General features: G+C 44.5%; 2 protein-coding genes and 2 long non-coding RNA genes across 4 annotated transcripts; all 4 read right to left on the minus strand.

Moving 5' to 3' along the window:
• Window positions 1-2,859: 2,859 nt before the first annotated feature.
• Window positions 2,860-3,919, minus strand: LOC310861196. The gene is made up of 2 exons (XR_014569475.1): window positions 3,887-3,919; window positions 2,860-3,611 (listed from the first exon to the last, which is right to left on the minus strand). It is a non-coding gene; the product is annotated as an uncharacterized lncRNA (long non-coding RNA).
• A 4,336-nt stretch (window positions 3,920-8,255) lies between these two features.
• LOC310861009 lies at window positions 8,256-11,494 on the minus strand. The gene is made up of 3 exons (XR_014569449.1): window positions 9,732-11,494; window positions 8,434-8,626; window positions 8,256-8,303 (listed from the first exon to the last, which is right to left on the minus strand). It is a non-coding gene; the product is annotated as an uncharacterized lncRNA (long non-coding RNA).
• Window positions 11,495-44,137: 32,643 nt separating this feature from the next.
• On the minus strand, window positions 44,138-108,223 carry tm9sf4 (transmembrane 9 superfamily protein member 4; the record flags this gene model as incomplete). Its single annotated transcript, XM_083770238.1, has 18 exons — window positions 44,138-44,418; window positions 44,976-45,065; window positions 50,343-50,462; window positions 50,991-51,054; window positions 53,130-53,305; window positions 54,798-54,881; window positions 59,033-59,108; window positions 61,257-61,338; window positions 61,959-62,091; window positions 63,987-64,057; window positions 68,841-68,952; window positions 73,282-73,403; window positions 76,524-76,647; window positions 76,943-77,081; window positions 90,273-90,429; window positions 100,241-100,340; window positions 103,016-103,126; window positions 108,188-108,223. 18 exons carry the CDS (start codon window positions 108,221-108,223, stop codon window positions 44,269-44,271), a joined length of 1,947 nt encoding a protein of 648 aa, XP_083626364.1. The 3' UTR covers window positions 44,138-44,268.
• Window positions 108,224-118,872: 10,649 nt separating this feature from the next.
• hck (HCK proto-oncogene, Src family tyrosine kinase) lies at window positions 118,873-159,741 on the minus strand (the record flags this gene model as incomplete). Its single annotated transcript, XM_083769906.1, has 14 exons — window positions 118,873-118,970; window positions 119,201-119,402; window positions 121,337-121,468; window positions 122,360-122,513; window positions 127,442-127,518; window positions 128,998-129,180; window positions 132,673-132,825; window positions 139,638-139,790; window positions 143,096-143,199; window positions 143,739-143,834; window positions 148,521-148,620; window positions 150,597-150,639; window positions 157,785-157,939; window positions 159,729-159,741. Coding segments are annotated over 14 exons (1,566 nt in total). The 3' UTR covers window positions 118,873-118,969.
• Between the last annotated feature and the right edge of the window lie 62,759 nt (window positions 159,742-222,500).

Raw genomic sequence — 222,500 nt, forward strand, 5'->3', positions numbered from 1 at the left:
TGCAACAAGTTTAAAAGTTTCCACAGACACGATAACAGCTCTATGTGCAGTTATTTCAGATTTAGACACATGTCCCACACGATAGCTCGCTGGCGTAGAACTTTTTTTGTTAGCGCAGTATCTTCCAAGCACCTCCCACTTAGTGCCAGCACTGTGATGACGCAGCTTTTTGTTATACGCTGATTGGCTAGACGAGTCTGTCTGTCAAGGCAACTACTTACGCCACTTTTCATTTCTATTGGACGAAATCCAGACTGATATATATACCGGGGGAGGAGCCAAGAGAGTGAATACACGTTAATCAGTATATCGCCAAAGCCAGGCTACCCTCCACCTGGGTGGGTACCCCACAGCATGGGGCCAAAGCCAGGCTATTACCCTCCACCTGGGTGGGTACCCCACAGCATGGGCCAAAGCCAGGCTACCCTCCACCTGGGTGGGTGGATACCCCCACAGCATGGGCCAAAGCAGGCTACCCTCCACCTGGGTGGGTACCCCCACAGCATGGGGCCAAAGCCAGGCTACCCTCCACCTGGGTGGGTACCCCCACAGCATGGGGCCAAAGCCAGGCTATACCCTCCACCTGGGTGGGTATACCACACAGCATGGGGCCAAAGCCAGGCTACCCTCCACCTGGGTGGGTACCCCCACAGCATGGGGCCAAAGCCAGGCTACCCTCCACCTGGGTGGATACCCCCACAGCATGGGGCCAAAGCAGGCTACCCTCCACCTGGGTGGGTATACCCCACAGCATGGGGCCAAAGCCAGGCTACCCTCCACCTGGGTGGTACCCCCACAGCATGGGGTCAAAGCCAGGCTACCCTCCACCTGGGTGGGTTACCCCCACAGCATGGGGCCAAAGCCAGGCTACCCTCCACCTGGGTGGGTACCCCCACAGCATGGGGCCAAAGCCAGGCTACCCTCCACCTGGGTGGGTTACCCCCACAGCATGGGGCCAAAGCCAGGCTACCCTCCACCTGGGTGGGTATACCCCACAGCATGGGGCCAAAGCCAGGCTACCCTCCACCTGGGTGGATACCCCCACAGCATGGGGCCAAAGCCAGGCTACCCTCCACCTGGGTGGGTACCCCACAGCAAGGGGCCAAAGCCAGGCTACCCTCCACCTGGGTGGGTTACCCCCACAGCATGGGGCCAAAGCCAGGCTACCCTCCACCTGGGTGGGTATACCCCACAGCATGGGGCCAAAGCCAGGCTACCCTCCACCTGGGTGGATACCCCCACAGCATGGGGCCAAAGCCAGGCTACCCTCCACCTGGGTGGGTACCCCACAGCAAGGGGCCAAAGCCAGGCTACCCTCCACCTGGGTGGGTACCCCACAGCATGGGGCCAAAGCCAGGCTACCCTCCACCTGGGTGGGTATACCCCACAGCATGGGGCCAAAGCCAGGCTACCCTCCACCTGGGTGGTACCCCCACAGCATGGGGCCAAAGCCAGGCTACCCTCCACCTGGGTGGGTACCCCCACAGCATGGGGCCAAAGCCAGGCTACCCTCCACCTGGGTGGGTACCCCCACAGCATGGGGCCAAAGCCAGGCTACCCTCCACCTGGGTGGGTATACCCCACAGCATGGGGCCAAAGCCAGGCTACCCTCCACCTGGGTGGGTATACCCCACAGCATGGGGCCAAAGCCAGGCTACCCTCCACCTGGGTGGGTACCCCCACAGCATGGGGCCAAAGCCAGGCTACCCTCCACCTGGGTGGGTATACCCCACAGCATGGGGCCAAAGCCAGGCTATACCCTCCACCTGGGTGGGTATACCCCACAGCATGGGGCCAAAGCCAGGCTACCCTCCACCTGGGTGGATACCCCCACAGCATGGGGCCAAAGCCAGGCTACCCTCCACCTGGGTGGGTACCCCCACAGCATGGGGCCAAAGCCAGGCTACCCTCCACCTGGGTGGGTATACCCCACAGCATGGGGCCAAAGCCAGGCTACCCTCCACCTGGGTGGGTACCCCACAGCATGGGGCCAAAGCCAGGCTATACCCTCCACCTGGGTGGGTACCCCACAGCATGGGGCCAAAGCCATTGCTACCCTCCACCTGGGTGGGTACCCCACAGCATGGGGCCAAAGCCAGGCTACCCTCCACCTGGGTGGGTACCCCCACAGCATGGGGCCAAAGCCAGGCTACCCTCCACCTGGGTGGTACCCCCACAGCATGGGGCCAAAGCCATGCTACCCTCCACCTGGGTGGGTACCCCACAGCATGGGGCCAAAGCCATGCTACCCTCCACCTGGGTGGGGGGTACCCCACAGCATGGGGTCAATTGGTCTGGCGTCTCAGCGCGGCACTGGGACGGTCGGTCGCTGTGGCGGGTTCTCTGCACCGGGCGGACCCGTGGAGAAAGGGGCGTATAGGAGCCAATGAGAATTCCCCCGTGGAGAAGGGGCGGAGGAGGAGCCAATGAGAATAAAGGGTGCAGAGCAGCCAATGAGAACACATGAAAGGACAGTGGAACACGTAGAAGCCTTAAATGAAAAGCGCACAAAATGCTTTGGATTGAGCCTCAGAAGATGCTAATTTTACCGAGAGAAAAGGAAACAATTTTTTTTTTTAAGAGTGAGAAGTTGAAGCAGCTTTTTATTTGGGCTTTTCTTTCTAGTTATAAGTTACGATGTATTAACCCTGTTATTCTTTTGTTCCATTTACCCCCCCTAGTAGACTAGAGAGGGCAGATCAGTAGGCCTAAAGGCGTGGTACTGCACACATTATAAAGTTAAAATAGTACAATTGTAAAAAAAAAAAAAAAAAAAAAAAAAAATCTAAGATAATTTTTTTAGGGAAATATTATCTGTATTGTTGTGACCCCGGGAAAAAAAATAGTTTGAAGTGGATATTTTGTTTTACCTTTTTTCATTTTTTTTTTTTGCTTTTCCAAATGTGAGAACATCCTAGAAAGTGTCAAGTCTCAAATCCTGGACCACATTATCTAGCATCCTAACGGAAACTGTCGTAACGGCTGCGGAGAGGAGAGGGAGAGAGAGAGAGAGAGAGAGAGAGAGAGAGAGAGAGAGAGAGAGAGAGAGAGAGAGAGAGAGAGAGAGAGAGAGCTCAGTGACCGAGTAAAAAAGAGACATTTGTGTCAAAGCCACAAAAGCTACCCCAGCCTGGGAAAAAAGTGCTCTTCAAAAAAAAAATGTATAAAACGTTTTATATTCTTATGATTCTATTTTACCTTAACTACAACTTATAAATCATGGCTCCTAGAGGCAGATAAGTTGTAACAAAAAAAAAAATTCACTAAATGAAAGGAGAAGAAGTAGGAGAAGAAAAAAGAAACGAAAAACTGAGACATTTCCGTAAGTGGAATAAAAGTGTCTGTCCATTTTGCTGCCAAACCACAAAGAGCTCGCCACACATTTTAAAAAACACAACGAAAAACTTAAAGAGAAACAAATGTGAAAGTGTGTGAGTTGTGGCTGGGAGAAAAAGAAAAAGTCATACAAAAAGGATTGCTATGCTGGTTTTTAACTGCAGGTCCTCAAGAGAAGCACTTTGTTTGTTTTTTAGAAGAAGGCACTTCAACCTTTTGGAATCTCTGGCAAAACCTTTGTTAACGACACCCCGTCACCTTCCTAATAACAGAACCTTGTCACCTTCCTAATAACAGAACCTTGTCACCTTCCTAATAACAGAACCTTGTCCCCTTCCTAATAACAGAACCTTGTCCCCTTCCTAATAACAGAACCTTGTCCCCTTCCTAATAACAGAACCTTGTCCCCTTCCTAATAACAGAACCTTGTCCCCTTCCTAATAACAGAACCTTGTCCCCTTCCTAATAACAGAACCTTGTCCCCTTCCTAATAACAGAACCTTGTCCCCTTCCTAATAACAGAACCTTGTCCCCTTCCTAATAACAGAACCTTGTCCCCTTCCTAATAGGTTTGAGAGGTTGTTTCCCCCCTTGTAGGCCACGAGTATACAGGCTTCTCTGCCTTTACCCATTCAGGGCATGGAACCCCTTTTGGTGTTTCAAACATTATGTTATAATTTACCTATTGAAAAATAGTCAGATCTACAAGCTCATAGCGCGCCATGAACTTGGTAGGTCTGCTATTTATTTATTTTTTATCGTTCAAATGTGCCTCAAATCTTTCCTAAAAATTGTCGTGATTTAGAAAACATTTATTTTAAATTTCGACGTCAGGCCTTAAATGCAGGGTAACTTTGCATCTCCATGCTGGTGGCCCTCTGACACCCAGTTCCTACTGACTGACTGGTTGATTTATAAGGACCTTTCCTTCCTTTAACTGTCTCCCTCCTTAATACCCCCCCCCCCCCCCCCCCACACACACACACACACACACACACACACGCTCGGTGTGTTGCATCCGTTTCCAGGCAGCCTATGAAATCTATTTTTAGAAGACGCAGCTATACAGTCTTTGAGACAGTTGCATCATTCATGGTCATGTTAAACCCTGACAGTTGTTGCATCATTCATGGTAATGATAAACCCTGACATATGTGAATGGCAAAAAAAAAAAAAAAAAAGATAGATACGATAGATAGATAGAAAAAAACGAAACATAACAATGACAGTTGAGGAAAATGTGTAAAAGAATGTTATTGCAGTGTACGAAATATCTCAAAAAATGAATTATTATAATTGCTTTTTATCTCAGTAAGGTGTATTTTTTTAGGTAGATGTATTGAAAACTAAATGATGTTTTTTTTTTTTTTTATGTCCGGCAGGTTTACATTTGTGTGTATCTTGCTGTTATTGATCAAATGACGGATGAAGTATTAGCTTTTTCCCTTTAGCTTTCTCTGTTATATCCAATCCTTTACCTTTACACGTACGTGAGTTTGTAGAGAACGCAATCTGGAACTGTGCGTCCATGATTCTGGTAGAAAGGCTCTTAGCGGGCACAGTACTCGATTAGCGTACGAGCTAGATGTACTTTTATCGTTTCGTATATAGGGAAGCCAGCATTGACTGTCCTTTCAACTTTATTCCACTTGAGTATCAATTACTTAAACCTCATGTTCTTATGGGTGAAATCAGCGGATTCTTATAGATTCTCTATTATTACAATAAAAAAAAACTACATAAACCCAGAGTTAACATAATTAAGCCCCAAAGCTGACATATGTGTCATTATCTGTGTCAATATAGCATTAACATAGGCATTTAGTTTATCCTTTGTTTTATCAGGCCTGTTGGTGCATATACAAAGACCAACAGTCAGAAGTATAAATCCCAATAATGGCTACCTAGGAGTCTAAATTATCACATATTATTATTATCTGTCATAATGTTAATAATTAATTTGGTGTGCAACCGACACTCTAACCCTCGGAAAACGACGTCCTTATGTGTCCGTGCAAAGTTGTCACGCCACACCGCGGGGCACCATTAATTAGCATATCATAGGTTTAAAAAGAAAAATCCATTTTATGAAAACGTAGTTTAAAAAAAGAAAAAAAAGTTTCCACATAACAAAGTTAAATGGAAGATATGGAAGAAAAAAAATAAAATCCACATTGCTGCTTTTTTTTTTTTTTTTTCTTTTAGCTACGGTTGTTGATGGATGGCGACTGTAGACCACTAGAATATTTCAACCTTTTATTTTCCTTTGCAAAGACACGACGCAGTCGAAGCCTCAAAACCTGCACCACATGGAAACCCACAAACTGCTCTTCGGCCCCTTCGTCTTCGTCTTCCATATAGCCTCTTCTCAGCTGCTTCTTTATAGTCAAAGGAAAAGGGTCTAAAAAAAAGAAAGGAGAAAAGAACCGAGGCGATATTCAGAACGTTGCCGTCGGGTCGGACCGCCCGGGTTTTGACATTCAAAGTGCGGGAGACGTCGAGACGACGTCGAGACGACTCTGAGACGACTAGGAGAGTATTGTTGCATATTATCGTCATATTTTTTTTGTTTTGATTTTGTTTTCTTTGTTGTCATATTATATATTATTTTCTGTTTGTATTAAAAACAGGACCTCGTAAACAACACAACACATCACCTCATTTTTATTTTTTTTATTTTATTTTAATTGTTTTTTTTATTTTTTTATTTCTTACCAAAACCTGGGGAGAAGAAACTACCATTTGCACGATCGCTTTGTGAGAGAATAACAGTTTTATTTTTTATTCAGATTTGTTTGGATACTGTAGATTTTTATAGCCCATATCGATCAATATCCCCCTCCCCCTTTATAGCCCATATCGATCAATATCCCCCTCCCCCTTTATAGCCCATATCGATCAATATCCCCCTCCCCTTTAAGAGCGGCTGATTATCTGATAATAGCATTTCTGTGACGTCGTCACCAAGTATAACAATATGTTTATAAACTCGCTGACATATCGTCTGTGAATTATTGACCTCTTATTGACCTCTTTATACTTAGTATTCTTACCCCCCCCCCCCCATCATTTATTTGATGAAAAATTATCTTAAAAGAAAAGTACTATTACAAGATCAAAATAATAATAATTGATCCTAAAAAAATTAAAAATAAAGAAAGCTCTTGGCACCTTTCAAAGTATTTTTTAAAATAGGCACGATTGGAAATTGATATTTTGGTTGCAAAAAAAGGAAAGAAATTCTTTTTTATGAAAAAAGAATTGGCTTAAGCCAGGAATTTGTAGCAATCAAATTTAGCATTTATATTTCTTTTTGTATTAAACAAATGATTATATTGACTTATCCTAAAAGAAAAGAAGCTGTTGGCATGTATAGAGTTTGTCCTCCCTGGGTTTCTGTGAGCTAATCTGAATCCTAGCACTTTCAAACCTTAAAAAAAAAGTATTGTTTTCTTTAAAAAAAAAAATCAGCTTATAATGTTCATATGTTTTTAATTTTTGTATTGATCCTGTATATGTATGTGCCATTAGTTTGATGTGTAGATTTTATCAGCCGTTATGTATTTTTCTCCTCCAAAAGAATAACAGTATTTTTGATAGATTTTTCACTAATAACCTTTTGCATATGAACCCCCCCAACCCCCCTTTCCCTCCACGCCTGTCCCCCCTTTCAGAGTCCTGTGCGTGCGTGCGTGCGTACGGGGTGGGTAATCAGCTCTGCCTCCCTTCTCTATCGCAAATCTAATCCAATCAAACCCCGCTATAATAGCCAAGCGCTTTTAAAGAGAAACTTGAACGACATTTCTGTCATTCTGCCTCGGTGAGAAACCAAACGAGAGCGTTGTCAGGGCAGTGTCGAAGCCACAAGACGACCACAGCCTGCATGGCACAGAAGGGCAGTTGCAACAGAGAGCCATCTGTGGTCCATTTTTAGACCATATAACTAACTGAACAATGGCAGGCAGTGCAGATTAAGTCAGGGCCAACCAAACCCCCCCGAGGTAGAGCACTTATTGCTTCTTGTGCCATTGGTAGACCTCTGATAGACCCATCGGTGCATGGACAGAACCTCAGAGGTCTCCTGTCTGAGCAGAACCACCTCTGATAGACCCATCGGTGCATGGACAGAACCTCAGAGGTCTGAGCAGAACCACCTCTGATAGACCCATCGGTGCATGGACAGAACCTCAGAGGTCTCCTGTCTGAGCAGAACCACCTCTGATAGACCCATCGGTGCATGGACAGAACCTCAGAGGTCTCCTGTCTGAGCAGAACCACCTCTGACAGACCCATCGGTGCATGGACAGAACCTCAGAGGTCTCCTGTCTGAGCAGAACCACCTCTGACAGACCCATCGGTGCACGGACAGAACCTCAGAGGTCTCCTGTCTGAGCAGAACCACCTCTGACAGACCCATCGGTGCATGGACAGAACCTCAGAGGTCTCCTGTCTGAGCAGAACCACCTCTGACAGACCCATCGGTGCATGGACAGAACCTCAGAGGTCTCCTGTCTGAGCAGAACCACCTCTGACAGACCCATCGGTGCACAGACAGAACCTCAGAGGTCTCCTGTCTGAGCAGAACCACCTCTGACAGACTCATCGGTGCATGGACAGAGGTATCCTCCCTTCTGGGCAGAACCACCACATGTTGATCTGTCTGTCGTGCCTTATATATGCAACCGATTTAAATCTAATTTGGTGGGTTTTCTTTTTTTTTTACTGTGCCAGAGCCTTGTTTTTATATCTTTAGAGACCCAGTTATACTAGTGGGCTATATATCGACGTACGATGCGTGATTTAAAATCATGCATCAGACGCAGTCTAGACCTAGTCTACGCAGTCTAGACGCAGTCTAGACCCAGTCTACGCAGTCTAGACGCAGTCTAGACCCAGTCTACGCAGTCTAGACTCAGTCTAGACCCAGTCTACTCATCTCCCATTTTCTTTTGTCAGACATAATTACGCTGGTCTCTGGTCTGATATGTCCCAGGTGTAGACAGATTCCTGTCTGATATGTCCCAGGTGTAGACAGACATGTCTGATATGTCCCAGGTGTAGACAGACATGTCTGATATGTCCCAGGTGTAGACAGACATGTCTGATATGTCCCAGGTGTAGACAGATTCCTGATTAGAGAGACAGAAAACCAGCATTGCTGGACTGCAGTGAAGAACTCCGTCTACATGGAGTCATAATGACACCCCATGGGGACTTACAAACTGCTCTGACACACACACACACACACACACACTGATACAACCTCCTTTTAATGTCTGTCAGTCTCACCCTGACTTCTGACAGTATTGTAAATGGTAAATGGTGCATTTATATAGCGCCTTTATCCAAGGCGCTTTACAGAGACTGTGCATTACATTCACCCATTCACACACCTTTACATAGATTGTGCATTACATTCACCCATTCACACACACATTCATACACCGATGGCAGCGGAAACCATGCAAGGCACCAACTAGCACATCGGGAGCAATTAGGGGTTCAGTGTCTTGCTCAAGGACACTTCGACAGTAACTCTGGGGGAGCCCGGGTTCGAACTGGCAACCTTACGGTTACCATCCAGGCACTCTACCCCTGAGCCACCGCCGCCCGTATTTTGGTTCTGTTCCTCTGCCCTGACTTCTGACAGTACTGTGGTTCTGTTCACCCTGACTCCTGACAGTACTGTGGTTCTGTTCACCCTGACTCCTGACAGTCCTGTGGTTCTGTTCACCCTGACTCCTGACAGTCCTGTGGTTCTGTTCACCCTGACTTCTGACAGTACTGTGGTTCTGTTCACCCTGACTCCTGACAGTCCTGTGGTTCTGTTCACCCTGACTCCTGACAGTACTGTGGTTCTGTTCATCCTGACTCCTGACAGTCCTGTGGTTCTGTTCACCCTGACTCCTGACAGTCCTGTGGTTCTGTTCACCCTGACTCCTGACAGTACTGTGGTTCTGTTCACCCTGACTCCTGACAGTACTGTGGTTCTGTTCACCCTGACTCCTGACAGTACTGTGGTTCTGTTCACCCTGACTCCTGACAGTCCTGTGGTTCTGTTCACCCTGACTCCTGACAGTCCTGTGGTTCTGTTCACCCTGACTCCTGACAGTACTGTGGTTCTGTTCACCCTGACTTCTGACAGTCCTGTGGTTCTGTTCACCCTGACTCCTGACAGTCGTGTGGTTCTGTTCACCCTGACTCCTGACAGTACTGTGGTTCTGTTCACCCTGACTCCTGACAGTCCTGTGGTTCTGTTCACCCTGACTCCTGACAGTACTGTGGTTCTGTTCACCCTGACTCCTGACAGTCCTGTGGTTCTGTTCACCCTGACTCCTGACAGTACTGTGGTTCTGTTCACCCTGACTCCTGACAGTACTGTGGTTCTGTTCAACCTGACTTCTGACAGTCCTGTGGTTCTGTTCACCCTGACTCCTGACAGTCCTGTGGTTCTGTTCACCCTGACTTCTGACAGTCCTGTGGTTCTGTTCACCCTGACTCCTGACAGTACTGTGGTTCTGTTCACCCTGACTCCTGACAGTACTGTGGTTCTGTTCACCCTGACTCCTGACAGTCCTGTGGTTCTGTTCAACCTGACTCCTGACAGTCCTGTGGTTCTGTTCACCCTGACTTCTGACAGTACTGTGGTTCTGGTTTCTCTGCCCTGGCTGTAGCGTCATTACCTCGTCTGTACCTGCTAGGGATGCACTTATCCTCACCTCTTACTAGCGGGTGCAGAAAACACATTTTTAAGGGAATTCTATTCATCAGTTTTAAAGCCTGAGAAGAAAGAAAATCGATTGGATTTTTAATACAGCTATCTTCTTCTTCTTTTTTTTTTTTTGCTTAATTTTTATTTTATTTGTTTTGCTTTTTAGTGAGGAAGCTGGGTACTGTCTGATGCAGACGACATCCAATATGTAGTTATTTTTAGTGAGGAAGCTGGGTACTGTCTGGTGCAGACGACATCCAATATGTAGTTCATTATATTGAACTACAGCTGGGTACTGTCTGGTGCAGACGACATCCAATATGTAGTTCATTATATTGAACTACAGCTGGGTACTGTCTGGTGCAGACGACATCCAATATGTAGTTCATTATATTGAACTACAGCTGGGTACTGTCTGGTGCAGACGACATCCAATATGTAGTTCATTATATTGAACTACAGCTGGGTACTGTCTGGTGCAGACGACATCCAATATGTAGTTCATTATATTGGACTACAGCTGGGTACTGTCTGGTGCAGACGACATCCAATATGTAGTTCATTATATTGGACTACAGCTGGGTACTGTCTGGTGCAGACGTCATCCAATATGTAGTTCATTATATTGGACTACAGCTGGGTACTGTCTGGTGCAGACGACATCCAATATGCAGTTCATTATATTGGACTACAGCTGGGTACTGTCTGGTGCAGACGACATCCAATATGTAGTTCATTATATTTCTAGCTTAAAATGTAAGTCTTGCATTCCACGCTCTTTGTGTGTATCTCTTGTTTAGCAACATTAGCCCATTTTCATTTTTACTACTTGCTATTACAGCCACCTCTGGAGAAAAATAAAAAGGGTGAATTATATTATATAAAACAAAAGGAAAATGGAATATTTGCATTTCACTTACACTATTTTATATAGAATGGAGTTTTATCAACTACACAGGGAGAAATATGTAAATGATATGCTTCGAAGAAAGAAAGAAAGACAGAAAGAAAGAAAGAAAGAAAGAAAGAAAGAAAGAAAGAAAGAAAGATAAACTTGCTTTTTTTGTTACATATCTCACATGCAATCATTTTGCTGCAATGTAAAAGTGACAGATTTGTATATTGGTTGAATCCAAAGAGACGGTGAACACAACAGCAGACCTATTGACTTATTGTACAGTACAATGTATCGTATTGTACAGTACAATGACTTATTGTACAGTACAATGTATGTTATTGTACAGTACAATGACTTATTGTACAGTACAATGTATGTTATTGTACAGTACAATGACTTATTGTACAGTACAATGTATCTTTGACTTGTCATGTGTTATGTTGAAATGATTAAAAGACAAACCAGCGGTTTCATACCTCCACCGAGTTGTTCTTTTCAAACCCTGTACCAGTGTTAATTTCGTCGACTAAAACTATGACCTCACCTATGGTCATGAAGTGTTCCTACTCTATATATGGTCATGAAGTGTTCCTACTCTCACCTATGGTCATGAAGTGTTCCTACTCTCACCTATGGTCATGAAGTGTTCCTACTCTCACCTATGGTCATGAAGTGTTCCTACTCTATATATGGTCATGAAGTGTTCCTACTCTCACCTATGGTCATGAAGTGTTCCTACTCTCACCTATGGTCATGAAGTGTTCCTACTCTCACCTATGGTCATGAAGTGTTCCTACTCTCACCTATGGTCATGAAGTGTTCCTACTCTCACCTATGGTCATGCAGTGTTCCTACTCTCACCTATATGGTCATGAAGTGTTCCTACTCTCACCTATGGTCATGAAGTGTGGGTCATGACCCAAATAATAAGGTTGCGAATACAAGCGGCCGAAATGAGTTTTCTTCGACGGGTGGCTGGCATCTCCCTTAGAGATATAGGGTGAGAAGTTCATCTCCCTTAGAGATATAGGGTGAGAAGTTCATCTCCCTTAGAGATATAGGGTGAGAAGTTCATCTCCCTTAGAGATAGGGTGAGAAGTTCATCTCCCTTAGAGATAGGGTGAGAAGTTCATCTCCCTTAGAGATAGGGTGAGAAGTTCATCTCCCTTAGAGATAGGGTGAGAAGTTCATCTCCCTTAGAGATAGGGTGAGAAGTTCATCTCCCTTAGAGATATAGGGTGAGAAGTTCAGTCACACGAGAGAGACTCGGAGTAGAACCGCTGCTCCTTCGCCTGGAAAGGAGCCAGCTTAGGTTGTTCGGGCATCTGGTTAGGATGCCTCTCGGGCGTCTCCCTAGGGAGGTCCTCGAGGCACGTCCCACTGGGAGGAGACCCCCGGGGCAGACCAAGGACCACGTCCCACTGGGAGGAGACCCCGGGGCAGACCAAGGACCACGTCCCACTGGTAGGAGACCCCGGGCAGACCAAGGACCACGTCCCACTGGGAGGAGACCCCAGGCAGACCAAGGACCACGTCCCACTGGGAGGAGACCCCCGGGGCAGACCAAGGACCACGTCCCACTGGGAGGAGACCCCGGGGCAGACCAAGGACCACGTCCCACTGGGAGGAAACCCCGGGGCAGACCAAGGACCACGTCCCACTGGGAGGAGACCCCGGGGCAGACCAAGGCGCAGTTGGAGGAAACACATCGACTCACTGGCCTTGGAACGTCTCGGGATCCCCCGGGAGGAAGTCACTAATGTTGCTCTGGAGAGGGAAGTCTGGAACTCTCTGGTGGAGCTGTTGCCCCCGCGACCCGACTACGGATAAGCGGTTGAAGATGGAACGGATGGATGAAAACTATGACGAGAAATGTTGGTCGACTACCTTTTTCCACTGACGAAACTAAATGTAAACTAAATGAAAACTAAGCTATGATGACTAAAACTAAGACTAAATATACTGACAATTTCGTCAACAAATAAAAACTAGACTAAAATGTTAGGAAGGGACTATAGTGGACAAGAGATCCAGTATAAGTCATTTTACAATGGGTTGAATGCTGAAAATAGCCGATCTACAAGCTCGCGTTGTGAGCTTGTAGATCGGCTATTATCAGCAAGTGTAAAATCGGTCATTACGACGGCATAAAGGCCCGACAAAATACATTTTAGTCGACTAAATCAACTGTAGATTTAGTCGACTAAAATCTTAGGATAATTAATTTGAATATGGTATAAATGCAGTGTCGTATAGAGCACCGAAGTCTGACGTCACTGTCAGTAGAGGGCGCCAGTCCACAGGTTCATGTATTTTTTATTTGCATTGAAATGGGATTTTAGGTCACTTCATATAAGAACTGTTTGAAGTTGACGTAAGCTCAGCTGGCGGTGACTCGACTCGTAGTGACCACGAAACATTAAATATAAAAAATAAAATAAAAACTTGTTTATTTTATTTTTATATATATTTCTTATCCTACGATTTTGTAACCCATTTTCCACCCCTGTGTCAATCATCTAATGTGATCCTGGGCTCTACACACCCTCCACCAACCTAGTCCCCATATATGGGGGACAAGGGGAGACCAACCTAGTCCCCATATATGGGGGACAAGGGGAGACCAACCTAGTCCCCATATATGGGGGACAAGGGGAGACCAACCTAGTCCCCATATATGGGGACAAAGGGAGAGCAACGGACTTGAACTCATGCTTCCTTCATGCCTGAGTGTCCAAGTTGCTCCTTTACACCTTTACAGGGGGGAGTTTCCCTGGTTGGACGTAGCGCGTGGAAGGAACACGTTATTCCAACCAGTTCCTTTCCCCTCCATCAGGCGCCCCGGCTGGCCAGGGGAGGCAGTTTAGAGACCAGGATTACTGCATGTTTTTTGTGGGGGTACCTACTACCCTAGGGGACACGGGGAGAACATGTGAGGGTACCTACCCAAGGGGACACGGGGAGAACATGTGAGGGTACCTACCCTAGGGGACACGGGGAGAACATGTGAGGGTACCTACCCTAGGGGACACGGGGAGAACATGTGAGGGTACCTACCCTAGGGGACACGGGGAGAACATGTGAGGGTACCTACCCTAGGGGACACGGGGAGAACATGTGAGGGTACCTACCCTAGGGGACACGGGGAGAACATGTGAGGGTACCTACCCTAGGGGACACGGGGAGAACATGTGAGGGTACCTACCCTAGGGGACACGGGGAGAACATGTGAGGGTACCTACCCTAGGGGACACGGGGAGAACATGTGAGGGTACCTACCCTAGGGGACACGGGGAGAACATGTGAGGGTACCTACCCTAGGGGACACGGGGAGAACATGTGAGGGTATCTACCCTAGGGGACACGGGGAGAACATGTGAGGGTATACCTACCCTAGGGGACACGGGGAGAACATGTGAGGGTACCTACCCTAGGGGACACGGGGAGAACATGTGAGGGTATACCTACCCTATAACATGCAAACTCCACACAGAAAGGCCCTTTCGCCAACCCCGCCTTCGGGTATGGGCACTGATGACGCGGAGGAGGAAACACGCCGCCAGCGCCCACAGCGCCCCGAGCGGGAATCGAACCCAGGACTCGTTTCTAACGCTTATTGTGTTACTCTTTGGGTATATTTGTACATTTCCACCTTCAGTCGATGCTTCATATCCATACGAGTGAAAAGGCTGGCGGGATGATCGGTTTATTTTTCAAACACAGTTCTCATATGAAGAGATCTAAAATCCCCCTATGGAGATTTCAATGCAAACAAAAAAAATACATGAACCTGTGGACTGGCGCCCTCTACTGACAGTGACGTCAGTGACTTGGGTGCTCTATAGTGAGTTGTATAGATTATGTTGAGGCCTCCATGATGATGTCATTTCAGAATCCTATACCCAGGAAAGGGATGCTCCGAGGTGCTCGTATCTCTGCCAGGCCAACGATTGGCTTCTGTCTGTTTTCCTTCTGGGCCAGACGGGTGTCCGTCTGAAACAGACCCAGACGGGTGTCCGTCTGAAACAGACCCAGAGCTAAACGGACTAACCAGAGTCCATCTGAAACAGGGCTGGGCAACTTTGACGATGGAGAGGGCCACTATATTTCCACACTCACTCTCTAGGGACATATATTACTGTCGTAATTCAAATTGGAATCCTGAAAGTTTACATTTTTATGTAATTTCAAATGCCTTTAATTGTCTCCACCAGGCCGAAGGCATGTGGGGAGAGTATGTTTTGCACTCCGTCCGTCCGTGTGTCCGTCCGTCCGTCCGTGTGTGTGTGTGTGTGTGTGTGTCCGTCCGTTAGTAGCTAATCTCGGCCACCGTTAACCCGGTCGATGCCAAATTTTGCACACACACTCCCTGGATGCCAACGATGAACCTCTGCCCCAAACTTTCCAGAACGGCCTGTTATAGCGCCACCAGGAGGCCGCTTTGTGCAAAACAACTTTTTGCACAGTACACCTACAGATTTTGTCCAAACATCACGCAAATTGGTACACAGTCTCTCTACAGCCATTCAACGAAACCGGTCTTTCAGATTTCTCAGACTCCATCCTGATTGGTTAAGATTGGCTTCCAAAGTTCACAGGAGTGCTCAGTTTCAAACAAAATGCTGCAAATCATGAACACATCGCGTGATTTCCTTGAAATTGTGCACGCACATTCCCACTAGGCCGAGGACGAAATGCCACATGAACAATTTCAACTCAGCCTCAAGGTGGCGCTATAACTGGCCGAAAAGTGTTTTTACCTCTAACTGCACGAATCTGTGGATCACTTTGTATGCCAACTCCCTAGAGGCCAAGGAAAAACCTTTGTCTGGAATTTTTCACATCTGCTCTTTATAGCGCCACCAGGAGGCCCACATATGTAAAACACATTTTCTATTATTACTCCTTCAGATTTTATCCAAATTTCACGCAAATCGGTACACATGATCTCCATAGTCATGTGATCAACACAGGTTTGTTTGATTTCTCATATTCCATCCTGATTGGCCACGATTGGCTCCTACAGTTTTCAGGAGTAGCCCGCTTTGTACAAATCGCCACAACTCCTCAACGCAGCGTCCGATTGCGATGAAACTGTGCACGCATATCCCCACTAGGCTGAGGAAGAAATCCTGGTGGAGACCTGTGCCCAGAAGGGCACTTTTTCTAGTTATACATGTGTTGAGCATTGAGCTACTAATTTAGACTGAAGTAATTAAAGCTGGTCATGTTTGCATGTTGTGGAATTGTAAACAGCTGAAACCAACATTATATCAGCATTCTGACGTTAACCTGAGGGCCACATTAAGTGAAGGTGGGGGGCCGCATGTGGCCCCTGGGCCGCCAGTTGCCCACCAACCCAGAGCTAAACGGACTAACCAGAGTCTAACTCTGAAACAGACCCAGAGCTAAATGGACTAACCAGAGTCTAACTCTGAAACAGACCCAGAGCTAAATGGACTAACCAGAGTCTAACTCTAAAACAGACCCAGAGCTAAATGGACTAACCAGAGTCTAACTCTGAAACAGACCCAGAGCTAAATGGACTAACCAGAGTCTAACTCTGAAACAGACCCAGAGCTAAATGGACTAACCAGAGTCTAACTCTGAAACAGACCCAGAGCTAAATGGACTAACCAGAGTCTAACTCTGAAACAGACCCAGAGCTAAACGGACTAACCAGAGTCTAACTCTGAAACAGACCCAGAGCTAAATGGACTAACCAGAGTCTAACTCTGAAACAGACCCAGAGCTAAATGGACTAACCAGAGTCTAACTCTGAAACAGACCCAGAGCTAAATGGACTAACCAGAGTCTAACTCTCATTGTCCCTTTATCTCATTTAGACCTGCAGGTCATTTCTACAAATGTCAGTTTTCTGAAAAAGAAACTCTGTTTCTATGTCAGTGGCACTCAACCTATTTCATGTCAATGACCCCCAGAATTATCTTTATTTAGGCCGCGGACCCCCCATCTGAAAATATGTTGTTCCAGGGACCCCCCATCTGAAAATATGTTGTTCCAGGGACCCCCCATCTGAAAATATGTTGTTCCAGGGACCCCCCATCTGAAAATATGTTGTTCCAGGGACCCCCCATCTGAAAATATGTTGTTCCAGGGACCCCCCCATCTGAAAATATGTTGTTCCAGGGACCCCCCATCTGAAAATATGTTGTTCCAGGGACCCCCCATCTGAAAATATGTTGTTCCAGGGACCCCCCATCTGAAAATATGTTGTTCCAGGGACCCCCCATCTGAAAATATGTTGTTCCAGGGACCCCCCATCTGAAAATATGTTGCTCCAGGGACCCCCCATCTGAAAATATGTTGTTCCAGGGACCCCGACAGAAGCAAAGATTCGAGTTAAAAAAAGTTCGCTCTGAAAGAATATACAGTATATTCAAAGATTCGCGCCACATTTTCAAGATTTTTCAAAAATAGCAGATACAGTACAGGCTCGTAGCGCTATGAGCTTGTGGGTCTGCTATTTTTCAATAGCTAAAGTATAACATAATTCTTAAAACACCAACAGAGGTTCCCGTGCAGAACGGTTTATAGACCCTCACCACAAGGTACGCTACACACATGATTAAAAACACGCTACACACATGATTAAAAACACGCTACACACATGATTAAAAACACGCTACACACATGATTAAAAACACGCTACACACATGATTAAAAACACGCTACACACATGATTAAAAACACGCTACACACATGATTAAAAACACGCTACACACATGATTAAAAACACGCTACACACATGATTAAAAACACGCTACACACATGATTAAAAACACGCTACACACATGATTAAAAACACGCTACACACATGATTAAAAACACGCTACACACATGATTAAAAACACGCTACACACATGATTAAAAACACGCTACACACATGATTAAAAACACGCTACACACATGATTAAAAACACGCTACACACATGATTAAAAACACGCTACACACATGATTAAAAACACGCTACACACATGATTAAAAACACGCTACACACATGATTAAAAACACGCTACACACATGATTAAAAACACGCTACACACATGATTAAAAACACGCTACACACATGATTAAAAACACGCTACACACATGATTAAAAACACGCTACACACATGATTAAAAACACGCTACACACATGATTAAAAACACGCTACACACATGATTAAAAACACGCTACACACATGATTAAAAACAGTCATTATGAGACTGAATGATCCTGCGTGTTGCACCGAGCAGTGTTGCATGTTGTTCATGGGAAACGTGCCATATACAGTTACAGTATATCAATAAGCAAAGTAATACGTGTGATTTAACACATTCTGACCTGAGATCAGATTCTAAAAATGTCTTCTATGTCAGTCGCTCTTCGATTTTTCAAAAATAGCAGACCTACAAGCTCGTAGCGCGCCACTCGGTGGCGCGCTATGAGCTTGTAGATCTGCTATTTTTAAATAGCTAAAGCATAACGTGATGCTGACACCAAAAGGGGTTCCCGCCCCAAAATGGGTTAAAGTGTAAACTTATAGTTGCACACACGGTGCATGCATTGATTGCATGCGCTGAAAACAGGGCCAATCGATAAGCTCATAACTCATATTACGCTGTGACGCGTTGTTGGTGTGTGAGCTTGTAGATCAGCTGTTTTCAGGGTGTCTGATGGCAGGCCACAATGTGAACATCAAGCATGCCAGTATAAGAGATGGAGCACGCACGCACGCACGCACGCACGCACGCACGCTTCATTCATTCATTCATTCATGTTTTACACGAAATTACACTGAGTAATCAAACTCCTTTTCAGTGTCATGGAGTAATATAATCACATTATAAAAACTATAAATACATCAGAAGATCAGGAAAAGAAAACCGAAAGGTATGAATGTGAATTAGGCTACATAAGGTTTACAAATAAAATCTTAAACTAGCTAAAAACAAAATGATCTAAAAACAGTTACATATTGTGGGGGTCTGTGTGCTCACCAGGGTTTTAAAACGATGCACGCACACGCACGCACGCACGCACGCACGCACACACACACACACACACACACACACACACACACACACACACACACACACACACACACACACACACACACACACACACACACACACACACACACACACACACACACACACACACACACACACACACACACACACACACACACACACACACACACACACACACAAATATAAAGGCATGGTGAAAAAGGATAATGTGACAGCTGGCTCGGGGCCTGCTGGGTTCTCTAAAGTCTGGGTTACGTCTCACAGAACTAGAACACCAGTAAACTTACAAGCATAGCTGAGCCTCAAACGGGCCTAATTATAGCCCCGTAGAGCCCAGCCTATACTTATGCAGCAGAGCAGCCTGTAGCCACTCTGCCGCAGTAAACTTAGGCCATTTTGTTCGGGAACACCTTTTGGTGTTAGCATTATGTTATGCTTTATAGCTATTGAAAAACAGCAGATCTACAAGCTCATAGTGGCGCGCTACGAGCTTGTAGGTCTGCTATTTTTTGAAAAATCGAAGAACGACTGACATAGAAACACAGCTTTTTCAGAAAACTGTCATTTTCAAACAGCAAAGCAAAGCAAAGGTACCATGTTTACCCAGGGTAACTGGACTAAGCTCAGTAACTTGTTTACAGCCAGGCCCTGCTCATATAGAACATTTCATGGTAGGGGTTCAATGCCTTGCTCAAGGGCACTTCAGCGGTGGTAATTATAATATGACGGGGGTACGAACTATAGCGACCTTCCAGTATCAAGACCGCTCCGCAAACCGTTCGGCCACCACTGCCCCTCATCTTTAGACTCTGATCTCAGGTCAGAATGTGTTAGACTACAATGCCCACTGGGCCATAATATAACTCACAAAATAGCAACCCCGGTTGGTTTCCTAGAATCTTTTTGTAGGTGAATGTAGAGCCTAAAGCTGTCCTCAACATGGCTGCTTTGTCCCCTGAATGTAGAGCCTAAAGCTGTCCTCAACATGGCTGCTTTGTCCCCTTTGTAGGTGAATGTAGAGCCTAAAGCTGTCCTCAACATGGCTGCTTTGTCCCCTTTGTAGGTGAATGTAGAGCCTAAAGCTGTCCTCAACATGGCTGCTTTGTCCCCTTTGTAGGTGAATGTAGAGCGTAAAGCTGTCCTCAACATGGCTGCTTTGTCCCCTTTGTAGGTGAATGTAGAGCCTAAAGCTGTCCTCAACATGGCTGCTTTGTCCCCTTTGTAGGTGAATGTAGAGTAAAGCTGTCCTCAACATGGCTGCTTTGTCCCCTTTGTAGGTGAATGTAGAGCCTAAAGCTGTCCTCAACATGGCTGCTTTGTCCCCTTTGTAGGTGAATGTAGAGCCTAAAGCTGTCCTCAACATGGCTGCTTTGTCCCCTTTGTAGGTGAATGTAGAGCCTAAAGCTGTCCTCAACATGGCTGCTTTGTCCCCTTTGTAGGTGAATGTAGAGCCTAAAGCTGTCCTCAACATGGCTGCTTTGTCCCCTTTGTAGGTGAATGTAGAGCCTAAAGCTGTCCTCAACATGGCTGCTTTGTCCCCTTTGTAGGTGAATGTAGAGCCTAAAGCTGTCCTCAACATGGCTGCTTTGTCCCCTTTGTAGGTGAATGTAGAGCCTAAAGCTGTCCTCAACATGGCTGCTTTGTCCCCTTTGTAGGTGAATGTAGAGCCTAAAGCTGTCCCCAACATGGCTGCTTTGTCCCCTTTGTAGGTGAATGTAGAGTAAAGCTGTCCTCAACATGGCTGCTTTGTCCCCTTTGTAGGTGAATGTAGAGCGTAAAGCTGTCCCCAACATGGCTGCTTTGTCCCCTTTGTAGGTGAATGTAGAGCCTAAAGCTGTCCTCAACATGGCTGCTTTGTCCCCTTTGTAGGTGAATGTAGAGTAAAGCTGTCCTCAACATGGCTGCTTTGTCCCCTTTGTAGGTGAATGTAGAGCCTAAAGCTGTCCTCAACATGGCTGCTTTGTCCCCTTTGTAGGTGAATGTAGAGTAAAGCTGTCCTCAACATGGCTGCTTTGTCCCCTTTGTAGGTGAATGTAGAGCCTAAAGCTGTCCTCAACATGGCTGCTTTGTCCCCTTTGTAGGTGAATGTAGAGTAAAGCTGTCCTCAACATGGCTGCTTTGTCCCCTTTGTAGGTGAATGTAGAGTAAAGCTGTCCTCAACATGGCTGCTTTGTCCCCTTTGTAGGTGAATGTAGAGTAAAGCTGTCCTCAACATGGCTGCTTTGTCCCCTTTGTAGGTGAATGTAGAGTAAAGCTGTCCTCAACATGGCTGCTTTGTCCCCTTTGTAGGTGAATGTAGAGCCTAAAGCTGTCCCCAACATGGCTGCTTTGTCCCCTTTGTAGGTGAATGTAGAGCCTAAAGCTGTCCCCAACATGGCTGCTTTGTCCCCTTTGTAGGTGAATGTAGAGCCTAAAGCTATCCTCAACATGGCTGCTTTGTTCCCTTTGTAGGTGAATGTAGAGCCTAAAGCTGTCCTCAACATGGCTGCTTTGTCCCCTTTGTAGGTGAATGTAGAGCCTAAAGCTGTCCTCAACATGGCTGCTTTGTCCCCTTTGTAGGTGAATGTAGAGCCTAAAGCTGTCCCCAACATGGCTGCTTTGTCCCCTTTGTAGGTGAATGTAGAGTAAAGCTGTCCTCAACATGGCTGCTTTGTCCCCTTTGTAGGTGAATGTAGAGTAAAGCTGTCCTCAACATGGCTGCTTTGTCCCCTTTGTAGGTGAATGTAGAGCCTAAAGCTGTCCTCAACATGGCTGCTTTGTCCCCTTTGTAGGTGAATGTAGAGCCTAAAGCTGTCCTCAACATGGCTGCTTTGTCCCCTTTGTAGGTGAATGTAGAGCCTAAAGCTGTCCTCAACATGGCTGCTTTGTCCCCTTTGTAGGTGAATGTAGAGCCTAAAGCTGTCCTCAACATGGCTGCTTTGTCCCCTTTGTAGGTGAATGTAGAGCCTAAAGCTGTCCTCAACATGGCTGCTTTGTCCCCTTTGTAGGTGAATGTAGAGCCTAAAGCTGTCCTCAACATGGCTGCTTTGTCCCCTTTGTAGGTGAATGTAGAGCCTAAAGCTGTCCTCAACATGGCTGCTTTGTCCCCTTTGTAGGTGAATGTAGAGCCTAAAGCTGTCCTCAACATGGCTGCTTTGTCCCCTTTGTAGGTGAATGTAGAGCCTAAAGCTGTCCTCAACATGGCTGCTTTGTCCCCTTTGTAGGTGAATGTAGAGTAAAGCTGTCCTCAACATGGCTGCTTTGTCCCCTTTGTAGGTGAATGTAGAGCCTAAAGCTGTCCTCAACATGGCTGCTTTGTCCCCTTTGTAGGTGAATGTAGAGCCTAAAGCTGTCCTCAACATGGCTGCTTTGTCCCCTTTGTAGGTGAATGTAGAGCCTAAAGCTGTCCTCAACATGGCTGCTTTGTCCCCTTTGTAGGTGAATGTAGAGTAAAGCTGTCCTCAACATGGCTGCTTTGTCCCCTTTGTAGGTGAATGTAGAGTAAAGCTGTCCTCAACATGGCTGCTTTGTCCCCTTTGTAGGTGAATGTAGAGCCTAAAGCTGTCCTCAACATGGCTGCTTTGTCCCCTTTGTAGGTGAATGTAGAGCCTAAAGCTGTCCTCAACATGGCTGCTTTGTCCCCTTTGTAGGTGAATGTAGAGCCTAAAGCTGTCCTCAACATGGCTGCTTTGTCCCCTTTGTAGGTGAATGTAGAGTAAAGCTGTCCTCAACATGGCTGCTTTGTCCCCTTTGTAGGTGAATGTAGAGCCTAAAGCTGTCCTCAACATGGCTGCTTTGTCCCCTTTGTAGGTGAATGTAGAGCCTAAAGCTGTCCTCAACATGGCTGCTTTGTCCCCTTTGTAGGTGAATGTAGAGCCTAAAGCTGTCCTCAACATGGCTGCTTTGTCCCCTTTGTAGGTGAATGTAGAGCCTAAAGCTGTCCTCAACATGGCTGCTTTGTCCCCTTTGTAGGTGAATGTAGAGTAAAGCTGTCCTCAACATGGCTGCTTTGTCCCCTTTGTAGGTGAATGTAGAGCCTAAAGCTGTCCTCAACATGGCTGCTTTGTCCCCTTTGTAGGTGAATGTAGAGCCTAAAGCTGTCCTCAACATGGCTGCTTTGTCCCCTTTGTAGGTGAATGTAGAGCCTAAAGCTGTCCTCAACATGGCTGCTTTGTCCCCTTTGTAGGTGAATGTAGAGCCTAAAGCTGTCCTCAACATGGCTGCTTTGTCCCCTTTGTAGGTGAATGTAGAGCCTAAAGCTGTCCTCAACATGGCTGCTTTGTCCCCTTTGTAGGTGAATGTAGAGCCTAAAGCTGTCCTCAACATGGCTGCTTTGTCCCCTTTGTAGGTGAATGTAGAGCCTAAAGCTGTCCTCAACATGGCTGCTTTGTCCCCTTTGTAGGTGAATGTAGAGCCTAAAGCTGTCCCCAACTTGGCTGCTTTGTCCCCTTTGTAGGTGAATGTAGAGTAAAGCTGTCCTCAACATGGCTGCTTTGTCCCCTTTGTAGGTGAATGTAGAGCGTAAAGCTGTCCCCAACATGGCTGCTTTGTCCCCTTTGTAGGTGAATGTAGAGCGTAAAGCTGTCCCCAACATGGCTGCTTTGTCCCCTTTGTAGGTGAATGTAGAGCCTAAAGCTGTCCCCAACATGGCTGCTTTGTCCCCTTTGTAGGTGAATGTAGAGCCTAAAGCTGTCCCCAACATGGCTGCTTTGTCCCCTTTGTAGGTGAATGTAGAGCCTAAAGCTGTCCTCAACATGGCTGCTTTGTCCCCTTTGTAGGTGAATGTAGAGCCTAAAGCTGTCCTCAACATGGCTGCTTTGTCCCCTTTGTAGGTGAATGTAGAGCCTAAAGCTGTCCTCAACATGGCTGCTTTGTCCCCTTTGTAGGTGAATGTAGAGCCTAAAGCTGTCCTCAACATGGCTGCTTTGTCCCCTTTGTAGGTGAATGTAGAGCTAAAGCTGTCCTCAACATGGCTGCTTTGTCCCCTTTGTAGGTGAATGTAGAGCCTAAAGCTGTCCTCAACATGGCTGCTTTGTCCCCTTTGTAGGTGAATGTAGAGCCTAAAGCTGTCCTCAACATGGCTGCTTTGTCCCCTTTGTAGGTGAATGTAGAGCCTAAAGCTGTCCTCAACATGGCTGCTTTGTCCCCTTTGTAGGTGAATGTAGAGCCTAAAGCTGTCCTCAACATGGCTGCTTTGTCCCCTTTGTAGGTGAATGTAGAGTAAAGCTGTCCTCAACATGGCTGCTTTGTCCCCTTTGTAGGTGAATGTAGAGTAAAGCTGTCCTCAACATGGCTGCTTTGTCCCCTTTGTAGGTGAATGTAGAGCCTAAAGCTGTCCTCAACATGGCTGCTTTGTCCCCTTTGTAGGTGAATGTAGAGCCTAAAGCTGTCCTCAACATGGCTGCTTTGTCCCCTTTGTAGGTGAATGTAGAGCCTAAAGCTGTCCTCAACATGGCTGCTTTGTCCCCTTTGTAGGTGAATGTAGAGTAAAGCTGTCCTCAACATGGCTGCTTTGTCCCCTTTGTAGGTGAATGTAGAGCCTAAAGCTGTCCTCAACATGGCTGCTTTGTCCCCTTTGTAGGTGAATGTAGAGCCTAAAGCTGTCCTCAACATGGCTGCTTTGTCCCCTTTGTAGGTGAATGTAGAGCCTAAAGCTGTCCTCAACATGGCTGCTTTGTCCCCTTTGTAGGTGAATGTAGAGCCTAAAGCTGTCCTCAACATGGCTGCTTTGTCCCCTTTGTAGGTGAATGTAGAGCCTAAAGCTGTCCTCAACATGGCTGCTTTGTCCCCTTTGTAGGTGAATGTAGAGCCTAAAGCTGTCCTCAACATGGCTGCTTTGTCCCCTTTGTAGGTGAATGTAGAGCCTAAAGCTGTCCTCAACATGGCTGCTTTGTCCCCTTTGTAGGTGAATGTAGAGCCTAAAGCTGTCCTCAACATGGCTGCTTTGTCCCCTTTGTAGGTGAATGTAGAGCCTAAAGCTGTCCTCAACATGGCTGCTTTGTCCCCTTTGTAGGTGAATGTAGAGCTAAAGCTGTCCTCAACATGGCTGCTTTGTCCCCTTTGTAGGTGAATGTAGAGCCTAAAGCTGTCCTCAACATGGCTGCTTTGTCCCCTTTGTAGGTGAATGTAGAGCCTAAAGCTGTCCTCAACATGGCTGCTTTGTCCCCTTTGTAGGTGAATGTAGAGCCTAAAGCTGTCCTCAACATGGCTGCTTTGTCCCCTTTGTAGGTGAATGTAGAGCCTAAAGCTGTCCTCAACATGGCTGCTTTGTCCCCTTTGTAGGTGAATGTAGAGTAAAGCTGTCCTCAACATGGCTGCTTTGTCCCCTTTGTAGGTGAATGTAGAGCCTAAAGCTGTCCTCAACATGGCTGCTTTGTCCCCTTTGTAGGTGAATGTAGAGCCTAAAGCTGTCCTCAACATGGCTGCTTTGTCCCCTTTGTAGGTGAATGTAGAGCCTAAAGCTGTCCTCAACATGGCTGCTTTGTCCCCTTTGTAGGTGAATGTAGAGTAAAGCTGTCCTCAACATGGCTGCTTTGTCCCCTTTGTAGGTGAATGTAGAGCCTAAAGCTGTCCTCAACATGGCTGCTTTGTCCCCTTTGTAGGTGAATGTAGAGTAAAGCTGTCCTCAACATGGCTGCTTTGTCCCCTTTGTAGGTGAATGTAGAGCCTAAAGCTGTCCTCAACATGGCTGCTTTGTCCCCTTTGTAGGTGAATGTAGAGTAAAGCTGTCCTCAACATGGCTGCTTTGTCCCCTTTGTAGGTGAATGTAGAGTAAAGCTGTCCTCAACATGGCTGCTTTGTCCCCTTTGTAGGTGAATGTAGAGCCTAAAGCTGTCCTCAACATGGCTGCTTTGTCCCCTTTGTAGGTGAATGTAGAGCCTAAAGCTGTCCTCAACATGGCTGCTTTGTCCCCTTTGTAGGTGAATGTAGAGCCTAAAGCTGTCCTCAACATGGCTGCTTTGTCCCCTTTGTAGGTGAATGTAGAGTAAAGCTGTCCTCAACATGGCTGCTTTGTCCCCTTTGTAGGTGAATGTAGAGTAAAGCTGTCCTCAACATGGCTGCTTTGTCCCCTTTGTAGGTGAATGTAGAGCGTAAAGCTGTCCTCAACATGGCTGCTTTGTCCCCTTTGTAGGTGAATGTAGAGCCTAAAGCTGTCCTCAACATGGCTGCTTTGTCCCCTTTGTAGGTGAATGTAGAGCCTAAAGCTGTCCTCAACATGGCTGCTTTGTCCCCTTTGTAGGTGAATGTAGAGTAAAGCTGTCCTCAACATGGCTGCTTTGTCCCCTTTGTAGGTGAATGTATAGCCTAAAGCTGTCCTCAACATGGCTGCTTTGTCCCCTTTGTAGGTGAATGTAGAGCCTAAAGCTGTCCTCAACATGGCTGCTTTGTCCCCTTTGTAGGTGAATGTAGAAAGCTGTCCTCAACATGGCTGCTTTGTCCCCTTTGTAGGTGAACTCGTAGAGTAAAGCTGTCCTCAACATGGCTGCTTTGTCCCCTTTGTAGGTGAATGTAGAGTAAAGCTGTCCTCAACGATGGCTGCTTTGTCCCCTTTGTAGGTGAATCGTAGAGTAAAGCTGTCCTCAACATGGCTGCTTTGTCCCCTTTGTAGGTGAATGTAGAGCTAAAGCTGTCCTCAACATGGCTGCTTTGTCCCCTTTGTAGGTGAATGTAGAGCTAAAGCTGTCCTCAACATGGCTGCTTTGTCCCCTTTGTAGGTGAATGTAGAGCTAAAGCTGTCCTCAACATGGCTGCTTTGTCCCCTTTGTAGGTGAATGTAGAGCCTAAAGCTGTCCTCAACATGGCTGCTTTGTCCCCTTTGTAGGTGAATGTAGAGCCTAAAGCTGTCCTCAACATGGCTGCTTTGTCCCCTTTGTAGGTGAATGTAGAGTAAAGCTGTCCTCAACATGGCTGCTTTGTCCCCTTTGTAGGTGAATGTAGAGCCTAAAGCTGTCCTCAACATGGCTGCTTTGTCCCCTTTGTAGGTGAATGTAGAGCCTAAAGCTGTCCTCAACATGGCTGCTTTGTCCCCTTTGTAGGTGAATGTAGAGTAAAGCTGTCCTCAACATGGCTGCTTTGTCCCCTTTGTAGGTGAATGTAGAGTAAAGCTGTCCTCAACATGGCTGCTTTGTCCCCTTTGTAGGTGAATGTAGAGTAAAGCTGTCCTCAAGATGGCTGCTTTGTCCCCTTTGTAGGTGAATGTAGAGTAAAGCTGTCCTCAACATGGCTGCTTTGTCCCCTTTGTAGGTGAATGTAGAGCCTAAAGCTGTCCTCAACATGGCTGCTTTGTCCCCTTTGTAGGTGAATGTAGAGTAAAGCTGTCCTCAACATGGCTGCTTTGTCCCCTTTGTAGGTGAATGTAGAGTAAAGCTGTCCTCAACATGGCTGCTTTGTCCCCTTTGTAGGTGAATGTAGAGCCTAAAGCTGTCCTCAACATGGCTGCTTTGTCCCTTTGTAGGTGAATGTAGAGCCTAAAGCTGTCCTCAACATGGCTGCTTTGTCCCCAACAAAAGGATTGTGGTTATTATATTATTGCATTGCTGTGTCAGGTAGGCTACAGTGAGAGAGCCGTTTTGATTTTGTCGACTTAAAAACGATGACAAAAAAATGTTCATCGACTAAGTTTTTTTTTCACTGACGAAAACTAAATGGAAACTGAATGAAAACTATAACCTATGATGAATAAAACTAAGACTAAATATGTTGACAATTTCGTCAACGAATAATGTTAGGACGGGACTATAGTGGACAAGATATCCACTATATACAGTAGGTAAAAGACAAGTTATTTTACACTTATAGCTGATCTACAAGCTCACGACGTGTCGCAGCGCGACGCGTTCCGAGATTGTAGATCTGCATCTGTAGATCGACTATTAGTGTTTCTAGTAATAAGACTAAAATCCTAATAGAGCGTCTCAGTCCCTCCCCCTTTCAGAACGACGAGTGGTCCAGGAAATGAAACCCAATGCATTTCTCCCATAGGATTTTCCTAGAGTATTTATTTAAAGACGGTTACGCCGCGGACAAAGCCAACTCGGATCGTGACAAATCATGACACCTAAACCTATAACCTTTTTTTTTTTTTTACTAAATTTTTATCCCACGATTTTGTAACCCAGTTTTCTTTTTCACCCAGTGCCAATTATCTAATGTAATCCTGGGCGCTACACTTCCTCTGCCAACCTGGGGGGGGGGGGGGGGGCAGCGGACTGACCTCATGCCTCCTTCTATGCATGAGGAGTCCAAGCTTCTTCTTTTCACCTGACAGAGGGGAATTTCCCCGGCCGGACGTAGCGCGTGGAAGGGACACGTTATTCCGACCAGTTCCTTTCCCCTCCATCAGGCGCCCCGGCTGGCCAGGGGGACTAAACCTATAACCTTAACCCATGTCTAACCAATGACTAGTCCAAACCTAACCTCCCACGGGGCAGCACACCTAAACCTAACCTTAACCTAACCAATGACTAGTCTAAACCTAACCTCCCACGGGGCAGCACACCTAAACCTGACCTTAACCCATGTCTAACCAATGACTAGTCTAAACCTAACCTTAACCCATGTCTAACCAATGACTAGTCTAAACCTAACCTCCCACGGGGCAGCACACCTAAACCTAACCTTAACCCATGTCTAACCAATGACTAGTCTAAACCTAACCTCCCACGGGGCAGCACACCTAAACCTAACCTTAACCCATGTCTAACCAATGACTAGTCTAAACCTAACCTCCCACGGGGCAGCACACCTAAACCTAACCTTAACCCATGTCTAACCAATGACTAGTCTAAACCTAACCTCCCACGGGGCAGCACACCTAAACCTAACCTTAACCCATGTCTAACCAATGACTAGTCTAAACCTAACCTTAACCCATGTCTAACCAATGACTAGTCTACTCTAAACCTAACCACCCACGGGGCAGCACACCTAAACCTGACCTTAACCCATGTCTAACCAATGACTAGTCTAAACCTAACCTTAACCCATGTCTAACCAATGACTAGTCTAAACCTAACCTCCCACGGGGCAGCACACCTAAACCTGACCTTAACCCATGTCTAACCAATGACTAGTCTAAACCTAACCTTAACCCATGTCTAACCAATGACTAGTCTAAACCTAACCTCCCACGGGGCAGCACACCTAAACCTAACCTTAACCCATGTCTAACCAATGACTAGTCTAAACCTAACCTTAACCCATGTCTAACCAATGACTAGTCTAAACCTAACCTCCCACGGGGCAGCACACCTAAACCTGACCTTAACCCATGTCTAACCAATGACTAGTCTAAACCTAACCTTAACCCATGTCTAACCAATGACTAGTCTAAACCTAACCTCCCACGGGGCAGCACACCTAAACCTGACCTTAACCCATGTCTAACCAATGACTAGTCTAAACTAAGCATGCACCCCCATTTTAGTTGACTAAATCAACTGTAGAAATCTTATAGGTTAGGCGGCGGTGGCTCAGGGGTAGAGTGCCTGGATGGTAACCGTCAGGTTGCCAGTTCAAACCCGGGCTCCCCCAGAGTTACTGTCGAAGTGTCCTTGAGCAAGACACTGAACGCCTAATTGCTCCCGATGTGCTAGTTGGTGCCTTGCATGGTTTCCGCTGCCATCGGTGTATGAATGGGTGAATGTAATGCACAATCTATGTAAAGGTGTGTGAATGTGTGTGTGAATGGGTGAATGTAATGCACAATCTCTGTAAAGCGCCTTGGATAAAGGCGCTATATAAATGCACCATTTACCATTTATTTACCATTTATATTTAGTCGACTAAAACTAGAAAAACACTAAAACATTCCAGGTGACTATAAAATTTGACTAAAACTAAATGAAACTATTCAAAAGACTGACTAATCTAAATACTGCCCTGCATGTATAGAGTCAGACAATCTCTAATTTAGTCTGTATTTAGTCTGTATTTAGTCTGCCTTGCATGTATAGAGTCAGACAATCTCTATTTAGTCTGTATTTAGTCTGCCCTGCATGTATAGAGTCAGACAATCTCTATTTAGTCTGTATTTAGTCTGTATTTAGTCTGCCCTGCATGTATAGAGTCAGACAATCTCTAATTTAGTCTGTTATCAAAAGGTGTAGCTTGAACTATGCATGTACGTTTTTGGAACAGTATTCATGAATTCCATTAGAAGAAGAAACATAAAGTTTGTTAATTCTGTCCACCTACAGTACAGCCCTCGTCAAAACAAACTATTTTACAATAATAATAAAAGGTTCCATTGTAGCACAACACTGAATAAAGACATCTATACACATCATTGAACACACTGGGTTGTTTCCATTCACACCTGTAACTGTAACTGTAACTGCTCATATTTCCTTTTTTTAAGTTGTCATGAGAGAAAGTTTCTTTCATGAGAGATTACTTTGTAACTCTGTGTTGATTTCGTCGACTAAAACTATGACGAAAAATGTTCGTAGACTACCTTTTTTCACTGACTAAATGGAAACTAAATGAAAACTATGCCATGATGACTAAAACTAAGACTAAATATATTGACAATTTCGTCAACAAATAAAAACTAGAGTAAAATGTCAGGAAGGGACTAGTGGACAAGAGATCCAGTATAAGTCATTCTAGAATTGGCTGCATGCAGAAAATAGCAGATCTACAAGCTCACAACGCGTCGCAGCGCAACGGGCTATTTTCAGCAAGTGTAAAATCAGCCATTACGACGGAATCGAGGCCCGCCAAAAGACATTTTAGTCGACTAAATCAACTAGATTTAGTCTACTAAAATCTCATATTTAGTCGACTAAAAGTCCAAATCTAGACTAAACACTAAAACATTCCAGGTGAATAAAATGTAATTAAAACTAAATGAAAACTATTCAATGAGACTATTATGACTAAAACTAAACTCTAAACACTGTAACTCAGTTCCTGAAATGCTCAGGCACTCTCTGATAGATTCTGAGACATATAAGAATATAACATAACATAATATGTCTAAGGATGAAATTACTGAGTAATGACTAGATCACATTAATGCTCCTGTTGGCTTTGATAAAACATTTTGATACATGTCTAACCCTCTAAGACCCAGCGTTGCTTTATAGCAACAATTATATTTTAATTAATTACTTTTTTCACCTAAACGTCATCAGTGATGTTCATTGCAAATGCCATTGGTCATGATATTTGCATATAAATACCCCCCCACAGAGGCTGAAATTCACACAAATTAAAAATGTCTGGACTCTGTGCAATTTTGAATTTTTTTTAACCTATGACTTTTGACCCTAATAAAAGTAGGTACAATAATTGTAATATATGTTTTTTTGTGATCATTAGAATGTCTAGAACATGCTTTATTCATTATTGTGAAAGATATCCCCCAAATGTAAATTATTAATTTATTATATAATTATTTTTTTAACCTAATTCCCAGTAGTACAAAGTAGTAGTATTAGTAAGGTTGAAATCTCTTTTTTGCAAGTAGAAATTAATCCGGGTTTTACAGGGATAAGGATGAAATGAGTAATGACTAGAGATCACAGTAATGCTCCTGTTGGCTTTGAGAAAACATTTTCCCTTGAAATACAGTAAATGTCACACTGGAACTTATCGGCAAATCTCAACTAAAGTGTCAGTAGTAGTAACTCACATGAGACTTGCTGTGCTATTTAAATAGTCTACATAACAATGTATTTATGGTACAGTAACACATTAATAACCCATTTAAAATGTATTTATGGTACAGTATAACACATTAATAACACATTTAAAATGTATGTATGGTACAGTAACACATTAATAACACATTTAGACCTGAGTGGTGGTTACAACGAACGGAGCAGTTTAACGTCATGCTCAGGACACACACACACACACACACACACACACACACACACACACACACACACACACACACACACACACACACACACACACACACACACACACACACACACACACACACACACACACACACACACACACACACACACTAAGGCTGTCCCCGAATATTCGGGGCTCGAACCCTCACTCGTTAGGGTTGGCGCTCAAATCTTAATTAATGGGCTTGAACCATTTTTTTGTTTTTTTAACTCCAAAATATGTTTCGGCGAGAATGCGATATGCATAATAAGAGTACTATGTTCATGTTATATATATAATTCACCTTCAGGGAGTTTAACCAGATCGGCTTCGCCTCGGTCGGTGAATTATCACCCGACAAGACCACCTAGCCAGACATTATCCCTTACATAACACATCAAAATATCCATTCTATTCAACGACCACCTAGCCAGACATTATCCCTTACATAACACATTTAAATATCCATTCTATTCAACGACCACCTAGCCAGACATTATCCCTTACATAACACATTTAAATATCAATTCTATTCAACGACCACCTAGCCAGACATTATCCCTTACATAACACATTTAAATATCCATTCTATTCAACGACCACCTAGCCAGACATTATCCCTTACATAACACATTTAAATATCCATTCTATTCAACGACCACCTAGCCAGACATTATCCCTTACATAACACATTTAAATATCCATTCTATTCAACGACCACCTAGCCAGACATTATCCCTTACATAACACATTTAAATATCCATTCTATTCAACGACCACCTAGCCAGACATTATCCCTATAACACATTTAAATATCAATTCTATTCAACGACCACCTAGCCAGACATTATCCCTTACATAACACATTTAAATATCCATTCTATTCAACGACCACCTAGCCAGACATTATCCCTTACATAACACATTTAAATATCCATTCTATTCAACGACCACCTAGCCAGACATTATCCCTTACATAACACATTTAAATATCCATTCTATTCAACGACCACCTAGCCAGACATTATCCCTTACATAACACATTTAAATATCCATTCTATTCAACGACCACCTAGCCAGACATTATCCCTTACATAACACATTTAAATATCAATTCTATTCAACGACCACCTAGCCAGACATTATCCCTTACATCAGGGTTCCCCAATTAATTTTCCTCAAGGGCCATATCTTGACTAGCGTACCAGGCTGGGGGCCGAGTCTGCACGCGCGAGGTCGAGGTCTTGCCCTGAAAATTCATTTTCAGGGCAAGACCCCATTTGAAAAGGATGCCCAGTTTGACATGCATAGGCTACTGACCCCCATTTAATGCCATTTATATCTGGGACCCTTAAAAAAAAAAAAAAAAAAACCCTTTTTTCTTTTTTTTTTTTTTGAAATTCTTTCATGGGCCACAAGGGGGCGCTCTGTGGGCCGCAAATGGCCCGCGGGCCGCCTATTGGGGAACCCTGCCTTACATAACACATTTAAATATCCATTCTATTCAACGACCACCTAGCCAGACATTATCCCTTACATAACACATTTAAATATCCATTCTATTCAACGACCACCTAGCCAGACATTATCCCTTACATAACACATTTAAATATCCATTCTATTCAACGACCACCTAGCCAGACATTATCCCTTACAGAACACATTTAAATATCAATTTTTGAGAAAACATTTTCCCTTGAAATACAGTAAATGTCACACTGGAACTTATCGGCAAATCTCAACTAAAGTGTCAGTAGTAGTAACTCACATGTGACTTGCTGTGCTATTTAAATAGTCTACATAACAATGTATTTATGGTACAGTAACACATTAATAACCCATTTAAAATGTATTTATGGTACAGTATAACACATTAATAACACATTTAGACCTGAGTGGTGGTTACAACGAACGGAGCAGTTTAACGTCATGCTCAGGACGGACACACACACACACACACACACACACACACACACACACACACACACACACACACACACACACACACACACACTAAGGCTGTCCCCGAATATTCGGGGCTCGAACCCTCACTCGTTAGGGTTGGCGCTCAAATCTTAATTAATGGGCTTGAACCATTTTTTTGTTTTTTTAACTCCAAAATATGTTTCGGCGAGAATGCGATATGCATAATAAGAGTACTATGTTCATGTTATATATATAATTCACCTTCAGGGAGTTTAACCAGATCGGCTTCGCCTCGGTCGGTGAATTATCACCCGACAAGACCACCTAGCCAGACATTATCCATTACATAACACATTTAAATATCCATTCTATTCAACGACCACCTAGCCACACATTATCCCTTACAGAACACATTTAAATATCCATTCTATTCAACGACCACCTAGCCAGACATTATCCCTTACATAACACATTTAAATATCCATTCTATTCAACGACCACCTAGCCAGACATTATCCATTACATAACACATTTAAATATCAATTCTATTCAACGACCACCTAGCCAGACATTATCCCTTACATAACACATTTAAATATCCATTCTATTCAACGACCACCTAGCCAGACATTATCCCTTACATAACACATTTAAATATCAATTCTATTCAACGACCACCTAGCCAGACATTATCCCTTACATAACACATTTAAATATCCATTCTATTCAACGACCACCTAGCCAGACATTATCCCTTACATAACACATTTAAATATCCATTCTATTCAACGACCACCTAGCCAGACATTATCCCTTACAGAACACATTTAAATATCCATTCTCATGTCAGTACTATAGCAGGGGCTACTGCTGTTGGAATGCAAACAAAATGTTTATCTGAAATAAAGCACATGTCAAAAGTAATCACATTACTGCTAGTTAATCTAGACTATTGCAGTCAAAGATGTTTGTTTATTTAAATTCAATTTAGTGAACTATATTCATTGTCTCCACCAGGCCGAAGGCATGGGGAGAGAGTATGTTTTATTGTCTCCACCAGGCCGAAGGCACGGGGAGAGAGTATGTTTTATTGTCTCCACCAGGCCGAAGGCATGGGGAGAGAGTATGTTTTATTGTCTCCACCAGGCCGAAGGCATGGGGAGAGAGTATGTTTTATTGTCTCCACCAGGCCGAAGGCATGGGGAGAGTGTGTGTTTTATTGTCTCCACCAGGCCGAAGGCATGGGGAGAGATTATGTTTTATTGTCTCCACCAGGCCGAAGGCATGTGGAGAGTGTATGTTTTATTGTCTCCACCAGGCCGAAGGCACGGGGAGAGTATGTTTTATTTTCTCCACCAGGCCGAAGGCACGGGGAGAGAGTATGTTTTATTGTCTCCACCAGGCCGAAGGCACGGGGAGAGAGTATGTTTTATTGTCTCCACCATGCCGAAGGCATGGGGAGAGAGTATGTTTTGCACTCCGTCTGTGAGTGTGTGTGTCCGTCTGTTAGCAGCTAATCTCCGGCACCGTTAACCCGGTCGATGCCAAATTCTACACACACACTCCCTGGATGCCGACGATGCACCTCTGCCACACATTTTCCCGAACGGCCTGTTATAGCGCCACCAGGAGGCCGACTTTTGAAAAACACGTTTTTTTTATATTACTCCTCCAGATTCCGTCCCAAAATCCTGCAAATCGTTACACACTATCTCTATAGTCATGTGTTCAAGACGGATCTGTCCCATATTTCATATTCCATCATAATTGGCTAACATTGGCTTTCAAAGTTTGCAGGATTGGCCCGTTTTGAACAAAAAGCCTCAAATTATGAACGCAGCGTGCAATTTACACAAATTCTTTCACATACTTTCCTACTAGGCTGAGGAATAAATCCCACCCTTTTCACATTGGCCTGTTATAGCGCCACCAACAGGTGGACTTTTGCAAAACACATTTTTGGAACAAAATGCCTCAAATCATCCAATTGCCAGGCTGAAGAAGAAATGGCACCCTTTTAACATTGGCCTACAATAGCGCCACCAGGAGGCCACAACCTGCCCTGCCCTGGTGGAGACCTGAGCCCCAAGGGGCACTTTATCTAGTTTTCTATCATACTGTACATGTAGCCTACTGTATGCCATCACAGACAATGTGCTTACATTGTAATACAATGTTACAAACAATTTCCCGATCTGGCTGCCAGGAATAAATCCCTTATGCTGCTAGAAACACATCAAATGCATTTTAAGATTATACACAATTTAACTTTTACACCGTAAGAGAAATATGTTCCCCTGTGTTATGGTTTCTTAATGATATGGATATTCAAATTCAACTCATCAGCACTTTATTGGTTTCATCATCATACAATTTATAATCGGACATTCTGTAAAACAAACAATTAAAAAATAAAATAAAAAAATGGAAAAAAAAAGAAATAACCGGATGCCTTAAAAAAAAAATCATGCTTTTGGCTAAAACGATGACAGAATGTGTACTTACAGTGAGTGCCACGCACAGCGACAAACACAACGATACAAAGCTTTCTCTTTTCAATACAGTATATTTACATTGTAGACCCCTGGCTCACATTATGTAAATACACACAGGCATGACCAGGGCCACGCAAAGTCTCTGTTAAAACAAAACAAAACAAAAACTCTCCCGACACGTGGAGAGAGGGTCATTCTGTCTTCTACACGCGACAGCGTCGGAGCTCAGCAACGTGACAGAGAACAAGGACAGGGGAAAGGACAGGACAGGGCAGGACAGGACAGGACAGGACAGGACAGGACAGGAAAGGACAGGACAGGACAGGACAGGACAGGACAGGACAGGACAGGACAGGGCAGGACAGGACAGGACAGGACAGGGGAAAGAAATGAATTGGATAAATAATAATGACAGAGAACAAGAGGAGAGAACAAGGACAGGGGAAAGACAGGAGAAGGACAGGGGAAAGAAATGACAGGGGAAAGAAATTAATTGGATAAATAATAATGCTCTGAATCTTATAAGAACAGCCTCCTAAAACCATAAAGAATTCAAAGGTCAATAATGACCCTAAGCCAGGGGTTGAACCGGGGACCACCAGTGGTCCTTGAGGGGGTTGAACCAGGGACCACCAGTGGTCCTTGAGGGGGTTCCAGGTGGTCACTCCCCATGCAGCTAAATGATGGAGGTGGTGGTAACCAAATGGACCCTAATAGAACTTTTAACTCGTAACCAAGAAGCGTAGAATGCAGAAGAATTGTTATTTTGCCTGTTATCTCTCCAGCATTAACCAACATCAATGTGGAACTGTGGAGACGTTTGGGTCTGATGGGGCTAAAGGTGGTTCTGAGGGGCTAAAGATGGGTCTGATGGGGCTAAAGATGATTCTGATAAGCTAAAGATGGTTCTGAGAAGCTAAAGGTGGGTCTGATGGGGCTAAAGATGGTTCTGAGAAGCTAAAGATGGTTCTGAGAAGCTAAAGGTGGGTCTGATGGGGCTAAAGGTGGTTCTGAGGGGCTAAAGATGGGTCTGATGGGGCTAAAGATGGTTCTGAGAAGCTAAAGGTGGGTCTGATGGGGCTAAAGATGGTTTCGCACGCTGGACGCGTTCTTCGGGAAAAAAAACGATGGAGAAACGCTGCTAAAAATCCGAAAAAACGCGCTGTGCGTGCAGAAGGGACATTAACTGTGATCAAATGGTGGTCCGTGAGTCAAATGCAGAATAAATAACTGGGCCTTAAGGGTTAATAAAGGGTTGAAAACCATCTTTCATTCACTCATTAAGTGGTTCATTGGAACAGCTTCATCCCTGGCCAATCAGGGTTGACCTGGACCATCCCTGGCCAATCAGGGTTGACCTGTATGGTGCCCTATGGCAGTGGTTCGGGGGGGGGGGGGGGGGTCTCCAGATGACAGTGAATTGACCCTTTAATTAAAGGACTTTTAAGACGTTACTGCATCGTAATCAACACAAAAACTGGTCAAACGTTGGCCATTAAAGTTGTCAAATAATAACAAAGATCCAACATATCTTTTAAATATCCGATCTACAAGCTCACCACGTGTGTGAGCTTGTACTATACTGTAGATCGGCTATTTTGAGTATTTCTTCACAATATTTCCGTGGAACCGAGTTAAGCCATTTATACAGAACATATTCTACACAATGTCTTCTAAATCAGTTTTATTAAAACCCTATGGTTCTATAAATCAGTGGTTCTCCCAGGGTTAAACCCTATGGTTCTATAAATCAGTGGTTCTCACAGGGTTAAAACCCTATGGTTCTATAAATCTGTGGTTCTCCACGTATTTCATGTCAACGACCCCAAAAACTGTTGTTCCAGGGACCCCCCCCCCCCCCAGAAGCAAAGATTTGAGTTTAAATCTTTCGCTGTGAAAGCATACATTCAAAGATCTGCGACTCATTTTACAGTTCCCCCCCCCCCCCCCCCCCCCCAAAAAAAAACAAAAAACAAACAAAAAACAGATCTACAAGCTCGTATAGATCTGCTATTTTCCAAAAGCTAGAGTTTAAAACAGCCTAATGGTTAAACGCTGTGTTCTCGTCCCAAATGGGTTAAACTATATTAACCTATTTTGGTGTTAGCATCATGTCGTGCTTTAGCTATTGAAAAATAGCAGATCTACAAGCTCATAGCGAGGTCTGCTATTCGAAGAACGACTGACATAGAAACATAGCTTTTTCAGAAAACTGTCAGGATGTAGAAGAACCTTTTTAGAATCTGATCTCAGGTCAGAATGAAAACTGTCAGGATGTAGAAGACATTTTTAGAATCTGATCTCGGGTCAGAATGAAAACTGTCAGGATGTAGAAGACATTTTTAGAATCTGATCTCGGGTCAGAATGAAAACTGTCAGGATGTAGAAGACATTTTTAGAATCTGATCTCGGGTCAGAATGGTAAACTGTCAGGATGTAGAAGACATTTTTAGAATCTGATCTCAGGTCAGAATGAAAACTGTCAGGATGTAGAAGACATTTTTAGAATCTGATCTCGGGTCAGAATGAAAACTGTCAGGATGTAGAAGACATTTTTAGAATCTGATCTCAGGTCAGAATGAAAACTGTCAGGATGTAGAAGACATTTTTTGAATCTGATCTCGGGTCAGAATGAAAACTGTCAGGATGTAGAAGACATTTTTAGAATCTGATCTCGGGTCAGAATGGAAAACTGTCTGGATGTAGAAGACATTTTTAGAATCTGATCTCAGGTCAGAATGAAAACTGTCAGGATGTAGAAGACATTTTTAGAATCTGATCTCGGGTCAGAATGAAAACTGTCAGGATGTAGAAGACATTTTTTAGAATCTGATCTCGGGTCAGAATGAAAACTGTCAGGATGTAGACATTTTTTAGAATCTGATCTCAGGTCAGAATGAAAACTGTCAGGATGTAGAAGAACATTTTTAGAATCTGATCTCGGGTCAGAATGAAAACTGTCAGGATGTAGAAGACATTTTTAGAATCTGATCTCAGGTCAGAATGAAAACTGTAAGGATGTAGAAGACATTTTTAGAATGGGTTCGATGCCTCGACTCTTTCAAAGTGCTTGTGCCACTTCTCAATTACTTGATCAAATCACGTTTTATTTTTAAGTCCAGGGGTTCAGTCTATGGGGGGGGGGGGGGGGGGGGGGGAACAAGACCCCCCAAAATAAGCCTCTGCACGGAGAGCTTAAAATGTGGTCATTTGGGTCAAGGAATTATTCTCATTGAAAAGCTTTAGAACAAGTGGATGTTTAAATGACATGATAATTAACCAACACCATTAATCAATACATGTACCTACAAATACAAAGAGAGGACAAACCATGGCTATAGTTTGATCAGTTTCACCGGAAACATGGCGATAATAATATGATAATATGCATCCTGAAAAATAATCTCTATAGTAGGTTTTTACAAAGAAGGAATAGAATACATTGCGGTGTTACATTAGAACTATAGATAGCGACCTGGCATCCCCGTTATCGTAGAGTTTACAGGGATGTCAAACTCAAACACACAGTGGGCCAAAATAAAGACATCGGTACAAGTCGAGGGCCGGACTGTGTTTCAACACACGGGGCCATTTTTGGGGAGAGGGGTGTAGCTGAAAGTTGACCACAAAGTGATATACTTTCACTGCTGATCAATAGTGAAGAGAAGACGCATGCTCGCGCTTGCGGGCCCTTGATATACGTGACGATGCACTCGCAGTGCATTGTGGGACTTGTAGTATTATGGTGGTCCGTGCAGTTATACCTGAGGGCCAGTTCTAATACTAATTAACCCATTCTGAACGGGAACCCCTTTTGGTGTTAGCATCATGTTATGCTTTAGCTATTGAAAAATAGCAGATCTACAAGCTCGTAGCGCGCCACCGAGTGGCGCGCTACGAGCTTGTAGGTCTGCTATTTTTGAAAAATCGAAGAACGACTGACATTTTAAGAATCTGATCTCAGGTCAGAATGGGTTAATCAGACCAGTGTGTGTCCAGTGGAAACCTCGTATGAATCTGATCTCAGGTCAGAATGGGTTAAATATCATGGATAATTCATTCACGGGCCTGATTTGGCCCCCCGGGGCCTTGAGTTTGACATATACGTCGTAGACGAAAAGCTTCAAATATCTTCAGAAATAAGCAAAAGTATCACAACGGGAACAGAGCACTTTTCCCCCAACCAAGGTTGATGTTTTAGGTTATTAGAGAAAGTCAAAGATGAGTGTTCATTTTTTTCCCTCATTTGCAGGTTTCTTTTGTTTTAGCGATTTTAAAATAGGGTATTTTTTTACAGGTATTTCGAACATGGTCCTAAATGTGTTTTTTATTTATTTTACCAAAAAATATGGCGATTTATTTTTTTGAAGGGCGCTAGCCCCTCCTATATACAGGTTTAATGCTTGTCTTTCCTTAAACAAACATTAAAAATCACACTTTGTTGTACGTCATAAAAGATGTATATATACATTAGTACATACATTAACATATATATATATATATATATATATATATTGACAGACTTCTATAGAGTAACAGACAAGGTTAATACAAACACCTGCAGAAACTCCCACAGCTTTGTGGCCAGATGTAATTTCCTGGGGTCTAGTAGGATTACAGTAAATCACCGTAAAGTTTTGTAAAAAAAAAAAGGGGCATATTTAGCCCCATGTTCGAATGCCCCGCCCCTTCCTGTCAAAAGTAGCTACAATCACTAACGATGCAATGTTCTACATCTTCTAGGACAAGTTCAACATAGACTGTACATCTGGTTTAGAGCGCCGCAGTCTGACGTCACTATCACTAGAGGGCGCCAAGTCCACAGGTTCATGTACTTTTTATTTACATTGTAATCCTCATGGGGGGGGGGGGGGGGGGGGGATTTTAGATCGCCTCATATGAACTGTATTTGAGAAATAAACAAATCATCCCGGCCGCTTCACTCATATGGATATGAAGAATCAACTGACTGAGAGAAAACGCTATTGTTATCATATATGAGTGACTGACTGTTGCAAACGATACAGAGACACCTCCCTGACAATAACGCAGAGACAGCTTGTTTATTTTTGGACCACAACGCTTATAGTAGACGATTTTAAGATCACCCCATGTTATTCTCCATAGAGAAATTACTTCCGTGAACCAGGGGAATGGAGGGGATGAGTGAGTGACGTCAGGACTTTAGAACCAGGGGGAATGGAGGGGATGAGCGAGTGACGTCAGGACTTTAGAACCAGGGGAATGGAGGGGATGAGCGAGTGACGTCAGGACTTTAGAACCAGGGGAATGGAGGGGATGAGCGAGTGACGTCAGGACTTTAGAACCAGGGGAATGGAGGGGATGAGCGAGTGACGTCAGGACTTTAGAACCAGGGGGAATGGAGGGGATGAGCGAGTGACGTCAGGACTTTAGAACCAGGGGAATGGAGGGGATGAGCGAGTGACGTCAGGACTTTAGAACCAGGGGAATGGAGGGGATGAGCGAGTGACGTCAGGACTTTAGAACCAGGGGAATGGAGGGGATGAGCGAGTGACGTCATGAGGACTTTAGAACCAGGGGAATGGAGGGGATGAGCGAGTGACGTCAGGACTTTAGAACCAGGGGAATGGAGGGGATGAGCGAGTGATGTCAGGACTTCGACGCTCTATGTACATCATTGGAATACATAAAACCGCATACGTTTAGGTAGCAAGCTTGCTGAGGGAAGGGATTCTTTTGTAACTTATTTCCTGACCATACAAGGATGAAATGACAAAATAAATGGTATTCCTGAAGTCCTGTTAATTTCCACGTAACATATTTTCCTGCTATTCTTCTAAACCCTTGTATGCATAGTTCAGCAGAGCGTGTGAAAGCCTACGGTGATACTGTCAGACACTATTCCTGACAGCAAATGTAAAAACTCAAAGTGGACAAAAGACTGGATCCACATTATCCTAAAAACAAAACAAGGCTTCAGAATCCACAGAATCTCTGATTCAAAAGGTTTTATATAGCCCGTTGATTCAGGGCGCACGCATGCACGCACACACATGTCAATGGTGCCGAGTATCAGTTAGGGTAACTGTTGCAGTATTTCAATATTAGGGAGACCGTTGAATTTTGGAAAGAGAAACGGATATTTCGATTGTTAGCTGTGGTCAAAATGGTCGCGCCAGGCCATGGAAACTGCATTTAACCCATTCTGAACGGGCACCCATTTTGGTGTTAGCATCATGTTATGCTTTAGCTATTGAAAAATAGCAGATCTACAAGCTCATATCGCGCCACCGAGTGGCTCGATATGAGCTTGTAGGTCTGCTTTTTTTGAAAAATCGAAGAGCGACTGACATTTTTAGAATCTGATCTCAGGTCAGAATGGGTTCATCAGACCAGTGTGTGTCCGGCGGAAACCTCGTATGAATCTGATCTCAGGTCAGAATGGGTTAAATAAAAATGTAAAAACCAAAAAAACTAAACCAAAAAAAAAAAAAACAAGACATTTGAATAAGCTCTGTTATTTTTACAATGAAGAATATCAAAGGATAATTGTATGTGTCATTTCATCTCAACAGATAACGTAACGAAGCCCCCTGTCCTGCCTCTGGCCGCACGTCTGCAACAAAACAAAAAAACATAGAAAACGTAAAGATAGAGTTTGTGTGCAAAAAAAGTTAAAGACTAAAAAATATCTTCTGAAGGAAAACGCTGAAAAACATGAGATTAAAACAGGAAAGAAACGTCGTCTGAAACCAAATATCGTGAGGACGACAAAAATGGGAAAATAAAGTGGATAGTCGTCGTCGTCGTCGTCGTCGAGGCTCACCCGGGTGAAAAAAGATCACAAGCAGGACGAAGCAGAAATACAGAGAGCAAAAGATGCGATCAATGTGAGAAAGACCATGTTGTTGCACGCGATGCGGTCAATGTGAGAAAGACCATGTTGTTGCACGCGATGCCATGTGAACAGTGTGAGAAAGACCATGTTGTTGCACGCGATGCCATGTGAACAGTGTGTGAGAAAGACCATGTTGTTGTACGCGATGCGATCAATGTGAGAAAGACCATGTTGTTGCACGCGATGCCATGTGAACAGTGTGAGAAAGACCATGTTGTTGCACGCGATGCCATGTGAACAGTGTGTGAAAGACCATGTTGTTGCACGCGATGCGGTCAATGTGTGAAAGACCATGTTGTTGCACGCGATGCGATCAATGTGAGAAAGACCATGTTGTTGCACGCGATGCGATCAATGTGAGAAAGACCATGTTGTTGCACGCGATGCGATCAATGTGAGAAAGACCATGTTGTTGCACGCGATGCCATGTGAACAGTGTGTGAGAAAGACCATGTTGTTGCACGCGATGCCATGTGAACAGTGTGTGAGAAAGACCATGTTGTTGCACGCGATGCGATCAATGTGAGAAAGACCATGTTGTTGCACGCGATGCCATGTGAACAGTGTGTGAGAAAGAGCATGTTGTTGCACGTGATGCCATGTGAACAGTGTGTGAGAAAGACCATGTTGTTGCACGCGATGCCATGTGAACAGTGTGTGAGAACAGTCTGTGTGTCTGTCTTAGAGAGAGGAGGAGGAGGAATGGACAGACGGACAGCAAGAGAGAGAGAGAGAGAGAGAGAGAGAGAGAGAGAGAGAGAGGGGGGGGGGGGGGGGTGGGAGACATCCTGATGGCTCGCCGGTCTATCCCTCTCAGGCCATTGGGTGGCGCTGTCGCACCATCGGAGAAAAAAAAACAAAAAATACACTCACGTTTCCACTCATGCACGTGCGCACACACGCACACACGCACACACACACACACACACACACACACACAGTCAGTGCTGGCTGGACAATAATAATAATCGTAAAAAACAAACAAAAAAAATTAATAAAAAAGGATGTGGCAAAAAAAAAAAAAAAGGAAAAACCCAAGAGGACAGTACAGTACAGTACAGTACAGTACAGTACAGTACAGTACAGTACAGTACAGTACAGTACAGTACAGTACAGTACAGTACAGTACAGTACAGTACAGCAGCACGCGGCGATTCAGTCAATTTTGACGGCGGCGTAGATCTTCCTGATGAACATGTAGGCGGCGTAGAACCCGATGGTGCCGGTCAGCAGCCAGAAGGACAGAACCATCAGGGCCGTGTAGCCGAAGTACAGTAGAGACGGGATGAACTCCACGATGTCCAACTGTACAGAGAGAGAGAGACACCCGTTAGCACAGAGACGGGATGAACTCCACTATGTCCAACTGTACAGAGAGAGAGAGAGAGAGAGAGACACCCGTTAGCACAGAGAGGAGATGAACTCCACGATGTCCAACTGTACAGAGAGAGAGAGAGAGAGAGAGAGAGAGAGAGAGAGAGAGAGAGAGAGAGAGAGAGAGAGACACCCGTTAGCACAGAGACGGGATGAACTTCACTATGTCCAACTGTACAGAGAGAGAGAGAGAGAGAGAGAGAGAGAGAGAGAGAGAGAGAGAGACCTTTACAATGTGTGGATGGGACATTCCTGGACTGAGTAACACTGCTAACATGTGGGTTTTGCACCCCCAAAGTTTTTTTACCAAAACTGTCAAATAGCTGGTACTCAACTCCTTTGGTTGAATACCACATCTGACCTCACGGACACCAGACTCATAGTTTAACTCCTGCTTCTTAACGGTGCCGCATTAAGAAGCTCTGTTGTTTCAGCCCTCAGGGCTCCGTACCTTACTGGTTTAAACCGGTTTAACCACAGCTCCGTACCTTGTTGACGAAGTAGAAGACGGCGTAAACCAGAACGTAGAAGGCCGAACCTCCCGACACCAGGAACGTCCTCCACCACCAGCGGTAGTCCTAAAAGGAACACGACAAAAAGATACAGTATTATATCCTAGAATGTAGACGGCACCCGGTGAGCAGTGTGGGTTATAGCGCCCCCATGAGGAGGTGAGCAGTGTGGGTTAGCGCCCCCATGAGGAGGGGAGCAGTATGGGTTAGCGCCCCCATGAGGAGGTGAGCAGTGTGGGTTAGCGCCCCAGCCTGTGTCCTCCATGAGGAGGTGAGCAGTGTGGGTTAGCGCCCCAGCCTGTGTCCTCCATGAGGAGGTGAGCAGTGTGGGTTAGCGCCCCAGCCTGTGTCCTCCATGAGGAGGTGAGCAGTGTGGGTTAGCGCCCCAGCCTGTGTCCTCCATGAGGAGGTGAGCAGTGTGGGTTAGCGCCCCAGCCTGTGTCCTCCATGAGGAGGTGAGCAGTGTGGGTTAGCGCCCCCAGCCTGTGTCCTCCATGAGGAGGTGAGCAGTGTGGGTTAGCGCCCCAGCCTGTGTCCTCCATGAGGAGGTGAGCAGTGTGGGTTAGCGCCCCAGCCTGTGTCCTCCATGAGGAGGTGAGCAGTGTGGGTTAGCGCCCCAGCCTGTGTCCTCCGTGAGGAGGTGAGCAGTGTGGGTTAGCGCCCCCGCCTGTGTCCTCCATGAGGAGGTGAGCAGTGTGGGTTAGCGCCCCAGCCTGTGTCCTCCATGAGGAGGTGAGCAGTGTGGGTTAGCGCCCCAGCCTGTGTCCTCCATGAGGAGGTGAGCAGTGTGGGTTAGCGCCCCAGCCTGTGTCCTCCATGAGGAGGTGAGCAGTGTGGGTTAGCGCCCCAGCCTGTGTCCTCCATGAGGAGGTGAGCAGTGTGGGTTAGCGCCCCAGCCTGTGTCCTCCATGAGGAGGTGAGCAGTGTGGGTTAGCGCCCCAGCCTGTGTCCTCCATGAGGAGGTGAGCAGTGTGGGTTAGCGCCCCAGCCTGTGTCCTACGTGAGGAGGTGAGCAGTGTGGGTTAGCGCCCCAGCCTGTGTCCTCCGTGAGGAGGAAGCCCAACAACCTTCGGCGAGGCCTTTGGGAGGGCCATGCAAGCAGCAAGCGGAACCACAGTACCATGACCCTGCGGAACCATTGCCCACCACTCCTGAATGAACTGTCTGGTGCTGCGACTCTGGTGCAACGCACAGGTCCTCGCTCTGGTGAGAGCAGGAGTGGACCTGGTGAGACGTAGGAGGAGCCCGGACAGGAGACAACCTGTGTAAATGTACCTCCCAGCCCTGGCAGAGTAGTTCTGGAGTAGTTCCAACGGATTGTGTGCCTCTGGTTTTTCCCTAATGGGACTGATTGAGGGTAGCTACTGGGACGTAAGTCGGGACTTGATCACTCCCGGCTGGGTCGCCTGAGTGAGGGGTATGATGTTGCGAGACCCGAAACCCCGTTGACCTCAGGATACATCACTGAGGATACGTCCCAGGTGATGACCTTGGGATACATCACTGAGGATACGTCCCAGGTGATGACCTCAGGATACATCACTGAGGATACGTCCCAGGTGATGACCTTGGGATACATCACTGAGGATACGTCCCAGGTGATGACCTCAGGATACATCACTGAGGATACGTCCCAGGTGATGACCTCAGGATACATCACTGAGGATACGTCCCAGTTGATGACCTCAGGATACATCACTGAGGATACGTCCCAGGTGATGACCTTAGGATACATCACTGAGGATACGTCCCAAGTGATGACCTCAGGATACATCACTGAGGATACGTCCCAGTTGATGACCTCAGGATACATCACTGAGGATACGTCCCAGGTGATGACCTCAGGATACCTCACTGAGGATACGTCCCAAGTGATGACCTCAGGATACATCACTGAGGATACGTCCCAGGTGATGACCTTAGGATACATCACTGAGGATACGTCCCAGGTGATGACCTCAGGATACATCACTGAGGATACGTCCCAGGTGATGACCTTAGGATACATCACTGAGGATACGTCCCAGGTGATGACCTTAGGATACATCACTGAGGATACGTCCCAGGTGATGACCTCAGGATACATCACTGAGGATACGTCCCAGGTGATGACCTTAGGATACATCACTGAGGATACGTCCCAGGTGATGAACTTAGGATACATCACTGAGGATACGTCCCAGGTGATGACCTTGGGATACATCACTAAGTATATACGTCCCAGGTGATGACCTTGGGATACATCACTGAGGATACGTCCCAGGTGATGAACTTAGGATACATCACTGAGGATACGTCCCAGGTGATGACCTTGGGATACATCACTAAGTATATACGTCCCAGGTGATGACCTTGGGATACATCACTGAGGATACGTCCCAGGTGATGACCTTAGGATACATCACTGAGGATACGTCCCAGGTGATGACCTTGGGATACATCACTGAGGATACGTCCCAGGTGATGACCTTGGGATACATCACTGAGGATACGTCCCAGGTGATGACCTTAGGATACATCACTGAGGATACGTCCCAGGTGATGACCTTGGGATACATCACTGAGGATACGTCCCAGGTGATGACCTCAGGATACCTCACTGAGGATACGTCCCAGGTGATGACCTCAGGATACATCACTGAGGATACGTCCCAGGTGATGACCTCAGGATACATCACTGAGGATACGTCCCAGGTGATGACCTCAGGATACCTCACTGAGGATACGTCCCAGGTGATGACCTCAGGATACATCACTGAGGATACGTCCCAGGTGATGACCTTGGGATACATCACTAAGGATACGTCCTAGGTGATGACCTCAGGATACATCACTAAGGATATACGTCCAAGGTGATGACCTCATGATACATCACTGAGGATACATCACAGGTGATGACCTTGGGATACATCACTAAGGATATACGTCCCAGGTGATGACCTTAGGATACATCACTAAGGATATACGTCCCAGGTGATGACCTCAGGATACATCACTGAGGATACGTCCCAGGTGATGACCTCAGGATACATCACTGAGGATACGTCCCAGGTGATGACCTCGGGATACATCACTGATGATACGTCCCAGGTGATGACCTTGGGATACATCACTGAGGATACGTCCCGGGTGATGACCTTGGGATACATCACTGAGGATACGTCCCAGGTGATGACCTTGGGATACATCACTGAGGATACGTCCCAGGTGATGACCTTAGGATACATCACTGAGGATACGTCCCAGGTGATGACCTTGGGATACATCACTGAGGATACGTCCCAGGTGATGACCTTGGGATACATCACTGAGGATACGTCCCAGGTGATGACCTTGGGATACATCACTGAGGATACGTCCCAGGTGATGACCTCAGGATACATCACTGAGGATACGTCCCAGGTGATGACCTCAGGATACATCACTGAGGATACGTCCCAGGTGATGACCTTAGGATACATCACTGAGGATACGTCCCAGGTGATGACCTTGGGATACATCACTGAGGATACGTCCCAGGTGATGACCTTAGGATACATCACTGAGGATACGTCCCAGGTGATGACCTTGGGATACATCACTGAGGATACGTCCCAGGTGATGACCTCAGGATACATCACTGAGGATACGTCCCAGGTGATGACCTCAGGATACATCACTGAGGATACGTCCCAGGTGATGACCTCAGGATACATCACTGAGGATACGTCCCAGGTGATGACCTCAGGATACATCACTGAGGATACGTCCCAGGTGATGACCTCAGGATACATCACTGAGGATACGTCCCAGGTGATGACCTCAGGATACATCACTGAGGATACGTCCCAGGTGATGACCTCAGGATACATCACTGAGGATACGTCCCAGGTGATGACCTTGGGATACATCACTAAGGATACGTCCTAGGTGATGACCTCAGGATACATCACTAAGGATATACGTCCAAGGTGATGACCTCAGGATACATCACTGAGGATACATCACAGGTGATGACCTTGGGATACATCACTAAGGATATACGTCCCAGGTGATGACCTTAGGATACATCACTAAGGATATACGTCCCAGGTGATGACCTTGGGATACATCACTGAGGATACGTCCCAGGTGATGACCTCAGGATACATCACTGAGGATACGTCCCAGGTGATGACCTCAGGAAACATCACTGAGGATACGTCCCAGTTGATGACCTCAGGATACATCACTGAGGATACGTCCCAGGTGATGACCTCAGGATACATCACTGAGGATACGTCCCAGGCGATGACCTCAGGAAACATCACTGAGGATACGTCCCAGGTGATGACCTCAGGATACATCACTGAGGATACGTCCCAGGTGATGACCTCAGGATACATCACTGAGGATACGTCCCAGGTGATGACCTCAGGATACATCACTGAGGATACGTCCCAGGTGATGACCTCAGGATACATCACTGAGGATACGTCCCAGGTGATGACCTCAGGATACATCACTGAGGATACGTCCCAGGTGATGACCTTAGGATACATCACTGAGGATACGTCCCAGGTGATGACCTCAGGATACATCACTGAGGATACGTCCCAGGTGATGACCTCAGGATACATCACTGAGGATACGTCCCAGGTGATGACCTCAGGATACATCACTGAGGATACGTCCCAGGTGATGACCTCAGGATACATCACTGAGGATACGTCCCAGGTGATGACCTCAGGATACATCACTGAGGATACGTCCCAGGTGATGACCTCAGGATACATCACTGAGGATACGTCCCAGGTGATGACCTCAGGATACATCACTGATGATACGTCCCAGGTGATGACCTTGGGATACATCACTAAGGATACGTCCTAGGTGATGACCTCAGGATACATCACTAAGGATATACGTCCAAGGTGATGACCTCAGGATACATCACTGAGGATACATCACAGGTGATGACCTTGGGATACATCACTAAGGATATACGTCCCAGGTGATGACCTTAGGATACATCACTAAGGATATACGTCCCAGGTGATGACCTTGGGATACATCACTGAGGATACGTCCCAGGTGATGACCTCAGGATACATCACTGAGGATACGTCCCAGGTGATGACCTCAGGATACCTCACTGAGGATACGTCCCAGGTGCATCCATGCGATGTTTTTTGTTATATACTGTACCTCTGCACACAGCTGGAAGTAGACCATGGTACTGTATATACTGTATATATACTGTACCTCTGCACACAGCTGGAAGTAGACCATGACGATGCTGATCTGGGAGCAGTATATATACTGTACCTCTGCACACAGCTGGAAGTAGACCATGGTACTGTATATACTGTATATATACTGTACCTCTGCACACAGCTGGAAGTAGACCATGACGATGCTGATCTGGGAGCAGGAGACCACCAGGATGATGAACACCAGGAAGAGGAAACCAAACAGGTAGTAGAACTGGTTCTCCCAGATGGCCTGTTAGAGACAGGCACGCAGCACACACACAGTCACACACAGTTACACACACAGTCACACACACACACACACAGTCACACACAGTCACACACAGTCACACACACACAGTCACACACAGTCACACACACAGTCACACACAGTCACACACACACACAGTCACACACAGTCACACACAGTCACACACAGTCACACACACAGGCACACACAGTCACACACACAGTCACACACAGTCACACACACAGTCACATAGTCACACAGTCACACACACAGTCACATAGTCACACAGTCACACACAGTGACACACAGTCACACACACAGTCACACACACAGTCACAGTCACACACACAGTCACAGTCACACACACAGTCACACACACGCACCAAGCATATTTAGTAAACATCAATGGACAACAGAATCCATCCAACAGCATATCCAGCATATCTGTCTGTATTGATGTGATCATGGTTAACATGCATAACATTGTGATGCAGATCAACTCAACGTATCAGAGCAGGTTGTTGTACTCACACTGAAGATGAAGAACAGCTCAATAAACATGGCACCAAACGGTAAGATCCCCGCCATCAGGATTCTGTGGGAGAGAGACAGTATGTTTGGGTCAGAAAATATCAGTCAAAAAATATCTTTGAAAAAAAAAGTAGCAGCGTCTATCCGGGGACAGAGAAATATGCCTCCGAGACGCAGGACGTACGTAGCGAGTACGTACTGCGTTAGTACTGCATCTCTGTTTGGTTTTCTGCTTATACAACATGACGCCCAGTTTAACCCCTATAGGTTTAACGGGCCGTCATGTCGTAGATCCAGGCGTTGTTGCCTGGTCCAGGAAACAAGGACAGCGCTGGAAGGGGGGTGCGGAGGGTGCTCCAGCACCCCCTGCTGGTGGAGAGGAGAATTGTTGGACATGTCTATCAGAGCGTGCTGAATGCAGAATGCACAGACATGTCTATCAGAGCGTGCTGAATGCAGAATGCACAGACATGTCTGTCAGAGCGTGCTGAATGCAGAATGCACAGACATGTCTGTCAGAGCGTGCTGAATGCAGAATGCACAGACATGTCTATCAGAGCGTGCTGAATGCACAGACATGTCTGTCAGAGCGTGCTGAATGCAGAATGCACAGACATGTCTGTCAGAGCGTGCTGAATGCAGAATGCACAGACATGTCTGTCAGAGCGTGCTGAATGCAGAATGCACAGACATGTCTGTCAGAGCGTGCTGAATGCAGAATGCACAGACATGTCTGTCAGAGCGTGCTGAATGCAGAATGCACAGACATGTCTGTCAGAGCGTGCTGAATGCAGAATGCACAGACATGTCTGTCAGAGCGTGCTGAATGCAGAATGCACAGACATGTCTGTCAGAGCGTGCTGAACGCAGAATGCACAGACATGTCTGTCAGAGCGTGCTGAATGCAGAATGCACAGACATGTCTGTCAGAGCGTGCTGAATGCAGAATGCACAGACATGTCTGTCAGAGCGTGCTGAATGCAGAATGCACAGACATGTCTGTCAGAGCGTGCTGAATGCAGAATGCACAGACATGTCTGTCAGAGCGTGCTGAATGCAGAATGCACAGACATGTCTGTCAGAGCGTGCTGAATGCAGAATGCACAGACATGTCTGTCAGAGCGTGCTGAATGCAGAATGCACAGACATGTCTGTCAGAGCGTGCTGAACGCAGAATGCACAGCGAGTGAGTTGACAGATAGACACAACATGACGAGACAGCAAAAACCTATTGTATAGTTTTACTTTCACCTGCACCAGGTTTAAAGAAACCTAACCCAAACAACAACACAATAAGACTCACATACTGTTATTATGATTAACTCGGTTAACTAGGTCCTAAATAAGTCATTATTAGGCCAATTATACCCGAATAAGACCCAAAAATCTTGTGCGCGGCCTCGCGCATTTCCCTCCCACCCTTCAGCCCCCCCCTGGTATAAATACCTCCCAGCGCCCCTAACGACATGTCTCCTCCAGGTGTAATCAAGAGAGGCGCAACAACGCAAGCGTAACATAACTGCTCCCCAGGGCTCCTTATTGAAAATGAAACCATAGGCGCGTTATATATCGCTGGACGTTTGAAAGGCCCCGATAGCTGCTGAAGAACGGTGTTGTTTTTGGCAGCACATTTCTATTTTAGTTTTAGTCATAGTCTTTGGAATGAAACTTCATTTTAGTCACATTTTAGTCACCTGGAATGTTTTAGTGTCAGTCTAGTTTTATTCGACTAAATTTCATAAGGTTTTAGTCGACTAAATCTGCAGTTACTTTAGTCGACTAAAATGTAATGTAATGACTATTTCTACACTTGCTGAAAATAGCTGATCTACAAGCTCACAACGCGTCGCAGTGCGACACGTTGTGAGCTTGTAGATCGGCTATTTTGAGCATGAAACCAAGTGTAAAATGACTTGTCTTTTACTTATACTGGATCTCTTGTCCACTAGTCCCTTCCTAACATTTTAGTCTAGTTTGTATCTGTTGACGAAATCGTCCGTATATTTAGTCTTAGTTTTAGTCATAATAGCTTAGTTTTCATTTAGTTTCCATTTAGTCAGTGAAAAAAGGTAGTCGACGGGCATTTTTCGCCTTAGTTTTAGTCGACGAAAACAACAGTGGTGAAGAAGAAGAACTCACCCCACAAACTTGTTCATGTACCAGCGCTGCTCGGGGACCTGCCGAGGGATCTGGTTGGTGCGGACGGGGTTGTCGTACGGCTGCTTGCGGAAGCCAAAGTAGTAGCCCAGGTAGACCAGAGGCATGGAGATGCCGAACCACATGCAGAGCAGGGCCAGCATGGTGGTGAAGGGAACCTGGAGGGTAGAACCACCACAGTTAGAACCACCACAGTTAGAACCACCACAGCATGGTGGTGAAGGGAACCTGGGGGGTAGAACCACCACAGTTAGAACCACCACAGCATGGTGGTGAAGGGAACCTGGGGGGTAGAACCACCACAGTTAGAACCACCACAGCATGGTGGTGAAGGGAACCTGGGGGGTAGAACCACCACAGTTAGAACCACCACAGCATGGTGGTGAAGGGAACCTGGGGGGTAGAACCACCACAGTTAGAACCACATGCAGAGCAGGGCCAGCATGGTGGTAAAGGGGACCTGGAGGGGAGAACCACCACAGTTAGAACCACCACATCATGGTGGTGAAGGGAACCTGGAGGGTAGAACCACCACAGTTAGAACCACCACAGCATGGTGGTGAAGGGAACCTGGAGGGTAGAACCACCACAGCATGGTGGTGAAGGGAACCTGGAGGGGAGAACCACCACAGTTAGAACCACCACAGCATGGTGGTGAAGGGAACCTGGAGGGGAGAACCACCACAGTTAGAACCACCACAGCATGGTGGTGAAGGGAACCTGGAGGGTAGAACCACCACAGTTAGAACCACCACAGCATGGTGGTGAAGGGAACCTGGAGGGTAGAACCACCACAGTTAGAACCACATGCAGAGCAGGGCCAGGATGGTGGTGAAGGGAACCTGGAGGGTAGAACCACCACAGCATGGTGATGAAGGGAACCTGGAGGGGAGAACCACCACAGTTAGAACCACCACAGCATGGTGGTGAAGGGGACCTGAAGGGGAGAACCACCACAGTTAGAACCACCACAGCATGGTGGTGAAGGGAACCTGGAGGGTAGAACCACCACAGTTAGAACCACCACAGTTAGAACCACCACAGTTAGAACCACCACAGTTAGAACCACCACAGCATGGTGGTGAAGGGGACCTGGAGGGTAGAACCACCACAGTTAGAACCACCACAGTTAGAACCACCACAGTTAGAACCACCACAGCATGGTGGTGAAGGGGACCTGGAGGGTAGAACCACCACAGTTAGAACCACCACAGCATGGTGGTGAAGGGGACCTGGAGGGTAGAACCACCACAGTTAGAACCACCACAGCATGGTGGTGAAGGGGACCTGGAGGGTAGAACCACCACAGTTAGAACCACCACAGCATGGTGGTGAAGGGACCACCACAGAGTTACAGTCAAAGTGCTCTCCCCAGATGAAACAGTTAAAGTACTGTATCATATCATATCATAATTATGATAAACTCACCGCCCCAGAAGAGTGCTCTCCCCAGATGAAACAGTTAAAGTACTGTATCATATCATATCATAATTATGATAAATTCACCGCCCCAGAAGAGTGCTCTCCCCAGATGAAACAGTTAAAGTATCATCATAATTATGATAAACTCACCGCCCCAGAAGAGTGCTCTCCCCAGATGAAACAGTTAAAGTACTGTATCATATCATATCATAATTATGATAAACTCACCGCCCCAGAAGAGTGCTCTCCCCAGATGAAACAGTTGAGGATGAAGCAGATCCCAAACACCACAGCAGGATATAACGTTGCTGTCTGCAGGAGGAAACGGAGACAACACGTTATACAGGGGTTTGACCCAGGGACCACCACTATTGACCCAGGGACCACCACTATTGACCCAGGGACCACCACTATTGACCCAGGGACCACCACTATTGACCCAGGGACCACCACTATTGACCCAGGGACCACCATCCTGACTAAGAGCAACCTGGGGACCACCACTATTGACCCAGGGACCACCATCCTGACTAAGAGCAGCCTGGGGACCACCACTATTGACCCAGGGACCCCCACTATTGACCCAGGGACCCCCATCCTGACTAAGAGCAGCCTGGGGACCACCACTATTGACCCAGGGACCCCCATCCTCACTAAGAGCAACCTGGGGACCACCACTATTGACCCAGGGACCACCACTATTGACCCAGGGACCCCCATCCTGACTAAGAGCAACCTGGGGACCACCACTATTGACCCAGGGACCACCACTATTGACCCAGGGACCACCATCCTGACTAAGAGCAACCTGGGGACCACCACTATTGACCCAGGGACCACCATCCTGACTAAGAGCAACCTGGGGACCACCACTATTGACCTGGGGACCACCATCCTGACTAAGAGCAACCTGGGGACCACCACTATTGACCCAGGGACCACCATCCTGACTAAGAGCAACCTGGGGACCACCACTATTGACCCAGGGACCACCATCCTGACTAAGAGCAGCCTGGGGACCACCACTATTGACCCAGGGACCACCATCCTGACTAAGAGCAGCCTGGGGACCACCACTATTGACCTGGGGACCACCATCCTGACTAAGAGCAGCCTGGGGACCACCACTATTGACCCAGGGACCACCACTATTGACCCAGGGACCCCCATCCTGACTAAGAGCAACCTGGGGACCACCACTATTGACCCAGGGACCACCATCCTGACTAAGAGCAACCTGGGGACCACCACTATTGACCCAGGGACCACCACCCTGACTAAGAGCAGCCTGGGGACCACCACTATTGACCCAGGGACCACCACTATTGACCCAGGGACCACCATCCTGACTAAGAGCAGCCTGGGGACCACCACTATTGACCCAGGGACCACCACTATTGACCCAGGGACCACCATCCTGACTAAGAGCAACCTGGGGACCACCACTATTGACCCAGGGACCACCATCCTGACTAAGAGCAGCCTGGGGACCACCACTATTGACCCAGGGACCCCCACTATTGACCCAGGGACCCCCATCCTGACTAAGAGCAGCCTGGGGACCACCACTATTGACCCAGGGACCCCCATCCTCACTAAGAGCAACCTGGGGACCACCACTATTGACCCAGGGACCACCACTATTGACCCAGGGACCCCCATCCTGACTAAGAGCAACCTGGGGACCACCACTATTGACCCAGGGACCACCACTATTGACCCAGGGACCACCATCCTGACTAAGAGCAACCTGGGGACCACCACTATTGACCCAGGGACCACCATCCTGACTAAGAGCAGCCTGGGGACCACCACTATTGACCCAGGGACCACCATCCTGACTAAGAGCAGCCTGGGGACCACCACTATTGACCCAGGGACCCCCATCCTGACTAAGAGCAACCTGGGGACCACCACTATTGACCCAGGGACCACCATCCTGACTAAGAGCAACCTGGGGACCACCACTATTGACCCAGGGACCACCATCCTGACTAAGAGCAGCCTGGGGACCACCACTATTGACCCAGGGACCACCATCCTGACTAAGAGCAGCCTGGGGACCACCACTATTGACCCAGGGACCACCATCCTGACTAAGAGCAGCCTGGGGACCACCACTATTGACCTGGGGACCCCCATCCTGACTAAGAGCAGCCTGGGGACCACCACTATTGACCCAGGGACCCCCATCCTGACTAAGAGCAGCCTGGGGACCACCACTATTGACCTGGGGACCACCATCCTGACTAAGAGCAGCCTGGGGACCACCACTATTGACCCAGGGACCCCCATCCTGACTAAGAGCAACCTGGGGACCACCACTATTGACCCAGGGACCACCATCCTGACTAAGAGCAGCCTGGGGACCACCACTATTGACCCAGGGACCACCACTATTGACCTGGGGACCACCATCCTGACTAAGAGCAGCCTGGGGACCACCACTATTGACCCAGGGACCCCCATCCTGACTAAGAGCAACCTGGGGACCACCACTATTGACCCAGGGACCACCATCCTGACTAAGAGCAACCTGGGGACCACCACTATTGACCCAGGGACCACCACCCTGACTAAGAGCAGCCTGGGGACCACCACTATTGACCCAGGGACCACCACTATTGACCCAGGGACCACCATCCTGACTAAGAGCAGCCTGGGGACCACCACTATTGACCCAGGGACCACCATCCTGACTAAGAGCAGCCTGGGGACCACCACTATTGACCCAGGGGACCCCCATCCTGACTAAGAGCAACCTGGGGACCACCACTATTGACCTGGGGACCACCATCCTGACTAAGAGCAACCTGGGGACCACCACTATTGACCTGGGGACCACCATCCTGACTAAGAGCAACCTGGGGACCACCACTATTGACCCAGGGACCCCCATCCTGACTAAGAGCAACCTGGGGACCACCACTATTGACCCAGGGACCCCCATCCTGACTAAGAGCAACCTGGGGACCACCACTATTGACCCAGGGACCACCATCCTGACTAAGAGCAACCTGGGGACCACCACTATTGACCCAGGGACCCCCATCCTGACTAAGAGCAACCTGGGGACCACCACTATTGACCCAGGGACCACCATCCTGACTAAGAGCAACCTGGGGACCACCACTATTGACCCAGGGACCACCATCCTGACTAAGAGCAGCCTGGGGACCACCACTATTGACCCAGGGACCACCACTATTGACCCAGGGACCACCACTATTGACCCAGGGACCACCACTATTGACCCAGGGACCACCATCCTGACTAAGAGCAACCTGGGGACCACCACTATTGACCCAGGGACCACCATCCTGACTAAGAGCAGCCTGGGGACCACCACTATTGACCCAGGGACCCCCACTATTGACCCAGGGACCCCCATCCTGACTAAGAGCAGCCTGGGGACCACCACTATTGACCCAGGGACCCCCATCCTCACTAAGAGCAACCTGGGGACCACCACTATTGACCCAGGGACCACCACTATTGACCCAGGGACCCCCATCCTGACTAAGAGCAACCTGGGGACCACCACTATTGACCCAGGGACCACCATCCTGACTAAGAGCAACCTGGGGACCACCACTATTGACCCAGGGACCACAGATTACAGATTTTTACAGATTATTAAAGTACAGAATGTAAGCTTTCATATGATGTCTCATTCAATGGAATTGGACAATAATTGAAGGAGATATGACCATCTAAAACTTGTTGAAACAGATACCCCAAAGCAGAGAATAAGCCATGCAAAGAATCCTGGCAAAAAAAACAAGCACATCTTTGACTGATAAATGTATACATTTAATTTGCCCAAATGAATAATCTGTTGGAACGAAAACCTTCTTCAACATTCAAACTGTGTTAATATGAAAAGAACGAAAATCACATGAATAAAAATAAAAGGTTTTATTTCGACCATTTCATTCTGGCGAGTTGAGGCACATTCTGCTGGCCTGGGTCACATTTCATATCACACACACACACAATATAGTAAGAACTCCTGTAAGTTATTAAAAGTAGGAAAAAAAAGTGTGCGACGCATCACTGTTATTCCTATTCATCCCTAAGCATCCTAAAAAGATTATAGTTACTACAACAACGACCTCTGCATCCACAGGATGCATTACTCTACTGTTTTTTATTCTACTTTATTTTGCTAGCTTTAGATATAATGATCATTTCTTCTTCTGTTTTCTAAATGAATATATAACCACATTATAACCATATGAAATGAAATGGGAGTTAAATGCTGCAATTTGTAAAAAATGGCAAAATATGACTTCTAACGTTGTTGAAGTGGGACTCATAAAATGTGCCTGGGACTCATTTCTAAAAGACCATCCCTGCATCCCGGGACTCATTACATATTCACATCACTGCCTATTGACGGGTTACGCACCAGGAGTCAGAGAGCGGTGGTCACAAAGAAAAGTGATTTATTACCAACTCACACAAAACGCCCCTTTCTTCCATCGATGGCCTTTCAGTGTGCGGTAAAGTCTGCCGGCAAAGTAGCCTCCGAACACCCTGTGGGAGAAACACAGCACACAGCGACTAGTTTAAAACACTGTGGGAGAAACACAGCACACAGCGACTAGTTTAAAACACTGTGGGAGAAACAACAACACACAGCGACTAGTTTAAAACACTGTGGGAGAAACTCAACACACAGCGACTAGTTTAAAACACTGTGGGAGAAACACAGCACACAGCGACTAGTTTAAAACACTGTGGGAGAAACACAGCACACAGCGACTAGTTTAAAACACTGTGGGAGAAACTCAACACACAGCGACTAGTTTAAAACACTGTGGGAGAAACACAGCACACAGCGACTAGTTTAAAACACTGTGGGAGAAACAACAACACACAGCGACTAGTTTAAAACACTGTGGGAGAAACACAGCACACAGCGACTAGTTTAAAACACTGTGGGAGAAACAACAACACACAGCGACTAGTTTAAAACACTGTGGGAGAAACACAGCACACAGCGACTAGTTTAAAACACTGTGGGAGAAACACAGCACACAGCGACTTGTTTAAAACACTGTGGGAGAAACACAGCACACAGCGACTAGTTTAAAACACTGTGGGAGAAACTCAACACACAGCGACTAGTTTAAAACACTGTGGGAGAAACAACACACAGCGACTAGTTTAAAACACTGTGGGAGAAACTCAACACACAGCGACTAGTTTAAAACACTGTGGGAGAAACAACACACAGTGACTGAAGTACATAGTTTACGTCCTGTGGAAGGGTTACGGTTATCCAAAGATGTGCTTAACCCTTGGAATGCCAGGACCAATTTTTTTGTTTGGGTAACAAATTGGCATATTTTTAATTCATCGTTTTAACATACAAGAAAGATCTGGTGGATTGAAGAGATGTTTTTCTTTGTTCATTCATTGCAAATGTATTCTCTCGATTCGCCACCAGATGGCGGGAAAGCATCATTATGCTGATTTTGGCTAAAATAGACGGATCTTCCTAAGTCACTTCCGGTTGAACGATCAACAACATCCTGTAGTAGTTTGACCCTAGTCAATAGTTTGGCTGGTCCGGATTGCTAAGCTAATGCTATATTTTTCATAACTAAGTCAAATTAACCTCAAATCAACCCCAAAAGATCGCAAAATATCACATTTTTTACACCGACGCACATAGAGACGGCGCGCGTGCACGATAGCGCACGATCACGCGGATTTCGGCCGTTTTTTGGTAAATTACATCCAACATTAGTGATATTAGCGAAAAAATATTATTTTTTGCTCTTTTGACCCCGCGATAACTGATATTGATTGTCATTCCGTTTTTTCCGTTAACGGGAGGTTTAGATTTTTCGATTAATTCCGTTTTTTCCGTGAATTGTAGGCCAAGGGTTAAGCACTTCTTTAAGCCCTAGTTTGGAATATGTGCGCTACTCAAAAACAGCAGCTCTACAAGCTCTTGTGTGAGTTGTCAGCTTGCTTTGTACATCTGCTATTTTGGAAATGTATAATTGTATAATGTACAATTGTATTATTTCGGTGGAAAAAAGTAACAAGTTTGTAAAACCAAATACAGATTCCAGGGTGAAAATAAGCCCATTCTGGGCGGGAACCCCTTTTGGTGTTTTAGGCATTATGTTATACTTTAGCTATTGAAAAATAGCAGATCTACGAGCTTGTAGATCTGCTATTTATTTTAAATCGTGAAAATGTGTTCTTTCAGAGCGAACATTTTTAACTAAAATCTTTGCTTCTGGGAGGGGGGGGGGGGGGTCCCTGGAACTACATATTTTCAGATGGGGGTCAGCAGCCAAATACAGATGATATTGGGGGTCATTGACATGAAACAGTTTGAGCACCGCTGACATAGAAACATGGGGTTTTTCAAGAAAAAAACAGTCATGTTTCAGAAGACATTTGTAGAACGTAAGGGCCGATTCATACTCCTATTTTACCGCTGTTTCGGCGCTGTAGTGCCGAAATGATTTCGGCTCGTCAGAAATTTTCAGTAGCACCGAAGAGCCGACTTTAGGACGGTACCCGCCCCCCCCCGAACCTCAAATGACGTCAAATTGTAGGCTCTTCAGCGCCGAACCGACTTTGATTCGGCTCTAAAATAGGAGTATGAATGGGCCCTAACTCAGGTCTAAATGTGTTAAAGACATGAACGGTGCTCCTCACCCCATGAACATGAAGAGGAAGCACGAGGTGGTCATCAGAGCTCCTCTGCTGGACGGAGACAGCATCCCCAACATGGCCACGACTGCAGAGACACAGAACGCCACACGTAGTGGTCAAAACCCCACTGGAAGTGGACATCCTGATGGGGTCGGATCCCGTTTAGGGCTTTCATTTCTAGTGATTTTTACTAGTTGACTAGTTTACTAGTCGAGTAGTTGTTTAACTACCCATTACTATTATAAAGAAGAAAATAAATATATATTTTTTTCATTTTAATATTATTTGTATATCTCTCTCTCATTAGCAGGCAACAGTGCAGCACTGTCTCTCTCTCTGTTTCTGGCACAACAGCGCCCCTACTGGTACTCATACTGGTGCTCATTAACGTCACATAGGTGAACACAGACACGGACATTGCTGTTCCTTTGAGTGGTTGCACCACTCAAAGGAACAACTATAATAACTATAATCTATCATTCTAGCTGATCTTGAGGCCTACAGAATTGGGAGAAAAAAACCCCACACTTGTTTTTCTCCTTTTTTTTCTTATCAACTAGTCAACTAGTACCAACAAGGTTGACAGTGGATTCACTAGTCGACTAGTTGCTTAAAGCCCAAATGCGGTTGCATCATGTCAGTACAAATGGTACAAGTGGGAGAGATAAATGCAGCTGAATGGTTGCTCCTACTCCAGTGACTCACAGATGACGATGAGGATCATGCAGAGCAGCTGGATGCCGCTGCCCAGCAGGGAGGAGAGGATCATGGGATACTGAGGAGGCCTGAAGACGTCTCCATGGACGTTCTTCCACCCCGACTCCTCCATGGTGTCCTCCTGGGGGATGGGAGGAGGACAATTTTACCATTTACAATTTAGGCATTTAGCAGACGCTCTTAATCCAGAGCGACTTACATTAAGCAAGGACAAAAAAGCATGGGAATACATCACATGGGATGCTGTGTTGTTGAACACACACACACAGCTTAACGTCATGGCTGTGTTGTTGAACACACACACAGCTTAACGTCATGGCTGTGTTGTTGAACACACACACAGCTTAATGTCATGGCTGTGTTGTTGAACACACACACAGCTTAACGTCATGGCTGTGTTGTTGAACACACACACAGCTTAACGTCATGGCTGTGTTGTTGAACACACACACAGCTTAACGTCATGGCTGTGTTGTTGAACACATACACAGCTTAATGTCATGGCTGTGTTGTTGAACACACATACATCTTAATGTCATGGCTGTGTTGTGAAAACACACACACACACAGCTTAACGTCATGGCTGTGTTGTTGAACACACACAAAGCTTAACGTCATGGCTGTGTTGTGAAAACACACACACACAGCTTAATGTCATGGCTGTGTTGTTGAACACACATACATCTTAATGTCATGGCTGTGTTGTGAAAACACACACACACAGCTTAACGTCATGGCTGTGTTGTTGAACACACACACAGCTTAACGTCATGGCTGTGTTGTGAAAACACACACACACACACAGCTTAACGTCATGGCTGTGTTGTTGAACACACACACAGCTTAACGTCATGGCTGTGTTGTTGAACACACACACAGCTTAACGTCATGGCTGTGTTGTTGAACACACACACAGCTTAACGTCATGGCTGTGTTGTTGAACACACACACAGCTTAACATCATGGCTGTGTTGTTGAACACATACACAGCTTAACGTCATGGCTGTGTTGTTGAACACACACACAGCTTAACGTCATGGCTGTGTTGTGAAAACACACACACACACAGCTTAACGTCATGGCTGTGTTGTTGAACACACACACAGCTTAACGTCATGGCTGTGTTGTTGAACACACACACAGCTTAACATCATGGCTGTGTTGTTGAACACATACACAGCTTAACGTCATGGCTGTGTTGTTGAACACACACACAGCTTAACATCATGGCTGTGTTGTTGAACACATACACAGCTTAACGTCATGGCTGTGTTGTTGAACACACACACAGCTTAACATGGGGATAGTTACATGACTGACCCAACCAGGTGACGCAATAGAACTGATCACCGTAGTCTTATACCGTGCATTACATGAAAACTTAAGTTGATTGAGTTGGTTACTTTCTCTTAACGTTCCCTCGTATTTCTAGTTTATTGAAATTATGTCATGCACATTTTGTCCAGTGCATAGCCTACTGCAGGCCTGGTTGACTAGATTCATTTTGTCCAGTGCATAGCCTACTGCAGGCCTGGTTGACTAGATTCATTTTGTCCAGTGCATAGCCTACTGCAGGCCTGGTTGACTAGATTCAGAAGTGTATCATGTATTGCAGGGTTCCCCAATTCATTTTCCTCAAGGGCCATATTTTGACTAGCGTACCAGGCTGGGGGCCGAGTCTGCACGCGCGAGGTCGAGGTCTTGCCCTGAAAATTCATTTTCAGGGCAAGACCCCATTTGAAAAGGATGCCCAGTTTGACATGCATAGGCTACTGACCCCCCATTTAATGCCATTTATATCTGGGACCCTTAAAAAAATAAAAAATAATAAAAACCTTTTTTTTTTTTGAATTTTTTTCATGGGCCACAAGGGGGTGCTCTGTGGGCCGCAAATGGCCCGCGGGCCGCCTATTGGGGAACCCTGATGTATTGCATTACAGCCTTCGCTACACAACATGCAAAAGAAAAGAAAAACAATTGCGTTCTACATTTGAAGGACAAACTGCGTTTTCTTACAATGTCGTCTTCTCTGTTATAGTTGGCGATGTCCTTCCTCAAGGTCCTGATGATGATCATGCTCAGAATACCTGACGGAGACAAAGACATTGAACGTCATATCTAATCCAACAGACGTGTACTCGTCATAGCGCTTTTTTTTAATCGATAAACAAAAAAATATATTTTTTTTTGGTTGGCCTCTCCTTCTGCACCATACCCCTTGCTGATTTGCGCATGCACACTGCCGTTCACTTCCTTGTTTACGGCAAGGACTGTCTAAAGAGGACGAGAAGCGAAGACCGTACGGTGGACTCCATGTTGCTCCATGGAAGCAACATGGAGTCCACCGTACGGTCTTCGCTTCTCGTCCTCTTTAGATTCAGGGTTTCCTGCACAATGTTGTTGGCATGGCGCTGCCTTTTTTTTTAGGGGGCTAGTGAATCATGGTGTGTGTGTGATATGAAATGTCCAGTACCTCCCCAGTGCCACCCCAGTGTCTGCCCAGTGGCTCCCCAGTACCTCCCCTGCAGTGTCCCCCGAGTACCTCCCCAGCGTCCCCCTGAATGCCTCCCCAGTGTCCCCCGAGTACCTCCCCAGCGTCCCCCTGAGTGCCTCCCCAGTGTCCCCCTGAGTGCCTCCCCAATGTCTCCCCAGTGGCTGCAGTTTCTCCCCAGTGTCTCCCCCCCCCCCCCCCCCCCCCCGAGATTATTGCCTCGACAGGGATGCGGTCGGGAACGAGACAGTCATCATAGTCAGACATAGCATCACTGAAGTGGCAATAATCACGTTAAACCACACCCTCGAGTGTAATATTGCAATTCTAGAACAGTTACCCTTAAAACTAATGAAATGGCTGAAAAAACATATTTCTTTTAATGACAGATGTAGTCACTACGACCACAAATGTCCCAAGAAACTAGCTAGCCTAGCCACCCAGTTTGCTGGGAGAACAGAGCAGCTGCATTCTTTGTTTTGATTAGGTGTGGAGTGGTTTTGAGGCGCTTCCTATTCATGCCAGTCCACTTCCTCACAAACAGTCCGGTTCCGGATGTTGCCTGTCAATTCATCTCCATGCCCAAATATGGAGGAATGACGTCATAGTATTGACAGCAATATTGTCTTTAGCCAATAGCTATCCTGCAATATGACGTAATCATGGAATGACATCACAACCATATCATTGTTCTTTATAAATAACAGTGCTATGCACTAAACATCAGTTAGTGATTTGCAACAAGGGAACCAGGGCTGCCTTCATCCTAACAAGTTACTCTGTAAGTTGGTTGTCAACACTCATTGAAGGTGGAGCTGCTGTGTGAAATGTTTTACTGGACGATACATCTGGAAGGAGAACCTAGGAAGGACCAGGCTGCTGCTGTGGTGGTCGGACACGAGATCTACTGCTTTGGAGGAGACGGAAACCAGAGGGGAAGAGATCACATTGAAGTACACGTCTTCAACACAGTGTCTTTATGCTGGAGGAAGTTGACCACAGGGACCCCTGGAACAGGAGAACCTCACCTTGAGGTTCCCTCCAGGCGTGAGGACCACACAGCTGTGCTCATAGAATGTACGGTCTACCTCTGGGGAGGATATGCCTTCAAAAACGATACACATGAGTACTACAACCATCTTCATGCATTTGATGTCGACGCCCACAGATGGTTCAAACCACAGGTTTCTGGGACCGTTCCAGAGGGGAGGTACAACCACTCAGCCTGTGTCTTGGGGAAGGTCATATTTATCCTTGGAGGATGGACCCAGCTGACTCGACCCACTAATGACATCTACAAGCTGGACACCAGCACAATGGTCTGGTATTTAATCAACACCAGAGGATCTCCACCTCCTTATGCATCTGTGAGTCACTCTGCCACCATCATCGGGAAAAAGATGTTTGTACTTGGGGGCTCGAGGTGGGTTCAGTACCACAACACCATCGGAGTGTTTGACACAGAGACCAACCTCTGGCTGGACACACTTTTTGCACAGCTTCTTCCAGAAGGACGTTGGGGTCATTCAGCCTTTACCTACAATGGAGAGCTGTACATATTTTGTGGCTGTAATGTTAACAATGTCCATTACTTCAATGATCTGTGGACAATCAACCCAGAGACCTTCTCCTGGAAGAAGGTTGAGCCCAAGGGGAAACGCCCACATGGGATGAAGAATATGTGCTGTTGCATGGTGGGAGATCGTGTCATCATCTTTGGAGCAGACAACAGACCAGGTGACCTGTATGTCTTAGACTTCAGTCCGAGCCTCAAGACATTATGTAAGCTAGCAGTTATTCAGTACGGTCTGGAGCAGTCTGAACTCACACACAACATCAGGTGGGAACTGGAAGCCATGCCTATCAACAGCAGCTGAGAAAATAAACATACCGTATATATATGTATTTTTTTTGTTTTAGGGGGCTAGTGAATCATGGTGTGTGATGTGAAAATAATGTCCAGTACCACCCCAGTGTCTCCCCGAGTGCCTCCCCAGTGTCCCCCTGAGTGCCTCCCCAATGTCTCTCCAGTTTCTCCACAGTGCCTCCCCAGTGTCTCCCCAGTGGCTGCAGTTTCTCCTCAGTGCCTCCCCAGTGTCTCCCCAGTGTCCCCCTGAGTGCCTCTCCAGTGTCTCCCCAGTGTCTCCCCAGAGCCCCCCCAGAGCCTCCCCAGTGTCTCCCCAGAGCCTCCCCAGTTTCTCCTCAGTGTCTCCCCAGTGCTTACCCAGACCCCCCCCAGTGCCTCCCCAGAGCCCCCCCAGTGTCTCCCCAGTGCCTCCCCAGTGTCCCCCTAGTGCCCCCCCCACAGTGCCGCCCCTGTGTGCCCCTGAGTGTCTCCCCAGTGCCTCCCCAGTGTCTCCCCAGTGTCCCCCAGTGTCTCCCCAGTGTCATCCCAGTGTCTCCCCAGTGTCACCCCAGTGTCTCCAATAGCAATACAAGAGCAATAATACAAATTAATCTTAATTTATTAATATAATGAATTAATTAATGAATTAATCAAATTAATTAATGAATTAATCTTTTTTTTTTTACAGAAGGCCCCGCTCCCAGCACCATGCCAAAGCTTTTTCATGCAGGAAACACTGGATAGTCCTTGGTTTGCGGCTCCATGGGTTTGACCAGATGGGCATATGATACTGTACTTCTGTCTTCATTTCTGTCTACAACAAGCCTCTCGTTTAGGATAATAACGCTTCTAGAGAGACCATTTGTGACATGGTGAGGTGATATTAATGCTTCTAGAGACCATTTGTGACATGGTGAGGTAATATTAATGCTTCTAGAGACCATTTGTGACATGGTGAGGTGATATTAATGCTTCTAGAGACCATTTGTGACATGGTGAGGTGATATTAATGCTTCTAGAGACCATTTGTGACATGGTGGGGTAATATGAATGCTTCTAGAGACCATTTGTGACATGGTGAGGTAATATTAATGCTTCTAGAGACCATTTGTGACGTGGTGAGGTAATATTAATGCTTCTAGAGACCATTTGTGACATGGTGAGGTAATATTAATGCTTCTAGAGACCATTTGTGACATCGCCCCCCTAAGGTCTTCCACTGCTGGCCTGCTCGCTTTGCCTAAAAAAAATGGCAACTAAAAAATACGGGGAAGCAGCTTTTTGCTTCTACGGGCCGTCGGCATGGAACAAGCTCCCACTGTACCTTCGTCAGGCAGCCTCTGTAGACATTTTTAAAGCTCAGCTCAAGACCCACTTCTACAACATTGCTTTTAATTGATCTTTTATTATTTTGTTATTCATGTCCTCACTGTATTGCATTACTGCTTGTTTTTTAATGTCGTTGCCTTGCTTTTCTTTTATTCTCCATTGTTCTGTAAAGCACTTTGAGCTGCATTTCATGTCATGAAAGGTGCTATACAAATAAAGTTTTATTATTATTATTATTATTATTATTATTATTATCGTGAGGTAAAGACGGAACTTTATGCCTCCAGTTTTTTTGTGCGGAACGGAAGGGGTGGGGGGCTTTCAGAGTAAAAGCTGCCATGTCTGCCCGGCAGACCCCAAACTCCTATTTTGAAAGAAGTCCCGGCGCTCAGTGTAAAGTAAGTAGTAGTCACTGGGGAGGCACTGGGGAGACACTGGGGAGGCACTGAGGGGACACTGGGGAGGCACTGAGGGGACACTGGGGAGGCACTGGGAAGGCACTGAAGGGACACTGGGGAGGCACTGAGGGGACACTGGGGAGGCACTGGGGAGGCACTGGGAAGGCACTGGGGAGGCACTGGGAAGGCACTGGGGAGGCACTGGGGAGACACTGGGGAGGCACTGGGGCGACACTCGGGAGACACTGGGGAGGCACTGGGGAGGCACTCAGGGCGACACTGGGGAGACACTGGGGAGGCACTGGGGAGGCACTCAGGGGGACACTGGGGAGGCACTCGGCTGGGCACTGGGGAGGCACTCAGGGGGACACTGGGGAGGCACTGAGGGGACACTGGGGAGGCACTGGGAAGGCACTGAGGGGACACTGGGACAGTGGGGAGGCACTGGGAAGGCACTGAGGGGACACTGGGGAGGCACTCAGGGGGACACTGGGGAGGCACTGGGGAGAAACTGCAGCCACTGGGGTGGCACTTGGGGAGGCACTGTGGAGGTACTGGACATTTCATATCACACACACACCATGATTCACTAGCCCCCTCAAAAAAAAAGTAAAAAAAAGTAAAAAGAAAACTTTTATTTTTTATTTTTGAGGGGGCTTGGGTACCCCCTGGCTATGCGTCGCGTACCCCTAGGGGTCCGCGGACCCCACTTTGGGAACCGCTGCAGTAGAGGGTACAGTACTACTGTACCAGGGTGATTTTCTTTACCACATACGCGTGAAGGGGGTGATAAAAGCTGTACGTACCGGACAGGAAGAAGACCACCACCACAGAGTTGACGATGGAGAACCAGTGGATCTGGACGTCGCTCATGGTCAGGTAGGTGTCCCAGCGGGACGCCCACTTCACCTGGCTCTCCTGCACAGGGGGGGGGGGGGGGAGGGGGGGGGGGGCACAGGGATTAGGGCAATTAATGCCTCTGCATTAAACCCCACAATAAAACCTAGCTCTGATCCATAGCTCTAATGCCATCGCGTTTAATAATAATAATAATAATAAAACTTTATTTGTATAGCACCTTTCATGACATGAAAGGTGCTTTACAGAACAATGGAGAATAGAAAAGAAAAGCAAGGCAACGACATTAAAAACAAGCAGTAATGCAATACAGTGAGGACATGAATAACTAATAATAATACAAAATAAAAAATAAAAGATCAATTAAAAGCAATGTTGTAGAAGTGGGTCTTGAGCTGAGCTTTAAAAATGTCTACAGAGGCTGCCTGATGAAGGTACAGTGGGAGCTTGTTCCATGCCGACGGCCCGTAGAAGCAAAAAGCTGCTTCCCCGTATTTTTTAGTTGCAATTTTTTTTAGCCAAAGCGAGCAGGCCAGCAGTGGAAGACCTTAGGGGGCGGTTTGGGACATATTTAGGCAGGCAGTCATGTAGGTAGGAAGGTGCGAGACCATTGAGAGCTTTATAGACAAGTAAAATAATTTTAAAATCAGAGCCATGTTACTGTCGACTTCCGGGGCTCGCATGAAATGCAGACCAGCCTAAAAGGAAAGGAAAATCTTCTCTATGAGGGTTTTCTCTGGGCAATATCGGTAGAGGGCGCAGTGGAGTAACTAAATTATTTTTTCGGTGAAAACAAAATCCCTTTCTGGCCAAAAAGTGCATTCATACGTGTGGAGGGGGGGAGGGGGGGCGCTCAGAGTGCGTCCACTAAAGAAAGTAGGCTTTCTAATGACACAACCCGTCTTTGTATTGGCGAGTAGGTAAAACATTATTTTTATCTCCGCTACAGAGGAGAGGCTGGTCTGCATTTCATGCGAGGCAGGAATCCAATCAGTTCCATAGCCTTAATGCAACAGCAGCTAGAGCATTAAGGCTATGGACCAGAGCTACAATAAACGCAAAATGACACACAGAAAAACCCTGGTTGAAAAGACTGAGAAGATGAAACTATTGTCATTTTATTTTGATTGGATAGTTGTTGTTTTCTTATCCCCTGGGGTGTATTTTCATCCATTGGGCTCCGATCCCAAAAGCATTGATTGATCGATTGATTGATTGAAATATGTATTAACAGTTTGCAGAATTACAGTACATTTACAGCACAACTCAATACAAAGACTGTTAACTGTGAGTGGACGACCCAATTAAGCATTACACTTGTTTACAAGAGGGTCCACCATGTTCAATTCATCCAAACATTTAGAGACGTACAAATTGACACTTCCATATAGTCAAAGAACAGAACAGGAATTCATCATAAAGGAAGCAAAAGCTAACCTGACGCTGCCAGATCCAAGAAGCTTGCTACACAAGTTTGTTTCACAGCTTATTGGGATCTGGGATCGCGGAAGCAAATTCGATGACGGGGCTGTTCCTGTTTTTAAGATACTTGGTAGATGATTGGATGGACCGTCTGTCTATCACCGTGTGGGCGTGCAAACACAACCAATCATATTGACGTGTCTATATAGCGTCACATCCGGTTTCGCACATATCCCGCCCTTATAGCTCACGCTGATTGGTTCGGTACGGAATGGATTTTTGTCAGCTCAACTCCCTGAGAGATCCCAGATGAGTGCTGTGTTGGGGAACATGGTTACCCAATACCGCCCTCATCTGGCAGCGTCAGGTTAAGCAAAAGCATCAGTGTGGCCTAATTGCGGGTCTGCGTTCGCCGTTAGACAGAAGCAATAAGAAACAATGTCCTTACAGCCAGACAAAATGTGGGTGATGCATATGGGATAGGGGTGGGCGATATGGACAAAAGTTTTATCACGATATTTTTTCAAGCTTATCACGATACACGATATTATCACGATATTTTCGCGAGCGGTTTTTTATGGTTATTTTTCAAGTTACTTAACAGTACAAGGTAACAAAAATGTAAGAAATACCATTTAGACTGTATTTAGACATTTAAATACCATGAGAAACTCCTCATCGGTATGTGCACGAGCACACACACCCCACACTATTATAATGTAGCTGTCAGCAGAAACCGCTTGTTGTCATTTTTTTATATTTTATGTCTTGCAAATGTATGCTCTACCATACTATAGCATCACACAAAAGCAACAGAAATAGCAGATCCGCAAGCTCTGCTTATCGTCTGTCGGTGGAAATCCCATATAGGATTCAAATTCAAAAAGGGCTAAAGTAGCAGATCTACAAGCTCAAATCATGTCACTTCACTCACACATCTCGTGCTTGTGGATCTTCTACTTTTGGTGCTTTTGTGTGACGCTGTATCAGTGATGTAAATAGGTTTTCAATGTAATGGGTCCCGGGATGCACAGGTGGTCATTCAAATGATTCCCAAAAAGTTGTTATGAGTCCCATTTGGCCTTTAGTGTGGTCAACTTTTTGAGGGCACAAGGCCAAGTGCCAGGGCATGAAGGCCATCAATTAAAACAATGATTTTAAGTCCCCGGTCATCATTATTTTAGCTTAAAAGGTTAAGGATGATTACATTTTTATTTATTTAAAGGCGAACATTGGTTCAGAACAGTGCTTCTTAAATAAATAATCACAGCTTTAAATAACAAAATATAAGTAGCTACTGTTGTAAAATATTGTAAACATGTCTGTAACATGGGGTCCCAGTGCAGAGATGAAAATCACAATGAAAAGGCCTATAGGACCCTGTCACCCTGGGCTAATTCATATACATTTAATTTGTGGGGTCCTTGAAATTCCTGGATAAGTCCTTGAAATGCCTGAAGAAGGTCAGTAGACCGAAAGCTTGCCAAAAATAAATTGATTGTGCACAGATCTGAGTTTTTCTCTTATTCCCTTTGTGGCTCCAGCACCTCTCTAAAGTTTTTTTCAGCGGATGAGCGGTGGTTCCTTTTCTATTGGGGTCCTTGAAATTAAAATGGCTGAGGATCACTGGATTAAACTGAGTTAATTCACAGAAAATACAATGACAGACAGCCTACATTCATTTGTATAGCCCTATGTTTCTGTTCTGCCTCGTCTGTTTTTGTTCTGATATTGTCACAACTGTGATTGATATGTTCCTTGTTTTTACCTTCTAACTTTGTTTCTTAAGGTGCTTTATAAATAACATTTCATTTTACTTACTTACATAACTTTTGAATGAGGGCTTGGTTTAGAAAAGATTATTTTGTGCTAAAGTAATACATTGAATAACATGTAGATGTTAAGGCTAAACTGGCATATGGCATTGTGGGTCTGCAGGACTGAGGACTCTGGAGATAAATCAAGTGTAAAAAGCATTTTGTACACTTGTGTGCTTATGAACATTTACCACGTTATGTCAGCATTGATACAGAAATGATTATTAAGCGAGCGACGCGTGTACAGTGAGCGGCGCGCGCTCTGGTGCTTGGCTACTTGGCTACTAGCCGTGGCCAGCCTAACGCCAGGGCTCCACCGGGCGCGGTGCGTCTCCGTCGCGTGCGTCAACAAACAAACAAACCGGTTCAATTTTAATGGTGACCCCTTCATTGATTAAAAGGGGAACATTCTGTGATGGTGACGGAGACGCGATGCTGACGCGCCCGGTGGAGCCCCGGTGTTACGGACAATTTACTTTGTGAACTAACGTAGCAGACGATAGCGTGGTAAATGGTGGAGGAGTCCTGCAGTCTATGCTGTTGCGTGGTGTTGTTTTGTAAGTTTATATCCATGAAGACGAGTCACGTTGGTCTTAACACACGGGCTCTGTCTGTGTGACAGACGTGGAGTTCTTTTTGGGAACTATAAACACGTCGCCCTTCCTCGACATGTTGAGCTGTTTACTACATGAGGCTACAGCTCAGCGCAATGCTGTTTCCCTCTGCCTAGAAGAAAGGGGGCGGGGACTTTGGGAGTACTGAGAACTCAACAGAGTTATTAGCAAACCACGCTGTCCATTGGGCTGCCGTAGCAACGTGTGGTTAGCTTGTAGATCTTTTATTTTTTGTGAACGAAACCGTCGTACTGCAGAAGTAAAAATTACGGCATAGAACTGCATATATAGAGTGTGCATTCACTGTCTGATGCAGCACATTTATCGTGATGAAAACGATAACTCTAAAAAGCCATATCGTGGAGACGTTGTATCGTCCCGACGATAATTATCGCCATATCGTCCACCCCTAATATGGGACTCTTTTTTGATGCAGAGACAGTCACGGCGGTCAGGAGAGGAGATTATTATTAAAAAATGACAGCCAACCGGAGACCAATCATTTATTTTGCCTTGCCTCATGAGCGCTCACTCACCTCCCATCGGACAGAGTAGGTGAAGAGGAGCTGGTTCTCCTTGGAGGGGTCGATCTCCTGGGGGACAGAACCGCTGACCTCGGGCAGAGTGCACGTCTTGTCCTGTTCATTGGGTTTCAGGTCTGTGGAGAACACCAACAGAACTTAGAAAACCTCTGAGGAGAACACCAACAGAACTTAGAGAACCTCTGAGGAGAACACCAACAGAACTTAGAGAACCTCTGAGGAGAACACCAACACAACTTAGAGAACCTCTGAGGAGAACACCAACACAACTTAGAGAACCTCTGAGGAGAACACCAACAGAACTTAGAGAACCTCTGAGGAGAACACCAACACAACTTAGAGAACCTCTGAGGAGAACACCAACACAACTTAGAGAACCTCTGAGGAGAACACCAACACAACTTAGAGAACCTCTGAGGAGAACACCAACACAACTTAGAGAACCTCTGAGGAGAACACCAACATAACTTAGAGAACCTCTGAGGAGAACACCAACACAACTTAGAGAACCTCTGAGGAGAACACCAACAGAACTTAGAGAACCTCTGAGGAGAACACCAACAGAACATAGAGAACCTCTGAGGAGAACACCAACATAACTTAGAGAACCTCTGAGGAGAACACCAACACAACTTAGAGAACCTCTGAGGAGAACACCAACAGAACTTAGAAAACCTCTGAGGAGAACACCAACAGAACTTAGAGAACCTCTGAGGAGAACACCAACACAACTTAGAGAACCTCTGAGGAGAACACCAACACAACTTAGAGAACCTCTGAGGAGAACACCAACAGAACTTAGAGAACCTCTGAGGAGAACACCAACAGAACTTAGAGAACCTCTGTGGAGAACACCAACACAACTTAGAGAACCTCTGAGGAGAACACCAACACAACTTAGAGAACCTCTGAGGAGAACACCAACACAACTTAGAGAACCTCTGAGGAGAACACCAACACAACTTAGAGAACCTCTGAGGAGAACACCAACACAACTTAGAGAACCTCTGTGGAGAACACCAACACAACTTAGAGAACCTCTGAGGAGAACACCAACACAACTTAGAGAACCTCTGAGGAGAACACCAACACAACTTAGAAAACCTCTGAGGAGAACACCAACACAACTTAGAGAACCTCTGAGGAGAACACCAACAGAACTTAGAAAACCTCTGAGGAGAACACCAACACAACTTAGAAAACCTCTGAGGAGAACACCAACACAACTTAGAGAACCTCTGAGGAGAACACCAACAGAACTTAGAGAACCTCTGAGGAGAACACCAACAGAACTTAGAAAACCTCTGAGGAGAACACCAACAGAACTTAGAAAACCTCTGAGGAGAACACCAACAGAACTTAGAGAACCTCTGAGGAGAACACCAACACAACTTAGAGAACCTCTGAGGAGAACACCAACAGAACTTAGAAAACCTCTGAGGAGAACACCAACAGAACTTAGAGAACCTCTGAGGAGAACACCAACAGAACTTAGAGAACCTCTGAGGAGAACACCAACACAACTTAGAGAACCTCTGAGGAGAACACCAACACAACTTAGAGAACCTCTGAGGAGAACACCAACACAACTTAGAGAACCTCTGAGGAGAACACCAACACAACTTAGAAAACCTCTGAGGAGAACACCAACAGAACTTAGAAAACCTCTGAGGAGAACACCAACACAACTTAGAAAACCTCTGAGGAGAACACCAACAGAACTTAGAAAACCTCTGAGGAGAACACCAACAGAACTTAGAGAACCTCTGAGGAGAACACCAACAGAACTTAGAGAACCTCTGAGGAGAACACCAACAGAACTTAGAGAACCTCTGAGGAGAACACCAACAGAACTTAGAGAACCTCTGAGGAGAACACCAACAGAACTTAGAGAACCTCTGAGGAGAACACCAACAGAACTTAGAGAACCTCTGAGGAGAACACCAACAGAACTTAGAAAACCTCTGAGGAGAACACCAACAGAACTTAGAGAACCTCTGAGGAGAACACCAACAGAACTTAGAGAACCTCTGAGGAGAACACCAACACAACTTAGAGAACCTCTGAGGAGAACACCAACAGAACTTAGAAAACCTCTGAGGAGAACACCAACAGAACTTAGAGAACCTCTGAGGAGAACACCAACACAACTTAGAGAACCTCTGAGGAGAACACCAACAGAACTTAGAAAACCTCTGAGGAGAACACCAACAGAACTTAGAGAACCTCTGAGGAGAACACCAACAGAACTTAGAGAACCTCTGAGGAGAACACCAACAGAACTTAGAGAACCTCTGAGGAGAACACCAACACAACTTAGAGAACCTCTGAGGAGAACACCAACACAACTTAGAGAACCTCTGAGGAGAACACCAACACAACTTAGAGAACCTCTGAGGAGAACACCAACACAACTTAGAGAACCTCTGAGGAGAACACCAACACAACTTAGAGAACCTCTGAGGAGAACACCAACACAACTTAGAAAACCTCTGAGGAGAACACCAACAGAACTTAGAAAACCTCTGAGGAGAACACCAACACAACTTAGAAAACCTCTGAGGAGAACACCAACAGAACTTAGAAAACCTCTGAGGAGAACACCAACAGAACTTAGAGAACCTCTGAGGAGAACACCAACAGAACTTAGAGAACCTCTGAGGAGAACACCAACACAACTTAGATAACCTCTGAGGAGAACACCAACACAACTTAGAGAACCTCTGAGGAGAACACCAACACAACTTAGAGAACCTCTGAGGAGAACACCAACACAACTTAGAGAACCTCTGAGGAGAACACCAACACAACTTAGAGAACCTCTGAGGAGAACACCAACACAACTTAGAGAACCTCTGAGGAGAACACCAACACAACTTAGAGAACCTCTGAGGAGAACACCAACACAACTTAGAGAACCTCTGAGGAGAACACCAACACAACTTAGAAAACCTCTGAGGAGAACACCAACACAACTTAGAAAACCTCTGAGGAGAACACCAACACAACTTAGAAAACCTCTGAGGAGAACACCAACACAACTTAGAGAACCTCTGAGGAGAACACCAACACAACTTAGAGACGCCTAATAAGACAGGCGTCAAGCCGTCGACCAATGGTGGAAAAAGTACTCAATTGTTTTACTTAAGTATATACTGTGGACCTACCCTCTACCTAGACCCTCTGAGGCACCACCCTGTGAACCTACCCTCTGGGACACCACCCTGTGAACCTACCCTCCATCTTGACGCTCTGGGGAACCACCTCGAAGCGCACCACCCTGTAGTTGTGGTCGTCTCCCTCCTCCAGCTTCTCCTTGTGGTAGTAGAGGATGAAGGACAGGTGGTTGTGCAGGTAGAACTGAGAGAGGGGAAGGAGAGAGGAGACATCGTTACAGGATGAAGGACAGGTGGTTGTAGAGAGGGGAAGGATAGAGGAGACATCGTTACAGGATGAAGGACAGGTGGTTGTGCAGGTAGAACTGAGAGAGAGAGACACAAACACCATATGAGAAAACGTAATTTGGACAAAGCTGCTGCTGCTTTTTTCTTTCTCCATAAATGTGTACGGAGATGTAGAGCAGTGGTGTCTCTAGTGTCATTCCTCCTCCACGTGCAGCCGCCTCCCTCAAACTACCACCACCCAGGTATCCTACCTTGTTGTTGTCTGTGAAGCCCAGCCTGTATCCGTGTTCAAACTGGACGTCCCGCGCCGAGTCTTTCTTCGTCTCCTCCTCGGCCTCTCTGTTGGGGTAGAACTCCAGCCGCGTGGCCACCGGCAGGTTGTCTGCGATGCTGAGAGACATGACGACAGGGGAATAAAACACTGAGCAACATGGACGACAGAGGAATAAAATGCTGAGCAACATGAGGACAGGGGAATAAAACACTGAGCAACATGGACGACAGGGGAATAAAACACTGAGCAACATGGACGACAGAGGAATAAAACACTGAGCAACATGGACGACAGGGGAATAAAACACTGAGCAACATGACGACAGAGGAATAAAACACTGAGCAACATGACGACAGGGGAATAAAACACTGAGCAACATGGACGACAGAGGAATAAAACACTGAGCAACATGACGACAGGGGAATAAAACACTGAGCAACATGACGACAGGGGAATAAAACACTGAGCAACATGACGACAGGGGAATAAAACACTGAGCAACATGACGACAGAGGAATAAAACACTGAGCAACATGACGACAGAGGAATAAAACACTGAGCAACATGGACGACAGAGGAATAAAATGCTGAGCAACATGGACGACAGAGGAATAAAACACTGAGCAACATGGACGACAGAGGAATAAAACACTGAGCAACATGACGACAGGGGAATAAAACACTGAGCAACATGACGACAGAGGAATAAAACACTGAGCAACATGGACGACAGAGGAATAAAACACTGAGCAACATGACGACAGAGGAATAAAACACTGAGCAACATGGACGACAGGGGAATAAAACACTGAGCAACATGACGACAGAGGAATAAAACACTGAGCAACATGACGACAGGGGAATAAAACACTGAGCAACATGGACGACAGGGGAATAAAACACTGAGCAACATGGACGACAGAGGAATAAAACACTGAGCAACATGACGACAGGGGAATAAAACACTGAGCAACATGGACGACAGAGGAATAAAACACTGAGCAACATGGACGACAGAGGAATAAAACACTGAGCAACATGACGACAGAGGAATAAAACACTGAGCAACATGACGACAGGGGAATAAAACACTGAGCAACATGGACGACAGGGGAATAAAACACTGAGCAACATGGACGACAGAGGAATAAAACACTGAGCAACATGACGACAGGGGAATAAAACACTGAGCAACATGGACGACAGAGGAATAAAACACTGAGCAACATGGACGACAGAGGAATAAAACACTGAGCAACATGACGACAGAGGAATAAAACACTGAGCAACATGACGACAGGGGAATAAAACACTGAGCAACATGGACGACAGAGGAATAAAACACTGAGCAACATGGATGACAGGGGAATAAAACACTGAGCAACATGGACGACAGAGGAATAAAACACTGAGCAACATGACGACAGGGGAATAAAACACTGAGCAACATGGACGACAGAGGAATAAAACACTGAGCAACATGGACGACAGAGGAATAAAACACTGAGCAACATGACGACAGAGGAATAAAACACTGAGCAACATGACGACAGGGGAATAAAACACTGAGCAACATGGACGACAGAGGAATAAAACACTGAGCAACATGGATGACAGGGGAATAAAACACTGAGCAACATGGACGACAGAGGAATAAAACACTGAGCAACATGGACGACAGAGGAATAAAACACTGAGCAACATGACGACAGGGGAATAAAACACTGAGCAACATGACGACAGAGGAATAAAACACTGAGCAACATGACGACAGGGGAATAAAACACTGAGCAACATGACGACAGGGGAATAAAACACTGAGCAACATGACGACAGGGGAATAAAACACTGAGCAACATGGACGACAGGGGAATAAAACACTGAGCAACATGGACGACAGGGGAATAAAACACTGAGCAACATGGACGACAGAGGAATAAAACACTGAGCAACATGACGACAGGGGAATAAAACACTGAGCAACATGGACGACAGGGGAATAAAACACTGAGCAACATGGACGACAGAGGAATAAAACACTGAGCAACATGACGACAGGGGAATAAAACACTGAGCAACATGACGACAGAGGAATAAAACACTGAGCAACATGACGACAGGGGAATAAAACACTGAGCAACATGGACGACAGAGGAATAAAACACTGAGCAACATGACGACAGAGGAATAAAACACTGAGCAACATGGACGACAGAGGAATAAAACACTGAGCAACATGACGACAGAGGAATAAAACACTGAGCAACATGGACGACAGGGGAATAAAACACTGAGCAACATGGACGACAGGGGAATAAAACACTGAGCAACATGGACGACAGGGGAATAAAACACTGAGCAACATGGACGACAGGGGAATAAAACACTGAGCAACATGGACGACAGAGGAATAAAACACTGAGCAACATGACGACAGGGGAATAAAACACTGAGCAACATGACGACAGGGGAATAAAACACTGAGCAACATGACGACAGGGGAATAAAACACTGAGCAACATGACGACAGAGGAATAAAACACTGAGCAACATGGACGACAGGGGAATAAAACACTGAGCAACATGACGACAGGGGAATAAAACACTGAGCAACATGACGACAGAGGAATAAAACACTGAGCAACATGGACGACAGAGGAATAAAACGCTGAGCAACATGACGACAGGGGAATAAAACACTGAGCAACATGACGACAGAGGAATAAAACACTGAGCAACATGGACGACAGGGGAATAAAACACTGAGCAACATGACGACAGAGGAATAAAACACTGAGCAACATGGACGACAGGGGAATAAAACACTGAGCAACATGGACGACAGAGGAATAAAACACTGAGCAACATGACGACAGGGGAATAAAACACTGAGCAACATGGCGACAGAGGAATAAAACACTGAGCAACATGACGACAGGGGAATAAAACACTGAGCAACATGACGACAGAGGAATAAAACACTGAGCAACATGGACGACAGAGGAATAAAACACTGAGCAACATGGACGACAGGGGAATAAAACACTGAGCAACATGGACGACAGGGGAATAAAACACTGAGCAACATGACGACAGGGGAATAAAACACTGAGCAACATGACGACAGGGGAATAAAACACTGAGCAACATGACGACAGAGGAATAAAATGCTGAGCAACATGGACGACAGAGGAATAAAACACTGAGCAACATGGACGACAGGGGAATAAAACACTGAGCAACATGGACGACAGGGGAATAAAACACTGAGCAACATGGACGACAGAGGAATAAAACACTGAGCAACATGACGACAGAGGAATAAAACACTGAGCAACATGGACGACAGGGGAATAAAACACTGAGCAACATGGACGACAGGGGAATAAAACACTGAGCAACATGACGACAGAGGAATAAAACACTGAGCAACATGACGACAGGGGAATAAAACACTGAGCAACATGGACGACAGGGGAATAAAACACTGAGCAACATGGACGACAGGGGAATAAAACACTGAGCAACATGGACGACAGGGGAATAAAACACTGAGCAACATGACGACAGAGGAATAAAACACTGAGCAACATGACGACAGGGGAATAAAACACTGAGCAACATGGACGACAGGGGAATAAAACACTGAGCAACATGACGACAGGGGAATAAAACACTGAGCAACATGACGACAGAGGAATAAAACGCTGAGCAACATGGACGACAGAGGAATAAAACACTGAGCAACATGGACGACAGGGGAATAAAACACTGAGCAACATGGACGACAGGGGAATAAAACACTGAGCAACATGGACGACAGGGGAATAAAACACTGAGCAACATGGACGACAGAGGAATAAAACACTGAGCAACATGACGACAGGGGAATAAAACACTGAGCAACATGGACGACAGAGGAATAAAACACTGAGCAACATGGACGACAGAGGAATAAAACACTGAGCAACATGGACGACAGAGGAATAAAACACTGAGCAACATGGACGACAGGGGAATAAAACACTGAGCAACATGGACGACAGGGGAATAAAACGCTGAGCAACATGGACGACAGAGGAATAAAACACTGAGCAACATGACGACAGAGGAATAAAACACTGAGCAACATGGACGACAGGGGAATAAAACACTGAGCAACATGACGACAGAGGAATAAAACACTGAGCAACATGACGACAGAGGAATAAAACACTGAGCAACATGACGACAGGGGAATAAAACACTGAGCAACATGACGACAGGGGAATAAAACACTGAGCAACATGGACGACAGAGGAATAAAACACTGAGCAACATGACGACAGAGGAATAAAACACTGAGCAACATGGACGACAGGGGAATAAAACACTGAGCAACATGGACGACAGAGGAATAAAACACTGAGCAACATGGACGACAGGGGAATAAAACACTGAGCAACATGGACGACAGAGGAATAAAACACTGAGCAACATGACGACAGAGGAATAAAACACTGAGCAACATGGACGACAGGGGAATAAAACACTGAGCAACATGACGACAGAGGAATAAAACACTGAGCAACATGGACGACAGGGGAATAAAACACTGAGCAACATGGACGACAGGGGAATAAAACACTGAGCAACATGGACGACAGAGGAATAAAACACTGAGCAACATGGACGACAGGGGAATAAAACACTGAGCAACATGGACGACAGGGGAATAAAACACTGAGCAACATGGACGACAGAGGAATAAAACACTGAGCAACATGACGACAGAGGAATAAAACACTGAGCAACATGACGACAGGGGAATAAAACGCTGAGCAACATGGACGACAGAGGAATAAAACACTGAGCAACATGGACGACAGGGGAATAAAACACTGAGCAACATGACGACAGGGGAATAAAACACTGAGCAACATGGACGACAGGGGAATAAAACACTGAGCAACATGGACGACAGGGGAATAAAACACTGAGCAACATGACGACAGAGGAATAAAACACTGAGCAACATGACGACAGAGGAATAAAACACTGAGCAACATGGACGACAGGGGAATAAAACACTGAGCAACATGGACGACAGGGGAATAAAACGCTGAGCAACATGACGACAGAGGAATAAAACACTGAGCAACATGGACGACAGGGGAATAAAACGCTGAGCAACATGACGACAGAGGAATAAAACACTGAGCAACATGGACGACAGAGGAATAAAACACTGAGCAACATGACGACAGGGGAATAAAACACTGAGCAACATGGACGACAGGGGAATAAAACACTGAGCAACATGGACGACAGAGGAATAAAACACTGAGCAACATGGACGACAGGGGAATAAAACACTGAGCAACATGGACGACAGAGGAATAAAACACTGAGCAACATGGACGACAGGGGAATAAAACACTGAGCAACATGGACGACAGAGGAATAAAACACTGAGCAACATGACGACAGAGGAATAAAACACTGAGCAACATGGACGACAGGGGAATAAAACACTGAGCAACATGACGACAGAGGAATAAAACACTGAGCAACATGGACGACAGGGGAATAAAACACTGAGCAACATGGACGACAGGGGAATAAAACACTGAGCAACATGGACGACAGAGGAATAAAACACTGAGCAACATGACGACAGGGGAATAAAACACTGAGCAACATGACGACAGGGGAATAAAACACTGAGCAACATGGACGACAGAGGAATAAAACACTGAGCAACATGACGACAGAGGAATAAAACACTGAGCAACATGGACGACAGGGGAATAAAACACTGAGCAACATGGACGACAGAGGAATAAAACACTGAGCAACATGGACGACAGGGGAATAAAACACTGAGCAACATGGACGACAGAGGAATAAAACACTGAGCAACATGACGACAGAGGAATAAAACACTGAGCAACATGGACGACAGGGGAATAAAACACTGAGCAACATGACGACAGAGGAATAAAACACTGAGCAACATGGACGACAGGGGAATAAAACACTGAGCAACATGGACGACAGGGGAATAAAACACTGAGCAACATGGACGACAGAGGAATAAAACACTGAGCAACATGGACGACAGGGGAATAAAACACTGAGCAACATGGACGACAGGGGAATAAAACACTGAGCAACATGGACGACAGAGGAATAAAACACTGAGCAACATGACGACAGAGGAATAAAACACTGAGCAACATGACGACAGGGGAATAAAACGCTGAGCAACATGGACGACAGAGGAATAAAACACTGAGCAACATGGACGACAGGGGAATAAAACACTGAGCAACATGACGACAGGGGAATAAAACACTGAGCAACATGGACGACAGGGGAATAAAACACTGAGCAACATGGACGACAGGGGAATAAAACACTGAGCAACATGACGACAGAGGAATAAAACACTGAGCAACATGACGACAGAGGAATAAAACACTGAGCAACATGGACGACAGGGGAATAAAACACTGAGCAACATGGACGACAGGGGAATAAAACGCTGAGCAACATGACGACAGAGGAATAAAACACTGAGCAACATGGACGACAGGGGAATAAAACGCTGAGCAACATGACGACAGAGGAATAAAACACTGAGCAACATGGACGACAGAGGAATAAAACACTGAGCAACATGACGACAGGGGAATAAAACACTGAGCAACATGGACGACAGGGGAATAAAACACTGAGCAACATGGACGACAGAGGAATAAAACACTGAGCAACATGGACGACAGGGGAATAAAACACTGAGCAACATGACGACAGGGGAATAAAACACTGAGCAACATGACGACAGGGGAATAAAACACTGAGCAACATGGACGACAGGGGAATAAAACACTGAGCAACATGACGACAGAGGAATAAAACACTGAGCAACATGACGACAGAGGAATAAAACACTGAGCAACATGGACGACAGGGGAATAAAACACTGAGCAACATGACGACAGGGGAATAAAACACTGAGCAACATGGACGACAGGGGAATAAAACACTGAGCAACATGACGACAGAGGAATAAAACACTGAGCAACATGACGACAGAGGAATAAAACACTGAGCAACATGGACGACAGAGGAATAAAACACTGAGCAACATGACGACAGGGGAATAAAACACTGAGCAACATGGACGACAGGGGAATAAAACACTGAGCAACATGACGACAGAGGAATAAAACACTGAGCAACATGACGACAGAGGAATAAAACACTGAGCAACATGGACGACAGGGGAATAAAACACTGAGCAACATGACGACAGGGGAATAAAACACTGAGCAACATGACGACAGGGGAATAAAACACTGAGCAACATGACGACAGAGGAATAAAACACTGAGCAACATGGACGACAGGGGAATAAAACACTGAGCAACATGACGACAGGGGAATAAAACACTGAGCAACATGGACGACAGGGGAATAAAACACTGAGCAACATGGACGACAGGGGAATAAAACACTGAGCAACATGACGACAGAGGAATAAAACACTGAGCAACATGGACGACAGGGGAATAAAACACTGAGCAACATGGACGACAGGGGAATAAAACACTGAGCAACATGGACGACAGGGGAATAAAACACTGAGCAACATGACGACAGAGGAATAAAACACTGAGCAACATGGACGACAGGGGAATAAAACACTGAGCAACATGGACGACAGGGGAATAAAACACTGAGCAACATGACGACAGAGGAATAAAACACTGAGCAACATGGACGACAGGGGAATAAAACACTGAGCAACATGGACGACAGAGGAATAAAACACTGAGCAACATGACGACAGGGGAATAAAACACTGAGCAACATGGACGACAGAGGAATAAAACACTGAGCAACATGGACGACAGGGGAATAAAACACTGAGCAACATGACGACAGAGGAATAAAACACTGAGCAACATGGACGACAGAGGAATAAAACACTGAGCAACATGGACGACAGAGGAATAAAACACTGAGCAACATGACGACAGGGGAATAAAACACTGAGCAACATGGACGACAGGGGAATAAAACACTGAGCAACATGGACGACAGGGGAATAAAACGCTGAGCAACATGGACGACAGGGGAATAAAACGCTGAGCAACATGACGACAGAGGAATAAAACACTGAGCAACATGACGACAGAGGAATAAAACACTGAGCAACATGGACGACAGGGGAATAAAACACTGAGCAACATGGACGACAGGGGAATAAAACACTGAGCAACATGACGACAGGGGAATAAAACACTGAGCAACATGACGACAGAGGAATAAAACACTGAGCAACATGGACGACAGGGGAATAAAACACTGAGCAACATGGACGACAGAGGAATAAAACACTGAGCAACATGGACGACAGGGGAATAAAACACTGAGCAACATGGACGACAGAGGAATAAAACACTGAGCAACATGGACGACAGGGGAATAAAACACTGAGCAACATGGACGACAGGGGAATAAAACACTGAGCAACATGACGACAGGGGAATAAAACACTGAGCAACATGACGACAGGGGAATAAAACACTGAGCAACATGGACGACAGGGGAATAAAACACTGAGCAACATGACGACAGAGGAATAAAACACTGAGCAACATGACGACAGGGGAATAAAACACTGAGCAACATGACGACAGAGGAATAAAACACTGAGCAACATGACGACAGAGGAATAAAACACTGAGCAACATGGACGACAGGGGAATAAAACACTGAGCAACATGACGACAGGGGAATAAAACACTGAGCAACATGGACGACAGAGGAATAAAACACTGAGCAACATGGACGACAGGGGAATAAAACACTGAGCAACATGACGACAGAGGAATAAAACACTGAGCAACATGACGACAGAGGAATAAAACACTGAGCAACATGACGACAGAGGAATAAAACACTGAGCAACATGACGACAGGGGAATAAAACACTGAGCAACATGACGACAGGGGAATAAAACACTGAGCAACATGGACGACAGGGGAATAAAACACTGAGCAACATGACGACAGGGGAATAAAACACTGAGCAACATGACGACAGGGGAATAAAACGCTGAGCAACATGACGACAGGGGAATAAAACACTGAGCAACATGGACGACAGGGGAATAAAACACTGAGCAACATGGACGACAGAGGAATAAAACACTGAGCAACATGACGACAGGGGAATAAAACACTGAGCAACATGGACGACAGGGGAATAAAACACTGAGCAACATGGACGACAGAGGAATAAAACACTGAGCAACATGGACGACAGGGGAATAAAACACTGAGCAACATGGACGACAGGGGAATAAAACACTGAGCAACATGACGACAGAGGAATAAAACGCTGAGCAACATGACGACAGAGGAATAAAACACTGAGCAACATGACGACAGAGGAATAAAACACTGAGCAACATGGACGACAGGGGAATAAAACACTGAGCAACATGACGACAGGGGAATAAAACACTGAGCAACATGGACGACAGGGGAATAAAACACTGAGCAACATGGACGACAGGGGAATAAAACACTGAGCAACATGGACGACAGGGGAATAAAACACTGAGCAACATGGACGACAGGGGAATAAAACACTGAGCAACATGGACGACAGGGGAATAAAACGCTGAGCAACATGACGACAGAGGAATAAAACACTGAGCAACATGGACGACAGGGGAATAAAACACTGAGCAACATGGACGACAGAGGAATAAAACACTGAGCAACATGGACGACAGAGGAATAAAATGCTGAGCAACATGGACGACAGGGGACGACTGAAAGATGACGCTAGGCCGGGTCATTATGTCATTTGTGAAATTAGCCGCCGCACAATAGCGCCGTGTGTCCGACCTACACACTGCCTACATTGCAGATTTAGGCGTCAACACCCTGCGAGGCATTAACGGAGTTCTCCGTCCTATCGAATAGTAACGCTCAGCACTCAGGACGCGGATTAATAGAAGGACGGAAATGTATTGATATCAAAACCGATCGCTTCGCTCCACAGGCTGGGAGCATCGCTCCACTGCAGGCTGGGAGCGTCGCTCCACAGGCTGGGAGCGTCGCTCCACAGGCTGGGAGCATCTGTCGCTCCACAGGCTGGGAGCATCTGTCGCTCCACAGGCTGGGAGCGTCGCTCCACAGGCTGGGAGCGTCGCTCCACAGGCTGGGAGCATCTGTCGCTCCACAGGCTGGGAGCGTCGCTCCACAGGCTGGGAGCGTCTGTCGCTCCACAGGCTGGGAGCGTCTGTCGCTCCACAGGCTGGGAGCGTCGCTCCACAGGCTGGGAGCGTCGCTCCACAGGCTGGGAGCGTCGCTCCACAGGCTGGGAGCGTCTGTCGCTCCACAGGCTGGGAGCGTCTGTCGCTCCACAGGGTGGGAGCGTCTGTCGCTCCACAGGCTGGGAGCGTCGCTCCACAGGCTGGGAGCGTCGCTCCACAGGCTGGGAGCGTCGCTCCACAGGCTGGGAGCGTCTGTCGCTCCACAGGGTGGGAGCGTCTGTCGCTCCACAGGGTGGGAGCGTCTGTCGCTCCACAGGGTGGGAGCGTCTGTCGCTCCACAGGCTGGGAGCGTCGCTCCACAGGCTGGGAGCATCGCTCCACAGGCTGGGAGCGTCTGTCGCTCCACAGGCTGGGAGCGTCTGTCGCTCCACAGGCTGGGAGCGTCGCTCCACAGGCTGGGAGCGTCTGTTGGGCAACATTCATTGTCATCCAAAATGTTCCCCATTCTAGCGGATCAGATTGAAAATCTTAAAAGGTGAATAACTCAGCAACAAGAAACCCTCAGTCATGTTTGGTTGGACATCGTGAGACGACTCTAAATCTACACGTTACCGTTCTGAAGGGACAGAGCTAGGTTTAGACGACTCTAAATCTACACGTTACCGTTCTGAAGGGACAGAGCTAGGTTTAGACGACTCTAAATCTACACGTTACCGTTCTGAAGGGACAGAGCTAGGTTTAGACGACTCTAAATCTACACGTTACCGTTCTGAAGGGACAGAGCTAGGTTTAGACGACTCTAAATCTACACGTTACCGTTCTGAAGGGACAGAGCTAGGTTTAGACGACTCTAAATCTACACGTTACCGTTCTGAAGGGACAGAGCTAGGTTTAGACGACTCTAAATCTACACGTTACCGTTCTGAAGGGACAGAGATAGGTTTGTGGGAAATAATGATTTTTCAAATTGCGGTCTGAATGAAGTGATTTCGATTTGTAATGATTACACTTTGCTCTCTTACTTTACACGTTGCTCCAGACTGTATGACGGAAGCATTTATATTTTACTCGTGATCAGAGCTTCCGTTGTTCCAGACTGTATGACGGAAGCATTTATATTTTACTCGTGATCAGAGCTTCCGTTGCTCCAGACTGTACGATGGAAGCATTTATATTTTACTCATGATCAGAGCTTCCGTTGCTCCAGACTGTACGAAGCATTTATATTTTACTCATGATCAGAGCTTCCGTTGCTACAGACTGTACGACGGAAGCATTTATATTTTACTCATGATCAGAGCTTCCGTTGCTCCAGACTGTACGACGGAAGTATTTATATTTTACTCATGATCAGAGCTTCCGTTGCTCCAGACTGTATGACGGAAGCATTTATATTTTACTCATGATCAGAGCTTCCGTTGCTCCAGACTGTATGACGGAAGCATTTATATTTTACTCATGATCAGAGCTTCCGTTGCTCCAGACTGTACGACAGGAAGCATTTATATTTTACTCATGATCAGAGCTTCCGTTGCTCCAGACTGTACGAAGCATTTATATTTTACTCATGATCAGAGCTTCCGTTGCTCCAGACTGTATGACGGAAGCATTTATATTTTACTCATGATCAGAGCTTCCGTTGCTCCAGACTGTACGACAGAAGCATTTATATTTTACTCATGATCAGAGCTTCCGTTGCTCCAGACTGTATGACGGAAGCATTTATATTTTACTCATGATCAGAGCTTCCGTTGCTCCAGACTGTACGACGGAAGCATTTATATTTTACTCATGATCAGAGCTTCCGTTGCTCCAGACTGTACGACAGGAAGCATTTATATTTTACTCATGATCAGAGCTTCCGTTGCTCCAGACTGTACGACGGAAGCATTTATATTTTACTCGTCATCAGAGCTTCCGTTGCTCCAGACTGTACGACGGAAGCATTTATATTTTACTCATGATCAGAGCTTCCGTTGCTCCAGACTGTATGACGGAAGCATTTATATTTTACTCATGATCAGAGCTTCCGTTGCTCCAGACTGTATGACGGAAGCATTTATATTTTACTCATGATCAGAGCTTCCGTTGCTCCAGACTGTACGACAGAAGCATTTATATTTTACTCATGATCAGAGCTTCCGTTGCTCCAGACTGTATGACGGAAGCATTTATATTTTACTCATGATCAGAGCTTCCGTTGCTCCAGACTGTATGACGGAAGCATTTATATTTTACTCATGATCAGAGCTTCCGTTGCTCCAGACTGTATGACGGAAGCAATTGGAAATTGCGAGAGGCAACAGTCTGGCAACGCGAGACAAACTATGGGCTGGATCCAGGCTAGGTAGGTCCACAGCCAAAATGCATATCATTTTGCAGGCCCTGATTTTCATGATTTAAAAAAAGTTAAATAGAAAACACACTGGTCTAGTGCGTCACATCGCCTTCAGAAAGGAAGAGTAAAGGTGCTTTTACACACTGGACGCGTTTTTCGGAAAACCGATGGAGAAACGCTGCTAAAAATCCGAAAAATGCGTTGGTTGTGTTAAGGACGAGGAGAGTCTTACACATAGAGTATATATCTATAGAGAAGACACCCGAGTTCTCCTCCCATCCACTTGCATTGAGTTGCTCAAAAGCGCATGAGGCGATTTCACTCCTCCTTCCTGGTAGGAACAGAGTGCATTCTGGGATGGATTTGCCCCAAACACATGAACGCGCTGCCGTTGACTATCATTGTGCCGTTTGTGCTGCGTTCACGTATGAAACATTCGTTCACGTGTTCATGGCCTCAAACACATGAACGTGCGCAATGATAGTCAACGGAGCAGCGCTGGCTCGAGCTGCAATGATAAATCCTGCCACTATGTCCATTTGGCCTCAGGGTTTCCTCTGGGTGCCGTCTCTATAAATATATACTCTAAGGTCTTACTGTACATACTGTACATACTGTACTTACAGGTGTACGTAGTACTCCTCCTTCCGTGTAGGAACAGAGTGCATTCTGGGTACTGTAGTACTTACAGGTGTACGTAGTACTCCTCCTGGATCCTCTCGGCCACCAGCTTACTGTCCTCCACCTTCAGCTTCTTCTTCTCACAAACCACCTCACACTTCTTCTCCTGGTTCATGAACACGTTGTACTGGGTGTTCACGATGCGGTCGCCGCGCAGCACCTCCCCTGGTGGACAAACCAAGGCAAAGCATGCATATGTAAATAAGGAACGTGCAATGAAATATTGAACAGATCTGACAACAATTCAGTATTTAAGTCCGACGTCATTTTGTAGTCCTAGTTACGTCCGGGTCATTTTGTAGTGCTACGTTACGTCCGGGTCCAGGTGGCACCAGCTCCCGTCCGCATCTCATTGTAAATAGAATATCTAAAACGCGTGAATCTTTTTACAATGACGTTATTTTTCAGAAAGGAAGCCATTGAGGGTTAAATGGGTCTTAATGCTTCCAACTCGAGTAGAATTATTAATGTTTTGTACAAGTGTCCATGACAACAAAAATATATGATGTGGAGACAATAAAGACTATTATTATTATTGAAGGTGGCATTGAATTTGCTCGGTAAAATGTTTCGGGGGCATATTTAGATTGTGTGCAGGCTTGAGTATGTTGAATCTAGTTTGCATTAATGAGGATTTATTTGACACAATAACATAAAATGGCGATAGTATTCCATGTGGTGCAGACGGCCTGTCACAGACAGATTTGGGAGAGCAGCAGCTTTGTTGTTGCGAGGAAAGCAGTAAAATGAGACTTTCGTGGTTGTTTTCGTCTCAGATTTAGTCCAGAGCGTCACAGTATAACAAAAGCGACACAAAAGTAGGACCCGGAAGTATCTCAGGAGGGGGCGCTCACGTCACGGCTAAAATACTGAATACTTTCAAGTGCCATGAATGATAACATAATGTATCAATGACTTGACCATTTTATAGGTAATGAAAATGTCAAAATTAGTGTGCATTCATGCAGAGGTACTATAAGAAGAACACATTCTGGGTGATTCATTTCCTCCGAGTGGAAACATGTTTGAGTTTCGTCTTTGGCTTTGATGGAATTAGCTATTCATCTGTTTCTATGGAAGAAGAGTTGCACTGGGGAGGAGAGTGGCTTCCTCACGCGCTGTCGACGCCATGCGTGTGAGAGTGAGACAAGAGACACGTGAATAATGACGTTAAACTGTCAACGTCATGCGTGTGAGAGTGAGACATGAAACACGTGAATAATTAAGTTAAACTGTCGACGTCATGCGTGTGAGAGTGAGACATGAAACACGTGAATAATGACGTTAAACTGTCAACGTCATGCGTGTCAGAGTGAGACATGAAACACGTGAATAATTAAGTTAAACTGTCAACGTCATGCATGTGAGAGTGAGACATGAAACACGTGAATAATGACGTTAAACTGTCAACGTCATGCGTGTGAGAGTGAGACATGAAACACGTGAATAATGACGTTAAACTGTCAACGTCATGCGTGTGAGAGTGAGACATGAAACACGTGAATAATGACGTTAAACTGTCAACGTCATGCGTGTGAGAGTGAGACATGAAACACGTGAATAATGACGTTAAACTGTCAACGTCATGCGTGTGAGAGTGAGACATGAAACACGTGAATAATGACGTTAAACTGTCAACGTCATGCGTGTGAGAGTGAGACATGAAACACGTGAATAATGACGTTAAACTGTCAACGTCATGCGTGTGAGAGTGAGACATGAAACACGTGAATAATGACGTTAAACTGTCAACGTCATGCGTGTGAGAGTGAGACATGAAACACGTGAATAATGACGTTAAACTGTCAACGTCATGCGTGTCAGAGTGAGACAAGAGACACGTGAATAATGAAGTTAAACTCTGGTTGAAATCGGACCAGAGGTGTGAACATTAACCCATTTTGGACCAAGAAAAAGGCTTCTAAATCATAATTGTTTTCTGAAAAACCCAGTGGTGCTCAACCTTTATCATGTCAAGGACCCCCAGAATTATCTCTATTGGGCCACGGACCCCCATCTCAAAATATGTAGTTCCAGGGACCTCCCCAGAAGCAAATATTTTAGTTAAAAATGTTCGCTCTGGAATATATATTCAAAGATTTGCACCACATTTTCACGACTTTTCAAAAATAGCAGACCTACAAGCTCATAGCGCGCCACTCGGTGGCGCGCTATGAGCTTGTAGATCTGCTATTTTTTCAATAGCTAAAGTATAACGTAATGCTTAAAACACCAAAAGGGGTTCCCGTCCAAAATGGGTATTATGTTAAAAGGATCCCTGCAGGCTAATAAGACAAATATGCCTTAAAACATTATATTTGCCCTCTACAACTAAAATAAGAACTTTAAATATTGTATTTCTTTCATAAATAAAGAATCTTTCACTCAATAGGAGCTGCTCCTGTCGCAAGTTGATGATGTCATATGTCCATATGGTCTAGCCCTATGGAATGTAAATGGAGTGAATATGCTAATAAAAAAAAAAAACATAATGCTTCCTAGGGATAATATGAGCATCAAAGCAATATTTTAAATACTTTTTATTAGCATGTGCATTCCATTCAGTATTTAAGTCTGACGTCATTTTGTAGTGCTACGTTACGTCCGGGTCCAAGTGGCACCAGCTCCCGTCCGCATCCCATTGTAAATAGAATATCTAAACGCGTCAATCTTTTTACAGTGACGTTATTTTTCAGGAAGGAAGCCATTGAGGGTTAAAATGGGTCTTAACACTTACAGCACGTAGGACGCCTGAGAACGTCATAGGATACCGAACGTAGAGTTCTAAGGACGTCTGAGGACGTCCTAGCGACATCCCAGCGATGCGGGGCGAGATATTAATATTCAGAATTTTTCCTATTTATTTTTTTGGCATTTCGCTTTTCGCTTGCCGTATGCTAACGCTCAGTGCAACTATTAGCTTATTATTGACTCCCACGTTAGCGAGACGGAAAGAATGACTCGTAGCTCCTAATCCAGGGCGCTCTCCGTGGTGATGAATAGAGCGATATGCTGGCGCTTATTTTCTGCTCCTCATCCGTCTCTCCCGCAAAATATGAACGCTTTTTGGAGCGTAAAACAATATATTAAGATGATCGGGGATGTTGAGGTCACTTTGTAAAGTCAACTTTTTTAGGAAAGTGTTTCCGGTTCATGGCTTTCAAAGTAAAAGCGATCAGACACCTCCGGTATTCTATAGCCTATATTTTGAAGGCAGTCGGCGTACTCAATGTGTTAATGCTTCCAACTCGAGTAGAATTATTAATGTTTTGTACAAGTGTCCATGACAACAAAAGTATATGATGTGGAGACAATAAAGACTATCATTATTATTGAAGGTGGCATTGAATTTGCTCGGTAAAATGTTTCGGGGGAATATTTAGAATGTGTGCAGGCTTGAGTATGTTGAATCTAGTTTGCATTAATGAGGATTTAGTTGACACAATAACATAAAATGGCGATAGTATTCCATGTGGGGCAGACGGCCTGTCACAGACAGATTTGGGAGAGCAGCAGCTTTGTTGTTGCGAGGAAAGCAGTAAAATGAGACTTTCGTGGTTGTTTTCGTCTCAGATTTAGTCCGACGGAGCGTCACAGTATAACAAAAGCGACACAAAAGTAGGACCCGGAAGTATCTCAGGAGGGGGCGCTCACGTCACGGCTAAAATACTGAATACTTTCAAGTGCCATGAATGATAACATAATGTATCAATGACTTGACCATTTTATAGGTAATGAAAATGTCAAAATGAGTGTGCATTCATGCAGAGGTACTATAAGAAGAACACATTCTGGGTGATTCATTTCCTCCGAGTGGAAACATGTTTGAGTTTCGTCGATTTGATGGAATTAGCTATTCAGTAAAGACGTTCATCTGTTTCTATGGAAGAAGAGTTTCCTCACGCGCTGTCGACGCCATGCGTGTGAGAGTGAGACATGAAACACGTGAATAATGACGTTAAACTGTCGACGTCATGCGTGTGAGAGTGAGACATGAGACACGTGAATAATGACGTTAAACTGTCAACGTCATGCGTGTGAGAGTGAGACATGAGACACGTGAATAATTAAGTTAAACTGTCAACGTCATGCGTGTGAGAGTGAGACATGAAACACGTGAATAATGACGTTAAACTGTCAACGTCATGCGTGTGAGAGTGAGACATGAAACACGTGAATAATGACGTTAAACTGTCAACGTCATGCGTGTGAGAGTGAGACATGAAACACGTGAATAATGACGTTAAACTGTCAACGTCATGCGTGTGAGAGTGAGACATGAAACACGTGAATAATGACGTTAAACTGTCAACGTCATGCGTGTGAGAGTGAGACATGAAACACGTGAATAATGACGTTAAACTGTCAACGTCATGCGTGTGAGAGTGAGACATGAAACACGTGAATAATTAAGTTAAACTGTCAACGTCATGCGTGTGAGAGTGAGACATGAAACACGTGAATAATGACGTTAAACTGTCAACGTCATGCGTGTGAGAGTGAGACATGAAACACGTGAATAATGACGTTAAACTGTCAACGTCATGCGTGTGAGAGTGAGACATGAAACACGTGAATAATGACGTTAAACTGTCAACGTCATGCGTGTGAGAGTGAGACATGAAACACGTGAATAATGACGTTAAACTGTCAACGTCATGCGTGTGAGAGTGAGACATGAAACACGTGAATAATGACGTTAAACTGTCAACGTCATGCGTGTGAGAGTGAGACATGAAACACGTGAATAATGACGTTAAACTGTCAACGTCATGCGTGTGAGAGTGAGACATGAAACACGTGAATAATGACGTTAAACTGTCAACGTCATGCGTGTGAGAGTGAGACATGAAACACGTGAATAATTAAGTTAAACTGTCAACGTCATGCGTGTGAGAGTGAGACATGAAACACGTGAATAATGACGTTAAACTGTCAACGTCATGCGTGTGAGAGTGAGACATGAAACACGTGAATAATGACGTTAAACTGTCAACGTCATGCGTGTGAGAGTGAGACATGAAACACGTGAATAATTAAGTTAAACTGTCAACGTCATGCGTGTGAGAGTGAGACATGAGACACGTGAATAATTAAGTTAAACTGTCAACGTCATGCGTGTGAGAGTGAGACATGAAACACGTGAATAATGACGTTAAACTGTCAACGTCATGCGTGTGAGAGTGAGACATGAAACACGTGAATAATGACGTTAAACTGTCAACGTCATGCGTGTGAGAGTGAGACATGAAACACGTGAATAATGACGTTAAACTGTCCAACGTCATGCGTGTGAGAGTGAGACATGAAACACGTGAATAATGAAGTTAAACTGTCAACGTCATGCGTGTGAGAGTGAGACATGAAACACGTGAATAATGAAGTTAAACTGTCAACGTCATGCGTGTGAGAGTGAGACATGAAACACGTGAATAATGACGTTAAACTGTCAACGTCATGCGTGTGAGAGTGAGACATGAAACACGTGAATAATGAAGTTAAACTGTCAACGTCATGCGTGTGAGTGAGACATGAAACACGTGAATAATGACGTTAAACTGTCAACGTCATGCGTGTGAGAGTGAGACATGAAACACGTGAATAATGACGTTAAACTGTCAACGTCATGCGTGTGAGAGTGAGACATGAGACACGTGAATAATGACGTTAAACTGTCAACGTCATGCGTGTGAGAGTGAGACAAGAGACACGTGAATAATGACGTTAAACTGTCAACGTCATGCGTGTGAGAGTGAGACATGAAACACGTGAATAATGAAGTTAAACTGTCAACGTCATGCGTGTGAGAGTGAGACATGAGACACGTGAATAATGACGTTAAACTGTCAACGTCATGCGTGTGAGAGTGAGACATGAGACACGTGAATAATGACGTTAAACTGTCAACGTCATGCGTGTCAGAGTGAGACAAGAGACACGTGAATAATGACGTTAAACTCTGGTTGAAATCGGACCAGAGGTGTGAACATTAACCCATTTTGGACCAAGAAAAAGGCTTCTAAATCATAATTGTTTTCTGAAAAACCCAGTTGTGCTCAACCTTTATCATTTTATTATTATTATTATTATGTCAAGGACCCCCAGAATTATCTCTATTGGGCCACGGACCCCCATCTCAAAATATGTAGTTCCAGGGACCTCCCCAGAAGCAAATATTTTAGTTAAAAATGTTCGCTCTGGAATATATATTCAAAGATTTGCACCACATTTTCACGACTTTTCAAAAATAGCAGACCTACAAGCTCATAGCGCGCCACTCGGTGGCGCGCTATGAGCTTGTAGATCTGCTATTTTTTCAATAGCTAAAGTATAACGTAATGCTTAAAACACCAAAAGGGGTTCCCGTCCAAAATGTGTAATATGTTAAAAGTTAAAATATGTTAATAAGACAAATATGCCTTAAAACATTATATTTGCCCTCTACAACTAAAATAAGAACTTTAAATATTGTATTTCTTTCATAAATAAAGAATCTTTCACTCAATAGGAGCTGCTCCTGTCTCAAGTTGATGATGTCATATGTCCATATGGTCTAGCCCTATGGAATGTAAATGGAGTGAATATGCTAATAAAAAAAAACAACGTAATACTTCCTAGGGATAATATGAGCATCAAAGCAATATTTTAAATACTTTTTATTAGCATGTGCATTCCATAGGGCTGGACCACACATGACATCAACATATGTGTCTTATTAGCCAGGGATACTTTTAAGCACATTTTCAAACATTGAAGTGTAATCTGTGAATGTCATTTATTTTGTACTTTAGATTAGATGTATTTGCATGTACTTTTCTAGAAAAGATTAGTTTTTTTTTTAGGTAGTTCATGTTTGCATAGAAAGGCCTTGCCAGGGACTGGATAATTAGCCTTCGACGGCTACAAACCCATATACAATGCAACGCTTTCCTGTTTTTACAACTTGATACATAGGTGTTTGTATTGTCCCCGTTAAATAAACGTACACATAAATACACCCCTAGACCAAACAGTAGGGCTTAGCAGCGCTGGGAGGTGTTTTAGAACTATTTTAGTTCAGTCGTAAGTCTTTGGAATTAAACTTAATTTAGTTTTAATCATATTTTAGTCACCTGGAATGTTTTAGTGTTAGTCTAGTTTCAGTCGACTAAATGTCATAAGATTTTAGTCGACTAAATCTGCAGTTCATTTAGTCGACTAAAATGTATTTTGGCGGGCCTTGATGCCGTCGTAATGGCTCCTTTTACACTTGTTGAAAATAGCAGATCTACAAGCTCACAACGCGACGCGTTGTGAGCTTGTAGATCGGCTATTTTCAGCATGCAACCGAGTGTAAAATGACTTGTACTGGATCTCTTGTCCACTAGTCCCTTCCTAACATTTTAGTCTAGTTTGTATCTGTTGACGAAATTGTCAATACATTTAGTCTTAGTTTTAGTCATAATAGCTTCGTTTTCATTTAGTTTCCATTTAGGTCACATTCCCACCTAATACTTCGGTAGACTCAATGCGTATGGGCGGAGAAACTGGGATTCTTGCATATTTCATTTGCTGCGGTTTGCCTTCACACAGCTGTCATGTGCAGCAATTGGAAACGCAGCAGGGGGGACCTTTATCAATGTGTTCCATTCATAAACTAGCCTACACAGTGAAATCTATGGTGATAAAATTATACTCATAACGTGTCTTGCCTTCTGGGACTAGACCCCTCTCTCTCTCTCTCTCTCACTATACACATGCAGCCACGCACTGTTCTTTTGGGCATGGAGGCACAGCGCTGAGCGCACTGATATAACAGACAGCAGCGCAAAATGTTTACAAGTTTATCGAGATGAAAGTCCCTACTCCCCACTAGTCCCCACACAGTGACAGCACTCCATGTTTACGGCACGCACGGACACTGCAGTGTTTTTATGTGGGTTTTTTTTTTATCCCACGATTTTGTAACCCATTTTTCACCCCTGTGTCAATCATCTAATGTGATCCTGGGCTCTACACACCCTCCACCAACCTAGTCCCCATATATGGGGGACAAGGGGAGACCAACCTAGTCCCCATATATGGGGGACAAGGGGAGACCAACCTAGTCCCCATATATGGGGGACAAGGGGAGAGCAACGGACTTGAACTCATGCTTCCTTCATGCCTGAGTGTCCAAGTTGCTCCTTTACACCTGACAGGGGGGAGTTTTTATGTGTTTTCTTAAGCAATTGATTAATGTACTCGTCCTCATTTCGGTACAGGGCTTCAGTCTCCTCATTCGACCACGTCTATCCACGGTAACGGGACATCTTTGCGCTGCGTAAAATATGCCTTCTCCGTCTCCAACTGTGTTCAGCTCCTCACCCGCCACATTGTTTGCTTCATTTCCTTTATTTACTGCGGATTGCATTCACACCTGCACCGAATCGTAATCAAGTGCGATTGGAAGCGAAGTAGATTAGGTCCGAGTAGAATGCGGTTCTTTGATACGCATTAGGATTCGAATGAGCCTTCACACCTGCCAAACGAAGTGCACTTTCTGACAATGTGCAGCAGGATTCGTTTTAATGGCAGTAAAGCTCTCTGGTATGAATGTGACCTTAGTTTTGGAACATTTGTCGGTGCTTACCCAGATTCTCTGCCTTGTAGACCACAGACTATACTGTCGGTGCTTACCCAGATTCTCTGCCTTGTAGACCACAGACGGTCAGACTGTCGGTGCTTACCCAGATTCTCTGCCTTGTAGACCACAGACGGTCAGACTGTCGGTGCTTACCCAGATTCTCTGCCTTGTAGACCACAGACGGTCAGACTGTCGGTGCTTACCCAGATTCTCTGCCTTGTAGACCACAGACGGTCAGACTGTCGGTGCTTACCCAGATTCTCTGCCTTGTAGACCACAGACGGTCAGACTGTCGGTGCGTACCCAGATTCTCTGCCTTGTAGACCACAGACGGTCAGACTGTCGGTGCGTACCCAGATTCTCTGCCTTGTAGACCACAGACGGTCAGACTGTCGGTGCTTAATACCCAGATTCTCTGCCTTGTAGACCACAGACGGTCAGACTGTCGGTGCGTACCCAGATTCTCTGCCTTGTAGACCACAGACGGTCAGACTGTCGGTGCTTAATACCCAGATTCTCTGCCTTGTAGACCACAGACGGTCAGACTGTCGGTGCGTACCCAGATTCTCTGCCTTGTAGACCACAGACGGTCAGACTGTCGGTGCTTAATACCCAGATTCTCTGCCTTGTAGACCACAGACGGTCAGACTGTCGGTGCTTAATACCCAGATTCTCTGCCTTGTAGACCACAGACGGTCAGACTGTCGGTGCTTACCCAGATTCTCTGCCTTGTAGACCACAGACGGTCAGACTGTCAGTGCTTACCCAGATTCTCTGCCTTGTAGACCACAGACGGTCAGACTGTCGGTGCTTAATACCCAGATTCTCTGCCTTGTAGACCACAGACGGTCAGACTGTCGCTGCTTACCCAGATTCTCTGCCTTGTAGACCACAGACGGTCAGACTGTCAGTGCTTACCCAGATTCTCTGCCTTGTAGACCACAGACGGTCAGACTGTCGGTGCTTACCCAGATTCTCTGCCTTGTAGACCACAGACGGTCAGACTGTCAGTGCTTACCCAGATTCTCTGCCTTGTAGACCACAGACGGTCAGACTGTCAGTGCTTACCCAGATTCTCTGCCTTGTAGACCACAGACGGTCAGACTGTCGGTGCTTAATACCCAGATTCTCTGCCTTGTAGACCACAGACGGTCAGACTGTCGCTGCTTACCCAGATTCTCTGCCTTGTAGACCACAGACGGTCAGACTGTCGCTGCTTACCCAGATTCTCTGCCTTGTAGACCACAGACGGTCAGACTGTCGGTGCTTACCCAGATTCTCTGCCTTGTAGACCACAGACGGTCAGACTGTCAGTGCTTACCCAGATTCTCTGCCTTGTAGACCACAGACGGTCAGACTGTCGGTGCTTACCCAGATTCTCTGCCTTGTAGACCACAGACGTTGGCTGGCAGAAGGGAAGGGAGTAGTATTCATATGGGAGCTGGGTACGAGAGCTGGTTAGCTTCACTGCCTGGGTGGGGGAAGGAAGGAAGGAAGAAAGGAAGAAAGAAAGAAAGAAAGAAAGAAAGAAAGAAAGAAAGAAAGAAAGAAAGAAAGAAAGAAAGAAACAGTACAATCCTTGCAGTTAATTCTATTGAACACAGAGTTGTTCCATTTGGAAACTCTCAGTGTTACAAATTGATAAATTAACCAATTCTGGACGGGAACCCCTTTTTTAAATGTTATACTTTAGCTATTGAAAAATAGAAGATCTACAAGCACATGCTACGACCTCGTATAGGTCTGCTATTTTTTGAAAAGTCGTGAAAATATGGCACAAATCTTTGAATATATATATATATATATATACTTTCAGAGCGAACATTTTTAACTCAAATCTTTGCTTCTGGGAGGCAGGGTCTCTGGAACAACATATTTTCAGATGGGGGTCCGCAGCCAAATACAGATATTTCCTTGACATGAAAAAGGTTGAGCACCGCTGACATAGAAACATAGGTTTTTCAGAGAACTGTCATGATTTAGAACAGGGGTCTGCAACCTTTTTCACATCAAGTGCCATGTTTTCATTTCCGTGATAGTCAGTGTGCCATATATAATTATGACACCACATCAACATTAAATATTCCCAACTGATTTAGATTGTCCATATAGGATATACATAACAAGCTTAGAAATATTTTTGATGAGAGCAATAACCCACCTAATCCCTCCCCAGTCATGAGTTTAGGAGTTTGAATGAATGTACAATTATGTGCAGGATGTAAATTATCTTGTAATTTGTAGATGTGAATAGACTTAATTTAACTGACTTTTTTTTGGAATATTTCAATTTAAAAGAAAAACCTTCTCTCTCTCACACTAATGCCAGTGTGCCAGTGATCACCCTCCCCTGTGCCAATGTTGGCACCCGTGCCTAAGGTTGCCTACCCCTGATCTAGAAGACCTTTTGTAGAATGTAGCTCAGGTCTGAATGGGTTAACACTGAGTCTACGTTGACTGCCTGCATAGAGGTCTGTATGCCATTTTATAAAACGGTTAGTCCCAATACTTGATTCTGATTGGCTGGTTACCGTCACGTGACCGTTGTACATTTCACCGATAACCCACACCTTCAATCACTTTATATCATTCCCAGCTGATTCCGCAACTCTGTAGCTGTACTGGGGAAGGGGAGCGCTTGATTGCCTTACGAACCCATGCCGTGCGGTGCCGTCTAAGCACCGCCCGGCTCATATGACTGTGAATGTGTGGCTCCAGGCAGCCCCGTAAAGACATCAAGCGCTATTCTCCCGTCACATAGCCTACAGTACTTGCCGAGCAAAACAAGGAAGTGATGTGGGCTCGCTCTGGTGGCGCAAAGCGTAGCTACTTTTGTGAATGTAATAGTTTTATCAGCTTATTGCTTAATTATAGAATACCTTGACAAAACAAGAGGACTTGTCCACAGTGGTAATCACTGTCATTATCCACTCACTGGCAATCCCAATAATTAAGTACAGAGTATCTGAAACACTTCTGTCCTTATCTGAGAAATGTATCGACTGTCTGACACAACAACAGTGCAACCCCTGAATCTTGCCAAAGGTGAAAAAAAAAGCATAGGTTTTAATGTTTTAAGCATTATTTTATACTTATGTTATACTTTAGCTATTGAAAAATAGCAGATCTACAAGCTCGTAGCTTGTAGGTCTGCTATTCTTTTTTTAATCGTGAAAATACGGCACAAATCTATAACTCAAATCTTTGCTTCTGAGGGGGTTCCTGGAATAATACATATATTCAGATGGGGGTCGATGGCAAAGAAATTACATATCATTTTTGGGGTCCTTGACATGAAATATTGAGCACCACTGATACAGAAACATGTATTACAGTTATACAGGTATTTCAGAAAACTGAGTGTGAGCTTAACCCATTCTGACCGGGCACCCATTTTGGTGTCAGCATCATGTTATGCTTTAGCTATTTAAAAATAGCAGATCTACAAGCGCATATCGCGCCACCGAGTCGCGCGATACGAGCTTGTAGGTCTGCTATTTTTGAACAATCGAAGAACGACTGACATTTTTTTAGAATCTGATCTCAGGTCAGAATGGGTTAATCAGACCAGTGTGTGTCCAGTGGAAACCTCGTATGAATCTGATCTCAGGTCAGAATGGGTTAACCGTTTCAGTTCATAGGACGCACCTGTACGTCATAAGGATTGGAACCGAGAGGTACAATGGACATACCTGTACGTCCTAGTGCACCCTCAAAGATACGGGGCGAGATAAGATATATATATTTTTTTTTTTTGGCTTTTCGCTTTCCGTATGCTAACGCTCAGTGCAACTATTAGCTTGTCATTGACTCCCATGTTAGCGCGGCGGAAAGAATGACTCGTCTCTCCTAATCCAGGGCGCTCTCCGTGGTGATGAACGGATCGATATGCTGGCGCTTCATTTCTGCTCCTCATCCGTCTCTCTCCCGCAAAATATGAACGCTTTTTGGAGCGTAAAAAAATAAATTAAGATGATCGGGGATGTGAGGTCACTTTGTAAAGTCAACTTTTTTAGGAAAGTGTTTCCGGTTCATGGCTTTCAGAGTAAAAGCGATCAGACAACTCCGGCACCCCGGAGCTCCTATTTTGAAGCACTTCCGGCACTAAATGTGTTAATGAAACGATGTCTAAGGCTTTGATGTTACCTTGATTTCTACGAGGTCGTTTTCATGGAAGTTCTGGGGCGCAACCCCAGGTACGTAGAAGAGCCGTCCTCCAGGCAGTATGGACATCAATACCAGGGCCCACCACGTCTCCTACACACACACACACACACACACACACACACACACACACACACAGTCACACACACACACACACACACACACACACACACACACATGAGCGTTTGAAATATACAAGACATTTATTTATTTTGTCTAACTTGAACTAAACCACGTATATATATATATATATCGGGCACATGAACTGCTATAAAATGAGAGAGGGACTCCCAGACAGTGCTACTAAACTAAACTAAACTAAACTAAACTAAACTAACTAAACTAAACTAAACTAAAGCAGTAATTCAGCAGTCAGTACTATAGTTACACAAAACACACCCTGTACTCACTTTGGAAAAGAAGAAAAAAAAGTTTTGGCAAATGCCTCACAGCAGCAGAAGACACATCGTGGTAGTTCAGAGTTAATCCCCATAGGTAGGATATATGTTTTATAATCCAGAGTATAGTGGTATACACAGGTTCACTCAGCAGCAGAAGACACATCGTGGTAGTTTAGGTAGGATATATGTTTTCTAATCCAGAGTATAGCGGTATACACAGGTTCACTCAGCAGCAGAAGACACATCGTGGTAGTTTAGGTAGGATATATGTTTTCTAATCCAGAGTATAGCGGTATACACAGGTTCACTCAGCAGCAGAAGACACATCGTGGTAGTTTAGATAGGATATATGTTTTCTAATCCAGAGTATAGTGGTATACACAGGTTCACTCAGCAGCAGAAGACACATCGTGGTAGTTTAGATAGGATATATGTTTTCTAATCCAGAGTATAGTGGTATACACAGGTTCACTCAGCAGCAGAAGACACATCGTGGTAGTTTAGGTAGGATATATGTTTTATAATCCAGAGTATAGTGGTATACACAGGTTCACTCAGCAGCAGAAGACACATCGTGGTAGTTTAGGTAGGATATATGTTTTATAATCCAGAGTATAGTGGTATACACAGGTTCACTCAGCAGCAGAAGACACATCGTGGTAGTTCAGAGTTCCCCATAGACAGGACGTATGTTTTCTAATCCAGAGTCCACGTAGGTTGCTGACTGTCAGTTGGAGAATGGACTTTAAACCCATTCTGACCTGAGATCAGATTCTAAAAATGCTCTTCTACATCCTGACAGTTTTCTGAAAAAGCTATGTTTCTGTGTCAGTCGTTCTTCGATCTACAAGCTCGTAGCGCGCCACCGAATGGCGCGCTACGAGCTTGTAGATCTGCTGTTTTTCAATAGCTAAATTATAACATAATGTTTAAAACACCAAAATGGGTTCCTGCCCAGGAAAAAGACAATACTAAAAAAAAGAACAAAAGGAGAGAGAAAAAAAAATGAAAATAAAAGACAAGGCTGCATTTTTCACATTACAAGATACATTCATTGAAATCCTCTTGCATTATCGAGAGAAGAGATCCCACTTTTCCTCTTGTAGTCCAAGTATGAGTGACAGTTTCTCCATAACATACAGTTCCTCAGTAATGTCCAACCCTGTTTTAAGCATTACGTTATACTTTAGCTATTGAAAAATAGCAGATCTACAAGCTCGTAGATCTGCTATTTTTGAAAAATCTAGAAAATGAGGCTCAAATCTTTGCTTCTGGGGGGGGGCGGTTATTTTGAGATGCCTAAGAAGCCTTTTTTTTATCGACCTCAGTCCTAAATGGGTTATAGCCAACCATATGCTAAATGATATTATGAATGGTTTAAACATTCTTCCTTACTCCTTACCCACATCCTATAAACATTCTTCCTGACTCCTTAGCCACATCCTATGAACATTCTTCCTGACTCCTTAGCCACATCCTATGAACATTCTTCCTTACTCCTTAGCCACATCCTATGAACATTCTTCCTTACTCCATAGCCACATCCTATGAACATACTTCCTTAGTCATTAGCCACATCCTATGAACATACTTCCTGACTCCTTAGCCACATCCTATGAACATTCTTCCTGACTCCTTAGCCACATCCTATGAACATTCTTCCTGACTCCTTAGCCACATCCTATGAACATTCTTCCTTACTCCTTAGCCACATCCTATGAACATACTTCCTGACTCCATAGCCACATCCTATGAACATTCTTCCTTACTCCATAGCCACATCCTATGAACATACTTCCTGACTCCTTAGCCACATCCTATAAACATACTTCCTGACTCCTTAGCCACATCCTATGAACATTCTTCCTGACTCCTTAGCCACATCCTATGAACATTCTTCCTGACTCCTTAGCCACATCCTATGAACATTCTTCCTTACTCCTTAGCCACATCCTATGAACATACTTCCTGACTCCATAGCCACATCCTATGAACATTCTTCCTTACTCCATAGCCACATCCTATGAACATACTTCCTGACTCCTTAGCCACATCCTATAAACATACTTCCTGACTCCTTAGCCACATCCTATGAACATTCTTCCTTACTCCTTAGCCACATCCTATGAACATTCTTCCATACTCCTTAGCCACATCCTATGAACATTCTTCCTTACTCCTTAGCCACATCCTATGAACATTCTTCCATACTCCTTAGCCACATCCTATGAACATTCTTCCTTACTCCTTAGCCACATCCTATGGACATTCTTTCTGACTCCTTAGCCACATCCTATGAACATACTTCCTGACTCCTTAGCCACATCCTATGAACATTCTTCCTTACTCCTTAGCCACATCCTATAAACAAACATTCTTCCATACTCCTTAGCCACATCCTATAAACAAACATTCTTCCTTACTCCTTAGCCACATCCTATGAACATTCTTCCTTACTCCTTAGCCACATCCTATGCATTGATTGCCTCGCTTACAAATAATACATGGTGGCCTTTTCCTCCATTGTAAATGCAACAGAACTTTGGCCGCGCCCCTAGCGGCCAAGATGGATGCCAGATTCAGAGACAGAGTGGATCAAAACACCTTTTTCATTTAACCCATTCTGACCTGAGATCAGATTCATAACGAGGTTTCCGCTGGACACACACTGGTCTGATCAACCCATTCTGACCTGAGATCAGATTCTAGAAATGTCAGTCGCTCTTCGATTTTTCTAAAAATAGCAGACCTACAAGCTCATATCGCGCCACTCGGTGGCGCGATATGAGCTTGTAGATCTGCTATTTTTCAATAGCTAAAGCATAACATGATGCTGACACCAAAATGGGTGCCCGTTCAGAATGGGTTAAAACAACGCTCCTACAACGTCCAAACGCAGGGCGTAGGCCACGCTGAGAAGTGGGGCAACAACGGAAGCGCTGTAGATTTTGCGTATGTACATGTTAAGAGCGATTATAGGAAACACCATGAGTAATGATCACTTAGACTCTCGTAGAGAGCAGAAACATACCTATACAAGACTCTAAATCTTAGGCTAACATGATGGCATGCATCGGTTTCACTCAAATACAATGTACTGAATGAGTGCCAGTCCTACAGTGAGTATTCAATCATAAACACAGTGAAAAAATACATGAATAAAATGACTGACTGAAAGTGTCCATTTGGTTTCATTTAAATGAATACTGATGATGTTACTGACACCGGTCAACACTAGTAGGCTATATAGAATTCCATTTGTAGGTCTCTAAAGGTTATGATGATTCAGAATTGAACATGGTGGACCCTGTTGTAAACAAGTGTAATGCTTTATGGTGTCGTCCACTCACAGTTAACAGTCTTTACATTGAGTTGTGCTTGGAATGTAACAGTCTTATTGCTATAGCTGGAAGCCTGGGGAACTATTAAACTTATGTTAACTCTGCTAACAGTCTTACTGCTATAGCTGGAAGCCTGGGGAACTATTAAACTTATGTTAACTCTGCTAACAGTCTTATTGCTATAGCTGGAAGCCTGGGGAACTATTAAACTTATGTTAACTCTGCTAACAGTCTTACTGCTATAGCTGGAAGCCTGGGGAACTATTAAACTTATGTTAACTCTGCTAACAGTCTTACTGCTATAGCTGGAAGCCTGGGGAACTATTAAACTTATGTTAACTCTGCTAACAGTGTTACTGCTATAGCTGGAAGCCTGGGGAACTATTAAACTTATGTTAACTCTGCTAACAGTCTTACTGCTATAGCTGGAAGCCTGGGGAACTATTAAACTAATGTTAACTCTGCTAACAGTCCTATTGCTATAGCTGGAAGCCTGGGGAACTATTAAACTTATGTTAACTCTGCTAACAGTCTCATTGCTATAGCTGGAAGCCTGGGGAACTATTAAACTAATGTTAACTCTGCTAACAGTCCTATTGCTATAGCTGGAAGCCTGGGGAACTATTAAACTTATGTTAACTCTGCTAACAGTCTTACTACTATAGCTGGAAGCCTGGGGAACTATTAAACTTATGTTAACTCTGCTAACAGTCTTACTGCTATAGCTGGAAGCCTGTGGAACTATTAAACTTATGTTAACTCTGCTAACAGTCTTATTGCTATAGCTGGAAGCCTGGGGAACTATTAAACTTTCCCTGCTAAACGTCCACATATAACTTTAATGCCCTATAACTATAACTACAGCCCAGAATGACAACCTCGCAGACACAATAACAACATGCTTGTTTCCTACCACGCTATGGTCATAAATAATATAGCAGCAACGTAAACAAAGCGACACTGTAACAGTATGTAATGATATGTATACATCTTTGATTACATATATATAAGCTAGCTTCAATGCTAACTGTAGCTGGTTAGCATTGAGTCGTTGACACCAGCCTGTTTACATTGACACAGTGACGTGTAGTGTCTCAACGTGGAGGTATTTATATAAATCCCCCTGAATTGATCGATCGATTGATTGATTGATTTATTAACAGTTTGCGGAATTACAGTACATTTGAAGTACAACTCAATACCAACAAAAAACAGTTTTTACTGCATTACACTTGTTTACAATAGGGTCCACCGTTTTCAATTCATCAACAGATGAAGCATAGAACACAGGACAGCATGTTGTTGGGTTGTCCTAACATAAAATAATAATAATAATAAATAATAATAATAATAATAATAATAATAAATAACATTAAGGCTTTATCAGGGAAACGACTCTCTGCTCCACTCACCATAGCCGCGGCCGCCATCTTGAATACACGTGTCATAAGGTGACGTGACGTCACGTGAAGGGAAGCGTAATAATAATCAAATCATCCTCTTTATGAATCATAATAATTATAATAATAATAATAATAATAATAATAATAATAATAACAACGATAATTAACGAATTACTGATTATTATTATTATTATTATTATTAACGCATTTAGGCCTGACGTCGAAATTAAAGAAATATATATTTTTTAAATGTATTTTTTTCTGAAATAAACCTCATGTTTTCTATATATCAGTGGTTCTCAATATTTCATGTCAAGGACCCCCAAAAATATATGAAATTAATTGGCCGCTTTATTGCAACCACATGTTCATGATTTTCTCTAAAAATAGCAGACCTACAAGCTCATAGCGCGCCACTCGGTGGCGCGCTATGAGCTTGTAGGTCTGCTATTTTTCAATAGCTAAATTATAACAATGTTTAAAACACCAAAAATGTGTTAAGGAACCGATCAGCCCCGAAGGGATTTTTCCTTTTTCCACCAAAAAGAGCAGCTGGTTTGAAAAGGATCCCTAATATAAATAAATAAGATGATTTAGACAAATATGCCTTTAATAATACAGTATAATTTCCCTCTATAATAACTAAAAATAAATAAAAACGACTTAAATATGTTATTTATTTTGTAAATGGTTACTTCTTTCAGTCATTTAGGGACTGCTCCAGAGTGACCCCTGTCTGTCACAAGTTGTCATTGATTATGTCATATGCCCATGTGTGTGTAGTGTAGTGTGTATTCTATGGAATATTATGCATATTCTAATTTAAAACAACGTAATACTTCCTTAGGTTAATATGTAGTCCCTATTGAGTGAAAGAAGAAGTGTTTTCAATTTTAGATTTTAATTCTTGAGGGCAATTATATAGTATTATTGGCAAATGTTTCTTATTGTTACTTGGAAATAATAATATGGTAGAAGCCTATATGCCAAACAGTAAAGATGCGAGGCCCATGACCATTGGCACTCAATTGAAAACACAAACTTTGAACATAGGCATATGAACCGCTTGACCGTCAGCAATAAAACGTCTGTATGCATAGACCTATATCTCTGATCAATAAAACGTCTGTATGCATAGACCTATATCTCTGATCAATAAAACGCCGACCTATATCTCTGATCAATAAAACGTCTGTATGTATAGACCTATATCTCTGATCAATAAAACGTCTATAAGCCTATGCATAGACCTATATCTCTGATCAATAAAACGTCTGTATGCATAGGCCTTATATCTCTGATCAATAAAACGTCTATATGCATAGACCTATATCTCTGATCAATAAAACGTCTGTATGCATAGGCCTTATATCTCTGATCAATAAAACGTCTATATGCATAGGCCTATATCTCTGATCAATAAAACGTCTGTATGCATATAGACCTATATCTCTGATCAATAAAACGTCTATATGCATAGTCCTATATCTCTGATCAATAAAACGTCTATATGTATAGGCCTATATCTCTGATCAATAAAACGTCTATATGCATAGACCTATATCTCTGATCAATAAAACGTCTGTATGCATAGACCTATATCTCTGATCAATAAAACGTCTGTATGCATAGACCTATATCTCTGATCAATAAAACGTCTATATGTATAGACCTATATCTCTGATCAATAAAACGTCTGTATGCATATAGACCTATATCTCTGATCAATAAAACGTCTATATGCATAGTCCTATATCTCTGATCAATAAAACGTCTATATGTATAGGCCTATATCTCTGATCAATAAAACGTCTGTATGCATAGACCTATATCTCTGATCAATAAAACGTCTGTATGCATAGACCTATATCTCTGATCAATACAACGTCTATATGTATAGACCTATATCTCTGATCAATACAACGTCTGTATGCATAGACCTATATCTCTGATCAATAAAACGTCTATATGCATAGACCTATATCTATGATCAATAAAACGTCTATGCATAGGCCTATATCTATGATCAATAAAACGTCTATGCATAGGCCTATATCTCTGATCAATAAAACGTCTATATGTATAGGCCTATATCTCTGATCAATAAAATGTCTATATGCATAGACCTATATCTCTGATCAATAAAACGTCTATATGCATAGATCTATATCTCTGATCAATAAAACGTCTATATGCATAGACCTATATCTCTGATCAATAAAACGTCTATATGCATAGACCTATATCTCTGATCAATAAAACGTCTGTATGCATAGACCTATATCTCTGATCAATAAAACGTCTGTATGCATATAGACCTATATCTCTGATCAATAAAACGTCTGTATGCATATAGGTCTATATCTCTGATCAATAAAACGTCTGTATGCATAGACCTATATCTCTGATCAATAAAACGTCTGTATGCATAGACCTATATCTCTGATCAATAAAACGTCTATATGCATAGACCTATATCTCTGATCAATAAAACGTCTATATGCATAGGCCTATATCTCTGATCAATAAAACGTCTATATGTATAGACCTATATCTCTGATCAATAAAACGTCTATATGCATAGACCTATATCTCTGATCAATAAAACGTCTATATGCATAGACCTATATCTCTGATCAATAAAACGTCTATATGTATAGACCTATATCTCTGATCAATAAAACGTCTATATGCATAGACCTATATCTCTGATCAATAAAACGTCTATATGCATAGGCCTATATCTCTGATCAATAAAACGTCTGTATGCATAGACCTATATCTCTGATCAATAAAACGTCTATGTATAGACCTATATCTCTGATCAATAAAACGTCTATATGCATAGACCTATATCTCTGATCAATAAAACGTCTATGTATAGACCTATATCTCTGATCAATAAAACGTCTATATGTATAGACCTATATCTCTGATCAATAAAACGTCTATATGCATAGACCTATATCTCTGATCAATAAAACGTCTATATGTATAGACCTATATCTCTGATCAATAAAATGTCTATATGCATAGACCTATATCTCTGATCAATAAAACGTCTATATGCATAGACCTATATCTCTGATCAATAAAACGTCTGTATGCATAGACCTATATCTCTGATCAATAAAACGTCTATATGCATAGACCTATATCTCTGATCAATAAAACGTCTGTATGCATATAGACCTATATCTATGATCAATAAAACGTCTGTATGCATAGACCTATATCTCTGATCAATAAAACGTCTGTATGCATAGACCTATATCTCTGATCAATAAAACGTCTGTATGCATAGACCTATATCTCTGATCAATAAAACGTCTGTATGCATAGACCTATATCTCTGATCAATAAAACGTCTGTATGCATAGACCTATATCTCTGATCAATAAAACGTCTGTATGCATAGACCTATATCTCTGATCAATAAAACGTCTGTATGCATAGACCTATATCTCTGATCAATAAAACGTCTGTATGCATAGACCTATATCTCTGATCAATAAAACGTCTGTATGCATAGACCTATATCTCTGATCAATAAAACGTCTGTATGCATAGACCTATATCTCTGATCAATAAAACGTCTGTATGCATAGACCTATATCTCTGATCAATAAAACGTCTGTATGCATAGACCTATATCTCTGATCAATAAAACGTCTGTATGCATAGACCTATATCTCTGATCAATAAAACGTCTGTATGCATAGACCTATATCTCTCCTCAATAAAACGTCTGTATGCATAGACCTATATCTCTCCTCAATAAAACGTCTGTATGCATAGACCTATATCTCTCCTCAATAAAACGTCTGTATGCATAGACCTATATCTCTCCTCAATAAAACTTCGATATGCATATAGGCCTATATCTCTGATCATAGTCATATATCTCTCCTCAATAAAACTTCGACATGCATATAGGCTTATATCTTTCTGAATAAAAAATATCCAAATATGTGTCAGAAACGAAGAACTCAGAGATGTTGCTTGGGAGAATAAACGTTTATTGACTGCCCCATATAAAAATAAATCATAAAAAAATAAAGATTTGGTCATAAAAAATATACATTGGAGGGGTGGGGGCTCATGGTCACTTGGGATAGCCTCTCCGTGGAGATGCAGGGCTTGGCGTGGTGACTTCTCCTTGGCGTGGTGACTTCTCCTTGGCGTGGTGACTTCTCCTTGGCGTGGTGACTTCTCCTTGGCGTGGTGACTTCTCCTTGCACCAGCCATCCAAATACACTTTCCAGTGCAACTATAGTCCTTCATTCAGTCTCTCCATTTTTCCTGTGACCATTTTCCAATATTGGTCTCTGCCAATTAGGACTCCGAATTCCACTGCACATCCCTATGATGGGCACATCTGCTATGCAGTGTTGTTTTTGGCAGCAAATTTCTATTTTAGTTTTAGTCATAGTCTCTTGCATAGTTTTCACTTAGTTTTAGTCACATTTTTGTCACCTGGAATGTATTAGTGTTTAGTCTAGTTTTAGTCGACTAAATGTCATAAGATTTTAGTCGACTAAATCTACAGGTGATTTAGTCCACTAAAATGTATTTTGGCGGGCCTTGTTGCCGTCATAATTACTTATTTTACTTATACTGGATCTGTTGTCCACTAGTCCCTAACATTTTAGTCTAGTTTTTATTTGTTGACGAAATTGTCAGTATATTTAGTCTTAGTTTTAGTCATCATAGATTAGTTTTCATTTAGTTTCCGTTTAGTTTTCTTCAGTGGAAAAAGGTAGTCGACGAACATTTTTCGTCTTAGTTTTAGTCGACGAAAACAACACTGGTGCTATGGGCATTCCTTTTGCTTCCCAGGTCCCTCCTCATCTTTCTGTTTGGCGCTTTAATCATAGAAGAGCTCAACGTGGGTGTTTCCAATAGATGGACATCAATGCTTTGATTGTTCTTAATATTTGGGTGTTTCCAATAGATGGACATCAATGCTTTGATTGTTCTTAATATTTGGGTGTTTCCAATAGATGGACATCAATGCTTTGATTGTTCTTAATATTTGGGTGTTTCCAATAGATGGGCATCAATGCTTTGATTGTTCTTAATATTTGGGTGTTTCCAATAGATGGGCATCAATGCTTTGATTGTTCTTAATATTTGGGTGTTTCCAATAGATGGACATCAATGCTTTGATTGTTCTTAATATTTGGGTGTTTCCAATAGATGGACATCAATGCTTTGATTGTTCTTAATATTTGGGTGTTTCCAATAGATGGGCATCAATGCTTTGATTGTTCTTAATATTTGGGTGTTTCCAATAGATGGACATCAAAATGCTTTGATTGTTCTTAATATTTCTCAAACGAGCCTTCACTTTCCTGCAGGTAATTCTCTGGGGTGTTTTGGAACCAAACAAACACAACGTGTCTTTACCTGATGTGAGCTGGATGCTGTCAGATACATGTGGAATAGATTTCCCCTGTTTCAGGGGAAATCTGTATTTACATTTACTAATTTACACATGCACATTACATTTTGAGTGTCACAATTCTTTTTTTTTTTAATATATATATATATGTTTTATCCCACGATTTTGTAACCCATTTTTCACCCCTGTGTCAATCATCCTGTGATGTGATCCTGGGCTCTACACACCCTCCGCCAACCTAGGGAGAGCAACGGACTTGAACTCATGCTTCCTTCATGCCTGAGTGTCCAAGTTGCTCCTTTACACCTTTACAGGGGGGAGTTTCCCTGGTTGGACGTAGCGCGTGGAAGGAACACGTTATTCCAACCAGTTCCTTTCCCCTCCATCAGGCGCCCCGGCTGGCCAGGGGGAGGCAGTTTAGAGACCAGGATTACTGCATGTTTTTTGTGAGGGTACCTATCCTAGGGGACACGGGGAGAACATGCAAACTCCACACAGAAAGGCCCTTTCGCCAACCCCGCCTTCGGGTATGGGCACTGATGACGCGGAGGAGGAAACACGCCGCCAGCGCCCACAGCGCCCCGAGTGGGAATCGAACCCAGGACCTTTATAGCTGTGAGGCGACAGCACTACCAACTGTGCCACCGTGCCCCCCAGTGTCACAATTCTGAAACAAAATCCATGAAGTGAAACACTACAGGAATGATATCCACTATTCCTCCACTAGAGGGGGCTCTGACACCTGTATTTGGTATGAATGAAGCAGTTTAGTGTATTATAAAACATTATGCCATGGGACAATAACACAAGCTTGTGACTGGATTTTGTAGAAGTTGTAGAAGCCAGTTTTATCCCGGCATTGATACTGTACATATCTACATTACATTACATTACGAAACTGGCCTCTGTAAAATCTGAATCCCCCCCACCCCCATTTCCCCTCACTGTATATATATCTTTTCCCTTTTTGCTTCCTATATGATGAATTCCTGTTCTGTTCTTTAACTACATAGAAGTGTCTATTTGTACATCTCTAAATGTTTTGATGAATTGAACAATGTGGACCCTCTTGTAAACAAGTGTAATGCTTTATTGGGTCGTCCACTCACAGTTAACAGTCTTTGTATTGAGTTTGTGCTTGAAATGTACTGTAATTCTGCAAACTGTTAATAAATATTTCAATCAATCAAAAAACGTCACACTCAAAATCAGTATATATATATATATATACACCACGGCATACGCATTAAACGCGCTATTAAAGAGTTTTGTAGAAGTTGCCCATGCAGAATGCCAACCTATATAATGTCGCATTTCTTTAAAGGTTTATTTGTTGTTTTAGTATTCACGTTCAATGTTTTACAGAGGCTTGAGATTTGAACGTTCGTAGCGGTCGACAGTAATTGCGTGCTCTAATTGTGCACTCACAGTTAACAGTCTTTGTATTCAGTTTGTGCTTGAAATGTACTGTAATTCTGCAAACTGTTAATAAGTCAATCAATCAAACAACCACACACACACACACACACACACACACACACACACACACACACACACACAGAGAGAGACGTGGCACATGTATAGTTAGATAGATGCGTTTGTATTTGTTTTATTGATACAAAACGTACAAACCAGAATATAGTGAAACACCTTCTGCTGTTCTTCTGACATTCATTAACTGTGCGGTACAATCATTTGCAATGCCATAGACAGGCTACAGTACAGTACAGTACAGTACAGTACAGTACAGTACTACAGTTCCCTCCTCATTCATCCTATGCTAAATACAATAGAGGTCTGGAGTTGGTACCAAAAATATCATCTGAACTTTGTTTTTATAGATTTTAGTTTAGAAAAAGAACAAGAGAACAAGAGAGGACAAAAACGGGGGGAAATAAATTAAATTAAAAAACAGAAACAAATAAGAAAGCCAAAAATCATCGAATACTTAATTAAAATATCCATAGACTTAATTAAATATCCATAGACTTAAAAGGTAAGATAGACTGCATGAAAAGACATGAAAATAAATCCCTGTGACCTCTTATCAAAATCCATCAGCCCAAATCAGGCCACACCGAAATATATTAAAAGCTTGTTTAAGCCATTTAGACCTGAGAAATTATTCTACAAATTCCTTCTAAATCCAGACAGTCTTCTGAAAAAAAAACCCATGTTTCTACAGCGGTTCTCAAACATTTTCATGTCAAGGACCCCCAAAAATATATGTAATTGTCCGCCTACCCCCATCTGAAAATATGTTCCCCCCCCCCCCTCCCAAGAAGCAAAGACTTTAGTTAAAAATGTTCACTCCTCTGAAAAAATATATATTCAAAGGTTTGCGACACATTTTCACGATTAATTTATTTTTTGCAGATCAGAGCTAAAGTATAACATAATGCCAAAAGGGGTTCCTGTCCAAGAATGGCTTAACCCATTCTGACCTGAGATCAGATTCATACGAGGTTTCCACTGGACACACACTGGTCTGATTAACCCATTCTGACCTGAGATCAGATTCTAAAAAAAATGTCAGTCGTTCTTCGATTTTTTTCCAAAAATAGCAGACCTACAAGCTCATAGCGCGCCACTCGGTGGCGCGCTATGAGCTTGTAGATCTGCTGTTTTTCCAATAGCTAAAGCATGACATGATGCTAACACCAACATGGGTTCCCGTTCAGAATGGGATAAATAGAACAGGCACCACAAAAGGCACAATGAGGGAATGTTGGTCCAGATATGAATAAACGGAGCCTGACAATCAATCCCAGAGGCTGTACAAAAACGCAGTAAAAACAACGTACCATAAAGTGAAAATAAATATACTCCATAGTGAAACCTGAAACAGAACGGATACAAAAAAAAGAAGAAATAAGCATTTCATGAAAGCAAAATGCTGTACATCTGAAAAGCAGGAATCTATAGCCCCATTTTGACCTGGGAACGATTCTACTAAATGTCTTCTCGAAAAAAAATATGTTTCTATGTTCGTGGTTCTCAGGCATTTTCATGTCAAGGACCCCCAGAATTATATGTAATTGGCCGCCGACCCCCCATCTGAGAAGGGTACAAGACTACTCGCCCCGTTTCTGTTTTCCTCCCAGAACTTTCCCCAGTGAGGGGTGGGAGAGGCTGGACAGCAGACGGCTGGACTTTGAATTTCTCTAACTATAAACTTTCATGACAGCAGAACAGCCTAAGTACAAATATAATTTATGAAAAGCTACTACAGTGAAGTCTGTTCACAGCAGTTGTTGTAGGATATGTGGGGATTATCTGACGAGGTACCATTTGAGTGGGCAAAACCTTACATATACTAAATAATACTAAATTGTTTATAGGGTCAATATAAGTAAAATAATATAGCCTTTCCACAGGAGTATCTTTTTATATTTTTCCAAAAAGAATACAAACAGCCAATAGCATATTACAAAGTTATCCCCCTCACTGGGGAAAATTCCGGGAGGAAAAACGGGCAAGCACCGGGGCGAGTAGTCCAGTATTCTCTGAGAATATGTTGTTCCAGAGACACCCGCCCCCCCACCACAACCAGAAGCAAATATTTGAGTTTAAAACGTTCGCTCTGAAAGAATATATATTAAAAGGTTTGCGCCACATTTTCACATTTTTTTCAAAAATAGCAGACCTACAAGCTCGTAGTGCCGCGCTATGAGCTTGTAGATCTGCTATTTTTCAATAGCCGAAGCATAACATAATGTTTAAAACACCAAAAGGGGTTCACGCCCCAAAATGGATTAATCTTTCATCAGGTGACAGTCCACCTGATGAAGGCCGTTCATGGATGGCCCAAACGTCGTGTCCTGATTATTTAAATGGTGTTTTAATAAAATAAACACTGTTGGAGCAAAGTCTGTGTGCTGACTTCTCCCTCTCTGTATGCATCTATACTGTATACTGTATAGTGTATCTATACCTGTGGTCCTCTGAACTGGATGTGTGCAATAAGCCACCTGCCTTTTAAACAAAGCCCCTAAAACCATGAAATCCCAGGCCTGGCAATAGACCATAGTGAATCATTTTAAAATTGTGTAAATAGCCAAACTACAAGTAAGCTCACAATGGGACCTCACAAGTCCCACGGTGAGGTGTTGTTGAACTACAAGCTCACGCCGTGTCCCACGGTGAGGTGTTGTTGAACTACAAGCTCACACCGTGTCCCACGGTGAGGTGTTGTTGAACTACAAGCTCACACCGTGTCCCATGGTGAGGTGTTGTTGAACTACAAGCTCACACCGTGTCCCACGGTGAGGTGGTGTGAACTACAAGCTCACACCGTGTCCCACGGTGAGGTGGTGTGAACTACAAGCTCACACCGTGTCCCATGGTGTGAACTACAAGCTCACACCGTGTCCCATGGTGTGAACTACAAGCTCACACCGTGTCCCATGGTGTGAACTACAAGCTCACACCGTGTCCCACGGTGAGGTGATGTGAACTACAAGCTCACACCGTGTCCCACGGTGAGGTGATGTGAACTACAAGCTCACACCGTGTCCCACGGTGAGGTGGTGTGAACTACAAGCTCACACCGTGTCCCACGGTGAGGTGTTGTTGAACTACAAGCTCACACCGTGTCCCATGGTGAGGTGTTGTTGAACTACAAGCTCACACTGTGTCCCACGGTGAGGTGTTGTTGAACTACAAGCTCACACCGTGTCCCACGGTGAGGTGGTGTGAACTACAAGCTCACACCGTGTCCCATGGTGAGGTGGTGTGAACTACAAGCTCACACCGTGTCCCACGGTGAGGTGGTGTGAACTACAAGCTCACACCGTGTCCCATGGTGTGAACTACAAGCTCACACCGTGTCCCATGGTGTGAACTACAAGCTCACACCGTGTCCCATGGTGTGAACTACAAGCTCACACCGTGTCCCACGGTGAGGTGATGTGAACTACAAGCTCACACCGTGTCCCACGGTGAGGTGATGTGAACTACAAGCTCACACCGTGTCCCACGGTGAGGTGGTGTGAACTACAAGCTCACACCGTGTCCCACGGTGAGGTGATGTGAACTACAAGCTCACACCGTGTCCCACGGTGAGGTGATGTGAACTACAAGCTCACACCGTGTCCCACTCGCTCACTATGATTCACTATATGTCTGCTGCTGGTACTGGCTCTCTGGTACTGGCTCTCTGGTACTGGCTCTCTGGTACTGGCTCTGTGGTACTGGGTCACTATGGTTGCTGCTGGTACTGGGTGTGTGGGACTGAGTTAACTATGGCTGCCTCTGGTACTGGCTCTCTCTGGTACTGGCTCTGTGGTACTGGGTCACTATGGTTGCTGCTGGTACTGGGTCTGTGGTACTGGGTCACTATGGTGGCTGCTGGTACTGGCTCTGTGGTACTGGGTTAACTATGGCTGCCTCTGGTACTGGCTCTGTGGTACTGGGTTAACTATGGCTGCCTCTGGTACTGGCTCTGTGGTACTGGGTTAACTATGGCTGCCTCTGGTACTGGGTGTGTGGGACTGGGTCACTATGGTTGCTGCTGGTACTGGCTCTGTGGTACTGGGTTAACTATGGCTGCTGGTACTGGGTGTGTGGGACTGGGTTAACTATGGCTGCTGGTACTGGTCTCTCTGGTTCTGGGTCACTAGGGCTGCCTCTGGTACTGGCTCTCCGTGGCCGTGTAGAAGTCCTCCAGGACACTCTGCAGGTACTCGAAGGTGGGCCGCTCCTCCGGTTTGTTCTTCCAGCATTCCAGCATGATGTCGTAGAGCTCCTGAGGACAGCAGTCCAGACGCTGCATGCGGTAGCCTTTCTCCAGAGCACGGATCACCTCCGGGTTGGTCATCCCTGGGTGGAGAGAGAGGGAGGTCAAAGGTTAAAGGTCATCCCTGGGTGGAGAGAGAGAGGTCAAAGGTTAAAGGTCATTAATAAAAACCTGAACTGAAAGGCGCCCCGCGTCCCCACGCCCCGCGTCCGAAACGGTTGAGAAATGACAGAGTTACCGTGTGGCGGTCCCTCTACTGTACACCCTCTACTGTACTGTACTGTACTGTACTGTACTGTCACACCCGAAAGCATCATATATACAGTTACAATTTACAATTTATGCATTCATCAGACGCTCTTGATCCAGAACGACTTACATTTAAGCAAAAAACAAAAAGCATGTCATACATCACATAATATAAAAGTAGTTATCATGAATCATGTATAAACTAAGAACGTAACAGTGGAGTATCTATGTCAACTATACATACTATACTATATTGTATATTATACAGTATACATGTGTACTATATAAAGTGCTATGACTACATGAAATGCTATGCTAGTGCTGTCTACGTAACGAGCTAAAAGTCTGTCTAAAATAACAATGTTAACCTAAGTCTACTATCTGAGTCTACATAAAGTGCTATCTAAGGGGCTAGGCTAGGGCAAGTGCTACGGGCCACGGTGGAGTCTGAAGAGGTGGGTTTTCAGACTACGGCGGAAGATTGGGAGTGAGGCTGCAGTTTGACTGTAATGGGAAGTTCATTCCATAGTTTTGGAGCCAGAAGGGAGAAGAGTTTGGGACGTGTGGAATGTTGTCCAGGGTGTTTTAGAGAAGGGAGAAGAGTTTGGGACGTGTGGAGCGTTGTCCAGGGTGTTTTAGAGAAGGGAGAAGAGTCTGGGACGTGTGGAGCGTTGTCCAGGGTGTTTTAGAGAAGGGAGAAGAGTCTGGGACGTGTGGAGCGTTGTCCAGGGTGTTTTAGAGAAGGGAGAAGAGTTTGGGACGTGTGGAGCGTTGTCCAGGGTGTTTTAGAGAAGGGAGAAGAGTTTGGGACGTGTGGAGCGTTGTTGTCCCGGCGTTTTTAGTGAAGGTACCTCCAGCTTCCCTGTGTTGGCTGATCTGAGTGCACGGGAGGGTTTGTAGGGTTCGATCATACTTGCAAGATATGGGGGAGCCATACCTTTGGTTGCTTTGAATGCCAGCATCAGAGTTTTGTATTCTGTGCGGGCAGCGACCGGGAGCCAGTGGAGGGAGCGGAGCAGGGGGGAGACGTGTGAGAATTTTGGCTGGTTGAAGACCAGGCGAGCTGCGGCATTTTGGATCAGCTGGAGAGGCTTAAGTGCACATGCCGGTAGGCCAGTAATTCGTGTGTGTGTGTTTGTGTGTGCGTTAGGTTGCGCACAGGTGGTGAAAAACAACCATGCTCTTTTCGTGCACATGTCACGGATGGTGACACTGACCTGGGTATGGCGTGTATAGGCGTGTGTACCTGGGTATGGCGTGTAGTGTGTTGTGTACCTGGGTATGGCGTGTATAGGCGTGTGTACCTGGGTATGGCGTGTAGCGTGTTGTGTACCTGGGTATGGCGTGTAGCGTGTTGTGTACCTGGGTATGGCGTGTAGCGTGTTGTGTACCTGGGTATGGCGTGTAGCGTGTTGTGTACCTGGGTATGGCGTGTAGCGTGTTGTGTACCTGGGTATGGCGTGTAGCGTGTTGTGTACCTGGGTATGGCGTGTAGCGTGTTGTGTACCTGGGTATGGCGTGTATAGGCGTGTGTACCTGGGTATGGCGTGTAGCGTGTTGTGTACCTGGGTATGGCGTGTATAGGCGTGTGTACCTGGGTATGGCGTGTAGCGTGTTGTGTACCTGGGTATGGCGTGTATAGGCGTGTGTACCTGGGTATGGCGTGTAGCGTGTTGTGTACCTGGGTATGGCGTGTAGCGTGTTGTGTACCTGGGTATGGCGTGTAGCGTGTTGTGTACCTGGGTATGGCGTGTAGCGTGTTGTGTACCTGGGTATGGCGTGCGTCCGTAGCTGATGATCTCCGTCAGCAGGATGCCAAACGACCAGACGTCAGACTTGATGCTGAAGGAGCCGTAGTTGATGGCCTCGGGGGCGGTCCACTTGATGGGGAACTTGGCTCCTACCATGTGTGGAGGACAGTTAGTTATAACGTCAATAACCCACATTCTGACCTGAGATCAGATTATAAAAAATGTCTTCTACATCCTGACAGCTTTCTGAAAAAGATATGTTTCCGTGTCAGTCGTTCTTCGATTTTTCCAAAAATAGCAGATCTACAAGCTCATAGAGCGCCACTCGGTGGCGTGCTATGAGCTTGTAGATCTGCTATTTTTCGATTGCTAAAGAATAGCATAAGGCTAACACCAAAAGGGGTTCCCGCCCCAAATGGGATAACGAATGTGCATGTGATAAATCTGATAATACTGCATTACATATACAACACACTGTCATAATCTGATATGTGATGGTGGCTTTTTGATTGATTAAATAGAATACATTATTATTAGTTATAAATGTGAACAGCACGTTGTACAGTACGACATTAAGGCTAAACAGGATAACACAAAGTTGTTAAACAAATATAACAACATACCAAAAATGGCTAAAAAAAAGCATTTCCGGCCTATTCGGTTTCTACCCGAAAATATATCACCGAATAGTGTATGCAATGAATGCATTCAAAAGAGCTGAATAAATGTTTTATGGACCCATAATAGTGATTATTATTTAAGTTAAGTTTTGCCATAATCATGTATTTTGCCATAAATCAGGTAGATTTAAGGTGCAGCCATGACAGCAATGGTAGGAAAAAAGATATATCATATTAATCATAATTATTCGGTATTCGGTTTTCGGCCAAGAATTTCCCTTTCGGTGCATCCCTACAAACAAGCATGAAGACAGAGTAGACACACTGCCAGCAGCCCAGCCTTATGAATAAATTAATATCCACTAGTGTGTACATACAGTATATTAACGTATTAACGTATTAACAGTGTTACAGTCTCACCTTCCCTGGCAGTGTATTCGTTGTCCTCGATGATTCTAGCGAGGCCAAAGTCAGCTATTTTGCAGACCAAGGCCTTGTTGACCAGAATGTTGGCAGCTCTCAGGTCTCTGTGGATGTAGTTCCTCTGCTCAATGTAGGCCATGCCCTCAGCCGTCTATAGAGGAGAAGAGGCAATAGAATTACCCTCAATAGAATTACCCTCAGCCGTCTATAGGGGAGAAGAGGCAATAGAATTACCCTCAGCCGTCTATAGGAGAGAAGAGGCAATAGAATTACCCTCAATAGAATTACCCTCAATAGAATTACCCTCAGCCGTCTACAGAGGAGAAGAGGCAATAGAATTACCCTCAATAGAATTACCCTCAGCCGTCTATAGGAGAGAAGAGGCAATAGAATTACCCTCAGCCGTCTATAGAGGAGAAGAGGCAATAGAATTACCCTCAGCCGTCTATAGGAGAGAAGAGGCAATAGAATTACCCTCAGCCGTCTATAGAGAAGAAGAGGCAATAGAATTACCCTCAATAGAATTACCCTCAGCCGTCTATAGGAGAGAAGAGGCAATAGAATTACCCTCAGCAGTATATAGGAGAGAAGAGTCATCATCAATAGAATTGACAATAGGCAACACAATCATTCGTATGTATTTGTTCTTTGTTCATGTCATGTGAAAGCAGGGAATCATAGCTTCAAATGGACATGTTGGTTGTTCAGTTTGACCCACCAGTTTTGGAGATATGGCTTATAAACAGAGAAACAGCAAGTTGAGAAAACAGGCTTGAAAGGTTCACTTCTGTGGACTCTAACATTACACCTATAGCTACATGTTTAAGCATTTATTTCATATTTACATGTCTTCTGTGGTCTCTAACATTACACCTATAGTTACATGTTTAAGCATTTATTTCATATTTACATGTCTTCTGTGGTCTCTAACATTACACCTAGCTACATGTTTAAGCATTTATTTCATATTTACATGTCTTCTGTGGTCTCTAACATTACACCTAGCTACATGTTTAAGCATTTATTTCATATTTACATGTCTTCTGTGGTCTCTAACATTACACCTATAGCTACATGTTTAAGCATTTATTTCATATTTACATGTCTTCTGTGGTCTCTAACATTACACCTAGCTACATGTTTAAGCATTTATTTCATATTTACATGTCTTCTGTGGTCTCTAACATTACACCTAGCTACATGTTTAAGCATTTATTTCATATTTACATGTCTTCTGTGGTCTCTAACATTACACCTAGCTACATGTTTAAGCATGTATTTCATATTTACATGTCTTCTGTGGTCTCTAACATTACACCTATAGCTACATGTTTAAGCATTTATTTCATATTTACATGTCTTCTGTGGTCTCTAACATTACACCTAGCTACATGTTTAAGCATGTATTTCATATTTACATGTCTTCTGTGGTCTCTAACATTACACCTAGCTACATGTTTAAGCATTTATTTCATATTTACATGTCTTCTGTGGTCTCTAACATTACACCTAGCTACATGTTTAAGCATGTATTTCATATTTACATGTCTTCTGTGGTCTCTAACATTACACCTATAGCTACATGTTTAAGCATTTATTTCATATTTACATGTCTTCTGTGGTCTCTAACATTACACCTAGCTACATGTTTAAGCATTTATTTCATATTTACATGTCTTCTGTGGTCTCTAACATTACACCTAGCTACATGTTTAAGCATGTATTTCATATGTGTAAATATTTGAGTTAAAAACGTTCACTCTGAAAGAATATATATTCAAAGATTTGTGGCACATTTTCACGATTTTCCAAAAAATAGCAGATCTACAAGCTCATATGAGCTCACATGAGCTTGTAGATCTGCTATTCAATAAATCAATAGAGGCCTAATCAATCTGCAATTTCAATGATGATTCTGCGGATTTCCCTCTGAACCCCCCTGAACCCCCCTGAACCCCCCTGAGGCTGAACAGGATACAACACCTCCCAGAACCAATATGCTCCTTAACCCATTCTGACCTGAGATCAGATTCTAAAAATGTCTTCTACATCCTGACAGTTTACCATTCTGACCTGAGATCAGATTCTAAAAATGTCTTCTACATCCTGACAGTTTACCATTCTGACCTGAGATCAGATTCTAAAAATGTCTTCTACATCCTGACAGTTTACCATTCTGACCTGAGATCAGATTCTAAAAATGTCTTCTACATCCTGACAGTTTTCTGAAAAAGCTATGTTTCTATGTCAGTCGTTCTTCGATTTTTCAAAAATAGCAGACCTACAAGCTCGTATCGCGCCACTCGGTGGCGCGCTATGAGCTTGTAGATCTGCTATTTTTCAATAGCTAAAGCATAACATGATGCTGACACCAAAAGGGGTTCCCGCCCCAAAATGGGTTCAGAGCGAGCAGTGGTTACTCAACCCACTCTGAAGAAGAGTCAAACATTAGCCTACTGTAACTTCTAATAGTCATGGTCTGTCCCATATTTCAGTCATGGTCTGTCTGAATCCCCCCCCCCCCGCCCGCCCCATTTCCCCTCACTGTATCTTTTCCCTTTTTGCTTCCTATATGATGAATTCCTGTTCTGTTCTTTAGCTACATAGAAGTGTCTATTTGTATGTCTCTAAATGTTTTGATGAATTGAACAATGTGGACCCTGTTGTAAACAAGTGTAATGCTTAATTGGGTCGTCCACTCACAGTTAACAGTCTTTGTATTGAGTTTGTGCTTAAAATGTACTGTAAATTCTACAAACTGTTAATAAATATTTCAATCAATCAATCAATCAATCAATGAATCAATCAATGTCCCATATTTCATATTCTAATAGTCATGGTCTGTCCCATATTTCATATTCCAAACATAACATTGGCTTCCAAAGTTTGCAGGATTGGCCCATTTTGAACAAAATGCCTGAAGTTATGAACGCAGAGTGGCACACACGCACATTACTGCTAGGCCGAGGAATACATCCCACCCTTTTTACATTGGCCTGTTATAGCGCCACCCGGAGGCCACCATAACCTATAGCTGGCCTGTGCTCTGAGGAGCACTGTTTATAGTTGTCTCTCACTCTCTCTTTCTCACACACACACACACACACACACACACACACACACACACACACACACACACACACACACACACACACACACACACACACAAACACACACACACACACACACACACACACACACACACACACACACACACACACACAGAACATTCTGTCCGTCTAGATTTAAATCAGAACAGGTTTAACTCTTCCTCTTTTGTTGGTCTTTATTCTTCACCTAAAGCTCAAATTACAGCTTATTGTTCCCACAATAGCCTTTGTTCAGTTGGTTCTCCACTGAGGTCACTACCCAAAATGTAATGCGCAGCCTTTGTGTGACCTTTGTGTGACCTTTGTGTGACCTTTGTGTGACCTTTGTGTGACCTTTGTGTGCAACATCTCACTAAACCCACGCGTGGCTCCCAACGCCCTGCTTTAGAAGGCGTACAGTAACAGAAGGCGTACAGTAACAGAAGGCGTACAGTAACAGGACGCTCCTGTTCTCCTATTTTAATATCTAATCGAAGACCTCCTGCCATGTGAGTTAAGGATGCAAATACACTACAGCCACAGGCCTGTGGTCGTTTAAATGTATCCTCTGTGAGACACAGGCCTGTGGTCGTTTAAATGTATCCTCTGTGAGACACAGGCCTGTGGTCGTTTAAATGTATCCTCTGTGAGACACAGGCCTGTGGTCGTTTAAATGTATCCTCTATGTGAGACACAGGCCTGTGGTCGTTTAAATGTATCCTCTGTGAGAGACACAGGCCTGTGGTCGTTTAAATGTATCCTCTATGTGAGACACAGGCCTGTGGTCGTTTAAATGTATCCTCTCTGAGAGACACAGGCCTGTGGTCGTTTAAATGTATCCTCTGTGAGACACAGGCCTGTGGTCGTTTAAATGTATCCTCTGTGAGACACAGGCCTGTGGTCGTTTAAATGTATCCTCTGTGAGACACAGGCCTGTGGTCGTTTAAATGTATCCTCTGTGAGACACAGGCCTGTGGTCGTTTAAATGTATCCTCTATGTGAGACACAGGCCTGTGGTCGTTTAAATGTATCCTCTATGTGAGACACAGGCCTGTGGTCGTTTAAATGTATCCTCTATGAGAGACACAGGCCTGTGGTCGTTTAAACGTATCCTCTACACTGAGAGACACAGGCCTGTGGTCGTTTAAACGTATCCTCTGAGAGACACAGGCCTGTGGTCGTTTAAATGTATCCTCTACACTGAGAGACACAGGCCTGTGGTCGTTTAAATGTATCCTCTACACTGAGAGACACAGGCCTGTGGTCGTTTAAATGTATCCTCTGTGAGAGACACAGGCCTGTGGTCGTTTAAATGTATCCTCTACACTGAGAGACACAGGCCTGTGGTCGTTTAAATGTATCCTCTGTGAGAGACACAGGCCTGTGGTCGTTTAAATGTATCCTCTACACTGAGAGACACAGGCCTGTGGTCGTTTAAACGTATCCTCTACACTGGGCCAAACACCACGCGAGACACAACATAACAGTGTCTTATTTAATCCTCAGAATTACAGGAACGATATTGCCGCAAATTCCCCCTAAAGCCAACGGTGACCAAATTAATCCACGCTCACCCAAAACACTCTCTTCCTCTTTGGAAAAACAGGCCACCGTGAGTTCAAGAGCTGCGATTTGAATATTGAAATACGTCCCACAATACTAGGGAAGAGAATGTGCTGTCAGAGAACAAGAGGTCCGCCGACACTAAACACAAACACACCAGGAACCAGATGAGACCAGAGAGGATACACCCACCAGAAACACACACACCAGGAACCAGATGAGACCAGAGACGAGATCTATGAAGAAACCTGCCTGTAATTAAGGGCCAAATGACCACCAATGTCAAACACCTTTATGTAACCTTGGGGTGGCGCTGTTGTTACATAAGCGTCAAGTTCACGGGCATGGTGAAGGAAGGATTGACCCGGGAGGGCAAACGGCTTTCTAGGAGGGGCTAGGAGGGCCTAGCGGAGCGGCAGATCCTCACCTGGGCAGAGAAGTCGATGAGTTTGGGCAGCTGGATGCGGTTCCCTTCATCACTCTTCAGGAAGTCCAGTAAACTCCCTGTGAATGAATGAGTCACACACATTGATTCACATTGGAAAATGAATAGGGCTAATTAGCCCTATATAAAAAAATAGAAGACCACATTAGCCTAATGAATGCAGCGTGTTTGAAAGTCGGCCAGTCATATCAGTTTTAAGCCAGCTCACCTCCACTCGTGAACATGACGGACAGACAGACAGAATTTATAATAATGTATAATGATATTGATCACATGGATGCCACACACAGAATAGTTTAACTCACTGGATAAACTCACTGGATTATAATTTCTTCAGACAAGAGGATCCCAGGCCTGCGAGGTAGGCCTATAATATATTTACTTATGAATGTATGGGCTACTGTTCTTTATCGCGCAACAGTGTTGCGCCCCCCTCCCTCTCTCGTCTCTCTCTCTCGCTCTCTCTGAAAAGACGACTTTTGCATTGACATATCCGATATTTTAAATATCGGATATGTTTTACCTCTGCAAAGGTGTGAGTGAGCACCCGCCTTGGTCCCGAACTTAATTAAATAAATTATAATTATATTGCTTCAGCGGAGCACGCACCGTTGCAAGCTTGGATAGCAGTGACCGCGGCTGTGATCTCAGACAAACTGCTGTCTGCTGAGTCATGCTTGAAGCCTTTTATGGTGCGATATGGGGCGTGGATCAATGCAGATGAGGTTGTCGGGTGCTTTTCCGATCACTTTGCACCCGCTGCTTTCAGTATGACATACACCTGCGCTACGCCAGCGCACCTGTGTTACACACCACTCTCTGAATAACACGTCATCTCAACGCAGCTTGATCGGACGGATAAATACGATATCTGTTTCCGCCACAGTGTAACGGTGGCGTATTTCATTTTTAATGAATTAGGACCAGTGTCTCCTGAATAGTTTTCACTTAGTCTTAGTCACATTTTAGTCACCTGGAATGTTCTAGTGTTTAGTCTAGTTTTAGTCGACTAAATGTCATACGGTTTTAGTCGACTAAATCTACAGTTGATTTAGTCGACTAAAATGTATTTTGACAGGCCTTGATGTCGTTGTAATGACATATTTTACACTTTGGTTGCATGCTGAAAATAGCAGATATACAATCTCACAACGCGTCGCAGCGCGACGCGTTGTGAGATTGTATATCTGCTATTTTCAGCATGCAACCCAGCATAAAACTGGATCTCTTGTCCACTAGTCCCTTACTAACATTTTAGTCTAGTTTTTATTTGTTGACGAAATTGTCAATATATTTAGTCTCAGTTTTAGTCATCGTAGCATAGTTTTCATTTAGTTTACATTTGTTTTAGTCAGTGAAAAAAGGTAGTCGACGAACATTTTTCGTCTTAGTTTTAGTCGACGAAAACAACACTGGCACACACACGCACACACACACACATGCACACACACACACACACGCACACACACACATGCACACACACACACACACACACACACACACACACACACACACGCGCGCGCACGCACGCCACAGACCTTTCTGCATGTACTCCGTGATGATGTAGATAGGCTCCTCCTTGGTCACCACGGCGTTGAGGCGGACCAGCTTGTCGTGCTGGAGGCTCTTCATCAGGTTGGCTTCGGCCAGGAAGGCCTCCACCGACATGGTGCCTGGTTTCATGGTCTTCACCGCCACCTTGGTGTGCTTGTTGTACATGGCTGAGGACAGCAGGGGGAGACAGAGCACACATGATACCTGGTCTACAGCGCCACCTTGGTGTGCTTGTTGTACATGGCTGAGGACAGCAGGGGGAGACAGAGCACACATGATACATGGTCTATAGCGCAGTGTTGTTTTCGTCGACTAAAACCAAGACGAAAAATGTTCGTCGACTACCTTTTTTCACTGACAAAAACGAATGGAAACTAAATGAAAACTAAGCTACGATGACTAAAACTAAGACTAAATATACTGACAATTTCGTCGACAAATAAAAACTAGACTAAAATGCTAGGAAGGGACTAGTGGACAAGAGATCCAGTATAAGTCATTTTACACTTGGTTGCATGCTGAAAATAGCTGATCTACAAGCTCACAACGCGTCACGCTGCGACGTGTTGTGGGCTTGTAGATCAGCTATTTTCAGCAAGTGAAAAAAACGGTCGTTACGACAGCATCAAAGAACACCAAAATACATTTTGTTTGACTAAATCAACTGTAGATTTAGTCGACTAAAATCTTATGATATTTAGTCGACTAAAACTAGACTAACACTAAGACATTCCAGGTGACTAAAATGTGACTAAAACTAAATGGAAACTATTCAAGAGACTATGACTAAAACTAAAATAGAAATTTGCTGCCAAAAACAACACTGCATGATACATGGTCTATAGCGCCCCCTTGTTGTACATGGCTGAGGACAGGAGGACACATGGTACACATGATACATGGTCTACAGCGCCACCTTGGTGTACATGGCTGAGGACAGGAGGACACATGGTACACATGATACATGGTCTACAGCGCCACCTTGAGGACACAGAGTACATAATGCATGGTGGACACCGCCAAGTGTCCTTGAGCAAGACTCTGAACCCCTGATTGCTCCTGATGTGCAGGTTGGTGCCTCGCACGCAGTGTTGTTTTCGTCAGGACTGACGATAACGTAAATGACGACGTCAACGCCCCTTTTTCCAGGACTAAGAAGGACTAAAACGAACGACACTCAAATAATTCGGGACAAGACTGACGCTGACGAGCTAATTAGCTCTGTTTGACGCGATGACGATGACGAGACGTGTGTGTGTGTTATCGCTGACAAGACGAGGCTAGACGAAAATGTTAGTGGATTGACGAACAAAGTTTTAAATGCATGAAAATGTTCCGCCAATAATGTCACTGCTCTCGCCTCTATCCTCCTCTCCAGTCTCCTTTCCTTGTTGGTCACGCCCATCTGCATGCATGCACACACACACACACACACACACACACACACACACACACACACACACACACACACACACACACACACACACACACACACACACACACACACACACACACACACACACACACACACACACACACACACACACACACACACACACACACACACACACACACACACCGTAGTGTCCTCTTCAGACAACAATAACACCACCAGACTGGGGGAACCCGCTGAGATCACTTTGCTTGTCCCCGTGGATTGGAAATAGGATTTAAAAGGCTATCCGATGATAGCGTGGATTACAGCACAGTTGTGTGCAATTATTCAATAAAGAATCACCGCACCTCGTCAAGCTCTAGTATCGGCTCGATGCGAAACATGTTGCACCGAGCCTAGCCTGGAAGCTAACGTCAATCAACAACAGTAGCTCTGGTCGATAGCGTAGTTAGGACTCAGGAGTTCTATGGTACTTAATTTGATCCTCGCAGCACCTCGTTTTTAACATAAAAAAGATGTGTAAGCCTACTTTCCTCCTTCTAACACTATGGATCAGATCTAATGTTATTCCAACTCCCAGTAGCAGTTCAAGTACCCGACCAGATGACATGGTTTCTAACTAAACGGTTATGGCCAAATAAAATGTAAAATCTGCTATGGCTGTTACTGTATGTCCACGGAAGAAACACAGAGGTGTTTTCTTATGGTCATGTCACATATTTGCTGCACCAATTGAAGCCCCCCCCCCCCCAAACCCTGTAGGATGCATTCCCCAAAACTCTCAGAGGCATGCCCCCACCATCCACACCTTCAATATTGCTTTCCCCAGCTATTTAATTTATTTACTTAGTGTTTTTCCTTTAATAAAGTTGTTTTTGATTTATCATGTCCCCCTTGTAAAGCATTTTTGGGTACTCAGAAAAGCTCTATATAAATTATTAATTTTGAGATATTACTACAAAAACAATGTTTTATTGCTTAAACTTATGTATTCACTATTCATTGATTCACTGGTATACCAAAATCCATTAAAAAAATGGCTCTCTCACAGTTCTTGGGTCAAATAATGATATGCGATTAAAATGCGATTAATCGAGATGAATTAACTACAAAGCCTCTGATTAATTAGATTTTTTTTTTTAATCGAGTCCCAGCTCTAATTAATACCTATACGCTATAGACATTTTATTTAAAGACATTTTTAATTTTTTGACAAACTGGACTAAAACCTTTTACTAAAATGACTAAAACTGACTAAAACCATTAGGAGTTTCCGTCGACTAAAACTATCAAGGACAGAAATGACTAAGACTGACTAAGACTAATTAAGCATTTTTCCAAATGAATGTGTGTGTGTGTGTGTGTGAATGGGTGAATGTAATGCACACATCTATGTAAAGCGCCTTGGATAAAGGCGCTGTATAAATGCAGTAATGCACCATTTAGAAAGTGTAAACGTATGTATTGAAGGCAATACAAAATGGCTTGTGGTTGAAGAGGCAGAGACCAAAACAAGAAGTACGGCCTGTTGGCTGTTGCAGCATCAACCGTGACGGAGGGGAACATTCAACAGGTTCTTCCTTAACCCATTCTGACCTGAGATCAGATTCATACAAGGTTTCCGCCGGACACACACTGGTCTGATGAACCCATTCTGACCTGAGATCAGATTCTAAAAATGTCAGTCGCTCTTCGATTTTTCAAAAATAGCAGACCTACAAGCTCGTATCGCGCCACTCGGTGGCGCGATATGAGCTTGTAGATCTGCTATTTTTCAATAGCTAAAGCATAACATGATGCTGACACCAAAATGGGTGCCCGGTCAGAATGGGTTAACCCATTCTGACCTGAGATCAGATTCTAAAAATGTCCTCTACATCCTGACAGTTTCATTATTAACCCATTCTGACCCGAGATCAGATTCTAAAAGTGTCTTAGGTTTTTCAAAAATAGCAGACCTACAAGCTCGTATCGCGCCACTCGGTGGCGCGATACGAGCTTGTAGATCTGCTATTTTTCAATAGCTAAAGCATAACATGATGCTGACACCAAAATGGGTGCCCGCCCAGAATGGGTTAATCGGCCTAGTAATATAAATATAATATTTACAGTATATGCAACGTTTTCTCAGCTCTAAACTGACTGGGCCACCAGTGGACCCTATACGCCGGTGACTGTAACTATATCAATAAAGGCAGGAAAGCCAAAAACAATAATAATACATGAATAAATAAATAAAGTTGATGTTGTGACAGAGACTCACCCAGCCACACCTCTCCAAACTGCCCGGCGCCCAGCCTCTTGTCCAGCTTCAGGGACTCCCTGGGGATCTCCCAGGCGTCTTTCTCCCAGGGCTTCTGTGGCTTCAGGCTGATGCACGGGATGGTGAGGCACTGACAGAGGCCATCGGACTGCTCTGTGGAGAGAACAACGATACAGGGGATGGTGAGGCACTGACAGAGGCCATCGGACTGCTCTGTGGAGAGAACAACGATACAGGGACTGGTCAGGCACTGACAGAGGCCATCGGACTGCTCTGTGGAGAGAACAACGATACAGGGACTGGTGAGGCACTGACAGAGGCCATCAGACTGCTCTGTGGAGAGAACAATGATACACGGGGATGGTGAGGCACTGACAGAGGCCATCAGACTGCTCTGTGGAGAGAACAATGATACACGGGGATGGTGAGGCACTGACAGAGGCCATCGGACTGCTCTGTGGAGAGAACAATGATACAGGGGATGGTGAGGCACTGACAGAGGCCATCGGACTGCTCTGTGGAGAGAACAATGATACAGGGGATGGTGAGGCACTGACAGAGGCCATCGGACTGCTCTGTGGAGAGAACAACGATACAGGGACTGGTCAGGGACTGGTAGAGGCCATCGGACTGCTCTGTGGGAGAGAACAATGATACAGGGACTGGTCAGGGACTGGTAGAGGCCATCGGACTGCTCTGTGGGAGAGAACAATGATACAGGGACTGGTCAGGGACTGACAGAGGCCATCGGACTGCTCTGTGGAGAGAACAATGATACAGGGACTGGTCAGGGACTGGTAGAGGCCATCGGACTGCTCTGTGGGAGAGAACAATGATACAGGGACTGGTCAGGGACTGACAGAGGCCATCGGACTGCTCTGTGGAGAGAACAACGATACAGGGACTGGTCAGGGACTGGTAGAGGCCATCGGACTGCTCTGTGGAGAGAACAATGATACAGGGACTGGTTAGGGACTGACAGAGGCCATCGGACTGCTCTGTGGAGACAGACAATGATACAGGGACTGGTCAGGGACTGGTAGAGGCCATCAGACTGCTCTGTGGAGAGAACAACGATACAGGGACTGGTCAGGGACTGGTAGAGGCCATCGGACTGCTCTGTGGAAGAGAACAATGATACAGGGACTGGTCAGGGACTGGTAGAGGCCATCGGACTGCTCTGTGGAGACAGACAATGATACAGGGACTGGTCAGGGACTGGTAGAGGCCATCGGACTGCTCTGTGGAAGAGAACAATGATACAGGGACTGGTCAGGGACTGGTAGAGGCCATCGGACTGCTCTGTGGAGAGAACAATGATACAGGGACTGGTCAGGGACTGACAGAGGCCATCGGACTGCTCTGTGGAGACAGACAATGATACAGGGACTGGTGAGGCACTGACAGAGGCCATCGGACTGCTCTGTGGAGAGAATAACGATACAGGGACTGGTCAGGGACTGACAGAGGCCATCGGACTGCTCTGTGGAGACAGACAATGATACAGGGACTGGTGAGGCACTGACAGAGGCCATCGGACTGCTCTGTGGAGAGAATAACGATACAGGGACTGGTCAGGGACTGGTAGAGGCCATCGGACTGCTCTGTGGAGACAGACAATGATACAGGGACTGGTCAGGGACTGGTAGAGGCCATCGGACTGCTCTGTGGAGAGAACAATGATACAGGGACTGGTTAGGGACTGGTAGAGGCCATCGGACTGCTCTGTGGGAGAGACAACAATCAATCACATTATTTCATTTGTCTTTTAACCCATTCTGACCTGAGATCAGATTCATACGAGGTTTCCACTGGACACACACTGGTCTGATTAACACATTTAGACCTGCATGTCTTCTAAATCCTGACAGTTTTCAGAAAAAAACATTTCAAACATTTTCATGTCAAGGACCCCCAAAAGATATATATAATTTGTTCTCTGACCCCCATCTGAAAATATGTTGTTCCAGAGACCCCCCCAGAAGCAAAGTAAATAGCAGATCTACAAGCTCGTAGCGTGGCGCTATGAGCTTGTAGATCTGCTATTTCTGCTATTTTTAAACATTTTCAACGTCCTGACTGGGTTAAATTTGAGGTCAGTGTCTACATTGTTTTGTCATGAAATAAATAATCCCCAAAATAATATATCCCATATATTATTTATATAAAATAATATATCCCATATATTATTTTATTTATATTAATTACTTAATTATTATTATTTTTCTCTGTTCTTTTTCCACCTAAACGTCATCAGTGATGTTCATTGCAATGCCATTTCAATGCCATTGGTCATGATATGTGCATATAAATACCCCCCCCCACAGAGGCTGAAATTCACACAAATTAAAAATGTCTGGACTCTGTGCAATTTTGACATTTTTTTAACCTATGACATTTGACCTTTAACCTTTAAGTGAAATAATTGTAATATTTTTTAGACATCATTAGAATGTCTAGAACATGTTTTATTCATTATTGTGAAAGATATCCCCTTAATGTAAATTATTAATTTATTATATTATTATATAATTATTATAAATGTGCATAACATTTCCATCAAACCTTTTTTTTTATATATATATATTTTGTTAACATAATTCCTAGTAGTACAAAGTAGTAGAGAAATCTCTTTTTTGCAAGTAGAAATATATCCGGGTCTTACAGTTAAAACTACATGCAAATGCAATGTTCAGCCAGTAGTAACGCTGTTTGGCCAGCAGAGGGTGCTGTGTATCAAGTGATTACCATTCCTTTTCCTGCAGTGGTGTAGAAAGTCATTTTTTATTTACTTTAAATAAAAGTATCATTACTGCAAACTACTTTGTTTACCAGTAAAATAGTCTAGAATAAAAAATGTGTACTCGAGTATAAGTAGTACAAAAAGTATTGGCATCAAAATTGAAAAGTGTTCAACAAAAAACAACAACTTTCAAGAAATATTGTGTGAAATTTGATACCACGATAGAATAAGGTTTCTTTTTTGGCAATACAAAACATTTATTTATTACTTTTATCAATAGTGTTAATCAGACCAGGGTGTGTCCAGTGGAAACCTCGTATGAATCTGATCTCAGGTCAGAATGGGTTAATCAGACCACCAGTGTGTGTCCAGTGGAAACCTCGTATGAATCTGATCTCAGGTCAGAATGGGTTAAGGACCGCTGTGCACACCAGAAGTGATTGTGCCCAGTGAAAAAAGTAGGTATACGTTGGCGTGTAGCTTATTGAACGTACAGTATGCATATGTACTGTACTGTACTGTACTGTACTGTACTGTACTGTACTGTACTGTACTGTACTGTACTGTACCCACGCTGTCTGTCTTTGAGCATAAGGCCAGCCAGTCGTTGTCTGGAGGTTTTATTGTCACCGGATGTGTCGCTTCCTTATTTCTTAAGACGTGCAGATAATGAGCAAAATGAGGAATTTACACTTCCTTTGTAAATGTATTTTGAATTTGAGCTGCCTCCTTCCATTTATTTTCTATTTAGTGTGTGTGTGTGTGTGTGTGTGTGTGTGTGTGTGTGTGTGTGTGTGTGTGTGTGTGTGTGTGTGTGTGTGTGTGTGTGTGTGTGTGTGTGTGTGTGTGTGTGTGTGACTGTGTGTGTGTGTGTGTGTGTGTGTGTGTGTGTGTGACTGTGTGTGTGTGTGTGTGTGTGTGTGTGTGTGTGTGTGTGTGTGTGTGTGTGTGTGTGTGTGTGTGTGTGTGTGTGTGTGTGTGTGACTGTGTGTGTGTGTGTGTCTGTGTGTGTTATATGTATAGTTTCATTATATAGATATTCCACTGTTACGTTCTTAGCTTACGCATGTTTCATGATAAATGCTTTTTATGTGATGTATTGCCATGCTTTTTGTTCTTGCTTAATGTAAGTCGCTCTGGATTAAGAGCGTCTGCTAAATGCCTAAATTGTAAATTGTGTGTGTGTGTGTGTGTGTGTGTGTGTGTGTGTGTGTGTGTGTGTGTGTGTGTGTGTGTGTGACTGTGTATGTGTGTGCGTGCACACGCATGAGTGGATAAGATTAAAGTGTAGTAGTTGAATGTAGTCGATGATGAAAATGTTAATTGTTGTTCTTTCGTCATGTCTGAATGAGTGAATCTATGAACACATATTATTGCAGATGACATACTGTATACATCCTTAGCAGGCATATTTATCAGATCTATATCAAACAGACCAGGGATAAATGTGATACACATCCTTAGCAGGCATATTTATCAGATCTATATCAAACAGACCAGGGATAAATGTGATACAGGTCCTGTGGGTTATTGTCCTCACAATTACAAACCCACCGAATGCTGCCAATCAGGCTGGAAATGCCGTACAGTAGAAGAAGTTACTCTGTCCGGTACATTACGTTACTTTATTAACCCATTCTGACCTGAGATCAGATTCATATGAGGTTTCCACTGGACACACACTGGTCTGATTAACCCATTCTGACCTGAGATCAGATTCTAAAAATGTTCTTCTACATCCTGAAAGTTTCCTGAAAAAGCTATGTTTCTATGTCAGTCGTTCTTCGATTTTTCAAAGTTAGCAGACCTACAAGCTCGTAGCGCGCCACTCTGTGGCGCGCTACGAGCTTGTAGGTCTGCTATTTTTCAATAGCTAAAGCATAACATGATGCTAACACCAGAATGGGTTAAAATGTCACAAGGTGCATTTTAGAGAGAAGCTGGGGGCCAGAGACGCTTCCCGGCCTGGAGAAAAGACCTTTTTTCATAAAAGGTCTTTATTCTAAACCCTCCACGACAGGAGGAGGCAGGGAGGTTCTGACCAGGTCCTGACAGGGAGGTAAAGGAGGTACTGACCAGGTCCTGACAGGGAGGTAAAGGACGTACTGACCAGGTCCTGGCAGGGAGGTAAAGGAGGTACTGACCAGGTCCTGACAGGGAGGTAAAGGAGGTACTGACCAGGTCCTGGCAGGGAGGTAAAGGAGGTACTGACCAGGTCCTGACAGGGAGGTAAAGGAGGTACTGACCAGGTCCTGACAGGGAGGTAAAGGAGGTTCTGACCAGGTCCTGACAGGGAGGTAAAGGAGGTACTGACCAGGTCCTGACAGGGAGGTAAAGGAGGTTCTGACCAGGTCCTGACAGGGAGGTAAAGGAGGTACTGACCAGGTCCTGACAGGGAGGTAAAGGAGGTACTGACCAGGTCCTGACAGGGAGGTAAAGGAGATACTGACCAGGTCCTGACAGGGAGGTAAAGGAGGTACTGACCAGGTCCTGGCAGGGAGGTAAAGGAGGTACTGACCAGGTCCTGACAGGGAGGTAAAGGAGGTACTGACCAGGTCCTGACAGGGAGGTAAAGGAGGTACTGACCAGGTCCTGGCAGGGAGGTAAAGGAGGTTCTGACCAGGTCCTGACAGGGAGGTAAAGGAGGTACTGACCAGGTCCTGACAGGGAGGTAAAGGAGGTACTGACCAGGTCCTGACAGGGAGGTAAAGGAGGTACTGACCAGGTCCTGACAGGGAGGTAAAGGAGGTACTGACCAGGTCCTGACAGGGAGGTAAAGGAGGTACTGACCAGGTCCTGACAGGGAGGTAAAGGAGGTTCTGACCAGGTCCTGACAGGGAGGTAAAGGAGGTACTGACCAGGTCCTGACAGGGAGGTAAAGGAGGTACTGACCAGGTCCTGACAGGGAGGTAAAGGAGGTACTGACCAGGTCCTGACAGGGAGGTAAAGGAGGTACTGACCAGGTCCTGACAGGGAGGTAAAGGAGGTACTGACCAGGTCCTGACAGGGAGGTAAAGGAGGTACTGACCAGGTCCTGACAGGGAGGTAAAGGAGGTACTGACCAGGTCCTGACAGGGAGGTAAAGGAGGTTCTGACCAGGTCCTGACAGGGAGGTAAAGGAGGTACTGACCAGGTCCTGACAGGGAGGTAAAGGAGGTACTGACCAGGTCCTGACAGGGAGGTAAAGGAGGTACTGACCAGGTCCTGACAGGGAGGTAAAGGAGGTACTGACCAGGTCCTGACAGGGAGGTAAAGGAGGTACTGACCAGGTCCTGGCAGGGAGGTAAAGGAGGTACTGACCAGGTCCTGACAGGGAGGTAAAGGAGGTACTGACCAGGTCCTGACAGGGAGGTAAAGGAGGTTCTGACCAGGTCCTGACAGGGAGGTAAAGGAGGTACTGACCAGGTCCTGACAGGGAGGTAAAGGAGGTACTGACCAGGTCCTGACAGGGAGGTAAAGGAGGTACTGACCAGGTCCTGACAGGGAGGTAAAGGAGGTACTGACCAGGTCCTGACAGGGAGGTAAAGGAGGTACTGACCAGGTCCTGACAGGGAGGTAAAGGAGGTACTGACCAGGTCCTGACAGGGAGGTAAGGGAGGTACTGACCAGGTCCTGACAGGGAGGTAAGGGAGGTACTGACCAGGTCCTGACAGGGAGGTAAAGGAGGTACTGACCAGGTCCTGACAGGGAGGTAAAGGAGGTACTGACCAGGTCCTGACAGGGAGGTAAAGGAGGTACTGACCAGGTCCTGACAGGGAGGTAAAGGAGGTACTGACCAGGTCCTGACAGGGAGGTAAAGGAGGTACTGACCAGGTCCTGACAGGGAGGTAAAGGAGGTACTGACCAGGTCCTGACAGGGAGGTAAGGGAGGTACTGACCAGGTCCTGACAGGGAGGTAAAGGAGGTACTGACCAGGTCCTGACAGGGAGGTAAAGGAGGTACTGACCAGGTCCTGACAGGGAGGTAAAGGAGGTTCTGACCAGGTCCTGACAGGGAGGTAAAGGAGGTACTGACCAGGTCCTGACAGGGAGGTAAAGGAGGTACTGACCAGGTCCTGACAGGGAGGTAAAGGAGGTACTGACCAGGTCCTGACAGGGAGGTAAAGGAGGTACTGACCAGGTCCTGACAGGGAGGTAAAGGAGGTTCTGACCAGGTCCTGACAGGGAGGTAAAGGAGGTACTGACCAGGTCCTGACAGGGAGGTAAAGGAGGGGTGTACTCACTCTTGTAGTGGCTGACCAGGTCCTGTAAGGAGGTAAAGGTGATGCGAGGGGAGATGTAGAAGCCTCCGTTGTCCAGCGTGCGGATCTTGTAATGCTTCACCGACTCTCCTCCGCTCGGCGCGTCCGAGTCCCGCACGGACAGAGAGTAGCTACCTACAGACAGACAGACAGACAGACAGACAGACAGACAGACAGACAGACAGACAGACAGACAGACAGACAGACAGACAGACAGACAGACAGACAGACAGACAGACAGACAGACAGACAGACAGACAGACAGACAGACGGAGAGGATTATGTTCGTGAAACCTTGAAACCTTGAAACGGTGAAACCAGTGTTGTTTTTGGCAGCAAATTTCTATTTTTAGTTTTAGTCGTAGTTTTAGTCATAGTCTCCTGAATCGTTTTCACTTAGTCTTAGTTACATTTTAGTCACCTGGAATATTCTAGTGTTTAGTCTAGTTTTAGTCGACTAAATGTCATACGATTTTAGTTGACTAAATCTACAGTTGATTTAGTCGACTAAAATGTGTTTTGACAGGCCTTGATGTCGTTGTAATGACATATTTTACACTTTGGTTGCATGTTGAAAATAGCAGATCTACAATCTCACAGGAGGTTCTGACGGTCTGACTGTCTAACAGGAGGTTCTGACGGGGGTCTGTCTAACAGGTGGTTCTGACGGGGGTCTCACTGCCTAACAGGTGGTTCTGACGGGGGTCTGTCTAACAGGAGGTTCTGACGGTCTGACTGTCTAAGAGGAGGTTCTGACGGGGGTCTGTCTAACAGGAGGTTCTGACGGGGGTCTCACTGTCTAACAGGAGGTTCTGACGGGGGTCTGTCTGTCTAACAGGAGGTTCTGACGGTCTGACTGTCTAACAGGAGGTTCTGACGGGGGTCTGACTGTCTAACAGGAGGTTCTGACGGTCTGACTGTCTAACAGGAGGTTCTGACGGTCTGACTGTCTAACAGGAGGTTCTGACGGGGGTCTGACTGTCTAACAGGAGGTTCTGACGGTCTGACTGTCTAACAGGTGGTTCTGACGGGGGTCTGACTGTCTAACAGGAGGTTCTGACGGGGGTCTGACTGTCTAACAGGAGGTTCTGACGGGGGTCTGACTGTCTAACAGGAGGTTCTGACGGGGGTCTGTCTGTCTAACAGGAGGTTCTGACGGTCTGACTGTCTAACAGGAGGTTCTGACGGTCTGACTCTCTAACAGGAGGTTCTGACGGGGGTCTGTCTAACAGGAGGGTCTGACTGCCTAACAGGAGGTTCTGACGGTCTGACTGTCTAACAGGAGGTTCTGACGGTCTGACTGTCTAACAGGTGGTTCTGACGGTCTGTCTGTCTAACAGGAGGTTCTGACGGGGGTCTGTCTAACAGGAGGTTCTGACGGTCTGACTGTCTAACAGGAGGTTCTGACGGGGGTCTGTCTGTCTAACAGGAGGTTCTGACGGGGGTCTGTCTAACAGGAGGTTCTGACGGTCTGACTGTCTAACAGGAGGTTCTGACGGGGGTCTGTCTGTCTAACAGGAGGTTCTGACGGGGGTCTGTCTGTCTAACAGGAGGGTCTGACTGCCTAACAGGAGGTTCTGACGGTCTGACTGTCTAACAGGAGGTTCTGACGGTCTGACTGTCTAACAGGAGGTTCTGACGGGGGTCTCACTGCCTAACAGGAGGGTCTGACTGTCTAACAGGAGGTTCTGACGGTCTGACTGTCTAACAGGTGGTTCTGACGGTCTGTCTGTCTAACAGGAGGTTCTGACGGTCTGACTGTCTAACAGGTGGTTCTGACGGGGGTCTGTCTAACAGGAGGTTCTGACGGTCTGACTGTCTAACAGGAGGTTCTGACGGTCTGACTGTCTAACAGGAGGTTCTGACGGGGGTCTGTCTGTCTAACAGGAGGTTCTGACGGGGGTCTGACTGTCTAACAGGAGGTTCTGACGGGGGTCTGTCTGTCTAACAGGAGGTTCTGACGGGGGTCTGTCTGTCTAACAGGAGGTTCTGACGGTCTGACTGCCTAACAGGAGGTTCTGACGGTCTGACTGTCTAACAGGAGGTTCTGACAGGGGTCTCACTGCCTAACAGGAGGGTCTGACTGTCTAACAGGAGGTTCTGACGGTCTGACTGTCTAACAGGAGGTTCTGACGGTCTGTCTGTCTAACAGGAGGTTCTGACGGTCTCACTGTCTAACAGGAGGTTCTGACGGTCTGACTGTCTAACAGGTGGTTCTGACGGTCTGTCTGTCTAACAGGAGGTTCTGACGGTCTCACTGTCTAACAGGAGGTTCTGACGGTCTGACTGTCTAACAGGAGGTTCTGACGGGGGTCTGTCTGTCTAACAGGAGGTTCTGACGGGGGTCTGACTGTCTAACAGGAGGTTCTGACGGTCTGACTGTCTAACAGGAGGTTCTGACGGTCTGACTGTCTAACAGGAGGTTCTGACGGTCTGACTGTCTAACAGGAGGTTCTGACGGTCTGACTGTCTAACAGGAGGTTCTGACGGGGGTCTCACTGCCTAACAGGAGGTTCTGACGGTCTGACTGTCTAACAGGAGGTTCTGACGGTCTGTCTGTCTAACAGGAGGTTCTGACGGTCTGACTGTCTAACAGGAGGTTCTGACGGGGGTCTGACTGTCTAACAGGAGGTTCTGATGGGGGTCTGTCTGTCTAACAGGAGGTTCTGACGGTCTGACTGTCTAACAGGAGGTTCTGACGGGGGTCTGTCTGTCTAACAGGAGGTTCTGACGGGGGTCTGTCTAACAGGAGGTTCTGACGGGGGTCTGTCTGTCTAACAGGAGGTTCTGACGGGGGTCTGTCTAACAGGTGGTTCTGAAGGGGGTCTGTCTAACAGGAGGTTCTGACGGGGGTCTGTCTGTCTAACAGGAGGTTCTGACGGGGGTCTGTCTAACAGGAGGTTCTGACGGGGGTCTGACTGTCTAACAGGAGGTTCTGACGGGGGTTTCACCTACGGTGGTCTCAGAGTCTAAAGGCCTATTCATAGTCTGGATTTTCGGTGATGAGGTGACCACCACTCCGGTGGTGAGCTGACCACCGGAGCTGAAATAACATTGAGCGGTGGTGAGTAAAAACAGAGAGAAGGGCTGGAGCGGTGGCGGTGGTTTGCTCTTCACCGCGGCTTGTGACGTCATGTTGTAGTTCGGCGGTCACCTCACCACCGAAAATCCAGACTATGTATGAGCCTTAACAGGTGGTGTGTGGTGTAAGGTGAGGTGAGGAGGTGAGGTTCTGACGGGGGTCTCAGAGTCTAACAGGTGGTGTGTGGTGTAAGGTGAGGTGAGGAGGTGAGGTTCTGACGGGGGTCTCAGAGTCTAACAGGTGGTGTGTGGTGTAAGGTGAGGTGAGGAGGTGAGGTTCTGACGGGGGTCTCAGAGTCTAACAGGTGGTGTGTGGTGTAAGGTGAGGTGAGGAGGTGAGGTTCTGACGGGGGTCTCACCTACGGTGGTCTCAGAGTCTCGGATCATGAAGGAACCCACTTTGTTTCCCGAGGCCAGCAGCGTCCTCTCAGCGTCCTTCCTGCTCACGCCCTTAAAGAACCACCTGATGGATCAATCAATCAATCATTAAATCATTCAATCAATCATTAAATCATTCAATCATTCAATCATTCAATCAATCCATATCACATCATATTGTACACACCAACACCAAACATTATATTTTTTCGCCCCAAGAGTGATACATGTCCACAGGACAAATACAGAACATGCATATTATATACACTATAATACATATTATATACACTATAATACATATTATATACACTATAATACATATTATATACACTATAATACATTATATGACATAATGTCATATAATATACACTATAATACATTATATGACATAATGTAGTAGTAACTAATTAATCAGACCAGTGTGTGTGTGTGTGTGTGTCCAGTGGAAACCTCGTATGAATCTGATCTCATGGTCAGAATGGGTTAAATATACTTACTCCTCTGTCTCCTAGTAGTAACTATAGCATGTTATACACATTACACAACATAATGTAGTAGTAACTATAGCATGTTATACACATTACACAACATAATGTAGTATAGTAACTAATTAACTATACTTACTCCTCTGTCTCCAAAGTGTCTTTGGCCACATAGTTACTGGGGATGAATCCCTCCTGACCGCTGCTGATTAACATCGCCTTCCACCACTCCCCTGACCTGGGGGGGGGGGGGGGGGAGAGGGGGGGGGGGAGGGGGGGGAGAGAGGGGGGTGGGGGGGAGAGAGGGGGAGAGAGACAGAGAGAGAGGGGACAACGACGACATTAAAAGTTGAACTATGGAGGTACAAGGTTTCTGCCAGACAGCGATGGTATGTTTTATGGATGATAGTTAACTTTTCTTGTAATGAAATGCACTTTTTCAAGTGCTCAAAGCGCTTTAAGAACGGTTCATTCATTCATACATTGGAAGGTGAAGGTTCATTCATTCATACATTGGGAGGTGAAGGTTCATTCATTCATACATTCATACATTGGGAGGTGAAGGTTCATTCATTCATTCATTGGGAGGTGAAGGTTCATTCATTCATACATTGGGAGGTGAAGGTTCATTCATTCATACATTGGGAGGTGAAGGTTCATTCATTCATACGTTGGGAGGTGAAGGTTCATTCATTCATACATTGGGAGGTGAAGGTTCATTCATTCATACATTGGGAGGTGAAGGTTCATTCATTCATACATTGGGAGGTGAAGGTTCATTCATTCATACATTGGGAGGTGAAGGTTCATTCATTCATACGTTGGGAGGTGAAGGTTCATTCATTCATACGTTGGGAGGTGAAGGTTCATTCATTCATACATTGGGAGGTGAAGGTTCATTCATTCATACATTGGGAGGTGAAGGTTCATTCATTCATACGTTGGGAGGTGAAGGTTCATTCATTCATACATTGGGAGGTGAAGGTTCATTCATTCATACGTTGGGAGGTGAAGGTTCATTCATTCATACATTGGGAGGTGAAGGTTCATTCATTCATACGTTGGGAGGTGAAGGTTCATTCATTCATACATTGGGAGGTGAAGGTTCATTCATTCATACATTGGGAGGTGAAGGTTCATTCATTCATACGTTGGGAGGTGAAGGTTCATTCATTCATACATTGGGAGGTGAAGGTTCATTCATTCATACATTGGGAGGTGAAGGTTCATTCATTCATACGTTGGGAGGTGAAGGTTCATTCATTCATACATTGGGAGGTGAAGGTTCATTCATTCATACGTTGGGAGGTGAAGGTTCATTCATTCATACATTGGGAGGTGAAGGTTCATTCATTCATACATTGGGAGGTGAAGGTTCATTCATTCATACATTGGGAGGTGAAGGTTCATTCATACATTGGGAGGTGAAGGTTCATTCATTCATACATTGGGAGGTGAAGGTTCATTCATTCATACATTGGGAGGTGAAGGTTCATTCATTCATACGTTGGGAGGTGAAGGTTCATTCATTCATACATTGGGAGGTGAAGGTTCATTCATTCATACATTGGGAGGTGAAGGTTCATTCATTCATACATTGGGAGGTGAAGGTTCATTCATACATTGGGAGGTGAAGGTTCATTCATTCATACATTGGGAGGTGAAGGTTCATTCATACATTGGGAGGTGAAGGTTCATTCATTCATACATTGGGAGGTGAAGCGGTGAACAGTCGACGCCAGCGTCCTCACTTCCCCACATTCACAAACCGACGGTGGCGAGCTCACACCGACCCACTCGAGGCAGTGTGGGGTTCAGTGTCTCACTGGAGGCAGTGTGGGGTTCAGTGTCTCACTGGAGGCGATGTGGGGTTCAGTGTCTTGCCCAAGGACACTTCCACATGTGGACAGGAGGAGGAGCCGGGATTCAAACCGCTGCCCCACGGATCATTGGACGACCTGCTCTTACCTCTGACTAATGGTGCGTTATCTGCTTAAGTCAACATCGTAATATCATAGCTAAAAGGTTGTACGCATGCATTTTAACTGTTATAATTCTCTACATCACAAATGGACGTTTCGGCTATAGCCAGCCTTCATCAGTGTGAGGAGCTGTGAGTGACTTTTAAAAGTAACACACACTCACAACTGGCTGGACAAAATGCTGCGTTCAAAGTTCAGGAGACTTCGGGGAAAAAAGCTATATCTGCTGAATGCTGCCTTCATTCCAGCATGGCATGGAGAGGAGAGGAGAGGAGAGGAGAGGAGAGGAGAGGAGAGGAGAGGAGAGGAGGGCATTTTGCATTTCTTTCACCATGTAGTAAACGCTGCATTCGTGGTCTGGAGAGGGCAGTTGTTTTACAGACGGGTACAGACGGGTAAAAGGGCAGTTGTTTTACAGACGGGTAAAAGGGCAGTTGTTTTACAGACGGGTAAAAGGGCAGTTGTTTTACAGACGGGTAAAAGGGCAGTTGTTTTACAGACGGGTAAAAGGGCAGTTGTTTTAAAGACGGGTTAAAGGAGAATTCCATACTAAAAGGCTTTCTTACCTTTCTTTGTAGTTGTTACGTCCCCACCAAAGAGGTCCAGGTGTTATTTTGTGCAAAAGCTCCTTATTGGCTATTTCCTCTACCATAAGCCCTAAATGAATTGCATTGAATTGAATGGGAATTGAATGGGGCTATGGGGTGTTGTGCTAATTTGCTTATTTCCATCGCTCAAAATTATAATTTCTTTGTATATATCCTCTCTTCATAATGTAAATAATATCCCAAGCGGCACACTTTACTACTTCTTTCGATGGAAATAAGTGAATTAGCATAACACCCCATAGCCCCATACAATTCCCATTCAATGCAATGCAATTCATTGAGGGCTTATGGTAGGGAAAATAGCCAATAAGGAGTTTTTGCACAAGAAAACACCTGGACCTCTTTGGTGGGGATGTAACAACTACAAAGAAAGGTAAGAAAGATAAGAAAGCATTCTAGCATGGAATTCTCCTTTAAATGGCAGTTGTTTTACAGACGGGTAAAAGGGCAGTTGTTTTACAGACGGGTAAAAGGGCAGTTGTTTTACAGACGGGTAAAAGGGCAGTTGTTTTACAGACGGGTAAAAGGGCAGTTGTTTTACAGACGGGTAAAAGGGCAGTTGTTTTACAGACGGGTAAAAGGGCAGTTGTTTTACAGATGGGTAAAAGGGCAGTTGTTTTACAGACGGGTAAAAGGGCAGTTGTTTTACAGACGGGTAAAAGGGCAGTTGTTTTACAGACGGGTAAAAGGGCAGTTGTTTTACAGACGGGTAAAAGGGCAGTTTGTTTTACAGACGGGTAAAAGGGCAGTTGTTTTACAGACGGGTAAAAGGGCAGTTGTTTTACAGACGGGTAAAAGGGCAGTTGTTTTACAGACGGGTAAAAGGGCAGTTGTTTTACAGACGGGTAAAAGGGCAGTTGTTTTACAGACGGGTAAAAGGGCAGTTGTTTTACAGACGGGTAAAAGGGCAGTTTGTTTTACAGACGGGTAAAAGGGCAGTTGTTTTACAGACGGGTAAAAGGGCAGTTTGTTTTACAGACGGGTAAAAGGGCAGTTGTTTTACAGACGGGTAAAAGGGCAGTTGTTTTACAGACGGGTAAAAGGGCAGTTGTTTTACAGACGGGTAAAAGGGCAGTTGTTTTACAGACGGGTAAAAGGGCAGTTGTTTTACAGACGGGTAAAAGGGCAGTTGTTTTACAGACGGGTAAAGGGGCAGTTGTTTTACAGACGGGTAAAAGGGCAGTTGTTTTACAGACGGGTAAAAGGGCAGTTGTTTTACAGACGGGTAAAAGGGCAGTTGTTTTACAGACGGGTAAAAGGGCAGTTGTTTTACAGACGGGTAAAAGGGCAGTTGTTTTACAGACGGGTAAAAGGGCAGTTTGTTTTACAGACGGGTAAAAGGGCAGTTTGTTTTACAGACGGGTAAAAGGGCAGTTTGTTTTACAGACGGGTAAAAGGGCAGTTGTTTTACAGACGGGTAAAAGGGCAGTTGTTTTACAGACGGGTAAAAGGGCAGTTGTTTTACAGACGGGTAAAAGGGCAGTTGTTTTACAGACGGGTAAAAGGGCAGTTGTTTTACAGACGGGTAAAAGGGCAGTTGTTTTACAGACGGGTAAAAGGGCAGTTGTTTTACAGACGGGTAAAGGGGCAGTTGTTTTACAGACGGGTAAAAGGGCAGTTGTTTTACAGACGGGTAAAAGGGCAGTTGTTTTACAGACGGGTAAAAGGGCAGTTGTTTTACAGACGGGTAAAAGGGCAGTTGTTTTACAGACGGGTAAAAGGGCAGTTGTTTTACAGACGGGTAAAAGGGCAGTTTGTTTTACAGACGGGTAAAAGGGCAGTTTGTTTTACAGACGGGTAAAAGGGCAGTTTGTTTTACAGACGGGTAAAAGGGCAGTTGTTTTACAGACGGGTAAAAGGGCAGTTGTTTTACAGACGGGTAAAAGGGCAGTTGTTTTACAGACGGGTAAAAGGGCAGTTGTTTTACAGACGGGTAAAAGGGCAGTTTGTTTTACAGACGGGTAAAAGGGCAGTTGTTTTACAGACGGGTAAAAGGGCAGTTGTTTTACAGACGGGTAAAAGGGCAGTTGTTTTACAGACGGGTAAAAGGGCAGTTGTTTTACAGACGGGTAAAAGGGCAGTTGTTTTACAGACGGGTAAAAGGGCAGTTGTTTTACAGACGGGTAAAAGGGCAGTTGTTTTACAGACGGGTAAAAGGGCAGTTGTTTTACAGACGGGTAAAAGGGCAGAACTCACTCATTTAAGATGTTCAGAATCAGAACCAGAACCAGAACTCACTCCTTTAGGATGGTCAGAACCAGAACCAGAATCAGAATCAGAACTCACTCCTTTAGGATGTTCAGAACCAGAATCAGAATCAGAATCAGAACTCACTCCTTTAGGATGGTCAGCTTGTCTCCCTTCTTGAAGCCCAGGTCTCCATCATGCAGAGCCTCGTAGTCGTACAGCGCGATGGCCACGACCCCCCCGTCACCTGGGGGAGAAAATAATATGTTTTATATGTTTAATATGTCACCTGGGGGAGAAAATAATATGTTTTATATGTTTAATATGTCACCTGGGGGAGAAAATAATATGTTTTATATGTTTAATATGTCACCTGGGGGAGAAAATAATATGTTTTATATGTTTAATATGTCACCTGGGGGAGAAAATAATATGTTTTACTGAAGACCCCCCCGTCACCTGGGGGAGAAAATATATAATAATATATATATATATATATATATATATATAAAATATAAATATGTTTTACTGAAGACGTCTCCTAAATAATATAAAGATAAAATAATATGTTTTACTGAAGTCAGCCTTGATTTCGGCGACTAAAACTATGACGAAAAATGTCCGTCGATTACCTTTTTTCACTGACGAAAACTAAATGGAAACTAAAGACTATGCTATGATGACTAAAACTAAGACTAAATTTACTGACAATTTCGTCAACAAATAAAAACTAGAGTAAAATGTTAGGAAGGGACTAGTGGACAAGAGATCCAGTATAATGTTAGGAAGGGACTAGTGGACAAGAGATCCAGTATAATGTTAGGAAGGGACTAGTGGACAAGAGATCCAGTAAAATGTTAGGAAGGGACTAGTGGACAAGAGATCCAGTATAATGTTAGGAAGGGACTAGTGGACAAGAGATCCAGTAAAATGTTAGGAAGGGACTAGTGGACAAGAGATCCAGTATAATGTTAGGAAGGGACTAGTGGACAAGAGATCCAGTATAATGTTAGGAAGGGACTAGTGGACAAGAGATCCAGTATAATGTTAGGAAGGGACTAGTGGACAAGAGATCCAGTATAATGTTAGGAAGGGACTAGTGGACAAGAGATCCAGTATAATGTTAGGAAGGGACTAGTGGACAAGAGATCCAGTATAATGTTAGGAAGGGACTAGTGGACAAGAGATCCAGTATAATGTTAGGAAGGGACTAGTGGACAAGAGATCCAGTATAATGTTAGGAAGGGACTAGTGGACAAGAGATCCAGTATAATGTTAGGAAGGGACTAGTGGACAAGAGATCCAGTATAATGTTAGGAAGGGACTAGTGGACAAGAGATCCATTATAAGTCATTTTACACTGAACACACCAAAGGGTTAATGTAGATTGGACTAAATGGGTGGTTTAAATGCAGAGGATGTGTAAATGTTCTTTAATACACTTAAAAAGGTGCCGTAAGTTATATTCTTTGATTAAAACTAAACAAAAAGGTCAAAGCTGTGTTTTTTTTTTTTTTATCAGCGACTGATCTGTGTAATACATAATGTAAGTGTACATGCTCGGGGGAGGGGGGATATTTATAAATACAGAGGCAGAGGTTGTGAGGACATTCTCTACTGTATAGCTACTATAGGTAAGGTACGGTAAGGTCATTTTATTTATAGAGCGCCTTTCAAAACAGTTGTTTTGAAAGATGGTGCTGTACCAGGGCCGGATCTACCATATGGGCACTTTGGGCACGTGCCCAGGGGCCCTTGGGCACCAGGGGCCCCTCCAAAAAAAAAAGAAAAACAAAGTTTTTTTCTTTTTTTTTTTTTACAGAAAACTTTCCTGCTAATCCGAATGAAATAAATGGTGTCTAAAAAGATTAGTGTTTTATTGTTGGTGAGAAGGGCAGCTGAAAAGTGCAAATTGTGTGTGTAAAGCAGCAACAATGCGCTAGATTGGCTGTCACTCTGGGGGGGGGGGGGTAGGCGACCGGAAATAGGCCAATATAAGGGCATAAAACCGCCCCAAAACGGCTCCAAAAAACAGCAAAAATGGTGCGCGCGGGTGAAGGGGGGCCCTTCGAGTAGGTGCAACAAATGCTATAGTGTATAGCTCAACTGGGAAAGACATCGACGACCAAGGTTGTCGTCACTTGTACGCTACTCGTTTTGACTACAAAACTGTGCATTACTGAAATAAAGCAGAGATGGTGTGAAGATTATCTTTTTCTTTACCTTCATTTGGTGCAGTGGAGGCAGGGATGGACTGGGTCCTGGTCTGTAGACAGAGAGAAACAGAGGAGAATATGAGGAAATATGATCATTTGGTCCTGGTCTGTAGACAGAGAGAGAAACAGGAGAATATGAGGAAATATGATCATTTGGTCCTGGTCTGTACAGAGAGAAACAGAGGAGAATATGAGGAAATATGATCATTTGGTCCTGGTCTGTACAGAGATAGAAACAGAGGAGAATATGAGGAAATATGATCATTTGGTCCTGGTCTGTAGACAGAGAGAGAAACAGGAGAATATGAGGAAATATGATCATTTGGTCCTGGTCTGTAGACAGAGAGAGAAACAGGAGAATATGAGGAAATATGATCATTTGGTCCTGGTCTGTAGACAGAGAGAGAAACATAGGAGAATATGAGGAAATATGATCATTTGGTCCTGGTCTGTAGACAGAGAGAGAAACAGGAGAATATGAGGAAATATGATCATTTGGTCCTGGTCTGAATACAGAGAGAGAAACAGGAGAATATGAGGAAATATGATCATTTGGTCCTGGTCTGTAGACAGAGAGAGAAACATAGGAGAATATGAGGAAATATGATCATTTGGTCCTGGTCTGTACAGAGAGAGAAACAGGAGAATATGAGGAAATATGATCATTTGGTCCTGGTCTGTAGACAGAGAGAGAAACAGAGGAGAATATGAGGAAATATGATCATTTGGTCCTGGTCTGTAGACAGAGAGAAACAGAGGAGAATATGAGGAAAGATGATCATTTGGTCCTGGTCTGTACAGAGAGAAACAGAGGAGAATATGAGGAAATATGATCATTTGGTCCTGGTCTGTAGACAGAGAGAGAAACAGAGGAGAATATGAGGAAATATGATCATTTGGTCCTGGTCTGTAGACAGAGAGAGAAACATAGGAGAATATGAGGAAATATGATCATTTGGTCCTGGTCTGTAGACAGAGAGAGAAACATAGGAGTATATGAGGAAATATGATCATTTGGTCCTGGTCTGTAGACAGAGAGAGAAACATAGGAGAATATGAGGAAATATGATCATTTGGTCCTGGTCTGTAGACAGAGAGAGAAACAGGAGAATATGAGGAAATATGATCATTTGGTCCTGGTCTGTAGACAGAGAGAGAAACAGAGGAGAATATGAGGAAATATGATCATTTGGTCCTGGTCTGTAGACAGAGAGAAACAGGAGAATATGAGGAAATATGATCATTTGGTCCTGGTCTGTAGACAGAGAGAGAAACATAGGATAATATGAGGAAATATGATCATTTGGTCCTGGTCTGTAGACAGAGAGAGAAACATAGGAGAATATGAGGAAATATGATAATTTGGTCCTGGTCTGTAGACAGAGAGAGAAACAGGAGAATATGAGGAAATATGATCATTTGGTCCTGGTCTGTAGACAGAGAGAGAAACATAGGATAATATGAGGAAATATGATAATTTGGTCCTGGTCTGTACAGAGAGAGAAACATAGGAGAATATGAGGAAATATGATCATTTGGTCCTGGTCTGTAGACAGAGAGAGAAACAGGAGAATATGAGGAAATATGATCATTTGGTCCTGGTCTGTAGACAGAGAGAAACAGAGGAGAATATGAGGAAATATGATCATTTGGTCCTGGTCTGTAGACAGAGAGAGAAACATAGGAGAATATGAGGAAATATGATCATTTGGTCCTGGTCTGTAGACAGAGAGAGAAACAGGAGAATATGAGGAAATATGATCATTTGGTCCTGGTCTGTATACAGAGAGAAACAGAGGAGAATATGAGGAAATATGATCATTTGGTCCTGGTCTGTAGACAGAGAGAGAAACAGGAGAATATGAGGAAATATGATCATTTGGTCCTGGTCTGTAGACAGAGAGAAACAGAGGAGAATATGAGGAAATATGATCATTTGGTCCTGGTCTGTAGACAGAGAGAGAAACATAGGAGAATATGAGGAAATATGATCATTTGGTCCTGGTCTGTAGACAGAGAGAGAAACATAGGAGAATATGAGGAAATATGATCATTTGGTCCTGGTCTGTAGACAGAGAGAAACAGAGGAGAATATGAGGAAATATGATCATTTGGTCCTGGTCTGTAGACAGAGAGAGAAACAGGAGAATATGAGGAAATATGATCATTTGGTCCTGGTCTGTATACAGAGAGAAACATAGGAGAATATGAGGAAATATGATCATTTGGTCCTGGTCTGTAGACAGAGAGAGAAACAGGAGCATATGAGGAAATATGATCATTTGGTCCTGGTCTGTATATATACAGAGAGAGAAACAGGAGAATATGAGGAAATATGATCATTTGGTCCTGGTCTGTACAGAGAGAGAAACAGGAGAATATGAGGAAATATGATCATTTGGTCCTGGTCTGTACAGAGAGAGAAACAGGAGAATATGAGGAAATATGATCATTTGGTCCTGGTCTGTACAGAGAGAGAAACAGGAGAATATGAGGAAATATGATCATTTGGTCCTGGTCTGTACAGAGAGAGAAACAGGAGAATATGAGGACATATGATCATTTGGTCCGTGGAAGGAACACGTTAGTCCAACCAGTTCCCTCCATCAGGCGCCCCGGCTGGCCAGGCCATGCAGTTTTACAAAGAAAATAGCAAATCTACAAGCTCGTAGCGTGCCACTCGGTGCCGCGCTAAGATCTTGTAGATCTGCTATTTCTCAACAGCTAAAACGCAACGTTGAAGTTGCAACGTAAACTGTAAACTTGCAACGTTGCAACGGAGCGTTGGGTAACGTTGCAAAAGCTTCTGGAACCTTGATAGTAGGGCTGAGAACAGCCCACATTTTCACTTAGAAAGCACAGTTACGGCCAAGCTAAACGCAAGGCTAACAGCGGGGCTCCACCCGCGACGCAACGCAACGCAACGCGGGCAGTGGAGCCACCCTTCATTGATTAAAAAGGGAACATTCCCTCCTAGGGTAGGTACCCTCACATGTTCTCCCCGTGTCCCCTAGGGTAGGTACCCTCACATGTTCTCCCCGTTTCCCCTAGGGTAGGTACCCTCACATGTTCTCCCCGTTTCCCCTAGGGTAGGTATACCCTCACATGTTCTCCCCGTGTCCCCTAGGGTAGGTATACCCTCACATGTTCTCCCCGTGTCCCCTAGGATAGGTACCCTCACATGTTCTCCCCGTGTCCCCTATAGGGTAGGTACCCTCACATGTTCTCCCCGTGTCCCCTATAGGGTAGGTACCCTCACATGTTCTCCCCGTGTCCCCTAGGGTAGGTACCCTCACATGTTCTCCCCGTGTCCCCTATAGGGTAGGTACCCTCACATGTTCTCCCCGTGTCCCCTAGGGTAGGTACCCTCACATGTTCTCCCCGTGTCCCCTAGGGTAGGTACCCTCACATGTTCTCCCCGTGTCCCCTAGGGTAGGTACCCTCACATGTTCTCCCCGTGTCCCCTAGGGTAGGTACCCTCACAAAAAACATGCAGTAATCCTGGTCTCTAAACTGCCTCCCCCTGGCCAGCCGGGGCGCCTGATGGAGGGGAAAGGAACTGGTTGGAATAACGTGTTCCTTCCACGCGCTACGTCCAACCAGGGAAATTCCCCCCTGTCAGGTGTAAAGGAGCAACTTGGACACTCAGGCATGAAGGAAGCATGAGTTCAAGTCCGTTGCTCTCCCCTTGTCCCCCATATATGGGGACTAGGTTGGTCTCCCCTTGTCCCCCATATATGGGGACTAGGTTGGTGGAGGGTGTGTAGAGCCCAGGATCACATTAGATGATTGACACAGGGGTGAAAGGGGTTACAAAATCGTGGGATAAAAATTATATATATATATATATATAAAAAAGGGAACATTCCCTGACGGTGACGCGACGCTGACGCGCCCGGTGTTAGCCATATGTGAAACCAATCGGAACCTACATTGATTGATTGAATGATAGAAATATGTGTCTTTTAATTAGTTTTTAGTATACCTATAACCCTGTCGGAAACTCCCACTGTGTGTGAAGGCTATATACACTTTGGGCTCTAAGACCATTGGTTGCAGAGATAATGTCTTGAACATAGAGTTAACCCATTTTGGTGTTCTTTGAATCTTTGAATATATATTCTTAAAATAAATAAAGAATTGAACATTTCAAGCCTGTTTTCTCAACTTGCTGTTAGAGCAAAAAAAAAGAAGACTGAAAATGTCTTGATTTTTGCAAATCAGCACCGATCTTATCAAATGACCACTATATGAAATGTCCAGGACTGAGAAAGCTCATAAGCCCTGAATGATAAGCCATATCACCCACACTGGTGCATTATGTTATGCTTTAGCTATTGAAAAATAGCAGATCTACAAGCTCGTAGCGCGCCACTCGGTGGCGCGCTACGAGCTTGTAGGTCTGCTATTTTTGAGAAAAATCGAAGAACGACTGACATAGAAACATAGCTTTTTCAGAAAACTGTCAGGATGTGTATAGAAGACATTTTTAGAATCTGATCTCAGGTCAGAATGGGTTAAGAAAAGATAAATAAAATAAGTAGCATAATAACAAGGGGAGGCTATAGCTGGTCTCAGATCAGCTTTTTTTTTTACGGCTGCCATTTTAAATGGCGAGTCGCCTTTCATTTAGCCCCGAGCCTCTTTGGTTCTGCTTTTCTGTGAGACTTAACTTCCTCTTTCACCTCAACCGAGACACACACACACACACACACACACACACACACACACACACACACACAGACACACACACACACACACACACACACACACACACACAGGAAGCATGACAAGAGAGACGCTTAACCCCTTCACCACAGGAGGAGGAACACCTTTAGGTTATGTTTTATGCTATTGAAAAATAGCAGATCTACAAGCTCGTAGCGCGGCACCGAGTGCCGCGCTACGAGCTTGTAGGTCTGCTATTTGTTTTGGAAAAATCGTGAAAATGTGGCGCAAATCCTTGAATGTATTATTCTTTCAGAGCGAACGCTTTGAACTCAAATCTCAATCTCAACTCGATTAGAAGGCATTTTGTGGAATATGGTCCTCGGGTTTAAATGGGTTAAAACAATGCAGCAACATGTACAGTACAGTACAGTACAGTACAGTACAGTACAGTACAGTACAGTACAGTACAGTACAGTACAGTACAGTACAGTACAGCCCTGCCACCCACGGCACAGATCAGAGACTGGTTATGTAAAGTGACCACAGGCCCACACAGAGGAGGGCACTCACGCAGTCACGCTACTGTACACATCTCTACGTTTAGGGAAGCCACAGGTTTACTTCAATATACCCACATCAAGTTGGCAAAGAATAATTTATGTTCAAAGCTCCTTATTGTGACTGGAACAATTAATCTACCTGTCCATATATTCGTTCAATAACATCTTTTCATTTGTTTAAAATTAAAAGCCTCCCCCTGGCCAGCCGGGGCGTCTGATGGAGGGGAAAGGAACTGGTTGGAATAACGTGTTCCTTCCACGCGCTACGTCCAACCAGGGAAACTCCCCCCTGTCAGGTGTAAAGGAGCAACTTGGACACTCAGGCATGAAGGAAGCATGAGTTCAGACTTGACCCCTTGTCCCCCATATATGGGGACTAGGTTGGTCTCCCCTTGTCCCCCATATATGGGGACTAGGTTGCTCTCCCCTTGTCCCCCATATATGGGGACTAGGTTGCTCTCCCCTTGTCCCCCATATATGGGGACTAGGTTGGTCTCCCCTTGTCCCCCATATATGGGGACTAGGTTGCTCTCCCCTTGTCCCCCATATATGGGGACTAGGTTGGTGGAGGGTGTGTAGAGCCCAGGATCACATTAGATGATTGACACAGGGGTGAAAAATGGGTTACAAAATCCTGGGATAAAAATATATATATTTAAAAAAATAAAACTGTGATGTCCTTTCATCCATGATTCAATAATGATCCATTGTGTTATGTCTACGTTATGTCCATGTTATGTCAAATGTTGTTTTGTTGTTGTTGTTTGTTTCTTGTTTATCTAGGACTTGTATTGTTTTGTCTTGTCTTGTTTTGTCTGGTTGAATAGTTTGTAAAAAAAGTGTCTTTATGTATGAAGTGTATTTTGTGAATTGAACCCCCTTGAAAACGGGATGGTTCATCTCCCTCAATGTGTTAGCACTATGCTATGCTTTAGCTATTGAAAAACAGCAGACCTACAAGCTCATAGCGCGCCACCGAGTGGCGCGCTATGAGCTTGTAGGTCTGCTATTTTTGAAAAATCGAAGAACTATACTGACATAGAAACATAGCTTTTTCAGAAAACTGTCAGGATGTAGAAGACGTTTAGTAGAAGTAGAAGACTTTTTTTTTTTTATTGTTCCTAATACAAGTATTTCAGACATGCAGATCCTGCTGGTATCATCATCATGCTGGTACAGTATATAATGTATGTATATACTGTATTTGTTGTCATGACTGTAATATGATATTGAGAGTTTTTGTCAAGGCAAAAGCTAATGGGGATCCTTATAAACAATAAACAACTAGGAAAAGTGCCCTTCTGGGCACAGGTCTCCACCAGGTTATCCACAGATCCGTGCAGTTAGAGGTAAAAACACTTTTGGGCCAGTTATAGCGCCACCTTGAGGCTGAGTTGAAATTGTTCATGTGGCATTTCGTCCTCGGCCTAGTGGGAATGTGGGTGCACAATTTCACGGAAATCACGCGATGTGTTCATGATTTGCAGCATTTTGTTTGAAACTGAGCACTCCTGTGAACTTTGGAAGCCAATCTTAACCTATCAGGATGGAGTGTGAGAAATCTGAGAGACTGTGTACCAATTTGCGTGTTTTTTGGACAAAATCTGTAGGTGTACTGGCAAAAACTTGTTTTGCACAAAGCGGCCTCCTGGTGGCGCTATAACAGGCCGTTCTGGAAAGTTTGGGGCAGAGGTTCATGGTTGGCATCCAGGGAGTGTGTGTGCAAAATTTGGCATCGACCGGGTTAACGGTGGCCGAGATTAGCTGCTCACGGACGGACGGACGGACGCAGTGCAAAACATACTCTCCCCCCATGCCTTCGGCCTGGTGGAGACAATAAACGTACAGCTTTGCCTGCAGCAGCGCTCCCAGCCGTGGGGTCTTTGACATATATATACTTACACTCACAGCTTTGCCTGCGGCAGCGCTCCCAGCCGTGGGGTCCTTGACATATATATACTTACACTCACAGCTTTGCCTGCGGCAGCGCTCCCAGCCGTGGGGTCCTTGACGTAGGTCTGGCTCTGGGCTCTGGTCTGGCTCTCCTCCATCATGGCCTGGAGGGCCTTGGTGACGGGCGGCTGGTGGTCCTTGGAGCCCACGCACCCCATGGTGAGGTCTGAGACACAGAGAACAGACCTGAGATCAGATTCATACCAGGTTTCCACTGGACACACACTGGGTCTGATTAACCCATTCTGACCTGAGATCAGATTCATACCAGGTTTCCACTGGACACACACTGGTCTGATGAACCCATTCTGACCTGAGATCAGATTCATACCAGGTTTCCACTGGACACACACTGGGTCTGATTAACCCATTCTGACCTGAGATCAGATTCTAAAAAAATGTCAGTCGTTCTTCGATTTTTTTCAAAAATAGCAGACCTACAAGCTCGTAGCGCGCCACTCGGTGATGTCATTATGACGGCAACAAGGCCCGCAAAAATACATTTTAGTCGACTAAATAACCTGTAGATTTAGTCGACTAAAACCTTATGACATTTAGTCGACTAAAACTAGACTAAACACTATAGAACATTCCAGGTGACTAAAATGTGACTAAGACTAAGTGAAAACTATTCAGGAGACTAATGACTAAAACTAAAATAGAGATTTGCTGCCAAAAACAACACTGGTTTGAAGTTGATTCTGAAGGAGATTGCATGGGAGACAGTGAGACAGTGAGACAGTGAGACAGGGAGACAGGGAGACAGTGAGACAGTGAGACAGGGAGACAGGGAGACAGTGAGACAGTGAGACAGGGAGACAGTGAGACAGGGAGACAGTGAGACAGTGAGACAGTGAGACAGGGAGACAGGGAGACAGTGAGACAGTGAGACAGTGAGACAGGGAGACAGTGAGACAGTGAGACAGGGAGACAGGGAGACAGGGAGACAGTGAGACAGGGAGACAGGGAGACAGTGAGACAGTGAGACAGGGAGACAGGGAGACAGTGAGACAGTGAGACAGTGAGACAGGGAGACAGTGAGACAGTGAGACAGGGAGACAGGGAGACAGGGAGACAGGGAGACAGGGAGACAGTGCAGGGACGCTAGAACGGGGGGGATATGGTCAAATGTCCTGGAGCCAGTTATATGGACCTGTCACATATAACACCATATATGGACCTGTCACAACTCTTATCACTATCACCCCATGGTGAGGTCTGCCCTTCAGAGAACACAGATAACACCATATATGGACCTGTCACAACTCTTATCACTATCACCCCATGGTGAGGTCAGAGAACACCATATATGGACCTGTCACAACTCTTATCACTATCACCCCATGGTGAGGTCTGCCCTTCAGAGAACACAGATAACACCATATATGGACCTGTCACAACTCTTATCACTATCACCCCATGGTGAGGTCTGCCCTGCAGAGAACACAGATAACACCATATATGGACCTGTCACAACTCTTATCACTATCACCCCATGGTGAGGTCAGAGAACACCATATAGGCCTTACATAATCATTAATAATCGTCATCATTATCATCACAGTTATTTTATATTTTAGATCATCACAAATGAGCCGTTTAATGCTTTCTGAGCAGCACTTTGTGTCTAAGCAGCCAATGAGACATGTTTGCATTATTCTTACATCTGAGCGACTGTTTTAGGCTGTTTAGGCTGCAGGTCAGGATACAATTTACAACTTTACAATTTAGGCATTTATCAACGCGGCGCGTTGTGAGCTTGTAGATCGGCTATTTTCAGCAAGTATAAAAACAGTCATTACGACGGCATCAAGGCCCGCCAAAATACATTTTAGTCGACTAAATCAACTGTAGATTTAGTCGACTAAAACTAGACTAACACTAAGACATTCCAGGTGACTAAAATGTGACAAAAAAAATTATGGAAAACTATTGAAGAGACTAAAGGCCCCCACCTTCCCCCGGCATGTTAATATCAGAATACTGATATAGTGTTGATATCAGCCAAACCCGCTTTAATTACTTCATGATTAGCATTTAATGGCTAGTACTTAATGACTAGTATTAACATGTTATTGTCTTTTTGTGTCCAATGTAGTTATGTTAACAGTTCATAAAGTTAACATAACTAGGCCTATATAATTAATGCATTTGAAATTCAATAAAAAGGTTACTTTTCAGGATTCCAATTCAAAAATAGCAAAAAATTATTCAGGTTTTCAATTCAAATATAGCAAAAAATAGCTGATCTACAAGCTCAAAACGAGTCGCATTGTGACGCGTTTTGAGCTTGTAGATCGGCTTCTTTTGCTACGACAGTAATATGCATGTCTGTGGCCCCCCTCTGGAGTGAGTGTGGAAATATATTGGCCCTCGCCATCGTCAAAGTTGCCCCTCCCTGAGTTAGTGAATTTAACCGCCAGGTCACTGACGTACCACACGTACTCCCAATCTTCCGCCGTAGTCTGAAAACCCACCTTTTCAGACTCCATCATGGCCCATAGCACTTACCCTAACCCCTTATATAGCACTTTATGTAGACTTAGATAGCATCTGATACAGACTTATAGCATGTTATGTAGACAGCACTATAATTGCATTGTATGTAGTCATAGCACGTCATAGTACATATAGTTTATGTGTATGTATAGTTTCATTATATAGATATTCCACTGTTACGTTCTTAGCTTACGCATGTTTCATGATAAATGCTTTTTATGTGATGTATTCCCATGCTTTTTTGTTCTTGCTTAATGTAAGTCGCTCTGGATTAAGAGCGTCTGCTAAAGGCCTAAATTGTACTCAGTATGACAAACTGCCTCAGTTGAACAGTGCACAGGGTGGTTTCTGTGTTGTGGAAAGTGACCTGATAGCGATCATGATTCATGATGTAACACCTCTTCACTTCCTGATTCTCCTGGGCTCTTCCTCTTTGACCAGAATATCACTTTTTTCTGTCCTACTGTACATGCAGTGGTCATCATTCTTTTTACATTCAATGAGGTATTTACAGTGAGGTCACTGGATATAAATAAATAAATAAAACAACCTATTTCTGACACATGTATGCTGTTGGTGGCAAACACTCCAAAGACCATATCCGATATCCATAAACATAAGCAAGCAGAACAAAGTCCACACATACAACACCTGAAGACAGACACACACACACACACACACACACACACACACACACACACACACACACACACACACACACACACACACACACACACACACACACACACACACACACAGCTGCTCTCGGCTGTGACAGGCCGTCTGCCCCACACGGAATACTATCGCCATTTTATTTCATTGTGTCAACTAAATCCTCATTAATTGCAAACTAGATTCAACATACTCAAGCCTGCACACATTCTAAATATGCCCCCGAAATATTGTACTGAGCAAATGGACTGTTGCCACCTTCAATAATAATGATAATAATAGTCTTTATTGTCTCCACATCAAATATTTTCTTTGTCATGGACACTTGTACAAAACATTAATAATTGTACTCGAGTTGGAAGCATTAAGACCCATTTTAACCCTCAATGGCTTCCTTTCTGAAAAATAACGTCATTGTAAAAAGATTCACGCGTTTTAGATATTCTATTTACAATGAGATGCGGACGGGAGCTGGTGCCACTTGGACCCGGACGTAACTAGGACTACAAAATGACCCGGACGTAACTAGGACTACAAAATGACCCGGACGTAACTAGGACTACAAAATGACCCGGACGTAACGTAGGACTACAAAATGACCCGGACGTAACTAGGACTACAAAATGACCCGGACGTAACTAGGACTACAAAATGACCCGGACGTAACTAGGACTACAAAATGACCCGGACGTAACGTAGGACTACAAAATGACCCGGACGTAACGTAGGACTACAACATGGCGTCCGTGGTCCACAAGGGGAGCACCGACCCCCTATAGAGGCTGCTTTAGACCAAGTGTCTGACAGCTGTACTCTGTTGCTGTTTGCATGAACCCATTCTGACCTGAGATCAGATTCACACGAGGTTTCCACCGGACACACACTGGTCTGATCAACCCATTCTGACCTGAGATCAGATGAAAAAAATGTCAGTCGTTCTTCGATTTTTCAAAAAATAGCAGACCTACAAGCTCGTATCGCGCCACTCGGTGGCGCGATATGAGCTTGTAGATCTGCTATTTTTCAATAGCTAAAGCATAACATGATGCCGACACCAAAATGGGTGCCCGTTCAGAATGGGTTAAAGAAGTCAATCAATCTGCATGACCGCAACGATTGTGAAACATTCTATCCTGGCAGACAGACAGTGTACTTATTGTAAAGCCCTTTCCTCCATATACTATACATCACTGTACGGTTCACTGCCTGGCATTATTATGAACATCATACTGACTTGAGTCTTATGTACATCATGCTGAGGCTTTAAGAAATAAAACAGAGGATTATGGAGAAACAAAGGAATTACGAATGAACTCTGCAAATGACGCACATACTGTACATGCATGTACACATACTGTACATGTGCAAAATATATACTGTACAGTGTACACACATGGTGATTTTGGAAGAGCATTCACTCATGTGTGCACGCACGCACGCACGCACGCACGCACACACGCACGCACGCACGCACGCACACACGCACGCACGCACGCACGCACGCACGCACGCACGCACGCACGCACACACGCACGCACGCACGCACGCACGCCAGCCTCAGGCTAGAAGACACTTTGCATTGTGGAACAATCATTACACAGTAAAATCCTCTGTGTTAATGACTGTTACAGTCCTTTGGACTACTTGTTTACTAATACTGTAGTCCTTCATAATGTTTACTGATACCTCAGTCCTTCATAATGTTTACTAATACCTCAGTCCTTCAGAATGTTTACTAATACTGCAGTCCTTCAGAATGTTTACTAATATCTCAGTCCTTCATAATGTTTACTAATACCTCAGTCCTTCATACTGTTTACTAATACTGCAGTCCTTCATAATGTTTACTAATACCTCAGTCCTTCAGAATGTTTACTAATACGTCAGTCCTTCATAATGTTTACTAATACCTCAGTCCTTCAGAATGTTTACTAATACCTCAGTCCTTCATAATGTTTACTAATACCTCAGTCCTTCATAATGTTTACTAATACCTCAGTCCTTCAGAATGTTTACTAATACCTCAGTCCTTCATAATGTTTACTAATACTGCAGTCCTTCAGAATGTTTACTAATACCTCAGTCCCTCATAATGTTTACTAATACCTCAGTGCTTCATAATGTTTACTAATACCTCAGTCCTTCAGAATGTTTACTAATACCGCAGTCCTTCAGAATGTTTACTAATAGCTCAGTCCTTCAGAATGTTTACTAATACCTCAGTGCTTCAGAATGTTTACTAATACCTCAGTCCTTCATAATGTTTACTAATACCGCAGTCCTTCAGAATGTTTACTAATACCTCAGTCCTTCAGAATGTTTAATAATACCTCTGTGTTAATGACTGTACAGTACAGCTGTCCTTTTGATTACATTGCACTTAAATTCACATTTGGGCATTTGACTGTTGTCAAAAGTCAGGTGGGGGGAAGGGGGGGAGGCCATGGGGCTTCTCTGACTACAGGTGGGGGGAGGGGGGAGGCCATGGGGCTACATGTGGGGGGAGGGGAGGGGGGGAGCAGTGTACAGATAGAATCAGATGTATTGCATAACAACAACATTGCATTATCATGCTCTGTCATCCTGCATCATGTGTCGTCACTGCTGTCCCAACTACCGGGCAACTGCATGTGTGTCTATGTAGCAGCAGAGCTCTGTATGTGTAAAGAAAAGCTACTATGTTTACCCAGGGTAACTGGACTAAGGAAAGGAAAGGTACTATAGCACATCAGTGAGCTGGATGCAATCCTACCTGGAGGGGAGAGAACAGATGGTGGAGGTGAACGGAACATTGTCCCCTCCCCTCCCAGTGAGCTGTGGCGTCCCACAAGGAAGCATACTAGGGCCTTATATATGTTAACGACATGACTTCAGCTTGTGACTGCAACTTGTTCCTGTTCGCAGATGACTCAGCACTGCTGGTCTCGGACAGGAACAAACTGCAGGTTGAAAAGACCCTCAGCTCTGAACTCGGTAGAATCTGCACCTGGCTCGCTGATAACAAACTATCCTTACACCTGGGAAAAACTGAATCCATCCTCTTCGGATCAAATAGTAATCTCAGCAAGGCAGATGGCTTCTTGGTTAGAGTGGGTGACAATATTATCACACGAAAAGATCAAATTACCTACCTAGGTTCCATCCTGGAGGCCAATCTTTCCGGTGATAAAATGGCCACCAACGTATTCAAAAAAGTAAATCAAAGAACAAGATTCCTTTACAGGATCTCCTCACTGGTCAGCAAAAACACCTTGAAGACCTTAACAGGAGCCCTCGTACAAGGTTTCTTGACTATGCATCCACCTCTTGGTACCACAGCACCTCAAAGGCCCTTAAAACAAGGCTCCAGACCTCCCAAAACAAACTGGTCAGGCTCCTACTTGGCCTCACCCCCCGAACCCACCTCACCCCTGCCCACTTTGACAGGCTGGGATGGCTTAGGGTCGACGACAGAGTACAGCATCTTGCAATGGGTCTGGTCCACAAGATTCGATACACCACCAAGATACCCATGTACCTGTCTAAATACTTCCTTAATGTAAACGAAGTCCACACCCACAACACCAGAGGGAGTACAACAAACCATGTACAACCCAGATTCGGCACAAACAAGGGACTAAATTATTTTCGCTCCTATTCCACCAAAATGTGGAACGCCCTACCAACAGTCATTAAGACATGTGAATCCCTTGACTCCTTCAAAACCGCTCTCAAAGGGCAACTATGGATGGCTGCAATTCGAAACTGGCCTCTGTAAAATCTGAATCCCCCCCCCCACCCCCCATTTCCCCTCACTGTATAATGTATATTTTCCCTTTTTTGCTTCCTATATGATGAATTCCTGTTCTGTTCTTTAGCTACATAGAAATGTCTATTTGTATGTCTCTAAATGTTTGTATGTCTCTAAATGTTTTGATGAATTGAACAATGTGGACCCTGTTGTAAACAAGTGTAATGCTTAATTGGGTCGTCCACTCACAGTTAACAGTCTTTGTATTGAGTTTGTGCTTAAAATGTACTGTAAATTCTACAAACTGTTAATAAATATTTCAATCAATCAAAAACTATGTTTACCCAGGGTAACTGGACTAAAGGTACTATGTTTACCCAGGGTAACTGGACTAAAGGTACTATGTTTACCCAGGGTAACTGGACTAAAGGTACTATGTTTACCCAGGGTAACTGGACTAAAGGTACTATGTTTACCCAGGGTAACTGGACTAAAGGTACTATGTTTACCCAGGGTAACTGGACTAAAGGTACTATGTTTACCCAGGGTAACTGGACTAAAGGTACTATGTTTACCCAGGGTAACTGGACTAAAGGTACTATGTTTACCCAGGGTAACTGGACTAAAGGTACTATGTTTACCCAGGGTAACTGGACTAAAGGTACTATGTTTACCCAGGGTAACTGGAATAAGGAAAGGAAAGGTACTATGTTTACCCAGGGTAACTGGACTAAAGGTACTATGTTTACCCAGGGTAACTGGACTAAAGGTACTGTTTACCCAGGGTAACTGGACTAAGCTCAAGAACTTGTTTACAGCCAGGCCCTGCTCATAGAACATTTCATGGTAGGGGTTCAATGCCTTGCTCAAGGGCACTTCAGCGGTGGTAATTTTAACGTGCCGGTCCGGGGATACGAACTATAGCGACCTTCCGATATCAAGACCGCTCCGCAAACCGTCCGGCCACCGCTGCCTCTTGCTCGTCTATGTAGCAGAGCTCTGTGTGTGTCTATGTAGCAGAGCTCTGTGTGTGTCTATGTAGCAGAGCTCTGTATGTGTCTATGTAGCAGAGCTCTGTGTGTGTCTATGTAGCAGAGCCCTGTGTGTGTCTATGTAGCAGAGCTCTGTGTGTGTCTATGTAGCAGAGCTCTGTGTGTGTCTATGTAGCAGAGCTCTGTGTGTGTCTATGTAGCAGAGCTCTGTGTGTGTCTATGTAGCAGAGCTCTGTATGTGTCTATGTAGCAGAGCTCTGTATGTGTCTATGTAGCAGAGCTCTGTGTGTGTCTATGTAGCAGAGCTCTGTATGTGTCTATGTAGCAGAGCTCTGTGTGTGTCTATGTAGCAGAGCTCTGTGTGTGTCTATGTAGCAGAGCTCTGTGTGTGTCTATGTAGCAGAGCTCTGTATGTGTCTATGTAGCAGAGCTCTGTATGTGTCTATGTAGCAGAGCTCTGTGTGTGTCTATGTAGCAGAGCTCTGTGTGTGTCTATGTAGCAGAGCTCTGTATGTGTCTATGTAGCAGAGCTCTGTGTGTGTCTATGTAGCAGAGCTCTGTATGTGTCTATGTAGCAGAGCTCTGTGTGTGTCTATGTAGCAGAGCTCTGTATGTGTCTATGTAGCAGAGCTCTGTATGTGTCTATGTAGCAGAGCTCTGTGTGTGTCTATGTAGCAGAGCTCTGTATGTGTCTATGTAGCAGAGCTCTGTATGTGTCTATGTAGCAGAGCTCTGTATGTGTCTATGTAGCAGAGCTCTGTATGTGTCTATGTAGCAGAGCTCTGTGTGTGTCTATGTAGCAGAGCTCTGTGTGTGTCTATGTAGCAGAGCTCTGTGTGTGTCTATGTAGCAGGGCTCTGTATGTGTCTATGTAGCAGAGCTCTGTATGTGTCTATGTAGCAGAGCTCTGTATGTGTCTATGTAGCAGAGCTCTGTGTGTGTCTATGTAGCAGAGCTCTGTGTGTGTCTATGTAGCAGAGCTCTGTATGTGTCTATGTAGCAGAGCTCTGTATGTGTCTATGTAGCAGAGCTCTGTATGTGTCTATGTAGCAGAGCTCTGTGTGTGTCTATGTAGCAGAGCTCTGTATGTGTCTATGTAGCAGAGCTCTGTGTGTGTCTATGTAGCAGAGCTCTGTGTGTGTCTATGTAGCAGAGCTCTGTATGTGTCTATGTAGCAGAGCTCTGTATGTGTCTATGTAGCAGAGCTCTGTGTGTGTCTATGTAGCAGAGCTCTGTATGTGTCTATGTAGCAGAGCTCTGTGTGTGTCTATGTAGCAGAGCTCTGTATGTGTCTATGTAGCAGAGCTCTGTGTGTGTCTATGTAGCAGAGCTCTGTATGTGTCTATGTAGCAGAGCTCTGTGTGTGTCTATGTAGCAGAGCTCTGTGTGTGTCTATGTAGCAGAGCTCTGTATGTGTCTATGTAGCAGAGCTCTGTATGTGTCTATGTAGCAGAGCTATGTGTGTGTCTATGTAGCAGAGCTCTGTGTGTGTCTATGTAGCAGAGCTCTGTATGTGTCTATGTAGCAGAGCTCTGTATGTGTCTATGTAGCAGAGCTCTGTATGTGTCTATGTAGCAGAGCTCTGTATGTGTCTATGTAGCAGAGCTCTGTGTGTGTCTATGTAGCAGAGCTCTGTGTGTGTCTATGTAGCAGAGCTCTGTGTGTGTCTATGTAGCAGAGCTCTGTGTGTGTCTATGTAGCAGAGCTCTGTATGTGTCTATGTAGCAGAGCTATGTGTGTGTCTATGTAGCAGAGCTCTGTGTGTGTCTATGTAGCAGAGCTCTGTGTGTGTCTATGTAGCAGAGCTCTGTATGTGTCTATGTAGCAGAGCTCTGTATGTGTCTATGTAGCAGAGCTCTGTGTGTGTCTATGTAGCAGAGCTCTGTGTGTGTCTATGTAGCAGAGCTCTGTATGTGTCTATGTAGCAGAGCTCTGTGTGTGTCTATGTAGCAGAGCTCTGTGTGTGTCTATGTAGCAGAGCTCTGTATGTGTCTATGTAGCAGAGCTCTGTGTGTGTCTATGTAGCAGAGCTCTGTGTGTGTCTATGTAGCAGAGCTCTGTATGTGTCTATGTAGCAGAGCTCTGTATGTGTCTATGTAGCAGAGCTCTGTATGTGTCTATGTAGCAGAGCTCTGTATGTGTCTATGTAGCAGAGCTCTGTATGTGTCTATGTAGCAGAGCTCTGTATGTGTCTATGTAGCAGAGCTCTGTATGTGTCTATGTAGCAGAGCTCTGTATGTGTCTATGTAGCAGAGCTCTGTGTGTGTCTATGTAGCAGGGAGAAAAAAAATCAGCATAGAGTAGCCGAATTGAGAATAGATTGTGCATTACATTCACACACACACATTCACACACCTTTACATAGATTGTGCATTACATTCACACACACATTCACACACCAATAGCGGGGGAAACCATGCAAGGCACCAACCAGCACATCAGGAGCAATTTGGGGATCAGAGTCTTGCTCAAGGACACTTGGACACTAACTCTGGGGGAGCCCACAGGGTCCGCGCTGGCAACCTTGCCGTTGCCATCGGGCCACTCTACCGCTGAGCCACGGTGTCTGTGACATGCATGAGGAAATACAGCCTGGCCCCATACTCACTTATACACAATATACAGTCCCATAAAACCATTATATGCTCATTTCGGCCAGGCTACAGTTGTGCCAACAAAACAACAAACAAGCCGACATTAATGAAGACAATCATGGACAACTCCAGGCTGAATGAAGACAAACATGGACAACTCCAGGCTGAATGAAGACAAACATGGACAACTCCAGGCTAAATGAAGACAATCATGGACAACTCCAGGCTGAATGAAGACAATCATGGACAACTCCAGGCTGAATGAAGACAAACATGGACAACTCCAGGCTAAATGAAGACAATCATGGACAACTCCAGGCTAAATTAAGACAATCATGGACAACTCCAGGCTGAATGAAGACAATCATGGACAACTCCAGGCTAAATGAAGACAAACATGGACAACTCCAGGCTGAATGAAGACAATCATGGACAACTCCAGGCTGAATGAAGACAAACATGGACAACTCCAGGCTAAATGAAGACAATCATGGACAACTCCAGGCTAAATTAAGACAATCATGGACAACTCCAGGCTACATTAAGACAAACATGGACAACTCCAGGCTGAATGAAGACAATCATGGACAACTCCAGGCTAAATGAAGACAAACATGGACAACTCCAGGCTAAATTAAGACAAACATGGACAACTCCAGGCTAAATGAAGACAAACATGGACAACTCCAGGCTAAATTAAGACAAACATGGACAACTCCAGGCTAAATGAAGACAAACATGGACAACTCCAGGCTGAATGAAGACAATCATGGACAACTCCAGGCTAAATTAAGACAAACATGGACAACTCCAGGCTAAATTAAGACAAACATGGACAACTCCAGGCTAAATTAAGACAATCATGGACAACTCCAGGCTGAATGAAGACAAACATGGACAACTCCAGGCTAAATTAAGACAATCATGGACAACTCCAGGCTGAATGAAGACAAACATGGACAACTCCAGGCTGAATGAAGACAATCATGGACAACTCCAGGCTGAATGAAGACAAACATGGACAACTCCAGGCTAAATTAAGACAAACATGGACAACTCCAGGCTAAATGAAGACAATCATGGACAACTCCAGGCTGAATGAAGACAAACATGGACAACTCCAGGCTAAATTAAGACAATCATGGACAACTCCAGGCTAAATGAAGACAAACATGGACAACTCCAGGCTGAATGAAGACAAACATGGACAACTCCAGGCTAAACTAAGCTGGGGACATGTTTTTCCTTTTTATTCTTTTTGTAAAAGGCATGATTTTACAGTTTGAGTTTGCCATGACAAATAATAAACTGCCGGTCAAAGTTTCGCCCAATTAAGCCTTTTAGGAGGTAAATAAATATAGGCTCCAGACTTTTCTCTTACAATTGGATTTAAACAAAAAAAGGACAGTTAAACATTTTGAATGTGAGAAAATATAGCCTTGTGTTCTGTGCGCTTATCAGCTGTCAAAGTCAAACACTTCCTCTTGTATTCATTTACATCAGCATCTGCGTCCATAAAAATGTGACACGTTATAGTTAGGACATAATTTTAGCCCTGAACTATAGCAGGGCTGGATATACAAACAATACATCTTTCCTTCATAGTAGCCTATAAAATACATATCCTCTCCATGCATTACATGGTCAAACACATCGCTCAAAGTAAGCCTACCTGTTCTGGTATCAGCCGAATAACACTTGTCTCGTCTCGTCTCGATCGTCCAGTAGTGAATGCTTGCTCCGTGTTATGGATCAATATATTATATTATATTAGGTGTTCCTCTCCTCGGTCGGTGTGTTGTGATATTATGCCGGCTCCATCCTATCGCTGTGTGCTGTGGGGGGGTGATTCTCCTCTATCCTATCCTCAGTGTTGTTGTGGACGGACTGGCACGCTATCCTATCCTCAGCAGTGTAACGGCCTGTCTATACACGGACGGACGGACGGTATGTGTGTGTGTGGTGTGCGCCACAGTGACAGCACAGGCAGCAGCGGCTCTGATCACTGACTGACTGAATTCCGCGAGGAAGTAACTTGTCGTCCGGACGGTCCTCCTCCTCCTCCTCCTCCTCCTCAGTGGCGTGCACAGATAGACACTAGGGGGCGCTAGAACACCCCCTGCCCTTTTGGCAATGTGCTCTTTTTCTTCTTAATTTGTAGTGTGTGGATCATGAGGTGACATTGATCAAATATTGATAAAAAAACGCTTCTACTATATTATTTAGGCCCCCCACAATCTAAAGCTATGTTTCTATGTCAGTGGTTCTTCGATAAATAAATAAAAATAGCAGATCTACAAGCTTGTAGCGCGCCACCGCGAGTGGCAAGTCCAGAATTAAACATTTACTTGAGTAAAAGTAGCCTACAAAAGTATTGGTATATTAAAAAATGTACTTAAAGTAACAAAAGTAAAAGTACTATATTGTCCCATTTCAAGTTTTCAAAGGTGTACAAATCTTTTGAAAATAGCAGATCTGCAAGCTCACAATGCGTCGCGAATCTGCAACACATTGCAGCTATAGGCATGTAGATCGGCTATTTTCAAGGCCGAAGTATATGAAGTGGTTAATGTATAGCCTGTTAATGTATATAGCCTACTTGTTTTGTAATAATCACAATCTACAAAGTAACAAAAGTTTTCAAATAAATGGCGCTAAGATGAGTAGAAGTACTGGATATTGGATAAGTACAAATACCTCGAAATTGTACTTAACCCATTCTGACCGGGCACCCATTTTGGTGTCAGCATCATGTTATGCTTTAGCTATTTAAAAATAGCAGATCTACAAGCTCATATCGCGCCACCGAGTGGCGCGAAACGAGCTTGTAGGTCTGCTATTTTTGAAAAATCGAAGAACGACTGACATTTTTAGAATCTGATCTCAGGTCAGAATGGGTTCATCAGACCAGTGTGTGTCCGGCGGAAACCTCGTATGAATCTGATCTCAGGTCAGAATGGGTACAGAAGGCTACTTAATAGGTAAATGTACTTGTGCCCTGGTGGCCATGCGTGTAGCTACAACAGGGGTTCCCAAAGTGCGGTGCGTGCTCCCCTTGTGGTGCGCGAGGCGAGCACCTTCTAGGCCTAGGGGGTGTGTGTGTGACATCATGAAAAGGCTGTGGTTTTATTATAAATACATATCATGCCAATATATATGGCAAGTAGCCTTATATGCAGAATATATGCTGCATATATATATATAATATATATATATATATATATGCCATAATTCAGGTTCATATTTGTGCATATGTGTGTTTATGCATATGCATATGGCATGGTGCACGGAGTTTGACTCAGTTGCAGTTTCCGAGATTAGCTTTGTGCACAGACAGACAGACAGACAGACAGACAGACAGACAGACAGACAGACAGACAGACAGACAGACAGACAGACAGACAGACAGACAGACAGACAGACAGACAGACAGACAGACAGACAGACAGACAGACAGACAGACAGACAGACAGACAGACACATGGGGGGGGGAGGCTTGTAGTAGGCCTATTGACACCTCTGCATTCAAGTCACAACATTATATTCAAATGATGATATTTTGTCAGCTAGAATCTTCACATTGCGCTCAGGGGGGGGGGGGGGAGGGGGGGGAGGGGGGAGGGGGGGAGGGAGGGAGGGAGGCGCTCAAAGAACCACATCAGAGAAATCCCGGCCCGGCCCGGCTCTTCAACTAATCTTTAATCAAATGTAAAGGATTACAGTCTACAAAGCAGCCAACTTCCTGTTAAGACCAATACATCCACGGTTAAGACCCTGCAGGGACATGGAGGAAGAGGATGTGACGAGGAAAGGGAGGGGGGGGGGGGGGGGGGGCATGGGAGAGTCAGAGCATGAGCGAGTGAGTCAGGGAGACATGCACGGGGAGAGGTGAGAACCAACGGGGAGAGGTGAGAACCAACGGGGAGAGGTGAGAACCAACGGGGAGAGGTGAGAACCAACGGGGAGAGGTGAGAACCAACGGGGAGAGGTGAGAACCAACGGGGAGAGGTGAGAACCAACGGGGAGAGGTGAGAACCAACGGGGCGAGGTGAGAACCAACGGGGAGAGGTGAGAACCAACGGGGAGAGGTGAGAACCAACGGGGAGAGGTGAGAACCAACGGGGAGAGGTGAGAACCAACGGGGAGAGGTGAGAACCAACGGGGAGAGGTGAGAACCAACGGGGAGAGGTGAGAACCAACGGGGAGAGGTGAGAACCAACGGGGAGAGGTGAGAACCAACGGGGAGAGGTGAGAACCAACGGGGAGAGGTGAGAACCAACGGGGAGAGGTGAGAACCAACGGGGAGAGGTGAGAACCAACGGGGAGAGGTGAGAACCAACGGGGAGAGGTGAGAACCAACGGGGCGAGGTGAGAACCAACGGGGAGAGGTGAGAACCAACGGGGAGAGGTGAGAACCAACGGGGAGAGGTGAGAACCAACGGGGAGAGGTGAGAACCAACGGGGCGAGGTGAGAACCAACGGGGAGAGGTGAGAACCAACGGGGAGAGGTGAGAACCAACGGGGAGAGGTGAGAACCAACGGGGAGAGGTGAGAACCAACGGGGAGAGGTGAGAACCAACGGGGAGAGGTGAGAACCAACGGGGAGAGGTGAGAACCAACGGGGCGAGGTGAGAACCAACGGGGCGAGGTGAGAACCAACGGGGAGAGGTGAGAACCAACGGGGAGAGGTGAGAACCAACGGGGAGAGGTGAGAACCAACGGGGAGAGGTGAGAACCAACGGGGAGAGGTGAGAACCAACGGGGAGAGGTGAGAACCAACGGGGAGAGGTGAGAACCAACGGGGCGAGGTGAGAACCAACGGGGAGAGGTGAGAACCAACGGGGAGAGGTGAGAACCAACGGGGAGAGGTGAGAACCAACGGGGAGAGGTGAGAACCAACGGGGAGAGGTGAGAACCAACAGGGAGAGGTGAGAACCAACGGGGAGAGGTGAGAACCAACGGGGCGAGGTGAGAACCAACGGGGAGAGGTGAGAACCAACGGGGAGAGGTGAGAACCAACGGGGAGAGGTGAGAACCAACGGGGAGAGGTGAGAACCAACGGGGCGAGGTGAGAACCAACGGGGAGAGGTGAGAACCAACGGGGCGAGGTGAGAACCAACGGGGAGAGGTGAGAACCAACGGGGAGAGGCTGTGGAGAGAGAGGTAAGACGAAGGTGAGAACAAGAAATGTAATGAGATAAAAGACAAAACCAGACCCTGCACTGTACTGTACTGTACTGTACTGTACTGTACTGTACTGTACTGTACTGGAACTGGACTTTTTTGCTTTCACCATGCACTCAAAAAGAGGGAAAGATATAATATGCAGGAGAGTATCGGCCTATATGAGGACATGATATGATGCACGTGGAGAAGATGAATACAACAAAGATTGCTGCTTCGGGATATAGAGACTGTTTTTTGATTGATTGATTGATTGATTGATTGATTGATTGATTGATTGATTGATTGATTGATTGATTGATTGATTGATTGATTGATTGATTGATTGAAGTATTTATTAACAGTTTGCAGATTACAGATTACAGTACATTTCAAGCACAACTCAATACAAAAACTAAACACCAAAAAAACATTGCACTTGTTTACAACAGGGTCCACCGTGTTCAATTCATCAAAACATTCAGAGACGTACAAATAGACACTTCTATATACTGCAGCCAAAAACAGGAAATCATCATGAAGAAAGGGGGGAAAAAACATATAGGCTTTTGATTGATTGAAATATGTATTAACAGTTTGTAGAATTTACAGTACATTTCAAGCACAGACTCAATACAAAGACTGTTAACTGTGAGTGGACGACCCAATTAAACATTACACTTGTTTACAACAGGGTCCACCTTGTTCAATTCATCAAAACATTTAGAGACGTACAGATAGACACTTCTATGTAGTCCTGGGGCCTGGGGGGGTGGGGGGGGGCAGTGTTGAATATGTCCGTCCGTGTATGCCAGTGTTGTTTTCGTCGACTAAAACTAAGACGAAAAATGTTCGTCGACTACCTTTTTTCACTGACTAAAACTAAATAAAAACTAAATGAAAACGAATCTATGATGACTTAAAACTAAGACAAAATATACTGACAATTTCGTCAACAAATAAAAACTAGACTAAAATGTTAGGAAGGGACTAGTGGACAAGAGATCCAGTTTTATGCTGGGTTGCATGCTGAAAATAGCAGATATACAATCTCACAACTGTGAGATTGTATATCTGCTATTTTCCGTAGGATGAATCTGTCTGTCTGTAGGGGCCCTTTGAGGGCGGTCTGTTGTCCGTAGGATGAATCTGTCTGTCTGTAGGGGCCCTTTGAGGGCGGTCTGTTGTCCATGGGATGAATCTGTCTGTCTGTAGGGGCCCTTTGAGGGTGGTCTGTTGTCCGTAGGATGAATCTGTCTGTCTGTAGGGCCCTTTGAGGGCGGTCTGTTGTCTGTAGGATGAATCTGTCTGTCTGTAGGGGCCCTTTGAGGGTGGTCTGTTGTCTGTAGGATGAATCTGTCTGTCTGTAGGGGCCCTTTGAGGGTGGTCTGTTGTCTGTAGGATGAATCTGTCTGTCTGTAGGGGCCCTTTGAGGGCGGTCTGTTGTCTGTAGGATGAATCTGTCTGTCTGTAGGGGCCCTTTGAGGGCGGTCTGTTGTCCATGGGATGAATCTGTCTGTCTGTAGGGGCCCTTTGAGGGCGGTCTGTTGTCTGTAGGATGAATCTGTCTGTCTGTAGGGGCCCTTTGAGGGCGGTCTGTTGTCCATAGGATGAATCTGTCTGTCTGTAGGGGCCCTTTGAGGGCGGTCTGTTGTCCATGGGATGAATCTGTCTGTCTGTAGGGGCCCTTTGAGGGCGGTCTGTTGTCTGTAGGATGAATCTGTCTGTCTGTAGGGCCCTTTGAGGGCGGTCTGTTGTCCGTAGGATGAATCTGTCTGTCTGTAGGGGCCCTTTGAGGGCGGTCTGTTGTCCATAGGATGAATCTGTCTGTCTGTAGGGGCCCTTTGAGGGCGGTCTGTTGTCAGTGGGATGAATCTGTCTGTCTGTAGGGGCCCTTTGAGGGCGGTCTGTTGTCTGTAGGATGAATCTGTCTGTCTGTAGGGGCCCTTTGAGGGCGGTCTGTTGTCTGTAGGATGAATCTGTCTGTCTGTAGGTGCCCTTTGAGGGCGGTCTGTTGTCAGTGGGATGAATCTGTCTGTCTGTAGGGGCCCTTTGAGGGCGGTCTGTTGTCTGTAGGATGAATCTGTCTGTCTGTAGGGCCCTTTGAGGGCGGTCTGTTGTCCATGGGATGAATCTGTCTGTCTGTAGGGGCCCTTTGAGGGCGGTCTGTTGTCCATAGGATGAATCTGTCTGTCTGTAGGGCCCTTTGAGGGCGGTCTGTTGTCTGTAGGATGAATCTGTCTGTCTGTAGGTGCCCTTTGAGGGCGGTCTGTTGTCTGTAGGATGAATCTGTCTGTCTGTAGGGCCCTTTGAGGGCGGTCTGTTGTCCATAGGATGAATCTGTCTGTCTGTAGGGCCCTTTGAGGGCGGTCTGTTGTCTGTAGGATGAATCTGTCTGTCTGTAGGGCCCTTTGAGGGCGGTCTGTTGTCAGTGGGATGAATCTGTCTGTCTGTAGGGGCCCTTTGAGGGCGGTCTGTTGTCTGTAGGATGAATCTGTCTGTCTGTAGGGGCCCTTTGAGGGCGGTCTGTTGTCCATGGGATGAATCTGTCTGTCTGTAGGGGCCCTTTGAGGGCGGTCTGTTGTCTGTAGGATGAATCTGTCTGTCTGTAGGGGCCCTTTGAGGGCGGTCTGTTGTCCATAGGATGAATCTGTCTGTCTGTAGGGGCCCTTTGAGGGCGGTCTGTTGTCTGTAGGATGAATCTGTCTGTCTGTAGGGGCCCTTTGAGGGCGGTCTGTTGTCCATAGGATGAATCTGTCTGTCTGTAGGGGCCCTTTGAGGGTGGTCTGTTGTCCGTAGGATGAATCTGTCTGTCTGTAGGGCCCTTTGAGGGCGGTCTGTTGTCCATGGGATGAATCTGTCTGTCTGTAGGGGCCCTTTGAGGGCGGTCTGTTGTCTGTAGGATGAATCTGTCTGTCTGTAGGGGCCCTTTGAGGGCGGTCTGTTGTCCATGGGATGAATCTGTCTGTCTGTAGGGGCCCTTTGAGGGCGGTCTGTTGTCTGTAGGATGAATCTGTCTGTCTGTAGGGGCCCTTTGAGGGCGGTCTGTTGTCTGTAGGATGAATCTGTCTGTCTGTAGGGGCCCTTTGAGGGCGGTCTGTTGTCCGTAGGATGAATCTGTCTGTCTGTAGGGGCCCTTTGAGGGCGGTCTGTTGTCTGTAGGATGAATCTGTCTGTCTGTAGGGGCCCTTTGAGGGCGGTCTGTTGTCTGTAGGATGAATCTGTCTGTCTGTAGGGGCCCTTTGAGGGCGGTCTGTTGTCCGTAGGATGAATCTGTCTGTCTGTAGGGGCCCTTTGAGGGCGGTCTGTTGTCCGTAGGATGAATCTGTCTGTCTGTAGGGGCCCTTTGAGGGCGGTCTGTTGTCCGTAGGATGAATCTGTCTGTCTGTAGGGGCCCTTTGAGGGCGGTCTGTTGTCTGTGGGATGAATCTGTCTGTCTGTAGGGGCCCTTTGAGGGCGGTCTGTTGTCTGTAGGATGAATCTGTCTGTCTGTAGGGCCCTTTGAGGGCGGTCTGTTGTCCGTAGGATGAATCTGTCTGTCTGTAGGGGCCCTTTGAGGGCGGTCTGTTGTCCATAGGATGAATCTGTCTGTCTGTAGGGGCCCTTTGAGGGCGGTCTGTTGTCCGTAGGATGAATCTGTCTGTCTGTAGGGGCCCTTTGAGGGCGGTCTGTTGTCCGTAGGATGAATCTGTCTGTCTGTAGGGGCCCTTTGAGGGCGGTCTGTTGTCTGTAGGATGAATCTGTCTGTCTGTAGGGGCCCTTTGAGGGCGGTCTGTTGTCCATAGGATGAATCTGTCTGTCTGTAGGGGCCCTTTGAGGGCGGTCTGTTGTCTGTAGGATGAATCTGTCTGTCTGTAGGGGCCCTTTGAGGGCGGTCTGTTGTCTGTAGGATGAATCTGTCTGTCTGTAGGGGCCCTTTGAGGGCGGTCTGTTGTCTGTAGGATGAATCTGTCTGTCTGTAGGGCCCTTTGAGGGCGGTCTGTTGTCTGTAGGATGAATCTGTCTGTCTGTAGGGGCCCTTTGAGGGCGGTCTGTTGTCTGTAGGATGAATCTGTCTGTCTGTAGGGGCCCTTTGAGGGCGGTCTGTTGTCTGTAGGATGAATCTGTCTGTCTGTAGGGGCCCTTTGAGGGCGGTCTGTTGTCTGTAGGATGAATCTGTCTGTCTGTAGGGGCCCTTTGAGGGCGGTCTGTTGTCTGTAGGATGAATCTGTCTGTCTGTAGGGGCCCTTTGAGGGCGGTCTGTTGTCCGTAGGATGAATCTGTCTGTCTGTAGGGCCCTTTGAGGGCGGTCTGTTGTCCGTAGGATGAATCTGTCTGTCTGTAGGGGCCCTTTGAGGGCGGTCTGTTGTCTGTAGGATGAATCTGTCTGTCTGTAGGGGCCCTTTGAGGGCGGTCTGTTGTCCGTAGGATGAATCTGTCTGTCTATAGGGGCCCTTTGAGGGCGGTCTGTTGTCTGTAGGATGAATCTGTCTGTCTGTAGGGGCCCTTTGAGGGCGGTCTGTTGTCTGTAGGATGAATCTGTCTGTCTGTAGGGCCCTTTGAGGGCGGTCTGTTGTCCGTAGGATGAATCTGTCTGTCTGTAGGGGCCCTTTGAGGGCGGTCTGTTGTCTGTAGGGGCCCTTTGAGGGCGGTCTGTTGTCTGTAGGATGAATCTGTCTGTCTGTAGGGCCCTTTGAGGGCGGTCTGTTGTCCATAGGATGAATCTGTCTGTCTGTAGGGGCCCTTTGAGGGCGGTCTGTTGTCTGTAGGATGAATCTGTCTGTCTGTAGGGGCCCTTTGAGGGCGGTCTGTTGTCCATAGGATGAATCTGTCTGTCTGTAGGGGCCCTTTGAGGGCGGTCTGTTGTCCATAGGATGAATCTGTCTGTCTGTAGGGCCCTTTGAGGGCGGTCTGTTGTCCGTAGGATGAATCTGTCTGTCTGTAGGGCCCTTTGAGGGCGGTCTGTTGTCCATAGGATGAATCTGTCTGTCTGTAGGGGCCCTTTGAGGGCGGTCTGTTGTCCATAGGATGAATCTATCTGTCTGTAGGGCCCTTTGAGGGCGGTCTGTTGTCCATAGGATGAATCTGTCTGTCTGTAGGGCCCTTTGAGGGCGGTCTGTTGTCCATAGGATGAATCTGTCTGTCTGTAGGGCCCTTTGAGGGCGGTCTGTTGTCCATAGGATGAATCTGTCTGTCTGTAGGGGCCCTTTGAGGGCGGTCTGTTGTCCGTAGGATGAATCTGTCTGTCTGTAGGGCCCTTTGAGGGCGGTCTGTTGTCCATAGGATGAATCTGTCTGTCTGTAGGGCCCTTTGAGGGCGGTCTGTTGTCCGTAGGATGAATCTGTCTGTCTGTAGGGGCCCTTTGAGGGTGGTCTGTTGTCTGTAGGATGAATCTGTCTGTCTGTAGGGGCCCTTTGAGGGCGGTCTGTTGTCTGTAGGATGAATCTGTCTGTCTGTAGATGCCCTTTGAGGGCGGTCTGTTGTCTGTAGGGGCCCTTTGAGGGCGGTCTGTTGTCTGTAGGATGAATCTGTCTGTCTGTAGGGGCCCTTTGAGGGCGGTCTGTTGTCTGTAGGGGCCCTTTGAGGGCGGTCTGTTGTCCGTAGGATGAATCTGTCTGTCTGTAGGGGCCCTTTGAGGGCGGTCTGTTGTCCGTAGGATGAATCTGTCTGTCTGTAGGGGCCCTTTGAGGGCGGTCTGTTGTCCGTAGGATGAATCTGTCTGTCTGTAGGGGCCCTTTGAGGGCGGTCTGTTGTCTGTAGGATGAATCTGTCTGTCTGTAGGGCCCTTTGAGGGCGGTCTGTTGTCCGTAGGATGAATCTGTCTGTCTGTAGGGCCCTTTGAGGGCGGTCTGTTGTCCATAGGATGAATCTGTCTGTCTGTAGGGGCCCTTTGAGGGCGGTCTGTTGTCCATAGGATGAATCTGTCTGTCTGTAGGGCCCTTTGAGGGCGGTCTGTTGTCCATAGGATGAATCTGTCTGTCTGTAGGGCCCTTTGAGGGCGGTCTGTTGTCCGTAGGATGAATCTGTCTGTCTGTAGGGGCCCTTTGAGGGTGGTCTGTTGTCTGTAGGATGAATCTGTCTGTCTGTAGGGGCCCTTTGAGGGCGGTCTGTTGTCCATAGGATGAATCTGTCTGTCTGTAGGGGCCCTTTGAGGGCGGTCTGTTGTCCGTAGGATGAATCTGTCTGTCTGTAGGGGCCCTTTGAGGGCGGTCTGTTGTCCGTAGGATGAATCTGTCTGTCTGTAGGGGCCCTTTGAGGGCGGTCTGTTGTCTGTAGGATGAATCTGTCTGTCTGTAGGGGCCCTTTGAGGGCGGTCTGTTGTCCATAGGATGAATCTGTCTGTCTGTAGGGGCCCTTTGAGGGCGGTCTGTTGTCTGTAGGATGAATCTGTCTGTCTGTAGGGCCCTTTGAGGGCGGTCTGTTGTCTGTAGGATGAATCTGTCTGTCTGTAGGGGCCCTTTGAGGGCGGTCTGTTGTCTGTAGGATGAATCTGTCTGTCTGTAGGGGCCCTTTGAGGGTGGTCTGTTGTCCGTAGGATGAATCTGTCTGTCTGTAGGGCCCTTTGAGGGCGGTCTGTTGTCCGTAGGATGAATCTGTCTGTCTGTAGGGCCCTTTGAGGGCGGTCTGTTGTCCGTAGGATGAATCTGTCTGTCTGTAGGGGCCCTTTGAGGGCGGTCTGTTGTCTGTAGGATGAATCTGTCTGTCTGTAGGGGCCCTTTGAGGGCGGTCTGTTGTCTGTAGGATGAATCTGTCTGTCTGTAGGGGCCCTTTGAGGGCGGTCTGTTGTCTGTAGGATGAATCTGTCTGTCTGTAGGGGCCCTTTGAGGGCGGTCTGTTGTCTGTAGGATGAATCTGTCTGTCTGTAGGGCCCTTTGAGGGCGGTCTGTTGTCCGTAGGATGAATCTGTCTGTCTGTAGGGGCCCTTTGAGGGCGGTCTGTTGTCTGTAGGATGAATCTGTCTGTCTGTAGGGGCCCTTTGAGGGCGGTCTGTTGTCCGTAGGATGAATCTGTCTGTCTGTAGGGGCCCTTTGAGGGCGGTCTGTTGTCTGTAGGATGAATCTGTCTGTCTGTAGGGGCCCTTTGAGGGCGGTCTGTTGTCCGTAGGATGAATCTGTCTGTCTGTAGGGGCCCTTTGAGGGCGGTCTGTTGTCTGTAGGATGAATCTGTCTGTCTGTAGGGGCCCTTTGAGGGCGGTCTGTTGTCTGTAGGATGAATCTGTCTGTCTGTAGGGGCCCTTTGAGGGCGGTCTGTTGTCCGTAGGATGAATCTGTCTGTCTGTAGGGCCCTTTGAGGGCGGTCTGTTGTCCGTAGGATGAATCTGTCTGTCTGTAGGGGCCCTTTGAGGGCGGTCTGTTGTCTGTAGGATGAATCTGTCTGTCTGTAGGGCCCTTTGAGGGCGGTCTGTTGTCTGTAGGATGAATCTGTCTGTCTGTAGGGGCCCTTTGAGGGCGGTCTGTTGTCCATAGGATGAATCTGTCTGTCTGTAGGGGCCCTTTGAGGGCGGTCTGTTGTCCGTAGGATGAATCTGTCTGTCTGTAGGGGCCCTTTGAGGGCGGCCTGTTGTCCATGGGATGAATCTGTCTGTCTGTAGGGGCCCTTTGAGGGCGGTCTGTTGTCCATGGGATGAATCTGTCTGTCTGTAGGGGCCCTTTGAGGGCGGTCTGTTGTCTGTAGGATGAATCTGTCTGTCTGTAGGGGCCCTTTGAGGGCGGTCTGTTGTCTGTAGGATGAATCTGTCTGTCTGTAGGGGCCCTTTGAGGGCGGTCTGTTGTCCATGGGATGAATCTGTCTGTCTGTAGGGGCCCTTTGAGGGCGGTCTGTTGTCTGTAGGATGAATCTGTCTGTCTGTAGGGGCCCTTTGAGGGCGGTCTGTTGTCTGTAGGATGAATCTGTCTGTCTGTAGGGGCCCTTTGAGGGCGGTCTGTTGTCCGTAGGATGAATCTGTCTGTCTGTAGGGGCCCTTTGAGGGCGGTCTGTTGTCTGTAGGATGAATCTGTCTGTCTGTAGGGGCCCTTTGAGGGCGGTCTGTTGTCTGTAGGATGAATCTGTCTGTCTGTAGGGGCCCTTTGAGGGCGGTCTGTTGTCTGTAGGATGAATCTGTCTGTCTGTAGGGGCCCTTTGAGGGCGGTCTGTTGTCCGTAGGATGAATCTGTCTGTCTGTAGGGGCCCTTTGAGGGCGGTCTGTTGTCCGTAGGATGAATCTGTCTGTCTGTAGGGGCCCTTTGAGGGCGGTCTGTTGTCCGTAGGATGAATCTGTCTGTCTGTAGGGGCCCTTTGAGGGCGGTCTGTTGTCTGTAGGATGAATCTGTCTGTCTGTAGGGGCCCTTTGAGGGCGGTCTGTTGTCCATAGGATGAATCTGTCTGTCTGTAGGGGCCCTTTGAGGGCGGTCTGTTGTCTGTGGGATGAATCTGTCTGTCTGTAGGGGCCCTTTGAGGGCGGTCTGTTGTCTGTGGGATGAATCTGTCTGTCTGTAGGGGCCCTTTGAGGGCGGTCTGTTGTCTGTAGGATGAATCTGTCTGTCTGTAGGGGCCCTTTGAGGGCGGTCTGTTGTCTGTGGGATGAATCTGTCTGTCTGTAGGGGCCCTTTGAGGGCGGTCTGTTGTCTGTAGGATGAATCTGTCTGTCTGTAGGGGCCCTTTGAGGGCGGTCTGTTGTCCGTAGGATGAATCTGTCTGTCTGTAGGGGCCCTTTGAGGGTGGTCTGTTGTCCGTAGGATGAATCTGTCTGTCTGTAGGGCCCTTTGAGGGCGGTCTGTTGTCCGTAGGATGAATCTGTCTGTCTGTAGGGGCCCTTTGAGGGCGGTCTGTTGTCCGTAGGATGAATCTGTCTGTCTGTAGGGGCCCTTTGAGGGCGGTCTGTTGTCTGTAGGATGAATCTGTCTGTCTGTAGGGGCCCTTTGAGGGCGGTCTGTTGTCTGTGGGATGAATCTGTCTGTCTGTAGGGGCCCTTTGAGGGCGGTCTGTTGTCTGTAGGATGAATCTGTCTGTCTGTAGGGCCCTTTGAGGGCGGTCTGTTGTCTGTAGGATGAATCTGTCTGTCTGTAGGGGCCCTTTGAGGGCGGTCTGTTGTCCGTAGGATGAATCTGTCTGTCTGTAGGGGCCCTTTGAGGGCGGTCTGTTGTCTGTAGGATGAATCTGTCTGTCTGTAGGGGCCCTTTGAGGGCGGTCTGTTGTCTGTAGGATGAATCTGTCTGTCTGTAGGGGCCCTTTGAGGGCGGTCTGTTGTCTGTAGGATGAATCTGTCTGTCTGTAGGGGCCCTTTGAGGGCGGTCTGTTGTCCATGGGATGAATCTGTCTGTCTGTAGGGGCCCTTTGAGGGCGGTCTGTTGTCTGTAGGATGAATCTGTCTGTCTGTAGGGCCCTTTGAGGGCGGTCTGTTGTCTGTAGGATGAATCTGTCTGTCTGTAGGGGCCCTTTGAGGGCGGTCTGTTGTCCATAGGATGAATCTGTCTGTCTGTAGGGGCCCTTTGAGGGCGGTCTGTTGTCCGTAGGATGAATCTGTCTGTCTGTAGGGGCCCTTTGAGGGCGGCCTGTTGTCCATGGGATGAATCTGTCTGTCTGTAGGGGCCCTTTGAGGGCGGTCTGTTGTCCATGGGATGAATCTGTCTGTCTGTAGGGGCCCTTTGAGGGCGGTCTGTTGTCTGTAGGATGAATCTGTCTGTCTGTAGGGGCCCTTTGAGGGCGGTCTGTTGTCTGTAGGATGAATCTGTCTGTCTGTAGGGGCCCTTTGAGGGCGGTCTGTTGTCCATGGGATGAATCTGTCTGTCTGTAGGGGCCCTTTGAGGGCGGTCTGTTGTCTGTAGGATGAATCTGTCTGTCTGTAGGGGCCCTTTGAGGGCGGTCTGTTGTCCGTAGGATGAATCTGTCTGTCTGTAGGGGCCCTTTGAGGGTGGTCTGTTGTCTGTGGGATGCGGATGTCAGTCCACTGAGAGGTCGTCAGGTGAGGTCACCGATATGCAAAGTGCAGAATGAGGAACTTCACGTAATCCACAGATAGATAGCTCTAATTACTATCCTGGTAATTACAGTACAAATCCATCTGTCATACTGTACATGTTGTACTCTTGTCTTAACCCATTCAGGGCGGATCCAACCCCTTTTGGTGTTTGAAACATTATGCTATATACTTTAGCTGTTGAAAAACAGCAGATCTACACAAGGTCATAGCGCGGAAACGAGTGTCGCGCTGCGAGCTTCTAGATCTGCTAAAAATCAGGGAATCACACGTACGTCTCTATGGGATCTCCATCCTACTGTACGTGGCATGGTGGTGTTGAAACATAACTTCCTGTAACGTAACGTTCTGTGGAATTTCACCGTTTATGCAATTCTGATCATCACACTTGTCTCGTTTTGAGCATTATTGACAAAACATCCCCGACGCTTCTTAACTTCTGCTTTCCTTTAACCCATTTTGGTGTCAGCATCATGTTATGCTTTAGCTATTGAAAAATAGCAGATCTACAAGCTCATAGCGCGCCACCGAGTGGCGCGCTACGAGCTTGTAGGGTCTGCTATTTTTGAGAAATCGAAGAACGACTGACATTTTTTTTAATCTGATCTCAGGTCAGCATGGGTTAATCAGACCAGTGTGTGTCCAGTGGAAACCTCGTATGAATCTGATCTCAGGTCAGAATGGGTTAATGAATGGTTCAATCCTCTATCGAGAGGAAGGCATGGAGCCCCTCCCTTCTTCTTCATAGATAAGAACATAATCCAAGACAATGCATTTATTATTTGAAACCTCATTTGTACAGTATATAGTGTCAAAGAGCTCATTGTATTAAATCATTCCTCAGATAAAATATCAAATAGAAACATGGACAATGTACAAGTGCATGGCTTAAGAGTAACAACATATTTAAAAAGTACAGTATTTCCTTTTTCTTTTACAGTAGTGTATAGAGCAGTCCATCACAGTTTAAATTAATACATTTGTTTACCCCACTGGCTACAGTGTCCACTTCCCTCCATTGACTGTACTGTACTGTACTGTACTGTACTGTACTGTACTGTACTGTACTGTACTGTACTGTACTGTACTGTGCTGTGCTGTGCTGTGCTGTGCTGTGCTGTGCTGTACTGTACTGTACTGTACTGTACTGTACTGTACTGTACTGTACTGTACTGTACTGTACTGTGCTGTGCTGTGCTGTGCTGTGCTGTGCTGTGCTGTACTGTACTGTCACTGTACTGTACTGTACTGTACTGTACTGTGCTGTGCTGTGCTGTGCTGTGCTGTGCTGTACTGTACTGTACTGTACTGTATGAAATGGCCTCTAATACTATTCCAGAGACACAAATAAGACTGCATTAGGAGGCGCCCGCTGGCCTAGTGGTCCAGGCACATCATGCCACATATATAGGCCTCTGGCCTGACAGTGTGTCGCGGGTTCGAGTCCCGTACATGAGCACCTTTGCTGCGTGTCTCTCCTCCCTCCCCCTCTCTCTCTCTGTCTCTCTCTCTCTCTCTCTCTCTCTCTCTCTCTCTCTCTCTCTCTCTCTCTCCTGTCTGTCTTCACTGTAACTATCAATAAAGGCACAAAAGCCAACAAAAAAAGAATAAACGACTGCATTATGTCACATACAGTTATTACAGTACCGTGGTGTCACATACAGTACAGGGTCATAATAACATACTTAGTCTATAATATTCCTCTTTGTATTGCCTGTATTATTATACTTATCAAAGACAGGGAACTGTCGCTTTGCACTGTTTTCTTTGTTTTGTTAACCCTGTTTTTAACCATGTAGCACTCTGAGATTCCTGGTGAATGAAAAGTGCAATATAAATAAAATTCATTATTATTATTATTAGTATTATTATTCACAGACTTGCAGCGTGGGCATGGAGTCGGACGTAGTAGTAAATCTTTATTTCGGTCCATTTGAAAATAAAAAATACATACATACATACATTAGATACATTAGAGTCCACTTATACAAGTGGGACCGAAAAGGTGTAGGCTGAAGCCGAGGCTTATTTGGCCTACCCTTTTAAGCTTCAAAGAGCTTCATTCATCAGATAAAAGGTGTAGGCTGAAGCCGAGGCTTATTTGGCCTACCCTTTTAAGCTTCAAAGAGCTTCATTCATCAGATAAATTGAAAAGAAAAACAAAGAAATCTAGGCAACCCTAGGTTTTAACAAACTAAGACATATCTAAGCAAAAAACTATTTTTACATACTCTAGTTTAAGGAGTAATGAAAGTTCAATAAAATTAACTTTCCAGGCACTTCACAGTGGGAAGTGTGTCAGCTGTCAGTGGAAAGTGAGGCGTTGTTGCAACACAACACAGCGAGGGCACTTTCACAATACGAGAAAAAAAAAGAGGAAGAGGAACATTTATTTTGTTTGTTTGATTGTTTGTTTGTCTTCTTATTTTCCACACAGCACTGCTAAAGAGGAACACACCAAAGAGGAATAATTATAACAATGTTTATGATTAAGATGTGAGGGGAGGAGGCACAGAGAAACAAGAGAATAATTATAACAATGTTTATGATTAAGATGTGAGGGGAGGAGGCACAGAGAAACAAGAGAATAATTATAACAATGTTTATGATTAAGATGTGAGGGGAGGAGGCACAGAGAAACAAGAGAATGGACTAATTATAACAATGTTTATGATTAAGATGTGAGGGGAGGAGGCACAGAGAAACAAGAGAATAATTATAACAATGTTTATGATTAAGATGTGAGGGGAGGAGGCACAGAGAAACAAGAGAATAATTATAACAATGTTTATGATTAAGATGTGAGGGGAGGAGGCACAGAGAAACAAGAGAATACTTATAACAATGTTTATGATTAAGATGTGAGGGGAGGAGGCACAGAGAAACAAGAGAATAATTATAACAATGTTTATGATTAAGATGTGAGGGGAGGAGGCACAGAGAAACAAGATAATAATTATAACAATGTTTATGATTAAGATGTGAGGGGAGGAGGCACAGAGAAACAAGAGAATAATTATAACAATGTTTATGATTAAGATGTGAGGGGAGGAGGCACAGAGAAACAAGATAATAATTATAACAATGTTTATGATTAAGATGTGAGGGGAGGAGGCACAGAGAAACAAGAGAATAATTATAACAATGTTTATGATTAAGATGTGAGGGGAGGAGGCACAGAGAAACAAGAGAATAATTATAACAATGTTTATGATTAAGATGTGAGGGGAGGAGGCGCACAGAGAAACAAGAGAATGGACATAATTATAACAATGTTTATGATTAAGATGTGAGGGGAGGAGGCACAGAGAAACAAGAGAATAATTATAACAATGTTTATGATTAAGATGTGAGGGGAGGAGGCACAGAGAAACAAGAGAATGGACATAATTATAACAATGTTTATGACTAAGATGTGAGGGGAGGAGGCACAGAGAAACAAGAGAATGGACAACTGCTGTGTTGTTTTTGGCAGCAAATTTCTATTTTAGTTTTAGTCGTGAATAGTTTTCACTTGGTTTTAGTCACATTTTAGTCACCTGGAATGTTCTAGTGTTTAGTCTAGTTTTAGTCGACTAAAATCGTATGACATTTAGTCGACTAAAACTAGACTAAAAACAAATCTACAGTTGATTTAGTCGACTAAAATGTGTTTTGACAGGCCTTGATGTCGCTGTAATGACATATTTTACACTTTGGTTGCATGCTGAAAATAGCAGATCTACAATCTACAATCTACAAGATATTGTAGATCTGCTATTTTCAGCATGCAACCCAGCATAAAACTGGATCTCTTGTCCAATAATCCCTTCCTAACATTTTAGTCTAGTTGACGAAATTGTCAGTATATATAGTCTTAGTTTTAAGTCATCATAGATTCATTTTTATTTCGTTTTTATGTAGTTTTAGTCAGTGAAAAAAGGTAGTCGAGGAACATTTTTCGTCTTAGTTTTAGTCGACGAAAACAACACTGGACAACTGCAACATTAGGAGACTGCAGTGGGCACTGATGCTCGCTCAGATCACAGCTGTTTTTTTTTTGTTTTTTTTTTTAAGATATTTTTTTGCGGCTTACGCCTTTTATTGATTTTTGAAGGGACAGACAGTAGGCTGACAGGAAACGGGAGAGAGATGGGGGGATGACATGCAGTAAAGGCCGTGTCGGGTCCGGGAGTCGAACCCGCGGCACACTGCGACTGGATTACCAGTCCGGTGCCCAGACCGTTACGCTACGGCCTGGAGATCACAGCTGTTTAGCATCAAGTGAACGGTGATTATATATATATATGGATGCATTTATGCCAGTAGGTTATGTTATATCCTAAGTCTGAATATCCATAAAGTAAAACAAATAACAAAACCAAACTAAATAGAGAACACATCACGCATCATTTACAAAGAGGTGTGGTTTCTGCAGGCTCCTCCCCGTCTCTTCAGTGGATGGTGATTGGTTAACGGTGATGACACCAACGGGGTCAGAGGTCAGACAGAGGTGTGAGACGTGGCAGGGAGCTGGAAATGACAGGAAAGGAAAGGAGGTATTAGGAATATCACAGATCTACAAGCATCTGTACGCTGAGGGGAGGTATTAGATGGTTGGAGCAGTAGAGGGAATATCACAGATCTACAAGCATCTGTACGCTGCAGGGGAGGTATTAGATGGTTGGAGCAGTAGAGGGAATATCACAGATCTACAAGCATCTGTACGCTGAGGGGAGGTATTAGATGGTTGGAGCAGTAGAGGGAATATCACAGATCTACAAGCATCTGTACGCTGCAGGGGAGGTATTAGATGGTTGGCGCAGTAGAGGGAATATCACAGATCTACAAGCATCTGTACGCTGAGGGGAGGTATTAGATGGTTGGAGCAGTAGAGGGAATATCACAGATCTACAAGCATCTGTACGCTGAGGGGAGGTATTAGATGGTTGGCGCAGTAGAGGGAATATCACAGATCTACAAGCATCTGTACGCTGAGGGGAGGTATTAGATGGTTGGAGCAGTAGAGGGAATATCACAGATCTACAAGCATCTGTACGCTGAGGGGAGGTATTAGATGGTTGGAGCAGTAGAGGGAATATCACAGATCTACAAGCATCTGTACGCTGAGGGGAGGTATTAGATGGTTGGAGCAGTAGAGGGAATATCACAGATCTACAAGCATCTGTACGCTGAGGGGAGGTATTAGATGGTTGGAGCAGTAGAGGGAATATCACAGATCTACAAGCATCTGTACGCTGCAGGGGAGGTATTAGATGGTTGGCGCAGTAGAGGGAATATCACAGATCTACAAGCATCTGTACGCTGAGGGGAGGTATTAGATGGTTGGAGCAGTAGAGGGAATATCACAGATCTACAAGCATCTGTACGCTGAGGGGAGGTATTAGATGGTTGGCGCAGTAGAGGGAATATCACAGATCTACAAGCATCTGTACGCTGAGGGGAGGTATTAGATGGTTGGAGCAGTAGAGGGAATATCACAGATCTACAAGCATCTGTACGCTGCAGGGGAGGTATTAGATGGTTGGAGCAGTAGAGGGAATATCACAGATCTACAAGCATCTGTACGCTGAGGGGAGGTATTAGATGGTTGGCGCAGTAGAGGGAATATCACAGATCTACAAGCATCTGTACGCTGAGGGGAGGTATTAGATGGTTGGAGCAGTAGAGGGAATATCACAGATCTACAAGCATCTGTACGCTGAGGGGGAGGTATTAGATGGTTGGAGCAGTAGAGGGAATATCACAGATCTACAAGCATCTGTACGCTGAGGGGAGGTATTAGATGGTTGGAGCAGTAGAGGGAATATCACAGATCTACAAGCATCTGTACGCTGAGGGGAGGTATTAGATGGTTGGAGCAGTAGAGGGAATATCACAGATCTACAAGCATCTGTACGCTGAGGGGAGGTATTAGATGGTTGGCGCAGTAGAGGGAATATCACAGATCTACAAGGATATGTACACTGAGGGGAGGTGGGATCAATAAGGATAAGCTGAGGGGAGGTGGGATCAATAAGGATAAGCTGAGGGGAGGTAGGATCAATAAGGATAAGCTGAGGGGAGGTGGGATCAATAAGGATAAGCTGAGGGGAGGTGGGATCAATAAGGATAAGCTGAGGGGAGGTGGGATCAATAAGGATAAGCTGAGGGGAGGTAGGATCAATAAGGATAAGCTGAGGGGAGGTAGGATCAATAAGGATAAGCTGAGGGGAGGTAGGATCAATAAGGATAAGCTGAGGGGAGGTAGGATCAATAAGGATAAGCTGAGGGGAGGTGGGATCAATAAGGATAAGCTGAGGGGAGGTGGGATCAATAAGGATAAGCTGAGGGGAGATGGGATCAATAAGGATAAGCTGAGGGGAGGTGGGATCAATAAGGATAAGCTGAGGGGAGGTGGGATCAATAAGGATAAGCTGAGGGGAGGTGGGATCAATAAGGGTAAGCTGAGGGGATGTGGGATCAATAAGGATAAGCTGAGGAGAGGTGGGATCAATAAGGATAAGCTGAGGGGAGGTAGGATCAATAAGGATAAGCTGAGGGGAGGTGGGATCAATAAGGATAAGCTGAGGGGAGGTGGGATCAATAAGGATAAGCTGAGGGGAGATGGGATCAATAAGGATAAGCTGAGGGGAGGTAGGATCAATAAGGATAAGCTGAGGGGAGGTGGGATCAATAAGGATAAGCTGAGGGGAGGTGGGATCAATAAGGATAAGCTGAGGGGAGGTAGGATCAATAAGGATAAACTGAGGGGAGGTGGGATCAATAAGGATAAGCTGAGGGGAGGTGGGATCAATAAGGATAAGCTGAGGGGAGGTGGGATCAATAAGGATAAGCTGAGGGGAGGTGGGATCAATAAGGATAAGCTGAGGGGAGGTGGGATCAATAAGGATAAGCTGAGGGGAGGTGGGATCAATAAGGATAAACTGAGGGGAGGTGGGATCAATAAGGATAAGCTGAGGGGAGGTGGGATCAATAAGGATAAGCTGAGACAATTCAAGACCAAAGCGCTCACAATTTCAACTAGAAATGCACCTCTGCCGAGGTGCCAACTTCTGCCTTGCACACAAGTATAGGCCATACAAGGCCTATACTTGTGCGCAAGTAGGCCTTGTATGGCCTACGGCCCTACGCTGCTTGCACAAGTACAAATCTTTATCATAGCACTTATTGACATTGTGGTATGCCTCATTTGATCTTATATAGTTTCCTTTAAAATCCCGCCGTAGTCTGAAAACCTACCTGTTCAGACTCCATCATGGCCCATATCAAATGCTATCTAAGTCTACAGAAATGCTATCTAAGGGGGTGGCCCTTAGATAGCATTTCTGTAGACTTAGATAGCATTTGATACAGACTTATAGCATGTTATGTAGACAGCACTATAATTGCATTGTATGTAGTCATAGCACATCATAGTACATAAGTATAGCATAGTAGAGTCTATATGTATAGTTTCATTATATAGATATTCCACTGTTACGTTCTTAGCTTACGCATGTTTCATGATAAATGCTTTTATGTGATGTATTCCCATGCTTTTTTGTTCTTGCTTAATGTAAGTCGCTCTGGATTAAGAGCGTCTTAATGCCTAAATTGTAATTGTAAATTGTGAAATCTATAGTTAACGGGGCAGACGCATACTGTATGTACAGTAGATGTGTGAAATATGTAGGCCTACTTATTTCACACTTTTACCTTGTGTGTGTGTGTGTGTGTGTGTGTGTGTGTGTGTGTGTGTGTGTGGCATCATGCCTGTCCTGTTACATTACCTTGTGTGTGTGTGTGTGTGTGTGTGTGTGTGTGTGTGTGGCATCATGCCTGTCCTGTTACATTACCTTGTGTGTGTGTGTGTGTGTGTGGCATCATGCCTGTCCTGTTACATTACCTTGTGTGTGTGTGTGTGTGTGTGTGTGTGTGTGTGTGTGTGTGTGTGGCATCATGCCTGTCCTGTTACATTACCTTGTGTGTGTGTGTGTGTGTGTGTGGCATCATGCCTGTCCTGTTACATTACCTTGTGTGTGTGTGTGTGTGTGTGTGTGTGTGTGTGGCATCATGCCTGTCCTGTTACATTACCTTGTGTGTGTGTGTGTGTGTGGCATCATGCCTGTCCTGTTACATTACCTTGTGTGTGTGTGTGTGTGTGTGTGTGGCATCATGCCTGTCCTGTTACATTACCTTGTGTGTGTGTGTGTGTGTGTGTGTGTGTGGCATCATGCCTGTCCTGTGTATTTGGGGCTGGTCTCCTGAGGCCCCGCTGCCTTCATCTTCATCTTCCTCTCCCGCTGAGTGACTGTGAAGGGGCGACACCAGAGAACAATAGTTGAGATGTTACCCAAGAGCACAGGGCAGCACACCTAAACCTAACCCCAAACCCTCACCCTAACCATAACCACCAGCAGGGGGCAGCACACCTAAACCTGACCCCAAACCCTCACCCTAACCATAACCACCAGCACAGGGCAGCACACCTAAACCTGACCCCAAACCCTCACCCTAACCATAACCACCAGCACAGGGCAGCACACCTAAACCTGACCCCAAACCCTCACCCTAACCCTAACCGCGAGCACGGGGCAGCACACCTAAACCTGACCCCAAACCCTCACCCTAACCATAACCACCAGCACAGGGCAGCACACCTAAACCTGACCCCAAACCCTCACCCTAACCATAACCGCCAGCAGGGGGCAGCACACCTAAACCTGACCCCCAAACCCTCACCCTAACCATAACCGCGAGCACAGGGCAGCACACCTAAACCTGACCCCAAACCCTAACCCTAAACATAACCGCCAGCACAGGGCAGCACACCTAAACCTGACCCCAAACCCTCACCCTAACCATAACCGCCAGCAGGGGGCAGCACACCTAAACCTGACCCCAAACCCTAACCCTAACCATAACCGCGAGCACAGGGCAGCACACCTAAACCTGACCCCAAACCCTCACCCTAACCATAACCACCAGCACAGGGCAGCACACCTAAACCTGACCCCAAACTCTCACCCTAACCATAACCGCCAGCAGGGGGCAGCACACCTAAACCTGACCCCAAACCCTAACCCTAACCATAACCGCGAGCACGGGGCAGCACACCTAAACCTGACCCCAAACCCTCACCCTAACCATAACCGCCAGCAGGGGGCAGCACACCTAAACCTGACCCCCAAACCCTCACCCTAACCATAACCGCGAGCACAGGGCAGCACACCTAAACCTGACCCCAAACCCTCACCCTAACCATAACCGCGAGCACGGGGCAGCACACCTAAACCTGACCCCCAACCCTCACCCTAACCATAACCGCCAGCACAGGGCAGCACACCTAAACCTGACCCCAAACCCTAACCCTAACCATAACCGCCAGCACAGGGCAGCACACCTAAACCTGACCCCAAACCCTCACCCTAACCATAACCGCGAGCACAGGGCAGCACACCTAAACCTGACCCCAAACCCTCACCCTAACCATAACCGCGAGCACAGGGCAGCACACCTAAACCTGACCCCAAACCCTCACCCTAACCATAACCGCGAGCACAGGGCAGCACACCTAAACCTGACCCCAAACCCTCACCCTAAACATAACCGCGAGCACGGGGGCAGCACACCTAAACCTGACCCCAAACCCTGTCCCGAGTCGGACCAATGCTCCTTCCAACCAATGATATGTCGGACCAAAGTATGCTCCCCTGCTGGTATACTAGCAATTTATCCCATTTCGACCTGAGGACGATTCTACACATGTCTTCTAAATCTTAACAGTTTTCTAAAAACCTCTATGTTTCTATATCAGCGGTGCTCAACCTTTTCCGGAATTATCTGTATTTGGCGGCGGACCCCCTTCTGAAAATATGTTGTTCCAGGGACCCCCCCCCCCCCCCCCCAGAAGCAACAATTTGAGTTAAAAACGTTCACTCTGAAAGAATATATTCAAAGATTTGCACCACATTTTACACGATTTCTCAAAAGTAGAAGATCTACAAGCTCGTAGTGCGGCACTAGTAGGTCTGCTATTTTTGTGTCTGTATCTTACTGTCTGTGTCAGAGTGGTCAGTGTCTGTATCTTACCGTCTGTGTCAGAGTGGTCAGTGTCTGTATCTTACTGTCTGTGTCAGAGTGGTCAGTGTCTGTATCTTACTGTCTGTGTCAGAGTGGTCAGTGTCTGTATCTCCTCTTACTGTCTGTGTCAGAGTGGTCAGTGTCTGTATCTTACTGTCTGTGTCAGAGTGGTCAGTGTCTGTATCTTACTGTCTGTGTCAGAGTGGTCAGTGTCTGTATCTTACCGTCTGTGTCAGAGTGGTCAGTGTCTGTATCTTACTGTCTGTGTCAGAGTGGTCAGTGTCTGTATCTTAATGTCTGTGTCAGAGTGGTCAGTGTCTGTATCTTACTGTCTGTGTCAGAGTGGTCAGTGTCTGTATCTTACCGTCTGTGTCAGAGTGGTCAGTGTCTGTATCTTATTGTCTGTGTCAGAGTGGTCAGTGTCTGTATCTTACTGTCTGTGTCAGAGTGGTCAGTGTCTGTATCTTATTGTCTGTGTCAGAGTGGTCAGTGTCTGTATCTTACTGTCTGTGTCAGAGTGGTCAGTGTCTGTATCTTACTGTCTGTGTCAGAGTGGTCAGTGTCTGTATCTTACTGTCTGTGTCAGAGTGGTCAGTGTCTGTATCTCCTCTTACTGTCTGTGTCAGAGTGGTCAGTGTCTGTATCTTACTGTCTGTGTCAGAGTGGTCAGTGTCTGTATCTTACCGTCTGTGTCAGAGTGGTCAGTGTCTGTATCTTACTGTCTGTGTCAGAGTGGTCAGTGTCTGTATCTTACTGTCTGTGTCAGAGTGGTCAGTGTCTGTATCTTACTGTCTGTGTCAGAGTGGTCAGTGTCTGTATCTTACTGTCTGTGTCAGAGTGGTCAGTGTCTGTATCTTACTGTCTGTGTCAGAGTGGTCAGTGTCTGTATCTTACTGTCTGTGTCAGAGTGGTCAGTGTCTGTATCTTACTGTCTGTGTCAGAGTGGTCAGTGTCTGTATCTTACTGTCTGTGTCAGTGTGGTCAGTGTCTGTATCTCACTGTCTGTGTCAGTGTGGTCAGTGTCTGTATCTTACTGTCTGTGTCAGAGTGGTCAGTGTCTGTATCTTACTGTCTGTGTCAGAGTGGTCAGTGTCTGTATCTTACTGTCTGTGTCAGAGTGGTCAGTGTCTGTATCTTAATGTCTGTGTCAGAGTGGTCAGTGTCTGTATCTTACCGTCTGTGTCAGAGTGGTCAGTGTCTGTATCTTACTGTCTGTGTCAGAGTGGTCAGTGTCTGTATCTTACTGTCTGTGTCAGAGTGGTCAGTGTCTGTATCTTACTGTCTGTGTCAGAGTGGTCAGTGTCTGTATCTTACTGTCTGTGTCAGAGTGGTCAGTGTCTGTATCTTACCGTCTGTGTCAGAGTGGTCAGTGTCTGTATCTTAATGTCTGTGTCAGAGTGGTCAGTGTCTGTATCTTAATGTCTGTGTCAGAGTGGTCAGTGTCTGTATCTTACTGTCTGTGTCAGAGTGGTCAGTGTCTGTATCTTACTGTCTGTGTCAGAGTGGTCAGTGTCTGTATCTTAATGTCTGTGTCAGAGTGGTCAGTGTCTGTATCTTACTGTCTGTGTCAGAGTGGTCAGTGTCTGTATCTTACTGTCTGTGTCAGAGTGGTCAGTGTCTGTATCTTACTGTCTGTGTCAGAGTGGTCAGTGTCTGTATCTTATTGTCTGTGTCAGAGTGGTCAGTGTCTGTATCTTACTGTCTGTGTCAGAGTGGTCAGTGTCTGTATCTTATTGTCTGTGTCAGAGTGGTCAGTGTCTGTATCTTACTGTCTGTGTCAGAGTGGTCAGTGTCTGTATCTTACTGTCTGTGTCAGAGTGGTCAGTGTCTGTATCTCCTCTTACTGTCTGTGTCAGAGTGGTCAGTGTCTGTATCTCCTCTTACTGTCTGTGTCAGAGTGGTCAGTGTCTGTATCTTACTGTCTGTGTCAGAGTGGTCAGTGTCTGTATCTTACCGTCTGTGTCAGAGTGGTCAGTGTCTGTATCTTACTGTCTGTGTCAGAGTGGTCAGTGTCTGTATCTTACTGTCTGTGTCAGAGTGGTCAGTGTCTGTATCTCCTCTTACTGTCTGTGTCAGAGTGGTCAGTGTCTGTATCTTACTGTCTGTGTCAGAGTGGTCAGTGTCTGTATCTTACCGTCTGTGTCAGAGTGGTCAGTGTCTGTATCTTACTGTCTGTGTCAGAGTGGTCAGTGTCTGTATCTTACTGTCTGTGTCAGAGTGGTCAGTGTCTGTATCTTACTGTCTGTGTCAGAGTGGTCAGTGTCTGTATCTTACTGTCTGTGTCAGAGTGGTCAGTGTCTGTATCTCCTCTTACTGTCTGTGTCAGAGTGGTCAGTGTCTGTATCTTACTGTCTGTGTCAGAGTGGTCAGTGTCTGTATCTTACTGTCTGTGTCAGAGTGGTCAGTGTCTGTATCTTACTGTCTGTGTCAGAGTGGTCAGTGTCTGTATCTTACCGTCTGTGTCAGAGTGGTCAGTGTCTGTATCTTATGTCTGTGTCAGAGTGGTCAGTGTCTGTATCTTACTGTCTGTGTCAGAGTGGTCAGTGTCTGTATCTTACTGTCTGTGTCAGAGTGGTCAGTGTCTGTATCTTACTGTCTGTGTCAGAGTGGTCAGTGTCTGTATCTTACTGTCTGTGTCAGAGTGGTCAGTGTCTGTATCTTACTGTCTGTGTCAGAGTGGTCAGTGTCTGTATCTCCTCTTACTGTCTGTGTCAGAGTGGTCAGTGTCTGTATCTTAATGTCTGTGTCAGAGTGGTCAGTGTCTGTATCTTACCGTCTGTGTCAGAGTGGTCAGTGTCTGTATCTTATGTCTGTGTCAGAGTGGTCAGTGTCTGTATCTTACTGTCTGTGTCAGAGTGGTCAGTGTCTGTATCTTACTGTCTGTGTCAGAGTGGTCAGTGTCTGTATCTTACTGTCTGTGTCAGAGTGGTCAGTGTCTGTATCTTACTGTCTGTGTCAGAGTGGTCAGTGTCTGTATCTTACTGTCTGTGTCAGAGTGGTCAGTGTCTGTATCTCCTCTTACTGTCTGTGTCAGAGTGGTCAGTGTCTGTATCTTACTGTCTGTGTCAGAGTGGTCAGTGTCTGTATCTTACTGTCTGTGTCAGAGTGGTCAGTGTCTGTATCTTACTGTCTGTGTCAGAGTGGTCAGTGTCTGTATCTTACTGTCTGTGTCAGAGTGGTCAGTGTCTGTATCTTAATGTCTGTGTCAGAGTGGTCAGTGTCTGTATCTTAATGTCTGTGTCAGAGTGGTCAGTGTCTGTATCTTACTGTCTGTGTCAGAGTGGTCAGTGTCTGTATCTTACTGTCTGTGTCAGAGTGGTCAGTGTCTGTATCTTACTGTCTGTGTCAGAGTGGTCAGTGTCTGTATCTTATTGTCTGTGTCAGAGTGGTCAGTGTCTGTATCTTACTGTCTGTGTCAGAGTGGTCAGTGTCTGTATCTTACTGTCTGTGTCAGAGTGGTCAGTGTCTGTATCTTACTGTCTGTGTCAGAGTGGTCAGTGTCTGTATCTCCTCTTACTGTCTGTGTCAGAGTGGTCAGTGTCTGTATCTTACTGTCTGTGTCAGAGTGGTCAGTGTCTGTATCTTACCGTCTGTGTCAGAGTGGTCAGTGTCTGTATCTTACTGTCTGTGTCAGAGTGGTCAGTGTCTGTATCTTACTGTCTGTGTCAGAGTGGTCAGTGTCTGTATCTTATTGTCTGTGTCAGAGTGGTCAGTGTCTGTATCTTACTGTCTGTGTCAGAGTGGTCAGTGTCTGTATCTTACTGTCTGTGTCAGAGTGGTCAGTGTCTGTATCTCCTCTTACTGTCTGTGTCAGAGTGGTCAGTGTCTGTATCTTACTGTCTGTGTCAGAGTGGTCAGTGTCTGTATCTTACTGTCTGTGTCAGAGTGGTCAGTGTCTGTATCTTACTGTCTGTGTCAGAGTGGTCAGTGTCTGTATCTTACTGTCTGTGTCAGAGTGGTCAGTGTCTGTATCTCCTCTTACTGTCTGTGTCAGAGTGGTCAGTGTCTGTATCTTACTGTCTGTGTCAGAGTGGTCAGTGTCTGTATCTTACTGTCTGTGTCAGAGTGGTCAGTGTCTGTATCTTACTGTCTGTGTCAGAGTGGTCAGTGTCTGTATCTTACTGTCTGTGTCAGAGTGGTCAGTGTCTGTATCTTACTGTCTGTGTCAGAGTGGTCAGTGTCTGTATCTTACTGTCTGTGTCAGAGTGGTCAGTGTCTGTATCTTACCGTCTGTGTCAGAGTGGTCAGTGTCTGTATCTTACTGTCTGTGTCAGAGTGGTCAGTGTCTGTATCTTACTGTCTGTGTCAGAGTGGTCAGTGTCTGTATCTTAATGTCTGTGTCAGAGTGGTCAGTGTCTGTATCTTACTGTCTGTGTCAGAGTGGTCAGTGTCTGTATCTTACTGTCTGTGTCAGAGTGGTCAGTGTCTGTATCTTACTGTCTGTGTCAGAGTGGTCAGTGTCTGTATCTTACTGTCTGTGTCAGAGTGGTCAGTGTCTGTATCTTAATGTCTGTGTCAGAGTGGTCAGTGTCTGTATCTTAATGTCTGTGTCAGAGTGGTCAGTGTCTGTATCTTACTGTCTGTGTCAGAGTGGTCAGTGTCTGTATCTTACTGTCTGTGTCAGAGTGGTCAGTGTCTGTATCCTACTGTCTGTGTCAGAGTGGTCAGTGTCTGTATCTTACTGTCTGTGTCAGAGTGGTCAGTGTCTGTATCTTAATGTCTGTGTCAGAGTGGTCAGTGTCTGTATCTTAATGTCTGTGTCAGAGTGGTCAGTGTCTGTATCTTACTGTCTGTGTCAGAGTGGTCAGTGTCTGTATCTTACTGTCTGTGTCAGAGTGGTCAGTGTCTGTATCTTACTGTCTGTGTCAGAGTGGTCAGTGTCTGTATCTTACTGTCTGTGTCAGAGTGGTCAGTGTCTGTATCTCCTCTTACTGTCTGTGTCAGAGTGGTCAGTGTCTGTATCTTACTGTCTGTGTCAGAGTGGTCAGTGTCTGTATCTCCTCTTACTGTCTGTGTCAGAGTGGTCAGTGTCTGTATCTTACTGTCTGTGTCAGAGTGGTCAGTGTCTGTATCTTACTGTCTGTGTCAGAGTGGTCAGTGTCTGTATCTTACTGTCTGTGTCAGAGTGGTCAGTGTCTGTATCTCCTCTTACTGTCTGTGTCAGAGTGGTCAGTGTCTGTATCTTACTGTCTGTGTCAGAGTGGTCAGTGTCTGTATCTTACTGTCTGTGTCAGAGTGGTCAGTGTCTGTATCTTACTGTCTGTGTCAGAGTGGTCAGTGTCTGTATCTCCTCTTACTGTCTGTGTCAGAGTGGTCAGTGTCTGTATCTTACCGTCTGTGTCAGAGTGGTCAGTGTCTGTATCTTAATGTCTGTGTCAGAGTGGTCAGTGTCTGTATCTTACCGTCTGTGTCAGAGTGGTCAGTGTCTGTATCTTACTGTCTGTGTCAGAGTGGTCAGTGTCTGTATCTTACCGTCTGTGTCAGAGTGGTCAGTGTCTGTATCTTACCGTCTGTGTCAGAGTGGTCAGTGTCTGTATCTCACTGTCTGTGTCAGAGTGGTCAGTGTCTGTATCTTACTGTCTGTGTCAGAGTGGTCAGTGTCTGTACCTTACTGTCTGTGTCAGAGTGGTCAGTGTCTGTATCTTACTGTCTGTGTCAGAGTGGTCAGTGTCTGTATCTTACTGTCTGTGTCAGAGTGGTCAGTGTCTGTATCTTACTGTCTGTGTCAGAGTGGTCAGTGTCTGTATCTTACTGTCTGTGTCTGATTGGTCAGTGTCTGTATCCTGACTCCTCCTCTTCCTCTTGGACCCCTGGCTGCTCTCCGTTCCCGGGCTCTCCCCTCGGTCCACTTCCTCTGAGCTGCTTCCTGGGTCAGCCGTCGATGGTGACTGCAGCCAATGGGAGGCATGCTTATTAATGACTGCAGCCAATGGGAGGCATGCTTATTGATTACAGTGGGTGGTGACTGCAGCCAATGGGAGGCATGCTTATTGATTACAGTGGGTGGTGACTGCAGCCAATGGGAGGCATGCTTATTGATTACAGTGGGTGGTGACTGCAGCCAATGGGAGGCATGCTTATTGATTACAGTGGGTGGTGACTGCAGCCAATGGGAGGCATGCTTATTCATTACAGTCGATGGGGACTGCAGCCAATGGGAGGCATGCTTATTCATTACAGTCGATGGGGACTGCAGCCAATGGGAGGCATGCTTATTCATTACAGTCGATGGGGACTGCAGCCAATGGGAGGCATGCTTATTGATTAGCTAAAACTAACGAAATAACAAAAACTAGAATTGGAAAACATTCTAGTGAAGTAACATTCTAACTGAAAAAAACAAACAAACAAAAAGAAAAACAATAAGTTAAACTCTTGTGAATTTACAAAGATATCTAAACCCAACTAAAATCTGTTCCGGTGCTTTCCTTATAGGCCAGAAACACCACCGTAAAAACACACACACACACACACACACACACACACACACACACACACACACACACACACACACACACACACACACACACACACACACACACACACACACACACACACACACACACACACAGGGACACAGTAGCCTACCTTGCCATTTGAGGAAGAGGATTCCTGCTTGAGCAGTCCAGCATTCAGCGACTCCAGCATCACCACTACAGTATTACACACAATGTAGGCATTTATCAGACCCTCTTAATCCAGAGCGATTTACATTAAAACAAAAAGCATGGCAATACATCACATACATACAAAGTAGTATTCATGAAACATGCGTAAGCTAAGAGCGTAACAGTGGAGTATCTATGTAATGAAAACTATACATCAGGGGTCCTCAACTAGAAATGATGAAGGTCCACAAATATTTTTTTGAATAAGACCGAGGTCCGGTCCCATCGGAGAGCGGGGCTCTATGCCCGTTTAGTATGGTCAAGCCAAGCTTATACAAATCAGATCCAATAATGGGGTGCAGAGTGCAGACTGCAGAGTGTAGGCCAGGAGTGGAACTCCAAATCAGGCCGGGAGTTATACGCCCTGGCAGGCCACACTGTGCGCGCGCATAGCGCGCGCCAGAATTTTGGGGGCCCTTGGGGGACATTTTGGGGGCATTTGCAGCAATTTCACATGAGAAATGTACCATCTGATGTTATTTATATTATTAACTTTAAAAACTTTTTTTGGGTGGTCCGCAAAGAGGTGGTCCGCTGTCCGGTCGCGGACCGCGGTCCGCCAGTTGAGTACCCCTGCTATACATACTACTATATTATTAATACTATACAAGTATACATATATACTATAAAGTGCTATGACTACATCAAATGCAATTCTAGTGCTGTCTACGTAAGGTTACAAGAAGACTCGCCCCGTTTCTGTTTTTCCTCCCAGAACTTTCCCAAGTGAGGGGTGGGAGAGGCTGGACAGCAGACGGCTGGACTTTGAATTTCTCTAACTATAAACTTTCATGACAGCAGACAGACAGCCCAAGTACAAATATAATTTATGAAAAGCTACTACAGTGAAGTCTGTTCACAGAAGTTGTTGTAGGATATGTGGGGATTATCTGACGAGGTACCATTTGAGTGTGCAAAACCTTACATATACTAAATAATACTAATTTTTTTATAGGGTCAATATAAGTAAAAATAATATAGCCTTTCCACAGGAGTATCTTTTTATATTTTTCCAAAAAGAATACAAACAGCCAATAGCATATTACAAAGTTATCCCCCTCACTGGTGACAATTCCGGGAGGAAAAACGGGCAAGCACCGGGGCGAGTCTTCCGGTATTCCTACGTAACATGCTATAAGTCTGTTTAAAATGCTATCTGAGACTACATAAAGTGCTGTTTAAGGGGCTAGGTTGTGGCTTAGTTAGGCTTCACGATTAAAGCACAAGTTCAGCCATATACACATAATGCACATTTTAACATCCTGACACCTACCGGGCCTCAGTGAGATGGAGAGGACAGACAGGGACACTAACATCACCTACCAGGCCTCAGAGAGATGGAGAGGACAGACAGGGACACTAACAACACCTACCAGCCCTCAGTGAGATGGAGAGGACAGACAGGGACACTAACATCACCTACCATGCCTCAGTGAGATGGAGAGGACAGACAGGGACACTAACATACCAGGCCTCAGTGAGATGGAGAGGACAGACAGGGACACTAACATCACCTACCATGCCTCAGTGAGATGGAGAGGACAGACAGGGACACTAACATACCATGCCTCAGTGAGATGGAGAGGACAGACAGGGACACTAACATCACCTACCATGCCTCAGTGAGATGGAGAGGACAGACAGGGACACTAACATCACCTACCAGGCCTCAGTGAGATGGAGAGGACAGACAGGGACATTAACATCACCTACCAGGCCTCAGTGAGATGGAGAGGACAGACAGGGACACTAACATCACCTACCAGGCCTCAGTGAGATGGAGAGGACAGACAGGGACACTAACATCACCTACCAGACCTCAGTGAGATGGAGAGGACAGACAGGGACACTAACATCACCTACCAGGCCTCAGTGAGATGGAGAGGACAGACAGGGACACTAACATCACCTACCAGGCCTCAGTGAGATGGAGAGGACAGACAGGGACACTAACATCACCTACCAGGCCTCAGTGAGATGGAGAGGACAGACAGGGACACTAACATCACCTACCAGACCTCAGTGAGATGGAGAGGACAGACAGGGACACTAACATCACCTACCAGGCCTCAGTGAGATGGAGAGGACAGACAGGGACACTAACATCACCTACCAGGCCTCAGTGAGATGGAGAGGACAGACAGGGACACTAACATCACCTACCAGGCCTCAGTGAGATGGAGAGGACAGACAGGGACATTAACATACCAGGCCTCAGTGAGATGGTGAGGACAGACAGGGACATTAACATACCAGGCCTCAGTGAGATGGTGAGGACAGACAGGGACATTAACATACCAGGCCTCAGTGAGATGGAGAGGACAGACAGGGACATTAACATACCAGGCCTCAGAGAGATGGAGAGGACAGACAGGGACATTAACATCACCTACCAGGCCTCAGAGAGATGGAGAGGACAGACAGGGACATTAACATACCAGGCCTCAGTGAGATGGAGAGGACAGACAGGGACATTAACATACCAGGCCTCAGAGAGATGGTGAGGACAGGGACCTTCTTCCCGTTGGTCTGGTCAGCGTCTCCGTTCGTCTCCTCCCTGATGACCTGCGTGTCTTCGTCTGTCTGCAGGTGATCACATTCATACCATCTCATCAGCATCATTGATTAAGGATGATAGGTTTAACTGTATACATTCATGTTAATTTGTGTGCTATAGATCAAGATAAGGAATGGACCATAATATGCAGACAGCGGCCATCTTACCAGATGAGTCACTGGAAAGGTGCTACCTACCTAGGTGCTAACTTCCCATAGACAGCCCATTCATCCAAACAGAACAGTCCTATATCTGATTGTATCACACAGCGTCAGACATTGCAACTGTACGAAAAGCTTGAAATATTGAGTTTGTTTCATAAAAATCCATTGACATGTTATGAGCTATACTTTCTGTAAGGAGCACTTCCAAACTGCCAAACGCATGCAGGGCACTCAACTGCCCTGCATGCGTAGCACCAGTCTCGTTTTTGGCAGCAAATTTCTATTTTAGTTCAGTCATAGTCTTTGGACTGAAACTTCATTTAGTTTTAGTCACATTTTAGTCACCTGGAATGTCTTAGTGTTAGTCTAGTTTTAGTCGACTAAATGTCATAAGATTTTAGTCGACTAAATCTACAGTTGATTTAGTCGACTAAAATGTATTTTGGCGGGTCTTGATGCCGTCGTAATGAAATGAAAATAGCCGATCTACAAGCTCACAACACGTCAATTACTTATACTGGATCTGTTGTCCACTAGTCCCTTCCTAACATTTTAGTCTAGTTTTTATTTGTCGACGAAATTGTCAGTATATTTAGTCTTAGTTTTAGTCATTGTAGCTTAGTTTTCATTTAGTTTCCATTGGTTTTCGTCAGTGAAAATAGGTAGTCGACGAACATTTTTCTGTTTTGAATGAGCACATAATGCAGGAGGCAGCAGGACATTGCATTACGGAAAACGAGTGCTTCCAAACTCTGATGGCAAAGATGGCCGCGGTCTGCAAATGGTCGACTAACAGTTGATGTAGTTAATAATTGGTTGACAAATTGACAAAATGGCTACTGATTATTGAAATACATAGACTGGCAGAATGACAGGCTTATATCTAGAGTTTACAGAGCGTCACAGTCCCTCCCCCTTTCAGAACAACGAGTGGCCCAGGAAATGAATCACAATGCATTTTTCCCATAGGCATTTCGTGCTTTATTTATTTAAAGACCTTTTAAGCGTCGTACGAAGCCAACTCTTGTCGTGACAAATCATGACAACACACACAATATTTCGGGCCAAACAAAGAATTCGAAAGTAGAAAAAAACGGCAGGTTACAACACTTTTTTTGTTGTTTTTCTTCTTTGTAATTATTTGTTTGGTCCAAAATATTGTGTGTGTTGTCATGATTTGTCACGACAAGAGTTGGCTTCGTACGACGCTTAAAAGGTCTTTAAATAAATAAACCACGAAATGCCTATGGGACAAACGCACTGGGATTCAATTCCTGGGCCACTCGTTGTTCTGAAAGGGGGAGGGACTGCGACGCTCTGTAGACTGGCAGAATGACAGGCTTATATCTAGAGTTTACAAGAGAAATGCATGCAGGAAAAAGGCAGGAAATTAATCGACTAACTAAAGTCTCGGTCAACCAAAATCAAACAGAACTAACAGACTAATAAATCGCGTCGCTAATTCGCCAGTGTGTATAATAATGACCTTAACTATCGTTGTAACTAAGACTTGGGTCCTATACTGTACAAGCCTGGAAAGTGAGATTATTATTATTATTATTATCATTATTTTTTACGTTTGGGATTAATGTCAGAATTAGAGTTGATGTTACAGCATTGTGTCATGTGCTACAGTACACTAAAGGTACCTTATAATCACTAGGGTGGTGTTCCTGTGTCTGCCCGTAGGGGGGAGGAGGTGTCTGGCAATAGGGGGGAGGAGGAGTACATGAAGAATGAGGCTTGGTCTCTGCGCCGGAGCCCCCCTCGCCCCCCTCTCCTCTGCCAAAGCCCCCCTCATCCCTCTGAGAGCCCCCCTCGTCCCCCTCTCCTCTGCCCGAGCCCCCCTCGTCCCCCTCTCCTCTGCCAAAGCCCCCCTCATCCCTCTGAGAGCCCCCCTCGTCCCCCTCTCCTCTGCCCGAGCCCCCCTCGCCCCCCTCTCCTCTGCCAGATCCCCCCTCGCCCCCCTCTCCTCTGCCCAAGCCCCCCTCGCCCCCCTCTCCTCTGCCCGAGCCCCCCTCGTCCCCCTCTCCTCTGCCCGAGCCCCCTTCGTCCCTCTGAGAGCCCCCCTCGTCCCTCTGAGAGCCCCCCTCGTCCCCCTCTCCTCTGCCCGAGCCCCCCTCGTCCCTCTGAGAGCCCCCCTCGTCCCTCTGAGAGCCCCCCTCGTCCCTCTCTCCCTCCGACAGCAGGATGGTCTCGTGGTCCTTGCAGGGCGGCTCGGTGTTGGCCTTGGCCCGGCCTCGGTCCGACAGGTCCAGAGGCCCGTCGGCGCTGAGCTCCCTCAGAGCCTCCGCAGCGCTAGCGTACGTCTTGTCGGTCTGCGGTGGTGCCCGGGCGGTGGCGAGGGGCCTCCACTGGCCCACGGCGGCCCCCGGATCCTTCCTCTCCAGCAGGGCATTTAACAACGTCTGGGGGGCCTTTATGACGGCCGGGGGGCCCCCGGGGGGCCCCGACAGGCCCCTCAGCGCCGACAGGCCCCTCAGCGCCAGGGGGCTGCTCTGCTGTTCCGACAGGCCCCTCAGCGCCGACAGGCCCCTCAAGAGCAGGCTCTGGTCTTTAGGCTGGGGAGGAGGGGCCTGAGGAGGAGGAGGAGGGGGGGGGCTCTGTTTGGGCCAGCCGTGCACCGTGACCTGCCTCCTGGCCGCTGGGGGCGGGGCTGCCGCTGCATGCTGGGTCATGGTAGTCCCGTGGTTGGCGTGCTGGCTGGTGGGGATGAGGTTGGGGAAACGTGGGAGGGGGGGGCTGGGTTTGGGGGGTCCGGGCGGGGCCGGGGGGGTCGCCGCGGCCGTGGCCATGCCGACCCAGTCCGAGGCGTCGGACAGGGTCCAGGGCAGGGGGGCGGGGCCGCTCTTGAAGGGGCGGGGCCGGCAGGGCACGGGCGCGTGCAGCAGGTGTCGGCACGCCGCCAGCTTATTGGCTTCCACGACGACCGGCGCAGAAGAAGAAGAAGACGGCGACGAGGAAGACGACGATGAGGAGGAGACGGCCAGGTTCTTCAGCAGGAGGAGGTGGGGGGGCATGGAGGGAGAGAGGGGCGAGCGACGCTCCACCCCCTCCACATTCTGAGTCCTGAGAGAGAGAGAGAGAGAGAGAGAGAGAGAGAGAGAGAGAGAGAGAGAGAGAGAGAGAGAGAGAGAGGCACTGTTATTTATTTGTACATATATATCTTCCTATGTATGTTACAAACTTACAATGCAAGAGCGAATTGTCTGCAGTGTGAATATGACAGTGTTATATTTAAGCAATATTACACGAGAGGGTGTTGTTTAACGTGATTATTGCCACGACAGGGATGCGGTCAGGAACGAGACGGAGTCGAGTTCCGCAAGCATCACTGACCCTCGAGTGTAACAGTTACCCTTAAAACTAAGAAAATCGCTGAAAATAAATATATTTTTAATGACAGATGTATAGTCACTACGACCACTTAATGTCCAAAGAAACTAGCTATAGCCTAGCAACCGAGTTTGCTATAGCGCTCTGGGAGAACAGAGCAGCTGAATTATTTGGGTTTTGATTAGGTGGTGAACGGTGCTGGTTTAACTACCGGCTAGAAGCCGTTTCAACCAATCAGATTGCTTCCTCTTAACGACCTGTTGTAGAATATATTATATCTCATGGCTCATGGCTCTGACAGTGTTATATCATATTATATATCATGGCTCTGACAGTGTTATATCATATTATATATCATGGTTCTGACAGTGTTATATCATATTATATCTCATGGCTCTGACAGTGTTATATCATATTATATCTCATGGCTCTGACAGTGTTATATCATATTATATCTCATGGCTCTGACAGTGTTATATCATATTATATCTCATGGCTCTGACAGTGTTATATCATATTATATCTCATGGCTCTGACAGTGTTATATCATATTATATATCATGGCTCTGACAGTGTTATATCATATTATATATCATGGCTCTCACAGTGTTATATCATATTATATCTCATGGCTCTGACAGTGTTATATCATATTATATATCATGGTTCTGACAGTGTTATATCATATTATATATCATGGCTCTGACAGTGTTATATCATATTATATCTCATGGCTCTGACAGTGTTATATCATATTATATATCATGGCTCTGACAGTGTTATATCATATTATATATCATGGCTCTGACAGTGTTATATCATATTATATATCATGGCTCTGACAGTGTTATATCATATTATATCTCATGGCTCTGACAGTGTTATATCATATTATATATCATGGCTCTGACAGTGTTATATCATATTATATATCATGGCTCTGACAGTGTTATATCATATTATATATCATGGCTCTGACAGTGTTATATCATATTATATCTCATGGTTCTCACAGTGTTATATCATATTATATATCATGGCTCTCACAGTGTTATATCATATTATATCTCATGGATCTGACAGTGTTATATCATATTATATCTCATGGCTCTGACAGTGTTATATCATATTATATATCATGGCTCTGACAGTGTTATATCATATTATATATCATGGCTCTGACAGTGTTATATCATATTATATCTCATGGCTCTGACAGTGTTATATCATATTATATATCATGGTTCTGACAGTGTTATATCATATTATATATCATGGCTCTGACAGTGTTATATCATATTATATATCATGGCTCTGACAGTGTTATATCATATTATATATCATGGCTCTGACAGTGTTATATCATATTATATATCATGGCTCTGACAGTGTTATATCATATTATATATCATGGTTCTGACAGTGTTATATCATATTATATATCATGGTTCTGACAGTGTTATATCATATTATATATCATGGCTCTGACAGTGTTATATCATATTATATATCATGGTTCTGACAGTGTTATATCATATTATATATCATGGTTCTGACAGTGTTATATCATATTATATATCATGGCTCTGACAGTGTTATATCATATTATATCTCATGGTTCTGACAGTGTTATATCATATTATATATCATGGCTCTGACAGTGTTATATCATATTATATATCATGGTTCTGACAGTGTTATATCATATTATATATCATGGTTCTGACAGTGTTATATCATATTATATATCATGGCTCTGACAGTGTTATATCATATTATATCTCATGGTTCTGACAGTGTTATATCATATTATATATCATGGCTCTGACAGTGTTATATCATATTATATATCATGGTTCTGACAGTGTTATATCATATTATATATCATGGTTCTGACAGTGTTATATCATATTATATATCATGGCTCTGACAGTGTTATATCATATTATATATCATGGTTCTGACAGTGTTATATCATATTATATCTCATGGCTCTGACAGTGTTATATCATATTATATCTCATGGCTCTGACAGTGTTATATCATATTATATCTCATGGTTCTGACAGTGTTATATCATATTATATATCATGGTTCTGACAGTGTTATATCATATTATATCTCATGGCTCTGACAGTGTTATATCATATTATATCTCATGGCTCTGACAGTGTTATATCATATTATATATCATGGCTCTGACAGTGTTATATCATATTATATATCATGGTTCTGACAGTGTTATATCATATTATATCTCATGGTTCTGACAGTGTTATATCATATTATATCTCATGGCTCTGACAGTGTTATATCATATTATATCTCATGGCTCTGACAGTGTTATATCATATTATATATCATGGCTCTGACAGTGTTATATCATATTATATCTCATGGCTCTGACAGTGTTATATCATATTATATATCATGGCTCTGACAGTGTTATATCATATTATATATCATGGCTCTGACAGTGTTATATCATATTATATATCATGGTTCTGACAGTGTTATATCATATTATATATCATGGCTCTGACAGTGTTATATCATATTATATATCATGGCTCTGACAGTGTTATATCATATTATATATCATGGTTCTGACAGTGTTATATCATATTATATATCATGGCTCTGACAGTGTTATATCATATTATATATCATGGCTCTGACAGTGTTATATCATATTATATATCATGGCTCTGACAGTGTTATATCATATTATATATCATGGCTCTGACAGTGTTATATCATATTATATATCATGGTTCTGACAGTGTTATATCATATTATATCTCATGGCTCTGACAGTGTTATATCATATTATATCTCATGGCTCTGACAGTGTTATATCATATTATATATCATGGCTCTCACAGTGTTATATCATATTATATCTCATGGCTCTGACAGTGTTATATCATATTATATATCATGGTTCTGACAGTGTTATATCATATTATATCTCATGGCTCTGACAGTGTTATATCATATTATATCTCATGGTTCTGACAGTGTTATATCATATTATATATCATGGTTCTGACAGTGTTATATCATATTATATCTCATGGCTCTGACAGTGTTATATCATATTATATATCATGGTTCTGACAGTGTTATATCATATTATATCTCATGGCTCTGACAGTGTTATATCATATTATATATCATGGCTCTGACAGTGTTATATCATATTATATATCATGGCTCTGACAGTGTTATATCATATTATATCTCATGGTTCTGACAGTGTTATATCATATTATATCTCATGGCTCTGACAGTGTTACATCATATTATATATCATGGTTCTGACAGTGTTATATCATATTATATCTCATGGCTCTGACAGTGTTATATCATATTATATATCATGGCTCTGACTGTGTTATATCATATTATATATCATGGCTCTGACAGTGTTATATCATATTATATATCATGGCTCTGACAGTGTTATATCATATTATATATCATGGTTCTGACAGTGTTATATCATATTATATCTCATGGTTCTGACAGTGTTATATCATATTATATCTCATGGCTCTGACAGTGTTATATCATATTATATATCATGGCTCTGACAGTGTTATATCATATTATATATCATGGTTCTGACAGTGTTATATCATATTATATCTCATGGTTCTGACAGTGTTATATCATATTATATCTCATGGCTCTGACAGTGTTATATCATATTATATATCATGGCTCTGACAGTGTTATATCATATTATATATCATGGCTCTGACAGTGTTATATCATATTATATATCATGGCTCTGACAGTGTTATATCATATTATATATCATGGCTCTGACAGTGTTATATCATATTATATCTCATGGCTCTGACAGTGTTATATCATATTATATCTCATGGCTCTGACAGTGTTATATCATATTATATCTCATGGCTCTGACAGTGTTATATCATATTATATCTCATGGTTCTGACAGTGTTATATCATATTATATATCATGGCTCTGACAGTGTTATATCATATTATATATCATGGTTCTGACAGTGTTATATCATATTATATATCATGGTTCTGACAGTGTTATATCATATTATATATCATGGCTCTGACAGTGTTATATCATATTATATCTCATGGTTCTGACAGTGTTATATCATATTATATATCATGGCTCTGACAGTGTTATATCATATTATATATCATGGTTCTGACAGTGTTATATCATATTATATCTCATGGTTCTGACAGTGTTATATCATATTATATCTCATGGCTCTGACAGTGTTATATTATATCATATTATATATCATGGCTCTGACAGTGTTATATTATATCATATTATATATCATGGCTCTGACAGTGTTATATCATATTATATCTCATGGTTCTGACAGTGTTATATCATATTATATCTCATGGCTCTGACAGTGTTATATCATATTATATATCATGGCTCTGACAGTGTTATATCATATTATATCTCATGGTTCTGACAGTGTTATATCATATTATATCTCATGGTTCTGACAGTGTTATATCATATTATATCTCATGGCTCTGACAGTGTTATATCATATTATATATCATGGCTCTGACAGTGTTATATCATATTATATATCATGGTTCTGACAGTGTTATATCATATTATATATCATGGTTCTGACAGTGTTATATCATATTATATCTCATGGCTCTGACAGTGTTATATCATATTATATATCATGGTTCTGACAGTGTTATATCATATTATATATCATGGCTCTGACAGTGTTATATCATATTATATCTCATGGCTCTGACAGTGTTATATCATATTATATATCATGGTTCTGACAGTGTTATATCATATTATATCTCATGGTTCTGACAGTGTTATATCATATTATATATCATGGCTCTGACAGTGTTATATCATATTATATCTCATAGCTCTGACAGTGTTATATCATATTATATATCATGGTTCTGACAGTGTTATATCATATTATATATCATGGCTCTGACAGTGTTATATCATATTATATCTCATGGTTCTGACAGTGTTATATCATATTATATCTCATGGCTCTGACAGTGTTATATCATATTATATCTCATGGCTCTGACAGTGTTATATCATATTATATATCATGGTTCTGACAGTGTTATATCATATTATATATCATGGCTCTGACAGTGTTATATCATATTATATCTCATGGTTCTCACAGTGTTATATCATATTATATATCATGGCTCTCACAGTGTTATATCATATTATATCTCATGGATCTGACAGTGTTATATCATATTATATCTCATGGCTCTGACAGTGTTATATCATATTATATATCATGGCTCTGACAGTGTTATATCATATTATATATCATGGCTCTGACAGTGTTATATCATATTATATCTCATGGCTCTGACAGTGTTATATCATATTATATATCATGGTTCTGACAGTGTTATATCATATTATATATCATGGCTCTGACAGTGTTATATCATATTATATATCATGGCTCTGACAGTGTTATATCATATTATATATCATGGCTCTGACAGTGTTATATCATATTATATATCATGGCTCTGACAGTGTTATATCATATTATATATCATGGTTCTGACAGTGTTATATCATATTATATATCATGGTTCTGACAGTGTTATATCATATTATATATCATGGCTCTGACAGTGTTATATCATATTATATATCATGGTTCTGACAGTGTTATATCATATTATATATCATGGTTCTGACAGTGTTATATCATATTATATATCATGGCTCTGACAGTGTTATATCATATTATATCTCATGGTTCTGACAGTGTTATATCATATTATATATCATGGCTCTGACAGTGTTATATCATATTATATATCATGGTTCTGACAGTGTTATATCATATTATATATCATGGTTCTGACAGTGTTATATCATATTATATATCATGGCTCTGACAGTGTTATATCATATTATATCTCATGGTTCTGACAGTGTTATATCATATTATATATCATGGCTCTGACAGTGTTATATCATATTATATATCATGGTTCTGACAGTGTTATATCATATTATATATCATGGTTCTGACAGTGTTATATCATATTATATATCATGGCTCTGACAGTGTTATATCATATTATATCTCATGGTTCTGACAGTGTTATATCATATTATATATCATGGTTCTGACAGTGTTATATCATATTATATCTCATGGCTCTGACAGTGTTATATCATATTATATCTCATGGCTCTGACAGTGTTATATCATATTATATATCATGGCTCTGACAGTGTTATATCATATTATATATCATGGTTCTGACAGTGTTATATCATATTATATCTCATGGTTCTGACAGTGTTATATCATATTATATCTCATGGCTCTGACAGTGTTATATCATATTATATCTCATGGCTCTGACAGTGTTATATCATATTATATATCATGGCTCTGACAGTGTTATATCATATTATATCTCATGGCTCTGACAGTGTTATATCATATTATATATCATGGCTCTGACAGTGTTATATCATATTATATATCATGGCTCTGACAGTGTTATATCATATTATATATCATGGTTCTGACAGTGTTATATCATATTATATATCATGGCTCTGACAGTGTTATATCATATTATATATCATGGCTCTGACAGTGTTATATCATATTATATATCATGGTTCTGACAGTGTTATATCATATTATATATCATGGCTCTGACAGTGTTATATCATATTATATATCATGGCTCTGACAGTGTTATATCATATTATATATCATGGCTCTGACAGTGTTATATCATATTATATATCATGGCTCTGACAGTGTTATATCATATTATATATCATGGTTCTGACAGTGTTATATCATATTATATCTCATGGCTCTGACAGTGTTATATCATATTATATCTCATGGCTCTGACAGTGTTATATCATATTATATATCATGGCTCTCACAGTGTTATATCATATTATATCTCATGGCTCTGACAGTGTTATATCATATTATATATCATGGTTCTGACAGTGTTATATCATATTATATCTCATGGCTCTGACAGTGTTATATCATATTATATCTCATGGTTCTGACAGTGTTATATCATATTATATATCATGGTTCTGACAGTGTTATATCATATTATATCTCATGGCTCTGACAGTGTTATATCATATTATATATCATGGTTCTGACAGTGTTATATCATATTATATCTCATGGCTCTGACAGTGTTATATCATATTATATATCATGGCTCTGACAGTGTTATATCATATTATATATCATGGCTCTGACAGTGTTATATCATATTATATCTCATGGTTCTGACAGTGTTATATCATATTATATCTCATGGCTCTGACAGTGTTACATCATATTATATATCATGGTTCTGACAGTGTTATATCATATTATATCTCATGGCTCTGACAGTGTTATATCATATTATATATCATGGCTCTGACTGTGTTATATCATATTATATATCATGGCTCTGACAGTGTTATATCATATTATATATCATGGCTCTGACAGTGTTATATCATATTATATATCATGGTTCTGACAGTGTTATATCATATTATATCTCATGGTTCTGACAGTGTTATATCATATTATATCTCATGGCTCTGACAGTGTTATATCATATTATATATCATGGCTCTGACAGTGTTATATCATATTATATATCATGGTTCTGACAGTGTTATATCATATTATATCTCATGGTTCTGACAGTGTTATATCATATTATATCTCATGGCTCTGACAGTGTTATATCATATTATATATCATGGCTCTGACAGTGTTATATCATATTATATATCATGGCTCTGACAGTGTTATATCATATTATATATCATGGCTCTGACAGTGTTATATCATATTATATATCATGGCTCTGACAGTGTTATATCATATTATATCTCATGGCTCTGACAGTGTTATATCATATTATATCTCATGGCTCTGACAGTGTTATATCATATTATATCTCATGGCTCTGACAGTGTTATATCATATTATATCTCATGGTTCTGACAGTGTTATATCATATTATATATCATGGCTCTGACAGTGTTATATCATATTATATATCATGGTTCTGACAGTGTTATATCATATTATATATCATGGTTCTGACAGTGTTATATCATATTATATATCATGGCTCTGACAGTGTTATATCATATTATATCTCATGGTTCTGACAGTGTTATATCATATTATATATCATGGCTCTGACAGTGTTATATCATATTATATATCATGGTTCTGACAGTGTTATATCATATTATATCTCATGGTTCTGACAGTGTTATATCATATTATATCTCATGGCTCTGACAGTGTTATATTATATCATATTATATATCATGGCTCTGACAGTGTTATATTATATCATATTATATATCATGGCTCTGACAGTGTTATATCATATTATATCTCATGGTTCTGACAGTGTTATATCATATTATATCTCATGGCTCTGACAGTGTTATATCATATTATATATCATGGCTCTGACAGTGTTATATCATATTATATCTCATGGTTCTGACAGTGTTATATCATATTATATCTCATGGTTCTGACAGTGTTATATCATATTATATCTCATGGCTCTGACAGTGTTATATCATATTATATATCATGGCTCTGACAGTGTTATATCATATTATATATCATGGTTCTGACAGTGTTATATCATATTATATATCATGGTTCTGACAGTGTTATATCATATTATATCTCATGGCTCTGACAGTGTTATATCATATTATATATCATGGTTCTGACAGTGTTATATCATATTATATATCATGGCTCTGACAGTGTTATATCATATTATATCTCATGGCTCTGACAGTGTTATATCATATTATATATCATGGCTCTGACAGTGTTATATCATATTATATATCATGGTTCTGACAGTGTTATATCATATTATATCTCATGGTTCTGACAGTGTTATATCATATTATATCTCATGGCTCTGACAGTGTTATATCATATTATATATCATGGCTCTGACAGTGTTATATCATATTATATCTCATGGTTCTGACAGTGTTATATCATATTATATCTCATGGCTCTGACAGTGTTATATCATATTATATATCATGGTTCTGACAGTGTTATATCATATTATATCTCATGGCTCTGACAGTGTTATATCATATTATATCTCATGGTTCTGACAGTGTTATATCATATTATATCTCATAGCTCTGACAGTGTTATATCATATTATATATCATGGCTCTGACAGTGTTATATCATATTATATCTCATGGCTCTGACAGTGTTATATCATATTATATCTCATAGCTCTGACAGTGTTATATCATATTATATATCATGGTTCTGACAGTGTTATATCATATTATATATCATGGCTCTGACAGTGTTATATCATATTATATCTCATGGTTCTGACAGTGTTATATCATATTATATCTCATGGCTCTGACAGTGTTATATCATATTATATATCATGGCTCTGACAGTGTTATATCATATTATATATCATGGTTCTGACAGTGTTATATCATATTATATCTCATAGCTCTGACAGTGTTATATCATAGTATATAGCATGGCTCTGACAGTGTTATATCATATTATATATCATGGCTCTGACAGTGTTATATTATATTATATATCATGGCTCTGACAGTGTTATATCATATTATATCTCATGGTTCTGACAGTGTTATATCATATTATATCTCATGGCTCTGACAGTGTTATATCATATTATATATCATGGCTCTGACAGTGTTATATCATATTATATCTCATGGCTCTGACAGTGTTATATCATATTATATATCATGGCTCTGACAGTGTTATATCATATTATATATCATGGTTCTGACAGTGTTATATCATATTATATCTCATAGCTCTGACAGTGTTATATCATAGTATATAGCATGGCTCTGACAGTGTTATATCATATTATATATCATGGCTCTGACAGTGTTATATTATATTATATATCATGGCTCTGACAGTGTTATATCATATTATATCTCATAGCTCTGACAGTGTTATATCATATTATATCTCATGGTTCTGACAGTGTTATATCATATTATATCTCATAGCTCTGACAGTGTTATATCATATTATATATCATGGCTCTGACAGTGTTATATCATATTATATATCATGGCTCTGACAGTGTTATATCATATTATATCTCATGGCTCTGACAGTGTTATATCATATTATATATCATGGCTCTGACAGTGTTATATCATATTATATATCATGGCTCTGACAGTGTTATATTATATTATATATCATGGCTCTGACAGTGTTATATCATATTATATCTCATGGCTCTGACAGTGTTATATCATATTATATATCATGGCTCTGACAGTGTTATATCATATTATATATCATGGCTCTGACAGTGTTATATCATATTATATATCATGGCTCTGACAGTGTTATATCATATTATATATCATGGCTCTGACAGTGTTATATCATATTATATCTCATGGTTCTGACAGTGTTATATCATATTATATCTCATGGCTCTGACAGTGTTATATCATATTATATCTCATGGCTCTGACAGTGTTATATCATATTATATCTCATGGCTCTGACAGTGTTATATCATATTATATATCATGGTTCTGACAGTGTTATATCATATTATATATCATGGTTCTGACAGTGTTATATCATATTATATATCATGGCTCTGACAGTGTTATATCATATTATATCTCATGGTTCTGACAGTGTTATATCATATTATATCTCATGGCTCTGACAGTGTTATATCATATTATATCTCATGGCTCTGACAGTGTTATATCATATTATATATCATGGCTCTGACAGTGTTATATCATATTATATCTCATGGCTCTGACAGTGTTATATCATATTATATCTCATGGCTCTGACAGTGTTATATCATATTATATATCATGGTTCTGACAGTGTTATATCATATTATATATCATGGCTCTGACAGTGTTATATCATATTATATATCATGGCTCTGACAGTGTTATATCATATTATATATCATGGCTCTGACAGTGTTATATTATATTATATATCATGGCTCTGACAGTGTTATATTATATTATATATCATGGCTCTGACAGTGTTATATCATATTATATCTCATGGCTCTGACAGTGTTATATTATATTATATATCATGGCTCTGACAGTGTTATATCATATTATATATCATGGCTCTGACAGTGTTATATCATATTATATCTCATGGCTCTGACAGTGTTATATCATATTATATATCATGGTTCTGACAGTGTTATATCATATTATATATCATGGCTCTGACAGTGTTATATCATATTATATATCATGGTTCTGACAGTGTTATATTATATTATATTATATCTCATGGCTCTGACAGTGTTATATCATATTATATATCATGGTTCTGACAGTGTTATATCATATTATATCTCATGGCTCTGACAGTGTTATATCATATTATATATCATGGCTCATGGCTCTGACAGTGTTATATCATATTATATATCATGGCTCTGACAGTGTCATATCATATTATATATCATGGCTCATGGCTCTACCTTCTCTCCACAGTGACCACCCTCCGCGGTAAACTCTGTTCCGTCTTCCAGGACACCGCCATGTCGGGATACAGATGGAGAGGTTTGTAGGACTCCTGTTTCAGGAAGGAGAGCAACGTGAGCAGATGATGCTGCAGGTATACAGTAAGTACAGTATACTATATACCCTCGTGGAAAAGGTATAGGATATAAAGGTGTAGGATATAAAAGGTATATGATATAAAGGTATAGGATATACAGGTATAGGATATAAAAGGTATATCATATTACAGCATGTTTAAATAGAACAACTCACAAAGTTGCTTCTGTTCCAAACCCTCATCTGTCGGCGGTCGTTCATATTTTCTGTTCAGTCACACAGGAGAGAGACGACAGTTTGTTAGTGTATTAATTAAAAAAATACATTATTGCTTTATTGTAAATTAGAATAAGACTAGACCTGTACGGGTCCATTTGGTTACACTAGACCTGTACGGGTCAACTTGTCATCGCACCCGTTTCAACTGTCTGTCTGTCTGTGTCCCACATGGAGATCTCTGAGTGCGTGGAGTGGTTAAGTAATCCATTTACAGGTGTGTGTGGTTGCCATGGCAATCAATTGGCTGAGGCAGAGGCTGGAAATTGCACAGGTGAGGGGACTTTGGCTCATTAGGCCCGCTGTCAGAGCCTGGCCTAAGCAGAGCCTTTTGTGGTGGTTCTGGAGAAGCGTGGGTCCGACCGACTCGATACCGGGCAATGCCCTCCCTGCGGGGGTGTGGGACGCGTGTGTCGAATGTGAAGTCAGTGGGGCGAATGGTTCTCGAGTTACGTGCAATACAACCGCACACACATGTATGCACACACATGTACTGTACGCACTGTAATGGGCATTTTAGAATGGCAACTAAAGTGAGAAATATAATGCATTATTGTGTATTTATCTTCCTTCCATTAAGTCTCTCTGCACACCAATGTGCTCAGTCTAATTCACGCAGCGGTCAAATCCAACAGCTGACCTGACTCCTCCACGCTGTCAGCTAAAGGTATACTTATTTGTGTGTGTCGCCCTTATGTTTAGCACAGATCCTTATATGGACATATACATGACTATAAGGACTAAATCGATTTTCTTTTTTTTGCACAAATGTACCTGTGCATGCAATGCATTATGGCCTGGGTTTCTGCATAATGTACCTGTGCATGCAATGCATTATGGCCTGGGTTTCTGCATAATGTACCTGTGCATGCAATGCATTATGGCCTGGGTTTCTGCATAGTGCATTTACTACCAGCTAAGCTAAGCCTGCCAATTGTATTTATTTTACACCTGTTTTAATACTAATGTATTGTTCTGGTATTGAGTGAGAAGAGATTTTGTAACTTTTGTACTGGTTCAAATTTGTGCAAGCTAAATAAATGAGACATGTTCTTACTCTTGGATTTAACCTCTGTGTGTTTAAATCATTCAGTTGATAAAACCTTTACAATTATACAAGCTTTTTACTAAATGTACTCTGCTTTCATGCCAGAAGACTGGAGTAGATCATGCTAAAATTCAATTTAATTGTTTTTAATAAAAAAAAAAAACTGCTTTAGAATCGAAAAAAAAAAAACTTTTTTGAATCGAGAATCTGAAAAATCGAAAAGATCGTTTTTGAATCGAATCGTCACCCCAAGAATCGGAATCGAATGGAATGGTGGAACACCTAAAGATTTGCAGCCCTAATAAGGACTGTCTGAGAATGGGGTTGAGGAGGCTTGCGCCCGGAGGGGCTGCTGTAGCTTAGCTGTAGCTAAGCTAAGTATTCTTAGAGTGTGGGACAGTATGCCAGTGGTGGGAAATGTACTCAATTGTTTTACTTAAGTAAAAGTATCAATACTGGTTATATACTACAATGTAGATCTCCGATTAGAAGTAAACGCAGGGATTTCAAAATGCACTGGAGTGAAATTGAGGTATCGGTATCAAAGACCGCGTCGCATCGTGAGCTTGTAGATCGGCTATTTCCAAAAGGCCGAAATGTATACATGCAGGGCTGAAGTGTTTTGTAATATGCTAATATAATCAAGATAACTAGTAGCCTAGTAACTAAAAGTTTTCACATAATTGTACTGGAGTAAAAAAGTACAATATTTGCCTCTGAGATGTATAGTGGAGTAGAAGTAAAAGTACTGGCAATTGGAAATACTCAAGAAAAGTACAAAAATACCTTTAAATTTTGTACTGGCGTATAGGCCTACAGTATACTTAAAGGGAAATGTCCGTCTTCACCTACAGTATGTGTGTTCACCTATGTATGTGTTCATGAGCACAAGTATGTGTGAGAGAGAGGGGGGGGGGGGGGTAGAGGGGAGTTGCACCACTCCATTCACACAGGTGTGGTTTTTTAACTTAAGCCATGCCATCATGGAGCCCATTATGGACACTTTGAAAACTAAAATATCTAAAAACACATTTTATTTTATTACCCCCAGGAATTAAAGTATGTGTTTCTTTGTCTCCCAAACATCATTAAAATGATAAGATCTGGTTGTGAAAGGGATTAACCCATTCTGGGGCGGGAACCCCTTTTGGTGTTAGCATTATGTTATGCTTTAGCTATTGAAAAATAGCAGATCTACAAGCTCAGTGGTGCGCTACGAGCTTGTATGTCTGCTGTTTTTGAAAAATCGAAGAATGACTGACATAGAAACATAGCTTTTTCAGAAAACTGTCAGGATGTAGAATCTGATCTCAGGTCAGAATGAAAACTGTCAGGATGTAGAAGACATTTGTAGAATCTGATCTCAGGTCAGAATGGTAAACTGTCAGGATGTAGAAGACATTTTTAGAATCTGATCTCAGGTCAGAATGGAAAACTGTCAGGATGTAGAAGACATTTTTAGAATCTGATCTCAGGTCAGAATGGAAAACTGTCAGGATGTAGAAGACATTTTTAGAATCTGATCTCAGGTCAGAATGGAAAACTATCAGGATGTAGAAGACATTTGTAGAATCTGATCTCAGGTCAGAATGGAAAACTATCAGGATGTAGAAGAAATTTTTTAGAATCTGATCTCAGGTCAGAATGGGTTAATTTCCACCCATCTCTTTGTATGTCTCTAAATGTCTGTATGTCTTTAAATGTTTTGATGAATTGAACAATGTGGACCCTGTTGTAAACAAGTGTAATGCTTAATTGGGTCGTCCACTCACAGTTAACAGTCTTTGTATTGAGTTTGTGCTTAAAATGTACTGTAAATTCTACAAACTGTTAATAAATATTTCCACCCATCTCTTCCTCACCGTCAGTCCTTTGGTCCGTCTCGGTCTTCACAGCAGCAGCAGCGCCCCCTGCTGGCTGCCCGTCTGCCTTGCAGGCCGCCGTGGTGACGAGGGCCACGGCGGGGTCAGCGGGAGGTGAAAGGTCAGGAGATCTGGTGGGCTTGACCTCCGGTGTGGAGTGACCTCCGCTCTGACCTCTGACCTCCGGTGTGCTGCTGGACGAGTGACCTCCGCTCTGACCTCTGCAACACAACCACAACCAGAAACACAAGAACCAGTTAAACACTTTGACTGTTTTACACGCTTAACCCGCATTTTAATCAACCCCCCTTCACTGCCGAGATTGTTGTATTACCTTTAGAGCATACGCTGAATTATTTGGGCTTTTAATCCGCGAAAATCGAGCGAAAAAAGCTTCCCTCCGTTTGTTATGAACGATCGCACCACCCGCCATCTTGGTACACCCGGAAGACGCAGCACAGGAGCCTCCTCCATGAGGCGTTGAACCCCATTCGTTTGCATTGGCCTCAATTTCCCAGAAGCCTTAGCAGCCCACAGCATGTGACGATTTCCGGTTTCGTCATCAAAACAAATGCATCTAGTCTCTTTCTCCGCGGCAAAGACGGATTTTCTTTTTATTTATTACATTACGGCGGATTAAACACATAAAACAAAAGGCGGTATTAGCGGGGTTGGCAGCGACATTAACCTGGAGTAATCCATTCCCGGCACGGAAACTGTTAAAGGACCACTTCACCACTTTTCAACCTATCTTCATATAACAGGTCCTCACTAATAATCATGAAAAAATTGTGCAATTTTTTTCTACTCGGTCTGTGTCTCATAGGAGGGCTGTGGGCAGTTCAGAAACCGTCTTCCAGTGACATCATCGATTCCATGATTTGGTTCCATTTGTACACTCTCAGAGTTACAGACCCATAAGGGTGCATTTGGTTCCATTTGTACACTCTCTGAGTTACAGACCCATAAGGGTCTATTTGGTTCCACTTGTACACTCTCAGAGTCACAGACCCATAAGGGTCCATTTGGTTCCATTTGTACACTCTCAGAGTTACAGACCCATGAGGGTCCATTTGGTTCCATTTGTACACTCTCAGAGTTACAGACCCATGAGGGTGCATTTGGTTCCATTTGTACACTCTCAGAGTTACAGACCCATAAGGGTCCATTTGGTTCCATTTGTACACTCTCAGAGTTACAGACCCATGAGGGTCCATTTGGTTCCATTTGTACACTCTCTGAGTTACAGACCCATAATGGTCCATTTGGTTCCATTTGTACACTCTCTGAGTTACAGACCCATAAGGGTCCATTTGGTTCCATTTGTACACTCTCAGAGTTACAGACCCATAAGGGTCCGTTTGGTTCCATTTGTACACTCTCAGAGTTACAGACCCATAAGGGTCCGTTTGGTTCCATTTGTACACTCTCAGAGTTACAGACCCATAAGGGTCCGTTTGGTT

The sequence above is a fragment of the Protomyctophum parallelum genome, assembly GCF_964188405.1.
Source record: "Protomyctophum parallelum genome assembly, chromosome: 7".
Taxonomy (NCBI): Eukaryota; Metazoa; Chordata; class Actinopteri; order Myctophiformes; family Myctophidae; genus Protomyctophum; species Protomyctophum parallelum.